This window comes from Pipistrellus kuhlii, unplaced genomic scaffold, assembly GCF_014108245.1.
Source record: "Pipistrellus kuhlii isolate mPipKuh1 unplaced genomic scaffold, mPipKuh1.p scaffold_m20_p_74, whole genome shotgun sequence".
Classification (NCBI taxonomy): Eukaryota; Metazoa; Chordata; class Mammalia; order Chiroptera; family Vespertilionidae; genus Pipistrellus; species Pipistrellus kuhlii.
The window spans coordinates 339,014-605,769 of record NW_023425578.1 but is presented as its reverse complement, the minus strand read 5'-3'; the positions used below and the strand labels follow the sequence as shown (position 1 = coordinate 605,769).

At 61.9% G+C, this 266,756-nt stretch overlaps 16 protein-coding genes across 33 annotated transcripts in view; 10 read left to right on the top strand and 6 right to left on the bottom strand.

The window, feature by feature from the left end:
• CCDC92 (coiled-coil domain containing 92) overlaps positions 1-5,346 on the top strand; it is a 7,026-nt gene extending 1,680 nt beyond the window's left edge. For both annotated transcript variants that reach the window (XM_036422921.2, XM_036422919.2), the window contains exons 2-4: positions 3,220-3,365; positions 3,765-3,806; positions 4,439-5,346. In XM_036422921.2, coding sequence (XP_036278814.1) covers positions 3,236-3,365; positions 3,765-3,806; positions 4,439-5,184 — 918 coding nt within the window. In that variant the 5' untranslated portion in view covers positions 3,220-3,235 and the 3' untranslated portion in view covers positions 5,185-5,346. The remainder of the gene's footprint in view (positions 1-3,219; positions 3,366-3,764; positions 3,807-4,438) is intronic.
• Positions 5,347-6,210: 864 nt separating this feature from the next.
• On the bottom strand, positions 6,211-61,266 carry DNAH10 (dynein axonemal heavy chain 10). Its single transcript, XM_045576114.1, has 79 exons — positions 60,956-61,266; positions 58,926-59,009; positions 57,330-57,430; positions 55,942-56,050; positions 55,222-55,337; positions 54,798-55,014; positions 53,097-53,254; positions 52,242-52,472; positions 51,139-51,329; positions 50,654-50,852; positions 49,732-49,926; positions 49,074-49,244; positions 48,400-48,576; positions 47,929-48,054; positions 47,141-47,316; positions 46,681-46,832; positions 46,101-46,265; positions 45,477-45,684; positions 45,111-45,267; positions 43,802-44,278; positions 43,320-43,478; positions 41,999-42,115; positions 41,814-41,916; positions 41,136-41,314; positions 40,675-40,886; positions 40,108-40,261; positions 39,588-39,821; positions 39,277-39,399; positions 38,406-38,639; positions 37,383-37,606; positions 36,289-36,558; positions 36,011-36,194; positions 35,448-35,582; positions 34,743-34,895; positions 34,030-34,218; positions 33,589-33,735; positions 33,003-33,194; positions 32,127-32,245; positions 31,031-31,189; positions 30,815-30,950; positions 29,585-29,707; positions 28,946-29,080; positions 28,523-28,739; positions 28,085-28,204; positions 27,856-28,001; positions 27,411-27,563; positions 25,899-26,159; positions 25,417-25,589; positions 24,470-24,563; positions 24,096-24,263; positions 23,621-23,809; positions 23,031-23,202; positions 22,559-22,762; positions 22,042-22,122; positions 20,547-20,744; positions 19,826-19,987; positions 18,957-19,131; positions 18,634-18,815; positions 18,020-18,156; positions 17,380-17,597; positions 16,872-17,093; positions 16,598-16,745; positions 15,537-15,816; positions 15,053-15,282; positions 13,986-14,259; positions 12,595-12,699; positions 12,187-12,341; positions 11,643-11,797; positions 11,216-11,399; positions 10,141-10,341; positions 9,820-10,029; positions 9,614-9,709; positions 9,111-9,288; positions 8,680-8,811; positions 8,341-8,552; positions 8,074-8,241; positions 7,635-7,815; positions 7,037-7,182; positions 6,211-6,588 (listed from the first exon to the last, which is right to left on the bottom strand). Exons 1-79 carry the CDS (start codon positions 61,245-61,247, stop codon positions 6,442-6,444), a joined length of 13,857 nt encoding a protein of 4,618 aa, XP_045432070.1. The 5' UTR covers positions 61,248-61,266; the 3' UTR covers positions 6,211-6,441.
• A 2,734-nt stretch (positions 61,267-64,000) lies between these two features.
• Positions 64,001-81,508, bottom strand: ATP6V0A2 (ATPase H+ transporting V0 subunit a2). Of its 3 annotated transcripts, XM_036422940.2 has the most exons (20): positions 81,172-81,507; positions 75,944-76,022; positions 75,480-75,577; positions 75,102-75,239; positions 74,292-74,380; positions 73,492-73,618; positions 72,943-73,025; positions 72,181-72,274; positions 71,462-71,674; positions 70,245-70,395; positions 69,913-70,049; positions 69,222-69,409; positions 69,053-69,143; positions 68,382-68,500; positions 67,489-67,699; positions 67,237-67,356; positions 66,760-66,879; positions 66,182-66,299; positions 65,708-65,879; positions 64,001-64,455 (listed from the first exon to the last, which is right to left on the bottom strand). In XM_036422940.2, exons 1-20 carry the CDS (start codon positions 81,286-81,288, stop codon positions 64,356-64,358), a joined length of 2,565 nt encoding a protein of 854 aa, XP_036278833.1. In that variant the 5' UTR covers positions 81,289-81,507; the 3' UTR covers positions 64,001-64,355. The 3 variants fall into 3 exon arrangements, 2 of the variants coding, with proteins under 2 accessions (XP_036278833.1, XP_045432038.1); XR_006740594.1 differs by lacking the exon at positions 64,001-64,455 and having other exon boundaries at positions 65,867-65,879; positions 66,760-66,877; positions 81,172-81,508; XM_045576082.1 differs by lacking the exons at positions 72,181-72,274; positions 72,943-73,025; positions 73,492-73,618; ... (3 more) ...; positions 75,944-76,022; positions 81,172-81,507 and adding an exon at positions 73,195-73,318 and having other exon boundaries at positions 71,462-71,727.
• Positions 81,509-82,100: 592 nt separating this feature from the next.
• On the bottom strand, positions 82,101-92,306 carry TCTN2 (tectonic family member 2). 2 transcript variants are annotated; one of them, XM_045576083.1, is made up of 18 exons: positions 92,100-92,306; positions 91,871-91,978; positions 91,431-91,519; positions 90,076-90,271; positions 88,834-88,934; positions 88,352-88,548; positions 88,079-88,205; positions 87,408-87,549; positions 86,650-86,715; positions 86,279-86,413; positions 85,994-86,071; positions 85,755-85,835; positions 85,015-85,126; positions 84,799-84,905; positions 83,745-83,895; positions 83,125-83,247; positions 82,891-82,979; positions 82,101-82,594 (listed from the first exon to the last, which is right to left on the bottom strand). In XM_045576083.1, exons 1-18 carry the CDS (start codon positions 92,179-92,181, stop codon positions 82,491-82,493), a joined length of 2,088 nt encoding a protein of 695 aa, XP_045432039.1. In that variant the 5' UTR covers positions 92,182-92,306; the 3' UTR covers positions 82,101-82,490. The 2 variants fall into 2 exon arrangements, with proteins under 2 accessions (XP_045432039.1, XP_036278835.1); XM_036422942.2 differs by having other exon boundaries at positions 91,443-91,519.
• A 653-nt stretch (positions 92,307-92,959) lies between these two features.
• Positions 92,960-100,049, bottom strand: GTF2H3 (general transcription factor IIH subunit 3). The gene is made up of 13 exons (XM_036422946.2): positions 99,960-100,049; positions 98,606-98,685; positions 98,292-98,398; positions 97,347-97,513; positions 96,950-97,012; positions 96,088-96,117; positions 95,931-95,959; positions 95,327-95,401; positions 94,653-94,706; positions 94,474-94,542; positions 94,087-94,222; positions 93,940-93,976; positions 92,960-93,853 (listed from the first exon to the last, which is right to left on the bottom strand). Exons 1-13 carry the CDS (start codon positions 99,970-99,972, stop codon positions 93,784-93,786), a joined length of 930 nt encoding a protein of 309 aa, XP_036278839.1. The 5' UTR covers positions 99,973-100,049; the 3' UTR covers positions 92,960-93,783.
• A 50-nt stretch (positions 100,050-100,099) lies between these two features.
• EIF2B1 (eukaryotic translation initiation factor 2B subunit alpha) lies at positions 100,100-105,864 on the top strand. Its single transcript, XM_036422948.2, has 9 exons — positions 100,100-100,259; positions 100,937-101,038; positions 101,868-102,004; positions 102,090-102,206; positions 102,819-102,931; positions 103,223-103,291; positions 103,822-103,897; positions 104,514-104,639; positions 105,146-105,864. Exons 1-9 carry the CDS (start codon positions 100,247-100,249, stop codon positions 105,308-105,310), a joined length of 918 nt encoding a protein of 305 aa, XP_036278841.1. The 5' UTR covers positions 100,100-100,246; the 3' UTR covers positions 105,311-105,864.
• Positions 105,865-106,186: 322 nt separating this feature from the next.
• Positions 106,187-112,711, bottom strand: DDX55 (DEAD-box helicase 55). Of its 2 annotated transcripts, none has more exons than XM_036422943.2 (14): positions 112,559-112,711; positions 112,418-112,468; positions 112,248-112,334; positions 111,726-111,817; positions 111,598-111,660; positions 110,868-111,017; positions 110,033-110,222; positions 109,166-109,248; positions 108,717-108,848; positions 108,296-108,388; positions 107,837-107,951; positions 107,327-107,495; positions 106,759-107,045; positions 106,187-106,588 (listed from the first exon to the last, which is right to left on the bottom strand). In XM_036422943.2, exons 1-14 carry the CDS (start codon positions 112,664-112,666, stop codon positions 106,412-106,414), a joined length of 1,797 nt encoding a protein of 598 aa, XP_036278836.1. In that variant the 5' UTR covers positions 112,667-112,711; the 3' UTR covers positions 106,187-106,411. The 2 variants fall into 2 exon arrangements, with proteins under 2 accessions (XP_036278836.1, XP_045432040.1); XM_045576084.1 differs by having other exon boundaries at positions 111,726-111,823; positions 112,254-112,334.
• A 1,331-nt stretch (positions 112,712-114,042) lies between these two features.
• Positions 114,043-121,235, bottom strand: TMED2 (transmembrane p24 trafficking protein 2). Of its 2 annotated transcripts, XM_045576086.1 has the most exons (5): positions 120,943-121,235; positions 119,219-119,411; positions 118,793-118,813; positions 116,398-116,505; positions 114,043-115,469 (listed from the first exon to the last, which is right to left on the bottom strand). In XM_045576086.1, exons 1-5 carry the CDS (start codon positions 121,120-121,122, stop codon positions 115,345-115,347), a joined length of 627 nt encoding a protein of 208 aa, XP_045432042.1. In that variant the 5' UTR covers positions 121,123-121,235; the 3' UTR covers positions 114,043-115,344. The 2 variants fall into 2 exon arrangements, with proteins under 2 accessions (XP_045432042.1, XP_036278852.1); XM_036422959.2 differs by lacking the exon at positions 118,793-118,813 and having other exon boundaries at positions 120,943-121,233.
• A 5,834-nt stretch (positions 121,236-127,069) lies between these two features.
• Positions 127,070-139,880, top strand: RILPL1 (Rab interacting lysosomal protein like 1). Of its 4 annotated transcripts, XM_045576111.1 has the most exons (9): positions 127,070-127,480; positions 131,560-131,710; positions 131,785-131,903; positions 132,219-132,440; positions 133,758-133,927; positions 134,874-134,966; positions 137,251-137,338; positions 137,587-137,610; positions 139,424-139,490. In XM_045576111.1, the coding sequence occupies exons 1-8, from the start codon at positions 127,175-127,177 to the stop codon at positions 137,587-137,589; spliced, it is 1,152 nt and encodes a 383-aa protein (XP_045432067.1). In that variant the 5' UTR covers positions 127,070-127,174; the 3' UTR covers positions 137,590-137,610; positions 139,424-139,490. The 4 variants fall into 4 exon arrangements, with proteins under 4 accessions (XP_045432067.1, XP_036278861.1, XP_036278864.1 ...); XM_036422968.2 differs by lacking the exon at positions 137,251-137,338 and having other exon boundaries at positions 139,424-139,880; XM_036422971.2 differs by lacking the exon at positions 137,587-137,610.
• Positions 139,881-144,714: 4,834 nt separating this feature from the next.
• On the top strand, positions 144,715-147,813 carry MIF (macrophage migration inhibitory factor). The gene is made up of 4 exons (XM_036422973.2): positions 144,715-144,907; positions 145,048-145,220; positions 145,345-145,424; positions 147,771-147,813. Exons 1-3 carry the CDS (start codon positions 144,800-144,802, stop codon positions 145,409-145,411), a joined length of 348 nt encoding a protein of 115 aa, XP_036278866.1. The 5' UTR covers positions 144,715-144,799; the 3' UTR covers positions 145,412-145,424; positions 147,771-147,813.
• An 11,496-nt stretch (positions 147,814-159,309) lies between these two features.
• Positions 159,310-179,150, top strand: LOC118710421 (glutathione S-transferase theta-1). Of its 3 annotated transcripts, none has more exons than XM_045576113.1 (5): positions 159,310-159,494; positions 176,335-176,422; positions 176,974-177,124; positions 178,335-178,511; positions 178,652-179,150. In XM_045576113.1, exons 1-5 carry the CDS (start codon positions 159,383-159,385, stop codon positions 178,844-178,846), a joined length of 723 nt encoding a protein of 240 aa, XP_045432069.1. In that variant the 5' UTR covers positions 159,310-159,382; the 3' UTR covers positions 178,847-179,150. The 3 variants fall into 3 exon arrangements, with proteins under 3 accessions (XP_045432069.1, XP_036278820.1, XP_036278821.1); XM_036422927.2 differs by lacking the exons at positions 176,335-176,422; positions 176,974-177,124; positions 178,335-178,511; positions 178,652-179,150 and adding exons at positions 160,904-160,988; positions 161,854-162,004; positions 162,109-162,282; positions 163,620-164,104 and having other exon boundaries at positions 159,323-159,494; XM_036422928.2 differs by lacking the exon at positions 159,310-159,494 and adding an exon at positions 174,120-174,278.
• Positions 165,519-172,478, top strand: LOC118710426 (glutathione S-transferase theta-4). The gene is made up of 5 exons (XM_036422931.2): positions 165,519-165,703; positions 166,962-167,049; positions 169,004-169,154; positions 170,282-170,458; positions 172,120-172,478. Exons 1-5 carry the CDS (start codon positions 165,592-165,594, stop codon positions 172,315-172,317), a joined length of 726 nt encoding a protein of 241 aa, XP_036278824.1. The 5' UTR covers positions 165,519-165,591; the 3' UTR covers positions 172,318-172,478.
• Positions 179,151-180,468: 1,318 nt separating the features above from the next.
• On the top strand, positions 180,469-184,852 carry LOC118710423 (glutathione S-transferase theta-3-like). 2 transcript variants are annotated; one of them, XM_045576112.1, is made up of 5 exons: positions 180,469-181,294; positions 181,877-181,964; positions 182,476-182,626; positions 183,701-183,877; positions 184,165-184,852. In XM_045576112.1, exons 1-5 carry the CDS (start codon positions 181,183-181,185, stop codon positions 184,780-184,782), a joined length of 1,146 nt encoding a protein of 381 aa, XP_045432068.1. In that variant the 5' UTR covers positions 180,469-181,182; the 3' UTR covers positions 184,783-184,852. The 2 variants fall into 2 exon arrangements, with proteins under 2 accessions (XP_045432068.1, XP_036278822.1); XM_036422929.2 differs by having other exon boundaries at positions 180,811-181,294; positions 184,181-184,596.
• Positions 184,853-185,946: 1,094 nt separating this feature from the next.
• Positions 185,947-187,184, top strand: DDT (D-dopachrome tautomerase). The gene is made up of 3 exons (XM_036422930.2): positions 185,947-186,116; positions 186,400-186,575; positions 186,927-187,184. Exons 1-3 carry the CDS (start codon positions 186,009-186,011, stop codon positions 186,997-186,999), a joined length of 357 nt encoding a protein of 118 aa, XP_036278823.1. The 5' UTR covers positions 185,947-186,008; the 3' UTR covers positions 187,000-187,184.
• A 1,904-nt stretch (positions 187,185-189,088) lies between these two features.
• CABIN1 (calcineurin binding protein 1) lies at positions 189,089-249,664 on the top strand. 4 transcript variants are annotated; one of them, XM_045576106.1, is made up of 37 exons: positions 189,092-189,524; positions 192,947-193,007; positions 193,877-193,969; positions 194,190-194,303; positions 194,504-194,638; positions 195,422-195,602; positions 196,371-196,500; positions 197,574-197,723; positions 198,322-198,608; positions 198,832-199,000; positions 199,356-199,492; positions 199,920-200,137; positions 201,389-201,467; positions 201,855-202,045; positions 203,041-203,193; positions 203,853-204,047; positions 207,443-207,685; positions 208,311-208,467; positions 209,173-209,288; positions 211,088-211,249; positions 211,722-211,928; positions 212,057-212,202; positions 212,742-213,003; positions 213,276-213,536; positions 215,315-215,466; positions 217,531-217,622; positions 222,499-222,681; positions 223,995-224,326; positions 228,190-228,303; positions 242,837-243,000; positions 243,352-243,448; positions 244,181-244,840; positions 246,236-246,310; positions 247,021-247,288; positions 248,451-248,615; positions 249,119-249,345; positions 249,424-249,664. In XM_045576106.1, exons 2-37 carry the CDS (start codon positions 193,005-193,007, stop codon positions 249,562-249,564), a joined length of 6,459 nt encoding a protein of 2,152 aa, XP_045432062.1. In that variant the 5' UTR covers positions 189,092-189,524; positions 192,947-193,004; the 3' UTR covers positions 249,565-249,664. The 4 variants fall into 4 exon arrangements, with proteins under 4 accessions (XP_045432063.1, XP_045432062.1, XP_045432060.1 ...); XM_045576104.1 differs by having other exon boundaries at positions 217,531-217,709; XM_045576105.1 differs by lacking the exon at positions 189,092-189,524 and adding an exon at positions 189,937-189,956 and having other exon boundaries at positions 217,531-217,709.
• A 3,361-nt stretch (positions 249,665-253,025) lies between these two features.
• SUSD2 (sushi domain containing 2) lies at positions 253,026-260,291 on the top strand. 3 transcript variants are annotated; one of them, XM_036422924.2, is made up of 15 exons: positions 253,026-253,145; positions 254,368-254,575; positions 254,831-254,982; positions 255,227-255,390; positions 255,873-256,051; positions 256,251-256,452; positions 256,670-256,755; positions 257,085-257,353; positions 257,426-257,569; positions 257,655-257,813; positions 258,503-258,751; positions 259,189-259,452; positions 259,573-259,749; positions 259,945-260,047; positions 260,154-260,291. In XM_036422924.2, the coding sequence occupies exons 1-15, from the start codon at positions 253,064-253,066 to the stop codon at positions 260,176-260,178; spliced, it is 2,463 nt and encodes an 820-aa protein (XP_036278817.1). In that variant the 5' UTR covers positions 253,026-253,063; the 3' UTR covers positions 260,179-260,291. The 3 variants fall into 3 exon arrangements, with proteins under 3 accessions (XP_036278817.1, XP_036278818.1, XP_036278819.1); XM_036422925.2 differs by having other exon boundaries at positions 257,426-257,576; positions 257,662-257,813; XM_036422926.2 differs by having other exon boundaries at positions 253,049-253,133; positions 254,362-254,575.
• Positions 260,292-266,756: the final 6,465 nt, after the last annotated feature.

Here is a 266,756-nt window from a genome sequence, read left to right as displayed (position 1 = left end):
GTCACATTTTTACTATGGCACATGTACATACATCAAGCTAACCAACAAGCTTCTTAGAAACGAGATGTTTTTATTGTTAAAAATTTTTTTTTTTTTTAAGAAAAAAGACTTCTTTTACTTAGGACAGAAGATCACCCATTTGGGTTCTGAACTTCCCCGTTGTTTGCTGGTGAAAATCATTCTGTCTCCGCCATCACTCACTCGCCGGGGCGGATGTGCAGGCACTGATGCTGCGGTGGGGTCTGTGTGTGGGAGGAGTAGTTGTTTCTGTATCACAGAGCGTTTCTCTCGCTGCTGGCGGGACAAGACCGGCCCTCCTTCTCCTATCTGGAACAAGGTCAGCCCTGTTTGCTGGCGGTGAGCGTCTGCTAACGGGAGCAGCTCCCAGGGGCAGCCAGCCCCGGTGCTCGCCGTGGGTGCCGGAGGGGCTGGCTCTCACCGGCGTCCAGACGTCAGGTGGACACCGGCCGTCACGTCTCCGCTTCACCGTTAACCCGGCCCGGGTCCGAGCGGGGGAGTAGATGTGCTGTCTCCGGTGTTTAGGGCCCGCGGTGAGCAAAGGGACTGCACGGAGCCAGAGCGACTTCTGAGGACCAGGAGGGAACCTGCGGACTCACGGGAAGATGGGCTTCACTTTGACATAATAGCAAAAGCCGCCTCTGATGGCGCCGCCAGCCCCAGGAGGAGGCGCCCGCTGGGCCTCGCCGGGCAGGACGGCTCAGGAGGCTTCACTGGTGCTGCTGGAGAGGCCTCGGGCGATCGGAGGGCACGTGGTTCCTTTTCCTTTCCTACCTGCCGGCTTCTGCTGGGCACAGCGCCATCCTCAGGCTCCTGCGGCAGAGGCCGCCCGCCCCAGGACCCTAAGCCCGCTTTGCATTTGTATGGGGCCTGCGGGTCCCAGAGGCTAAGCTGCGTGTTTTCCTTAAAGAGACCCTGGTTAGCGACCTGCGGTCGCTATCTCGTCCTGCAGCCTTTGTTTTCTGTAATAAGCGTCTGCTCAGCCGGCGTCTTTAAAAGCCTTAGGAACGGGATGATGTCAGTCTTGGGAGAGCCGGCAGGGCGCAGAGGTGAATAGATTGTTTTTCTCAGCTGAAGTTATTTCTGAAAGACTCCGATTAAGGGCCAGCTCTTGTGCTCACGCTGCATTTATCTTCTGCTTACTTCACCGCTGAAACCCGACCCCGACTGCACGGGTGCGCTGGGCCCTGGGCGGCAGGGCTGCCTGGTGGTGGAGTCTGTGCTGGCAGCTGAAGGTGAAACCAAGCCGTGTCCCCCCGAGCCAGGAAGCCTACGCTCCCAGCCACCTCCTTCACTGCGTTTTGTGGGAGTTTCTGCTCCCAGCACTCGGTGTGGGGCTCACTGGAGAACGAGAATGGGGCGTTCTGGGAGTTCTCTCCCTCCCTGACATCACAAAGCATCTCAGCGAGAGTAGAGAACCTCCCGTTCTTAGGGGAGTCGGGCTGGAGCGTCACCTGGAAACGTGCCTGCCTCCCCTGCACGCACAGAAGTCAGGGAGAGGAAGCGGGACCGGTGAATCAGACCTGTCGGCACAGCGGCCACTGGATGGAAGGTCCTCGGGGCCCCTCGCCGTAGGTGGACATGCCGATGCCGTCCGAGGACAGTCCCGGGAAGTGAGGGTCTAGGTAAACGCCTGCCAGAAGGGTCCGTCTCCTTTAAAGGCACTGGGCCCCGCACCGCACCGGCCATTTGGCCTCCTCGTTCACCAGGGCCTCGGAGAGGGGTGCTGGCACTCCTGCCTCTGCCAGGGGGGCTTGGCATCTATGTGATGGCACCCCCGGAGGTCATGTGCCCCAGACCAGGGGCTCCTGCCTCTGCCCGCCTGTGCCCACACAGCCCCCGAGCGACAACCGGAAGCAGACCCCCTCCTCCCTGGACACGGTCGCTGGGGGCTCAGCCTGCCCGGCGTGCAGGCACCCCGTGGCCTGTAAGTGGAAGCTGGTCAGAGCTGAAAGGCTGAGCTCAGCTGAGCTGAGCTGATGGACCGCAGCGCGGTCAGCGACCCCATCACCAGGCCTGTGGCCGCGCTTCCCGGCGGCCGGGGCTCGTGTTCCCGTCTGATTGCCAGGCCTGCGCACAGCTCCTGCGGCCCCGCTCCGGCCGGCAGGCTCTCCGCAGGAAATGGCTGCCGGCCCCAGAGGGCTGTGCTGGGCCTTGTTTTTATCCTGGGCCACGTCCGAGAACCACGGAGCGTGGGATGCTGCAGGGCGGGTACTCGTGTGTCGTGGTCATGTCCCGTGATCTTGGGGCTGTTGCACTTGTCAAAGCTGTTTCTCCCCCCCCCCCAACTGGTGTTCCCCCCCTGCCCACGGCTGTGGGGAGCGAGAGCATAAGCTGGTGGATCGGAACAGACATTCCCGTCTCTGAGGGGTGAGGGCCCGGCCAACAAAGCGACTGCTCCCTTCCGTCCAGAAGCGTGGCCCGGGGCTCTGGAGCCGGGGCGAGCTCGTGGCCCAGGCCCAGGGGGGCGCTGCGGCTGTGACTGCGGGGGCAGCCCAGGGGAAGCCCGCTGAGTGCGGCTCGGGCAGGGGCAGCGCACTCGGCGGGCCCCTCGGGGCTGGTGGAGGTGTGCGGACGCCATGAGGAGGGTGTGGCAGGGGCCGAGGCGGGAGGACAGGGTTGATGCCGGGCTCGGGCCAGGAGGAGGGACGGGCCAGCAGGCAGGGCCTCTGGGAGCGCAGGACCGACCCCAAGCGTCGCGGGCTGCCACGCACCAGAACCTGACGGTGAGCATGGCCACTTCCCTGCCTCTGCGTGCTGAGCAGGTGCCTGTGAGCAGGCGAGGCAGCCCGGGACACAGGCCCTGGGCCCCTGAGGCTCGGGGGCCCTGGTGCCAGCACAGCCCTGGGCCAGCCCTGGGCCTCCTGTGTGCCCGCCCAGTGCCGCGCTGGGGACAGCAGCCCCCCTCTGCACCCACAGGACCGCTTTCGGGATGGTCCGCGTCCCGTCCGTGGCCAGGGCATCCCGATGCCTTTCTCCGGTCACAGTCAAGGCCGAGTCTCGGCCTGAGCCAGCGGGTGTCGCAGGCGTGCGGGGTGGGGCGGGCAGGGCTCGGGGACAGACCCAGGCTCCCGCTGTCACCCCGTGGCCCTGTGAGATGTTCCTCGGGAAGCTCCCAGGAAGGACGAGGGGGGCGGGGGGGCTAGGGGCCATTTCGTGTGGGAGCCGGTAGCCGCTGCCTGAGACCCCCTGTTCCCACAGGCCACCGCACGCCAGCATGGCGGCCTCGAACCTGGAGAACCAGCTGCACAGCGCGCAGAAGAACCTGCTGTTCTTGCAGCGGGAGCACGCGGGCACGCTCAAGGGCCTGCACGCCGAGATCCGGCGGCTGCAGCAGCACTGCACAGGTGCCTGCGCCCGGGAGGGGGGCAGGGGAGCTTTGAGGGGTCCTCTCCTCGGATCAGGTGACCCATAACCAGGAGACCACTCGTGCGGGGACCCCCTCCCCCTCCCACAGCCTGAGACTGATGAGAGCTGGGCAGCCAGCCCCGGGCGCAGCGCAAACCCACAGGTCCAGGTGCAGAGTGCCACCTAGCAGAGCCAGCTGCTGGCAGCACGTGGGTGATGGGAAAGGGGGTTCCCTCTGGACCCTGAGGAGGGCGGTGGCCACTGATAGCTTCCACCGTTGTCACGCTTGCCCCTAATCCTGCCCGTGTGGACCCCCCGGCTGGTGGCCGGTTCAGAGTGGACCAGGCCTTTGCAGTTGCTGTGACTGCCAGAACCAACGCCCGTGGTTTCCTTTTCAGATTTAACATACGAGCTGACCCTCAAAAGTTCAGAGCAGACAGGTAAGAACTGCCACCGGAGAGTGATGGTGCCTGCTCCCGCGGCCAGCGCTGTGCAGGGACCTGTGTTCCCAGGCTGCGGGCGGGAGGAGTGACACGTATGTTGGGGGCCTTTTCCGCCTCCCTGGGCTTCCTGGTTTCTGTCGTTGGTGACCAGGAGGCGGCGGTGGCGCAGGCCCCCAGGGCCCAGTGAGGGGGGCTCAGTACCAGTAGCCCCGAACGTGGCTGAGGTCCTTCCTCACTCCAGTCCCGGGCCTGCTTCCCCAGCCAGCATCCTGGGTCCCCGGAGATAGTCAGCCGGTGGCAGCCGCGCAGAGCTGGGGTGGGCCTGCAGGGTGGGACTTGGCAGACTCCACATTTGAATCAGACGCCCCTTCTAAGCAGCCTGTTTGCGGGGCAGTTACACACACGTGCGCCCAGCTCCGGTCACAGGTCAGTCCACGAGGCTAGGTGCTGGCCGGGCCCTGAGCCTGCCGTCTGTATTCCCGTCTCCCGGGTGCGCCTCCAGGAGCCGGCGCTGAGCCTGCCCGTCCGGCCGCAGCCGGTGGTCAGCGTGGAGGTGCCTTTTATACAGTAAGCAGGCCGAGGGCTGGCATGGCCGTGGCGGGCTCTCACCGGCCGTGCCTGTGCCCCAGGGGACGGACGCAGCAGCGAGCTGCAGAGGCGCTGCGAGGACCTGGAGGCGCAGCTGCGGGCCAAGGAGCAGGAGCACGAGGAGCTGCTGCGCGAGCTGGAGCAGAGGAACGCGGCCATCGCCGTGCTGGAGACCACCGTGCGCGAGCGCGAGAGGCGGTACCTGGAGGAGCTGAAGCTCAAGAGCCACAAGCTGAGCCTGCTGTCGGGGGAGCTGGAGCAGCGCGCCGGCACCATCGCCTACCTGACCTCGCAGCTGCACGCCACCAAGCGGAAGCTGCTCGGCTCCAGCGGCACCTCGGACGGCAGCCCCGGCGGGAGCCCCGTGCTGGCCGGCTACAAGCCCGCGCCCCCCAAGGACAAGCTGCCGGAGACGCCCCGCCGCCGCATGAAAAAGAGCCTGTCCGCCCCCCTGCACCCCGAGTTCGACGAGGTCTACAGGTTTGGGGGCGAGAGCCGGAAACTCCTCCTGCGGGAACCGGTGGACGCCATGCCCGACCCCACCCCGTTCCTGCTGGCCAGGGAGTCGGCCGAGGTCCACCTCATCAAGGAGAGGCCCCTGGTCATCCCGCCCATCGCGTCCGACCGCGGCTCCGGCGAGAAGCACAAGGTGCACGTGGGCGTGGCCCACCGCATCCACCACATGGCCCCGCCGCAGGCGCAGCCCGAGGTGGAGACGCTGGCGGTGGACCAGGTGCGCGGGGCGGCAGCCGTCAGGAAGAACTCGGGGACGGACAGAACTGTGTGAGGCCGCCCCGCCCACCGCTGCCACACTGTGATCACCGCTCCGGAACGCCCGTCACGCCGTTTTGTTTAGTTTCCATGCATGCCGAACTCTCAGACCCGCCAGCAGCCTTCCCCGCCCACCACCGTCTCCTCACCCACGTGCCCGTGCCCGATGCAGCTCCCGCAGTAGCCGCTGTGCCCAGCGCCGGTGCCGCATGGCCTGCTTCCCGCCACCCGTGTCCCAGCATGGACAGCGGCCGCAGGCTGCACGCTGCTCCGTGTCAACGCCGTCAGCCAGCCACCCCCGCGGAGACCCCTCACCTCCCACAGCCTTGCCCGGGGCCCTGGCGGCAGGCGTGTGTGTATGTCACGGGAACTAAATAAGATGACGTTGCTTCTCATACCACCACCACCTGAATGTGTGTCCATATTTTTTGTTAGTTTTATCCCAAATGTTCAAGATCCCAACAAACTTTATTTTCCAAACCTGCCTCCTCTCTGATGTGTGTCTTTTATTGAAGCAGCGAGGGAGGGAGGCGGCTGGGAGGGAGATGGCGGGACCTCCCGTAACTGCTGTTCTCTCGCCAGACAGTGGCCTCCACCAGGGACGTGGCCCGTGAGCGGTGCAGGGCTCACTTCCCTGTGGTCTCCCCTGCCCAGAGCTACCCGAGAAGGCCTTTGGCCCAGGCTGGGCCGCCCCGGGCACTCGGTGCTCGCCCGACTCCTCCCTCGCGGTGAGACCTCACCTTGTCGGCCGGCGGCCCAGGCTGCCCCGCAGCGCAGAAGGGGGCACCAGCACCGCCGTCCTGGAGCTGGTGGTTCTGCACCCAGCCCTGCAGACCCGGGAGCGGGTGGGGCTCACAGTGCACGCGGGAGGCCGGAGGGCCTGGGAGGGGGGGGCGGCTGCAGGGGCCGGGCCCAGGGCAGGGCTCTTCCTGGCGGGCCGCAGCGCGGCCGTCTGCCCGGAGGCGCCTGCAGCCAGTCAGACTGCTCAAACGCCTCCCGAGATGCACACGGGGTCCTCCCGGTGCCGCAGACGCGCCTTTTGCTTAATCCAGTGTTTCCTCTGAGACAGAGAAGGAAACCCTCAACATCTCAAAACGCTCTCCTTTAGATTTACTTTCTCTTAAACCCTTATAAAAGCTTCAACAGCAAAGCCGGCAGCTGGGTTCATGTGGGAAGGGACTCAAACGGCCGACTCCCAGCGGAGGAAAAGCCCTCCTGCCCTCAGAAGCCCGAGCGGCGTGGCCGGCCAGCGCCGCACGGGCCCCTTCGCCGGTCAGTCAGAGTTGAGGGTGAGGCACACGCCCTGCAGCACCCAGTGGGAGATGTGCCTCGTGGTGAAGAGGTCGGCTTCGAAGACCAGGCCCACGCCCATGGCGTTCCTTCTGGTGGAGGTGGTGTAGACGGGCGTCCGGAAGGTGTTCTGCGAAGGAGAGGCATGGGGGTGCCCGGGGTGGGGGAGTGCCCGGGGACGGGGGGGCCCGGGACGGGGGGCCTTGGCCTCTGGGCTCAGTGCGGAGGGCCTTCCTGCGAGACGCATCTAAGCCAGCAGGGGCCGGACTCTGAGGGCGGCCTCCCTAGCGTCATGTGGACACAGTGTTCGGAGGGGACCTGGGCCGGGGAAGCAGGAGTGGCTGCTCGCACCCGGGGACGGACCCAGCACCCCCCGCAGGCTCTCACGGGAGCCCGACCCTCCCGAGGCGCCTGCCCTCCCAAGTCTGCGTGCACACGTGTGTTTGCGTGCATTTTCCTGGGCAGCTATCATGCCTCACGGGGATCCCCCCCAGGGAAGGGTAGGCCACCTCAAGTGTGCCTGCAGGCGGCGGGGGGGGGGGGGGGGGCGGGGAAGGGTAGAGCGCGGGGCCTCCCACCTGCAGTTTGAGGCGGTGGACTTCGATGGGGATGATCTTCAGGATGGGCAGGTCCTCCACCAGCACCTTGGGCTTGCTCTTGACCAGACAGCCTCTCTCAAGGTCCCAGCCCGCGCCTTCCAGGTACAGTCCCGACACAAAGCACCCTGGGAGCCAGGAAGGGACCGTCATGCAGAGGCACAGGCGTGCGCGGGGCACACACTGGGAGCGTGCTCGAGCCTCCCCCCGGGTCCCTGCGGGGCTCAGAGGGACGCCCTGACGCGGGCACCAGGGCCAGGGGAGCCGGCGGGCCGGCTGCACTGCAGGCTGGGACCAGCGAATGTGACGGCCCCGCCTCGCCCCTCGGCTCTGGCTCCCAGGCCCGGCCTTTGGGGCTTCCAGAGCGGCCGCCCGGTGACCAGCCTCTGAAAGGTCAGACTGACCGGGGACCCCTCCACACGGACAGAGAGCCCAGTGGGAAGCGACGTGGCCGGCATGTCCCCACGTGGGCAGCGCAGGCACAGCAGTGGGCACAGCAGCGTGGCTCCCGACACAGCCTGGCCCCCTGGGCTCGCCGCTGCTCCTCCCTCAGAACCGGCGGCACCGGGCAGGGTCGCACCTTGTCCTGCCCGCTCGGTCACTTCCTCTGCGTCCTGGAACTTGGTCACATGCGTGAACAAGGTGGAGCGGTCCAGGGGCCAGCCGTTCCTCCGGCAGGTGGCCTGCACCAGGGCCGTGAGGTAGGACTCCGGCACGTGCAGCCCCGAGAGCCACATCACGTTGGGCTCACACTCCGTGACCTGAGAGCGGGGCAGCCGCGTCAGAGGCCGCTCCACGCTGCCGGCCCCGCCCGCCCAGAGGAGGGAGGCGGGTCTAAGGGCTTAGATGGACAGGTGCCCCCCAGTGAGGGGGCCAGGCTGGGCTGTGCCCTCCCAGGTCTTAAAACAGAAAGAGGAGGAGACACAGATGTGCTGCAGAGCACCGTCAGCGCGCGGGGTCGGCCCTGGGTGGGGGCGGGGCGGGGCGGGCGGGTGATGCTGGGCACGGGCGCCCCTCACCCAGTACGTGTACTGGCTGAAGCGCCGCAGGAAGTACAGCATCCAGTTGCCGAGGGACTTGAGCGTGTCGGGGGCCAGCTTCCTCCAGATGTGCGGGATGTGCCCCAGGAACAGCGACCTGGCCACGTCGTCCAGCTCGCTGCTCATGCCCACCTCCCCGGCCAGGGCCTGCGGCGGGTGGGGAGGCGGAGGGGTGAGGCCAGCCCTGGCGCGGGGAGCGGGCACCGCCTGGGGCTGCGCCGTCTGCCCCCGCCGCCCGGGGCTCACCCGCTGCAGCTCGGCCAGCGAGCGGGACATGCGGATCAGCAGCTTGTTGAAGCGCTCCAGCTCCTGCAGCAGCACCACCGCCGTGGGGGTGATGGTCCCGCCCAGGTGCCTGCGCACCAGGTCCAGGTCGAAGACCTTGGGCATCTTGTTCTCGATGTCCTTGGCCACGTTGCCAATGTAGTCCTCTCGGCTGATGCCGGTGCTCGACTCCCCTAGGGCAGGTCGCTCGTGAGGGGAGCGGGCGCCGGGCGAGGGGCCGGGCGAGGCGGCAGCACGGCGGAACCCAGACCAGAGGCGGAGCCCTGCCCGCCGGCCCGGACGCGCCCTCGGGCGGCCTACCTGTCTGAGGCTGCAGCTCCAGCAGGTGAGCCCACAGGTCCCGGGCGGCCTGCGTGTAGTAGCCGATCTCTGCGTTGGGGTGGAGACCGAACACCTCGGGCGTGTTGGCCAGCGGCAGGGCCTCGATGGCTTCTGCGGCGGACAGCGAGCAGTCACCGCGCGCACCGCCCCTCCAGACACCAGACCCCCTGCTCCGTGCACGGTCCCCAGGACAGCTCCACCCCAGCCCCATCCAGCGCCCCCTCGTCTGTATGAAAAGGCCGTGACCTCCGCAGGGCCACCCGTCATTCAGGCCAGGAATGAGCGCCAACGCCGCCAGCTCCGAGGCTGGCACCAGCCGTGGGACAGCCTCGCCCCCGGGCGGGGGGACAGGAGAGACAGAAGAGCCAAGTGATCAGCAGAGCGCTGGGATGCGGCCCCAAGAGACGCACCCACGAAGCGCTCCTTGGGGTCGGCCGCGCCCCCGGGGATCTTGTAGTCCACCTCCTTGTTGTGGAAGAAGTGGAAGGGCTGGAACGTGTCGAAGATGAAGTCGCCCAGGTACTCGTCCATGTAGATGGTCAGGATGCGGCGGTCGAAGCTGTCGATGGCCCGGCCTCCGTACATGACCTGCTCCCGGGAGTGGGAACGGCCGCTCTGGCGTTAAAGAAGCCACAAGCCAGCCCGCCGCGTGGCAGCAGCTTCTGCCCGGGAGGGGACCTGCTATCTCCCGGAGCCCGCACAGCCCGGCCCCCTGGAGCGGCGCCACGGCCTGTCCGAGGCGAGGCGGGCACTGCCCACTCCCGGGACAGGGCCCGGGCAGGGAGCGGAGCACGTGTGGCCGGGCTCTCGGAGGACAAACTGCTGGGTGACGAGCAGCCTGGTCAGAGGCCCAGGGCCCGGCTGCCGGCAGGAGGCGCAGAGGGACCGGTCAGGGAGGGTCCCGGCCGCCCACCTCTCCGATCAGGTACTTGAGGCTGCCCCACGGGATCCGCGTGTCGCGCTGGTGGAAGGCTTTGGTCAGGTACGTGTTCAGAATCTCCATGCAGACCTGGAGGGGGGCGGGGAGGCTCGGGCACGCTCCTGGGGACACGGGCGGGGGGGGGGGAGGATGTCCCGGGTGGGGGGGGGGGGAGGATGTCCCGGGAAGCGGGGCCGCACCTGGAAGTCGGACTCGTTGAAGTCGTAGTAGACGTTCCAGCCGATCTTGCCGAACTTCCTGCGCTCCTGCACCACGGCGTGGAAGAAGGCCAGCACGTACACCAGCGGCTTGAAGGCGGGGTGCGGGCAGTGCTCCAGCATCTCGTTCGAGATCTTGAAGTACGTGGCCCTCATGTTGAGCTTCAGCCCGTTGGGCGGCTCCGTGACCACCTGGCAGAGGAGACAGGGTGACGAGCCACAGGCGCGCGCAGACACACACACACACACACACACACACACACACACACACACGGTGGGTCCGAGGGGTCCGTGACCTCTGACCTTGAGGGACTTCTGCAGGATGCCGATGGGGAAGCCCTCCGTGGGGTCGGTGGTGAGCCACAGGCGGAAGTCGGGGTGGGGCTTGGTGATCCTCTCCAGCGACTTCTCCAGGTCCTTCAGCCACTTGACCAGGAGGTGGCAGTTCTGCAGCATCAGCCACTGCCCGCGGGCCACGGCCGTCTCCAGCAGCTGCAGGGCCACCTGCCCCGGGAGGGAAAGCTGGAGCCGCGCCACACCAGCCTGTGCCCTCCCAGGGCCCGTGCAGCCCCAGCTCAGCCCCAGCCCCAGCCCAGCCCAGTCCCCGCCCCCGCCCCCCGCCCCAGCCCCAGCCCGTGCCCCAGTCCAGCCCCCCCCCCCCCCCCCCCCGCCCCCGCCCAGCCCCAGCCCAGCCCCGCCCCCGCCCCCCCCCCCCGCCCCAGCCCCTGCCCCAGCCCAGCCCCCGCCCCAGCCCAGCCCCAGCCCAGCGCCAGCCCCCGCCCCAGCGCAGCCCCCGCCCCAGCCCAGCCCCAGCCCAGCCCCCGCCCCAGCAGAGGCGGAACCCCACCTTGGGGGACTCCTCCCGGCCCCTGTACCGTGGGCAGGTCCCCACCCAGAGCCCCTCTGCCCAGAAGATCCCACAGCCCCGACACTGGCACCCCCCTCCTGACCAAGTCGTCAGCCCAGCCACGGGCAGTGACACCTGACCCGCAGGGGGGCTGTGGGGCGGAGGAGGGACTACGTGATGGTCATGCCTCAGCACCTGGGCCCAGGCCACACTGCCCTGCTCTCACCTCATCCTGGCCCAGCCCCGGCCTGACCCTAACCCAACCATCGCTCTGGCTCTGACCCTGACCATAACCCTAGCCCTGACCCTAACCCAACCACAGCTCTAGCTCTGACCCTAACCCTAACCCTAACCCTAGTCCTGATCCTAACCCAACCACAGCTCTAGCTCTGACCCTGACCCTAACCCTAGCACCATAACCCTAGCCCTAGCCCAAACCATAGTCCTCGCCCTGCCCGCTGGAGCACATGCCCTTGGCCATGTCGAGTGGCCCAGCTGGCCTCCCAGACCGACTCCTCCCGCAGCGAGCACCTTCTCCTGGCCTTGGCCCATGGCCAGGAACTTGAGGCGGTTTCCCCCGAAGCCAGTGTGCTCGGCCAGCTTCATGAGGTCGCTGGCAGGGTCGGAGCCGGGGCTCAGGATGAACACAATGGGCGAGTTCGGGGTGCTCTGCTCGAAGATGGCCTCGAAGCTGATCATCGGGGGCTGCACGTACCTGGGGAGGGCCTCTCCCGCGTCAGGGGGCTCCTGTCTGGCCCCCGGGGACCTCACCCAGGCTTTCGGCGCCACCCGCCGTGTGAGAACCGCGTCTGTGCACCCCCCGCCCCATGCCGCTGTCTCCTCTGTGAACAGCGGAGCGCGGTCCTGCGTGGCCGTCATTACGCTCACGGTGGGCGCCGTGAAGATCCCCCGCAGCCGGCCCCCTCGCTGCCCGGGTACGGGGACCCGCAGCGCTCACTTCTCCCCCATGATGACCGTCACGTAGTCGGTCACGGCGCGGTAGACGCGGTCCACGCGGAAGCAGCGCAGGATGAGCAGCTTCTGGAAGGGGGTGATGCTGCTGTCGTAGCCCATGGGGAAGGGGAACTGTTCCAGCGAGTCCAGGTCGTACCACTGCGGGGAGAGGCCGTCAGGTGGAGCCACGTGTGACACTCCGGGCTGACAACGCGGGCAGGAAACAGCGGCGGCCACGGCCCCTCCGAGCTGCCCTGCTCCTCCCCGAACTGCGCTGACTGTTCTCCCCCCTGCCCCCCCGGGTGGGCAGGTCTGCATCCGAGGCACCGCTGGTCCCAGAGCCCAAGGGCGGGCACGGAGCTGCTGGGGCATTGCTTGGATGCCTGGGGGGCGGGCGGGGCAGGCGGGCGGCATGAGGACTGATGGACGGACAGGTGGAGGAGCTAGCTGAGCTCATGAAGCAGCGTTTCATCGGGATCTGAATGGGCCCCTCCAGGAGCGTCTCCATGCCCAGGGCAGGGCTGCGGGTGGTCTGGAGACGGGCTCACCTCCTGCCAGACAGTGGGGTTCTGCTCCACGGCGTCGGGGAGGCTCCCGAAGTGATCGGCGAACTTCTCCGACAGGAGCATGATGTCCTCCCAGCCCTGGTCGGGCAGCCATGCGCAGGGCTTCTTCCGCTTGTTCTTCTCCAGGGAGATGTTTCCTGTCGCCACGGAGAAGCTCAGCCGCCGCACCAGGCGGCGCTGCCAGGGCCTCCCCCGGGGGCAGCCCGCCGGGAAGAGGGGCGCGGCTCCCTGTGCTGCCCTCGGGCCCTCAGGCAGAGACGGGGCTCCGCCAGCCCAGAGCCGTGTCCGGGCTGGAACGGTCGGCCTGGACTGAAGGTCCCCGCGCGCGCACGGCCGGAGCCGCTCTGGGGTGCCAGGTCCCCGCACGCGGGAACGGCTGGGCGCACAAACCTTTCAGGAAGAAGTCGAGCTCCTCCTGGGGGACCCTCCCCTCCGCCTGCTCTATCTTGATGGTCATGTTGAAGGAGAAGAGTAACTTGTGCCTCTCAAACAGCCCTGAGGAGAAACAAGGGGGACCCCACTTCAAAGTCGTTCCTGGACACACGCACCCCATGCTCTCGCAGCACTGCTTACAGCGAAGGTGCCCTGCAGGGGAGGGGTTAGGGAACGGCAGTGCGTCTGCTCGGTGGGAGACCACGCTGCCGTAGAGGAAGGACCTCCCACCATCTGCAGAGCATGGGTACAGAGCTGGAGAGCGTGATGCTGAGCGAAATAAGCCAGTCGGAGGTAGATAAATATCACATGACCCCACTCATATGTGGGATATAATGATCAACATAAACTGAAGAACAAAAAGAGCCAGAGACAAGGTAACACTAAATATTCCGTGCAACCTTGGGGGGGGGGGGCGCGTTTAGAGAGCAACCAAAGGACTTGTAGCATGCATGTTAGCATGACCGATGGACACAGACAGTGGAGGGAGGGCATGTGCTGGGGGTGGGAGCAGCTGGGAGAGGTCAATGGGAGAAAAAGGAGACACATTAATACTTTAAACAGTAAAGAATTTAAATAAATTTTAAAGTCATTTCTAAAATCGAGTTTCTGGCACCCAGTGTGCTTCCACGTGACAGGCCCGGACAGTGCAGCTGCACGGAGCCCTCCCTGCTGGGGGTCCATGACCGAGGACAGAAGACACAGGCCGTCTGTGTGCCTGTCCTCAGGCAGCCTATGGAGGCGGGGCCGCTGCGGGGGCAGGCTCTGCGGTAGAGGAATACCTCCCAGCCCCTCCTGAGGAGGCGGCTACGTCCTAGGCTCTTCTCACAGAAGGCGCTCCTGGGGCAGCGTCCCAGCAGCCTGTGACCCGGACTGCACGTGGCATGTGTGAGAGGGCAATGCACTTGGCATCCTGGATCCAGCCCTGCCTGAAGCCACCATGGGCCTTTCCGTCTTCTCAGCTGGTCAACGCCCTTCCAGCGTCAGCTGAGGCGGCTGGGTTTCCCATCACCTCAGGCTGAGCTGACCTAACGCACAGGGCCTGGGACACCTCTAGGACACCCTCTCCCATAGCGCGCGCCCCCCCCCCCCCACGGGGCCATTTCTCACCAGGCAAACCCTCAGGAGACACAAAGCCCAAGCCCAAGTCCGGTGAGAGCACAGGCTGACGCCCTCCCACCCACGGGAACAAGCATCGTCCACAACCTTTGTCTTGCCCCCGGCCCGGCGGGCTGTCCCCTCCGGGTCACGTGCAGAAGCAGCCCTGAGCCCAGGCCCTCCACAGGAGCTGTGCCCGGGGCCCCGCGTCACCCGACGACGGGACGAGGACCCCGGCCGGAGCACGGCACCTGTGCAGCCGTAGTTGTAGATGTTGAAGGTCAGCGTGTCCATGATGTTCCGGAGCCGCTTCACGAGGACAGAGTCGGGCAGCGACTTCTTGAGCGACAGCCCGAAGACGTCGAGGAAGGCGCTCAGGGAGTACTGGTACATGGTGGTCACCAGCGCCATCTCCGACAGCACGAAGAACAGGATGGCGCCCCGCCGCGCCGCCGGCCGGTAGCCATCCCGCAGCCGGTCGATGTCCACGGCCGTCTTCTCCGCCAGCTTGAGCTTCTCCGACACCTGCAGGGAAGTGCGGGTTGCCAAGGAGACAGGACACTCACACCCTCACCAAGGGCACGTACACCAGGAAGCGCGGGGGGCAGGGAGGGAGGCAGCAGGTAGTAAAAAACAAAAACGACCCATGGTGCTCACAGGGCCCAGCAGGCACCGCCGTGGCGGGGGGAGGGGGGGGCACTCTCGGCTCATCCCACAGCACCTCCTCCCGGCCCGACAGCCCGCATTCCACCCGGAGACCCGCAGCACCCATCTCATTCCTCACGGGGCTGCACCCCAACTCCAGGACCCACCAGCCCACTTCCCCGGGCGTGGGACTTAATGCTCTCAGGACCTTGGAGATGGGGACAGGGAGAGTCCCAGGCTCCCCCGAGACCGACCTGACCAGACGGGAGCCAGACCGGAGGCCACAGGGAGCCTGGCTCCCGGGAGGCAGAGAACAAAGCCAGCCGCAGGCGGCCCAGCCCAGAGTGGAAGGGGAGTCTGGATGGAGGGCTTGGCGTCCTGGATCCAGCCCTGCCTGAAGCCGCCATGGACCTTTCTGTCTTCTCAGCTGATCAACGCCCTTCCAGCATCAGCTGAGGAGGCTGGGTTCCCTATCACTCTCAGGGCAAGGCTGACCTAACGCACAGGGCCTGGGACAGCTCTGGGACACCCTCTCCCATAGCAGCCGCCAGGGGGCCATTTCTCACCAGGCAAACCCTCAGGAGGCCGGTGAGAGCACAGGCTGACGCCCTCCCGCCCAAAGCCCGGCCCCAGGCCGGGACGCGAGCCCGGTGCCTGTGCGCGAGCGGCGCACCTCCGTGGCCTTGGACTTGGTCTCCTCCAGGGTCTGCACCAGCTCCACGTTGTCCAGCATGTTGCCCGTGGAGGTGGCCAGCTCCCGCAGCAGCGAGTCCTCCAGGTCCTTCAGCAGGTTCTTGTTCTCGCTCGTCTCCTGGATGAGGTGCTCCCGCTGCTCCTCCAGCTCGTGCCTCTCGAAGGCCACCAGCACGCTCAGCAGCTGGTCCTCCAGGCCCTTCAGAGTGACTGGGGGGACACGAGCGCCTCACTGCTCTGTCCCCCCGACAGGCGTGCGGGAAGGAGGCCGCCCATCAGTGATTCCCTCTCATCCCTGAGGGTCCTCCCCCCGCCACTCCCTTCCTCTCGGAGATCGATAGGAACATGCATGTTTCTAAACGACATGACCACGAGAACGATGGGGCCCTGAGTGGCGTGAGGGCCGGGCAGGCCTGGCCTCGGGGTCTCCCTGGCGGCCGGCCGCGTGCCCGGCCCGGGCTCACCGGTGTAGTTGATGACCATGGCCTTGCCGAACACGGACGGCGTGTAGCGGGGGTTGGCCAGCTTGGTGGTGAGGTAGAGCCGGAAGTTGGAGTCGTAGTCCACCTCCTTGTCGCCCAGGATGATGAACTGCCGGCCCTGGGACACCTTGATGTTCTTCTCCAGGACGCTGTCGATCACGGGGTCGATGTATTCGTCCACGTCGTGGAAGAGGAAGGGCGTGCCGTACTTGATGGCCATCTCCAGCTGCTTGAGGAAGTCCGGGTCGTTGAAGGAGGCGACCTGGGGCGGGAGGCGGGTGCGGGTCAGCCTGGCCTCACCTCGGGGACCAGGGGGTGGCCTTGGAGCACAGGCAGGTGCAGACCAGGGAGCACGGCCAGAGACAGGAAGGAAAAGAGGGAACTCAGAGTCACGGACTTGATGATTTCAGCGAAGTGGCTGGCTCCCAGGCAGCAGGAAAACAAGGCCACAGACCCCACAAAAGCCTGCGCACGCGTGTTCTTAGCTGCACTGTTCACAACTGCCAGCCAGTGGCGACACCCTCGGCGTCCGCGGCGGTGGGTGCCCGTGGTGCGGGCCACAGTGGGAACTGCGCAGCCAGGAGCAGGAAGTGCCCTGCCAGTGGGCGTGACGATTCTGGGACCCCTTCTCATAGAGCCCCGGGACAGGAGCCGCGGGGGGGACATCTGCCAGTGGCTGCCAGAGGCCGGGGCTGGGAGAACTGGGGAGCAGGGCCGTGCTCGGGACACAGCGCTCCTCCGGGCGACAGGAATGGACTCTGGTGGTGGTGACACAGCTCTGGGAGCGCACCCAGCCCCTGGGGGGAAGGGCAGCCTCCGAAGGCGGCACGATGGCCCTCAGCTGCTCACAGCCCACGGGGCAATGCGCAGAGCAGAGTAACGGCCGGGCTTCACCCCACCTTCCCGACTCAACGCGGCTTGGGGCTCCGTGCAAGGGCTCAAGGCCGGGCGTGCCGGCGGGCACTGCTGGAAGCCCGGAGCGCCAGGGCGGGCATGGGCGGAGCCTGAGGCAGCGGGCCGAGGCGCGGACGGGGCCAGCGTACCCGCAGGTTGTTCTTCTCCTCCTTCCTCTTTATCCAGTTGAGTGCCTGCTGCTGGGGGTCGATGCAGAGCGGGAAGCGGCTGGCCCGCGTGGTGAGGATGCCGTTCTGGACGGACAGCTCGTCGGGGGGCAGGCCCTGGGAGCCCCACCTGGAAGGCACAGCGGCAGGGAAATCCATGTCTCTTGCCAAGGCGTGAACCAAGGACTGGGGTGGCGGGGTCGGTTTTCCAGAACAACCCAGGGTTCCGAGACCACGGACCCTCCTCGGGTCCCACCTGCTGATCTCCACGTCGTCCGTGAGCAGGCTCTCCAGGCGGAAGGGGGAGCTCAGGGGGATCTCCCGGTCCATGATGTCGCGCTGCCACACCTGGTTCACCATCTCGTTGCGGAACTCCCAGGTGAAGGCGCCCTCGTAGCTCAGGAAGGCGGCGCACAGCAGGCAGTCGCCCAGCAGCCGGACGCGCCGGTGCATCAGCTCGTCCAGGTCCCTCAGCCACCTGGCGCAGAAGGGCGTGCGGTGAGCGAGCCCCTTCCTGCACCCTCTGAAGAACATTCTAGAAGACCCAGCTGGACCCACTGCTAACAGCGTCACAGAGAGAGACACATGGATGGGTTGCCTTCCACATGTGCCTGGACCAGGGCCAGGGGTCGAGTCTGAAAACCCAGGTACGTGCCCTCGACCAGAATCGAACCCCGGACCCTTCATTCCTTGGGCAACGCCCTCTCTATCCACAGGGCCACCCCAGCGAGCGCCCAATCCCTCCCCCGGGTTCCGGTGGGAACCTGATGTTCTCGGAGCCCAGCCCCGAGATGAGCTTGTCGGCCGCGATGAGCCGGCGCTCCATGATCTCCGCCTCCTCCTGCAGCTTCTGCTTCTCCAGGATGGCCGCCTCGTACTTGGCGCCCAGGGCCTCCAGCTCTCTCTGGATGGCGGCCAGCTCGTTCTGGATCTTCTCCAGCTCCCGCTTCGTGAGGAAGAAGTTGCGCTCCAGCCTGGCCACCTGCGGGACGGTCGCAGTGGGACGTTGGGACGGGGACCGTGGCCTCCAGAGGCCAGGAGGCTGCTGAGCAGCACAGGCAGCGCCCACGACAAGCTACTGCCCGCCCACCGCCCTCAGCACGCAGGGGAGAAGCCCGCTTCCCCGGCCGCAGTCCCAGCCTTCCGGACCGCACGGGTCACCCGCTGCCCTCGACGACAACCTCGACTCTCATCCCGCGCTCGGCACAGGAAACGGGGAAATCTTTAGGACAGTCTGTCCGCGGCCACTAGCCCCAAACGAGAGCTGTGGCTTGTTTACCGGGGAGAAGTGTTTACGGGGCTTAAAAGCAGAGCCCGGCCGGACCTCCCCGCGGAGCAGCGGCACGAGCGCTCTGACTCCACGTGGCCTCGGGGCAGGGTCTGCGCCTCCCGGGCGGGCGGTACCTTCTCCCTCTTGGGCTTGATTTCCTTGAACACGTCGCAGTAGCCCATCACGGCCTCCACGAACTTGAGCATCCCCAGGCCGGCCTTGCTCACGGCCTCCATCTCCTCAATGGTGGTGTTGAGCGTCTTCAGGAGGCCTGAAGGCAGAGCCAGCGGCTCGGTGCCGAGGACAAGGGGTGTGACCGGGCCTCACCCGTGTGCGGGGCCCAGGGGCCACGGACAGCAGGGTGGGCCTACCCTGACGCGCTCTATGTCAGGGAGGTGTAAGATGAGTGACGGGCACAGAGCATCCTGTGGCACGGGCACTTGCGCATGGCAGCCGGCAGCCCCGGGGACTCCCCGCTGGGCAGTTACCAGGTTCGCAGGCCATTAGGGGCCACGGCAGCCTCACCCACTCCCTCGCCTGCGGAGTAACCCCCCATCCCACGGTCCTGTCGGGGAACCAGAGCGCCCCCTCCTGCTTCACAGGACAGCGCCACCATCTGCCTCCAGGACCACCCCGTCCATCGGCTGGGCCACGGGCCACCCTGCCTGGGACAAGCCGCCTCCGGCTCCCCGTCCCGCCCCGGGCCTGAGGGGCCCCGGGGAGGGCGAGCGGCCACCCCACCACGCACTGCGGATGTTCTTCACTTGGCCCTGCGTGATGGAGTCGAAGTCGATCTCCATGAGCGAGCGCAGGAAGTTGGGGTCGGACATCATGCCCTTGGCGGTCTTCCAGTTGAGCTCCTTGTAGCCCTTCATGATGAGGATGCACTCGCACACCGTCTGCACCTGCTTCGGGGGCTTCGCGAACGACCTGGCGGACACAGAGGGGGGGGAGTGCACGGCCTCAACAAGGGTCCCGGCACCTGCGCACCAGGCTAGGCCCCTGCCGCCACGACCGGCTGCTTTCTGGAGTGACGCGGGGACGAGCCGAGGGGGAAGCGCCCTGCGGTACCTGATCTCGGTCACGTCCGACTTGTCCAGCTTCTGCAGCTCCAGCTTGGCCGCCTCCAGAATGGGCATGACCTCGGCGAGGGCCGTCTCGGCTTCGGCCTTCTCCACGGCGATGATCTTGTTCTGCTCCTCGATGTCCATGGCCTTCTCCTCCGCCAGCTTCTTCTTCTCCTCGGCTGGGGGCGGGGTTAGAGGCTGCTGGGTGTGGGGACGGCCCCGCTGTGAGCCAGAGCAGTGCAGCCCTGCAGGGTCGCTGCTGGGCCTGGGCAAGGTGCGCCCCCTGGACGCCGGGCCTCCACCAGGACTGCTGCTCTGCCCGACCTCCAGCCTCGCCCACCGCTGCAGCCCACGTGACAGCGCCGGCCTGCCTGTTCTGAGCCTGCGGGCACCTGGCTGCCCTCCCTGTCTCTGGCTCGCTGGGGCCTCTCTGCCTTTTCATCGCCCCTTTCCCATGTGCGTTCAGGCTCAGCTCAGAAGCCACTCCCTGTCGTGGCCTGCATGCTGCTCCCGTCTCACTCTGTGCCTGCTTCATGGCACCGTCCGGCCCGGACTCAGAGCTCCCTGGCGGCTGGCTGTGCGTTCCCTTCCCACACACAGCACCTCCCGAGGCCCACAGGAGGTACCCGGGGGGAATGATGTTCCCCCCAATGCACGCCCACCAGAACCTCAAAACACCACCTGCTGTGGAAGTGTCTCTGTCGAGGCACTCAGTTCACCTGAGGTGACAGTGGGCACCCATTGCTGTGTTCTTGGTAAGGCCCCGAGGGTGCAGAGATGGAGGAAGAGGTCATGTGACAGAGGTGGAGGAGGCATCTATGACCGAGCAGTGCCCAGGGCTCCTGTGGGGGCCGCCCCGCCCGCCGCGCTCACCGATGGCCGTGTTGGTGGCGATCTCTTCCAGCAGGGCCTCGCAGGCGCTGGACTTCTCGGCCAGCACGATCTTCTGCTCGGCCAGCTTCCTGTTCAGCTCGTCCAGCTGGATGGAGGCCTCCTTCAGCTTGTCCAGCCCACCCTCCAGCCGCTTGCACTGAGCTGAGGAGAGATGGCCTCCAGCAGTCAGCACGCCAGTGGCCTCGCGGTGCCGCGCCCGGCCCGGGGTCGCCGGGAAACACCTTCTCATGAAATGCCAAGCGCCGCCCGGCACCTCCACGGCGGGAGGTGTTGGCATGGCATCAGCCAAAATGAACGCATTTCTGAAAACAACCCTTGGTCTGGCCAAGAGTCGCAGCATTTTTTAAAAAGCTTTTCCCAACAAAGAAAGTACGAAAGGACTTAAACCAGAATCAGGTGGAGATGGCCTCTATGCAGAGATGTTAGGAGCGATTGTAAATGTCCCTTCCCCGGCTCGGAAGCTGTACCTTAGCACAATGGGTGTCTCAGGCTCGTCCTTTTCAGTAAGAAATGTTAGGAACTAAAAGCATCCGAACAGAGCACTGCTGCCGCCCGGTCCCCGCAGTGCAGGGCATCAGAGCCGCGCGGGCTCACAGCCCCACCCAGGAGGTGACCTCCCTCGGAAGCACCGCCCACAGACAGGGTCAGGGTCTGGATCGTCAGTGATGACGTGCCCGCAGCCACGCGTGCCCAGGCTCACCTATGTTGAACTGCGTTTTCTCGTCCAGTAACTTGGAGTACGTGCTAATGAAGTCCAGGTAGTTCTTGGGGGTGACGTAGTTGCTGCGCCTCAGCTTCTGCAGAAACTGTTTGCTGAACTCGCCCACGGACCCGTGGACCAGCACCACGTGTTCCACCAGGTCTTCTATGTGCTCTTCTGGGATCATCGTGTTAGGCCCTAAAGAGGGAGGGGCGGAAAGCGGGCCTCCTTACGCAAGGACAAGAGCAGGTCCTCGAAAAGTTAAAGAACTCCCTGGGGAACCAGCAATTCCGCTCCAGGCTGTCTCCCCCAAACGAGTGAAATCCGACACAAGCAGGTTCTCAGACGCTGATGTTCACAGCAGCGGGAGTCCCAGCAGCCAAAGCAGAGGTGGCCTGTGTCCAGCCACGGACGATGGGTGAGAACGTGGTCCATCCACACAACGGAATGATGGTCCTCCTGAAGGGGAAGGCATGCCCGCAAGCAGACAGAGGGACAAGCGTCGCACGCCTGACTTACATGAAACATCTGCAAGAGGCACATTCGCAGAGACGGAACGCAGGTGGTGGTGACGGGGAACGGGGGAGGGAGGAGGACGGGAATCAGGGCTAAGTGGGCACTCAGTTGTGGGTGGTGGCGGCGGCACAACAACGCGAATGTACCTAATGCCAGTGAGCTGTGCATGTAAAATTAGGTAAAAAGACAAAGTTTACGTTATATGTAACAGTGATATAAAATTTTGAACCAGTCAAAAACAAGACCATTGTCACTGCCGGCGGCCACTCTGGGCCACGGTGTGCTCCCCACAGCAAAATGGCCTCTGAGAAGCGGACAGCCCTCCTCCTTTGTCCCTCCCCCGCCCTGCCCAACTCATGACAGGGGTGTTACTTACTGACTAGGTGTTTGCCAGTGCACTTTATGTGGTTACTCCTAGCTGTTAATCCTCTCCCGAGGATATTTTCCCCTTGATGTTTAGAAAGAATGAAGGCTCAGTGGTTGAGTGTTGGCCTATGAACCAGGAGGTCATGGTTTGATTCCCGGTCAGGGCACAGGCCCGAATTTCAGGCTCGATGCCCGGTGTAGGGTGTACAGGAGGCAGCCGAGCCGTGATTCTCTCTCATCATGGATGCTTCTCTCTCTCTCCCTCCTTCTCCCTTCCTCTCTGACATCGATAAAATATATATTTTAACACATTGCGGATGGATCACGAGAATTCCCGCTCCATATTATACAGTGTGTTTTTTTTTATAAAGTGTCATACTTTAAAAAGATATTAGCTTGTAAGAACATGTAATAAATAACGCAACGGGCGTTTAATTTGCAGGCGTGCCTTTAACATCTATGTAAAACATCTTTTGTACTCATTTAATAGAAACGTATCCAGCCATTGGGCAAAGCTGGCAATGAAACTCCTGGCGCACAGTGTGTTCAAAGAAAGCGAGGACAAACTGCTTTGTCACAGCGCCAACGTGGTCCCGTCTGAGCTGCCACTTACCTAGAAATGACTTGGCGACCGCGTGCAGGGCCTGGGGCGGCCAGGGCATGAACCAGTCAATGCCCGTGTTATTCACCAGACCTGGAAAGCAGAGAAACAGGGTGGCTGTGCAACACCGACACACCTTCCATTCCCAACCAATGCGTGTTCGAGATCACACAGCAGCCGCGGTTGCTCCGGCCCAGCGCTGCTGACACGAGGGCAGTCTGGGCACTAGGACGCCTGCAGCCCCTGGCAGCCCAGCGCTGACAAGCCAGTGTGCCGAGGGCCCTGCACCTCCCACAGGCCGGCCCGATCCTGGCACAGGGAAGCAGCGGAAGTGCTGCTGAGCGCACCCGGGGCCTCGCCCTGGGACTGTGAGCTCGTCCTGCTTCCAGGACGGCACCCCCGGGGACAACACGCACTGCTGGCCTCACACTGCACAGCCCAAACCCCAACCCACGACCCGCGTTTCACTTGCAGGTGAAGCCTCAAGTCATGCGTGGCTCCCGAGGCACGGGCCCTGCTGCGGGCGCACCTGGGAAGTTGCGGCACCAGGTCCGCAGGGTGTCGCCCACAGGCGACATGCCCAGGACGATGTGCAGGTTGTTGGCACTCTTGTTCACGAAGTACTGCCACACGGACTCCTTGGCCGGCCCGATGCCCTGCTTCTGCGCCTCCGTGCCAATCTGGCTGAGGATGGACTCCTTCTCCTCTTCGCCGAAGAGCGCGGGCACGATGCCTGTGGGCGAGGACAGGGTTCCCGGGGCCCCGAGCAGGCGGAGCACAGGGTCCCGGGAAGAGCCCGAACAGCAGCTCTGAGAGCCAGGCTCACCCCTTCGAGTCTGTGTCCTCCCCTGTGACATGGGAACCACAAAGGCCTCTGCTTCCCGGGAGGGTTCTCATCTGGGGCAAGTGCCCCCGAGATAGCTGGCCATATGGGGGCCTGTGTTCCAGCCGCACGGCCGCCTCCCCCCCCACCGCGGTGAGCGCCTGCAGGCGGCCGGCACCTGAGGTGAGCATGTTGTTGATGAGCTCCAGGAAGCCCTCCTCCACCACGTGCGCGTCCGTGAACAGGAAGATGGTCGTCTTGTTCTCGATGCCCAGACTCATGTAGAGACTCTTCAGGTCTTCCCGGAAGTTGGTCTCCGAGTAGCCACGGCTCAGGAGGATCTCAAACACCTGCCGGCACGGAGCAGGGCGCTGGTGAGACCGAGCGTGGGGCGGGGGCGGCTCCATGACACAGAACTCGTGCGTCTGCAGGGACTGGACCGCCAGGGCGAGAGCCACCGGTGAGGGATGGAGGAACCAGGCCAACCAGGCGGCCAGGCCGTTTCACACAAGAATACTGAGTGAGAAACTCGGGACCAAAAGCCATCACATCCTTCTGTCACACAGACCAGACGGCACTCTGAGCCTGTACGGGGGGCGAGGGGGGCGGCCAGCACAGGCTGTCCACGCGGCTCTGATGGAGGACGGGCTGTGAGACCTTCGGTTGTAAAAGGGAGCGAGCTGAGTGACAGGGAGGAAAGGCGAGGAGGAAGCCGAGGAGAGCAGCAGTGAAGGGGGGGACGGCGCCCGCACAGCCCTGGGGGCGCACCTCGTAGCCGGCCGTGAAGGCGGCCAGCCGGGCCAGGGACTGCTTCCCGGAGCCGCCGACGCCCACCAGCAGCGCGTGGCCGCGGTCCAGGCGGATGATGCGGTGCACGCGCGTCAGGTGCTCCAGTGCGTCGTCGAAGAGCACCAGGTCCATCCGGGTGTTGCTCTCGTTGTACTCCTCCAGGATCTCCTGCGGGGACCGCGCGGGGGGTTAGGTGTCCAGGAGGCCTGAGCTTGGGGGGAGACGCCCTCGGTGCCTGAGGGGCTGGAGGGTGACATCGGGGGGATCAGGGACCTGCGCCCAACATTCACGATGGAGGCTTCCGTCACCAGCAGGTGGCTGAGCCCACGCTGGTTGCGAGGCTCCACTCGGGAGAGTGGCTCCCAAACCTGGCGGTGCACCGGCTCCCGGGACCCTCCCTGGCTCGGCCTGCGTTTCACACACTCCCCCGCTCACTCCCACGCCCCGCCCGCACCTGGAACAGAGCCTTGGCCGCCTCGTAGTCCTGGATGTCCTCGTAAATGCGCTCCTCCTCCTCCAGCAGCGCCATGCGGAAGTCTCCGAACAGGATGGGGTCCCTCAGCACCACCTCCTCGTCGTCCTTGAAGTACTCCGTGACCAGGTCCGCGATGTACTCTTGCACCTGCGACAAGGGCCAGTGAAGGCAAACCCACCCGTGCGCCCGCAGTGCGGGGAAGCTCTGCCAGGTCAGGGGCCCATTCCCTCCTCCACTTTAGTGCCTAGTCACTGCGTAGCAACACATGGGTTTGCCTGCCCCGCCCCTCCCCGCCGCCTCTCCCCCCGCCCCGGGACCCGCGGCCGGGCCTCTGCGTGGCTCTGCGCACGGACCAGCTCCTTGTCCTCCTCGTTGATCAGCCGGTCGTGGAAGACCCGCAGACACTCGTTCCTCCAGACTCGCACCATCTGAGCCACCGTCTGGAAGCTGCGTGGGAGGGACGCCATCAGCCACACGGCATCGGAGCCGCGGCTGATGCTCCTGTTCCAGCGGGTTCTCGGGTGCGGACGAGGACAGACCCTCCGTGGGCCGCCTCGCCCGCCCGCCCGCTGGGAAGGCTCACTCCCCGTGAAGACTATGCAGTGAAGCCCACAGCGCGGCCTCCGGGAGGCAGAGGAGGGCGCCGTCTCTGAAGGACACGCGTGGCACAGGATGCGCCTGCAGCTCCGCTGGCGGGACCGGGATCTAAAACCAGCACCGGGCACCAGAGCGCTCCTCCTCAGAGCCAGCTCAGTCCCGGCAAAGAGCCCTCCACATCCCCAAATGCCTGGAGCCGCCCCTCCGAGCTGCCAGTCCGAGCGCCTCGAGGGCACCGAGTCGGTCTGGGCTGGTGGGAAGCCTTCACCCGTTTACAGGATGTGGATGTATAATGTGACTCTGCTTACAAACCCACGTGATGTGTTCATTGATGCAAACGTACATGCTCACAAAGAAACACAAAATAAAAACGGGGGAAAGGAACACACCGACCAGGCTAGCCTGACAGAGAACACGTGTGTGCCCAGCTCCCATCCTCTGTGCTTGCTGCTCCACAGACACACAGTTGGCCATTTTAACTGTGAACAATTCGGTGGCAGGAGAGAGAAGAACACACGGGCAAGGGCGGACACGGGGACTGAGAACGAGAGGGCAACAGCGCGGTCCGGCCGGGGACGCACCGTCCCGCCACCCTCTGCCTCCTGCCCCTCCGCCTCCAACCTCGGTCGGACGAGGCAGCGGGTGGGAGGCGGAGGGACAGGAGGCAGAGGGTGGTGAGCGGGCCTTGTCTTAAAGGACCCACCGCTCAGGCTTGGTGAGCACCAGCCCTTGGAAGACCCGCGAGAGGTCGCGCAGGTTGAAGATGTAGTGGAACTTGGACGGGGTGGGCGGCAGGTCCTGCACGATGTCCGTGTAGAGCTGCAGCGTGCAGCGCGTCAGCCTGTTGCTCACGGCGATGATGCTCTCATGAAACACCTGGCAGGCGGGACAGGCGGGAAAGGTGGGCGCCAGAGTCCGCCCACGGCACAGGAACGGAGCCACACCCAATCGCAGGCCGAGGCGCTTAGGGCGCGGCCCTCTCTGCATAAAAACCTATTGTTTGTGGGGGCCCGGGGAAAGGGGAGCCTAATTGGGGCTGGATCACACTCCTCCCCCTCCTGGCTTTGAAAGAAAGAAAGCGTTCACAGCCGAGGAGCACCGCGGCGGCAGCCTCGTGCCCGGTGCGCAGTCGCCCCGCCCGCCCGCCCACGGGACCCGCGGGTGCGAGGCGACGAGGGTCCTCACCGAGGTGTGGCCCCTCAGGATGGAGAAGTAGATGAGGTGCAGGGACGCCTCCGAGGGGAACGGCACGTTGAAGACGCTGAACAGCGAGAGGAAGCGCGGGTCCACCTCGTTGCGGCCGCCGCCCGCCTTGCCCATGGCGGCGATGAAGCCCAGGTCGCGGATGCTCTTGCAGTTGAGCTCCTTGCCGCGGTCGTACAGGAAGCCCTTCTCCAGCAGCAGCTTCAGCAGGGCGATGGGCTGCTGCGTGCCGTACTCGTCCACCTGCGCTTCGGAGGAGACGCGGCGCCTTCGCCTTCACCCCGCGCACGGCAGCCTCACCTCCCGGGTCTGCAACCGCGGGGCCCCCGGGACCCGGCCCTGGGGCGGGGCCGCACAGGGTGCTCCTCGCTGGGCAGCACCGATGCCACAGGAGCGGCTCAGTGCACATGCTGACTGAACGGATGGGCGGAGAAACACGGTGGACGGACGCATGCAGAGGGGCAGACGGATGCATGACAGAGGAATGATGAGTGGGCGTGTGGGTGGGTGCATGGACGGATGGATGTCTAACGGGTAGATGCATTAGTAGATCACAGTGTACAGATGCATGGACAGATGGTTGATGGGAGGATGGAGAGAGGTGTGGACAGATGAGCTGATGGGAGGATGGACAGGTGCACGGACAGATGGGTTGATGGGAGGATGGACAGGTGCGTGGACAGATGGGTTGGTGGGAGGAAGGACAGGTGGGTTGCTGGGAGGATGGACAGATGGGCTGATGGGAGGATGGACAGATGCATGGACAGATGGGTTGATGGGAGGATGGACAGATGGGTTGGTGGGAGGATAGACAGATGGGCTGATGGGAGGATGGACAGGTGCATGGACAGATGGGTTGATAGGAGGATAGACAGATGGATTGATGGGAGGATGGACAGGTGCATGGACAGATGGGTTGGTGGGAGATAGACAGATGCATGGACAGATGGGTTGGTGGGAGGATGGACAGGTGCGTGGACAGATGGGCTGATGGGAGGACGGACAGGTGCCTGGACAGATAGATGAACCCTACTTTGAACAGAGCTCTCTGGGAGGCAGAAGTTCAGGAAGGATGGCGCTGTCTAAGTGACATAAACGTAAAGCCCAGGCCTAAGCAGCTTTGCCTTCGCAGGCTCGAGCTCCTGCCCCGGGGCAATCCAGAGGCTTCTGGGGGCGTGCCTGCCGTGGCCTCATGGACATGGGGCCGAGGACAGTGCGGTACCGAGAGCACAGCTCGTTTGGAAACACCCGCTCACGCACACGTGAGATGGGGCGCAGAGGCCGCCTCCCGCTGCACTGCTCCTAAGGAGCCGAGGAACCCCGTCCAGGACAAGCCCCTCTAAGAGCAGCCGAGGGTCTCCCACGCTCGCTCCCAGCCCTGTGCTCTGCACATGCAGAATGAGACAGGTCTGACTATATGCACTCCCACCACACACACACACACACACACCCCAGCCACGGCCCCGCCCCCTCCCCACCCGTGAGCCCCACAACCTTGGGCATATTCATGTCGTCCATGAACACCAGCAGGCGTTTTCCCATGGGGGGCCCGTAGGTGTCCTTGGTGCGCTTTTCCACGTTGGCTTCTAAGTTCCTCTGGATGTCCAGGGAGGTGGTGCGAGAGGAGAAGTTGACAATCAGCACAATCTGCACAGGAAGAGACGTCCCAAACCGTAAACGTCCGCCCAGAGGCCCCGTCCCTCACAGACGCACCGCATCCACTTCCAGTGCGAGCGGGGCGGCGGCTTCCCTCTCCACAGACTGCAGGGGCAGCAATGAGCAGCCGCCTGTGAGCCTCGGGGACAACACGGCCCGGGTCTCGGCCCTGCTGCGACCTCCAAAGAGCCCTGAGCCTCTGAGGCGCCCTCCGCTGTGGGGCCGGGAGCTGCGCACCCAGAGGACACGCCCAGGCAGGGCAACGCGACACAATGCTGCTCACGTTCGTCTCCTCGCTCAGGTTTTTGAGGAAGTTCTGGGTGGTGGCTGTCTTCGAGGTACCAGACTCGCCGACCAGGAGAACGGGATGCTTGATCTTGACCAGGCGCTCCAGCACCCAGGTTGTGCGGGTGGTGTCCACCGTGTGAACTGCGGGACAGGGACAGCCCAGGGGCAGCGTCACCGACACGCCGGGGGCGAGCGCCATGGGACAGGGCCTGGCTCTCACTCACCCAGGATCTCGATGAACCTCTTCTCGCGGGAGTGCACGTACTCGGGGACCAGCCTGCTCCATGGGACCCACCTCTTCTGGGCGGGATCGAAGTGGAAGTCGTACAGGGTCGGGAGCTGAGCTGCAGGAAGCGACAGACCACGCCACTTGGGTCACAGACGTGGAATCGCACCATCGGCCCGGCACAGGCTTGCAGTGAGCGCACGCCACTGTCCCGGGGCAGCAGCTTCCCGGAGAACTTCCTACGCCCCCCCCTACACACACACACAGACTGACCGGGGAGCAGCCCCCTCACCCGCTGCACACACACTGCACCCGGAGCCAGCGCTGCCGGCCCTGGCAGAGACCTGCGGAGCCCGCCCTGGGATGCAGTGTGGGCAGCAGCCCCGGGGCCTGGGTGGGTGGGGACAGACAGGTAAGCAGGCAGCGGGGCTCCTACCTGGCAGCTCCCCGGGTCGGGCCCACACCCCGTCCTGCTCGGCAGAAGGCAGCGAGGCGATGCGCTTGATGCACTCGTCGAACCGGACGCGGCCGAAGTCCAGCAGGCAGGCGCCCAGCGAGCAGTACAGCGCCTCCAGGAAGAAGCACTCCAGCAGGTCGGGGTCCTCGATCTCCCCTTCGAGGAACGCGTCCAGCATCTTGGTCAGCTGGGTCACCTGTGCACAGGAAGGTGCCCGTCAGCATGGACATCCCCCCACGCCCAGCTCCGGCCACGGACCTGGGGCCCCGGGCCTTCGCGTGGGCTCAGACGGAGGAGCCTGTCTCCAGGGGACCATGGGAAGTGCCTCCCCGCACGGCCTGCAGTGCTGGTCGCCCGCCTGGCGTCCCGCTTCCCCTGAGCCCGCCGCGGGCCGGCCCTCACCATGTTCAGGTCCGTCTGCGGGACGATCATCTTCAGCTTCTCCCCCTGCTTCCCGTCCATGATGCCCTCCACGATCACATCGATGAGGTAGGGCACGTACTTCTCGAAAAGGTTCTGCAGTTCGCTCTGCTCCACCTGCGGGGCAGGGTGCCAGGGCATTCGCCAGGGCTCCGGGCAGGGGTGGGATACCAGGTCCCATGGGCAGAAAAGGGGCTCCTTCTCTCAGAGCTCAGGTGACAAGGCCATGGTCATCGAGCAGCCAGAGTCCATGATGGCCTGTGGCTTTGCCCACTCATGCACTGTGGCCACTTCCATTCCCCAATGGCAAGCCGAGTAGTTACAGAGGAAACCATACGGCCACCAAGTCTAAAATACCAACCTGGTGCCCTTTCCAGAAGAGAGAAAAGCATCAAGCCCTGGTCTGGAGGCGCAAAACCACTCCCCACCTCCCGGCGGAGCGCGATCTGGAAACTGCTAAGCGTGTTTCCACATTCTCACCTAACTTATTGGTAACACTCAGCGCATAAGTCAGGAACAGGTCCCCGCCAACGTCATGGCCTTCAACTACACCCTCCTGGGCTATGCGAGCCCAACCACCCCCACAGCCAGCGGCAGCAGCTCAGTGGGAAGCGGCTGCACCTTGTTCTGTATTTGCTGGACCCATTTCTTCCAGTAGGGCTGGTACTTCAGGTTCTTGGGGTCCACGTAGACCATTCCGCAGCGGGACACAGTGGCAGGGGAGGCGTACTGCAGGTCTCCCACCTGGAGGAGGAGGGGCGCTTGTCTGCGGCTGCTCACCGCGGGGCTGGTGCGGACAAGCCTCGCCTGGCCAGGCTTCACAGCGGCCAAAGCCGCCCCAGGTGAGCAGCCTCCTGCGTCCCCGCCCAGTTTGGGGTTACCCTGGGAAGGTTAAGGTCGCAGATGCAGCACCTGCTAAAATGTCCCGTTCCTATAAGGTTAATGTGGAAGTTAATAGGCTGGGAACACCTGACAAAAATTTTAAAAAAGCATAAAGTGGAAAATAGCTTTCTCCCAAACCCACAACCAAGAAACACATCGCCGGGGAGTGCTTGCTTTTTGGTCTTTTTTTGTTTCCTTTTAACCTGGTTGGTGCTGGGGAGGATAAGACATAGAAAGTATGCATCAGAGCAGCAATATTCACACCCAGGGCCCTCTTCCCACAAACACAGATGCGGGTCTCTCCGCCCTAGAACGAGGCTGCACAGACAGACAGGAGCCAGGCGCAGGCCCCCGGGACGGGGTTCCTCTCTGGCCAAGGGCTTACACCCAAGTTGCAGGCTCCCTGGCCTCGGGTGGAGGCCCATGGGGGAGGAACCAATCGACGTGACTCTCACATCAATGTTTTTCTCTCTGTCTCTCCCCTCCCTTCCACTTTCTCTGAAAAAAGTCAGTGGAAAAAATATCCTCCGGTGAGGATTAACGAAACCAGCACCTCCCTATAAAGAGGATGCAGGCCGAGACCGGTTTGGCTCAGTGGATAGAGCGTCGGCGGGCTGAAAGGTCCCGGGTTCGATTCTGGTCAAGGGCATGTATCTTGATTGTGGGCACATCCCCAGTGAGGGTGATGCAAGAGGCAGCTGCTCGATGATTCTCTCTCATCAATGTTTCTAACTCTCTATCCCTCTCTCTTCCTCTCTGTAAAAAATCAATTAAATATGTATTAAAAAAAAAAAAAAAGATGCAGCGTGAGCAGCAGCCACACAGGGCCACAGTGAAGAGGGTGAGGCGGGGCTGGGGCACAGTGTGCTCAGCTCACACTTCCTGCACAGTCTGAGCTCCTGCAATCGCCCGCCTCGGTCCCACCGTAAGGACCAGCACAGCCGGTCTGACGCCATGCCTGTCACGTGCCTCGAAGAGCAGGGCGCAGTGCGCCTGCAGCCGGATGCGCTCGCCGTTGGCCAGCGTCAGCAGCTTGTTGTCGTCCATCACGGAGTTCATGTTCTCCACCCACAGCGCGTCCACGTCGCCATCGAACAAGATGTACCTGCAGCCATGCCGGCCGTGAGCCGAGCCCAGGTCCCAGCTCCCGCCCTGGGCCCGGGGAGCGCCCCCCTGGAGACGCACTTGCGCTCCTTCTTGTCCGTCGGCTTGTTGATCTCCCGGAAGATGTTGGACAGCACGCCGTCCGTCCAGTCGCGGGTGGTGGGGTCCAGGATGCCGTAGAGCTCGATGACGCTCACGGCCTTGGGGTTCAGGATGTACAGCTTGGTGGTCAGGCCCAGCCTGTCAGAGGAGAGGCCGCGGGAAGGCTGAGTGCGCCGGGACTCGCTGCTCTGATAAAGCGCGGTCCCACCGCTCCCTGGCTCCCACTCCGTGCGAGGTGGCCACCGTCCACCAGCACCACGGCCCAGCACAAGGGAAGTCCACACCGGAAGTCCCGCTGTGGGGGACAAGGAGACAAGGAGAGGCTCATGTGCACACACAGGTGTGCTTGCCCTGTGAGGGATCTAACAATAACTGAGGAGTGACGTGCAGGATATTGGGCATGGCCGCTCACAATCAGGAAGCCACTGCGCCGTTCCCTCGTGAGAAACAAGAGGAGACATGAGAGGTGACGTCACTCGCCAGGTTTCAGACGAGCGGGGAGGGTTAGGGCCACAGAGATGCCAGGCTCAGCCTGGTCCTGCTGCGTGCCAGCTGCGCCGAGGCCTTTCCAGCATCCAGCTCCTCTTAGGACACAGGGAGCGGCCAGAATGCCCAGGTCACAAGGAGACATCACGCCACAGGTCATGACCTTGTAGAAAGTGACCTTAGAAGTGCGAGGTCACTTTCCCGCCAGCAGCGTGGCCCCTGCAGGGCTGGCAGCCATGAGGCCTGTGGGGCGGGGCTCTCTCTGTCACTCTGAGGCCCCGCTGACTCTCAGAGTCACCTGACACCAAGAAGACATGACCTAAGTGACCACTGAGCAGCCGCATAGGAGAGCCTGTGAAATGCTCCTTCACAGCCACTCACGGTCTGATGCATGAGTCACTGTTCCGCCTTCTAAAACACGTTCAACGAACCGCAGTAAGACAGGAGGTGCGGTGACTTTAAAGGGGTGTTTGGGACAAACTTGACCTTCCGAAATCAGAGCCGCCCAGCCGCCAGGCCCCGCCCAGCCACCAGGCCCCGCCCCGCCCATGCCAGGCCCCACCCATGCCAGGCTGCAGGGCACACTCACTTGGTCTGCGCCTGGCACAGGGTGTTGATGACCACGGACTTGCCGCCTCCCGTGGGCCCCACCACCATCGTCGTGTGGCGGGTTAGCATGGTCTCGTACATCTGAATGACTTTATCCACCTGGAGACCAAGTGCGCAGCTGGGTTAACACACATCTTCTTTTTTTAAATAGCTCCACCGAGCTGTGATTCACACACCACACGATTCATCCGATAACAGTGTACAACTAGGTGGTGCTCAGTGCGTCCCACGGCGGGGAGACCGTTACACACGGAGACCGTTCCTCTCACCGCCCTCCTGAGGACCCTGCACTCACCGGCCACTCTCCCGCCGGCACCCACTCACCCCGGTGTCCCTCAGCAAGGCCACTTTAACCTGGTAAGTGTGATTCGGGGAGGGGGCGGTGGGCTGGGAGAGAACATTAGATGGTTGGACCCCAAACAAAATACGTAAGTTCTCTGGTGACATTATGCCCAAAAAATCCCAAACCAAAAAGCCTGGACGGCGGTCCCTCCACACAACAGGATTCCGCTCACCTTAGTAAGGAAGGAAGCCCTCACGCCTGGGGGCAGGAAGGCACCGTGGGGCGCGGTGCCAAGGAAACACGGCAGGCACGGGAGGACACAGAGCGTGTGACTCCGCGGGGAGGAGGGGCTGAGGGCAGGCTCAGACGGGGTGGATGGCGGGTCCCGGGGCGGGGTAGGTGACACAGAGCTGGTCGGGAGGATGAACCGGCCTGGAGATGGTGGCGGGCGGGGTGGCCGGGCAGCACGGGGATGTGGCAGGGTCCTGGACTGGACACTGAGAGTGGCACCTTGGATGGCATCTGTGCTCGGCCGCCACTCCAGGAGATAACCGGGGGAGGAGAAGCCCCTACCTGCACCGGCAGGATCACAAAGCCATTCTCCTCGAACACCTGCTCTACCGCGTCGTTGAAGCTCGGGTAGCGCACGCGCGGGCAGTCCATCCCGGGAAACAGGTCGGAGATCAGGCCGAGGAACAGAGGGACGTCCTCGAAGACGAACTTGGGCAGGTTCATGTCGCGAAGCGCCCGCATCAGCACCACATCCTGGCCGGAAGGAAACACGGACGTCTCGGGGCGTTTCCCCCAGGCCCGGGGCTGGGCTGGGAGCCCCCTTTCAGAACTGGGTGGCGTTTCACCCCGCAGAGTGCTTCCCGGGAGCACAGGCCGCTCCGCGTAAAAGAAACCCAGCCGCACCTGTGACCGCAAAGGGGGCAGCACGCATGTCCGTGCCTTGGGAGAGCCTCGGGTCCCAGCCTGCTCCCGCCACCCTGCACACCCCACAGGAAGCCTCACACACTCAGGTTCTGGGAGACACTGAACTTGACCTCACAGCCATCAGGCCAATTAGAAGCAGACAGGCCACATCAAGGCCGGAAAGCAAATGGCACAAAGGCTAAGACGGAAACTGAGCCGCCTGGCCCCGCACACATGCGCCCACCTCCTTCAGCTCAGAAGAGCCTCTCTTCAGCTCGCCCGCCATGACCAGCACCGACTTCAGGGCTCGGAGCCCGAAGTCGTAGTGATGCTGCTTGGAGAGCTGCTCCCGCGCCAGCTTGTACAGGACAGTCATCTTCTTGGCCAGAGTCTGCGGGAAAGATCGAGAACATAAAGGAAGGAAGTGACCCACAGCGTCCACGTGAAAGCTCTCCGCGGGCACGCACGGCCGCCTCTGCAGGACATAGAGGGCCCTTCCCCTCCCTGTGCACGTCAGGGGCCGGCTCAGAGGACGCCCGGGCGGCGTGGCCCGAGCGGAGTGCAGACGCATGAACCAGGAGGTGCCGGGTTGTGGGCTCCGTCCCAGGAGGGTGTGCAGGAGGCAGCCCATCGATGACTCCCATCACTGACGTCTCTGCCCCTCACCCTCTCTAGCACGGCTCACCTTGGCCGCCAGGAAGCCCTCGGAGAAGAGCATGATCTCGCAGATCTGCTGCAGGTCGGGCACGATCACCACCACGGGCCTGAAGAGCGCCTTCACCGATTCGGGCAGCTCCGTGCGGCCGGCGTAGCCGGGGTTCATGGTGATGAAGATGCCCATGCGCGAGTCCAGCGAGATCTCCTGCCCTTCAAACTGAGGACAGGAGGGGTCGGGCTCCGGCCGCCACCGCGGGGACAAGGGGCTGGTGGCTGAGAGCCTGTCCGATCCCTGGGCACCAGGCGGCCCTGTGCTTGGGCCTGTGTCTGGGGACAAGCCTCGGCTGCCAGGCTGACCTGAACCAAGGCTCCCCACCCGAGAGGCGGGGGGGGGGGGGGGGGGGCGCGCGTGCACAGCCTGGAGGAAGGCAGCATTCCCGTCACGCCATTCCTGCGGAGGACGTGAGGACTGACGGTCACCTGGGAGCCCCCCTGGGACGCAGCAGGGCCCCGAGGACATGGCCTCGCCCTCATGCTGCACCACGTCCCGAGAGCGCTGCTCTGCTTGCCCACACCCAGTTACACGTGAAGCTCCGGAATGTTCCTTAGTCCTCAGTTTGGGGAAACCCACCCGTCTGCTTAGAAAACAAACCCGCCGCTGAGCCGGGAGAAAGCCTGGTCTGACGCGGTCACAGGTGACCCCGCAGCGTCCGCCCGGGAGCGGCCAGCGGCCGGCCTCACCTGGAACGTGGTGAGCTGGTGCATCAGGGCGTTCCGGATCGTCTGGATCTGAGACGAGATGACGGACAGCACAGAAGCGTCGATCCGGTTAAACTCATCGAAGCAGCCCCAGGCCCCACACTGAGCAAGGCCGGAGAAGATCTTTCCGACGGCCTGGGGTGGGACAAGGTTGGGACAAGGGGTTTATCTTCAACGTGGCGGGTGGCACGCGATGGGCACCCCAAAGGGACGGGGAAGCAGCCTCTGGCCGCCCCACTCATGGATCTTTCTGGCAAGACTTCAGAGGCCCCTCGCGGCCAGCCCCCACTCACAGGACTTGACAAATTAAAAACTGTGACGGTTAGCTCCAGGTTTCTGGAGTGTTCTTCAAATTCTGGAAAACCCAGCAACACTGGCTCCACTTCTCCACTGGCTACCAGGAACCAGAGCTGGACGGCGGCCCTCAGCTTGAGCTGTGCTCAGCGGGCCAGTCCTTGCCCTGCTCCCTGCTGCCAGTGCAGTCAGCAGCACTACCTGCCTCTGCCGGGCTCTGAGGTCCAGACACTTACGCCCAGGCTGCCGACAAAGCAGAGCCGGGCGGTCCCGAGCTGCGGCAGCACAAGGCTCTCTCTGCGCCGCCCGCTGCCCAGCCAGGCATGGATGTGCGAGGGCCCCCCGCCCCCTCTGCCCAATGCGACGGCACCGGGAGGGGCGCCCAGGCCTTACTTTGTAGTCCATGCCTTCGCCGCAGTTGGTCACAACACAGAGCAAACCCAGGGCTTTGGCCAGGTCCTTGGTGGTCTCGGTTTTGCCAGTCCCTGCGGGGCCGGCGGGGGCCCCTCCCAGATACATGGACAGCGCCTGTCAGAAGCCAAACGTGGATCATATGTTGCCTGATTCCTGCGAGGAGATGTGCCATTTCCCCGTTCAGCACCCGAGTCTGAGACGCAGGCGTTGGCAGGTGCTCACCCGCAGAGATGCGAGGAGGGCTGTCTGCTCTGCCGGCTCCGAGCACCCCGCCTCCTCCTCCACCTCCTCCCCCCGCATCGCGTGCCTCCTGCCTCTCCGGGACACCAGGCACCGATCGGGCCAGCCCTTCAGCGCTAAGGCTGCACAGAGCCTGCTTCTGAGCAAGGCCGCCCCTGAGGCTCCGACGGACATGAATCTGGGGAAGACACTGGCAGCCCGGGGCTCGGTCACAATCCCCACGGCCACGTGTAGAAAAACACAGGCCCACAGGCAATGGCGACCACAGGAGCCCGCTGTCCGCCCGCCCGCCGGCCGGTCACCTGGGTCAGCGTCAGGTAGATGCGGTCAGTGAGGGGCGTGATGACCAGCCGCCCGTTCAGCCCCATGTACTCGTAGCCGTAGCCGAAGGTGCCCGTGCACTGGCGGATGTTCAGCTCGTCCGGCTCGCGGTCCCAGTAAAAGCGCAGCTGGCTTTCCCACTCGAACTCCTGGGCGTCCAGGATGCTGGGAGGCGAGACGGAGTGGGTGAGCGGGGAGGGGGCCGGGGGTGGGGAAGGGAAGGCGGACACCAAGGGGCAGGAGTGATGGGGAGAGCCACCTGGCCCTGATGAACGAGTCCACGATGTCGCGGGCGTGCACGTCGATGATGAGCTCCGTGTTGTACTTCTTGCGGTCGTTCTTCTTCAGCTGCATGGTGATGCGCGTGACCAGCTCGTCGATCTGCCGGTGCATCTTCCTGCCGAAGGACTTCATGGCGTGCTTCTCGCCCTTCTGCACCTGGTGGAAGACGTCCTCCACCTCCCAGGTCCACCACACCTGGCAGGCGGCCAGCACCATCATGCCCTGGTACAGCAGCATCCAGTCCACCCTGCGGACAGCACCGAGCTCAGGCCGCTGCCGCCAGGCACCCAGCTCAGCTCCACCGGGAGAACTTCCTCTCTCGGGTCCGGACTGGGGCCGGCAAAGGGCAACATTCAGGCAAAGCTCTCCTGGCAGGACAGGGAGTCCAGCCGGTGTGGCTCAGTGGCTGAGCATCGACCTAGGAACCAGGATTCCCGGTCGGGGCCCAGGCCCGGGTGTGGGCTCCATCCTCAGGGGGGGCGTGCAGGAGGCAGCCGGTCCGTGATTCTCATCATTAACATTTCTCTCTCTCTCCCTTCCTCTCAGAAATATGTAGAAATGTACTTCTTAAGGTAAGAATAAATACAAATAAATAAATAAAAAGATGGGGAAATGCCAGGCCACGTGCATGCCAAGGTGGGGGGGGGGGACTTTGGGTGCAGAAAGGGGTGGCGTGGGCATTTCCCAGTTAATCAGGCTGCATCCCCTCTTGTTCGCCAGCCAAGCGCCAGGCACAGCGCTGCCCTGGCAGAGGGCAGTAATGACACAGATGAAACAGCGTGGCTTAAAATTCCAGCGCCTGGGAGCGTGAGAGAATGCACGCTCAGCGGTCACTGCTCCCAAGGGGGAGGTGCCCATTCGGTCAGCTTTTGGATGTCATCTGGGACAGCGCTGAGCCCAGAGCCAGGGCCACAGAATGACAGCTGGGCGGACAGAACCCTAATGTACGAGACACCTCCTGTCCGCTCACAGAGCTAACTGCCCAGTGGTCAGTCAACCCACCCCCGCCCTCAGCGTGAACCCATCGGACGGTCCCTGTGAGAGAGGAGCACATGGAGGCCGCGGCCGTACCTGCTTCTGTCCTCACAGTATCTGTAAATGGCCTCTTTGGTGATGAGCCTGTTGGTTCTGCGCATCTCGTTCAGAACCGCCGTCATCCAGTCCTCCACGCGCCCCTCGGCCCGCACCGTCCTGCGGAACTCCATGACCTCCCCCTCCGCGGAGATCATGGCGGACACCAGCTTCTCCCCGCTGTCCCCGTCCTGGAACCTCAGCGCCGCTATGTTGTCATACATCTGCAACACAGCAGGGGGCGCCCGTGACCCGGAGCCCGCGCTGCGGCCCAAGAGCAGCCTGGAGGGGCACCTGAAACACGTGACCTTCGCCCAAACGCCCGTTCACGGGACATACACGCACACGGGCACTGACTACTGTCCTGCGCTGTGCGAAGGTCTGCAGTAAAAGAAAGAGCCCCAGCCAGTTACTCAGTGGTTAGAGCCCTCGGACTGAAGGGTCACAGGTTTGATTCCCAGCCAAGGGCATATACCTCAGTCACAGGCTCGATCCCCAGCCCGGATCAGGGCACAGGTGGGAGGCAACCAATCGCTGTGTCGCTCTCACACCCGTGTTTCTCTCCCTCTCTCTCCCCCCCACTTCTCCCTCCTTCCACTCTCTCTAAAAACCAATGGGAAAACATTCTCAGCTGAGGATTATGAAGACAAAGAAAGAGACAGATTCCCTTCCCACATCTGAGATTCTGGAGTATGTGCTGGTCTGGAGAGATGTGTGGACACATGTATGAACTGAGCACAGGAGCGGGGAGAGCCAGGGGCTGAAACGCCGAGGGCTGAAGGATGAGCCCACTGGGTCACGTGGGCAGATGCTTCTCCTCTCTCGGCCGGAACAAGCACAGCCACGGCCCTGGCAGATGAGGCTGGGAGGACTACCCAGACCGTGCGGGAGGCCGGCACGCCAAACCTGCCGTTCGCTGCCTATCCTCGCGGCCGGGCACCAGAACCCGTTCGCTGCCTATCCTCGTGGCCGGGCACCAGAACCCCAGCCCCCGCAGGCGCCCCGCCCCCCGGGCCGGCCGACCTTGATCATGTGCTCCTGGACGCAGAGTGGGTCGCTGCTGCCCAGAATGCTGAGCAGCTCGTCGTCGGAGATGAAGAAGAAGCGAGGGAACGCGTTGCGCTTGGAGTCCAGGTAGTCGTTGAGGCTCTTCTGGCACTTCTCCAGGCCCTCGCTGATGTGCTGCAGGTCCGAGAGGCGGTTCGGGGCCTCGCAGCATCTCTTGATCACGGGGTCTTTCAAGGTCTCGCCCATGATCTGGACAAGGTCAGAGGATGGAGGTCAGACACTTGCCTGCGCCCGGGCTCGACAGAGAGAAACCCACACCCAGGAACCACGGTCTCTGGGGCCAATTCTCATGGGCAGGTTCCCTTCCGACAACCTACAGCCAGGAGTTCATCCTGAACGTGGGAACATGTCAGGCACAGCCTGCGAGTTACTGACGAACACAACTGTGTCCTCATAAGATGCCTGAGGAAAGGCATTAACACACTTCCTCAGCTTCACGGTATGAAATACATGTCTCCTTATTATATATCCTAAACTATGACATAAAATTACACAAAATGCCACCTGTAATGGCTCCCTAAGCCCACCTACGTAGAAGAAGATATTTTTAAATCTGACATAAAAGTGGCCGAGTTCAGGGGATGGCACTCTGGGGAGAACTGTGGAAGATGCATCTTTTCTTCATTTTCCAGTTTGCTTTTTTAAAGCAAGTGTTACTTTTACAATAAAAACAAGTAAATACTCAGAAGAGCCACAGGCCAGCAGCCACAGCTCACACAGGTGCGCACAGGGCAGATGGAGGCCACGCGTAATGACAGAGCATCCAGAAGCTGGAGCGGGCGGGACGCCACGTGGAGGTGCGTGGCGCCCAGCCCCTTTGACTTGCCCTTTTAAACACTTTGTCGATGTTGTCGAATTTCTTGGCCTCCTCCGGCAGCTGCGAGCGGATGTCTCCGCCGATGAAGATGCTCTCCAGGTACATCCACTTCCTCTGCACCAGCATCCAGATCTGCGCGCAACAGGACCTTGGCCGGCGCCCGCCGCGAGGTGCGGGGGGCACCCCCCCAGCCCGGGAGTGTATGGGACGTGCGTGCCGTGTCCCTCAGAACCATTTAACCACAAAGGAACACCCGCTGCCCCCACCCCACCGGCGGCTGTGGGCCGCCCCCCGCCGGGCCCCGCCCCCGCCGGCCTCACCTCGATGACCTCGCCGATGAGAGAGAGCGTCTTCTCCCACTTGTGCACCGTCTGCAGGAAGGGCCCCACGAAGCGGCTGCCCGAGATGCTCTGCAGGTTGAACGTGTTGTCGTCCAGGCACTGGATGATCTCGTCCACGGAGCCCAGGATGTAGCCGCGCTCCTGCGTGCCCTTGAAGTACTTGACCACGGAGAACTTCATGCTCTCCCACGTGTCCAGGATCTCCTTCACGGCCTGCCGGGAACGGGATGGGGGGGGGGGGCAGAGGGGCGGCTCGGCCCGGAAGCGGAAACCAAGCAGGACCCCGCCCATCGCAGCCCCTGAGCCTGTCCGGGGTTCCCCGAGCCCGGGGTCTGGGTGGTTTCAGAATAAGCAGAGGCGGCATGGAGAGGCGGCCTCTCTGGCGAGGACTCCATCCGGTAAGCGTGCTCCCTCGTGGCCCACGCTCTAGTTCGGGCGCGAGCAGCGCTGTGTGGCGGCGACGCCTCCCCCGCCCCCGGCCCGCCCGGAAGCAGCCCACCTTCTCGATGGCGATCTCCTTGATGGCCGCCGTGACGATCTCGTTGAGGACGTCTGCATGCTTGTCGAGCTCCATGGCGAACATGTTCTCCAGGGTGAACGTCTCGGTCATCTCGAAATACACGCCTGTCTTTTCCATGAGCTCCTTCCAGTGCCTGGAACACACGGACAGCCGAGCATGGCGCTGGGTCACCCCCCGCCCTGGAGTCCCGGGCGGTCCCATGGCGAGCGCTGCTGGGACGGGACTCTGAAACACGAGGACGGCCTGGGACTGCTCCCCAAGCCCCGGGGGCGCCCAGGAAACATGAGCTATCTACGCGGGTCCGTGTTTCCCTGGACGGCGTCTAAAAAAACCTCTGGGTGAAGAAAGTGCAAACGACACCACCCCTGACAGGTGGCTTTCTGCCGGAAACGGGGACCCTATGGTGGATCATCTCGCAGGAAGTTCACAGAACAACATGCCACAGAAACAGCCTCGCCCCTGTCTACTCGGCACCGAGCCCTCGCTCTCAGCCATCAGGTCTCAGAGAGACACAGCCTGAGCTCGGAGCTCAGAGGCCCGGCCCACCTGTCCCGCAGTGCCTCGTGCTTGAGGTCCAGCAGCAGGGGGATGGAGTCCTTGAAGGCCTTCATCTTCGCCTCCAGGTGGAAGGCCACGGCCAGGTTGCGGACCATGCGAGGGAACTTGCGCAGGGTGCGCAGGAAGCCCTCGATACCCTCCTGCAGGAACTGCACGTTCAGGTTGATCCAGAGCGTCTGCGACCACTCCTCCTTCGCCACCTGGGGGGGAGGGGGCATCAGCGACGCCCTTGGAAGCATGAAGGCAGCGGGACCCAACCGTGACCTCTTGGTGCGTGCGTCAAAACCACCACTGAGCCACCCGGCCGGGGCCCTTTGAGCCGTTTTTAACTGAGCCGGCCAGTGACATCAAGAACATTCAGTGCTGTGCGGCCATCCCCACTCTCTAGTTCCAGGACCTTCTCATCACCCGAAGGGAAACCCCGTCAGCCGTCTCCTCGTGCGGCTCACCTTCAGCGACTCGTAGAGCTCGTAGATCATGCGCAGCCCCGTCATCTCCTTCTGCACCTTCAGCAGCTCCGGGTACATGGTGATCGGCAGGTCGAAGAGCTTCTCCGCGTTGGCCAGCTCCTGGCGGTTCTTCTCGTGCCGGCCCAGCTCCCTCTCGAAGCTGCCCAAGAGCTCCATGCCTGGAGGGAGGCACGGGGCGGGGTACACAGAGAATTTAGGGGTGCAGACCGGAGGGGAGTCATGCACGAGGCTCATACCCCATCGCTGCACCCCCCGGCACTGTCAGGGAAGACCCACTGGGAATCACTGATCTCGTCCACTTTGATCGTACCTGACACCGGGGCCACGTCACCAGCCAGCCCCTCCGTTAGAACTCTGGGCATGCTCCCTCCTCTCCAGGGTCCCCGCCTGGCAGGGGCCTCAGAAGCCCCCCTCAAACTTCTGAGGCCCCTGCCAGGCGGGGACCCTGGAGAGGAGGGGCTTTCAATGTGACCAGCCCCCGACCCCAGAACAATGGGGTCAGGCAGTCAGGACCAGCCCTGCATTCGTGGTTTTCCCAGCTGCCCCAGGTGGACCGGTACGGGCAGGCTAAGAGCCACCGCTCCATCCCGTCTCCCCTGGCATCGCCATGGAAAGTGAACTCCGCTCAAACACCTGGAGGACCGAGACGCTTCTTACCGCTGTCCAGATCTTCCCCCACCGAGCCGGGGCCTTCGAGGTAAAACCGTTTGGCAAAGTCCTCGATCTGCTGCCTGAAGTTCAGGATCTCACTTCGGGTGATCTGAGGAAAGCGGGGGGCCTTCACTCGACCCCGCGGGGGCTCCCTAGTGACCGCGCCTCGGGGAGCACCAACGCGACGCTACCTCCGTGAAGGTCCTCTTGATGCTGCCGAGAGCGTGCTCCGCGTTCACCGAGTTGGTGAACAGTTCCTCCCACATGCTCTCAATCTTGTCCGCCAGCTCCTTCTCCGAGCTGGAGGGCTGAGGAAACAAGAAGAAGAAGAATTAAAATAAAAAACAGAACAAACAGTAAGGGGTCAGCATTTGGAGGTGAAACGTGTGGTCAAAGCTACTACCCGGGGACTTGACACGCTAGAACCAACAACACAGCTGGTTGGGTGATAAAAGTGACACTTACATTAAAAATTATACTTTTGTAATTAAAATTAACTCAGGGTAATTTTTACAAATAAACAGTTGACACAGAAGGCGAGACAGATAACTGAGAGAATAGAGCTTCGTAAAGTGAAAACCAGCTTCAGATCCACAGCCCAGGCTGGCTAATGCATCCAGTTGTGCTGTCAGAGCAAAGCCACGCCCCCTCTGAAACCACGCCCCTGAAATCACGCCCCCGAGACCCCTGCATGCAGCCTCCAGCGCTCTCTGCAGTCTGTGGGACAGCACAATGCCCAGCACGTGCTCAGAGAGAACAGGAGACGAGGACACACATGACCTGGCTGAGACCAAGGGCAAAAGCTGTGGGACCACGTGGAAGAGACAGCGCGAGGCTGTAGGACACAGGGTTTGGAACCACTTCACTTGACAGAGGGAAGAAAGCAAAAGGCAAAACCGAGAATTTCTGTTGTAATTTTAAAAAATGTAAATTTGGCCTAGTGCGCATCTTCCTGAGGAGAGGTCTCCCCGGTCAGCCCAGGCTGCTGCTCCGGGGAGGCATTCAGAGCCGTCAGCAACGAACAGGCTGCCGTTACTGGAGCCACGCGGGCCCAGGAAACAGGCTCTGAGCTCATGAATCCCAGCAACTGGCGTGGGCTTTCCGTGTACATCCCCTCCCCTCGGGTCACACACCCTCTACGCAGGCGGAGGGAGGGTCTGACAGGCCCGGGGGACGCAGGCGGAGGGAGGGTCTGACAGGCCCGGGGGGACGCAGGCGGAGGGAGGGTCTGACAGGCGCGGAGGGACGCAGGCGGAGGGAGGGTCTGACAGGCCCGGGGGGACGCAGGCGGAGGGAGGGTCTGACAGGCCCGGAGGGACGCAGGCGGAGGGAGGGTCTGACAGGCCCGGGGGGACGCAGGCGGAGGGAGGGTCTGACAGGCCCGGAGGGACGCAGGCGGAGGGAGGGTCTGACAGGCCCGGGGGACGCAGGCGGAGGGAGGGTCTGACAGGCCCGGAGGGACGCAGGCGGAGGCAGGGTCTGACAGGCCCAGGGGACGCGTGTCTCGCTCACGTGCAGGTTGTACATGGCCATGGTGCGGTACCGCTCCTGGACGTCCCTGTACCTCAGCTCCATGACCAGGGACTTGCTCCTCACTTCCGCAATGGTCCCGAGGACAAACTTGAGGTCCTCCAGGGTGCTGGGGCTCTTCTTCAGGTTTCTGCCCAGAACCTGAAACAGAGAGTTCGGCCCTGGCCGGTTCGGCTCTGCGGGTAGAGCGTCGGCCTGAGGACTAAAGGGTGCTGGGTCCCATGCCACTCAAGGGCACGTAACTCGGACGTAGGCTTGATCCCAGCATGTGGGAGGCAACCGATCGATGTGTCTCTCTCTCATCGATGTCTCTCTCCCTCCCCATCCCTGCCTCCCTTCCACTCTCTAGAAATCAGTGGAACAAATATCCTCAGGTGGAGATTAAAGAAAGAAAAGCCAGTCTGGAGGACACTAAACAAGAGGAGACCTGGCCCTCGCGGAAGGTACGCGGCCCCGCCCTCTACCTCCATCTCCTCGTAGAGGCTGTGCAGTTCCTCCCGGGCCGACTCGTTGAGCAGCTTCCCGAGCGAGGCGACCCAGGCCTTGGCGCTCTCCTGCACCGTGTGCGCCAGCTGGCCCAGCTGCAGCCGCACGCAGTGCTCCTCCTTGACCAGGGGCTGGCGCATCACTTCCTGGGCGATCTTCGTGTAGAACTGCAGCTTCTCGTCGTAGGCCACGCACGGGGGCTTCTTGGCGGCAAACTTCTCCATCACGATGGCCTTGTCCAGCTTCCAGAGCGGCCGGTACTTCTTCCACTTCTGCAGGTACTTGGTGAGGTTGACCAGGATCCGGTGGACGTTCTGCGGGATCATGAGCGCCTGCTCGATGATCTGCGGGTTCAGGGAGATGTCGTTGTAGAAGGTGACGGTCACCACTTCCTCCTCCTCGCCCTTCTGCGGGGGGCACTCGATGCAGCTGCCATTCATCCAGCGGACGAAGTTCTGGAAAAATGAGAACAGGGAGAGACGGTACTTCAGTATCCGTTTTGCTGCCTGTGCATCCAGTAGCACACAGTAGCACTGCTTGCTCCCAATGAAAATCACGTTACCCTTGATAAATTGTGCTCCATTGCCCGAAGCACCACCATTCTTGGGTCCTCCACCATCTTCCCACCCAGACCAGTCTGACACTTGACCACCAAGAGGACGAGAGGGCTATTTTAGATGTTTCATTGACTTTAGAGGAAGAGGAAGGGAGAGGGACAGAAACAGAAAAGCACTGAGAGGAACACGGATCAGCTGCCTCCTGCACACCCCCTACTGGGGCTTTAAACTCGCCACCCAGGCATGTGCCCCGATGGGTGACCTTGGTTCATGGTGAGCGCCTAACCACTGAGCCACAGGCCCGGGTCCTCCCGCTTCTTTGGATAAAGGGCGGTCCCTAACAGCAACCCAGAATGTCTCCCAGAGCACCGTGCGGTGGGAGCAAGCACCAAGCCACGGCTGCCACTAACGAGCTCTCTCAATGGCGCATGGCTGGGCGACCATTCCCACTCAGGAGGCCATGAAGCCTGACTTGAACACTCTGGCCCACTGTTTCCAGCAGGGACATGCGGATAGGCCATCCTGGTCCTTAGTCACGTGTGTTCTCGTGTGGAATGGCGCGGGGGGTGTATTAAAGCCACAGAACTGGTCACGCAGAGGAGGGAAGAAAGGGGCCCGATGGAGCCCTGGATGCTCCACAGTCCAGAGCTCCCAGCGGGGGGGGCGGGGGGGTACCCAGAAGGGTCTGGACAAAGACGGGGGCGGGGGGGTGCCGCGGCAGGCTGCTCACCCGGGTGACCTCCACGCAGTTGCGGGCGCAGTGCACGCACATCTTGTCGATCTCGTTGGCATTGGGGTGCAGGATGATCTCCGGGGCCGTGAGGATGGTTTCCGTTTGGAACAGAGGCGTGTTGCCCAGGATGAGGGAGTTGAAGGTCTGCAGGTTCCTGAGAGGGGAGACGGAAGGATGCGGTGTCGCCGAGCAAACACCCAGCAGGCAGCCGCGGGCAGGCTGGAGAAAGCAGCCTCCAGGGCGCCACGGAGTTACATCCCCGGCTTTCTGCCCACAGTTCACACGTTTTCCGAGGTCCCCGCAGCCCCCTAACTGTGCACACGTCCACAGATCCCTGCCGCGGCTCAGCCAGGCGGGGCTCACTTGAGGATGAGCTTGTTGAGCACCTCGTAGACCCGGCTCTCCCAGTACTCGTAGTAGGAGGCCAGCTTGGGCGCCTTGCCCGTGTTGGTGTGGATGACCAGGCCCTCGACCTTGGTCAGCAGCGGCCCGATGGCCAGGTACCACCGGACCATGTAGTCCACGTCCTTGGTCCTCTCCCGGTCGATGTGCTCGAAGAACTCCTTCACGCCTGCGGGGAGCCAGCGTCAGGGAGCACCCCTCCCACCCCACTCCCCAGCGTCTCTCGCGGGGACGACAGACCCAGCCTCCCCATGACCCGCAGTGGAAAGCAGGTCTGCACCGACACCAGGGGGCCAGACCCGACGCCACACTGAGTGGCAGCGTGGCACGGCCATGCAACGTCGGCGCCCAGCAGGCAGCGGTCACGCCAGTGGGCAAGCCTGCTTTTCTAGGCTGGCTTGTTGAACAAGTCAACGTGAGCCATAAGAATTACCCATGATCACTCAGGCACGTGGGTGAGATGTTAGAATGGTTTCATTCCGCTCATGGATTGCTCGTGGGGGGGGGGGCTGTCCAAGCGCACTCACGTGTGCACACATGTGCTTGCATCCCCTCCCCCATCGAGGAAACGAGCCGTGGGCCCACCTGGGAGCTCCTCCTCGGCCTTGGGCAGCGGGAACTTGAAGAGGTTGATGGACTCGATCAGCTTGAGCCGGGAGGCGATGTCGTCCGCATTCTTGTGGATCTGGTGGACCAGGGACTCGAACTTGCCGATGGCCTGCTTGCACCGCGTTATGTAGTCAGAAATCCCTGTGGAGGGAGAGCGAGATGACGCTCAGCAGTGAGGACAGATGAGAGGCTGGAGGGGGGGGGGGGGGTGGTCGGGACGGGAGGGTAGGCAGCTTTCAGCGCGGAGCGGGGAGCCCTGTGGGTGGGGACAGCCTGTGTCCTGGCTGTGGGGGACCAGGTGGGGGAACATGGGATCTCCCCACGCTCATTCTCACAGTAGCGTGCGAATACATAATTGTCTCAAAATTGAAATATTCGTCGTAGAAAGAAAGAGAGCGAGCTGCGGGTCAGCAGAGTGTGCAAACAGCACCCACCTCATCCCCACTCCCACCCGCGGCGTCGGGATGAAGACAGACTGCCCACGGGCTGCTGGCCACACCCGTCGGCACCAGAAAGCAGACCCCCCCATGCTGCCTGCCCGCGGCGCAGGAGGCACCTAGCGAGTTCCAGTTCAGCCTCTTGAACCCGGAGCGGAACGCGCGGAGCAGCTCCTGCGAGTGGTCGTCCAGCAGGACGGTCTCGGCGCTGTTCAGCGTCCCGACCAGCATGTGGTAGTGGTCCAGCATGTTCTGGATGCCCTCCGTGTACCTGCGCGAGCGGGCGGGCCGGCCGGGGCGAGGACAAGGGGCAAGTGAAGCTTTGACCGGGAGACTGCTCCCCAGCCACGGCCCTCTGCTTGGACCGTCTGGTCACTTCTCATTAGAAGCGTCATTGACGTTCCCGGGACAGGGTTTGTTATCGCTGCTTTTAGGTCAATGAGGAAAAAAACATTTTAAACCCTTCCTTCTTATTTCTACAGTAAATGTGGGTCAATATAAAGCCCACAGAAATGCAAGCTCAGGGCCAGGGGCTCCGCGTGATGGTCAGGGTGGGGCAGCCGCTGGGAGGCGTGCTACCTGAGGAATTTGTCCTCCTGCAGGGCCACGTTCCTGGCTAACTCGGGGATGGGAAAGCCCAGCTGCTCCAGGTACTTGGTTTCATTGATGATCTCCCTGAGCGCGAATGGGAAATTGATGGCAAACGTGATGCCCCTGTCGGAGCTCTCGGCGCCGTCCTCAGGGTTGGCAGAAACCTAGGGAGAGACGAGCCTGCCGTCAGCACGGGGGGACGGTCGGGAGGCGGTTAGATCACGGCCACCGAGCGGCACGGGGCCTGGACAGACGGGCCGGGAGCTGGCTGGAACCAGCGCGACTGCACCATTTCACCTGGTGAACAGAGTTTTAATGAATTCCATTTAGCCCCCCAACTCGAAACTTGGGCCACTGAATCCAAAACCCCCCAACTCTAGCTCCCCTCACAACGTGGGAATGCTGATGCTGTGAGACTGGGGGCCGGAGTGAGGAGCGGCGGCCTCGGAACACCCCACACACACCCCACCCCGTCTGTCACTCCCTTCAGGCACGGCAGACCCAAGCCCGCCGGCCCGGCCCTCCCCGCAGCGGGAGGCAGTCACTGAGAGCTGCCATGTGCCGGCCCCCAAGAGAAAGAACAGCGAGAGGCGCATCTCCGAGGTTAAACGTGGGCAACGGCCAGCTGTGCCCTCTGTGGCTCAATAACGCTTATGCCACTGGGCCCAACTCAGGTTGGCAAAGGGGGAAACCGAGGCTGAGCGAAGCTGACGCAGTCCCTGCTCTCCTGCTGCTTCCCCTCGCCTCCCGCCCGGGGCCCGCCCCCGGGGCCGCACCTTCATGAGCAGGCTCTTCTTCATGAGCGTGGGCAGCAGCTGCTCCGTCGTTTCCCTCCACTGCTCGTACTTCCGGTCCTCGTAGTCCTTCATCGTCCTGCCCACTTCCAGGTACTTCAGTCTCACCTGCCCGAACACAGCATTTCCACTTGGCGCTCGGAAATAAGCTTCTCTCTCTCTTTCTGTCTCTCTCCCTCTCTCCTTCCCTCCCTCCCTCTCTCTCTCTTTCTGTCTCTCTCTCTCTCAAAAAGAAATGGCCTACCCACTCTGCAAAAGGAAGCAGACAGAAAGTCACAGATGCCGGAGGGCCTGCTGGGGGCTGCCTGAGCCCCAGGCTGACGAGCAGAGATCGGCAGCGCATTCGGTGCGGCCAGGAACTAAGATGGCTTTCCGTCTTAAAAATGTGTTTTCAGTGGTTCTTGGGGAGGGGGAGGGAGGGAGGGAGCGGGAGAAGGGGGAGTCCCCGCGCACCTCCTCGCCCCGCTCGCTCTCCATGATCTCCTGCACCTCCTGGAAGCGCAGGATGGTGTGCTTGATGCGGTGGAACAGGGAGCGCTCCCAGTAGATGGCGCCCGCCACGGGCGGGTGGTTCTTGTACAGCGGCGGGTTCTCGTGGTTCTGGACGAAGATCCTGTTGACGATGTCGATCTGAAAGAAGCGCCCGCGCCGTGTGAGCCAGAGCCACCGCGTGGCCCAGGCCATCCGGCTGGAGACAGGCCTCTCTGCAGAAATGAACACCGGGACGCCCAGAAATAGTCTAAAGCCGCGTTCTTCTGCTTAACTTACTATTTACTGCTTTTTCGCGTGTTTCCCAGTAACGTTCCTCTTGCTGAACATAAGCTGTGTCCCAACTGCCTCCTAGCTACAGACTGCGCCTCCGTCTGACACTAGCAAGCCTGGCATCTGCTCTGGACGTGGCAGAGGCCTGTGGCAGTGTCACTGGGATCCTGTGAGGACGCACGCACGCAGGGCGCACAGCCACGCGAGGGGATAACTTCCGCTGGGTCACCCCTACTGAACTCTCCGAGCAGCGAGGGCTCTGCGCTGTGGCTGCCTGTGTCACGCGGCACACTGACGTGGGCAGCGCCACACTCGCTGTGACTCTGGGGGAGAGGCCAGTGTGGCTGGCTGTTCCCGTCCGTTACCTCTTTGCAGTACTGCACGAGGATGTCATTGAACTTCATCATCATCTGCCGATTGATGGCCTCCCGTGAGCGGATGTGCTTGAACTTTAGAAGCATGTCAAATGCTGCTTCAGCCGATCGCAGCGTCTTAAAAGACTCGTCAATGAAATTTTTTGCTTCTTTCTCAATAACCTGCCGAAACAAAACAACAACAAAACAGTCAAGAAAACAGGTGCTTCAGGGAGGCTGGTGGGAGGCAGGGATGGCAGATTGGCGCTCGGTTCTCTGCCTGTCCTCAGCCAGCACACAATGGCGGGAAGGACAGTTTTTAAATGTTAACTTATTCGGACAAAGACGTGGGAGAGGGTACAGCGGCAGAGGACACTCTGGAAGGAGCGGCTCTGTGCGAGGCCACGGTGCCCGGCTCTGAGCGAGGCCAGGGTACCTGGCTCAATTTGAACTAATTCATCCAGGGAGAAGTGGGGACAGAGAAGACTGAGGAATCTCCCTTTCACCTTATGCTCTTCTGTATTGTTTCCATCTTTTACAAAAAAGCAGCTATTCACTTTTGTGATTAAAAAAAATACACGCACAAAAACTCAGGAGGAGAACCAAACCACCGACAGGCTTAAAAGGGAGAGCACGGTGTCCGTGTCCAGATCGGTGACGGGTTACTTGCCAGAACTTCGATCTTGAAGTCGTCCATCACATACTTCCAGTAGGGCAAGGACGTGATGGAGAAGGGGTCAAAGGTCAGGCTCTCCATGGGGGTGACCAGGTTGTCCACTCTGCACAGGACGTCGTCGATGCGCTTGGGGTCCCCCGTCACGGCCTTCAGTTCTGGACCAAATATGTTATAAAACTCCTCCATCACCTGCCCAAGCACAGGAGCACCAGGTCACCTTCATGTCGCATCCAACTTTCCTGCGACAAATGGACCGCATGCCAAGCCTGGTCGGGGGGGAGGGACCCTGTCCTGCCAGCAACCTCCTCCCAGTCTGAGCCCGTGGTACCAGACCCGCTGCACACAGGACAGGAGCCAGGTGCCCTGACCAACTGGCCTCGCTTGTGTGCTCGGGCCCCTCCTTCCTCCTCCTCCGTCTCACACCTCGTCCCGGGGCAGCTCCGGGGCCTGCGCCCTGCGCCCTGCAGGGGCCTCAGCATTTCCCAGGACCTGCCCCGGCCAGGAGCTGCAGGGCTTGGCCACGCATCCTGCCACAGTTCCCCCCTGGCCACGTTCTCCTGAGTTCTTGGAAATGCTCCTTCTCAGGCCGGGCCAACTCCCAGGCCGTTTCTTAGACAGAGTGTGACCCATAAATGCAGCAAGAACTTCACGTCTGAAGGTCTACTGCTTTAAAGGAGCTGGTACTGGGCCGGCGTGGTGCAGCGTCAGCCTAGGAACCAAGAGGTCAGGGTTCGATTCCCGGTCAGGGCACAGGCTCGGGTTGTGGGCTCCATCCCCAGTGGGGGGCGTGCAGGAGGCAGCCGGTCCATGGTTCTCATTGGTGTTTCTCTCTCGCTCTCTCCCTTCCTCTCTGACATCAATAGAAATATACTTTAAAAAGGAAGGAAAAGAAAGGAGAGGCACTCGGCCTCCCTACCTGCAGGACGTCGTAGAGATCCTGGCAGATGGTGGACATGTAGTCCGTCCTCTCAAACAGCCGCTTCCGGTCAAACTCCCACCGGGCCTCCCGCCCCGAGGCCTCGATCTTGGCCCTGGTGTCGAAGTAGGCCTTCTTCCACAGGTCCAGCGTGTTCTTGGCCTCCAGCGTTTTGTTCTGGGCAATCGCCCGGTTTTCCCTGCGATCAGAGACCCAGGATGGAGGGAAGGCGGAGAGGCGGTATGGCCGAGCCCCAGGCCTGGGGGAGCAGGTTCCCTGGAGGATTCTAACTGAGGCCTCTTTCTCCAGAAGCTCACTGGGTGGGCAGCTGCTCTGTCACAACGCAAGGGTGGGACAGCAGCTTCGAGGCAGCACTCGTCCGGGGAGCGGGCACGGAGCTCGGGGAGCGGGCGCGGGCAGCGGGCACAGGGCACGGGGGCACGGGGAGCGCACAGAGCACCGAGAGGCAGCGGCGCCGGACTCACTTGAACAGGGTGCGCAGGTTCACCACCCTGCATACGCGCTCGGCGATCTCCCAGGCGATGCGCTCCATGAGGGGGATCATGCGCTCGTCCTTGTTGTAGTGCCGCGAGATGATCCACACCATGCGCAGCGCACTCATCATGGAGGGGATGGTCTCCAGGACCACGTGGAAGCTGGAGCCGTGCGTGATGTTCTGAGCGAAGACGGCGCAAGAGAGAGCAGAGCAGCCAGGTTAGCGCAGGCCCAGGCACGCACGGAGCAGTGCGAGGCCGGCCACTCCCTCTCCCCCACAGGCACTGGGACGGGAACGTGCTGGACAAACAAGACGTTAAACTAGGTCTGCAATTACAGCTAACAAAGCCGTGACAGGCGTGTGTGGCTGTGGGTGTCATGTGTGTCCTATGCACAGATAAGTATACTGAGCTTAGTGGCAAGAGTGTCACCAAATGAATCAAGCTGCTCCTCAGCCGGGGTTTTCCACGCTCCGGGTCCCCGGCAGGAAGTAATGATTTGGCCGGCACTCAGCACCCCCAGAAACACGCTTCTCTCATGTGCATCAGAAGAACATAGAAACTGGCCTATCACACCCATGATGGCACGGACATCATTGTTGAAGGGGAGGCTAGGTTACACACTCGCATACAAACACACACACGCGCGTGCGCACCGTGAGAAACCTAAAGCCAGCGTGCCGACGGCCTGGCCAGCTGAGCCCACCGGCCAGGGCCCCTCAGCGGCGTTAGCCATTGTCACCCCCGGCGCATCCACTAGTTACTGAGTTCTGTGGCCAAAAAATAGACTGTCTCCTGCTGATCTGACCAAAAAGAGACGGCTCTGTGGGTCGCTATCGTGTTTCCTGGGCGGTCAGGGAAAGGGCGCAGTGCCCTGGCTGAAGGCGGGGACGGCATGTTCAGAAGCCCCTGGGCAGGCGCCGCTGAGCACATGGACTCGGCACAGACGCGATGCTGGGGATGAGCCGGCTTCGGGCGGGGACAGTGATGGCGGGACACAGCGAGGATGTGTTCAGTGCACGGACCCACGCCTCCACGTGCTGGCACGGCCATGGCCCTGTGCCCCCGAGCCCGTGCGCATGCCCGCGGCGCACCTTGAAGTGGCGCTCCACGGTGGACAGGAAGCGCACGTTGTCCGAGGCCTCCATGTGCAGCTTGAAGAGGTCCGTCAGCACCGGCTGCAGGTTGGCCACGAGCAGGGAGTCCGACTCCTTGATCACCTCCAGCACCTTCCTGACCAGCGGGAGCTTGGTCTGCTCGTGGAGGGCGCTCAGCGTGGCATTCCTCTCCCTCCAGAACTCGATTTCGGCCAGAGGACCGTTACCCTGGAGGGACACGGACACAGCTGCCGTCCCCGCCAGTGCGGGGGGACAGGGGCTGCTCCTCCTGCCGCAGTGCCTCTGCTCCCCACGGGGCGGATCTGCCCAAGGACGTCAGGTGGACATGTGGCCCAGGAGGGTCCCTCCAGGTGGACCTCAGGACTTCATCGGGGAGACCAGACAGAGCCACATGCTCTTCCTCTGGACAATGGGGGGATGAGGGGCCAGATAAGCTGCAAACCGCGGCCCTGAAGGAAGCCAGGCGGAGAGGAAGCCCCACAGAGAGGAGGCCGGAACTGAGATTCCCAGAGAAACGCAGCCGGGGCCTTGATCAAACCACACCTGAAGCCAGCCTGCCTCTGGACTGCTCAGTTCTGTGGGGCAGCCAATGCTTTCTTACGGAGGCCAGCTGGGCTGTGTCCTGTTCTGGGAGGCCCAACCCTCCTGATTGATCCCAGCATTGCCTTCATCACCCCGGAAGCAGCCTGGCAGCGCAGCCGTCAGAAGCCCCCCCAATGCCTTGGGGACGTTTACTCCACCCACTGAGGCGGTCCCAGGATGGTCAGAAAGGAGGCTGCCCACGGGGACCCCGGACACGGCCCCCGCCAGCTCCGGGAGCAGCCTTGGCACCTGCGGGGTCTTCCTCAGCTGGCCCTCCACGGCCATGGAGATCTGGCCCAGCCAGTTGATGACACACTGCTCCAAGGCCTCCACAATCTCCGGGTCTGCAGCCAAGGCGGACACCTCGCCCTCCACGCTGATGGAGGGCATTTCCAACTTGATCTCCCCTGCGAGGAGAAAGGTGCCGTCAGTGAGGTTCAGGCTGATCCACTGGCTCTTCTCCCCCCACCTCCCCCCAGCCGACCCATGATTCTCTCTCATCATTGATGTTTCTCTCTCCCTCTCTTTTCCTCTCTCAAGTCAGTAAGAATATGTTTTTTAGTCAGTCCGTGTGAGGCGACACATCCCTGCCCTGACCTGTCTCCGTTTCATTAGAGCGAGACAGAAATATTTTAGAGTATTTGTCATTGTTCCAGGGGTGAGCCCGATCAAAGGAATGTAATGATTTACGATGTTCCTGAATTTAAAACCACCAACTTCCGCTTAAAAACTGAGCCCTGGCTGGTTTGGGTCAGTGGTTGGATTGCGGTTGGATTCCAGTCCAGGACGTGTCCCTGGGTTGCACGCTCCCAGCTCTGGTCGGGGCATGCAGGAGGCAACCAATCAATGTGTCTCTCTCACATCTGTGTTTCTCTCTGTCCCTCCCGCTCCTTTCCACTCTCTCTAAAAATCAACGGAAAAAATATCCTCAGGTGAGAATTAAAAAAATTTAAAAAGTAGGGCCAATTTGTTTTAAAAAACAAAACAAAAAACTGGACCAGAAGAATACAGCTAACATGTGTGAGCTTTCCTCATGGGCAGAGTCCTGCTGTAGGGGCCTCAGAGTGCGCCTGGAGGGGGGGGGGGGGCGGGGGCAGCACAGGGCGGGCGGGGGGGCACGCCTGGTGGGGGGAGCATGGTGGGGAGGAGCACACCAGGGAACTTGCAGACCTGTCCTCTGGGCACGTGAATCTGCGGGACAGGAAGTGGGAATACACACACCCAACCTCTAACGCACGCTGACGGGCACGTGAGATTGTTAGAGAGAGAATGTCTCAGCCTTGGTTGTATTTCAGCTCCAGGCCCAGAAAGTTAGCAAAACCCGATAGGCAGCTCCAAGGCCGACCTCAGGACCAGGTGCCACCAACCCACCGTGGAGACCATGGCCAGGAAAGGACTCCCCTGGGAGCTGCTGAGTGTTCCAGGGGATCCTCCCGCGGGACCTCCCCTGAAACCTCCCCTTAACGCCCTCAGGACGGAGGACCCTCCCCCTCCCTTCTCCCCAGACACCTGACCTTCACCTTCCACCGGTCTACACTGCCAGGGCCCCCTTGGCCTCTGAAACTGTTTCCTGAGCCCATGTCTTCTACCAATCACTTCTTCCACCCTGAGGTCTTTTACGTAAATGTTATCTATTAAGAAAGAGTGCACCGCCCAGCCAGCGTGGCTCCGTGGCTGAGCATCGAACCATGAACCAGGAGGTCAGGGCAGAGGCCCGCGCCTGCAGGCTTGATCCCAGTGGGAGGCGTGAAGGAAGCAGCCGATCCGCGATTCTATCATCACTGATGTTTCTCTCTCCCTCTCCCTCTCTATTCCTCTCTCAAATCAGTAAGAATATATATATATGTTTTTTTAAAGAGTCCTAAGTTAAAACAAAAAAGCTCGTGGACCCCTAAGTTGCCTTTCCAGGTGACCTCATCGCCTGAGCCAGAGGAGGGGCTGAGAGCTCGCCTTCCAGCTGCTGCACTGTGCGCTGGATGTTGTTTGAGAATTTCTGGAGGTTCATTAAGAACTCGTCCCGTATTAGCTGAATGCCGTGGTATTCCACCGTCTCCCCGGCCACGCTCAGGAGGTCCGCGTCCGGGTCCGTGGGGTCCAGCATGTCTCCTGGTGGCAAAGCCGAGCTCGCCTCCTTGTGCTGATTGAAGGACAGCGCCGGCAAGAAGACCTGAGAGGCCAAGCGGGTGAAACCAGTCACCACCCGACCCCGTGTCCATGGCGTGTGCTCTCGGAGCGCCCTGGCTTGGGATCAGAGGCACAAACGTAAGGACAGAGCCCAGGACGGGGCCTGGACCACGAGCTGCGGGCCGCCTGCTCGCGGAGGCTCCGGGGCCTCCCTCTTATCCGCGCCGGCTCCGCCTCCGCCCACACGCACCTGACAGACAATGTCTCTGAGGAAGTGGAGAATGTTCGAGTTTAGGATGCCGTACTCCAGCGTCTCGGGCATGATGTCCATAGCTTCCTTCATGTAGCTGGCTTCCGAGATGGTCTCTGAAAGGGAGCGGGTGCAGGGGGCTGCGGGCGCAGGCAGACAGCTCACACCGCATGTGAGGTCAGGGGCCAGCACCCTCTGAGGCCTAAGGCCGTGTACGCCAAGAAGCGTTCCGGCCTCGGACTCAGAGTCCACGCCAGTCCCATTCCCACGACGCCCCTGGCCTACGAGACGCTGAGACACACACTGACGCACCGGGGTCCGGACCGGGACACGCAGCGCCCGGCTGAAGCCGGACGAGAGCAGGACCAACTAGCGGTTCCTAGAAACACCTGCGGGGCTCCCTGCTCTGGGGGCTCCGCCTCCCATCCATGCCCCTCGGCACACTGTCTTCTGAATCCCGGGGTTTCTAAAGGCACATCTGCTAGTCTGCCCTGCTGCCGGGCTGCCGGGCCTGAACCCCTGCTCCACCAGGACCAGCAGCACGGCCCGCATCGGAATGCCACCTGGATCCAGGTCTCACTCTAACGAGGGGAGTGGAAGCACCGATGTTTCTCCAGCGCCGGCCTCGGCGCTCCCCACCTTGGAGACGCGCTCTGTGCTTTGCTGGGCACATTCTCACACGCACACCCCACGATCGCACCCACTCTCGGGAAAGGTTACCTTTTGTGTTTCTCAGGAAAAACACCACGTTCTGGGCCAGAAACTCCTCGGGGACAGGAGTGCAGAGCACGTGGAGATGCGTCTTGTCCACAATGTGCTTAACGATCCTCTGAAACGGGCGGTGCCAGCCAGGAGATACATCCAATCACCCCACCGGCTAACCTACGACCTAGCCCCCGCCACCTGCCTTTCCCTCCGGGCCCAGCTCCGCTCTCACTCCTGACGGCCCAGACACAGCTGCACCTCAGGCATGAGCCACTCAGGGTTTTAAAAAACAACACGCCCTGACCGGTTTGGCCCAGTGGGTAAAGCGTCGGCCTGCGGACTCAAGAGTCCCAGGTTTGATTCCGGTCAAGGGCATGTACCTTGGTTGCAGGCATATCCCCAGTAGGGCGTGTGCAGGAAGCAGCTGATCAATGCTTCTCTCTCACTGATGTTTCTAACTATCCCTCTCCCTTTCTCTCTGTAAAAATAAATAACTAAATAAATAAATTATAATATATATATATATATATACATTAAAAATTTTTAAAAAATACATATATATATACACACACATATATATATATATGTATATATATATATTTATTTATTTTTTAATTTTTTAAAAAAATACAAAACAACAATCTGCAAGTTTTCTGGGCCACACTTTGCAACAGACCAAGACTGAGCTCCGTGTTGGGGGTGGGGCATTCACAGAGCGGTAAAGTGTCCTTTCCCTCAGCAGAGGTCAGGCTAACTGCTTGCATCCCGGCTTTAAGCTGCGGGGAAGGGTTAACCCAGCAGCCTGGTGTCCGCACCTCGCACGTTGCTGAGTGTTTGGATCTGGCCCTGTGTTTGGAGTGACTGGGTGCATGCGTGTCTGCACACCTGAGGAGGGTATGCCGCCTCGATGCCTCATGGCGACTGCCCGCCTGCCTGGTCACATCGTATCAGACTCTGAGGGCACCGGGACAGAGCAGCTGACGTGAGCCGGAGGGCACTTCCGCCTGTGTGAGTGGCCGCCCGGACACCGGCTCAGGCGAGCTCCCCTGATTTGCAGCGCTTCCCACGCGTTGTCCCCCGGAGCCGCAGCGCCGGGAGAATGAGCTCTGTCCGTGCCGGCCCCGGCAGGCCAGGGGAAGCTCAGGCCCGCTCTGCTGGCCTCTGCCCGCCTCCTTTTTCCTTGTCGGTTAGAATCTGCCTGCTTCCCGAGATAAACTCTGGGACCACACAGCTCTTCTGGGTCCTGGGGGTCACTGCAGCGAGCCATTCTCTCCCGGCGGCCTCGGGGACTCCCCGCACAGAAGCCCGTCCTCTCCGGGCCGCGGAGGACCCGGGTCAGTCCCCCAGCCGCCCTGGGAGGCACCCAGTCCCATCACCGCCCGCAGGGCAGGAAGCGCGCGTACCTTGGTGAGCCTGCGGCCCAACCTCTCTCGGCCCCAGTCGTCATCCTCTGTGATCATCACGGACTGAGTCATGGAATTGGCTCTCGACTGCCTACCCTTAGCTGCAGAGCGTTGTTCAGGGAACAAGAGGAGCCTCTCAGAAACCGGGTTCCCTCCCCTCAGGACCCAGCGTGCACGCTGCCCGGAGGCCCTGGCATTCCACAGCCCGGCACAAAGGCCGCCTCCCGTCTCTCCCAAACACGTCCTCTCGTAGCCTCGACCTACCCTCTGGTCCGGAGGGCTGTGTTGCATTTTGGATGGGTCCTCAATCAGAAATTCAGCATGTTTGTGTGCATGTGCCTCTGTGTGTGCGTGTGTGCACGTGTGTGTGCATGTGTGTGCATGTGTCTGTGTGCATGTGTCTGAGTGTGTGCGTGCGTGTGTGTGTGCATGTGCGTGTGTGCATGTCTGTGTTTGCGCACGTGTGCGCGTGTGTCTATGCGTGTGTGTGCCTGTGTGCGTGTGTCTTCTACGACTGTGTCCAACCAGTGACTCCCCAGAGTTTTACTTTGAATAATGGGAGTTTTAGCGTCAGGAAGAGAATCACAGCTTGCACGTAAGCATGTACTCCCTTTCCACTACAAAACTCGAAACTTGTGGGGGCTGCAGAGAGAAGGATCTAGATAACGGGGCCTGGTCAGAAACTCCGGGTGGCAGGTCACCGTGGAGCCACGCCGCAGGCTCAGAGCTTCTCATCTTTGCTTCGAGCAGGCCCGGTCCATCCAAAGGTTCTCAGGCCTTTGAAGGGCCTCTTTTCAGGCGGCTCGTCCTCCCCGGGGCCCCCCTCCAGGGAGCACATCCTAACTTGTCCGTCAACCCAATCCCCGTCTTCTCCCTCGTCCCTGCTGTCTTCCTCACGTGCCCTCCTTCGCCTCAAATGCGTAAATGAAACTGCAACCTGCTATCTTAGGAGCCTCTGCGACCTGCTCCCTGGCATATGCCATCAGTTTGGCTCAAACAGACGCATACAAACTCCCTGCGGCCCCGGCAGGTGTGTCTCGGTGGGTTTCGCATCCGCCTGTGCCCCGGGGGGGCGTCTGTTTGATTCCCACAGGGCGCAGGCCTGCGCCGCCGCTCGGCCCCAGTAGGGGGCGTGCAGGAGGCAGCGGACGGATGTTTCCCTCCACCTCCTTTCCTCTCTTTAAAATCAGTAAAGACATTTTTTTTTAACAAAATAACTGCAGGCTTGGGCGTTTCTTGCGTCCACAGGAGAAGAGAGGGGGATTCCCGCACAGGCACACGGCGGGGGGTCAGCCATGCGACCAGAGGCCCAAGCGGAGCGATGCGCCTCGGCCCCGCCGACCGCCACCAGCCGGGGGAGAAGCGGACCCCCGGGGCCTCCAGGGGGCGCTCGGCCCGGCTCCCCTGGGGCTTGCGGCCTGCACAGGCCGCTGTGGAGGCCGCTGGTGCTGGCAGCCCCGGCAGCTAATAATGCGCCTGTCCACCCCCCGCAGGTCCCTCCGCGCGGCCCGCCACGTCCCGCATCACCCGGTGAAGCGCAGACATGAGCCCGGTCCGGCCACGAGCCTCCCGGGTTCTGCCCGCGGAGCCCCGCACCTGACTCTCTGTCCACGGACTCGCGCTTCTGAAACTTCGTCTCTTCCTCCTCCTCTTCCTCCCCCTCCGTGGCGGAAAGATCGTCTTCGCAGCGGAGAAGCGGAAAGAAAAGAGCCAGTCACGCCGTCTCCCCGCGGCAGACACCTGGCCTCACAGCAATCCTCGCAGCTGCGAGGCGGGAGAGGCCAGCCAATGGGAGGCGGCCTCCGAGCGGAAGTGACCCCGGTTGACCCGGAAGCTGGCCCCGGGCAGGAAGCGGTCCCTCCCCCTGCTCTGCCCTTGGAATGGAACGTTCCGCCCATCGTCCCAGAGACCACGTGGATGGGGACCACGGCTGATGCCAGCGAGGCCTGCCGGCAAAGCAAGGTCCTGGAGGTCCTGGTTGTGCCAAGGCCCAAAGCAAGCCTCCGGTGGATGCCCCCTGGCTCACTAAACCCGTCCATCACCAATTCTCCATGTTCAGGAGGCCAGTGTTAGCCAACACGGCCCTACAGAAACATCCGGGGTAGCAAAGGGCAGACGTGCAGATTCTCCAGCAGGGAGCGCACTGGCACCCTCAGACAGGGTGGCCGTGGAGAGGAACCAAGAAGGAGGGGGAGGCTGGGGGAGACTCAGAGGCAGCCCGGAAACAGCTCAGCACCTAAGGGAGGTTTCCCAGCAGCCTTCGGAGGGCCCAGGCATGAACCAGGGGGATCCTCCACAGTGAGCGCGTAGTCTGGGTCCCTGTAGAATGGGGACACCCAGCCAGGAGACACTGGGCCAAACGTGTGAGTACACACAGCACAGCAAAGGGCCACCAGACTGCTAAAAGGAGCCCTCAGCGGTCACAGCAGTGCGAGTCCAGTCCATTTCTTAGGGTCTCGGATATAATCAGGGTTACTGAAATTTGGCCCACGTTAAGTAGTCGATCCTGTTCGTGTATCTGTGTGTTCGTATTTTCACTTGGTGATAGTGAGAGTCTAAACTCAAGGTCCCGCTGTAATGTAACACCCAAGTCCAAAGGTCTGCCTGGGAGAGAGTAATGAAAGGCTGGAAGGATAGATTCCAAAATGCCATTGTGTCCTCTCTCTGGGTGCCGCTAGCGATTGGTTGTGGTGGCTAGGTGTGGTTTTGGCTTTTTCTACAATGAAAAATAAGTGTGTGGCCTGCCCAGCACGGCTCAGTGGTTGAGCATCGACCTATGAGCCAGGAAGTCAGGGTTCGATTCCCGGTCAGGGCACAGGTGGGAGCTGCAGGCTCGATCCCCAGTAGGGAGCATGCAGAAGGCAGCCGGTCCATGATTCTCTCTCCTCATTGATTTTTGTAACTCCCTCTCCCTCTCCCTTTCTCCCTGAAATAAATAAAAATATTTTTTTAAATATAAATAAAAGTGGCTGTCCTTTTTAAAATCTCATTTTAAGGTGACCAGGCGTCCCGCTTTTGGCGGGACAGTCCCGATTTTTAGCAATTTGTCCCGCGTCCCGCAGCGTTTTAAAAAAAAGTCCCAATTTTTGGAAAGAATCTTTTAAATCTTTTGAACTTTTTTAAAAACGCCTCGGGACGCGGGACAAATTGTTAAAAATCAGGACATCTGGTCACCTTACCTCATTTGCACATTATTTTCCAATCGCATGTCAGGAACCGCAGAAGATATTAAGGACCGCTCTCCCGCCCTGGGAACACCTGTGTCAGGGAGAGGCAGGATGGAGTGTCGCCCCCAGCACCCAGGCTGGTCTCCGGCCTGTCAATGACCAGTGGCTGCTAATCTTGAATCTTGACTGCCTGGGTGACCTACAGGGTGGGTCATTTAGGCCTGTCTGGGCCGCAGCTTGCTCATCTGTGAAATGGGTCAGCAATGCTCCCACCTCACAGCATGCAGGGGCTGTTACAAGCGCGTGGACCTGTGCCCGCTGCGGAGGAAGCACTGATAAGCGTTTGCTCCTTTCCCAGCGGGCTGTGCGAGCAGGGGCGGCTTCCCCGGTTCCCCCAGAACCCCGGGACCCCGACAGCCCCTGCCCTGGGTGGGCGACCACAACCCTCTAAGCCGGCACGGAGGGGGGGGCCCGGGCCGGAGGGGGGCGCGGGCCCGAGGGGGGCCCAGGCCTGGGGCGGCGGCGGCTCACCGTTGTCCACCTCCACCTCCACCTCCTCGGGCACCACCTTGCGGTAGAAGAAGAGCGTGGAGGCGCCCTCCTCCTCGCTGGTCTTGTTGAGAAAGTGCAGGATCAGGTCCTCGGCCTCGCCGTCCTCGCGGGTCAACAGCTCCTCGAAGAGCTGCGGGTCTGTGAGGCCCAAGGCCGTGTACACCCGGTCGCGCATCCACTGCACCCGCAGGTCGTCCATGGCGCCGCGGACGGAGCCCGGCGCCGGCAGGCAGGCGTCCTTGGCAACGCGCCCCTAGCAACGGCCGCCTCGCAACGGCCGCCCCGCGCGGTCCCCGAGGGCGGAGCGCGAGCCGGAGGCGGGCGCGGGTGGTTCCGAGCCCTCGGGGAAGCCTGGGGCCCCAGCCGGCCCCCCAGCCTGTGCGCCGAGCGCTGAGGGGCTCTCCTCCCCCCGCCCCCCGCCCTGAGCCCCGCCGGGGCAGCCCGCACCCTGGGGTGGGCCCTCGGGGCGCCAGGAGCCTGTCCTGGGCCTCCCAGCACCGGACCCTGCCCGTTTCGCTGTGAGGAAATCGAGGCAGGAGCAGCGGCAAGACGAGGCCCAGGATCTGGAGGCAGAGGCCGAGTTGGAGGCCAGGAAGGACCCTCCCAGCCCCCGGGCCGGTGGATCACAGGGGCCGGAGGAGCAAATAGCTTTGCGGAGGGAGGTTGAAGGGACAAGTTCCGGGGTGTGTGTGGGGGGAGAGACACACGGTTTTTGGCTTCTAGTCAAGCCAGGGAATAAAGCAGAGCGCTCACGTTTTAAAAATAAAGATTTATTTTCCGTCAGTAAAAAGTTCAACACTGAGAGGGAGACGCGCCCGTGTCCTTTCATGCATTGGGGCCCAGGGCTTGTCCACCGTGTTCCTGCTCAGCGTGGAGCCCTCGCTTCCGGCCGGCCCTGAGCACCGGCCCTGGCCGGGTTCCCACTGACCGAGGGGAGCCCTACGGCTCCGTACAACTCTCAGCCCGCACTCAGCTCGGGCTGGCTGCCCCGGGTCCAGCCTGGACTCGCGATGCCCCCGGAGACCAGGTGGCACGCACGCACACCTGGCTTCAACACTTTTAGTCAAAAAACCTGTTTTTAATGCAGACCGCAGAGCAGCGGCTGAAGTTCCTTTTCATTTGTTTTCCAAATCAGAGGGTCCTAAAGCATCGCTAAGAAACTCATACACGCAGCAGGTCCACCAAATACTAGCTTAAAAACAGAACACAGCACCACTCTGGGGACACAGCGCTGGGACCAAGAGCTCCAACGGGAAATGAAGTTCCCTTTAGTGCCGAGACCGTCACACTGTGCTTCTAGAGGGTTCTGTCAGGACCACTCGTTTGCTTTTTATAGGATTACATTCCACACAGTTTCAATGGAGAAATGACTCCCTCTCGGTTCATCCCGAGGTGCTCATCGGAGCGACAGGGCCCGGACAGGGAGCAGCGGGCCGGGCGGCTCCCGCAAATGCTCTCCGTGCTCCCCGGGGAGGACTCAGCCCCTCCTCCAACTCGGCCCCTGGAGGCGCCCAATGAACACGGCCCAAGGGCCAGGCTGAGCACTGAGCTGAAATCCTATTTCAACCGGCGTTTTGTGACGCCTTCTGCTCTCAGCTTCCCACCTGCCGTCTCACAGCTCTGTTCGCCAGCCCTCCCCCCACTGCGGTGTCCCACCTGGAGACAGAGTATTCAGATCTCACCTTCCCCCCGACAGTGTCCGACATCACTCCCTCTGGGGAAACTCAGCTGAGAGCAGGCATTTTCCCTTCTGTCTCCTCAGCCTCGCTATCGGCCTGATGTTTACCATGAGGGACAAACCCCAGAATTCCAACTGGCGTGGGTAACACCCGTGGGGAGCAGCATGGAATCCTCAGGATGAAGAGAGTCTGTCAGTTCTGCTCAGGGGTTGTCGACCCACCAACCAGGAGGTCCCAGTTCATTCTGGTCAGGGCCCAGGCCCAGTTGAGGGCTTGATCCCCATTGGGGGGGCATGCAGGAGGCAGGCCTTGCATGATTCCCTCATCATGGATGTTTCTCTCCCCCTTCCTCTCTGAAATCAATAAAAATGCCTATTTCTTAAAAAGGTGTGATGTTAAGAGTCAGTTATGCCTGGCTGTTCAGTTACCCCTCCTCGGCCCCCGAGCCAGGGCGGAGGACGACGGCCACGGACAGCCTTGGGCGTGTGTTACAGGAAGTGTGAGCAGGTGGACATACTGCGGGCTCGTCCTGAACATGACTGACGGCCATCACAGCAGAGCCGGGGGAAGGAGCATGACGCACAGGAGACAGGACCGATTCCCACTCGTTCAGAACTGAACGTCACGTGAGCAGATGCAGTTAAAGGAGACTCCAGGTCAGTGGCGGAGAATCGGCTTCCGACCAAGCTGAGGGTGTGACATGCCCGTGACCTCCGAGTGCCTTAGCCGGACCTTCATTTAGAATCGGCCTCAAAGTACAGAAACGACAATGTCCCGTTCTCCGGGGGAGGTCCGACTCCCTCGTGGTAAATACCTCCATTCACATTTTGTGATAAAAGCATACAAAAGATTATTCTCTCCCTCTCCCCCGCTCAGCATAAACCCTGTCGGCTCGGTTACATCAGCCACGCGGGGACTGAGCCCAGGGCCTGTCCCGCTGCGTCTTCCAGTCCCGCTGCGTCACACGGCAGGGCACAGCGAACACACAGCGAGGATAACCGGAGTGACACGGGAGAACAGGGCAAGCGTCTTTAAAAAACGCACAAGCGGGATAAACATCGGTGTAGGTTTCGTCCCATAGTCCCCAGTTAAGACAAGACAGAAATGTAGAAACCACCTCCTACTCGGAATCCCAGGAGAATAAAAAATGTTCGCACAGTTCTGGTCAGGCAGAGTATCAAATGTGTCTTGATTATGTCATTAAACTTTTTAAAAAACTAGACTTATTCAGCTGCTGGAAAATATTCTCTGACTTCAGGTAACAGAGTAACTCTGTTTTTGGGGGTTTTTAATAAAGTGAAAGGAATGAATTACCTACGACTGCTTCCGATCAGCCACTCAAAGGGGACTCCCCTCGCCCAAGCCTGTGTTTTAAAAAATAACTTTATCGTAACGTTTGGCATTAACTTATGTTTGCTCCTCAGGAACACTGAAATAAATGTATGTATCTAAACTGACAAACTACAAAACACTTAACGTGAGGAAGAGGTATATCTTACAGAATTATTTGGCTAGATCCTAAGGCAATCAATGAAGACAGAGTTTTTCTGATCGTAAATCGGACTTAAGCGAATTTCTACAACATGATAGCCCTCCGCCACCGGAGCCCGAGGGAGGCAGCTGCGCGGTCACGCCCCGTTGTCGCTGAACTTCCAGGACAGCCGTCGGAAGGAGAAGGGGACGAACTTGGTGCCTGCACCAACATAGAACTTGTTCTGGAATTCCACCCTAAAATGAAAAACAAAAAAATCCATGTATTCATGAAAGGCTGCGAATAACGTTCCTACATTCTGTAGAACAGCTTCTAAATGAACAACAAAATCCCTGGGCTGCGGTTGCTTCACCCCGTGGTGTTCTTGGCAGAACTATTTGTACTCAGAATGCACACACGTGCCGGCCCGTGTAGGCATGACGTGTTAGAAACACATCACTGCCCCACCCACTGCACACACACACACACACACACACACACACCAGCACCAGCACCTCCCCACCGTGGCAGAGGGTACAGACACTGAGAAACAGGCAGGAAGCCTTTTACGGGATAAAGCAAGGCCCGCGGGGAACCGAGGGCCTGGAACACACAGTCACGGGCGAGCGTGGACTTGCTCTCGCCTGTCAGGGCTGACAGCGCAGAGACCGAACAGAACGATGACTCGGGGATCCAGACACAGGCCCCGTGTGGCAGGAGAGACACGGCTGAGGTAAGCAGGGGAGAGGCCCCTGAGCGGCAGGGGAGACACGGCTGAGGTAAGCAGGGGAGGGCCTGTGCGGCAGGGGAGACACGGCTGAGGTAAGCAGGGGAGGGGGCCCGTGCGGCAGGGGAGACACGGCTGAGGTAAGCAGGGGAGACACGGCTGAGGTAAGCAGGGGAGGGGCCCCGTGCGGCAGGGGAGACATGGCTGAGGTAAGCAGTGGAGGGGCCCCGTGCGGCAGGGGAGACATGGCTGAGGTAAGCAGGGGAGGGGGCCCTGTGCGGCAGGGGGACACAGCTGAGGTAAGCAGTGGAGGGGCCCCGTGCGGCAGGGGAGACATGGCTGAGGTAAGCAGGGGAGAGGCCTCTGTGCAGCAGGGGAGACACGGCTGAGGTAAGCAGGGGAGGGGGCCCTGTGCGGCAGGGGAGACACGGCTGAGGTAAGCAGGGGAGGGGCCCCGTGCGGCAGGGGAGACATGGCTGAGGTAAGCAGGGGAGGGGGCCCTGTGCGGCAGGGGGACACAGCTGAGGTAAGCAGGGGAGGGGCCCCGTGCGGCAGGGGAGACATGGCTGAGGTAAGCAGGGGAGAGGCCTCTGTGCAGCAGGGGAGACACGGCTGAGGTAAGCAGGGGAGGGGGCCCGTGCGGCAGGGGAGACACGGCTGAGGTAAGCAGGGGAGGGGGCCCGTGTGGCAGGGGAGACACGGCTGAGGTAAGCAGGGGAGGGGGGTTACATACACACATGAGCGGGAGGAGTTGGACTTTCCGGAGGGAGAGTGCCGCTCACCAGTGGAGGCGGATGGCGTGGAGGAAGGCGGACAGCCCCTCCATGAGCAGCAGGATGAAGATGGTGAGCACGGCAAACAGCGCCATCACGGGCAGCAGCAGCAGCACGCCGTAGGTCTTGTCCACGCGGAGGCCCACGCGCATCAGCATGGCCCACAGCACGTCCGACAGCTCTGCGGGGCCGCGGGCGGGTGAGCGTCTGTCCCGGCTGCCTGCACGGGCTCCCCTGGCCACGCCACTGCCCCCGCGGATCCCACACCCTCCGCTACGCCACCTCTCCTCACGGGAACGGACACAGCGCCCTGACCCAGACCGGGAGGGGTGGCGCCAAGCGGGGGCCGTCGGCTCTGTCCCAGCACAGCCCGGCCCAGCAGCGCTGAGGGAGGTGCTGCGCTTCCCCGCGATGTGGCCGGGTGCTGGGCCGGTGCTGGCGGGTGCTGGCGGGTGCTGGGGGCAGGGGAAGCGGGGCACTCACGTGCGTGCGCCAGGCTGAGGGCCCAGAGCCGCAGGTAGGACGCAGTGTTGGAGATGCAGCCCAGGCAGTACTCAATGGAGTGGATCACCTGGGTCATCAGTATTTCTCCGAAGTTGAACTGTGGAGACCAGCACACGGTGAGCGTCGGCGCCCGTGAGGTCCGCGCCCCCTCGGCGCTCCGGGCAACCAGAGAGCTGGCTTGGGGCGCGGCCTGAGGACGCCAGGGTGCAGGGGGCCGCTCAGCTCTGCTCGCCAACCCTCCCTCACCCTGGTGTCTCACCCGGACACGGGTTATTCTCATCCTTCTCACAGGTCCACTACTTTATGGAAGCTTAGTGATGAGTCTATTTTTTTTATTATTAATTTCAGAGGAAAGGTGAGGAAGAGAGAAACATCGATGATAAGAATCACTGATCGGCTGCCTCCTGCACGCCCCCCACTGGGGATGGAGGCCGCAACCCGGGCCTGTGCCCTGACCGGGAATCGAACCCTGACCTCCTGGTTCACAGGCCAACGCCCTACACTAAACCCTGCCGGCGGGCGTGGGGCCTCCATTTTACAGCAGGACAGAGCTTTACCTCCTCACTGGTCACCTCTCGGCAGCCGTCCTCCAGCACGGTGCTCCCCCCCTCGATGTCCTGGCTGCCCATCAGAGACACCTCCTCCTCGCTGTCCTTCCTGACCAGCGTGTACCCACTCTAGCGACAAACGGGGAGCACGGTCAGCGCCTTTCGGAGCCGAGGCCGGAGCCCTCGCTTCTCCTAACGAGCTGGAGGTCCCTCAGGAACACCAACGTCCGCTGGAGTAAAACGAGACTTTACACCCGTCAGGTCAGCGATGATAAGACATCGGGAAAGAGCGCGCCCGGCCACTGGCCGCCCCCCGGAGCAGCACCAGCCCTGCGGCTCCGTGGAGGCCCGGACACCGAGGGGGAGCAGTGGGAGCGGGTGAGGGTCATGGACTCCGGAGAGAGTGGCTGGGGGCCGCGGGGCGGGCGGGGGCTGCCGGGGACCGAGGAGCGGACAGGCCGCTCCCTCCGGAGGGGCCGCACTCACCCTGCTGACGCCGAAGCAGCTGCGGCCGTTGTGCAGCCACAGCAGGAAGAGCGGCTTCCCCAGGAAGAGCACGGGCACGGCCAGCGCGGTGACGGCCAGCAGCAGCCGCTGCACGTGCTCCTGCGGGCGGAGGGCGGGGTGGGGGTGGGGGGCGGTGACCACGCGGCCCCCGGCGGGTCCTCGGGCCCCGCACCCCTTCGCTCATGACCAGGGAGCTCGGCCCCGGCCGGTGTGGCTCGGGGACGGGCTCACCTGGCCGGCGTACAGCCCGCTGGTGGGCGCGCTCGGGAACAGGAACATGTTGATGAACTCGATGAGGATGCTGGGCGCCGCGCGGGAGGTGTCCGCCGAGTAGACCAGCCACTTGTAGATGATCATGAAGATGAGGTAGCCGAACATGCAGAGCAGGAAGAGCAGCTCGGGCACGGTCACCAGGTAGATGTTGAACTTCTTCCGGAAATGCCTGTGGAGAGGGCCGGTCAGCCCGGGCGGGCCGCGCCGAGGCACCTGGGACGGAGCCTCTCGGCACGGCTCCACCCGGCACGCAGACCGCGGCTCCGGCGGCCGCGGAGAGAGGCGCGAGGCCCGTGAAGCGACGTGCGCGCCACCCAGACCCGTCAGGGGAGAAGCTGCACTCTCACCCCTACGACCCCAGCTGTGGACAGGGGCTGTCTGCCCGGCCGGCGGCTCGGTGGCTGGAGCTCCCCCGCACACCAAGAGGCCTGCGTCCCCAGGCCATGGGTTCCATCCCCGGTGGGGGCAGGTGTGAGGCCACCACTCACCAACAAAGAGATCTTCGAGTGAGGACTACAGAACTAAAAACTTTTAAAGTTTTCTAGCTCATAAAAACAGAGAGAGAGAGAGAGAGAGAACGGGAAAAGCCAATTCCAGAAAGGAGTGTGTGATCGCCGTGCTCTCCGGTGTCCTCCCTGCTTGTTCCCTGAGCCCGAAGCGCTGCCTGGCGCCTGCCACGTGCTCGGTAAACGCCTGCTGAGCGAACGAGCTAATGGAACTGTCAACACCGAACCATCGGACGGGACCTCGGAACACACTCACCACGGCTCGCTCACCATCGCTGCCATCGAGAGGCAGAGTGAGCAGCACCACGCGCGGCTCAGAAACACGCTCTGAGAACCTGTACTCACACGTGGTTGAATATTCCCAGGACGACGCCGAAGGTCATGTGGATGATCCCCAAAATGACCGCCATCTTCATTTTGAACGAGTTCAGGAAAGTGAGGCGATTGGTGGCCAGGTTCCAAATCTACAGACAAACCAAAGCCACGGAGAAACCGCGAGGTCCTGCCGCCGCCTGGGTGACGGGATGTCTTCCCGACCGGACGCAGCGGGAACCCAGCAGGAGGCGGCCTCACGCCGTCCTCCGAGGCCCTGCTCCCCTGAGGGCCGGTTCCTCAGCGGGCCCGGAGGACAGAGCCACCCTGAACACCAGCGCCTGTGCGTCCGGGGACCGCACCGGGGAGTGAAGGAGCGAGGAGAGCAGGAAGCAGGGACCCTGGGCTCAGCAGTCAGGGCGCCCATCCCTCTGGGGAGAGCGAGAGGGTGCCTGTGGGGCCAGGGCCCTGACCATGGGTAGGGACAGACAGGCTGTGTTACCTTTACGTACAAATATTGCACGTTAACCAAATTGTGTTATTAAAGCGTGTGCGGGCAGGCGGGTGTGGGAATATCGGGCACCGTCCTATAAAACAACGATCTAACCACAGTGTCCTGAACGAATACAAAGCCCGTGGCCCTGAGAAGCCACGGTGCCGGAAGGGGCGCCGAAGAGGGGAGGGGAGGGGAGGGGGGCACTCACAGGGTCGATGCCCAGCGGGTAAGGGCCCTGGAACACCCCAGGGACGCTCGGGTCCAGCTGCAGGACGTGGCTGTGCCTGACCACGCTGTCACTGTAACAGAGCGAGGGGAGAGGGCGGTGGGAGGGCGCTCCCCCTGCCGCCCCGGCGCCCGGCCGCGGCCTCACTCACTTCCACAGCACCCTCCTGCCGCGCTCGGCGGGCGGGTGGCTGGCGCTGTACATGGCGGACACGTTCCAGCCGGAGCCGAAGAGGTTGAGGGACTTGGAGAAGCAGTCGTTGTAGATGAGGCCGGTGTACACAGAGAACAGCCCCATGAGCAGGAGGATGTAGCGGCCGTTGAAGAACATGCCCAGGATCTGCGCGGAGAGTGGCGTGTGGTGAGTGCGGGCCACACCGCAGGCCGGCAGGAGCGGGCGATGGCCATGTGAGCGAGGCTGGTCCGCGCCCCTTCTAACCACCGCCCTCAGGGCCCTCGGACGAGGCACTGCAGCCCGGCCCGTGTGGCTCAGTGGTTGAGCATCAACCTAGGAACCAGGAGGTCACAGTTCATTCCCGGTCAGGGCACAGGCCCGGGTTTTAGGCTTGATCGCAAGTGGGGGGGCGTGCAGGGGGCACCTGATTCACAATTCTCTCTCCTCATTGATGTTTCTCTCTCTCTCCCCCTCTTTCTATTATAAAAAATCAAAAAACAAAACCACCACCAAGACGTGGTCACAGAGGTCCCCGCACAGAGGAGCCCCGCTCGGTCTCGGCCGGTGCATCCCCGTGACCGCCCGCCCTGACCGGCACCCAGCAGACTGTGCGGCCCTAGAGAGACCCCACGCCTCTGGCCGCCCAACCAGGGGGCGCAGCGGCTCACCTCCTGGGGCTGGCTCATCCGGGGGTGGTTCTCGTTCACCACCAGCAGGAGGGCAAACAGGAACATCACGAAGCCGTGGCCCAGGTCCCCGAACATGACGGCGAACAGGAAGGGGAAGGTGATGATGCTGAAAAGGGCTGCGGGGGGAGAGGGCTCAGGCCGGCACGGGGAGGGTGGGCTGGGGGGCTGCCTCCCCCCCCCCACGGGGCCCTGCCGGCAGACACACACACACACACACACACACGCACGCATGCACACACACGCACGCACACGCAAACGCACACGCACGCACACACAAACGCACACGCACACGCACGTGCCCGCAGGCCCACCTGGGTTCACCTCCCGGTAGCAGCCCACGCCATAGGCGTCCACGATGTTCTGGAAGCCCTCGGTGAACTTGTTGGTGCGGATCAGGGTGGGGGGCGTTTCCTTCGTCGGGATCGTGTTCATGAACGAGGTGACGGAAGCTCCGCTCTCTCTCTTCCACGAGAAAAAGTAAAATAAAGAGACTGTCTGCGAGCCCTTCGGCACGCTGCTCCCGCCAGCCGGCTCCGGGCTCCTGGGGGGAGTGCTGATCGCGCCCGCCAGCCTCGAGGCCGGCAGGAGGCGCAGGACGGGCAGGGCGAGTGGGTTTGGGGACATGGAGGGAGGAGCTGGAGGGCGGAGCTGGAGGGCGGAGCTGGAGGGCCTCCTCCACGCAGATAGATACTAAGAGTCAAAAGATTAGCCCTAACCGGTGTAGCTCAGTGTATAGAGCGTGGGCCTGCGGACTGAAGGGACCGGGGTTCAATTCCAGTCAAGGGCATGTGCCTTGGTTTCGGGGACATCCCCAGTGGCAGGAGGCAGCTGATCAAGGTTTCTCTCTCATTGATGTTTGTAACTCCCTTCCTCTCTGTAAAAAAATCAATAAAATGTATTTTTTTTAAAAAGGCGCCCCGGGATCACCAGGAAACTGGAGTTTAGTCTTTTATCTTTAAAAAATGTTCAGAGAAGATGAACCCGACCCCAAGGCCCTCCTCATACACGTCACCACAGACACGGACAGTGAGGCGTGGAGGCCTGGGGGGCGGGGGGGGCTCTGGGGGAAGGGGACATAGGTAACACTTTCAACAACAAAGATGTTAAAAGGCAAAAATTAAAAGAAATGAAGCGTTCCAGAGTCGTTTGCAGACAGCACACCACCTCACACTCCAATCCAGCGTCAGCGGGTGGCTGCCTCCTGGGCCCGGCCTGCCTCGCACGCCCCGTGCTCTGAGCACACCCCGGCTCGGAGGGAAGGGCGCCCTCACATCCAGCAGCTCGGGTGTGGCCAGAAGGGTTTCCAGTCAATTCCATTTGCTGAGACACGGGCCGGGCCCGGTGCTGGCCGCCATGGCAGAGCGTGCACCCCGAGGCCCCTCGAGGGCACAGTGCACCCGGCAGCAGGACGGAGACCCAGCAACACGCTCACAACAAAGCCGCGGCCCCGAGATCACGAGCCCCACGTGCAGGCCGGCCCGCGGAGCCCCAGCCCCGCCCGGCCGCGGAGCCGAGCTGTGGTCCTCACCGAGCCGTCCTCCAGCGCGCACCGCAGGCCCGGCAGGTCGGCCTCGGGGCACCAGACCTCGGCGATGAGGCACTTGTTGGTCACGTCGAGGCTGCACATGTTGAGCATGTGGTAGATGGCCTTCATCTTCTTCACCTGCACGGCCCGGCTGTACACCGACTCGGCCGCCTTGCTCAGCACCTGCCTGAGGTAGTCCTCGGTTTTGTGCAGCACCTGGGGGTGTGGGGGGGAGGCGCTGTGGGCGGGCGGTGGGCGGCTCTGCCCTCCTGCCCTCCTCAGGGCTCTCCACGGAGGCAGGCGGATGCCCGGCACCTGCTGCCTGCAGGCAGGTGAGCAGCCTTCACCCGCTTCCTCCTCTTCCCCGCCTCCTCTCCGGCGCCTCCAGGACCCCAGCACCCAGGCGGCCTCGCCCAGAGGGAAGAGTTCGGGGTCACAGGCCTGGGGTGCAGGGCTCCGGGTTCTCACCGTCCCCCCTCCCGTGCCGCCCCGGCAGGAGGCCCCGGCGTCTGTGGTCACAGCCGGCTTCTCCACCCAGAGCCCGCCCTGCCCGGAGGAGGGCACACGAGAGCCACTCGGGCGGGTGTGATGGAGACTTCCGCGACACGCACGGCGACCTCCCCTGGACAGCCATACTAGCTGGTCCAGCGACACGCCGGCGGGAGGCGCGGCCCCGGCCTCCGGCCCCGCAGCACCTCCCACTGAGCGCGGCCGGCCCTCACCGTGTACAGGTCCTGGATGCGGGTGCTCAGCCCCTCCTGGATCTCGCGGCGCTCCTCAGCGGTGCTGGGGTACGGGTAGACGTGGCAGTGGTAACTGCAAGACAGTGCCGCAGCCGTCAGGACTGGAGGGGCTGGAGGGAACTGGGAGCGAACCTCAGGGAGAAACTGCCCAGGGTCCACCCAACATGGCCACGGCCACGGCCACGGCCACAGCCACGTGCAGCTCAGAGCCCCGGGGAGGTGCAGACACTTTAGCCTGATCCTTTCCAACTGACCTGCTTTAAAATGCTCTTAAATTATTTAAATGTTTTCTCAAATGACTTTAGAGAGAGGAAGGGGAAGGGAGAGGGAGAAACATCAGTGAGACATCATCATGATCAGCTGCTTCCTGCACGCCCCCCATGGGGATGAAGCTCCCAACCCGGGCCTGCGCCCTGACCTCCTGGTTCCGAGGTCGACGCTCAGCCCCTGAGCCAGGCCGGTGGGGCCAATTAATCTTTTAAGCCTTGATTTTCAAAACACACAGAAGGCTGGGAACATCATTGTAACATGGCGTCTAAGCTGTCCGAAGGATCGCCCGGGCAGATCGGCTAACCGATGTCATGTCTAGAGGCGCAGTGCTGCAGCGAAGACGCCACGGTCAGCCTGGCAGCCCTGGCGCCCGCTGGGCTCCCGCACCGGCGGGGGGCGGGGGCGGGGGGCCGGGGGCGGGAGGAGCGGGGAGCGAGGGGAGGAACAGGGGAGAGGAAGGGCGGCCCTCACCAGTCGCAGATCTTCTTCACCTTGTGGCCGATCTGCTCGCCCCAGAAGGAGATGAGGAACACGTACCACTTGATGACCTCGCCCTGCGGGAGGACGCCTTACTCCGGGCTCAGCCTCCGCCCGGCCCGTCACTCCTTCCCCACAGACACGCCGACCCCTCCTGCGAGGCCACGGCGGCACGTTCACCGGGAAAATCGCCCCAACCCAAAGCAGGGCCGGGCGTGTGGTCATCCTCGGACAAGCAGTGGTCACGGCCCGAGTCCCCGTGTGCTCCCTCAGCCTCGCTCCCTCCACCTGCCCGGCGCCCGCGGCCTGGGGTGGCGGCCTCGCTGCTAAGACAGCCCGAGCGCAGAGTGCACATGCTGCCCGCGTCCCCCCACCCAGGCAGGACCGGGGACACCTCTGAGGAGCCTCCCCGGCAGAGGCTGGAGGGACAGCGCCTCCGGGGCCGGCCGTGCTGTGCGGGGGAGAAGCCTGGGATGGGGGAGCCCCGGCCTCCGGGCTGCCCAGCCCTGCGGGCCTGTCGGGCGAGCGGCCGTGCCCGCTCACCGTCTCCGGGTCCTCCAGGGCCTCGTCCAGCTCGGCGTAGGTCACGATGGTGTAGCCCTTGCAGACGCGCCACAGCATCCGCTCCAACGCCTCCACCTTGCCCTGGTGGATGAGGCCGGACACGAACCTGGGGGAGGGCCGGGGGTGAGGGCAGCGCCTGGCCAGCACCGCGCACGCCGAGCACTCCTTCTGCCCGGGAAGGGGCGCGGGAAGCTCCGCCTGCCGGCGCCCACCATGCTGGACGCCCCCACACCGGGTGCCTCCCGTGCTGGGCGCCTCCCCCCGCCCTCCACCATGCTGGACGCCCCCATGCTGGGTGAAAGACACTGAGCACCCCGCCCAGTGCAGAGCTGAGCCTGGAGCAGAGGCTTCCCAGGACTGAAGGCACAAGGCCTCGCACCCGCCCCACCTGCCACCCTATGCCCCCCCCCCCCCCGCACCGCTCCCCCGGGCTCTGCGTGACCAGCACCCCAGGCTGGAGTCTCCGTGCTCACGGGGGAGAGGGGAGGGCCCTGCGTCTCCGTCAGGTGAGGAGGAGGAGAAACTGGTCTCCCCAAACCTCCTCTCTTAAGCTGGGTCCCCAAAGGGCTCCCCTGAGGGAGTGGGCGGACGGGCACCCTGCAAAGGAGCCCCGAGTGCGTGTCTGCCCCTCAGACCGGGGAGTGGGGGGGGCGCGCCTCTCACACACCCACGGGAGCTCCCTTCCTCCCGCCCGCTCACAGCAATGGGACGTCCGTCTGTCCGTCCGTCCGTCCCCCACGAGCTCGCCTCCCCAAGGGCGCAGGCCCCGCTGCACCTACCCCAGCTTGGCGCCCAGCCTCTGCATGGAGCTGTAGTCCAGCAGGGAGTCGCTGTCCAAGGAGGGGAACTCCTCATACGAGGGCTCGAACTGCGAGAGAGGGCCACGCGTCCCGTGAGGAGGGCCCCCACGTCTGTTCCCAGCACCAGTTCAGGGCGTCACTGCCACGTGGACCCGGGGCCACGGCCCAGGGAACTCAGACAGGAAGCTCCAGGCCACACTCCAGGAACGGAGCGGAGTCTGGCCCTCCGCCCCGGGCCGGGCCGGGCCGGGCTGAGCCACAGGGGTGGGGCGCGGGGGGCCTGCGCTTCGTCCTTATCGCGCGCGTGGTGGGTCTCACCCCTTCCCTCTCAGCAATCTGGAGGCAAAATCTAGGTTTTAGACCTGAAGGGCCTGTTCCACTCTTTCTCATGATCATAGATTTTTTCCAACTGCAAACTAAAGCACTGCGCAAGCAGGAGGCATCGCTGGTAACCTCCGGCCAGAGGGTGGAGGCCAGGCCGGGGCGGTGAGAGGGCCAATGGGGAGACACGGGCCTCAGTGATGCCTCCAACGATAAAGACAAACTTAAAACAAACAACAAGACCAGCAGGAGCTACTGTTACTGCTCAGACTGCCAACCAGGAGAAGGCTCCCAGCTTTTCTCGGGTGGGACCGCCCACTGGAAATGAGGCTGAGCCCACGCATCTCCCGGGAAAGCACGTCGCCAGCAGGAACCGGCCGGAACCGGCAGGAACCCGCAGAAGTGCCGACCCCACTGAGACCCGGGGCCCAAGTCCGTCACCGACACAGGCTCCCGGCGAGGCCCCACCTCCACGCTGCGATGCACGAAGGTCTTGGTGACGCGCAGCATGTGCGTGTACTCGATCAGCTCCAGCAGGTTCCTCCGCAGCTTCTCCTTGTTCCCCGTGACCTCCCTCAGCTCCACCTCCAGCTTCTGCAGCTGCTCCTGCAATGATCGCAGCCACTCAGGACCGCCCCGAGCCCCTTCCAGGAACCCTCCGCACCACCCCCCCCCCCCACGAAGCTTTTAAAAAGCCAGAGTCTAGCCAGGCCACGGGATGACGCTGCCCGCTGAGCCACCCGGCCAGGTCGCCGATGGCCATCTGGGCAGCGCCCTCTGGCTCCGAGGGGACAGGCAGGCGAGCCCAGGCAGCGGTGAGCAGGCAGCAGCTGAGGGGGGCGTTACCTGCATCTCCAGAACCTGCTTCAGCGGCGGAGCCGGGGGGCTGGTCTCGCCCTCGGGCAGCGGGATGTCCGCTCGGTGAATCTCCTGCGCCAGGTACGCTGCGGGGCCAACGGGCGGCGGTGAGACCACCCCGAGCCCGGGACACGCAGGTCGGACCCTTCCCATCCCCACTCCCTGCGTCTGACGCCCCATGTCCGGTTCCCGCGGACCCGAGGCCCCGGCTGAGAGCTGTCTCCAAAGGGGCGCTGCCCGGCAGCAGCAGGAGGGGGACAGGGTGGCCCGGCAGCCGTGGCTGTGAACCCCGATGTTTACGGGTGAAAGAGGCAGGTGCGGGTAACGCCCGCCTACATGGCCGCTGGCCTCTGAACGGAGCCCGGCCCCTGCTTCCTTCCCCCTCCAGCCTCTCCGCCCGGTGAACGGGCTGCTCCCGCAGAAAGGGCTGTGGGGTCACTCAGAGCGCTCACCCAGGATTCGCTCCAGCTCCTCGCACCGCTTCACCTCACCGACAAACTTTCTTTGGAAAGAACTCACGTTCTGGTTGAGCTGAGAAAAGAACCAAAAATGCTCTTTCAACGCCTACAACTGGACAAGGTCTTAGACATTACAGTGTCTTCAGAAGGGTCTGGGCACAGCGCCCCCTGGTGGCGCCCCACGGCCACACTGCTCTGGGAAGGGATCTGGCAACTGTTAGCAAAAACCGGGCAGATGCCCTCCGGCCTGACAGACGCCCCCCTGATGCCCTCCGGCCGGAAACAGCCCCTGGAGAAAGCTAACCCAGCCAGCACTGCGGATCCGGATCCGGACGAAGATTTCTGGAAGAAACCAGCACCCGGGCTCCAGAGCGGCACTGACAACAGGAAATGGGCTGAAGACACCACCGTCCGCACCTGCCCGTGGGCTCCTGCTCGGCAGCGACGAGGGACGAGCCGCTGACGCAGCAAACGTCACGGCCTCAGGAGGACAGGAGACGGCACACTGTGAAGTGAGCCGGGAAGGCGAGCCCGGGGGAGGCAGCGTGAGGCCGCAGGCTGGGATCCCTCGCCGGCGGGAGGGGATGTCTGAACGGGCAGGACGCTTCCTAAGAGTCAGCGAATGTGCGCTGGGAATGGGGGAACTTCGTGGCATACGTCAATAGGGTAGTAGAGCCCTGGCTGGTGTGGCTCAGTGGATAGAGCGTCGGCCTGCGGACTGAAGGGTCCCGGGTTCGATACTGTCGGGGGCATGTACCTTGGTTGCGGGCACATCCCCTGTGCGGGGTGTGCAGGAAGCAGCTGATCGATGTTTCTCTCTCATCGATGTTTCTAACTCTATCCCTCTCCCTTCCTCTGTAAAATATCAATAAAATATATTTTTAAAAACAAAATAAAAAAGAGCTCAGGTAAAACAATAACACTGAGGTTATGATTGTTAAGTGTCCTCGCCTTTTACAGACACTGAAATATTTACACGAGATGTCACACCTGGGACCTGCCTCCCCAGGTCCTCGGGGGCCGGGGGCGGGATGAGCGAGTGAGTTTACATCGGGGGACTCGGCGTCTCCGCTCCCACACTCTTCCCTCAACTGCTCTCTAACGCGAAGCTCCAAACCACGTGCCATGTTGTAAAAGATTAGTAAGTTCAGGACATGATTTGTGTGTGAAACAGATTAGAGATATTTTCAGTGCCGTTTTAATTATATAAATACACATGCGCATTTTTAATTGTTATTTTAAAAAGAATGGTTGGCCAATATTAGCCAGAAAGTTAAAGTGTTTATTTCTAGGTACTGGGATCATAGAAGTTATCATCTGATTCTTTTATTTTCCAAATGTTCCACAATATACTTTTCCCCCCACGTGTATCATGTTTATAATTTAAAAATGACTGACACCTGGCTCCCCTCCGGCAGGAGTTGGGGGCCTGAGGAGGGCTGTGGGGCAGGTGGGCATCCCGCGGCCCCAGAGGCACGTCCGCCTCTGGTGGCCGCACGGCGCAGGCCCCGCCCTCCGGGGTGACGTCAGCAGACCCGGCGCTCTGGGCCTTTGGGAGGTATGTGAGGGCGGAGGGCCCCCCTGGTGTCTGCACCCCAATGTCTGCGGGTCACCCCCCCAGACTGAGGACCCGGGAGGAGGGACAGGCTGGGCCGAGCTCAGGGGTCCCCGGGGGAGGCCGAGGGTGCGAGCGCCGAGTGGGGCCCAGGGGTGCGCTGCCGGCGGTGGGCGGCACCGGGACTCAGACCGGAGCGAATGCGGGGTCGCCGGTGTGCAGACCGGAGTCAGTCCCACGTCGGGCCTCTCAGGGCCTCCGGTCCTGCGCCCCGGCTCCCCTCAGTCACCGCCCAGCAGGGGCTGCGCCCGCCCATGGCTTCCCGGGGGGCTGGGCACAGGCCTGGGACAGTGTGCGAGCGGGCAGGCCGGAGCGGCACCGGACGCAGCCCGCCCGGGGCTCAAGGGGGCGGGCCATGTGGACAGCTGTAAGCAAGCACGTGGTCAAGGGGCGGGGCCACGTGAACAGCTGGGCACGTGATCAAGGAGCAATGCCACGTGGTCAGCCTTAAGTGAGCACGTGAACGGGCGGGCCACGTAAACAGGCGAAAGTGGGCACCTAGATGGAGGAGGGCCCCGGATGCAGCCAGGAGCCCCCAGAAGCTGAAGGGGCAGGAAGGGCCCTCCCCTGCAGCCCTCTCGGGAGCACAGCCCAGACGCCCTGATTCAGGTTCTGGCCCGGAGCGGGGCGGCGGGGAGGGTCAATGGGAGGGGAAAGGGGACACCTGTAGTACTTACAACAGTAAATTGTTTTTAAAAACAATCCCAGCCCAGCCAGTGTGGCTCAGTGGCTGAACGCCGACCTACAAACTAGAAGTTTTCCGTTCAGAATTCTTGCGACTGTGACCAAGTCAACACCTCGGCATGGAGTCTACCCAAAGGTTCGGTTCTTGTGCAGTGTGCGAAGTTACTTTTTTAAAAATTACCCTCAAGGAAGACAAATCCCACTCATTTCTGGAACTCACACTGACCTGATGTAACCCCTCTCCAGCTGCTGGCGATTCGGACACCATCAGTCCCCACAGAACTGTGTCAAAGGGGAGCCAGGCCCCAAGCCGCCCGCCAGCCACACAGCTGCCCGGCTTCGCTGCTTCCTTCCTCCCCGCGCTGAGCACTCCCCGGACCCTGCAGCCTAGGGCAGCCCCAGGAAGAGCCGGCCCGGCCCTGAGCACAGATCGGGGGGACCCGGCCACACCGTCTCACAGGCGCTAACTCTGTGCTTCCTGATACGTGGCTCCCTCTACACAGTGTCCTTTCTCTTTTCTTTTTGGGAGGCAGCACCGCCCTAACTCCAGCTGGCGAGATGAAGGACATTTAAAGGTGGATTCCCGGGAAGATTAACATTTAACTCAGAAACCCAGCAGAGGGCCGGGCCAGCGTGGCTCAGGGGCTGAGCATCGACCTATGAACCAGGAGGTCAGGGTTCGATTCCCGGTCAGGGCCCGTGCTGGGAGACATACAGAGGGCAGTCCATCAGTGATTCTCACATGGATGTTTCTCTCTATCCCTCTCCCTTCCTTGCTCTCTAAAACCTACAAAAAAAACAAAACAAAAAAAAACACCTCTAAAACCAACAAAAATCTCACCCTAACCGGTTTGGCTCAGTGGACAGAGTGTCAGCCTTCGGACTCAAGGATCCCAGGTTCGATTCCAGTCAAGGGCATGTTACCTAGGTTGCAGGCACATCCGCAGTGGGGGGGTGAGCAGAAGGCAGCTGACCGATGTTTCTCTCATCCATGTTTCTAACTCTCCCTCTCCCTTCCTCTCTGTAAAAAATCAAAATATATTTTTAAAAACCTCTAAAGCCAATAAAAACCTCTAAAACCAATAAAAACCAAAATAAAATAAATAAAGTAAAACCAATAAAAAACCTATAAAACAAAACAGGCAGAGGCTCCCGGCTGCTCTTTTTGCTCATCTCCTCCCGGTGATGCAGCTGTGCGACTGCCTACAGGTGACAGTTGTCCTGAGACTTCAGACTGTGGCCAAGTTCAAGGCTCCGCCTTCCCTGAGCCGCAGGTCCGGGAGAGAACCTTGCCTTTATCCAGATGGTCTCAGGGCTGTCACCACGGAAACCCCGGCCCTGCCTCCTTCCCCTGAGAAGGACTGGGAAGTCAGAGGCCAGGCATCCAGCTGGTGAACAGGGTCAGTAAGACAGCCCAGAAAAGAGCAGGGGAATGTCAGCCGGATGGAACTTTCTGCACCAGCATCCACGCTGCTGGACGGCCGCCCGGAGACACACACACACCCCGAGCGCGGAAAACCAGCCCCACACGAGGAAGAGCCTTCGGTTTTGCTTCTCCTGGAAGAGGAGAGCCGCTCTTTCGCTTCCCCCCTCGGCCTCAGGTGGCAATGACACCGTGTGAAACTCGAATCTCCCGGAGATGGGCATTTGTTCAAGCCTCTGAGATTGAAGCCTGGCCCGCCCGGCCCGGGACTCCCAGGCTGTGCAGGCGGGAGGCGCTTCCTGAGTCCGAGCTGCGCAGCGCGGCCCAGCACCCGCCGGGCAAGTGGGCACCGGGGGTACGGGGTGCGGGGCCCGAGCGCCCCCGGGACCCGGCAGGCGGGGCCTGCCCTGCAGCCTCCCCGGCCCTCGGGGCTTCTCCCCAGCCCAGCGGCTTCAGCACGCCGGAGGGGCGTTTCCTTTGGAAGTGAAGGAACCCCCGAAAGATGAGGGGAACCCCCTGGGGAGGAAGGCTGTGGCCCAGGAAATCAAACACCCACCCCGGTGACTTCCCGTCCCAGGTCCGGCTCCCCAGCTCGGGTCCACACCCCGCTCTCCCTATCGCCCTCATCAGCGTGTGCGTCTCCTCCCAGGCCCAGCTTGGCCACACCAGGACCTTGTCCTCCTGGCTCCCACCCAGGCGGTCCCAGCACCCAAGCCGGCATCTGGCACCGAGCACACACTCAGCCAAGGCGTGTCGGTCACTCGGCAAACGCCTTTCGGTGCCTCCCAGCGCCGGGGGACGCGGGAGGGGACCCGTGAGGAGAGGCCCTGACCCTCGGGGGCGAACAGGCGGAGCGTGAACAGAGGAGACACACAAGTAAACAGGCCCACAAACAAGCGCTCACTGTCCCTTGTCGGGGAGACAGCGTCCATTCAAACCAGTACTGACGGCGCTGCCGGCCAGGCCATGGCCCATCTTCCCACCGTCAGGGAACAAAACCCACACCAATCCCTCCCCTGGAGGAGCCCACGCCTCGCTCTCAGCCCATTCAGGCTCTGAGTTCACCTGTCACCGGGTGCCCCAATATCCCCCCAGGCCAGGTCCTTCCTTCCCATCCGGTCTCCACCCAAATGCCACCTCCTCCGGGAAGCCCACCTTGACCACCGCCAGCCGAGCCACACCCTCACGCCAACCCCCGTATTATTTCCTTTTCAGCAAAACATCTTCTTGTTTATGGACTTAACGTGCCCGATCTCTGTCTGTCCCCCGCCACCCCCGTCCGTCCCAGATGGACTCGGGGAGAGAGGCCCTGTCGGAGGTGCCCGCCCGCCCTGCCCGGCGCCGGGTGGAGCTGAGGAGGGCCTCTCGGGGCGCTCGCTGTTCTCTAGGTCGGGACCTGGGCGCGGCCTCAGTTTCCCCGCCTGGGAAACGGGGGCAGCGGCGCGCCCCGGGGCCCCGCGCGGGCGGAAGGGAGGCCCGAGTCTCCCGGGCGACACTCACGTCTCGGAACTGGACCAGGCCCTTCTCGCCCAGGGCGCTCAGGCACTCGTAGGCCGTGCCCGACTGCAGGAAGAGCTGCGCCAGGCACATGGGCTCGCTCCGGAACAGGGACCCCATGGCGGCGGGCGGCCCGCGCCCCGGCGGGGCCCGACGGGCGGCACCGGGGCTCCAGGCGGCGCGGGCCCGCGCGGTCAGCCGGGGCGGCCCGGGCCTCGGGCTCCTGCTGCGGCCTGGCCGCGGCGCCGCACCATCGGGCTCCGGGCAGCTGCGCCGCCCCCGGTCCTGCCCCCGCGGCCGCCGCTCCAGCCGCGCCGCCGCCGCCGCCGCCGAGCCACGCCCCGCCCACCGCCCTAGCCACTTCCGGTCCCGCCCCCTCCCCCTCGGCTGACCAATGGCGCTTGGAGTTGCGGCGTGCAACGGCGCCGAGCAGCCAATCAGCGCACACCCTGCAGGGGAACGCGGGTGCTCTCGACGCCCCGCCGGACGCGGACGGAACCCGGCCGCCCGCCGCCTGAAGCTGGAAGACGAGTGTCTGGGGGTGCGCGCCGCGTCCCCCGACCCCCGACCCGCGCTCTCGGTCACGTCGCAGGGCTGTGCAGCTTCTTCTCGGTCGATGTTGGGGCATCAATCCCGCGGGCAGCCCCTTCCCGTCCGCGCGGCCCTTTGTCTCCGAGGGTCTCCCCGTTTCCGGACACTTGACGCCGCGGAGCCACGCGGGGGGCCGTGGTGCTGGCCGGCGGCGGGCTTTCCCTCGGACCCGGTCCCCGTGCAGACAGGAGGCAGGCTCCGGCCCGGCGCGTGTCCTCTGCACACAGCGCTGCACCGGGTGACCTGATGCGGGGCCCGGAGGTCCGCCTCCCCCTGCACCCCCGACTTCTCCCGAGGAGACCCCGCGGGATCGTGTCCTGAAAAAAATGCATACACACGTGTTGGATAATTATAAAGGCGGTGTTTATTAAAGTACATTTCATTTTCAGAATTGAGCAGTCAGCTGTTAAAGTGTGTGCACATTTTTGGGGACTCTGTATATAAAAAGTTGAAGGAATAATTCTCTAAGGTATAAGTAACATATTTGGACCGAAGCTCCTAGGACCTGAGTCAAGTGGGATAAACTAACGCTTCCGGTAGCCGGAGGCAGGCCCGGAGCCCGTGCACGTTGCTCCGTCTGGTCCGGCAGCGCAGTGAGCACCGGTCTGGAGAGCCCGCGGGGAATGGAACCCAGCGGGCACTTGGCCAGCGTTTCCCGCAGAACAAAACCCTCCGCCTCAGAACGACGCGGAGCCGATCCGGGGACGCCGTGGTCTGAGGGCGGTGGCGGGTCAGGCTCTGCGTGCCCTGGTCCAGGGGTCGCTGAGGAGCACGGCCACCACGGAGAAGGCGGCCAGCAGCAGGCCCTTGGCCACGCACCGGGCATAGGGCTCCCCTGCAAGAGGAGAGCCAGTCAGCGACACCTTCCTTCCCCACTTCCTGTAATTACTTAGATGGCAACAAGCCAAACCACGATCAACCTTTGTTTTAACTGGTTTTTAGAGAAGTGAGAGAGAGAAACATCAATGTGAGAGTAAAACACCCATCGGGGACTGAGCCCGCCAGCCGGGCATGTGCCTGACCGGGAATCGAACCAGCAACCTCTCGGCGCTCAGGACGCTGCCCAGCCAACTGAGCCATGGCCGGTACGTTTTCCTTTTTAACCTGTACACAGGCCACGAGGCTGCCCACCTCGGTAGTGCCGGGTCCAGGGGTACAGGAGCTGCGGCCAGCACACGTCGTTCCTGTCACAGTTGTACTCTGTGGAGTTCACCTGGAACCTAGAAAACGTTCAGAAGATTGCAGTCACTGCCACAAAGCACACTTTTGGTGAGAAGTAGCAAAGCTGGTTAAAGAAGTACGCTTATTTTCAAAGACCTCTATTTTTCTGCTTCCTAAAAACCACCCACCGGATCAGTGCCCTACCTGGTCAGAGGCCGGGGTCGCCGGGCAGGGACCTGAATGAACTGCACGGAGGCGCTGAGGGCGAAGAGGCCGGCCTGCTCACAGGTCAGCCCGCACTGGGGCCGCCAAGTCACCGAGGAGACCCTGCGGGGAGAGGGCACAGGCAGCACACCGGCTCGCTTGTCACCTGAGGACATCAGGCGACTGACAGCAACATGACCAGGAGTCCCTCAACGACCTCACCCCTGCTGGCCAGCGGGGCTCAGGGGTTCCAGAAGGTCAGGGTTCGATCCCCGGTCAGGGCACAGGCCCAGGCTGTGGGCTCAATCCCCAGTGGGGGGAGTGCAGGAGGCAGCCGATCCATGATTCTCATCATCAATGTTTTTGTTTTTCTCTCTCCCTTCCTCTCTGAAATCAATAAAAACATTTTTAAAGTTACCCGGTTTGTACTATGTGAGTTTTCAGATGTACTCGCAAGAAGCCGTTACACACAGCTATTGCCACGACAACGCGGGGACACATGTCCCTTTTCCCACCCGTGGCCAACAACTGCGACTTGCACTAAGCCCACGGCAGAGGCCGCGTGTCCGTCCCGGGCGCCCTCCCCGCTCCCGCCTTGGAACCGCGTCGGGCAGCCTCACCTCTTCTCGACGCCCAGGATCTCCTGCTGGGGGACCCCCTCCACCGCACCAGCCTCCCAGGTGAGGATGCGGACGTGCAGCCGGGCAGGGACCTCCTCGCAGACGCCATTCCCGCGGCCACCAGCGGGGCCTGCGCCTGTGTCCCGGGCCGCTGCATTGGGGAAGAAAGTAACGGTTTTTCTACCATCCCCGGATGCCGTAAAAACGGGAAATGTCGGACAGGAAGCGCGTGAGTGAGGCTTCCCTCTCTAAGGGGCTCCTATCTGTCATCCCATGACAGTAGTACCCCTTGTGTTCGAGAAGTTTCCGTATACGTCGTCAGCACTGGAATTTTCGAACTCCAGGCCCAGGTAACCACACGAGAAATCATGATTGGTTCCGGTCCTCACAGAGGCCGCCTCACTGCGCTGAAACCTCGGAGCTGGTGGGTGAGAGTCCGGCCGGCTGGGCTGCGGGACCTCAGGGCAGTGAGGCAGCCCGGACGGTGTGGCCCGAGTGCTTTGGGGCGTGGGTTTGATTCCCGGATAAGGGCGGGCGCCTGGGGTGCAGGTTTGATCCCGGCCCCGGTCAATGTGACCCGGCAGAGTCCTGTACTCATGAGCAGTCACCCTCACCGCCTCCCACCGCCCCGGCCGGCCACGCGTGGCCACTGATCTGCTTTCGGTCTCCGGTTCTGGTCGCTGCTCAAGGAGGGGGATGGGCTCCGACAGGGCGGGCACTGGTTCCCTTAGCAGCAGGTCTCCTGTCACCTTTTCTTTTAAGTTAAAAAAACTTTTTAAATCAAAAAGGCAGGTCTCAACTGCCCATGTTCCTGGGACCAAAAACAATGCAAACTCCCCCCCACTCCACTTCCTACAGACACTGTTGGCTCCTAACGACGAGGGCAACTTGACCTTCGTGCGGATTTCCTTCTTCAGAAACAAACAGGCATCAGGAGTAAGAGAGGAAGAGTGCTAACCCCAACGTGTCGGAGAGCCACAGCAGACAGCGGGCCGGCTGGAGGGCTCACAGTCCAGCAGCCACGCCCTCCATGCCCCGTGCAGCCCCCACTCACTGACAATCTCCAGCCAGCCGTCGCTGCGGTCCCCGTAACCCGAGTTGCCTCTCGCTGCCACGTGAGTCGCTTGTATTAATGAATCGAGGATTCCCGCCGCCTTGTCCCTGCGAGAGAGCAAGACCTTTCCCAGCGCGTGGCTGGCAGCTGGTCTCACCCCCAAGGCCTGGCTCTCGGGTCTCCAAGCCAAGGGGGGTGGGGAGGAACGGCACTCACCGGAGCCGAGTGCAGTTCTCGTCGATGCCCACCTCCAAGAGGCACCCCGAGAGCACGTTTTCTCCAAATAAGACGGGTCTGAGGGGCGCCGATGCGCACAGACCCCTCCCGGCTGTGAAAAAAGGAGTCCGCCTCTTACTACCCAAGCTAAACAAAAGGAAAGATCCGCTACAAAGCTCTCCTTGAGCCTGGCCGGTGTGCTCAGTGGGTTGAGCATTGTCTAGGCACCAAAAGGTTGCCAGCTGGATTCCCGACCAGGGCCCAGGCCCGGGTTGGGGGATCCATCCCCAGTGGGGGTCATGCAGGAAGCAGCCGGTCCATGATTCTCACTGATGTTTCTCTCTCTCAAATCAATGAAACTATTTTTTAAAGTTTTTCTTGAGACACAGAGAGAAAGCGACAAGCAGAGCGAGTCTCTGTGCTGAGGAGACTCGGTCCCCCAGGCTGAGCCGGCGCCTCCAGAGACACTAGGGCCGGCTCGTTCCACCGGGAAAGCGGAGCCTGATTGGGACAAAGCTCTTGTCTCCACCGAGGGCTCCCGGCGACAGGCTCCCCGCCAGCCCCACACATCACTCTCTTACTGATGCCCAACACCTCCGGCACAAACCACGTGACCATCTTAACGATGAGGACAACGACAAAGCAGGAGAACCCCCTCCCTGCGGCTAAGTGAACAGCTGAACCCAAAGTCACCGCACTGGCTCCATCCCAAACAGGCATAGCCTCCCCCAGCAGGTTACCTGGCTGCCAGAGGCTCAGGGCTGCCGCGGGGTCACTCCTGCCGGCACGGAGGGCGCGCACAGGCCTGCCCAGCTGGTAACCTGGACGCACAGCAAGCGGGGCTCAGGCGAGGCCAGCGAGGAGACAGGCGGATCACGAGCTCACACGGAACGTTACTCGCCACCTGCCGGTCCCTGACGCCTCGGGCGGGGTGCTGGCCGGAACGCTTGTGAGGTGGGCGGCTGGCGTGTACTCTCACCTGGGTTCCCAGACCTCTCCTCCCCGGGGCCGCTGTTATGGCTTAAAAACCTCACTGTAAACCGCTGCGTCAGGGTTCCTGGAGAGAAAACAAACGGAACGAGCGCCCGTCTCACTGGGAAGGGGTGTCGCCCGCCCGCAGCGGGCTCTCTCCCCGGCAGCTGCACTCTGACGTGTAAACAAGCCGCCTTCTCACGTCACATCGCGCACACCAAGCCGGCCTGTGTCTGATTGCTCTGGTGACGGAATCTCAAAGCGGGAAAGCCGCCTCGCTGCCTCCCCGTACCTGTCTGGTGGGCGTGGAGCCTCGCCCTGACAATCCTGACGTGTACTTCGCTGATGGTGCGATTGTTCCATCGGAAGAGATAGTGTCCCTCCACAGTCACGTTCCTGGGGGCCGATCCGGGAGGTAGCAGAGTTTCTGCGAAGGGAAAAACACGTTCACCGGGGATCCGATCCTGCGGCGTGGCTCGCAGCTCGAGGACACGCTCGGCGAGATGTTGGTTAAAGGAGAGGCCGGTGTGGCAGCGCCGTCAGCGGGCGGCTGCCACGCTCCCTGCCGCGCTGCAGCCACCCCACTGAGCTCGTGCAGGAAGAAGTGAAAGCGAGAAGTGAGAATGGCCCTAAAAAATGACATAAACACGTGACCCCGAGTACCTGTGCCCGTGACGACCTGGCCCGGGTCAGCTGCCTCCTCGTAGGTCACGTGTGGGATGACGACGCCTGAGAGAGACGGGATTAACGTCCACGGGCGCCGCCCTGGCGGGGCCGTGTGGACGGGAAGTGAAAGCCTGTCCCGCAGGTGTGGGCCCTGCGAGGCCGGGTCTGTGTGCCAACCACACCTCTCCCACCGGAGCACCACCGAGTGGGACCCCCATGGCCGGCCCCATTACACTGAGGATGGTCAGCGACAAGGTCTGGAAAGAAACTCAGGAGAAGAGCCACGCATGGCACGCAGCACACTGCACACTGCCAGGAGTGGGCACGGGCAGCCCCTTTAGAAAGCAGCTTGGTTAGGGGACCGCACAACCCCGCGATCCCACCGCGGATATCCCAGAAATGGGAACGTGCCGGGCCGCCTGGCTCAGAGGCTGAGCACCAACCTAGGAACCATGAGGTCACGGTTCGATTCCTGGTCAGGGCACAGGCCCAGGGTTTCCGGCTCCATGCCCAGTGGGGGGCATGCAGGAGGCAGCTGATCCATGATTCTCTCTCCTCATTGGTGTTTCTCTCTCTCTCCCTCTCCCTTCTTCTCTGAGATCAATAAAAATATATTTCATAAAATAAAATAAAGTAAGCTACTTCCTCAATGGGAGTTTAGTGCTTCCAGTCACTGCAGATGGGCACTGCAGTTCTCAGGCGATGAGCGCTGACCTCGCCCTGGGGCCTGTGCTCAGTCCGGCCGCCGCGCCTACCTCCCACGGTGCCCGCCTTTATCCCGGCGTCCGGGGCGCTGCCTGGTTCCTGGTAGGCGTCCAGGTCAGTAACGCAGCGAACGTCGAAGTTCTGCAGGAATCCCACCGGGGCGTCCCGCACACACTGCCCGGCCAGGGTCACCTGCGGGCGAGGGGACACCCTGCACTTAGCACCGGCTGATCAGCAAACACAGGCGACTTCCGAAGAGTGTCTCCCCGCGCCCACTGCTGGCTGCGCTGGGCTTGCCCCCCCCCTCCCGCCTCGCTGGCTGACCATCTAGACCAGTGTTTCTCAAACTTCTCTCATGATGAGAATCACCTGGTGGAGTTCTTAAACTACAGATTCCTGAATCCCAACTAAATTAAGTATATAATTTTACCTATATGATCCCAAAAATTCTAGTTTAGCACTTCTTAGTTGGGACCCAGGAATCTGTAGTTTAACAACTCCCTCAGGTGATTCTCATCATGAGAGAAGTTTGGGAAACACTGGTCTAGACCAACCAAGGGCCACCTGCTCGTCAGCCATCACAGCGAGAACCTTTCCGAGGAGACAGCTGATCGATGGGAAGAATAAGCTGCTGAGGGGGTGTTTTTAGAGCAAAATGTGTTAAATTAAAAACCGGGGGAGACAGAGAAAAGGCTGCAGCACATCCTGCTGGGACTGTTACCTGAGGGACAGTGAGATAGGCCTGAGCGGCAGTCATCACGGGGTCTCCCTGTTTGTACCCCAAGTCCGACATGTCCTTCGGATCAGCGTGCAGGTATGGGGCAAAGGTGGTGGGCTGCCCCGAGGACCTGGAAGTCAACAAGAAAGACACTCACTGACTGACACTGTCAGCTCTTACCTGCCGAGCACACGTGTTCTTTCTCACAGAGAGGAAGGGAGAGGGACAGAGTTAGAAACATGATCAGCTCCCGCCCGGCAGCCCGGGGACACTCACACGGCCCCGCGGTGGAAGTAGCCCAGGAAGGGCGAGTTGGTGGGCGAGGACTGCACGCACAGGAACGGGAACCAGCCGGGGGCCCCGGGCGCCCTCTGCACGGAGCAGAGCTGGTCGAAAGGTGGGCTGACGTCCCCTCCAAACACGCCGGCGAAACAGGCCCCCCGAAAGAGCTGGGTGGCATCTGGGGAGCATTCCTGGAAGGAAGGGAGGGAGGGAGGGAGGAAGGGAAGGAAGGAAGGGAGGGAGGGAGGGAGGAAAAAAGGAAGGAAGGAAAAAAGGAAGGAAGGAAGGAAGGAAGGTGCAGGGGCGCCGGGAGGTCACAGGTCTGAGTCCCCGTCGGGGAACGTGCCTGGGCCTCAGACTCCATCCCCCTGATGTTGATGTCGCTCCCCCATGTTCCTCTCTCCCCCCCTCTCTCTTCCCCTCTCTCTCTGAAATAGGTGAGGACGTATTTGAAAGGAGAAGAGCACTCGGCGCACCTGGTCGCAGCAGCAGCGCACGTCGCAGGCGCCGGCCGTGAGGTTGCAGGGGCACGGGCCCAGCGGCTGGTGCACCTGGTCGGGGATGGCAGTCACGTTCTCTGCGAGGAACACCGGAGCTCAGCTGGAACGCCCCTGACGCCGGCCACCAGGCCGAGCCCCGTCCCCCAGACCCCGTTCCCACCGCCAGGCCAGGAGCCCTGCCGGGAGCTGTGCATCAGACGCAGGGAAACCCAAACACCAGGAAACAGGCAAAGCGGACCCTGGACGTGAGCACCCTTCCGCCCTTAGCACACTGCTGTCACGTGACAGGGAGAACACAAACCACCGCCTCCTGATGTGTGTGTCAGCGCCAGCCACCCCAGCGAAAGCTGGAAATGGCGTGGGCGCCCTCACTGAGAGAGCAGTTGAATGAAACCACGGTATATTCGCACAGGGCACTACTGACAGCTGCTCAACAGAACGAGGCAAACCTAGGCGTATTCATATGGAGCAATCTCCAATTTGTATTTAAATCTGTTAACTAGTTATCATTGTGCTACTGTTTGATGACATCATCTTAATATATTTTATTGATTTTTTTACAGAGAGGAAGGGAGAGGGACAGAGAGTTAGAAACATCAATCAGCTGCCTCCTGCACAGGTCCTACTGGGGATATACCCACAACCAAGGTACATGCCCTTGACGGGAACTGAACCTGGGACCCTTCAGTCCGCAGGCTGATGCTCTATCCACTGAGCAACACCGGTCAGGACCATGCATTTTTTAGAAGGTATAGAACAGTGCCCTGGCCGGCAGGGCTCAGTTGGTTGGATCATCGTCCCCAACACCTGTCAGGGCAGATACCCAGGTTGCGGGTTCAATCCCTGGTTGGGGCATGTACAGGAGGCAACCAGTCCACATTTCTTTCTCACATCAACCTCTCTCTCCTCTCTTTCTTCCTCTCTCTAAAAAAGAAAATGTTTAAAAATCAATAAATGGAGCCAAAACCGGTTTGGCTCAGTAGATAGAGCGTCGGCCTGGGGACTGAAAGGTCCCGGGTTCGATTCCGGTCAAGGGCATGTACCTTGGTTGCGGGCACATCCCCAATAGGGGATATGCAAGAGGCAGCTGATCGATGACTCTCTCTCTCATCCTCATCGATGTTTCTAACTCTCTATCCCTTTCTCTTTCTCTCTGTAAAAAAAGAAAATCAATAAAAGCACGTCCTTAGGTAGAGCTTAAAAAGAGACTCCACTTGCCTGGCGCACTCTGGGCCAGAGAGGAGTTGGCGTAGATTTCCACTTGGATGAGCAGCTGCGCGAAGCAGGTGGCGTTGTGCGATGCCGACACCAGGAGGGTTTGGACGATGCACGGGGCCTCCGGGAAGGGGCCGGTCCGGTGAGAGGAACAGGCTGGCGGGGCCCTCTTCAGCCTCACCGTCACGTCCCACGCGTTCTGGAAGGAAGCAGATCGCTGCCCTTTCCGCACCTGCCATGGCGAGAGCCCCTCACGGGAACACCACAGCGCCCGGGGCCCCGGGGCGCTCCAACGGAGGACTGGATGCAAAGAGGCCCTGGTTCCGGCCCGCGCCACCCATCCACCGCTCCACACGCAAACCAGACTCCCCCCTCCGGTCCCCGCAACAGAGAGCGACGTGTGCCAACCCGGGGAAAGCGCAGTACAGGTGTGGACGTTCATGCGGTTTGTCTAGCTTACCATCCTAGCAGCGGGAGCAGAAAACACTGAAAAATAAAAATTTTCAGCCGAAACCGGTTTGGCTCAGTGGATAGAGCGTCGGTCTGTGGACTGAAAGGTACCGGGTTCGATTCCGGTCAGGGGCATGTACGTTGGTTGCGGGCACATCCCCAGTAGGGGATGTGCAAGAGGCAGCTGGTCGATGTTTCTCTTTCATCGACATTTCTAGCTCTCTATCTCTCTCCCTTCCTCTCTGTAAAAATCAATAAAATATATTAAAAATAACTAAGTAAATAAATAAATTTTTCAAAAAGGTTCTGAAAACAGTACCTGGGGTGCAAAATCTGTCTTTTTCATCCTCTATAAGCCCTAGAATTGCCCTGGCTGGTGTTGCTCAGTGGATAGAGCGTTGGCCTGCAGACTGAAGGGTCCCGGGTTCAATTCCTGTCAAGGGTCCCGCCCACAGCATCCAGGGTTGCAGAGTCGATCTCCAGTAGTGGGCGTGCAGGAGGCAGCCAATCAATCATTTTCTCTCATCGTGGATGTTTATCTCTCTCTCTCCCTCTCTTTTCCTCTCTGAAGTCAATAAAAATATATTAAAAATAAAAATAAGTAAACCCTAGAGTTGATGCCTGGCACGTATCAGGCACTCCATCAAACGTTTACTAAATGGAAGGGCTGGCAGAGGTCGGTGGTTTAGAAAGCTTTGTGAGTCACAGAATCACTGAGAAAAATGCACACACCATTCCCGAGGGCCCCTGCAGCTCGTCCAGGGACCCCCAGCCCCAGGGTGAGGACCTCCGGGCAGGATGGGTGCCTGCCGGGCTGGAAAGCCCACGGCCGGCGTCTTTCCAGCGGGAGAGTCCCAGGAAGAAGGCACTACACGCGTGTCCCGCAGCTCCTACGGTGCGGGTCGCACCTCCGGCCTTACCACGTTGGGGGTCACCGTCAGACTCCAGTCTCCCGTGTCGTTGTTCCGCTCGCCACACGTGGGAACCGGCAGGGATCCTGCAGGAGGCAGAATGCAGGATGCAGGGTGGCACTGCCCACGGCTAAGGGGGTGCACTCGCTGGCATGGAATCCCCCGCCAGGCCCGGGCAGGCCCTTTGCAAGCTGTAGGCCTCCGGGCAAGGGACCGCCTCTCTGCACCTCAGCATCCCCAAAATGCTACTGTCTTCATCCACAACAAGGTGAGTGCCAGGCGTATGGCTGCGGGCTTTCTCGTGGTCCACATCAGCCCCTTCCCCATCCTGACTCCCAGGTGGACGGGGGCAGGGGACCCCGGGGGCCCCTCCCCAGCTTCTCGGCCGGCCCGGACCTGATCCAGCGCCCACCCTTCCCGGCCGGGCCGGGCTTTACCCGCCTGGTCCTGCAGCAGCGACAGGGACACGGCCGCGTCCTCGGGGGCTCCGAGCAGGGCCGCGCTGGCCAGCGGGCCGGACGCGCGGATGGAGGCGGGGAGGAAGCCTGGCGGAGGGGGGCACGGGAGGGTCAGGCGCGGCGGGCCCGTGCCCGCGGGGGGTGACGGCGGCCCGGCCCCTAACGCTCCGCTCCCTCCCGGCCCCGCGGGCCCCTTCCCCGGACACACCCGTGTGCCCCCGCAGCGGCCTCGGGACGCCCAGCAGCAGGAGGAGCCCCAAGAGCCGCGGGGCCGGCGGTGGCGAGCCCATGTCCGGGCCCCCGCCGGCCCGCCACACCGAACCGCGCCCCCTCAGGAGCCGGGAAGCGCCCGGAGGCCGCGCAGAGGCCCCCGTCTCCCCTCCGCCGCCATCTTGTCAAACGAACGCCGGGAGCTATGGCAACCACCAATCGGCCGCCGGCCTGCGGAGCGTCGCGTCGGGATTGGACCAGAGGCAAAGAGCCCGCCCCAGGCCCCGCCCACAGCATCCTGCCCCCGTCCACACACCTTGCCCTTTTGTATGTTGTTTGATACGGTCTGTTTTTGAAGGTCTCAACACCCCGAAAGCAGACTGTATCAAACAACATACAAAAGGTTTTGCCCAGCATGAGGACAGGTGCAAACGTAGCAGAAATTAGCCGGGCAAAAAATGTAACAGTATTTTCACAAATAACTTTGGCAAGATTTAAAATTAAAGTTCTTCAGAAATGAATAAAAATTTGATTTTTGACCAAATCCAGTTAACAAGTACACAGCTGAAGCAGAGTTGAATGAGCATGAAATAAACATTAAAAGAAAATAACTCCAGAAAATATTAAAGTTTATTTTATTACAAAAATTTATATAAAATAAACCATAAACACAACCATTAGAAATAAAACAAACAGAACTAAGACAGTATATAAAAACATTTCCAGTGAAAACTAACAAGAACCTTATCAAACTTCTTGAAATTATGTCTTTTAGATATACAATGCTTTCTTGTCTAGACTTACAATAGGGATTTCCGTTACAGTAATAAGGCTATGAATATTAAATATTATTTTTAAAAAGACAGATTTTCAAACTCAAGTATTAACAAATACTTGCAAAGTTATCACAAAAATCTTTATGTAGTTAATAAAATCCTAAGTCCAGGATACAAAACCTATCTGAAATAACCTAACCAAACACTACAAGTTACTTAAATGAGACTGAGCTTCCTAGATGGTAGAGAAAATTTAAATCTCATTTATAGACAAGATTGGATACACAATTTGTCAACATATTTTTTTGTTCCCCTTGGCAACATACTTTCAAAAACAAACCAAATCAGCCACTGTTCCTGAAAACCCTCCCCACACTATGCTGGAATTTAAAAGGACTTCTAATAACTTCAAGGTCTGACTCTTTTAAAGTCATTTTGCAGTGGATCCTGTTATGATTATTTGGGTATCGTCACACAAAGGAATAAGTAACTGCAAACATCTGAAGCTGAACCTCAAAGCAGACAACAAGGGTTTGAAAGTGGATCAAGGATTTAAGACGCTGCACGTTGATTAGCGCCATCACTCCACTTTTTCTAAAACTGTGTTCCAATTCCACCTGTAACGCTTCCCAGTGAGAAGCTCTAAAGGCTACGACCAGTCAGGACAGGCTGGTGTGACACAGGATTGTGTGAGAGAACCCTCCGGAAGCATTGTAGGGCCTGGACTCTGCAGAGGAGGGCTTCCCGTACAGCATCCCTGCAGGAGAGGGTGATCTCCAGGACTGCACCCTGTGAGGAGCCACCTTAACTCTTACACGTGTCTCTGCTTTCTCAGAGCCTCCTTATAAAGACTCCCGCCCCCACACCCCGTTTCTCCAGGCAGCGCTGAGACGGAACGCTCCATCATCACGCCGACGCTTTCAGCTTCTTTTTCTTGGCCTTCAGCACGGGAGGGAGAGAGATCTTAAAGGCCGTCCTGAAAGACACAGGGAGGAAGTCGCCCTGCAACGCACTGACTCTGGCGCGGGAGGGGCGCAGCCACCCAACCCCAGGGAGACTTACTCGCAGGTCGTACAGATGGGGCTGAAGTTGCAGAATACTGTGAAGGCAGAAAACAGACAAAAGCCAGGCTGGCGGGACACCGTACCGTGGAGCTAGCCGCTGGCCTCCCGCGACCCGGCAGAAGGAGCGCTGCGGCCGTGAACTTACTGGACAAGCACACGGAGCACACGTAGCCGATCTCAATGAGGTTGCGGTGGCAGAAGCAGGCGGCCCGGTAGTCCACGTGAATCGGGGGCGGGAGGGTTAACTGAGATCTCTGGTCTTGATCAGGAAGAAAGAGCCACTGTAAGAAAATAAGTTAAAAAACCTTTTTATTATTCATTCAGCAATCACTGAGCACCTCCACAGACAGGCACTGCTCTGCCAGCAGGCAGGAACGCAGCATTCTGCACACGGCCTGCAGCTCTCAAAGACCGTGGGAAGCCCCCTTCTCAGCTCCGTGACCACCACGTCCCCCTTCTTCCTTTCCTCCAATGGCTGGCGCCCGCCATGCTGCGCCCATCCCTTCCCCAGGAGACGGGCACGGCTCCTTACCAGCAAGTACTGCAGGAGGGAGGGCATCTGAGGCACCTTCAGGTACAGTCCGCCCGTGATGTCACACGCCTGCAAGACACACCGCGCTCCTGCCAGACCGGCTCGCGCACACAGAACCACAGGACAGAACACACCGCGCTTTCGTAACCACCGCCGCCAAGCATTCACCTAGAACATACCTGCTGGAGGAGTCCTGAATCGGAGTCCAAGACACAGGCATCGATCAAAATGTTCTGAAATGGATGTTGTGGAAATATTACGGGAATGATAACAAGAATGACTGATTTACACTCAGAATCCATGTGCCGAGCTCTGCTCTTGAAACGGCTTATCTAATACGCATAACCGGGCGAGGCAGGTCTCCGATCAGCACCCTGCAGCCAGGCCGGGGCCAAGCGTGGTCACAGAGCCGGAGAGGCAGTGGGGTCAACCCTAGCTGGCCTGCCCCCAAGGCCCATGGTCTTTTCACTGCCTCACGTGGGCACTCCAGACGGAGAAGCGTATATGCAACTATGGCACGGAATTATAACAAGAGTTTAACATATCAGAGAAAATGGCATGTATCAGTGACACTCCACAAGGCACAGAGCACACTGCACAGCCAGAGACTCTTGGCCTGGGTCCTCCGATGGCCGATGGGACCATGAAGGCCCGGGAACTGTGTTAACCTGCCTGAGTGCATGTCTGTCTGGGGCTCATCCTCGCAGGCCAGGACTCCAATGACCGTATGAACTATGGGGTGCAGATCCCTCCCCCATTCATAAGGCTACTGAGTCAGACCGCCCTCAGCGGGCCATTAGGAAAAGCAGTCAGCTCCCTGTCTGAGCACCCGGAGAGGAGGGCATCCACGCACCTGCTTCTGCGCCGCGAAGATGACGTTCATGAAGTTCATGTACTGCAGGGCGCTGTCCGCCGCCGCCTTGATCACCTGCGGTCACAGCCGTCAGCACCTGCAGGCGCCCACCTCCCCGGGAGGTCCCGCTGCTCTCACACAGCCTTTCCCACTGCCTCCCTCACCGTCCTCAGGAAACGGCCCCATCGGGGGAGAGGAGACGGGAAACCCCCAAACCCCACCACCCCAAAGGCAGCCCTGGCTAACAGTCAGGAGAGCAGCTCTGGGCCGTCATGCCCTCACACCCACCGCACACACACAGCGGGCCGGTCCTCCCCTGGTGAGCTGCCACCTCTTCTTGCCGACTTCGCCGTCTGACTTCCATTATTTACCCAAATCCCTGCGCAAGCCTCAGTGTAGGCAGTGCCCTTCGCACAGCTCCGGGACGAGCTCGGAAATCAGCGAGACCGCACATCCCACCCTGACCCTGACCCTGACCCGGCGGATGACACTGCCGGGGGAGCGGCACTATTTCTCCCCTCAGTGACGCCACGTGACACGGACAGAGCCAACCCCCAGCCGCCAGGGGCAGACACAAACATAGTAATAACTGTAAAGACCTTACCAGCACCCGGGACTTCATCTCCTGGGTGTCTGTGGGGAGAAAAGGGCTGCGATGTAACTGAGCTTAAGCGTGTTGTGAGGTCTCCTAACCAACCCCAGGCAGCCCACCAGTTACGGGTGAGATGAGGCTCAGTCCCACAGGAAACGTAGGCGCCTACCTTTAACCTCCTTGTTCATCCTGTGGATGTCTGATTGTCTTCGCATTAAGGAATTTTAAAATATCATTGACTTCATCAGTATTCATAATAAACAAAAAACAACCCCAAATTTACTTAAATAAACCCCGCATCCCCAAACGGAGAGAGACCTGTTCCCTTCACCGGGACAGACACATAAAACAAAGGACTGGAGGTCTCCAAAGTGCCTCTGTCCCAGAAAATACAATGGCCACCACGGACTGTTGTATGACGACCCCCCCACACCCAGATTGGACCACTGGGACCAAAGCCAGCCGGTCAGGGGGGATCTGGAACATGAAGACCACACACAGGGGCCAGACACCACCCTCAAAGACACAGACATCGAGATGCTCAGCGGGCTGTGGGCCCCACGCTGACCGCAGAGTAACCCGCTGGCTGTGGAGCAGGGGCGGCTCGCTTGCTGAGCACCAGGGCGGTGAGAGGCTTTTATAATCAAGCAAAAATGAAAAAAAAACAACTCCCCAGTCTGCCTCACCAAGAAACAAGGCAGCAAGGACGTGCCCGGGAGGACACAGAGGTTGCAGGTTCGATCCCCGTCTGGGCACGCACAAGAAGCAACCAATGAATGCGTAAGTGGAACAGCACATCAACGTTTCTCCCCACATCATAACAGAAGCATTAGCGTTCTCCCACTCGTCCCACTCCGAGTTCCTCCAGCTTGCTCACAAACACGGCAAAGCCACCGCTTCACAAGGCTCAGCCTTCATTCCCGCGGACACATGAACGTGGACACATGAACGTGGACACGGGGTCCAGGCGGCAGCCCAGGAAGACACGTCTCTCCCGGAGGACACACGTGTGATCACACGGAGGAGGATACAGCACAGAGCTTTGGCCAGGGACCCCGCCAGCAGGGTCTCTGTGTGCTGCCCTTTTATGTCGCCTGCGAAAGGAATAAGCAGCATCAAAGGGGGGGATTTCCTGGCATTTTCTTCAATTAAAAACATTATTAAACCAAAGTGTTCTTCTTCATGAGTGATAATAATACTTTAAACAAAATAAAAAACATGTATTTCAAGGAAAGGGCATAAATAGAAGGAGAAGTAGTCCAAAAAGAGGAAAAGCAGACCCACAGGACAGCCTTAGAAGCCAGAGCGTGCTTCCAGCAGCGGGGGCAGCGCAGCGAGGCTGCGGGGGCAGGGAGAGGAGGCAGGTAAGGCCTCCAGGCCCACGTTCAACTCCGTTCGCAAAATAACAACGGAGGGAAAAGCTCTTACTCTTGGTCATCAGGTCCTTGATCTCGTCCACAATGACTTCATTTGCCGCTGTCAGCAGCTCGTACTTGCCGTCTTTGCTCCCTGAGGGGTTATATTCCGAGGCGGGGTTGCCAGGGTCCCCGAAGAAGTCTCCGAGTCGCCCGTTCCTCCCAGGGTACAGGAACCGGCTGAAACGGCAGGGGGAAGGCTGCTTACACCGGGACGCAGCCCCCTCACTAGACGTGAGGGTGACCTTCAGCAGAGAAAACCCGCAAAAGTCACGTTAAGTCTGGGTCATAAGATCTACAATAAATTCCATTTAAAAATCTACAGCCCTGGCTGGTGTGGCTCGGCGGATAGAGCGTAAGCCTGCGGACTAAAGTCCTGGGTTCAATTCCAGTCAAGGGCACAGGCCTGGGTTTCAGGCCGCATCCCAGTGGGGGGCTTGCAGGAGGCAGCCGGTCCATGATTCTCTCTCATCACTGATGTTTCTCTCTCTCTCTTTCTCCCTTCCTCTCTGTACACAGGTTCGTGTACCACTGTTCCTTCAGCCCAGCACCAGCTGGCAGAGCTGGTGTGGGTTAAGGGCCAATTGATAAGCACAATCCTTACTTATCAACACGGGAATCACACCCAGAGCCGAGGAGCAGGCGGCCAGGAGCGGGGCTGGCTGAAGGGCAATGGAATCCCAGCGCTCTCCCGCCTGCCCCGCCCCGCAGACCCCCCAGGAGAGCAGAGCCGGGGCTGCCGCCATCAGTGATGCTCCCTCTGCCCCAGGACAAGGTGAGGTGTACGTTAGATGAGCACCCGACCAGCTCCCTGTCTCCCTGCCAGGAGGTTCCCTGTGCTCATACCCTCGGGTGTGCATGTCATGCTTCCTGATGTGTGAGTGCTGCTCAGAGATACAGACAGCACACAGCAGGCACAGGACCCGCTAAAGGCAGGGAACCCCGCCTGCCGCCCCACCTCTCCTGGATGTGGCTGGCAATCACCGCCAGCTTGTTGGCCCGGTTCATGAACAAGTGCGAGTTCCCCAGCACCATCACGGCGTCCATGCATTTCGACAGCGTGAACTAAAAAAAAGTAAAAGCACAGAATTGTGGTCATGGTTACACAGCTCTCCTGTGGGTTTTACTAAAAAATCAACCAATTGTACATTACAATGGATGCATTTTATGGTACAAAAATCCCTTACTCAAGCTATTTTTTTTTTAAAAAGCAATCTAAACACATACTCAGTTAAACTAGAATTAGCCAAAGGCCCCCTCCAGCAATCTTACCTGGGATTCCTTTAACGCTTGCTTTCCCCACCAAATGGGGTTGACATCAACTATAATCACTAGGAGGTTCAATTCATCTTCTGAAAATATTAACAAAAAAACAAACAAAAAACATGAGCCTCATGAAAGTGAAACGCTAACAGTCTACATGCCTCTACATGCCTGTGGTCTGACAATGCTGAGACTGACAGAAGGCCAAGCTCTCGAACATTTACAGCTCCGTGGCCCCGAGCAAGCCCTCCGGCCTCACAACAGCCTCTCACATCAGCTCCACGGGGTGTGTGGGGGGGCGTCTGTTCTGTCACTGCTTATCTCCTGTTCCTCACCTGCTGCACAGCCATACAGGGTGTGTGGTAAACATCAGACGGACCCAAAAATATTTGCATTTTTGTTTGTTTTTAAAAAACGTTTTTCGTTGGCTTTAGAGCAGTTGTCTCCACATTCCTAATGAATGCCGCGACCCTCTGATCCAGCTCATGTCGTGGGGACCCCCCCAGCCATAAAATTATTTTCGTTGCTACTTCATAACTATTTGGGCTACTGTTATGAATTGTAATGTAAATATCGGTGTTTTCCGATGGTCTTAGGCTCTACAGCAGCGGTTCTCAGGCTGTGGGTCGCTAGCAGGGTCTCCAATGACAGTTAGACGAAAGAGCATTTCACAATCAGCGCCGTTTCGGAGTGGATGAAATGTGGCGGTCCTGACTTTGCAAAGGAAAGGCGCCTGCTGGGCGTCCCGTGGCCTGCTGGCCACCAGCCGGGCAGGTCTGGCTGCTCGGAGCCCCGCTGCCCAGTGCGGACCGCAGGGCTGACCCTCCTAACGGCGCTCCGGGCACCACCTCCCTTCACAGCTCCCTGTGCTCCGTTCTCATCGCTTCCCACGAGGCTGGGACTCCTTAGCGAATCAGGGCTTTTGCCCGCCCGGGCCGGCGGGGTCCCGGGGGCCGGAGCGTCCCTGTGCACCGAGGGGCGCATGCTCACTCCTCTCTCTGCAGCCCCTGCGGCTGCCTGGACGCCCAGGTAAGCGCCCGCGCCTTCCTCGCCGCCTCCTCACACGCTGACACGTCACCCGTGAGCCGCTTTCACAGCTCCGTCCCCGTCAGCATCCTTTCTACTCACTGGCCTCTGTCTGCCTCACCCGCTGGGCTGTGCCCTCCACGGGGGCAGTGCTGGCTCCCCGCTGCTACTGCACAGCAAGCAATGCCGGGCCCGCAGGCGGGAGCCAGCAGCAGCTCCGGAATGAGCACATTCGCTGCCAACCAGGTGCCCCCGGCCCAAACACGCAGCCATCTGCCGGTTCCGGGCGGCCCATCCCACCAGTCCCGGTCCCGGTCCCAACCGGCGCGGCCCTCACCGTCCGAGACCATGGTGGCCTGGGATCCCTCAGCGCAGAGCCCCCGGAAGTCAAGTGAACATCCCGGAAGCCGCGCATCTCCACTTCCGGCGCTTCCGAGTGACGTAAGGCGTTGGGCCCTTACCCAGCGCGGCACCCAGGCCCCGCCCCCCGCGCGCCGGAAGTGGAGTGCGGAGCGGCGCGGCGCGCTGTCAGACTCTGAGATCCCGAGCCGGCGCGGTCGCGGGAAGCCAGCGGGCAGCACGGGCGGCTCCGGGCCCCTCGGGCTCCGCGGTCCGGAGGGCACCATGGACGACAAGGGTAAGTGGGGCCGGGCCGGACCTGCCGGGTCTAGAGCGGAGCCGCGCAGGGGTCCCTGCACCTCGCACGCCCAGGCTGGGCTCCGGGAGAGAGCGGCCGCTTTCCGAGCTCCGGCTGCTCGGCTGGATGTGGTTCCTCTGAGTAATTTCTCTCGTGGTCCTGGGTCCGGGGGCTGGGCCCTGAGCGTGTCCGCAGACACCCCCGCTCCCCACGCTTCTTGGCCGTGCAAGCCTTCGCAGTCCTGATCTCCCCGCAGGCGGAGTAGGAGTGACTCTGAACTGTTAAATCTGGCATTAGAGTCAGCAGAATAAGGCGTGTTGGATGTGCTCACCTAGTGTGGTTATCAAAGCGTTTGTTAGGAGATAATAAACTAATACACATGTAATGTTCACGTTAAGCAAATGGAAGGTGGTTAAGCAAATAGAAGTAAATAAGTCTGCATTGAATAGGTGTGACCTAGCATAGACTGTCTGCAGGGACGGGTAGCGGAGACACTGGTAAGGTGGTGGAGTGGGGTTCTCAGGACGCAGGGTTCAGGATAAGAGGGAGAATGGCCCCTAAGGCTCATTTGTACCCCCATTGGCCATTATCCCCTGACAGCCAGACACCGAACGGTGATTGACAGGCTCTCTGGCCTCGAAGAGAATTTGATGGATCACTTTTTCCTCTCTTCCCAGAGCTAATCCAGTACTTTAAGTCTCAGATGAAAGAAGATCCCGACATGGCCTCGGCGGTGGCTGCCATCCGGACGCTGCTGGAGTTCTTGAAGCGAGATAAAGGTGAGGGTCGCCGCGGCGCATACGGGCCCTAGGACAGTCTCCCGACATCTGTGTCCCTGCATACGGTGCTGTCACCCCAAGCTCAGCTTCTTCCTTTGCTTTTCTCCCTTTGACCCTGAGAGAGCCCTCAAGTTAAATTCCGGCATTAAGTCCGTTCATCCCGATCGCCTGCCGGTTCAGGCATTCCAGGTGTGAGCATCCGAGGAGAGCGTGACGTCTTGCGGAAGGGAAATAATGAAGCTTCTTTAATCCCCGGACAACGTCGTGTCTCCATCTGCTCCCAATAACACCCAAACCCCTGGTCCCCGCTGCTCCGCCTCCCAGACCTCACCTGCCTGGGCTACTTAACGTCCTCCGTTCATTCATTCTCTCCCCCCCCCCCTCTCTCTCTCTCTCTCTCTCTTACCTGTGCTTTGGCCAAGCTGGCCTCTCTTTCTCAGACCTGGGTTGTTTCCATCTCGTGGCCTTTGCCCCTGGGACCTGTCCCACTGGATCTTATGTGTCTGGACCCTTCCCTCTTCATTTAAAGGGCCCCCACTCCAAGAAGCCATGCCTGCTCACCTGACCACAGCTTCACCTTTCCTGTCATTTTTCTCTTTTCTGTCCTCACTACTCTGTAATTCCCGTCCCGATTTCGCTGGGTACCCGTTTCTTTTCTGCCTCTCCCACTAGAGAGTTCATCAGAGCAGCGACCCTGTCTGTCGTGTTCACTGGCGTCTCTCTGGCATCTAGACTAGCATAACTGTGCATCGTAGATGAATGAGTGAGTGAGTGAGTGAGTGAACGACAGACCACCGAGGGCCTGTGATTTCTCATGTGATCGGTCCAGGGGAGACGATCCAGGGCCTGAGAGCGAACCTCACCAGAGCCATCGAAACCCTGGGCGGCGCAGACTCCTCCGTGGCCGTGTCCTCGGGCGGCGAGCTCTTCCTGCGCTTCATCAGCCTCGCGTCCCTGGAGTACTCGGTGAGCCCACCGCCCGGGCCCTCTCCCGCGGCTCTCCGGCTGCAGACCTTCCCCGCTTCGCCCTCATCCTGCCCTTCCCTCCTAGGATTACTCCAAGTGTAAGAAGATCATGATTGAGCGGGGAGAGCTTTTCCTCAGGAGGATATCGCTGTCCAGAAGGAAAATTGCGGACCTGTGCCACACTTTCATCAAAGACGGGGCGGTAAGGGGCCGCGGTAGCGGAGCGAGGGCTTTGGCGGGAGGACTCCGGGGTGACTTCCTGCATCTGCCGTGCTCACTGCTAAGTGGGCGGAGTATCAGCACCCACCTCGCCGGGTGGTTGTGAGGATAGCCAGGCGGTATGTGTAAGGACTGTGTGCTGGGCCTGGCACACAGTAGGCACTATATAAATGCAGGTATGATCGTAGACGGTTGTCACTTTTAACGAGCAGAGAAAAACACGGGGACAGCGTGGATAAGCCGTGACATAATGAGATGCCTTAAGGAAGTGATTTTGTTATTGGACGTGTACTGAGTTCATACAAAATGGACACAGCAGCTCCTGTCCCTTCCTGGTAAAGGCTGGCACTGGGGTGAGATGTTTTTAATCTCATTTCACTGCTATGGCAGATGCTCGGCTGCCAAGTGTTGATCAGGGAAAGACAGGAGCTGCGAGCGCAGTGGGTCGCCCGGCCCAGGGCTAATAAGATGCTTAGACGTGTCTGCATCCTTCCCTCGGCATCGCCCACTACTGACCAGGAGACATCGCGGGCACCTCCAGTGCCCAGGGCGGGGCGCGTTGGGCCGGCCTCTGACGGGGCGTTCTCGCCCACAGCGGATCCTGACCCACGCCTACTCCAGGGTGGTCCTGCGGGTCCTGGAGGCGGCCGTGGCGGCCAAGAAGCGCTTCAGCGTGTACATCACCGAGTCGCAGCCGGATTTGTCCGGGCAAGTACCCCTCCCCGGGTCCTGTGCCCGCAGCCGTTCTCAGGGGCGGGCTGTGGGCTGGAAGCCATCGCCAGGAGCCAGGGCAGGCCCCGACCTGCAGCGTCCGGCGCTGCCTGCCTGCTGGCGCCGGGGAAGCCAGGGGAAGCACAGGAGGGGTGTCGCCCTGCGGCCCAGGGCTTGACCTAACAATGAGATGAGGGGTCCGCAGGTTTCCCGTAAGTGGTGTGACTGCTCATACATCCCTCTGGAACTTTCTGGGTTTTATCTGATGCTCTCAAATGCCATTTTCAGGAAGAAAATGGCCAAAGCGCTGTGCCACCTCAACGTGCCCGTCACCGTGGTCCTGGACGCCGCTGTTGGGTGAGCGCCCGCGTCCCCACCCACTCCCAGGGCCGGCGGAGCACCCACCTCTTAATTAACAGCTGCCAGACGCCGGGCTGGAGGACGCCAGCGGGGCGGTGATGGGCAGGGTTCAGCCTGTGGTGCCAGGGCAGGGGGCAAAGTCGGGGTCAGGTCAGCAGAGGATGGGGCTCCCCCTTCATCTGAAGACATCGTGCCCTGTGGCCCTTGGCTTCTTCGTCTCCGCCACGCCACTTACCCCGAGGCCACAGGCAGCGAGCCCGAGACCACAGGAAAGCCCCTCCGGAGGGACCGCGTGGGGAAGCCGGGCTGCGGGCTGCGGTCTCCCCGCGGCCGGAGTCCTGCTCGGGTTCGCACACCTGTGCGCACTGGGTGGCAGCGCGGCGTGGGGTCCGGAGGGAAACGGGTCTCGCTGTGCGGGGCCCAGGGGCACGGATGGTAGTTACAGGGGAGCGCACCACGGGAGGCAGTGTCAGCCTGTGCAGAGCCGCCGAGCGGAGGGAGGAGTAACCGCCGCCTCACTCCCGCAGCTACATCATGGAGAAGGCGGACCTCGTCATCGTGGGCGCCGAGGGGGTTGTGGAGAACGGGGGCATCATTAACAAGGTAGGAGCCCCGCTCTGCCATCGCTGCCCAGCGCAGGACGTGCCCGACCCAGGTCACGGAAGCCTGCGGTGCTGTGTGGTTCGGTCACGTGATCCTGCTTAGCCCATCCGCTTGCTTCCCAGTCCCAGAAGCCATTGTGGTGGTCGGTCCAGTTTTGGTAAAACTCCCTGGTTTCAGAGACTCATCTATAGACGTAATTTCTATTTTCCAAAAATATGTTTTAACTGAAACTGGGCCTTTTCAGTTGGTTTTCTTTTCTATTGAGTATGTCTGACATCAATAGAACGTGTTAAAAGGTCTCTATCCAGCCCAGCCGGGCTGGTGTGGCTCAATGGCTGGGCACCGGCTGTGCGGCCCTGGTCGGTGCCGGTCGGGGCAGGTCACTGAGGAAGTGGTGTTTAGTGGCTCTGACCTGCATTTCCCTGGTGACTCAGGGCCCGGAGCGTCTTTCCCTGAGTTTACTGGTGTGTCTCTGGGAGAAGATCCACTTTGTTTTTCTTTTTTAAAAGCTCCGCCTGGGTTCCGCAGTGAGGTTACACGTTACGATCACGCGTGTGCTTTCTGTTGCCTCCGTGCCTGCCATCGGCCTCACCGGCCCCCCTTCCTGTCTTCCCAGATCGGAACCAACCAGATGGCCGTGTGCGCCAAGGCGCAGAACAAGCCCTTCTACGTGGTCGCCGAGAGTTTCAAGTTCGTCCGGCTCTTCCCCCTGAACCAGCAGGACGTCCCCGACAAGTTTAAGGCAAGAGCTTGATGCAAGTGCCCCTTCAGACGCGTGAGTTACTCCCGGGGGGGGGGGGCCGCTTCCTCCCAGTGGGGATCAGGAGACAAACTGGTGGCGGTGAGCCCAGCCTTCGTCTCCCGAGCACTGAGCACTGAGCACTGAGCACTGAGCACTGCCACGGCTGCGGGCGGGGCTGGTGGGGAGTGTGCAGGCCTGGAGCCACTTCCTGACCACGTGCCCGTGGGCAGGCCCCGTCCTCCGAGCTCCGAACCTCAGTGACCTGTGCAGGGGAACAGCATTGGCAGCCTATCACCAGGGGTAGGCTGAGCAGTGCCCGCCCAGAGGGAGGGGACAGGTGCCTGGGCTTCTGTGGCCAGGGACCGCGGTGACAGCCCCACAACAGCAGCGCCCTCGTGTCGGTGCGCCCAGCTGGCCTCTCCCGTCTGGGGACAGTGGTGGGGCCAGCCCCCGTGCAGAGCCCTGAGCGCGTGGTGGGCAGACTAACATGGCTTCTGTCTCCGCAGTACAAGGCGGACACACTGCGGTCTGTGCAGACTGGACAGGACCTCCGAGAGGAGCACCCGTGGGTGGACTACACACCCCCCTCGCTGATCACACTGCTGTTCACGGACCTGGGCGTGCTGACGCCCTCGGCCGTCAGCGACGAGCTCATCAAGCTGTACCTGTAAGGGCTTCCTGCCTCAGGGGACGGAGCCACGGCGGGAGGAGCCTCTGGACCCCGGCGAGCCAGCCCAACGGAGCTGTTTTAATGGAGATTTATGAACTAGGGACTTAAAACCATTTTGGTGAATTTTTTATCCTTTCTAGTCCTGTTTGAACATGTTCCCGGTGCCAGTAAAACCACCTAAGCTGTACTGATGGTTCCCAGACACTGCCATTCACTTCCTGTTTCTAGAAACACACGTTAGACTATTGGCTCTTAACCCTCCAGACCCCTCCCCTCGTCCTCTGCCAAGGCCCCCTCACCGAGCAGGTGCTCCTCACTGCCCTGCACCACGTGGTGCCCAGGAAGGGCAGGTAGCACCGCTGCCCCTGGTGGACACGAGCCGAAGGAGCACCCAGCCAACCCGGGCGCTCACCGCCAATGACGCCTCCAGACGTTTGGAAACGAAAGTTGTGTCTGTGAAAGATGTGGATCTTAACAGGTTTGGGACCTGGACGTTTAAAAATTGCACGTGGGAACACATTCAGCATCTTTTCAATAAATAACGTGAGACACTGACTGGTTTTGCATCAGCACTGCGCGCTGAGCCAGGCCTCGCTGTGTGGACACAGTGCCACCTCTTCATACTGAGGGTGTAGTCAATAGGCGTCATCTCCCAAAACAGGACTAGCTGCCCCGACTTCTCAGATGCTCCCCGATAACAGAGTCCTGGGGACCGTTCTCAGGAGAGAGGGAAAACCCGGGCCACTGCCACTCTGGGCCGTGTCCTGGGCCCTGCCCCACAGGGACCCCGTGGCCGGCGCACTGCCCCAGGGAGCTCAGGGGCCTGAAAGCACCAGGGAACTTCAATATACCAGCATCAGTGTATTTAAAAGAGTGTAAAATAAGCTCTTTAATTATAGGCGACCATCAAAATAAATATTGACATCTATTATTTACACCAAATAACTCCCACCTCCCGCTGGGCCTCAGGCGGGCGTCTGTGGTAAATCGTTCATGACCTGAAGGCCCCTCCGCCCTCCCAGCCTGCAGGACAGCACGCCGCCCGGTCCCGGTCCCGTCCGGGAAAGGACGCAGCCCCGTGCCGGCTCTCCCGAGCCCCGGATCAGCCGTCCCCCTCCGCATCGGAGACCCCCAAACCCTCGGTCCTGACGGGCCCCCTAGCGCTCGTCAGCAGCCCCTTCTCCAGCTCCTCCTCCGTGATCCTGCCTTTCCTGAACTTCCTCAGGAGCCGCGTGTCCTTCAGGAGCTCCTCCGTGTCCTCGTCGTCCAGCTCAGAGCCCTGAGGGAAACGGAGCCGAGCGCCTCAGTGACGGAGCGGGGGAGCCGCTCTCATCAGAAATGATTCGCTCAGAGCGGCTCCCCCGGGCACAGGGCGCCCGTCGCCACCTAACAGCGCTGGGAGCGCCCGGGCACACCCCGAAGCCCCGCCCCCGGGCTCTCCCACGTTACCTCTTCCCTCTTCCTCTTCTCGTTCATTTTCTTCTTCTCCCTCTTGGCTTTCTGCTTCGACCACGCTTTGTTTTTGACGAACCTCCTCCTCCCTTCGCTGTCGGTTTTCTCGTTCCTCTGCTCCAGCAGCTTCTGCCTCTGCTTTTCCCGGATCTTGTCTCTGAACGGGATGGTGTCCGTGTTGACGTCCACGGGCACGAAGTCCGGGAACTGCTGCCCCCTCAGCTCCGGCATCCGGGGCATCTTCAGGAGGGCGAAGCCGCGCGCGAGGGCAGCGAAGTCCAGATCTGATGCAGGGAAGCCCAGGGTGAGACCCGCCCGGGAGGTTCCAGATCCTTCCTCTAACCAACGACCTCACGATCCACTGTAGCTCCAGTCACCACGTCTACTAAAAGGAACACTCGGCGCCAGTCCGTTCCCTCTGCCCACGCCCTGGGAGGACTCCAGGTGTTTAGAACACAATGCCCGACACAGGCCCGGCGTTTATAAGCCAGAACAGCCTCACGCCCAGGGCCTGCGGGAGCGCAGCCGCCCGCACAGACCAGCCGCGTGCGGACGCCCGACTCACCCTTGAGCCGGAAGATGAGGCTGCACTCGTGCTTGGCGTAGGCCTGCACGAAGGAGACGAAGGCGCGCATGCCCTTCTCAAACACGGCCCGGTCGGCCAGGGCCAGCGCCCGCAGCTTCGGGAGCAGGTCCGCCGTGTGCTTCTGCGGCTGCATCTCCTGCAGGGGGCACTGCGGAGACCACTTCCTGAGGCTCCCCCAGGGCCAGCGCCACGGAGACCGAGGGCCACACAGCCCCTGGCATCTCCGATCAGAGGCCGCCAAGCCCAAGGCCAGCCCAAGTGCTCTCCTGGACCCGAACGTTTAAAATGTTACGTGACCACTGGCTTCTGGTCGGCAAGTGCGGCAAAGCCGGGTCCACCAGGGACACGGCTGCCCCTGCGATGAGGCTAGGGTCAACCCTTGGCCTTGAAGCCCAGGTTCCCGCACGGACGTCACCAGCCGGGCCCTGGGAGTCTGCACCCCGATTTAATCCCCGACCCCGCGCCAGAACGGGGCGAGAGGCGGCTCACCTTCTGGTTGATGGCGAGGAAGTTGACGTAGGCCTCCTCCATGGGCAGCAGGAACACCAGTGCGCTGCCGCCGTGGCCGATGCGCGCGGTGCGGCCACAGCGATGCACGAAGGCGCTGGAACGGGGACACGGGCATGCAGCGGCGGCTGAGCCAAGCACAGGCCCGGGGCCGCCGGCCCACGGCTCAGTCCCAGCCCCGCCCTGACCAGGACACAGGAGAGTCAGCGACTATGTATCCACTGCCCACCAGACAGGACGCTGTGAGCACTGAACACGGACTACAGGTGTTCACATGGATGCTTAGCCGGTGGGACAGGCTGGAATCGCTACCGCGGGCCGTGACACACCCACTCGCCTGTTTCTGCTGTTAGAAATACCGAGACTCGGCATTTTGTCTGCCTGCCCCAGACCCCTATTTCCAGGCGGTTCCCAGCGGAGGGCAGCATTGGGCCGCGGTACCTTGCGCTGCTGGGGGGGTCGTACTGCAGCACCCAGTTCACCTCGGGGATGTCGATGCCGCGGGCCATCACGTCGGTGCACACCAAGACCCCGCTGGGGAGGGAGACGGAATGGTGAGCGGGAGCCGCACGCTCCGGGCCAGCAGCCTCAGCGCTCAGGGAGGACGGCGGGGGAGGGGGGGGGGGTCCCGGAATCTCTCAGTGACTGCGATATGCAGGTCCCTGCTCTTACAGAGCTCACAACCTCTCCGGGAAGTGGGCACAGCACGGTGGCTGGGCAGGACAGAGGGACAGGTGGCACCTGCACAGAGGACGGGATGACTGGGGGGGGGGGGGGTCGCAGCAGGGAATGAAGGACGCCCAGGGGCGTCCGAGGCAGAGGGACACTCGCGGCCGGAGAAGCGCCGTCCCGCCAGGCCCACCTCTGCAGCTGGCGGAAGCCCATGAAGATCTTGTTGCGCTTGAACTTCATCTTCCCGTGAATGCACATGACCTCCACGCCCTTCACCAGCGCCTCCAGCGCCTTCCCGTAGTATTCCACGCAGGCGCAGGTGCTGCGAGGAGACAGGGCTCAGGCGGGGCCACCGGCCTCCGGGAGAAGGCAGAGGGCTGTGCGTGCCCACAGCTGACAGGGCCCCAAGCTAAACCCAACCCGCTCCCCCCAAGCATGGGCTAAACCCCCAGGACACATCCCCACGCCTAACGATGATGGAGCAAGGGCTCCCCCGAACCCTGAGAAGCCGTCTTTCATAACAAAAGCGATGACACTTAAATATAAAGTTTCCTGCTTCCCTCTGGGGACCGGCTTCTTCCCCAGGGCTCGGCACTGGTGCGGCTGAGCCCGGCCCGCCCACCCGGCCCGGAGCGCTACCTGAAGAAGACCAGGTGCTTCTCCTGCTTGTGGTTGCGTAGGAAATGGACCAGCTGGTTAAACTTCTCATCTGCCTTGCACACCTGCAACGAGAAAAGAAAACGAGAAAAGTAAAACACACAAATGCACTGACGATCCCCATCCCTACAGCCAATCCCTATAGCCAATCCCCATAGCCAATCCCCACAGCCAATCCCCACAGCCAATCCCCACAGCCAATCCCTACAGCCAATCCCCATAGCCCACAGCCAATCCCATAGTGAGCGGTGCTCTGTCTCAGCCCTAACCCTAAGGGTTTGTCAAAACGCCCATTAGGCACCAGCTCCCTGAGCGCAGTCCCAGTGAAGTGAAGGCTTCCCAGCACACTGCGTTAGCTCAAAGCAGTGTCTCTCTCCTCCCAGCTCTGCAGAGGGGGAGCTGGCAGATAACACTGCACGTATTCCAGGTGTCCGGTGTGCTGATTGGACACACGTGTACGATGAATGTGAGACCAGGGCCACCATCCAGGTAACTGCCCGGCTGCTGCCCCGCCCGGTGTGGCTCAGTGGCTGAGCGGCGACCTCTGAGCCGAGAGTTTAACTGGCCGAATTGCTGGTCAGGCCACATGCTCAGGTTACGGCTGATCTTCAGCAGGAGGCGAGAAGGAGGCAGCTGATGGATGTTTCTCATCAATCTCTTTCTCTCCCCCTCTCCCTTCTCTGAATTCAATAAAAACATATTTTTTTAAAAAGGGTAACTACCAACACCTACCTCCCATTGAAAACCCATACAATCTGCCCCTTGGCAAACGCAAGCACCCCCGGCACTGCCGAGTGCCGCCCCCGGGCTGCGCCGAGTGGCCGGGGCGCGGAGCCCCCAGGGGCTCACCATGTAGTGGTTCTCCAGGCGCGAGGGGGTCTTCTGGGTGCTGCTGGCCGCCGCGCCCTTCTCCTTCACGGACACGCGCACCGGGTTCCGCAGGCCCGCGCGCAACAGGCTCTCCACCTCCTGCGTCTGCGTGGCCGAGAACAGCCCCGTCCTCCTCTGCTTGGGCAGCAGCTCCAGGATGGTGTTTATGCTGAAAGAGGGGCGCAAACGGAACCCCCGACTTACCGGCACAACCAGCAAACTTTACCTTACGATCCCAAACATTACATTCTGTTAAACCGAAAGGAATGACCGCAGTACTGACAGCAAATGTCACTGAGGTGAGATGATTTATGCCTTTTATTATCTTCTGTGTTCTCACTTCGAGTTTCTCTATGTAAGCACGATTGTACTTCCATAAAGTGGGGCAGTGCAAGGAGAAAGTGAAATTAAGACAAACTTTCTGAGACTAAAAACCAGTGAACTGCCCCTTTTAAATGGGTGAATTGTAAGACATAGGAATCAGATCCCAATTAAGCTATTTATTAATACATGTGTGCGTGCACACACATACACACACACCAAAAAAAGAAAAAAAGAAAAAAAAAAAACACAAAAAAAACACATGCACACCAAAAGGTTGAGGGTTCAATTCCTGGTCAGGGCACATAAAGAGGCAACCTATCAATATTTTTCTCTCTTTCTCTCTCTAAACATATCCTCGGGTGAAGATTAAAGGAAAAAATAAACAAGAAAAATAGATGAACTGGAGTTTATATCGTGTGGTAGAATTTGAAGGAGCAAACAATCTAATGCCGTGAAATTCACGTGTCCAATCGAGTCCGAAAACCAGTACCTGGCCTCGAACCCCATGTCCAGAAGTCTGTCCGCTTCATCCAACACCAGGACATCGAGGGACCTCACGCAGCTGGCCAGGTCCAGGCCTTCGGCCTTCCTTCGGAACATGTCCTCCAGGCGGCCTGGTGTCGCCACGATGATGTTCCCCCTTGGAGAACAAAGTCAACGTGGCCACACGTCCTGATCTTGGGGGTAATTTGTAATTCCAAACGCCACGTTTTATATCCGGCCCCTCAAAGGCCCCCTGATCCCCGTGGAGAGAGAGGAGACTCATGAGTGGGAGAACAAGTGAACGGGAGCTCCAGGTGCCGGCAGGTCGGGGATGACAATCCCAACCCCCATTTTAGACGCGTCTGCAGCGGCTAAGACGCCAGGGCCGTGCAGGCAGGCGGATCTGGGGCTCCGGGCGAGGTTAGAACCTCCAGGAAGGCTGAGCCACTGAGAGAGCCCAGAGTGACCAGAGCAGCGCCCTGGGCCTGTGTCACTGAGGGACCTGGGGGCCGCAGCCCACACCTCCTGCCCCTGCAGGGGCAGGGCTCGCCGGAGGGAGGGTTCGGGAGGGCCGGAAGGAAGGAGCCAGGGGGTGAAGAGGAGACTGGCCAGGGGGAAACTGCGGGCTGGGAGGGCGGTGCCTGAGGGGCGTTCCGGGTTAAGCTGAGAGGATCACCCATTCCGCCTGGGTTCAGCGCCCAGAGCAAGCAGAGCCGAGCAGTCGCGATCACACTCACCCGTGTTCCTTAAACCTCGAGACATCTTCCCCGGGATTCCTGCCTCCGATCCAGAGGATCTGGCTGAAACAGGAAACGGGTCCAGAGCAGGCCAGGCACAGCCCGGCGGGGCCCGGCACCCCCTTTACCTGAACTGCGGGAAGGGCTTGGTGAAGTGCGCCAGAACCTCGTCTATCTGCACAGCCAGCTCTCGAGTGGGCGTGATGATGATGGCTCCCACCTGCCCACGGGGAGGGGGTGACAGGGAGTAGAGGGATGGATGCCATGAGCAGCGCAGGGGGCCTGCAGGCTGAGCACAGGCACCCGGACCCTCCATCTCTCGGCCTGGGCTCGCCCAGCAGCCGGGTCCCTGTGCTTGTCTGCTATTTTTTCCCCCATCTATCTTATTGAGTTTTTACAGAGAGGAAGGAAGAGGAATAGAGAGCTAGAAACATCGATGAGAGAAACGTCGGTCAGCTGCCTCCTGCACACCCCCAACTGGGGATGTGCCCACAACCAAGGCACATGTCCTTGACTGGAATCGAACCCGGGACCCTTCAGTCCGCAGGCTGACGCTCCATCCACTGAGCCACACCGGTCAGGGCCCCCTTTGCTCTTTAAGCATCTGCCCAGCCTCCCAGCCACTGGGAACAGCCCGGGGCTCGCCTCACCTGATGCCTCTTCAGCTTCTCCTCCCTCCGCAGGAGGATCTCCAGGATGGGGATGACGAAAGCGAGGGTCTTCCCGCTGCCCGTGACCTGCGGGGGGACAGGGTGTGGTGGGCGGGCGCCCGCGGTTCCTGGCGGAGGGAACCCGGAGGGCAGCCCGCACGCGGACTCACCGCCTCGGCAGCGACGTCCTTGTTCCTCAGGAACAGCGGGATGGCGGCGGACTGCGGAGAGACGAGAGCGCCGGTCGGAGGACGCGGCTGCACGGCCGGCGTGTCCCTCCGGCGGGTGCCTTCCCCACCCCCTGGCGGTACCTGCACCGGCGTCATGTAGGGGAAGCCCAGCTCGCGCAGCGCGCCCAGCACCCGGGGGTGCAGCGGCACCGGCAGCGACTCCCAGGACCCCTCCGTCACGTGCTCCATAGCGAGCCCCGCAGCCGCCGCCCCCGGACGCCTCCGGAACCCCGGCGGCGAGCACTTCCGCTTCCGGCCGCCTACCGGTCCGGCGGGGAACCGGGCCCGGGCTGCTGAGTTCCGGGCGCCTGGGAAGCCGGTTAGGGGAGTGAGAGCGGCGGCGGGGCCGGAGGATGCGGGGCCACCGGCCGGCGTCCAGCGCGGCCGCCGGGGCTCGGCCACTCGGGCGGCGGTTCGGCGGGAGGGATGTGCCCGTCTCACGCCCTCCGCCGTCGGAGGCAGATGGTGGCACAGACCGCGTGCTGGCCGAGGACAGCGGGCAGGACGGACCCCGGCCGAGCTCCGGGCTAACAGCAACGCAAGAGGGCTGATGGCGGGGTCCGGGGCCCGGTACGTAACAGATGTTGTGTGCTTCCTAGGAAGTTGCGATCGGAGTCCTAACTAGAACCCTGTCGCTCCCGTCATCATTCGCTGGCGCCGTGGGCACTCAGCGAGCTTCAGTGCTGGGCTCGGTGAGCACCCTTCCCAGTTAGCGCCGGCTTCCTCCCTCCCTCCACCCCGGTTCCCAATTCCCTCTCAGCGAGCCTTCCTTCCCCCACAACCCCACCCACAGCACTTGCTTCATCTGCCCCTCCAGAATGGGGGATTTTCCTCTGTACCCCAGTGGCTACACTGGCAGTAAGTACACAGTCAATATTCTGGGATGAATAAATATCTTAAAGGAAGAGGAAAATAAAAGCCCAAGGTAACATTTCCACTGAAACTTGTTCACCTCAAAACACCGCCCACCACTTTCGTAGACAGGACTTGCAGAGAGCGCTGAAAACAAAGCCTGCGTTTGGGGCTCTACTTACTACCTTCTGGACCTTCTCCACGCCTGTTTACTTCCAAAATAAGAATATCGCCCAATGAATGGCGGTTTGAGGACTGAATGAGACAGACGGTGTGGTGTTTAGCTTCCTGCCAGGGGCTCAGGGAGGGCCGGCCTTGTGTGTCGCCGGCCGTCCTGGTGTCAGGGAGGGAGGAATCGTTCCTGGTCTCTTCACCTGGGAGCCTTCAGCAAATCTCTCTCCAACTTATTCCCCACATGCGTAAACCAATAGGTGGATGAATAAGAAATCACCCAAAACTACTTTTTCCACATGAAAAAAGAGCAAAGATGTTAACATTGACCCATGAAAGAAACCACACAGGGAAACCTAAAATTGGGCTCCTTTTCACTATCATCTAGTTACGGATATAAAAAGGAACGCTCAGAAAAAAGGGACATGTCTCATTTCAAATACTGGAATATAATAAATGTGAGTTAATATATAAAACAATATAATTGCTTCTCAGCCTTTTGGCTAAGATCAAGTGTAATATATAAAACAGAATACAAAGACTGTTTTTAAAAAGAATTGTTTATTTACTGAACCTGGGCCAGATTCGATACACAACCAATTTTAAATTTACATATTTTAATTCCATTTTGAAGTGTTTTCTCACACACGCAGAGAAACTGGCATGCAACAGTGTCCTAAGGTGGAACAGTCACCTTAAGCTGCTGCAAGTATCGTCACCCAAGGTTGAAAAAGTGTTTATCCTGAACATGAAAACCTGTAACAAATTTAAATTAATTATATAAAACTCGTTACTTGTAGTTTTACCTTTGCAAAGATCAAAAAAAACGTACAAGTAACTAAAATACATCAGTTTACAACATAATCTTGGATCATCCCCACACCAAACCTGATGCTCCTTCAATTTTAAACACATCATCAGAGACCAAGAGGAAGTCATCTTGTTTTATACAAATAAAATCCACATGTGCCAAAAAAGACCCCAAAAAACAAAACCAGAAACCCTGGCGCTGACAGTGCTGTCAGTGCCCTCATTAACAAGTGGCCAAACGCCGCTGATCAGAACTAAACAGTGGCTGTCTCACTCACTCACTCACTGCAACGAAACCCAGAGGCTTACCCATGTGCGCGAGAAACCCAGGTTTCCCCAATTCCGTGGATGCAGAGCTCCCACACGCCAAGAGTGGAGTGTGCGCCAGCACAGAAAGTACAAGGGCTACCCTCAGCTGAAACACCCAGAGAGCTGGCTCTAGTAGAGACTTCTTACAAGGTTAGGCAGAAATCAAAACAGGATAATTAGCTGCTGTGTCATCAATGTGTAAAGGTGAAGTCCTGAAGATCAAAGTGAAAAGGGGGGGGGGGGGAGATTATCTAGTGTAAAAGGACCAACCTGGTAGCACAGCGCTCTGCCATTAGGTAGGTAGAAAATGCCAATTCAGACTGTTGTTTCTCATAAGAACTAAACAAAATGAATCTTTAATGACTTGAACTGCAAGATAAGGGGCCAAAAGATTGCAGTCATTTTAGTGAAGTGCTGTCCTGAACAAACTGCATTTTAGTTTGGAAACTAAAGAAGACGTATGGAGGACTACATGCCTACATTTCATTTACAGTGTTCAAGCTCTGGAAGGGCCTGTAGAATGAGGCAGAATTCAAATAAATTGTGCCAATCAAATGTCAAATTCTCACTATCACTTTCCCAATAGCTATTAATCACAAAGAAACCTAGGCTGTGAATGTACAATTCAGAAAATAAAAACGTATGAACTAAATGACATTATTATGACCAAGATGTTCGGTAAACAGTGAATTATGAGTTTCGGATCATCAGGAAAAAAAGGCTTTTTAAACAACCCTCCGGACTTCGAAAAATCTCTTCAGGTAGTAGATCTGTCCCAATGTCATGGCAACTAAAACAAGCGCTTCAAAGAAGGACCAGAGGACCACTCTGCTGTTTGTGTTGTCGTTGACTGTGGAGGATAAACAAATACATGACATTTAATAACAGTGACAGAGAAGCTGGAAAAGCAGCCCACTCTTACCCCGTGTGAAGTAATATCGCACACCATTCCTGGCACTCAGTACTTCTGTCCCCAAGCAACTCAACAGTCAGGAGCAGAGAATTTTAGACTTAAATGGACCTTTAAGATTCAGAGTACAGTCACAATCTGCTTTCTATGTATGGGGAACCGAGAGAGAAAGTGGCTGGCCCAAGGTTACACTTCTAGGGTTAAAATCCAACCACATTCTTTCTCCCTCACATGGAAGCGTCCCTACATTATCATCTTTTTTTTTAATCAGAAAACTGACTTTTAACAAAATTAAGAGATTTCAAGATCACCGTTACTAAATCAAAGTCACTTTAAAAAACAAACACACACATTTATTGAGCACCTACTGTAGTGGCATTTGTTCTAGGTGGGGGAGATTTCTGTTTCCTGGACCAACACTGACAGTTACTACTAACCTGGAACGAGTCTCATGCCTTTTCCCGCTCATTAGCTAAGGATTTAAATCTTAAAGTAACAGGCATGACTATATATTTTATTCTGCTCGATTTATATCACATTCAAATTTCTGATCAAATTCTATAGCCTTAACTTTTTAGAATTACTAGGCAGACACAGCACTCAAATCTCCTTTCCGAGTGATTTCCTTTCTCTAAACTCTAAGGATCCCCACAAGACTTGTCATCAGGGGAGCAATGTCCCTATAGTAAGCTGGTGTGGACGAAGCTCTACCAACACGGACACTCAAAAGCTATCTGGACCAGGAGCTTTTTAAGTCAATGCTCCGTATGATGTTTGCAGACCTTCCAGCCTCGGGCAGTGGAGGCCCCCGAGGTGGGGGGGGGTACGGACCTGCTGCGGGCCAGCAGCTGTGTGACCGCGGACTTACTTGCTCTGTGTATCCTCTCCCGCACTTCCATGTACTCCTGCTCGTGCTTCACAGCTGTCATGGCCACTGCCAGCTCGTTGATCATCTCTTCCAGCTTGTTCTGGTGAGCTGCAGGAGGGTTGGAAAACAATCAGCATGAGTGTGGAATCTCTTTGAAAAATACGCATAAAGCAATCAAAATATTCCTCAGAGAAGACATACAAAAGCAGCTATTTTCAGAATCCAACATCATTTTGGATCCCTTATGACTTAATTCTCTACGCATTTTTTAAAATCCCATTCCTGGTAAAAAAAATCTTTCAGGGTAGAAAACATACTATACAATACTTCCTAACTAGAGGAAGACGACCTCAGAAATGTCTCCATTGACCTGCTGCTGGTGAAGCTCACTCTGCTGACTGCTCACCAAGGAGGGGAAGTTAGGGAAGGGGAGCACAAAATATCAAACGATGCCGAAACCGGTGTGGCTCAGTGGATAGAGCGTCGACCTGCGGACTGAAGGGTCCCGGGTTCGATTCCGGTCAAGGGCATGTACCTTGGTTGTGGGCACATCCCTAGTAGGGGGTGTGCAAGAGGCAGCCGGTCGATGTTTCTCTCTCATCGATGTTTCTAACTTTCTATCCCTCCCTCTTCCTCTCTGTAAAAACTCAATAAAATATATATTTTTAAAAAAACATATCAAAGGAAGGCCCTGTAACACCCTAGTGCTATTCTATAAATATTTATACTAAAATTAAAATCTACATATTAACTCTAAATGTTAATTGAGAAGCAGTGTCAAAACAGACTCAATCTCAGAAGCTGAGCAGAGAAAAACATTCCTGGGAAAACGCACAGCCGCTCAAACATCCGCTCAAACATCCGCTGTGAGGCAAGCAGCGACTTCACTCGGTGGGAGCAGCAGGCACTGCAGTGAAAGCGCTCAGCGGCACGAGGCCCAGCACCAGTGCTGTTGGGCAGAACTGGGTACCAGGGGAGCCCACAGCTCTGAGGAGCACGTGTCCGGTACGCGTGCAGGCGGCACTGTCTGATGGCAACGAGGAAACACCAGGAAAGCACACACCAGGAGGTTCCCACTGGAGGGCCTGGTTACCAGTGCCCGCGCTGGGCTTCATGGAGAATTCCAAAGCCCCCCGGGACCCTGCATTCCTGAGGGGAGCCCCGGGCCGCCATTCTAAGGGCTGGGCTGCAACTCAGAGCCTCCCTCGCTCGCTCCCCTTCCCTCCAGGAGCAGGGTTCTGCAGGCCGGCCGCACTGCTGACAATTTGGAGAAGGTAATCCTTTGTTGTGGGGAGGAGCCCGAATCAAAACTGTCTCCTGATGGTGCCAAGTGGCCCTTGGGGGCAAAAACCATCCTGACTAGAGAACCACTGCTTTAGAGGAAGGCGTGACTTGACAGCTGCCATTCATTGACATTAACAAGCAAAAGCAAGAACTTTACATATCCTGTTAAGAATTATTTAGAGGCTAATTCAATATTCACACTCATCAGCCAACAATGTCTAACTACTTAGAAAGGACTAACTTCCAGAAAGCAAACACACACAAAGCCCTGAAACTCCCAATTCTTCCTGAAAACCAGCCAAGTTCTACCCTATAAACGTCCCTGAAAAGCAAGCGCAGGATTACTAAGCAGAATGAGTCTCTAAATCCAGAGATTTCACAACCTAACGCACACTTCTTTAGGATGTAAGTCCTCTACTATCTGCTCAATACCTACAACAAACGCTATCAGGCAACAGCAGGAAATGTGCTGGCCTGCTCCCTTCCAAATCCCTACCGTGCTCTGTGGTAACAGCCTCCCTCTCCCCCCCCACGCCTATGCTAATGTGCTGACTCCTGTAAACAATTCATCCAGAAGAATCCACTTAGGGCTCAGTGCTGGTCAGCTGGGGAAGGAAAACTGATCTAGCAGCAATGTATGGTTGAAAGAACTTTCATCACAAAATCTAGACATGGCTCTTAGCACTGTATTGTATATCCAACCAAGTTTCCAGTTAGAAAGCTTTAGTAATCATTAAAACAAGGCTATAAAATACTTCCTACAAAGTCAGTAGAACCACTTGCTATTAACTGTGTTTGAGACTTCTACTTGTCCAGTTATAGTCGAATAGTCCACCCCTCGCAAGCATTTAAAAGAAACAAACGGTAGCATGAAATGTCAATGGCTCTGTTCCCAGGGATACCACTTTAAAATGGCCTAACCTGTACCTCCTGTTAACCAAATAAACCACCAAAACCACCACTCTAATGAGATGCAGGGTTGCTGTTTTTTCATTAAGACAAAACACACTCTCATGCCAACAAACGGAGGTTAGAAAGGAGAGCAGAAATTAGGTAACAGCCAGCAAAAATGTGCAAAAGGCAGGATGCTGTCCAAAAGCAATCCACGTACCATCCCAGGTGTCTCCACCGCCTAGAGAGAAGTTTAAAGTGTGAACACAAAGAGAACAGAATGTTCGGCTAAACTAGTCACACACACAAACGAGCAAACACAGACGAAGTGCCAGGTTGGAGCCCAGGGACCTGGTGTCACTGCACCACGTGCCCAGGTGCCGCTGGGCCACGGTGGAGAACCAGAATGGAAACGTGAATTTCCAGAAACTTCTGTGACTTAGGGGCTCGGGGGACATAAAAAGTGTATTTCACAAAAGGTTCCTGACTTCAAAGACAGTGAGTGAAACAAGGGAGGGGGGTTGGGAGGAAAAAGGACAGTGGATGGGACCAGAGTAAGAAACCGAAAGAAACCCTCCAGCAGAGGATCGGAGTGTAACACCAACCGCCCCTCCCGGATGGGAGTGAATCTGAGCGTCCACCTCACCTTCTGTTTCCATGTCCTGCCCTTTGGGGGCCTCCCCAATATCAATGGTGAACATCACTATCTTCGGAGTCATGGTGGACATCCTGTTGCTAAAGCAAAACTTGTATGTTCCGTCCATGTGAGCAGCAAACGTGTACTTCCCGCTGGACTCCCGGTCTCCTTTATATATTCCTTTGTTGTCGGGCCCTGTGATCTGGAGGAGGAGGGAAATGAAGACGTCAGGGAAGATTTCAATATAAACATCACAGTGACTTCCACTGGTGAGGAAACGGGAATTTCAAAATGCAGCCTTCACTCAGTCCATCCACAGGTGACGGGAGCTCCCGGCCAGGAAACAGGCGGGGTTTCTAATCACCTTTCAACTCCGACTGCGTCTTCTTCAGCCCAAATGCGAGCCCCTCAGAAAGGAAAACGCACCTCCCACACCGTCTCTGTGGCCTGATGCCTCCAACGGCCACGCGCACACACAGCCACTGCACCCTCACCAAAAGCAAGAAACCTCGCCACGGCGCGGCTCAGCCTAACCGCCAGGAGGTCACAGTGCGACGTGCCCTGACCGGGTGCAGGCCGATCCCGTGGGGGACGTGCAGGAGGCAGCCGACCCACGATCCACGGTTGTCTCTCATCATTGATGTTTTCCTCTCTCTCCCACCCCTTTAGTCTGAAATCGATTTAAAAAAATACTTTTTTTTTCTTCTTAAGCAAGAGCCTCTTTAAAACTAAGACTTCTGAGCAAGGTGCACTCCCAGGTTTTCCTGGTAACTACTTCCAACCAGAGAAGGCCATCTGTGTTACCGGGTGGAAATCAGGAGGCCACGCTCTCATGCCAACCAGCTACCCATGGCGGCTGGCCTCGCTCACTGGTGCTGCCTACAAAGCCCTCCACGGTCCACCGTGGGAACCAGCAGCTGACCCCTGTCATTTCCACGGTCACTCCTTCCAGCATCCCGAAAGCCTGGACTTCCCTTGCATGGCGCGGGAAATCCTTCCACCCAAGTAATCAATGCCAACGCGTGAATGCAAATATTAATTCCATGTGACCACCGCCCAATAAAAAAGTTAAGAAAGGGATCGTTCCTTTGGGTTAAAATAAAAGTATGCAGACTTCGGGGCTGGTTTCTTAGTAATCTCCAGTTCCCTCCAGCTACTCCACCGCAATCGCTACTCTTAAAATGCATGGCCCAACTCCATCCACCTCCATCCCAGGCAGCATGTGTCACTCTCCACCCAAAACTGGTCAAAGCGGGTGAGCCACGCGGGTCGTTTCCGGGGAAAGGAAAGAAGAACCGCCCGGCGTCCCGCGGTAACTTCCGATCCGCTTTCCCCGAAGTTCCCACGGCGCGTGCCCACGGGAATCCGTGTCGGGACGGAAGGGGCCGCTCCCGGGACCGAGTCCCGCCTCCGCTGCGCCGGGCTGAGAAGCGCCCTCCGCCGGGGGCGGGCGGCAAGCCCGGCGAGAGGTCCCCGGGCGCCCGCCGTCCCAGCTGTCAGCCGGCGCCGCGGACGGCGCCCCGGTCCGATCCCAGGGCCGCCGGGGCCCGGCATCGCGCGGGCGGCGGGGAAAGGGCCGAGCCGGCGCGGCCGCGGCGGGGTCCGGCCTCTCCAGGACCCGGACGGCGGCCTCCATGCCCGCCCTCCGCCGCCCCGCGCGCGCCCCGGCCGCCCCCAACCCCCGAGCGGCCGCGCGCCCCCGCCTGGGCCGCGGGCAGCGCGCGCGCCCGCACCTCCACGTCGATGTCCAGGAAGCCGCCCTCCGCCACCTCGAAGATGAGGCCCATCTTGGTGCCCGAGGTGACCCGCTCGAAGAAGCACTCCTCGGCGTGCGCGTCGATGCTGACGAAGTAGCCCGAGGCCGTGGCCAGCAGCGCGGCCACGAGCACCAGCAGCTCCGCGAGCGTCACCATGGTGGGGCTGGGCCCGAAGCCACGTCCGGGACTGCGGCCTCCGGAGCCGCCGCCGTCGCCGCCACCGCTGCCTCCTCGGCCGCCACCGCCTCAGCTCCGCCCCTTCCGGCTGCGCCGCCCGCGGGGGCTGATGCGGGCGCCGCGGATTGGCCGGCGCCGGCAGCTGCCACGTAACGGACGCACGGCGGCCGGCGAGGGACACGGCGGCCGGCGGCGGCCCCGAGCCTGGACGGTGGCTCCGAAGGACCAAAAATCGCCGGCCCCGCGTCCTTTACCCCATTCGCGCGCAGCCTTGAGTTCACGTGGACCTCGCAACAAAGCGAATAGTCCCCAGCCTCGCCTGTCCGCTCGCAGTACCCTCTTTGGGTTGTTCAGAAAGACTTGGAGGCAACAGTAGGTGTGACTGCATGGAAGGACACATTTGCCAGGACTATCTCAGATAAGGGTTTAATCTCCAACAGTTACAGGAAACTCAAACAACTTTTTAAAAATATATATTTTATTGATTTTACACAGAGGGGAATTGAGAAGGATAGAGAGTTAGAAATGTCGATGAGAGAGAAACATCGATCATCTGCCCCTTGCAAATCCCCCACTCGGGATGTGCCCACAACCAAGGTATGTGCCCTTGACCAGAATCGAACCCGGGACCCTTCAGTGCGCAGACCGACGCTCTATCCACTGAGTCAAGCCGGTTTCGGCTCAAACAACTTAACAAAAGAAAGAAAAACAGTTCAATCAAAAAATGGGCAAAGCACCTAAATAGACACTTTTCGAAAGAGGACCTACAGAAGGCCAGGAGGCATATGAAAACATGCTCAAAGACACTAATCATCCGAGAGATGCAAATCAAAAAAAGAACGAGTTCACCATCTCACACCTGTCAGAATGGCTATCATCAACAAATCAGCAAACGACATCCTGACATGCTCCTATTCATCCCTCAAAGCCCACCTCACACGTCACTTCCTCTCCTCTGAATCCCTCTGCCCGGCACCGGCCCCTCCCCCTGTGCTTACCATGCGGATCTGTGCCTCCCGGGTTACAGTCAGTTAGCAGCCTGAGCCCTCTCCCATCTCCATCCCCCTATGAGGTGCTCTCAGGCCCCGGAGGCCTCGCTCATGACAAATTGAGTTCTTAGAACCTTCGAACTGGCCAGGGGTGCGGAGGTCTAGGTTGTTGCTCCAGCTTTGCGACCTTAACTGTGTCACATCACTGCTGTCTTTGTCTGTAAGGGAAGAACTGTCTTTATCTGTCTTTATCTGTGGAGGGAAGAACACCATATGCCTTCTTTCTCTGGTTAGGATCAGATGGCACCATATGTGTGCATGAGCTGTTTGAGGGGCTGTTTCCTTTTTTATTTATTTCTTTTTTTACAGAGAGGAAGTGAGAGGGATAGAGTTAGAAACATCGATGAGAGAAAAACATCGATCAGCTGCCTCTTGCACACCCCCCACTGGGGATGTGCCCGCAACCAAAGTACATGCCCTTGACCTGGGCCCCTTCAGTCCGCAGGCGGATGCTGTATCCACTGAGCCACACCCCTTAGGCTGAGAGACTGTTTCTTAAAGACATCAGGCAACAGGGGGCAGCAATGGCCAGTTTCCCACTTCCGGTGTGGAGCAGGGGAGCAGTGATGAGCCTGTCCTGGCGATGATCTTGTGTGAGGGGAGCCAAGAGTTCCAGCAGTGTCCCCCCAGCCCCGCCCCCCATCCCCCACCGTCCGGGCTGCGGCAGTGGCTTCCCCCGGCAGGCAGGCCGGTTTGGTGGTGGTCCTCGGGGAGCTGTCATTGCAGGAGCTTCGCTGACCCGGGAGCCTGCTCTTCCAGCCTCACCGACCCACCTCCACGCCGCTGTTTCTTATTAACTCTCTTTCCGCCTCAAATACCTGAAGAGGTTTCCTATTGCATTGAATTAAGCTGATGGATGAGCCTTTTGCTTCCCGAGAGAGCCAACTCTGCAGAAAAGCGCCCAGAACAGCCGGCCAGCTTTGCTCGGGGCCTGAGCATCGACCTACGAAGCAGCGGCTCACAGATTGGTTCCCACAGGTGCGGGCTCCATCCCCAGAGTGGGGCGTGCAGGAGGCAGCCCACCCCTGAGTCTCTCTCATCATCGGTGTTTCTCTCTCTCTCCCTCTCCCTTCCTCCCTGACATCAATAAAAAATAAATTGAAAAGTGCCCAGAACACTTTTTATCTAGAAATTAGATATGTTCATTTTCATCTCTGAATGAATTAAATAACATTCAAACTCCACCTGTCAGGGGTTTAGAAGGTGGACAAAGAGTTGTCTGTTGCGGGGTTTTATTTTCTACGTCAGGGGACGAAAATTCAAATGCCTTCAGGGATCAGCCGGTTTGTATGCATGACAGATGGCACTAGCTTAAGGCAAGAGGGAGGGGTAGGGCGGAGTCAAACTGGACCCTCGATGCTGGACCCAAGTACATTCAGCTCCAATTTTTAAAAAAATGTATTTTATTTATTTTATTTTTTTTACAGAGAGGAAGGGAGAGGGATAGAGAGTTAGAAACATCGATGAGAGAGAAACAGATCAGCTGCCTCCTACATACTCCCCACTGGGGATGTGCCCACAACTAAGGTATAATACATGCCCTTGACCAGAATCGAACCTGGGACCTTTCAGTCCGCAGACCAACGCTCTATCCACTGAGACAAACCGGTTAGTGCTCAGCTCCAACTTTTGAAAAGCACAGGGGTGGCCACGCCAGAGACACAGCCAGAAGCCGTCTGTGAGCGTGTATCTTACAAAAGTAGTTGCTCTGTCAAATGGTGAGAAAGGAGCCGGTGCTGACCACAGCACCCTCACCGAGCACGGGCTCTCTTCCGCCCGTTCCTGCCTCCCGCTGGGTCTTCCTTCCGGCATCACTGTCATGACTGGGCGCCCGGGGTCTCCCCGCACTGTCTCAGGAGGAAGGCAGAGGGAGACAGACGTGTGCTTTAAAATCATTTAGGTCCCTTTGTGGTTTAGACGCTTTCATTTTTTATTTTTATTGATTCCAGAGAAGAAGGGAGAAGAAGAGAGAGAGAAACATCAATGATGAGAGAGAATCATGGGCCAGCTGCCACCTGCACACCTCCCACTGGGGATGGAGTTCACAGCCGGGCCTGTGCCCTGACCGGGAATCTAACTGTGACCTCCTGCTTCACAGGTCGAAGCTCAATCATTGAATCACACCAGCCGGCAATAAAAACTTATTAAACAGAGAGAGAGAGAGAGAGAGAGAGAGAGAGAGAGAGAGAGATCCTGGGTTTGGTTCCGGTGGGGGGCACATGCCCGGGTTGCTGGCTCGATTCCCAATGGGGGGAGTGCAGGGGGCAGCCAGTCAATGATTCTCATCATTGATGTTTCTATCTCTCTCCCCCTCCCTTCCTCTTGAAATAAAACATATTTAGAAAAGAAAAAGAAAAAAGAGAGGAGAGGAGCGGACAGAAATTGCTCGCCTGCTCCCACATGTCCCTCCGTCCCGTCCACCCTCCATGCTCAGGACAGTTCTGAGACTCTGGCTGCACACATCCGCCCAGACCTGCCCCACAGACCCTGCCACCAGCGTGGAGTCCTTGCGAAGCCGGCCAGACTGAGCCATACCCCTCTTCCTCCTTTTCTGCCTCACTTCCCTCTCCCTCGCTCTGGTCTCCCTGGCACTACCCTCTCTTTTAAGGCATTAGCTCATTTTTTTTTTTAAAGGAACCCAGACAAAAGCAATGGGTGATTTTAAAAAAAATTATATATATATATTTGTATTGATTTCAGAGAGGGAAAACTAGAAACATCAGGGATGAGAGAGAATCATGGATCGGCTGCCTTCTGCACGCCCCCTCACTGGGGAGGGAGCCCGCAACCCAGGCCTGTGCACTGACCGGGAATCGAACCCAGGACCTCCTGGTTGGTAGGTCGACGTTCAACCAGTGAGCCAAGGTGGCCAGGCAGAGGGCCTATCTCTTAATACCACTACATTGGGGGCCTATGTGTTTGGGGAAACTCGGACATTCAGCCCGTGCATGGTCTACGGCAGCAGCATAGGAGAGCGACACTCAAGTGGCCCCAAGTGGCCTCCCCGAGCGCAGTGCGGTCTCCAGGCCCTGCGGCCAGATGTTCCAGGAAGTGGGCACTTCTCCTTCCACACAATCACGGCTTCCCTCTGCCCGGTGCCAGCCCCACTGGCCCCCCTCTGCCCGCAGGCAGCTCTTCCGACCTGCCCCTGGCGGGGTGTTCCCAGCCCCCACTCACCTTCCGCCTGCTCCGCATCTTCCATCTCTCCTCTCCGGCCCACGGCTGGAGCAAGGCTTGTGCTCATCCCAGGCACTTCGTCAAGGCTGGAGTTTGTTGTTGTTGTTGTTTTTGTTTTCATTTTTATTGGGATGACATTGGTTAATAGGCTTGCAATCTTTTTTTTTTTTTCCGTGTGTGCAGCTCCGTGTCAAACACACGAGGCACAGCCAGCCTCTGCCTCCTCCAGAGCTGGCAGAGGGACCATGGCAGGCCCTCTGGGCGCTGGGGAAACCCAAGAGCCACCGGGGAACCGAGCCAGCGGGAGAAGGATGACATGAGGAAACGTTTCCAGGCACTGAGAGTAAGGCCTGGCCCGTGGGAAGGATAAGCTTTAGGTACCTTCAAAAAGCAAATGCCTTTTACATTTTTAATCAAGTCCCAACCGGTGTGGCCCAGTGGATAGAGCGTCGGCTTGCGTACTAAAGGGTCCCGGGTTCGATTCCGGTCAGGGGCATGTACCTTGGTTGTGGGCACATCCCCAGTAGGGGGTGTGCAGGAAGCAGCTGATCCATGTTTCTGACTCTCTATCCCTCTCCCTTCCTCTCTGTAAAAAATGAAACAAAACAAAAAACAATAAAATATATTAAAATAAATAAATAAATGTTTAATCCACATGGAGCCAGGTTGGTGGGCTTTTTGGCTCCAAGGCGGTTAAGGGCAGTTTGAGGGAGAAGGCAGGGGCTGGGGAAGGAGGGGGGGATGTGGGTCCAGGAAGGGCCCTCCTGGTGGGGGGATCTAGGGGAGGAATGTCTGATGGAAGGGACAGGGGGTTTAGCCGAGTCTAAAGGGCAGGGGCCGGGGACCAGAGACTCCTCCATAAGGGGGGGTCTAAGTCCCAGGGAGCCGGGCCGCCCAAGGACGTGGCTCGGCGGGTGCGGCAGCTTGGGGGGCAGAGGAACCCTCGCCCGTGCGCCCCGCTCTGGGGGGCGGGAGACGGGTCCGCCTCGCTCCCTCCCAGGATGGGTCCACCCCCCTCATCTCTCCCCAAAGGGGGGCCCCCAAACCCCGACCACCGTCCAGGGCCAGCGACCCCCTCCCTGCCGCCGCCGCCCCCTCCTCCGGCCGGCCTCGGACCCGTCCTTTCCCGGGAACAGGGCGGGGAGGAGCCAGGACCGGCCAGGACCGGGAGGGGGCGGTGCGCGGGGGCGCGGCGGGGGGATCCGGGGATCGGGGGTGGGGATGGGGGGGGGAGATGGGGTGCCCGCCGAGCGGGCGGATAGGCGGGGCCGGTGCCCGCGGGGCCCCGGGGCGCCCCCCGGCGGCGGGAGCCGGCCGCGCCCCTCGCCGGGCGGGATCGGGGCGGGGCGCGCGGCATCCCCGCGGGGGAGGGAGGGAGCGGGTGCCCGGGTCCCGCCGCCGCCGCCAAAGTTTCCCGGAGCCGCGGCGCCGCCTTCCTCCCGGGCCCGGGCGCGGGGGAGCCGGTCCGAGGGCGGCGGGGCCTCCGGCCGGACCCCGGCCTCCATCGGCGCAACTCGGGCCCCAACTCGGGAGGCGCCGCCGCCGGCTGCGCACGCGCCCTCCCCGCCCTCCGCCGCCTCCCCCGCGCCGAGCGGATCCGGCCGCCGGACCGGCACCGACCGAGCACCGGCACCGAGCACCGACCCGGACCCGGGCCCGGACCCGGACCCGCCACGCCCGGGCCCGCGGCCGCCGCGCGCCCCGCCGGTGCCGCTGAGCGCGGGGGCCGGGGCCGGGGGTCCCCGGGCGCCGCCCGCGCCGCCGCGAGTTCGCGGGCAGTTGCGGGAGTTGGGGCGCCGCGGGCCATGGAGGAGGACGGCGGCCCGGGCGCGGCCCCCTCGGCGCTGGACAAGAACGTGGCCGAGCTGACCGCCATGGACGTGTACGACATCGCGGCGCTGGTGGGCCACGAGTTCGAGCGGGTCATCGACCAGCACGGCTGCGAGGCCATCGCGCGCCTCATGCCCAAGGTCGTGCGCGTCCTGGAGATCCTGGAGGTGCTGGTCAGCCGCCACCACGTCGCGCCCGAGCTGGACGAGCTGCGCCTGGAGCTGGACCGCCTGCGCCTGGAGCGGATGGACCGCATCGAGAAGGAGCGCGAGCACCGGAAGGTGGGCTCGGCCCGGGCGCCCCTCCGGGCGGGCGCGGGGCGCGCACGTGGGTGCCCGGGTGCGGGGACCGAGGGGAGCAGAGCCCCTGGGTGGCCGGCGGAGGGAGGGAGGCCCCCTATCCGGCGCTACCCCGGACTCAGGGCAGCGCTTTGATTCGGACCTGAGTTCCGATCCCGCCTTCCCCGGGTGCCAGGTTGGTGACCTCAGGTGAGGTGCCCAATCTCTCTCTCTCTCTGGGCTTTCTTTCCTCGCATCTCGCATGTCAAACGGTGACAGTAACAGGACCCGACTTATAAGGAGACTCACAGCGGATACATCTCAGCTGCTCAGATAACATTCGTCTTTTCACAAGGGGAACCCGCTTCCTGCCACCCAGGAGGGGGAGACACAGGCCCCTTTAATTCCTCCTGCCTCAGGGCCCCCAGGGAGCACAGGGGGTGACTTCCAGCCCCTGTCCCCCTAAAACCCCCTCCTATTTGCAAATTGCTCCCCAGGCTTCCTCCTGGTGATTAACCTGTGCTCTGCCGTGCTTTCTCCTCCTTGGTTTTATCTTCCGTTCTCACAGGACCCTGTGAGGCAGGAACGATCTCCATTTCACAGATGGAAAAACTGAAGGGGTGGAGGGGGTGGGGGGAGAGGACTTGGCCCACGCTGGTGCTCAGAGAGCCCGGTCCCGGAAGGAGAATGCTAGTGGCTCTCTCGTTGTTTAAATTGGAGGGGGAGGATGCCCACTGGCGTGGCTCAGGGATTGAGTGTCGACCTAGGAACCAGGAGGTCAGGGTTCGATTCCCGGTCAGGGCACAGGCCCGGGTGGCGGGCTCCATCCCCAGTGGGGGGCGTGCAGGAGGCAGCCGGTCCGTGATTCCCTCCCATCATGGATGTTTCTCTCCCTCTCCCTCTCTCTTCCTCTCTGACATCCATAGAAATGTGTTTTTAAAAGTACATTATGGGGGAGGCAGTGATTTGGGGCGGATGTAAAGCTGAGCCGCCGCCCGGTGAACAGGGATTCCCACGGGCTCAGGGGCCCAGCCCAGGTGCCTGGAGGAGAGGAAGGGGGAGCCGGTTTCCTGTCCGGACCTCGGCTCCCGGAAGCTCCTGCCAGACACCTTCCTTCCGGCTGGGAATGGAGGAACTGCCTTTCCTGGGCCCCGGTGTCTGACCGCTCTGTGTGCTGTGTGGCCTCAGGAAATGCACTGCGCCTCTCTGAGCCTCCCGCAGGCCTCCCCCTGGCCAGGGCCCGTGGTCCGCAAACTCCTCGTTAGTCCACAGAGCCAAATATCCACAGGACGACAATTTAGATTCCTGCCGAAGCCGGTGTGGCTCAGTGGATAGAGTGTCGGCCTGCGGACTGAAAGGTCCCAGGTTCGATTCCGGTCAAGGGCATGTACTTTACCTTGGTTGCAGGCACATTCCTATTGGGGAGGTGTGCAGGAGGCAGCTGATAGATGTTTCTAGCTTTCTATCCCTCTCTCTTCCTCTCTGTAAAAACTCAATAAAATATATTTTTAAAAAATTTTTTAATTCCTTTAGAGAGCCACATTTTTTAAGCTTAAACTTCTTCTAACACCACTTCTTCAACATAGAAACTCGCCCAGGCCGTGGTATTCTGTGGAAGAGCCACACTCAAGGGGCCAAAGAGCCGCATGTGGCTCTTGAGCCTCGGTTTGCCAACCGCTGGCCTAGTAGGTACTTTGAAGTCTGAGAAAATAGCCCCACGGAGTCTGCAGTCTTCACCTGAGGGCAGATGGCGGAGAGCACCTGTGTGGGAGGTGGGGCTGGGCCTGTCCTCAAAGGTCCCGGTGCCCTGGGGTGAGGCAGGAAACCCAAGCTCCCAGGAGTCAGGCAACACCTCCCGGGTCACCCTGCCAGCCCCACAGCACCCAGGCTGCACTCACGTCGCGGTTCCCCGGGCAGGCATGTTGGAGCCAGCAGCCTGGCTTCCAGCCCTCCCCCTCCCGGGCTGTGTGACCTTGGGCAGGTCACCTCGCCTCTGGGCCTCAGTGTTCGCAGCTGTGAAATGGGACAGCTGCCCCCGGCCGGTAGGGTTGTGGTGAGGACTGCGGGAGTTCACGTGTATGAAACAGAACCCAGCTCATCGCGAGGGCCTGGTCTGTTACCTTGTCTTTGGGCCGGAGAGGTTTTCCCTGGCATCGGGGACCCCACCTCCATCCCAGGCACCCCTACTCCTGCCCCAGAGGGCTCCATCTCTGTGAGGGAAGGGTCTTTGACATCCTGTCATGGCTCTTTTTTTTTTTAATGTATTGACTTCAGAGAGGAAGGGAGAGGGAGAAAGAGAGAAATATCAATGATGAGAATGAATCACGGACCAGCTGCCTCCTGCACACCCTCTACTGGAATTGGAGCCTGCAACCCAGACACGTGCCCTCACCGGGAATTGAACTCTGACCTCCTGGTTCCTCAACCATTGAGCCACACTGGCCCGACCCCTCATGCCTCTTAACAGGGAGCAAGGTCACCCAGGGTCCTAGCACCCGTGTCCGTACGCCCTGCGCAGTCCCTAACGTTAATGAGGAGACACAGATGTGGCTAATTTTAACAACATACCTTTTTACAAAAATGTTTTTATTTCAGAGAGGGAGAGGGAGAGAGAGAGAAACATCCATGATGAGAGAGAATCATGGACTGGCTGCCTCCTGCACGGTCCCGACGGGGGATCGAGTCCGCAACCAGGGCCTGGGCCCTGCCCTTCACCGCTCTGGTGACCGTGAGCCAGCTGTGCAAGCTCTTAGTTACCGCCCCCCGATTCCTACAGGAAGGGAGCGGGTTCAGGGGCTTCTTCCGGAGAGGAGCGGGGGCGGACTGCCATCCGGCCCTGGGCCAGCTGGCCGCGGCTGGCACCCCCGGGGGCTCTGGGGGACAGATTACACTATTGCCCCGGGCCCGGCTCCCAGAGGTCAAGTACCTTGTCCCGGACCAGCTGGGACCCGGCGGGAACAATTCGGGTCCAGGCCCGGGTGTCCGCTTTAACCCAGCCATCTGTGCGGGCATCGGCTTAGTTCGTAGTTTTACAAAATGCAGAAGGCCAGGTTTTGGGTAACAGCTTTATTGAATATAATTTGCATATTATGCAACGTACCCCTTAAAGCTTCAGTCCCATGTTTTCAGTCACTCCGCAGAGCTGGGCAGCCGTCACTGCGGTCCGTTTTAGAACGTTTTCTTCGCTCAGAAAAGAAAGCCCGCGTGCCCTGGCCGGGGGCACGGTGGGTGGGCGTCATCCCTGCACCGAACGGTTGCTGGTTCGAGTCCCAGTCCGGGCACGTGCCCCAGTGGTGGGCTGCATCCCTGAGGCGGGGGCTGTAGAAGGGACTCTCCTCTCTCTCCCTCCCTCGCTCTCTAAAAACACACCCGTGTTCCTTAATAGTCACTGCCCCCCCACTCCCCGCCCGCCCTCCGCCCTGGACAGCAGCCAGGCTCTGCCTGTGGGTTTAGCACATTCCCACGAGCGGGCCCTCGATATGTGGGTCTTGGTGCTTGCTGGCTGCTCTTACTGAGTGTGGTTTTTGTGTTAGTGTGATGTTTATCTTTCAAATATATTTTTACTGATTTCAGAGAGCAAGGGAGAGAGAGAGAGAGAGACACATCCACGATGAGAGAGCGTCAGGGATCGGCTGCCTCCTGCATGCCCCCCACTGAGGACCCAGCTCGAAACCCGGGCACGTGCCCTTCAGTGCGAAGGCGACGCTCTGCCCACTGAGCCGCACCGGCCAGGCTCATCCTCGCTGTGGCAGGTGTGGGTGCTCCGTTCTTTCTCACAGCGAAGAGAGTCAGGGCTCCTCAGCTGAGGGAACGGGAGGCCCGGACAGTAAGGAACCCGGCCAGGGCGTTCGGGGAGATGGCGTGTGGGACGTACGGGGACCCCTGGGGCCAGGGGCAGCCCCGGGTCTTCACAGCCCCGCCCTGGAGAGGAGTCTGTCCTGACGGAGGGTCTGTCCAGAGGTCAGGGGTGCGGGCTCCGTGGCTGACCGCGGCTGGTCTCACCCGGGCACGTCCACACGGGCCCCGCGGCTGTGGGGACGCGGAGCCCCAGCCCCGCAGGCCGTGACGCCCCCGCCCCGCAGGAGCTGGAGCTGGCGGAGGACGTGTGGCGAGGGGAGGCGCAGGACCTGCTGTCCCAGATCGCGCAGCTGCAGCAGGAGAACAAGCAGCTGCTCACCAACCTCTCCCACAAGGACGCCGGCTTCTCCGAGGAGGAGTTCCAGAAGCAGGAAGGTGGGGGGGACGTGGCCGGGGGGGGGGGGGGGGGCGAGCGGGCAGGGCAGGGCTCACCGGCCGTCTCCCCCCAGGCATGTCGGAGCGGGAGCGGCAGGTGATGAAGAAGCTGAAGGAGGTGGTGGACAAGCAGCGGGACGAGATCCGCGCCAAGGACCGGGAGCTGGGCCTGAAGAGCGAGGACGTGGAGGCCGTGAGTGACCCGGTCCGCCCTTACCCGCCCCCTGCATCCCTCCTCCCGGCCAGCAGTCCCCGTCTCCCCGGTCTCATCCCGGGGGCTCCGGGGTGCCGGTCCTGCCTGAGGCCTGGCTGCCCAGCTCTGGAACAGCGGGAGGGACCCTGCCCCACCGGGGGCCTGCCTGCTGCCTCCCACACCGTCTGCCATGAGTCACCGCGTGACTACATGCACACGCCGCCATCCCCGGCATCGGCTGTGCGGACACGGTCAGACCAGGAGGACGTGGGCGGTTTGCCGTGCGGGCGCCGTCAGCGGCCTCTCCGCCCGCAGCTGCAGCAGCAGCAGACGCGGCTGATGAAGATCAACCACGACCTGCGGCACCGTGTGACGGTGGTGGAGGCGCAGGGCAAGGCGCTCATCGAGCAGAAGGTGGAGCTGGAGGCCGACCTGCAGACCAGGGAGCAGGAGCTGGGCAGCCTGCGGGCCGAGCTGGGGCGGCTGCGGGAGCGGCTGCGGGGCGGCCCCAGCCAGAACGGCGAGGAGGAGCCCGAGGTGAGGCCGGGGGCACGGGAAGTGGCCGTGACGTGCGGGCAGCAGGGAGCGTGCGAGGGGGCCAGGCCTGGGGGTGGGGGCCCGGAGGGAGACGGGACCTCCCTGACGCCTCTCGGACAGCCCCGTGCTTGTCTGCCGGGCTCCCGGCCTCCCCGGGGAGCAGCTGGGCCTGGGCGTCTCCCTCGGGCCGTGCCCAGAGGCCTCGGGGGACCAGTGGACAAGCCGAGATAACCGAGCCTCCTCCACGGTCCCAGGGCCAACTGCGATCCCCGCTGGTGGGGGGGTCAGGTTTGGCTTCCTGCTGCCCCTGCCTCCGTGCTGCTTGCTGACTCCGGGTCACACCCCTCCCCCGCCCGCCCAGTGGCCTGTGTCACCTGCCCTGCCCGAGGGGGCGTCTCCTCTCCGGTGTCCTTTCCCGGGACAGCCTGGCCGGCTCCCGGGAGGGCTCTGGGCCCAGCATCCCCCCCGAGTCCCCCGCCAGGCCGGCGTCCCCGTGGCCGGTGCTGCCGGGTGGTTTGGGGGTGGGGAGGGCCTTTATTTCAATCTCATTCTCCTGTTCTGGAACCTTCCCTCTCGTCCTGAGCTTTTCCTCCTCTTTCTTTTTTTAAATTACTTTAATGATTTCAGAGAGGAAATGAGAGAGAGAGAAACATCAATGATGAGAATCATGGATCGGCTGCCTCCGTCACCACCTGCCCCCCCTAGGGATGGAGCCGAATCCGGGCCTGTGCCCAGACCAGGAATGCAACCCCTGAGCCATGTCAGCGGGCTTCCCATCACTTGTTTAAAGCTCCTTTTCTGGCAGAGGGTGGACGGACCAGGCTTGGATGTGGCCTGGGACTTAGCATGCTAGGATCCGTCTGTGTGACACCCGCCTCCCCCCATTCCTCTGAGCTGGGCTTCCACTGAACCCCGGGAACTGCCCACGGCCACGGGAGAAAGGGCTGGACCGGAAGGCCGGTCACAGAGGGGGGAGGCGGAGGGATTAGGCACGGGCGCTGCCCCCGCAGCTGGCCATCGCAGGGCCTAGTGAGACCCGGGAGAGGGGACAGGCGGGGTGGAGGGTGGCGGCGTGGGTGTGGGGTTCTGCTCTTGGCCGCCTCTGAATGCACCTGGTAACGAATCCCCGCTCAGGTGGGGCGGCGGGGACGGCAGACAATGGACAGGTGGCCGCCGGCTCTCGTCCCCAGAGGACGTCACGCGACGGGAGCGGAGGCCACGGTTCCTGAAATAGCGCCCGGGCGGCTGCGGGGCCGGAGGGGGCCGTGCGGCGGGACAGGTGCCGCCCGGGCTCACCAGCAGCCTCTGTGCCTCCAGGCGGAGCCCGCGGAGGAGAGCGTCTCCGAGGCCGAGCAGGCGGCCATGGACCCCCAGGACCCCAACCGCCCGCGCTTCACGCTGCAGGAGCTGCGGGACGTGCTGCACGAGAGGAACGAGCTCAAGTCCAAGGTGTTCCTGCTGCAGGAGGAGCTGGCGTACTACAAGAGGTGAGCGCCGGAGCCCGCGCCCGGAGCCAGTGCCCGGAGCCCGCGCCCGGAGCCCAGTGCCCGGAGCCCGCGCCCGGAGCCCAGTGCCCGGAGCCCGCGCCCGGAGCCAGTGCCCGGAGCCCGCGCCCGGAGCCCAGTGCCCGGAGCCCGCGCCCGGAGCCCAGTGCCCGGAGCCCGCGCCCGGAGCCCAGTGCCCAGAGCCAGCACCCAGAGCCAGTGCCCGGAGCCCAGTGCCCAGAGCCAGTGCCCGGAGCCCAGTGCCCAGAGCCAGCACCCAGAGCCAGCGCCCGGAGCCCCGCGGCCCCGGGGTCAGGCTGGGCCGGGGGACGGAGCGCCTGGAGGACAAGGGCAGCATCTGCGTCTGTCCTGGGGCCTCTGGCCCAAGCACTTACCAGCCCCCGTCTCACTCCCGGAAGGCTTCCCGGAGGAGGTGGCATTGGACGGGGCTGCCCCAAAGGAGAGGGTACCGTTCAGGATGGGGGGTGATGGGGGAGGCTATGGGTGGGGAAGGGAGAAACCGCAAAGGCGTGGAGACCAGCATTTGCAGGGACAGGAAACAGGAAGTACAGTGGAACCTCATTTCTGGAACTTCATTGGTTCCGGGGGCTGGTGGAAAACCGACTCGTTTTTTCCCGTTAGAAATCATGTAAATTAATTCGTTCCAGACTCCAAGTGACTCCGTTTTAACCTTTCTTATATACAGAACGTGTCTCTTGCTCTGTGCAATCTGTAAATAAACACACGTGGTCCCAAAGCCAGAGGGTCCCAGGCCTCCGAGCCTGCCGCCTGCAGGGTGGGGCCTCCCTGCCCACTGCCATGCCCCTCCCGAGGGGCAGCCCCCCAGGCGGGGAGGCCACTGGCACCAGGCCATCAGACAGGACCCTTCTGGAACATTCCAGCTCTCCTGGGGTTTTTGACTCTTGCTTCCCTCCTCTCACCCTCCCAGTGAAGAGATGGAAGAGGAGAACCGGATACTGCAGCCCCCGCCCGTCGTCCACCCACGAACGTCCCCCCAGCCCGAGTCCGGCATCAAGCGACTGTAAGTGCCCGGCTTCCGGCCACGCTGCTCGCTGGCGGCCCTCCTCCCGGCCCTGCCCGGGCCCGGCTCGTCACTAACAGCTCCTGCAGACAGGCCTAACCGGGCGCGGGGGCCGCCCTAGGCTCAAGGCCCCCTGTGTGGGGCCGGGCGCCCCGGGCAGAGGTGTGGGGAGGGCTTGCTTGAGTGGGTCTGGTGGGGGGTCTTTGAGGCTGGGGCGGGCGGGAGGGGGGAATCTTGTGCTGCTTAAGGGCTTGGAACCCCAGCTCCGAGGTCAGGAATGGGGCCCGGTCCGCCCCTCATCTCTGCATGCTCCGGTGACCCCCCACCTGTCCCTCCACACCTCCACTGATACCTCCGCTGATCAGTTACTGGTTTGATAGCTCTACTGATCAGTTACTGGTTTGATACTTCCGCTGATCAGTTACTGGTTTGATACCCTACTGATGAGTTAAGGACACGTAATGCGGAGTGAGGGGCGCTGTTGGGGCACCAGGAAAGAGCAGCCTGTCCCTGCAGAGCTGTTGTTTTTAATGTTTTTATTGACTTCAGAGAGAAAGGGAGAGGGAGAGAGAGAAACATCTGTGATGAGAGAGGATCAGGGATCGGCTGCCTCCTGCACGCCCCCCACTGGGGATGGAGCCCACAACCCGGGCCTGGGCCCTGACCGGGAACCGAACCCGGACCTCCTGGCTCCCAGGTCAGTGCTCACTCCTGAGCCACCCGGCCAGGCCCACCTCAGTGTTTTTTTGCATCAAAGACCCTTGGAGAATGTGATGATGTTTACAAACCAGCTCGGAGCACTTAGCAAAGTTGTCTCTCTCCCCCCTCACCCCCCCCCACCGAGTCAGGGTAGGCTCCGGGCTGGGACAGTCCGCCCCATTTCCTGGGAGCCAGGACTTAACCCAGGCTGTGTGTCTGCCACCGGGCTGTCCCGCCTCCTCCCGCCCCTACTCCTCCCCCCACTCCTTGTCGCCAGCTGCGGGCGGCTGCCCAGCTAGTTCCCTTACCTCTCCCGTGCCCACAGCCGGAGGCACCGGAGCCTGCGTTTCTGGGCTGGACCGCCCGAGGGAACCAGAAACCCGCTGCCAGTCAAAACAATGTGCCCAGGAGACGGCCCAAGAATAGCTTGTGACCCGCAGCTGCTGGCCCAGGCGCTGGCACTGCCCGGCAGGTCACGCGGGCGTGCGAGTGACTCGGCTCGTCCCCAGCGGACGCCAGGCACCGGTGCCCCTTTGTGTGGCCTCCGCTCCGCTCGGGGGCCCAGGGGCCCAGCAGCTGCTCCCGCGGAGCGGGCGGCGGGGCTGGCCGGAGGCGGCGGTCAGACAGCGGCCACCCAGGTCCAGCGGTGGGGCAGCGGGCATGCTGTCCCCGTCCTCCCCCACCCCCCGCTCCAGCCTAGAAATAGCCTCCCAGCCACGTGACCTGCCTCAGAGCTAACTGGCCGCCTCTGGGGCGTTGGGGGAGAGCAGGTGCCTCTGCAGGGAGGCGCCTCCCGGGAGGGCAGGGCCGTGTATCAGGGGCCGCCCAGGCCAGTCCCGGGGCCCTGCCCATCCGTCTGGCCAGTGCGTGTGCAGGCACAAGGCCCGGCCACGTCTAGGGCCACCCCCACAGACTGTCTTTGGGGGCTCCCAGTCATTGAGAGGGTCCTGGCGCAGGGGGAGCGGGACCCTGTGGCTTGGAGCCCCTGGAAAGCTGACAGCATCCCCTTCTCGTCACGTGAGCACCGTCAGCTGGTCCTGCCCGGATGCCAGCCACTTGGGCGCGTCGGAGGCGACCACACACTGAATCCCAGCCTCGCCTGAGACAGTAGTTTGTCTTTCCCACCAACCTCCCAAAAACTGAAAAGAAAGGAAAAAGAAAGCCGAGCCGTTCACGGTGCATGGCAGGCGTTTGTCTGGCACTCCCTGGCTGTCCCAGCCCAGCCAAGAGCCGACGCCCTCCTGTCGGCTGCCACCCCCCAGGCCTCCCTGCTCCTGTCCTCCCCAGTGGCTGTCACCTGCCCGGTTCTCGCCTGGCTCTGGTGTTGGCCTTCGTTGGCTTCTAGAACCTTCACCAGCCCTCCCCCTTCATCCCCACGTGGCCTTCCTCCCTGTGTGCATGTCCGCCTCCACCTGCTCCACCGTGACCTCATCCTAACCAGTTACATCGGCAAAGGCCCTGCCCCTGCAAGGCACCTTCGGAGGCCCCGGGCAGGACGCCATCACACGAGGGCACAGCCTCCTCTCCGCCCGGGCCCTCCGCGGCGCCCCTTTCACTGTCTGTCTGTCTGTCCTTCTCCGAGCAGGCTCTTTACAGCCGTAATGCCCATGGTAGCGGCCGGACTGATCCTAGACGACCCCACCCTGCAGCCCGCGCGAGGACTCGTGTCCCTTGTAGGCACTGCGTGTTTCTGACGTGTGCGCTGGCCGCGGGGCCGTGTGCTGCTGTGGCTGCCGCTGGGCTGCCGTCCCCCTGCCCGCTCGGGCTGCATGGCCGCCGCCTGCGTGTCCCGGCAGCGGGTGTCGGGCGCGGCCTCCGAGGTGCCCGATGGCCCGCCTCGGAGGCCCGGCCGTCGGCTCTGCCACTGACGACTCTCTCTGTCTCTTCTGTTTCTGCTCTAAAACCACCTTGTCCGTGCCAGTAAGGAAGGTCCTTTAAGTGACGGGTCAGTAATCACGCCTACTGACACCCCCACCAATGACACTAACGGTGTTCTCCGTCTCCACGCCAGCTTTCTAAACCGCTGTTTTGCCAAGCTGACCTCAGGAAGCTATTTGATCTGGCTTTTTAAAAACTATTTTTAATTGATTTATAGGGAGAGGAAGGAAGGAAGCGGGAGAGAGAGAAACATCCATGAGACAGGAACATCATCAATCGGCTGTCTCCTGCAGACTGGGAACCGAACCCTGACCTCCTGGTTCCTAGATCAGGCTGATCTGACCTTTTTTTTTTTTTTTAAGGAAAAGTGAAGGAGGGGACCTGTGTGTTGATTCCCTCCATGTCCCCTTGGCCGGAAGTGGCACGTGGCTGGCCTGCTTACCTGAGGGAGGCGGGGCGGGGGGAGACACGTGACAGTGCCGTGTGGCTGCTGTGCTGTGGCCGGCTTGTTGCCCTGATGACCCTCTGGAAAGAGCTCACACGTGGCCAGGGTGAATCTGTGCCTCCTCAGCCCCTCACGCACCTGTTTCAGGAAGAGGTCTTAGCCGGGAGGGAGGAAGGACCACGCATTCCTGCTGGGACGTGGTTGCAGGGTCGAGTAGCCACGGAAGAGGCCAGTCAGTCACCCAGATGGGCTCACACTGAGCCTCATGGGCCACAGTGCACAGACACACACACGCACACACACACGCACACACACACAGCAAACAGGCGAGCAGACAGAACTAAGCGCGGTGCATCTGCAGCGGGAGTTTCTCCATGGCTCCTCCTACCCCTGTGCCGGGAGCATGGCTTAGCGTGGGGTCACTTACCAAGGCCAGGACCACGAGGCGGGAGGCGGGAGTGCAGGAAGGGGGTGGGCGGTCCTCGGGCCAGCCAGGTGGACGGCTCAGCCGCGTCTGCTGAGGAGGAGGCCGCAGACCTTGTGGGAAATGGCCCGTGAGGCCCACCTTTATCTTCTGGGCATCGATGGCTCACTCTCATGGGCCAGTGACCAGTAGCCGGCTGTTTTCAAAAGGCCTTCTGGTCTACACTCAGGTTTTTTGTTTTGTTTTGTTTTTTTAACATTTTTATTGATTTCAGAGAGGTAGGGAGAGGGAGAAAGAACATCCATGATGAGAGAGAATCATGGACCGGCTGCCTCCTGCACGCCCCCTACTGGGGATGGAGCCTGCAACCCAGGGAAGGTATCCTCACTGGGAATCGAATCATGACTTCCTGGTTCATAGGTTGGCGCTCAACCACTGAGCCACACTGTCCAGGGCCAGGCTGCATTCGCTGTTACTCATGAAGTGATCACTCCGCCAGGCTGTCACCGTCAGTCAGTTTTTTACTCTCCAGAGTCTCGGTGTTTCTCTCATCAGAACCACATGTCCCAGTCATATCTCATTTTTCTCACATCCCTGCTTTGCCTGGGCAGCAGCGTCCATGCGATCTGGGCTCTGAGGTGCCGCTCACTGTTCCATAAGCATCATCACCACACACACACACACACACACACACACACACACACACACATACACGTTCGCCTGCTCACCCCGGGGCCGCCTCCCACACGTGGCCCTCGGGCCTGCCTGCCCCGCACCCACAGGCTGCGGACACCCGTGAGGGCGGCTTCTGGCAGCCCTTTCCCTCCGCTGGTGGGAGAGGCGTCACGTGTGTGCTCCCCGTCCACACGGTCCCCCCCTGGTGCTGTGACTCCGACCGCACCCCGTGTGTCCCCCCCTCGCTGGGTGTGCTCCCGCCGTGTGCGCAGTCCCGTGTGGCGTTCAGCGTCCGTGCCCCTGAGGGCGGCGCTCACGTCTGTCCTCCCCCCGCAGGTTTAGCTTTTTCTCCCGGGACAAGAGGCGCCTGGCCAGCATGCCGCGCAGCCCGCACAGCCCGGAGTCCTTCGGCCAGTGGGCCAGCGCCCAGCGGGACGACGGCTACACGGAGCAAGGACAGGAGGCCCTGCAGCACCTGTGAGCCTGGGAGCCCGCCGCCTCGGACCTGCACCCGAACCCGGCGCCCCGGCTCCCGGCCTCGCACCGCCCTCGGTCCGGGCGCCCTCCGCCTGGAGCCTCAGACGGACTGTCCGCTCCGAGGACGCACGTGGAAAACATGCCCAGCTCTCGGGACATGCGTGCGGATGGCCAGGCCCTCCGTGTGTGATGCGTGACTGATCCCTAGGTTTCTATTTAATGAGCGTGAGTGGAGCCAGACTTCTGCGTTAACGTCAGTAACACGAGCTTCCTTAAGCCAAATACACCACTTCTGCTGCAAACTGCCGCGTGCCTGCCGGGGGCCAGGGGCAGAGGGGTCCTGACCCTAGGTCACTTGTATCTTTTATTTTTGTCAGTTCTCACCAGAGGATATTTTCCCCCTGATTTTTAGGGAGAAGGGAAGGGGGGAGGAGAGAAGAGTGGAAGAGACACGCGCGCTGGTCGGTTGCCTCCTCTCGCCCCTGACTGTCTCCCGAGGCCCCTTCTTGGCTGCGGGCACTAACTTGGCCAGACCTTCTGTCTTCAAGAACATCATCTCGGCCCGAGCTGGCTGGGCTCAGTGGGTAGAGCACTGGTCTGCGGACTGAAGGGTCCTGGTGGGGTCGTGTGCAGGAGGCAACCAATCGATGTGTTTCACATCCAAGTTTCTCTTTCCCTCTTTTCTACTCTCTAAACAAAGAATCATCCAGCCCCTAACGTCCAGTGCTGCCTGGGAGCTCGGTCCACCGTTCGCGTCTCTGGTCCAGGCCCCCGGGGGACAGCTTCCCGCCCGCGCCCCTGCCTGCACAGCGTCCGGCTGCAGAATAAACCGGAAGCCGATGGCTGGGATGGGGTGAGCGGCTTTATCACGGCGATGGCGACCACTAAAGGCTCTGCTATGGGTGGGGTGTCACCCTTTTTTTTTTTAGAGAGAGGAACAACGAGATAGAAACATCAATGAAGGAAACAGCAACATGGATCAGCTGCCTCCCGCACGCCCCCTGCTGGGGAGCTGAGCCCACAGTCCCAGGCATGTGCCCTGACCAGAGTATGGCTTAGACCTGTCTGTCTCGGTTGATGCACAAACACTGAGCCACACCGGCCAGCTGTGTCGTTTTGTTTTTTTAATTCTCACCCAAGGATATTCTATTGATTTATAAGGAATGGAAGGGAGGGAGTGGGAGAGAAACACTGATGTGAGAGAGACATCAATTGGTTGCCTCGCACCCACCCTTCCAGGCTAGGAAACCTGCAACCCACTTGCATGCCCTTGACCAGGAATCTGACCTGCGGCCCTTTGGTCCACAGGATGACACTAGCCACTGAGCCACACTGGCCGGGCTCGTTCTTCAGCCCACCCAATTCTGGTCCTCGGTGACCGCACCTCAGCGGGACTGGCTCTCATGCCGCTCCCGACACGTGGCTCCTGATGGGAGCACTGTGTTCGGCTGGGTTCCCACACGGTTGGCTCGGGGCCAGTGTTGGCCTGTCATAGGAGGGCTCTGTCAGTGAAATGGACGAACCAGGAAGGCTTTCCTGGGGGCTCTAGTCCGAGACGGGACGGGCGCCTGCCCTGGACATTTGCAAGGAAACTGCCTGTTCTGAGGCTGTGCCCACAGCTGGCGGTCACGGGGAGACCAGCGGGCTCCCAGGGAACGGCGAGATCGCACCCCAATGCAAAACCCCGTGAACACATCTGAGTCTGGATGTTGTCAGGCATGTATTTTGCGCCAAGCATCTTCAGTTCAAAAACAGCTGAACTCGCAAGACAGAGATGCCGGAGGTCGCCTTTGGGAAGGCCGCGGGAGCTGGGGTCAGGGTGCCAGCTCTCACGGAGGCTGGGGGTCCGTCTTCGCTTTCATTCCACTCTCACTTGTGTTAGAGAATTTTTGTGAGTTTATTTGAGCCAGTTGCCAGGAAGCAGAATCTCAAGGAGCTGGAATAACGCTCCAGAGGAGCGTGGTTACCGAGCTGTGTACATCACGGCGAAGAGGAGCCCGCGGTGGTTACGTGAGCTTCATCGGCGACAGTGAGGGAGGCGGCAGAAAGCAAAGCGGGGGGCGGGGGACCTCTGGCTGGATGGAAAGGGAAATGAGTAGGTGGGCGCAGGATGGTTAACAGTCAACAGTGAACTCGGTGGCAACATAACGAGGGGATGTGTGGTCTGTGTGTTGAGGGCAGGGCGAGAGCATCTCTGGGCTAACGTCACCATCACCACGTCAGTCAGCAGAGGGCGGGCGGGCGGGAGGAACACTGATGATGAGAATCACGGACCGGCTGCCTCCTGCACGCCCCACTCTGGGGATCCAGGCAAGTGCCCTGACCGGGAATCGAACCCTGACCTGGTACACGGGTCTGATGCCCCCTCCTCCCCTTCCCAGCCACCAGAACAGATCTTCCCTGGGCAGTCATGAGGCCAGGCCAGCGGAGGCACCTTTTGTTGGACATGCGGGTAGGTTTATACCCAACAAAAATTCTACTCCCAGAGAAAACTGTGGTTCCTGCCTCAAGAAGCTTGTTTCTCAATGGCCGAAACTGGCCGGCCGTGCGTGGAGGAGGGGGCTTCTCTCCTCTAACCTCGGGCTGCAGGGCCCCGAGCCCAGGCTCTCCTGGGCCACCCCTTCCCACTCGGTGGCCTGGTTCCCAGCTCCCGGCTGCCCAGCCGGGGCTGTGTCCGTGTTCTGGCGGGCGGCGGGAAGCTGCTAGGGCGGCGCTCCATCAGCACAGCCGCTGCTGCCCTCTACCCACACCGGGCATGAGCCGCGGGCTGCCTGGCCTCACCCGCCGGAGCCGAGCTCTCTTCACACACGGGTCCTGGTGAGGGAGGGCCCCGCCGTGCCTGCGTCGCCTCCTGCGCAGGGGTCCTGTTGCCAGCAGATGACCACGGAGCCCCATGGATGCCAGAGGCATTGCTTTCTGTCGCTCCCAGAACAAATGACCACACGTGTAGCTGCTTATACCAGGGCACGTTTATTAGCTCACGGCTGTGGGTCAGAGGTCCAGCCGGAGTGGGGGAGGGGGGGAGCAGGCCTCCGGCCGAAGGCCTCACACGGCCGAGGTCAAGGTGCTTCAGCTCGGCCAGGAAGCCCCCCTCCGTGTCCATTCAGGCTGTCGGCAGAATTCAGTTCCTTGTGTGCGTGGCTGCGGCGCCCCCGTCATCGGCAAAGCCTGGAGCAGCGCTTGGCCTCCCGCTCTGGGTCTGGCTTCCCCCTCGGTGCATCCCTGCCTCCTTGGAGAACATTCTCTGCTCTCAGGGCTCCTGCGGTTATCTTGGACTCACCCAGATAATCCACGACAATCTCCCCAGTCACAGCCCGCGAGCCGGTGCGTCTTCCCGGTGACACAGCTTGCTCCGGGCCGGTCACACGGGGATCTTTGGAGGCCTCGGACCGCACCAAGTGCAGCGTCAGGAAGGAGGCAGACAGCAACGGCTGAAGTCTCCACTCTCACGGGGCTTGCGCCTGGAGAGATGGGCTCACAAATAGAAATCTGGCCATGGCCTCGAAGGACAGGACAGATGCTGGGCCGGCAGGACCTGCCAGAGCCAGGGACTCGGGCGCCTTTCCCAAGGAACGGACCGGGACCCACGCCAGGAGCCAGGAGCGTGGCGTGGACAGAGGGACGAGAGAGGGCCGCGCTGGCCGTGGGGCGGGATGTCCCGGGGCGTTGGGACAGTGCAGTCTCTGATGTCGGAGAAGGCCATCCCCGTATGCAGACCAGCACACCTCCGTGAGGGAGGAATGCCCGCACCCCCGTTACAGGGAAATGAGGCTCAGAGTACCAGGCAAGTATCCAGGCTAGCAAGAGGGGGGCCTGGGAACGAGACCGCCTCCTTGGGAACAAGGTGGGAAGTGACGGCAAGTGGCTCCGGCCGTCCTGATCAGGGGGCTCCCCTATTCTCAGTCACAGCCTGCACAGGGCCGGGCTCCCGTCAGGACGTCAGCGAGCAGCACGCTGGGTGCTGGCCTCGGACGTGAGTCGCCCATGTCCCTCCTGTCACATATCATTGGGGCCAGTGCTCAGCCGGACCTGCGGGGCTCTGCTGGGGCAATGCAGCGGGCAGTGGTGGTGAGGTGGGTGCGGAGGAGTGAGATCCAGGCGGGAAGCAGGCAATTAGAGTGGAGAAGAGCCCAGAAGTTGACATAGACCTAGAGAAAGCAGTGCTGAGCCGGGTGCTGGGCCGAGGACGCTCTGGCTGGAGACATGGCGCAGGGCGCACCGTCCGGGCACCAGTGGCCAGTTCTCACTGCACCTCATGAGCCTGGTTCATCTCCCCGAGACCAAGGACAGGACCTTCCTGGAGAGCTCTGCGGACCTGGCCAAACACACCACGCTCCCTCTCGCACCTGAGATCGGCTCTCAGCACACACCCCACGGGGCCCTCAGAGTGGCGGTGGGTGGCCCCTGGCTCTCGGCGTGGCCCGGGCCCCACTTCAGCTGCTGTCCTCTTTCTCTGTCTCATGGCGATACTCATTCACCCATTCATTTATTCAGCCGGCACCGTGTGTGCTTGGCAGCCTGGCTGCAGGCTCTGAGAGGCACCCAGAGGCAGAGCCCTAGTGCTCAGAAGTGGCTTGAAGTTTGGGGGTGACTCCCAGGTCTGGTTGCTGCCGGCCTTTCACCCCAGGAGCTGTGTCTGGGCCCCGCCTCCCGCTCCCTGCTCCCACCCTGGCACCTGCCAGCATCCTCGCCCACCCCAGGGAGGTGGCACCGGTGGGGACGGGCGGCCCTCCAGCCCCTGCAGCGATGACCAGCGCACTCTCTCACACTCAGGACTGTGGTCCCTGGGGGCTTGTGGGGCTTCCCTCAATGCGTGCAGGGAAGGGGACGGGACTCCTCTGCGGGGCCGGCCTCACCCCTGAGGACAGGGCCATCTCCCCATGAGCTGCGATCTCCAGCTCCCGAACGCCAGAGACTGAGGGGCAGGCAGGTTCGGGGGCTGCGCGGAGGTGAGCGCAGCCAGGGGTCCCCGCAGCAGGACGAGCGGGACCAGCCGGAAACCCGCAGGCGGCCGACCCCACTGACCTCACGGCTCCGGCTCCCGCAGGAGCCCGGATTCACGGGGCGGGGCCTCCGTCTCGGCGACGTCAGGGGCGGGGCCTCCGTCTCCGCTACGTCGGGGGCGGGGCCTCCGGCGCACTGGGGCGGGGCCTGGGGCGGAACCGGCGGTCACGTAGCTCAGGTTCAGCCGCGCGCGCGTTAGTTCCTGTGCCCGTGCTCGCCGCCGCCGCGATCATGCCGATGTTCGTGGTCAACACCAACGTGCCCCGCGCCTCGGTGCCGGACGGGCTCCTCTCCGAACTCACCCAGCAGCTGGCGCAGGCCACGGGCAAGCCGGCCCAGGTTTGTGGGGAGGGGACGGGAGGATGGGCCGGGCTGGGCGGGGAGGCCATTCCGGGCTGGAGAGGGACGTGGGGCGGCGGTGGGGGGGCGGGGGCGCCCGGAGCCCAGCCGCTCGGGGTCTGACCGCGCCCTCCCCGCAGTACATCGCGGTGCACGTGGTGCCGGACCAGCTCATGAGTTTCGGCGGCTCCACCGAGCCCTGCGCGCTCTGCAGCCTGCACAGCATCGGCAAGATCGGCGGCCCGCAGAACCGCGCCTACAGCAAGCTGCTGTGCGGCCTCCTGGCCGAGCGCCTGCGCCTCAGCCCGGACAGGTGCGGGGGCGGGGCCGGCGGATGGGGGCCGCCGGGGATGGGGGATGGGGGAGGGGGGGCGGGGGGAGGGGGCGCCGGGCGCGCAGCCCGCTCAGCACGGCCTGCACCCCCTCTCCCCCCGCAGGATCTACATCAACTACTACGACATGAACGCGGCCAACGTGGGCTGGAACGGCTCCACCTTCGCCTGAGGGCCCCGCCGCAGCGTGTTCGCGCTCCCGGCGGCCCCCACCTCTGGTCGGGAGAAATAAACGGTTTGGAGACCGCGCTGCCCCCGCTTCCTTGGCTGTGGTGAAATGGGTTCTGGTCGGGGAGGGGACAGAACCGAGGCTCGGAGGTGCCTTTTGACCAGCCTCCCCCTGCTCGCCCTGCAGGAGGCCAGTCTTGGCTGGCATCCTGCCTGGGTCCACAGACCGCTCTTGTGGAGTCAGCAGGGGGCACCACGTGGGCTGGGGCAGGGCCCACTTTACAACATCTTCCAGATGAGCAAAGGATACCCGGGAGGAGGCCTCCCCCCTTCTCTGCTGGGCAGGTCCCATTACCCAGAAGTGAGGTCATAAAGATAGGATGGGACTGGGCTTGCCTGGCCCAAGATCACCCCCGTATGGGGTGGGAGAGGGGACAGTGGGCAATTTCAGCGCCAGGGCCTGGACCACGGGCCTGGGCTGCCCTGTGCTCATCCTTACCGCGGGCGGCCGAGGGCACAGCTGCCGCCGCCCAGCAGCGTCCTCAGCCTCTGCCTGCAGCCCGGCAGCCTGCGGGCCAGTGCCTCTGCTTGTCCCCCAGCTGCCCAGAGTGCCACGCTGTGCCCTGGGGACCCCTTCCTGCCCCCCATACATGGCATCAATGCCCCCAGCCTCTCCCTGTGCCCCTCGGCATCCTGTGGGCGTGGCAGGAGGCAGCCCTGGCTCACCCTGGGCCTCCTGCCTCGGCTTCTACCCAGCTCCCCTCAGTCTCCGGCTCCGCCCCCTCTCAGGGCCTCAGTTTCCCCCATCTGTGAAATGAAGGTATTCCCACCTGTGGCCTCACCGTGGAGGGGACTGACATTCCCATGACGAATTCCCCAGTCTCAGCCAGGGAGGGCGGGCTGGACCCCAGGGCCGTCCTGTACTCAGGTCTTGATAAATTGTGAAACCCGGGCCGGTTCTGCCCGCAGCGGGAGGAGCTGGAGGGGGGAGGGAGGAGGCCCAGGCGGCACAGGTCCTCACTGCGCACCTGGTCCCTCCAGGGGCCACCAGTCGGAGGAGCTGCTGGGCCGGAGGCCAGCTCCCCTCTGCCCCTAAAGCCGGGGCAGTGCAGGGCGCCCTCCGTGCCCTGGGGAGGCCAGCCCGTCCAGGAGGGAAGTTTAGTATTTCTGGGCTGCCCAAGTCTTCTTGGCTCCTCATCTCCCTGGTCAGCTCAGCGTCCCCCCAAACTGTGTCTGTAAAGCCCTCAGCTGCTGCCAGACCAGCAGCACAGAGCCAGGGCCCTGCCCCCGAGCCTCCTGGTGAGAATCCTGGAACCGGCAGGAGTGGGCGTGAAGAAACGGAACGAAAACCGAAAACCCACGTTCTTGCCCACACTGCCCCTCCTGGCTGAGGGAGCACAGGCCGTGCGAAGCCCTCATCAGAGACAAGAACGGCCGTTTCACAAATCGCTGTCCCCTCACTGCTGGAGCTGCCGCCAGCCTGGGCCAGGAGGGTTGGACTCCATGCTGGGCCGGCCCAGACCCTCACACCTCCAGACAGGGCTCTGAGTCCAAAAATGACAACGGAGAGGGCTCTCCAGTTGGTCCCTCCTGCCGGTTGGTCCCTCCTGCCTCCGGGGAGCCCTCTGCTCCCAGAGGCATTTTATGCAAATGCGCGCAGCCCCACCTCCCCCGATAGCAGCGGCCTCCCTGTGAGTGCTGCATTTGCCTTTTTACTTGAAAGCTGGTCAGCCTCGGGCTCTTCAGAGTCATAGGTGAACCCCTAGGAGAGGCGGATCCATTCACCCACCCCCTCATGAACTCCGACCGTCCAGCACCGCGAGGAGTCCCATGCACGCAGGGGGTTTGGGTGTGTGATGCCTGAGGACAGGTTCCTGGAAGTAGGATTGCCTGGTCAAAGGTCATGATGCAGCTTTGTGGTGGTAATCCTCACCGGAGGAAATTTTTCCATTGATTTTTAGAGAGAGTGAGAGAGAAGGAGTGACAGAAACATCCATGTGAGAGAGACACATTGATTGGTTGCCTTCTGCATGAGCTCGGGCCCAGGGCCAGGGTGGAGCCTGCAACTGAGGTCCGTGCCCTTGACTGGAATTGAACCCGGGATCCTTCAGTCCAAAGGCTGACACTCTACCTGCTGAGCCACACTGGCCAGGTTGATGATGCAGTTCTCGTCAGGCCAGATGTCGCCGTCAGTGTGTGTGTGTGTGGCTGGCGTTCTGTGGCCTCATGCAGCGGTGCACGGAGGCCCCCACGGGGTTTGACGTTGCTGCCTGATGGGGTAATGCTTTTCTCTCAGGCAAAAGCGTGACGTTTACTTCTCTCCGAGTGGGAGCAGCCGCCCCTTTCCTGGGTGGGGAACTAAGAAACCCTCAGCCCACGGGCCCAGCGGCACTTTGTTCAAAGCTCTTTATGCAGCAGAGACATTAGCTGTCCCTCGAGGTGCACAGATCCCCTCAGTGTGTCTGTCACCTGGCTTCGGCGGTGTGGGCCGGAGACCCCCACGCCCTCTCCGGACCCCTGTCCTGGCCTCCCCCGCCGTGACCGCCAGCTGCTGCCCACGGCTTCCCCCGGGCTTCCCGCCCCGGTCCTGCCGTTACATCTGGGGTCCCTCGTGGTGGGTCCCAGGTGTGGCTCCATGTTTTTATTGTCGATGCCACCCACCTGCCCCTCCCCGTCTGTTCATCGCCCACCTGACCCCACCGATGAAAAGCACTTTATGTCAAATTAATCCCCTTGTCCTTGGGTCCACTTCTGAGCTCTTGGTTCTCTTCCCAGTGGGTCACTCCATTCCATTTCCAACACAGCAGTTTGCAGACTGCCCAGCGGGAGGGGGGGAGGGGACAGGGGCCTTTCCCCAATGCCTTCGGGGCCTTCCCGCTCAGGCTTTGTCCGGGCCCCATCACAGGTGCCCCTCCTCCAGATGCTCCCCCTGCCCACCTCCCCACCTGCCCCCTGTCCACCCCTGGCCCTGCTCTGGAAGGGACCTGCCCGCTGGGTCCACGGGCAGCCCGCAGGCCGGGCGTCAGGGTGTCAGGTGCCCACTGGGGCTGTCCGCAGGGAAAAGCTGCAGCAAACGCCACAGTTTTCAACCTGCTGCCGAGCCAGGCCCTCCCGGTGCCAGCACCGCCCCCCGCCACAGGGGGTTCCCCCCTCCCACAGCGGCCCCCCCACAGCCGCTTAGCTGCTGCTCCGGCACGTGACCCCCAGATGGTGCGGGTTCGGCTTCTCTGGCAGAGAGAGCCTCTCAGTATCTCAGGGAGTGACGTGCGAGCCCAGGTCTCGCCGGGTGCAGCTCCCTTTGGCTGCTCGCCCACACCCCCACGTCCATTCTGACGTTAAATCCGGGGACAGGGACGAGGGCAGACGCCTGCCCACGAGCTCGTGGCTTTGGAGGAGCTCGGTGGGTCTCCGTGGCCGGGCCCGTGGCTCGCTTGGCGTGGCTCTGAGGGTGTTGCTGGGGGGGTGACTGATAAGGAAAAGCAAGAGGAAGCAGCCAGGACAGGGCGCTGGCCACAGGCGGGCGGCTCCGTCCCCGCACCCCGTCCCCCAGAGGCTCCCCCAGCACCGGCGGTGCGAGCGCTGTGCCGGGAGCCGGCTGCCGGGAGCCCAGCGGTCACCGCAAGGCCCGGCCCTCCGGCTGCGAGTGCGGACCGTCTCTGCGTGGACATTAGGGATGCTGCCGGTCATGAGGGATGAAACGGCCCAGGAAGGACAGGGGAGTGACTTCATACAAATTCCAAGTTTATGGCCAGGCGGGGTCCCGGCGGAAGCCAATCAGAGGGTGTCAGGATAGAAGCCGTGGTGTCATGGTCAGAATAGGAGAGGACCACAGATACCATACAGAATATGACTCAGACACTCAGGCTGGCGGGAGGGAGGGGCCGAGAGCGAGTCCTGCATCTGCAGATGCTGCGGAGGCAGCTGCCGCCTGCAGGCCTGGGCCTCACACCGAGCCTCACTGAAGACAATACCCAGCCCAGCCCGAGGCCGCGCACCTGTGGGTCACGACCCTTTCACAGGGGTCGCCTCAGACCATCGGAAAACACACATGTAGCAGCATAGTTTACTGTTGTTATACTAAGACTGTTACCCATGCTACACCATGCTTCAAGACAAAACTTCATGTATTTGTCATTAGAAATAGATACTTCACGATATATAGTTACATATTGTTTTTGTGATTAACCACTATGCTTTCATTATGTTCAATTTGTAACAATGAAAATGCATCATTGGGCTTGTAAACTGAGCCTGGAGCAGGAAAATTACAGCTATGAAGTAGCAACGAAAATAATTGTTGGCTTGGGAGTCACCACCACATGAGGAGCTGTGTTAAAGGGAAGGCTGAGAACCGCTGCCCTGGACAGCCAGCGGGCCGGGGGAGGCAATTCCCGGGAACCAGGAGGCCAAGAGGACACGGGGAGACTGGCTTTCCGATGTCAGGTTTGGGGCAGTGAAGGGACACAGCCACCCGCGCACCGGGGAGGCCATCTTCCTGCCAGACAGCGCCCCCGGAGGCGCCGCCTCAGCACCGCCGCCCGCGCTGCCACAGGGCCAGTCGCCGACCTGGCCAAACGCGTCCCCGCTGAGGCCACACGGGCGCCTGCAAGGTGCTTGCACGGGGACTGGGATAATGACTAACAGAATGCTGCCTACCGATACCATTTCACTGATTTCAAGGTCAAACACAGGGAGCCCGGCTGCAGCGTCCAGAGGTCCAGGCCCCGCTGGTAACGGCGCCGGAAGCTGGAAAAGGGGTTCCTTCCAGTCAGGACAGCCGTCCCCCGTCCCCGCGAGGAGGCTGCAGGGGCGGACCGGGACTCGGTGGGGAGCGCAGAGTGTTCCCCTCTGTTCTCTCCCGTCGCTGAGTTATTGTATGGGCATCGTATGCACGTCTCTGCGTGTTGTCTGTCCTTCACACCACCCGCGCTGACACCACCCGCATGCTGGACAGAGGTGCTGTCGGACCCCAGCCCTCTAACCAATCGCCCCCTCGGTCGCCCTCTCCCCAGTGCCAGCCCCCGCGTCTCCTGCCTCTGATGCCCCTGCTTGGGCGAGGACAGTCAGAAGCTAGGACAATCCCTGGGCAAGTGGAATGGGGAAACTGAGGCAAGAACATTCAACAAGGCCCAACAGTCTGGGCACTGGCAGCCAGCTTGAGTCACATGACCTTATCTCCCCAAACAAGGACACTTGAGAGCAAATGGCTTCGCCCTCCTCCCTGGCCAGAGACCCTGCTGACCCACCCTGGCCTGGAAGACGGAACAAAGGCCCAGCGGGTGCCATCGGTGCCAGCGAAACCCGAGAGAGGGAACTGGGGGACAACAGAAGGACCGTTAGAGCCAGCCAGGCGGAGGCAGAGCAGGGGGCACAGGCAGCCCCAGCCCTCGGCGTCCGGACTCGGTGTCACGTGGAAGGCGCACCGAGGCGGCGGGGCTCACTGCGCCCTAAGGGTCCCCGCGAGCGAGGCCCCTTCCTGTCTGACTTCCCAGGGATCGGAAGCGCCCGCCTCGGCCCCTCCCCCAGGACAGGCGCCCCGCCTGCTGCTGTTCCCGCCCCGGTTTCTCCCTTTGCTGCGTTCCCATCCGCACTCAGGCCGCCCTGAGCCGGCAGGGAGCAGGCGGCCCCCTCCCCCAGGCCCTCCGAGCCGCTCGGGGACATCGCTGCCACCAGAGCCGGGAGGCTGGCATGGAGACCCAGAGGAACTGGGATGGTTTGGAAAACACGCCACGTCTTCCTCTGAGGACAGAGCCGTGGGAAGGAGGGGGACCAGCTACGGAGAGGATGTTCCAGAGGCCACGATGGGTCAGGAGACAGGCGGGGGGGTGGGGGGGGCCGAACCGCTGCACAGACCGGCTGCGGGAGGGGGGCAGGGCCTCTGGCCACGGCCCCCAGCCTCAGGGCCCAGCCTCAGGGCCCCCCAGCCTCAGGCCCCCCAGCCTCAGGGCCCCCCAGCCTCAGGCCCCCCAGCCTCAGGGCCCCCCAGCCTCAGGCCCCCCAGCCTCAGGGCCCCCAGCCTCAGGGCCCCCCAGCTTCAGGGCCCCCCAGCCTCAGGGCCCCCCAGCCTCAGGGCCCCCCAGCTTCAGGGCCCCCAGCCTCAGGGCCCCCCAGCCTCAGGGCCCCCCAGCCTCAGGGCCCCCCAGCCTCAGGGCCCAGCCTCAGGGCCCCCCAGCCTCAGGGCCCAGCCTCAGGGCCCCCCAGCCTCAGGGCCCCCCAGCCTCAGGCCCCCCAGCCTCAGGGCCCCCAGCCTCAGGGCCCAGCCTCAGGGCCCCCCAGCCTCAGGGCCCCCAGCCTCAGGGCCCCCCAGCCTCAGGGCCCCCCAGCCTCAGGGCCCCCCAGCCCCAGGGGCCCCCAGCCTCAGGGCCCCCCAGCCCCAGGGCCCCCAGCCTCAGGGCCCCCCAGCCCCAGGGGCCCCCAGCCTCAGGGCCCCCCAGCCCCAGGGCCCCCAGCCTCAGGGCCCCCAGCCCCAGGGGCGGCCACAGGAAAAGAGCCACCCTCACCACTGCCCTCCTTCCAGGCTGCGGCCTTTTTCTCCCAAGTCTGCACTTTTTCTCTCCCGTCTGCCCTCCCCTCACGACATGGACGAATTTCCAGCAGCCCATAGCGGCCCGGCGGGCCCGGCGGGTCTGAGACCCGTGCGTTCCCGGCTGCCACCCTGTCCCTTCCAGACCTCCGAGGCCAGCCTGCCCAGCTGTGCGCCAGGAGAGGGCAGGGTGGGGGCTCAGCAGGGAGAACTCTGCCAGCCGGCTGGGACCCTCTTCCCGCCCAGGAGTGGTGCGTGGGGTGGGCTCAAACCTCAGGGACCTCCCCGCTCTGCCCATGTGCGGGCCGGGGGTGGAGGGAGGCAGGTGGGCTGGGGAGCTTGTGGGCCAACACAAAATTAGCCAAGTTAAGAGGCAGGCGGCCCCCCATCCTGTTCCAAGGCTGTCTCCCCCAGAGCGCCCTCTCCGGGGCCGCCTGACACCTGTCCCGCTGCAGTTCATCAGGGAAGGACGAACACCAAGGTGACGGGGTGCCCTGGGCGGGCCCGGCAATGCCGTCAGCCGTCAGGCTTTGAGTTGAGGGAGGCTCGCCGTCCCCCTCCATTGCCAGTCCCTCTGTCTCCCGCCCCCTGGGGGCGTAGCTGCGGCCATTTGGGCCGTGGCTAAGGGGAAGGTAAAACTGGGGGCCGTTATATGGGACAGATTCATGTGCTTTGAAATCTCTCCTGGGTGTACCGAGTTAGAGCTGTGTGGGTGCATACATGGCTCCTGGGACACCCCAACCGCCGATATGTGATACCTCAATCAATAAAGGAAAACTTTAAAACTATATATTTATTATTTCAGAGAGGAAGGGAGAAGGAGAAAGACAGAAACATCAATGATGAGAGAGAATCATTGATTGGCTGCCTCCTGCACACCTCCTACTGGGGATGGAGCCCGCAACCCAGGCACGTGCCCTTGGCCAGAATCGAACCTGGGACCCTCAGTCTGCAGGCTGACGCCAAGCTGGCTAGGACTCAATAAAGAAATTTAAGGGAAAAAAGGCGGCAGGACCACCTATTCTTTCTGTAGGAAACGTTAGGAAATCATGGCCCTGTGGAAAGTAACCAGAGGGCCCCCCGGGAAGGCATGCGGTTCATTAAGTCAGCTGAACTCCCTGGGCACACGCTTCCCCCAAAGTGCCGACTCAACTCTGCCCAGGGTCTGGGAGGGCGACTTTGATATGTAAGTCCGGTCAAGCACCAGGAATTCTCGGGCCTTCTCAAGAATGCAAATAAGCTCCTTGGATCCTAAGTTTGGTGACACGTGCAGTTGTTTGGGGGTTATATAAACAAGCACTCTGCGTGGGCTCCATCACAGAAGGCGCAGTTCCACCCGGCTCCCAGCTTTGTTTCTATCTCTGCATCCCGTTTCTTTCTTTTATTTCTCAATCCCCAGCCCCCTCTCCTCAGGAACCGGACCCGTTCCTTTTCCGTGAATGCGGAAAGAGAGAAACACAGTACTTTTTAAAGGCGAGGTTGTGCCCAGCAGTTAAGTAAAACATCTTTTTTTTAAAAAAGAAAAATTTGTCAGGATATTGTTTTTGAGTCTGTGATCATTCATGTATTTTTCGGGAGGAGGGGGGCGGCGTGTAAAATCCTAATTTCTGTTCTGACTCCAAACAATCTCCTTTTTTAAAAAAAGAGGTCTGCTTATTTCGTGTGCTGACCATGACCTGGTCTTCTGTTCAGCTCCTTTTCCAACCAAATCTTCCCAGTCCCCCCTTTCTTATGGACCAGACTTTTTTAGAGAGAGCGGGAGGAGCGAGGGGGAGATAATAGAAGCATCCATATGAAAGAGACACATCGATTGGCTGCCTTCCGCACACGCCCTGACCTGAGCCGGGGGGTTAACCTCGTGCCCTGGACCTGGAACCGAACCTGCAACCTTTAGGCACGCAGGCGGGTGCTGAGGCTGAGCCAGGTGAGGGCGCTGCAGAGGGAGTGAAACCAAGGCCCCTGGGGGGTCCGGCGCTGCGGGGCTTTGTCCCAGGGCCATTCCAGTGGCGACAAAATAGCCGCCCCTCCCTGGTGCCCGGCCGGGCTCCTCCCCCGCCGCAGCCGCTCCCTCTGGAGCCAGGAATGCCTTTACGTGTTATTTTTTTCAGCCACAGCTGACACACATCGTCATATGAGCTTCAGGTGCGCAGCCCGGGGCTTATCTGCGCTGCCCCACTTGGGCAGTCAGTTGCGAGTGTGTACCCCCCCCCCTTGTCCCACGTGGTTCAGGGTTCGGGCTTCCTTCTTAGAAGGCCACACGCAAAGGAAAGAGACCAGAAAATATTAATCTGGAAATACGGGGGGCCAGGCGGGAGCCCAGCAAAGGGGAAGGACTTCGCTTTGCTCCAGCCTCGCTATCCCTTTTATTCCAGTTTTGGGGTCCACCCACAGCCCTTAGACGGGCAATTCCCATGACAGAACATGAACAGGATTTACGTAAAAGGCAGAGACTGCTTCAGCTACCGCTGTCTAGACAGTGGGCGGTTGGCTCTGGCCTTTCAGAGCTTCAGGGCGGACCAGCCTTCCGGGTTCCTGTCCACGCCTCTCTCTGCTCGTGAGGACATTTATTTTGTTTAATCCTCACTCGAGGACATTTTTCATTGGTTTTTAGGGAGAGGAGAAGAGAGAGGGAGAGACATCGATGCGAGAGAGACTTGCCTCCTGCTAGTGCTCCGACCAGGGCCCCAGGCCGGAGGAGACTGCAACCGAGGTACATGCCCTTGATCAGAATCGAAGCTGGGACCCTTAGGTCTGCAGGCAGACGCTGTCCAGGGAGCCACCCCAGCGAGGGCATGCCCTGGCTTTTATAGGGTTTCCTTTACAGGTTCTCTTAGTTCTACTGCGGCAGGAAAGCTGCCATGGCTTTGGTGGACATCACTCAACTAGCGAGGGGGAGAGCGAGGGTTCAAACACAGGCTGGGACCCAGGAGAAATGACGGCAAACGGTCTGCTTGCCGATCAAGTGGCCCCGGCCCTCCCTCCTGGCGGACGGGGCAGCGGGAATGTGGCGCCTGCACAGCTCGGCTCCAGCCCCTCTCTGCCCCAGCGATGCCCAGGCCACGGGGACGGGGCTTTCTGGAAAGGGCCCCATACCCTTTATTTTTATTTTTTGTTTTTTGAAAGGAAAGGGAGAGAGAGAGAAACATCAAGGGTGAGAATCATGGATCGGCTGCCTCCTGCACACCCCGGACTGGGGATGGAGCCCCCAACCTGAGCACGTGTCCCGAAGGGAAATCAAACCGTGGCCTCCTGGTCCCCGAGCCCAGGCAGCCGGGCCGCACTCTTTAAAAGCACCTGTGCCTCTCGGAGGTCCCGGCCCAGCCCGGGAACGGAGGGGGCCGAGCAGTGCGTGTCTCACAGAGGACCAAACAGCCTCAGAAAACAAGGGGCGCTCCCACCTCCCCGTCAGCGATGTTCCCGAAAGGCACCGGGCCATTCGCCCACGTCCTGGGGAGACCCCTGCCCAGAGCGTGGGCTGAGGCCCCGAGGCGCCCCGGGCGAGGGGTGCACAGAGCAGGAACACGATGGGTGCGTGGTGGTGGCCGAGCCCCATGAAGTGGATCCCCCGTGAAGTCTCCCCATTCATTGACGAGGATTGCTGAGAGGGGCCTCCCCGGCACCCCCAGCCGCACACGTGGTCCCCACCACACCCAGACACCCCCGACATGGGACATCTCTTAAAGCCGGTGTCTACTCAGCAGGCTGAGCCCCCCTCCGAGGGGTCCCCTCCCTTCCCTCCCTCCCCTCCCACTGGCGTTCCCTCCTTGCATGGCCCCCGTCCCTCTGACCCTCTCCCCTCCTTCACCCGGAGGAAAGGACCCCAGAGGCGAAGGTAAGTCTCAGAGTGGGTAAGAGGGAGCCGTAGGCGCCAGCAAGAGCGTGGTTAGACCGCCAGCCCCCCCAGCGAGCCACCTCTCAGGCCCCTTCCTGCTCCAGGCCGGGCTCTGGATTCAGGTCAGCAGAGCTTCTGCTCCTCCTTCTATGTCCCCGTCCCCCAGCCTTCACCCCCTGGCCGCGCCCCCTACCCCCTCTTGTACGTGAGGAACATCAGGCCTCCCGGATGCGGAGGGCAGAGCATGCTCCGCTCAGGGACTGGCTCTGAGGGCCGGGAAAGGGAGCCACCGGCTCAGCTCGGGGGGAGGCGTCCCCGCTTTCATTCCCCCCATCCCCGTTCTCTCCCCCCCTCGCTTTTGGACTTCACCCCTCTTTCCCTGCCTCCCTGGCTTCCCTCCCCGGCCTCCCCTTCGGGGCTCTGCACAGCTCCTGCCTCTCGACACGCCCCGTGGGCACAGCACAGCCGGAGTCCCCGACCTTTGCCTTCTGCCCAGGGTCCGAAACAATGTGAGACACGCCCCCGGCCCCGCCCAGCACCCTCGGGTCCCGGGCGCAGTGGCCGTTGGGTCACCCGGGCGAGTTTAACGGAGCTTAACGGTCCAGCGCGTGCCCAGCGCCCGTTGCTGGAGCTGTCTGTTGCCAGGGCAACCTGTCAACGAACCTCCACCTCCCTCCCTCCAGCTCCGCTCACGTGACCAGGGCCTGGCGGGTGATTCTGTCCACTCCCAGCATGCTCCGCGCGGGGCCGGGCCAGGGGGCGGGGCGGGGCCAGACACGTGGGACCAGGCGGCGGCGGCGGGACTAAGGGGCGGAGCCATGGCGGGGCGGGGCCAGATAGGTGGGACCCAGCGGGGTGGGGCCGGGGGCGGGGCCGGGGGCGGGGCTGGGCGGGAAACTGCCCTGGTCAGCGACCCCAGCAGCCTGGGTCCTGGCAGTGCCCGCTCTGAGGGCAAAGTGAAGGCGAGGAAAATGCTGAGCCAGGGGCCTGCCAGGAGGCAGGCATCTCAGAGGAGGGTTAGCTGGCTCAATGTTTGTTGTTTGCAAAGACCTTCTGTGAGCACGAAGGTTTTAGCTTGTTCCTGCACAAAATAACCTAAGCCCGGCCGGTGTGGCTAGGTGGGTGGGTGTAGGGGGCGGCCATGGGGTCAGGCCTCAGACTGGCCCGGGGCAGAGCCACATACAAGCCCCAGCTTGGAGGGCAGAGCCCCCCCAGCACAGTGAAGCCTGGCCTTACAGCGTCCCTTGTTGCTGGGCAGCTAGCGGGCTGCGGGCGGGGCAGCAGTGCTGCCAAAGCTCGGCGTGAGTGAGGACATGGATTTGAAACTCGCTAGAACCCTGGAGACATGCTGACCCCTCCCCTTGCTTTGCTCTGTGTGACCTGATTACAAAATAAAGCTTTGGCTTAGAGCTCTCACTGGGTCCTCATCCGGGCACAGTGATCCGCCCGGCCCCAATGGCATCTTCTTGTCTGTCTGCTTCAATCCCTCACCGGCCACCTCCAGTTCACCCCGGCCGGCTGGGCACCTGAGCCGTGAACCAGGGGTCAAGGCTGGATTCCTCCCGGTCAGGGCATGTCCCCAGGTTGCCGATGGTAGGCTCAATCCCCAGTAGGGGGCGTGCAGGAGGCAGTTCTCATATAAATATTTCTCACTCTCCTCCTTCCACCCTCCCTCCCTCCCTCCCTCCCTCTCTCAAACATCTTTTGAAAAAAGAAAGTACAGCTGAAATCGGTTTGGCTCGGTGGATAGAGCGTCGGTCTGCGGACTGAAAGGTCCCGAGTTCGATTCCGGTCAAGGGCATGTACCTTGGTTGCGGGCACAACCCCGGTAGGGGGTGTGCAGGAGGCAGCTGATCGATGATTCTCCCTCATCGATGTTTCTAACTCTATCCCTCTCCCTTCCTCTCTGTAAAAAATCAATAAAATACATTAAAAGAGGGGAAAAAAAGAAAAAGAAAAAGAAAGTACAGATACTTGTGAATAATCACTTAAATGAAAACTCCTGGCACTTTGGCTCAGCCTCCAGAGGGGGCGTCACCCTCCCCTCCCCCTTCCCCCGGGGCGCCCCCCTCCCCCTCCCCACGGGGCGCGCCCCTCCCCCTCCCCACGGGCGCCCCCTCCCCCTCCCCACGGGCGCCCCCTCCCCCTCCCCACAGGGCGCCCCCCTCCCCCTCCCCACGAGCGCCCCCTCCCCTCCCCACGGGCGCCCCCCTCTCCCTCCCCACGGGCGCCCCCTCCCCCTCCCCACGGGCGCCCCCTCTCCCTCCCCACGGGCGCGCCCCCTCCCCCTCCCCACGGGCGCCCCCTCTCCCTCCCCACGGCGCGCCCCCTCCCCCCCCCACGGGCGCCCCCTCCCCCTCCCCACGGGCGCCCCCTCCCCCTCCCCACGGGCGCCCCCCCCCCCTCCCCACGGGCGCCCCCTCCCCCTCCCCACGGGCGCCCCCTCCCCCTCCCCACGGGCGCCCCCTCTCCCTCCCCACGGGGCGCCCCCTCTCCCTCCCCACGGGGCGCCCCCCTCCCCCTCCCCACGGGGCGCCCCCCTCCCCCTCCCCACGGGGCGCGCCCTCCCCTCCCCACGGGCGCCCCCTCCCCTCCCCACGGGCGCCCCCTCCCCCTCCCCACGGGCGCCCCCTCCTCCCCCTCCCACGGGCGCCCCCTCCCCCTCCCACGGGCCGCCCCCTCCCCCTCCCCACGGCGCCCCCTCCCCCTCCCCACGGGCGCCCCCCCCCCCCCCCCACGGGCGCCCCCTCCCCCTCCCCACGGGCGCCCCCTCCCCCTCCCCACGGGCGCCCCCTCCCCCTCCCCCCTCCCCACGGGCGCCCCTCCCCCTCCCCACGGGCGCCCCCTCCCCCTCCCACGGGCGCCCCCTCCCCCTCCCCCACGGGGCGCCCCCTCCCCCTCCCCACGGGCGCCCCCTCCCCCTCCCCACGGGCGCCCCCTCCCCCTCCCCACGGGCGCCTCCTCCCCCTCCCCACGGGCGCCCCCTCCCCCTCCCCACGGGCGCCCCCCTCTCCCTCCCCACGGGCGCCCCCTCCCCCTCCCCACGGGCGCCCCCTCCCCCTCCCCACGGGCGCCCCCTCCCCCTCCCCACGGGCGCCCCCTCCCCCTCCCCGCGGGCGCCCCCCCCCCCTCCCCACGGGGCGCCCCCTCCCCCTCCCCACGGGCGCCCCCTCCCCCTCCCCACGGGCGCCCCCTCCCCCCCCCCACGGGGCGCCCCCTCTCCCTCCCCACGGGCGCCCCCTCCCCCCCCCCACGGGCGCCCCCTCCCCCTCCCCACGGGCGCCCCCTCCCCCTCCCCACGGGCGCCCCCTCCCCCTCCCCACGGGCCGTGCGCGCGGCTCTGGGGAGAGATGCTGGCGCACGAGCCGCGGCCGAACCGCACCCGCGGGGCATTGGCAGCCGGATGTGGCCTGGGACCCGGAGCCCGGCGAGGTCTGAGCAAATCAACCTCAGAGCAAACAAACAAAAGTGTTTGTAGAACTTCACCCGCAGGGCCGGGCGGACTGGACATTGGTTCGGGCGGGGCGCCCGCACGGGGGCGGGGCTCGGCCCTATTTCCTGGGACCGGGCTCCGGCCACCATCGCCCATCGTGCAGCCTGCCCTCCCGCCACCCGCCGCCATGGGCCTGGAGCTCTACCTGGACCTGCTGTCGCAGCCCTGCCGCGCCGTCTACATCTTCGCCAAGAAGATCGGCGTCCCCTTCGAGCTGCGCCCCGTGGAGCTGCTCAAAGGTGGGCCCGGCCGGCGGGGCGTCCGCGGCCCGTGCACCCCCTGGCTCCCCGCCGCGCAGCTCCCCGAGGCCCGTGCACCCCCTGGCTCCCCGCCCCGCAGCTCCCCGAGGCCCGTGCACCCCCTGGCTCCCCGCCCCGCAGCTCCCCGAGGCCCGTGCACCCCCTGGCTCCCCGCCCCGCAGCTCCCCGAGGCCCGTGCACCCCCTGGCTCCCCGCCGCGCAGCTCCCCGAGGCCCGTGCACCCCCTGGCTCCCCGCCCGCAGCTCCCCGAGGCCCGTGCACCCCCTGGCTCCCCGCCCCGCAGCTCCCCGCCCCGCAGCTCCCCGAGGCCCGTGCACCCCCTGGCTCCCCGCCCGCAGCTCCCCGAGGCCCGTGCACCCCCTGGCTCCCCGCCCGCAGCTCCCCGAGGCCCGTGCACCCCCTGGCTCCCAGCCCCGCAGCTCCCCGAGGCCCGTGCACCCTCTGGTCCCCTGGCTCCTTGGCTCCTCGCCCTGCGGCTCCCTGCGGCCCCCTGCGGTCCCACGGTGGGCAGAGCCCCCACTGCCCTGCTGTCTCCTCTGAGCCGGGTGGCTGGGGCAGGCCACAGGCCTTCCCTGAAAGGGGGTCCTGTTCCGCTCGGATGGGGAGAAAGCTGGTTTCCAGAGGCACCCCCAAACAGCATGCCTCAAGTCCCCAAAGCCCTGGAGACCCGGGGGACTGGCACCCCTCCCCTTGCTCACCCCAGCCCTGTCTGATAACTTCTCCTCACCCACTGCAGTCCCTGGCAGCACCCAGCGCAGCCCCATCGCCACTCCCGAAGGTGGCAGGGCAGGAGCCCAGCGACACCAGCCCCCCACCCAGCCCCGCTGTTCCCAGCCTGGCAGGGGCTCTGGTGGAGGAGGTGTGCTTGTCCTCAGCCTTTTCTATTTTAAAATATATTTTTGATGTAATATTTTTATTTTTTTAAAATATATTTTATTTTGTACAGAGAGGAAGGGAGAGGGATAGAGAGTTATTATGGAAACATCGATGAGAGAGAGTCATCGATCAGCTGCCTCTTGCACACCCCCCACCGGGGATGTGCTCGCAACCAAGGTCCATGCCCTTGACCGGAATCGAACCCGAGACCCTTCAGTCCCCAATACGACGCTGGTTTCGGCAGCCTTTTCTATTTTAAAAACATTTTTTTTATTCTATAGAGAGGAAGGGAGAGAGAGAGAGAGAGAGAGAGGGAGAGGGAGAGAAACATCAATGATGGGAGAGAATCATGGATCGGGTGCCTCCTGCACGCTGCCCCCCACCCCTTGGACCCTGCAACCCGGGCCTGTGCCCTGACCTGGAGGAACTGCTGAGCGCTCGGTTCCTGGGTCCGTGCTCGCCCACGGAGCCCAAGGCCGGGGTGCAGGCCTTTCTGACCCCCTTCTCCGCAGGGCAGCACCTCCAGGGGTTCTTGCCGGCTGGCAGCCCGCAGGTGGTGCCCATCCTCAAGGACGGCGACTTCATCCTGCACCAGAGGTATGCTCCTTCCCGCCGCCTCCGAGGCTGGCCCGCGGGCCCTGGCTCCCCCGCTGCGGCCCCCGGACCCACAGGCACCGCCCGAGGGCCGAGGGGAAGGTGGGATGGGAGCAGGTGGCTGGGCGTGAGCCAGGGTGGCCTGGGGCTCCCGGGGTGACACAGCGCATCCCTGCACCTCTCTCCCTCCCTCCCCCCCCCCTCTCTTAAATATATTTTATTGATTTTTTTACAGAGAGGAAGGGAGAGGGATTGAGAATTAGAAACATCAACCAGCTGCCTCCTGCGAGCCTCCCGCTGGAGATGTGCCCGAAACCAAGGCACATGCCCTTGACCGGAATCGAACCTGGAACCTTTCAGTCCCCAGGCCGACGCTCTTTCTCTTTTAAAAAAATATATATTTATATTGATTTCAGAGAGGAAGGGAAAGGGGGGGGGGAGAGAGAGAGAGAGAGAGAGAGAGAGAGAGAGAGAGAGAGAGAGAGAGATCAGTGATGTGAGAGAATCATTGATTGACTGGCTGCCTCCTGCGCACCCCCTACCGGGGATCCAGCCGGCAACCTGGGAATTGAACCTGGGACGCTTTAGACCACAGACTGATGTTCTGTCCACTGAGCCAAACCGGCTCGGCTGCGAAGAGGTTCTTGAAGTCCGGAACAGAGGGGCTGGCCGAGACTTAGTGCTCAAGACTAAGAAAGGAGCCTCAGGGGGACAGTCAGGGGCGAGAGGCGGCAGCGCCCGGGAGCAGGGGAGGGACGGGAGGCCAGCCCTCAAAAGCAGACAAGCCCCAGGTCCCAGGGGGTGGGGCAGCCGGGAATGAAGGCCCAGGTCTTCTCACAGCTCCCCCTCCCCCCACGCCTGTCCCCAGCGTGGCCATCCTGATTTACCTGAGCTGTAAGTACCAGGCGGCGGACCACTGGTACCCAGCCGACCTGCAGGCCCGCGCCCGCGTCCACGAGTACCTGGGCTGGCACGCAGACTTCATCCGGGGCACCTTTGGGGTGAGCCTGTGGACCCAGGTGAGGGGCGCCGTTCGGGGGAGGGGAACTGGGGGGGCAGTTACCTGCCAGGGGCCTGGGAGGAGGCGGGGCCACAGGCTGAGCCTGCACGTGGCCTGTGCCAGGTGCTGGCACCGCACATCGGGGCGCCAGTGCCCGAGGAGAAGGTGACGCGCAACAGGGCGGCGGTGGACAGCGCGCTGCAGCAGCTGGAGGAGCAGGTGCTGGGGGACAAGGCCTTCCTCGCCGGCCCGCAGCTGACGCTGGCGGACCTCCTGGCCCTGGAGGAGCTGATGCAGGTACGAGCGTGGCGGGGAGCGGCCTGTGCGGGCCGCGTCCTCCGACCGCAGCGCTGAGGCCTGGAGGCCCCCCAGAGCGCTCTGGCTGAACCCGTTGCTGCAGCCCCACCCTCTGCTTCCCTCCTGGGGGGGCGGGGTTTCCTCCCGGTGCTTTTTAAAAAATATATTTTTTAGCCCTAACCGGTGTGGCTCAGTGGATAGAGCATCGGCCTGCGGACTGAAGGGTCCCAGGTTGGATTCCGGTCAAGGGCATGGACCTTGGTTGCGGGCACATCCCCAGTAGGGGGGTGCAGGAGGCAGCTGGTCGATGTTTCTCTCTCATCGATGTTTCTAACTATCTCTCCCTCTCTGTAAAGAATCAATAAAATACATTTATATATATATATATATATATATATATATTCTTAATGTATATATATATTTCATTATAATTTTAAATATATTTTTATTGATTTCAGAAAGGAAGAGAGAGAGAGATAGAGATGGAAACATCAATGATGAGGGCGAATCATCATCAATCAGCTGCCTCCCACACGCCCCCCTCACTGGGGGTCGAGCCTGCAACCTGAGCATGTGCCCTTAACTGGAATCGAACCTGGAACCCTCCAGTCCATAGGCCGACACTATCCACTGAGCCACACCAACTAGGACTATTATTATTTATACATATGTATATTTTTATTGATTTTAGAGAGGAAGGGAGGAGAGAAAGAATCATGGATCGGCTGCCTCCTCCACACCCCACACTGAGGATCGAGCCCACAACCCGGGCCTGTGCCCTTGACCGGGGATCGAACCCTGACCTCCTGGTGCACAGGTCGAGGCGCAGCCGCTGGGCCTGGGCTGTCTGGTGCTCTCAGGCCTGCGGTGCGCACACTGCCTGGGCCTCACTCACATGGCAGCTGGACAAGGCTCCTGGCATCAGGACCTCCGTATCCCACTCACTGTCCCGCCCTCATCCCCCATGCCAGGGCCAGCCTGACGGTAGGGGGGTGGGAATTGAGAAGAGAAAGACAGACAGGAACGCGGGGTCCGGAGGACTACAGGTAGCCAGTTTATTAACTGTGTGATGCTTTTTACACACCAAACACGGAATGGGAGGTCTGTCAAGAGGAATGTACTCTTTGTTCCTCTCAATCTCCGAGGGAGAGACAGAGCAGGACAGATTCTCGGTGCAGCAAATCTCAGTAAATAGACTTTTTGGCACGCCATGAAAGGTGGCTCTCATTCTCCTGATGGTCGCCATCCACACAGGTCTGGGAACACTGTGTGGGTAGGGTAGGGGGGCTAGAAGGCTGGGACCTTGCCAGCTTACACCCTGTCTCCAACGCCCACAGGTGGTGGCTATGGGCCGTGACGTGTTTGCGGGCCGGCCGCGGCTGGCTGCGTGGCGCGGGCGGGTGGAGGCCGTCCTGGGGGCCGATCTGTGCCGGGAGGCCCACGGCCCCATCCTGAACGTCCTGGCGCAGGCGGCCAGCAAGCAGCTCCCGCAGCCCCCCGCGGAGTTCCGCCACTGGATGCTGCTGCGCCTCTCCAGGATCCCCTGAGGGCGGCGGGGGCTGGCGGCCCAAGGCGAGCCCCGTTCCTTCCTTCCTTCCGTGTCTGACCTGTCCCTTTCCCCTCTCCCTCACATCTCCGCTCCCCCTCCGGCTGGAGGAGTCTGCACAGGCCGGCCCCCCGCTGTCCTCGGCCGCCTCTCTGGTGCCGGAGAAATGGCACCTGAAACCCACCATGCAGCCCTAGACAGTGCGGCTCAGTGGATAGAGCGTCGGCCTGCAGATGGAAGGGTCCCGAGTTTGATTCCGGTCCAGGGCATGTGCCTGGGTTGCGGGCTGATCCCCAGTGGGGGGCGTGCAGGAGGCAGCTGACCCATGATGCTCTCTCATCATTACTGTTTCTATCCCTCTCTTCCTCTCCTTTCCTCTCTGAAATCAATTAAAAAAATTAAAAAAACACACCCAAGTCCCCTGTGTTGCGTGTGGACCAGGACCAAGGGCCCGGGTGGAGGCAGGGCGGGGGCCCGGAGGCTGTGCCGTTGACCAGGCCGTCAGAGGTGTCTGTGTGTGAGTGAGGGGAGGTGTGAGGGGGGAGATGCAGGATGTGGAGCGACAGCGTGACCGCACCTGGCGGTAGAGGGGTGGGTGGGATGAGGAGGAGGGGAGATGCCTAGGGCCTGAGCTCCAGGGAGTTGGGGGTGCACCCTGCGGTGGGGAGCTCTGGAGAGAGGGGTGTCTTTACCAGGTCAGGACAGAGGCAAGGCCTGGTTTGGGGGCGGGTGGGGCATGGGGTACACGCATGTGTGTGCATGCGTGAGTGCGCGCGCCCGAGTGTGTGTGTGTGTGTGTGTGTGTGTGTGTGTGAGAGAGAGAGAGAGAGAGAGAGAGAGAGAGAAATAGTGGGAGGGAGGGCCTAAAGCCCTGAACTTTGCCCCTGCAGCTCCTCGGCCTGCGTGCCTGTCACCACTCCCTGAAGGACTGTGAGGCCACCAGGCTGTGTCAGGCGCGGGTCAGGGCGGGGAGCAGGATGGCGGGGTGTCCGTGGGCTCGCCCTGTGGGTGAGGGAGAGGGCCAGGCTGGGACCCAGCTTCTGGGAAACCCAGGGCCGAGCCCTGGCAGGGATACAGCTGGACCTGCTGCCATGCCCACAAGGCCAGGAGGGCCCCAGCCGGTCAGGGAGGAAGTGGGCTTGAGGGAAGGGCACAGACCTCAGGCCCATTTCTTTTTTATTCCTCACTGGAGGGTATTTTTTCCATTGATTTTTAGAGAGTGGAAGAGAGGGAGGGGAGAGGGAGAGGGAGAGGGAGGGGGAGAGGGGGGGAGAGAGAGAGAGAGAGAGAGAAACATCGATGTGAGAGGCACATGGATTTGTTGCCTCCCACGTGCATCCTGACTGGGGCTGGGCTCCTCTTTCTCCCTGTCTTTTTCTAGCCACAGTTCGGGTTCGATTGGTCAGGGCCTACTTCCCATCTCTGCTTCTGGAACCTTCCAGGGCTGGATCTCGATGCCCGTCCTCCCTCCACAAGGAAGGCCTGGCCCTGGGAAGGGATTCCCTGGAGCGAACCCCTTTCACGCACCGGCCCTGAGGGAGGGGAAGGGCAGAGTCAGGGACCCCTCCCCGGCCTCCTCCTGTCTCCTCAGAATCCTCGCTGCTGCCAGGGTTCCAGGTTGCAGGGCCTCGGGACAATCCCCAGTGAAGCAGGAGTTCCAGAACGCGGGCTGCTGGCCTGGGCGGGAGCCGGGCTCAGGCTGCACCTCGCTGGGGTCAGGGCCTGCAGGCGGTGGCTGGGGGCGCCCGTTCCACGTCTCGGCCATGGGCCTGGAGCTCTACCTGGACCTGCTGTCGGCGTCCTGCCGCGCCGTCTACATCTTCGCCAGGAAGAACGGCATCCCCTTCGACTTCCAGTTTGTGGACCTGCTGAAAGGTCGGCACCGGTGGCCAGGCCGTCAGAGGTGTCTGTGTGTGAGTGGGGGGAGGTGTGAAGGGGGTGATGCAGGATGTGGAGCGACAGCGTGACCGCACCTGGCGGTGGGGAGCTCTGGAGAGAGGGGTGTCTTTACCAGGTCAGGTCAGGGCGGGCCTGGTCCGGGAGCAGGCAGAGCACGAGGCGGGGTGTTTCTGAAAAGCAGAGCCGAAGACCAGGAGGGAGGCGCCTCTACCCAGACCCTGCAGGGGAAGCACAGGTTTCCGAGGGAAGTGCAGGCCGTGCGTCTGTCCCGTCTGATGCTGCCCGGCTCTTGGAGGGCAAAGGGGGAGGAGAGTGCTGCAGAGTGGCCCCTGGGCTCCCACCCGGTGCCCTCACCTTCTCCTCGCGGGACTAAACTCTTGTTAACGGCGGCACCCATTGAGGATGTCGGAAAAGGTACAGAGGTGTCTGGCCGTCTCACATCTAAGAGTCAGCTTCGGTCTACACCATCCTCCCCCAGCATTCACAGCTGCTCAGGGTGACACAGACCCAGTGAAGCTCGGGGGCTGGTCTCCAGGACTCCCCTCTCCCAAGCTCAGAGGCGGCTTTAAAAGCTCAGCATGGCCCTAACTTGGTTTGGCTCAGTGGCTAGAGTATCAGCCTCCGGACTGAAGGGTCCCGGGTTCGATTCCGGTCAAGGGCCTGTACCTTGGTTGCGGGCACATCCCCAGTGGGGTGTGTGCAGGAGGCAGCTGATCGATGCTTCTCTCTCATCGATGTTTCTGACTCTGTCCCTCTCCCTTCCTCTCCGTAAAAAATCAATAAAATAAAGTAAAGCTCAGCTTGTGGGAGCCTATACCCAGTGCTCCAGAAATGAACGAGGTGGAGCCCAAAAATGTTCCAGCCAGAGACAGCTGGTCACGGGAGAGTTCCACACGGGGTCGGCTGCATGTGAAAGGCTCTTTTGTTGAATTCCAGCTGTGTGCTAGGCTGCCGGCGGTGCCTGCAGGCCCCAGAGTTGCGGGTGAGACCGGCACCCTCCAGCTTCTGGGAGGGAGAGGGTCCTCCTGGTCACGGAGCCTGAACAGGAGCAGGAGTCCTGACCCCAGGCCCGTGACCTTCCCTGACTTGCTCTCTGACCTGGGGCGAGCCATGATGTCCTCTGGGCCTCGGTTTCCCCTGGTGAGCACATGGAGAGAAGGACATGTCTGCCTCCGGGATGCCTGGCTCTCTCTTCCCAGGGGTGTCTGCAGCCTCTCTTTCCGGCCCCGCGCAGGTTACCACCACAGCAAGGAGTACAGCGAGATCAACCCCCTGAAGAAGCTGCCCAGCCTCAAAGATGGGAAATTCGTCTTATCGGAAAGGTAACCGTCTGCCCGGGGCCCTGCCACCAGCTGTCTCTGCTCCTCCTGCGGCTGGCCTGCTGGTGCTGACCCTGGACCATGGCCCCCAGACGCCACAAAGACGGGCCACTAGCCAAGGAGAAGCATAACGCCCCGAGGACCCAAAACCGAGCTCCAGAAGTGGTCCAGGCAGGGGCCCGGGAGCCACTGGCAGGTCTCCCCAGAGCAGATGTGACCCAGGAACTGGCCCCCAAGGGTGGTGCTCCCAGAGGTCACAGAAAGGGCAGGTGTAGCCGAAACCGGTGTGGCTCAGTGGATAGAGCGTCGGCCTGCGGACAGAAAGGTCCCAGGTTCGATTCCGGTCAAGGGCATGGACCTTGGTTGCGGACACATCCCCAGTAGGGGTTTTGCAGGAGGCAGCTGATGGATGTTTCTCTCTCATCGATGTTTCTAACTCTCTATCCCTCTCTCTTCCTCTCTGTGAAAAATCAATAAAACATATATTAAAAAGAAAAAGGCCGAAGCTGGTTTGGCTCAGTGGTAGAGCGTCGGTCTGCGGACTGAAAGGTCCCAGGCTCGATTCCAGTCAAGGGCATGTACATTGGTTGTGGGCACATCTCTCTCATTGACGTTTCTATCTCTTTCCCTTTCTCTCTGTTAAAAATCAATAAAATATATTTAAAAAGAAAAAGAAAAAAAGAAGAAGAACAAGAAAAAAGAAAGGGCAGGTGTAGGGGGCAGCTATGGGGTCAGGCCTCAGACTGATCAATGGCAGAGCCACATACAAGTCCCAGCTTGGAGGGCAGAGCCCCCCCCCAGGCACAGTTAAGCCTGACCCTATAGTTCTTCCTTGTTCCTGGGCAGCTAACGGGCTGCGGGCGGGGCAGCAGTGCTGCCAAAGCTCAGCGTGAGTGAGGACATGGATTTGAAACTCGCAAGAACACTGGAGACATGCTGACCCCTCCCCTTGCTTTGCTCTGTGTGACCTGATTACAAAATAAAGCTTCGGCTTACAGCTCTCACTGGGTCCTCATCTGGGCACAGTGATCTGCCCAGCCCCAGTGGTATCTTCTTGTCTATCTGCTTCAATCCCTCACCGGCCACCTCCGGTTCACCCCGGCCGCGCTGGGTGCGGTTCAGGCAGGGCTGTTGGGCCAGCGAATCAAATCGCACCTGCCTCTTAAGCCTCCCCCGGTGACTCATCCCTCTGCTGCCAGTTCACTCTCTTCTCTCCACTCCCCCAGCTCCCCATTCCCAGGCCCCACCTGACCAAGGTCACCAGCTATGCCAGGCGGTTTGGCTCAGTGGATAGAGCCTCTCAGCCTGAGGACTCAAGGGTCTTGGGTTTGATTCCAGTCAGGGGCACATGCCCGGGGTTTAAGGCTCGATCCCCTGTAGGGAGCGTGCAGGAGCCAGCCGACCAATGATTCAGCATTTTTAAATATATATATATATATATATATATATATATATTTTATTGATTTTTAACAGAGAGGAAGAGAGAGGGATAGAGAGTTAGAAATATTGAGAGAGAGTCATCGATCAGCTGCCTCTTGCACACCCCTACTGGGGATGTGCCCGCAACCAAGGTCCATGCCCTTTACCAGAATCGAACCTGGGACCCTTCAGTCCGCAGGCCGACGCTCTACCACTGAGCCACACCGGTTTTGGCAATGATTCAGCATTGATGTTTCTATCTCTCTGTCCCTCTTCCTCCTCTAAAATCAATGAAACTGTATGAAAACAAACAGAAAGCAGGGAGGGGACCGGCTGGCGGGCCCTCGCGGACCAGCGGGCTGCTGGCCCTCCCCGCAGCCTTTGGGCTCCCCCTTCCGCTGGAGGGCTGTCTGTGCCTAGAGCCCACGGAGGGGGGGTGGAGGGCGGGAGCTCTGCCTGCGGGGGAGGCCTCCCTGGGGGGGTGGCTGGTGCAGCCGAGCCGCCGGCCTGAGCAGCGCCCTCCCTGTCCGCCCCGCAGTGTGGCCGTCCTCCTCTACCTGTGCCGCAAGTACAGCGCCCCCTCCTACTGGTACCCGCCGGACCTGCACACGCGCGCCCGCGTCGACGAGTTCATGGCCTGGCAGTACACGGCCATCCAGCTGCCCATGAGCAAGGTCCTCTGGATCAAGGTGAGGGGGCTTAGCAGTGCCCCTCTGCCCCAGCCTCACTCTCTCCACTGCCTTCCTCGCCGCCTCCTCGCGGAGCAGGGAGGAGCGAGGTGACCGCTGGGCGTCAAAGAGCCTTGGAAAGACCCGGAGAAGGGCGGGGGGGGGGCGGCGGGGGAGAGGGGACGGGGGGAGACAGGTGTCACTTAAACCAGGACGGGACTCCAGACGTTTCGTTCTCAGCTGGAATAGATCAGAGTCCAAGGGCCTGGGGACACCAGGCATCTAAAGATGACACGTGAGCCGAAGCCGGTGTGGCTCAGTGGATAGAGCGCCGGCCTGCGGACTGAAGGGTCCCAGGTTCGATTCCGGTCAAGGGCATGTGCCTTGGTTGCGGGCTCATCCCCGATAGGGTATGTGCAGGAGGCAGCTGGTGGATGTTTTTCTCTCATCGATGTTTCTAACTATCTCCTTTCCCTTCTGTAAAAAAAATCAATAAAATATATTTAAAAATAAATAAATAAAATTTGAAAACGGAAAGTATGGAGATCTATTTAGCATTTAAAATAATAAATAAATAAATAAAGATGACACATGACAGTTATGTGACGCTTCACGGGGGATCTGTTCCGAGAAAGTCATCGTCAGGCGATTCTAAAAAATATATATACTTTATTGATTTTTTTTTTTTTTTTTTTACAGAGAGGAAGGGAGAGGGATAGAGAGTTAGAAACATCGATGAGAGAGAAACATCCATCAGCTGCCTCCTGCACACCCCCCTACTGGGGATGTGCCCGCAACCGAGGTCCATGCCCTTGACTGGGATTGAACCTGGGACCCTCGCGTCTGCAGGCCGACGCTCTATCCACTGAGCCACACCGGTGATTTTGTGGTGGAGCGTCGTCGAGTGTACTCACACCGACTACACGGTGGCACCTGCTGCTCGCGTGGGCCGCGTGGCTCTGTCTTCGCTCCAAGGCTGCCGGCCTGGGGAGCGTGGGGTTGTCCGAAACGGCCCGAGCTTAGATCCGGGGCCGGGGACGCGGTGGGATGGAGAGAGGCAATCAGCCCGAGACAAGGCCGCCGCAGCTGGAGGCTCGGGGGGGGAGCCTGGGTGCGGCCGCCTCCTCCATCCTCTCCCGGGCCCCCAGCTCCTGATCCCCATGATCACAGGCGAGGAGGTGCCAGCGGAGAAGGTGGAGGAGGTGCTGGCCGAGGTGAAGCAGAACCTGCAGCTGTTTGAGGAGCGGTTCCTTCAGGACCGGAACTTCATCACCGGGGACAACATCTCTCTGGCCGACCTGGTGGCCCTGGTGGAGATGATGCAGGTGAGGGCCCTGCGGGCGGGAGGCAGCCGGGGACAGACAGACGGCGAGGAGGCGGGCCTGGGGGTGGCGCACTCCATCGGGGCCACAGGAAACAGTTTTTTGTTTTGTTTTGTTTTGAATATATCTTGCCCTGGCCAGTGTGGCTCAGTGGATAGAGCGTCGGCCTGCGGACTGAAGGGTCCCGGGTTCGATTCGGGCCAAGGGCACATGCCCAGGTTGCAGGCTCAATGATCCCCAGTGGGGAATGTGCAGGAGGCAGCGGATCGATCATTCTCTCTCATCATTGATGTTTCTATCTCTCTTTCGTTCTTCCGTCCTCTCTGAAATCAATCAATAAATATATTTTAAAAATAAAAATAAAAATATATATATCTTGATTGATTTCAGAGAGGAAGGGAGAAGGGAGAGAGAGAGAGAGAGAGAAAGAAACATCAATGATGAGAATCATAGATCGGCTGCCTCCTGCACTCCTCCCACTGGGAATCAAGCCCACAGCCTGGGTATGTGCCCTTGACTGGAATTGGACCCGGGACCCTTCCGTCCGCAGGCTGATGCTCTATCCACTGAGCCAACCGGCCAGGGCGAACAGAGCTTTGAACCATAGAGGGGGATTGCTAGCATCCACGCTGCATTCCTGAGTGTGTGTGGGGACGGGGAGGGGGAGGCCGAGCCTGGGGCAGGGAGGAGAGCACAGATTTCTTGGGTCAGTCAGCTGGGATTCTAGATGCCTCTGCCTCCTGGTGGACGCCCAGGCAGTGTCCAGAAGCTTCCAAAGTGTCCTTCCGGCTGTAGGGCTTCTTTTCCGAGTCTCAGAGGGCTGCGCAGAGCAGCTCCCCCACCGCTGGGTCTGAGGGGCGTCCGCGGAGCGCGTGGGGGCAGACCTGCATGCAGGGGAGGCAGCCCGGTCCAGCCCAGTTTATTTATTTTTCAAACATATTTTTATTGATTTCAGAGAGGAAAGAGGAGAGGGAGGGATCGAGAGAAACATCCATGATGCGAGAGACTCATCCACTGGCTGCCTCCTGCACGCCCCCCACTGGGGATGGAGCCCACAGCCCAGGCCTGTGCCCCTGACCGGGAACCGAACCATGACCTCCTGGTTCACAGGTCGCCGCTCAATCGCTGAGCCACGCAGGCCGGGCAGGATGGCCAGTTTAGAGCCTGGCTGGTGTCTTTGCAACTGGCCACCTTGCAGATCGGCCCGGGAAAACCCGTTGTAGATTTTCTCCGTAGGAGAGCCCCTGCGTTTCCCTCTCGCCCGCCCGCCATGGGCCTCCCGCACACACTGGGTGCAGGCCCCTCTCGCTGTCTGCTGGGTCTCCCACGCCAGCCCCCTTGCCGGACCACAGAGGGAGCTGGACATGGGGAGGGGCGGTTCCTCCCACCCTCATCGGGGACACCGTGGGTCTCTGGGAGAAGGCGTGACCCACAGGCGGCTTCCCACTGGGAAAAGGAGGAGCCACGTCGGCCAGGGCTCCCCCAGAGAGGGATTTGAGACCTTGGACCAAGACTAGTGACCAGGAGCCTGGGGGGTCCCGGAGCTCCCATCCCCACCCCACCTCCGTGACGGAGCCTGTGACTGAGGCTGAGGGAGGAGCCGGGGGGGGGGGCGCTGGGCCCCAGGTGACCGCGCCTTCTGCTCTGTCCCTCCCCCCCTGCAGCCCATGGGGGGCAACTACAATGTCTTCCAGTCCAGCCCCAGGCTGTCCGAGTGGCGCATGCGGGTGGAGCTGAGCATCGGCCCCAACCTCTTCTGGGAGGCCCACAACCGGCTGACGAAGCTGGGCGAGTGGGACTGCTCCACGCTGGACCCGTCGGTCAAGGAGAGGATCGTTGACCTGCTGCAGAAGCTGAAGTAGGAGCCGCCCCCACGGCGCCGGCTGCTCAGCCCTCGGAGCCTCCGTTCCGAGGACGGACACCAAAACCCACTGTTTCTTTGTCCAATAAAGAGCCGGGACCACCGCCACGGCTGCCGAGCCTGCGCCCGGGGTGGGCACGGGGCTGCTGGGGAGCGGGGAGGGAGCCCGGGAAGGAAGGCCTATTCCTGCACAAACATCACACAACAGGCCTCTATATTATATTGTATATATATCGATATTATATATATATTATATATTATAAATACATTACAGAGAGAGAGAGAGAGGGAGAGAACACTCAAGAACAGCAGAATAGCCCTAGCCAGTTTGGATCGGGGATAGAACTTTCGCCTGTGGACCTAAGGGTCCCGGGTTCGATTCCAGTCAAAGGCACATCGCCTCTGTTGCAGGCTCCTCCCTGGGCCGGGCCCCGGTCAGGGCCCATGCAGGAGGCAACCCACTGAGGTGTTTCTCTCACATCGATGTTTCTGTCTTTCCCTCTCTCTTCCACTCTCTTTAAAAATCAATGGAAAGCATATCCTTGGGTGAGGATTAAAAACGAAACAAATTTAAAACAAAAAACACACAAAGAGCAGCAGAATAAACATTCTCTTCCAGGGCATGTGGGATGTTCTCCGTGACAGACCACGTGTCAGGCCGTAAAGTCCCAACACGTTGAAACAGATAGGTCTCCTAACGAGGCGTGTTCTCTGAATGCACTGGAATAAACCGGAAAGATCTGGCCCCGGACCCCATGCCCTTAGCTCCAGGCACCACAGAGGCGCGTCAGAGCCCTGGGCCACGGTGGGCATTGCGTGGCGGCTGGATCCCCTCCTCTCGCACACCCGGGGGCCTCACCACCTCGGTCTTCCTGGTGGGTGGGCACTGCCCCCCCCCCCCAATCGCTGGGACTGCCTCTTTCCTTCTCTGCACCTCGTTTCTCCATCTTTTTTAAAATAAATTTTTATTGATTTTTTTTACAGAGAGGGAGGGAGAGGGATAGAGAGTTAGAAACATCGATGAGAGAGAATCATCGATCAGCTGCCTCCTGCTCACCCTCCCACTGGGGATGTGCTCGCAACCAAGGTACATGCTGCCCTTGACTGGACTCGAACCTGGGACCCTTCAGTCCGCAGGCCGATGCTCTATCCACTGAGCCAAACCGGTCTCGGCTCGTTACTTCACCTTGAACACAGTCAGGCAAAGCCAGCCCCCCCCCCACCTCTGCATGTCTCATATCCGCAGACTTTCTGGGTCTGCAGTCACGCCTGGGCCTTCACCTGTGAAATGGGGGTGACAGGAGATGCTCTGAGACACTACCAGGTGAAACTGGAGGCTGTGATTCTAAATCCAACGAGCCAGCCAAAACCGGTTTGGCTCAGTGGATGGAGCATCAGCCTGTGGACTGAAAGGTCCCAGTTCAATTCCGGTCAAGGCCATGCACCTGGGTTACAGGGAACATCCCCAGTAGGGGGTGTGCAGGAGGCAGCTGGTCCATGATTCTCTCTTATCAATGTTTCTAACCTCTATCCCTCTCTCTTCCTCTCTGAAAAAAATCAATAAATATATTTAAAACAATAAAATAAAATAAAATAAAATAAAATAAATCCAACGAGCCAGCCACAGAGCCCTGGGGCTGGGAGCCCTCCGCCTGACCCTCAGAGGGGGGACCCGCCCATTGCCCCCACCCCCTTTGGCTGGGCCGGAGCCCCAGGCTCCAGCTCGCCCGCCCGCCCCGTCGGGGCGTCGCCAGCCGTTGGCCCCGGAATGACCGCCAGGGGGCGTGGCCTCGCTGCGAACCAGTCCGCTGGGCTCCGCGCAGCGCCCGGAGCTGCGGTCCGCCGCCGCCATGGGCCTGGAGCTCTTCCTGGACCTGCTGTCGCAGCCCTGCCGCGCCGTCTACATCTTCGCCAAGAAGAACAGCATCCCCTTCGAGCTGCGCATCGTGGAGCTGCTCAAAGGTGGGCCCGGCGGCGGCGTCCGGGGAGGAGCCGGGAGGCCAGGCGTCGCTGGGGGCCGGGGACCCCCTCCCGGGCCCCCTCCTCTCCATCGCGGAGAACGGCGAGCCACCCGGACGCTCCCAGGTCCAGGAGGAGAGACCTGTGGGCAGAGCATCCCCCTGGGAACCCGAGGCCCGGGCGCATGCCTGGGTGCGGGCGCGGCCCCCAGGCGGGTGTGTGTGTGAGTGAGTGTGAGTGTGTGTGAGTGTGAGTGTGTGTGTGAGTGTGTGAGTGTGTGTGTGAGTGTGAGTGTGAGTGTGTGTGTGAGTGTGTGAGTGTGTGTGTGAGTGTGAGTGTGTGTGTGAGTGTGTGTGAGTGTGAGTGTGTGTGTGAGTGTGTGAGTGTGTGTGTGAGTGTGAGTGTGAGTGTGTGTGAGTGTGTGTGTGTGTGAGTGTGTGTGAGTGTGTGTGAGTGTGTGAGTGTGAGTGTGAGTGTGTGTGTGAGTGTGTGTGTGTGTGAGTGTGTGTGAGTGTGTGAGTGTGTGTGTGAGTGTGTGTGTGTGGTGTGTGTGTGTGAGTGTGTGTGAGTGTGTGAGTGTGAGTGTGAGTGTGTGTGTGAGTGTGTGTGTGTGAGTGTGTGAGTGTGAGTGTGTGTGTGTGTGAGTGTGTGAGTGTGAGTGTGAGTGTGTGTGTGAGTGTGTGAGTGTGTGTGTGAGTGTGTGTGTGAGTGTGTGTGTGTGAGTGTGTGAGTGTGAGTGTGTGTGTGTGTGTGAGTGTGTGAGTGTGTGTGTGAGTGTGTGAGTGTGTGTGTGTGTGTGAGTGTGTGTGTGTGTGAGTGTGTGAGTGTGTGTGTGAGTGTGTGTGAGTGTGAGTGTGGTGTGTGTGTGTGTGAGTGTGTGAGTGTGTGAGTGTGTGTGTGAGTGTGTGTGTGAGTGTGAGTGTGTGTGTGAGTGTGTGTGTGTGTGTGTGTGAGTGTGTGAGTGTGTGAGTGTGTGTGTGTGTGTGTGTGTGTGTGTGTGAGTGTGTGTGTGTGTGAGTGTGTGTGTGTGTGTGCAAGAGGCAGCCCACCCCGGTTCTCTCTCCATGGATGTCTCTCTCTCTCTCCCTCTCTTAAATAAATACCGATAAAGATGAGTGAGGAGGAGAGACCGCCTGGTGAAGAAGGGGTGCCCCAGGCCGGGGGACCGGGAGGCGGCAGGAGGAGAGGGTGAGGCGGCCCAGGGCAGAGCCTGGGACAGAGGCCAGCCCGCTGGGCAGCCTCCCATCGGAACTTCTGCAACAGCTCGCTCTGCCCACACCTTCCAGCCCTTCTCTGCTCCGCCCAGTCTGCACTGGAGCCCCTTCTACCCCTCCCTCTTCCCCCTCCTCCTCCTCCTCCTCCTCCTCTGTCTCTTCTTCCTCCTCCTCCTCCTCCTCCTCTATCTCTTCTTCCTCCTCCTCTTCTATCTCTTCTTCTTCCTCCTCCTCCTCCTCTCCCTCCTCCCTCTCTTCCTCCTTTTCCTCCTCCTCCTCCTCTCCCTCCCCTTCTTCCTTTCCCCCTTCTCCTCCTCCTCCTCCTCCTCCTCCTCCTCCTCCTCCTCCTCTATCTCTTCTTCTTCCTCCTCCTCCTCCTCTCCTCCTCTGTCTCCTCCTCTCCCCCTCCTCTCCCCTCTCCTCCTTCTCTTCCTCTAACTTTGCCTTTATCCACTTTGTCCTGTTTCTCTTGTCCCTGATGGGGAGGAGGGGGCGCTCCGTGGTGTGCCCTGGGGCGGGTTTGGAGGCTTGGTGAACCCTCCACCCTTTGGCCAGGCCCCAAGGACCCGCTGGCACACGGAGTCCTGGCATTGGGCCCAGCACCCACGGTCGCCGGGAGGAGAAGTAGGGCAGCTTGCCCTGGCCCGTTTGGCTCAGTGGACAGCAACACTGGCCGGGCGACCGTGGAGACCTACGTGTCCGTCAGCGGCTCTCCCTGGTGCAGCTGCAGGAGCAGAAACCTCTTAGATAAACTCGGGCCAAGGCCAGGATCCCGCGGGGAGGGGCCGAGGGGCGCAGGGCCCCGCGCTCTCCGCTGACCGCCCACCCCGCTGCTCTCTCCGCAGGCCAGCACCTCAGCGAGGACTTTGCCCTGGTGAACCCCGTCCAGAAGGTGCCGGCCCTGAAGGACGGTGACTTCACCTTGACCGAGAGGTAACAGGGGCCCGGGGCTGCTCCCAGACCTCGCCGGGGCCATCTTGTCCCAACCCTCTATTTTATCTTTATTTATTTATTTAAAAATATATTTTATTGATTTTTTACAGAGAGGAAGGGAGAGGGATAGGGAGCTAGAAACATCGATGAGAGAGAAACATCCATCAGCTGCCTCCTGCACACCCCCTACTGGGGATGTGCCTGCAACCAATGTACATGCCCCTGACCGGAATCGAACCTGGGACCTTTCAGTCCGCAGACCGACGCTCTATCCACTGAGCCAAACCGGTTAGGGCTTCTTCTGCTTTTAAATATATTTTTATCGACTTTAGAGAGGGAGGGAGAGGGAGAGAGAGAAACATCCGTGATGAGAGAGAATCATGGAGCGGCTGCCTCCTGCACGCTCCACACTGGGGATGGAGCCATGTGCCCTGACCAGGAATCGAACCCAGGGCCCTTCAGTCTGCAGGCTGACGCTCTGTCCACTGAGCCGCACCAGCTAGGGCCTCAGTGCCCTTTCTACACCCTTCATGTCCTCCCTCCCCTTGCAGCGTGGCCATCCTACTCTACCTGACCCGCAAGTTCAAGGTCCCTGACCACTGGTACCCTCAGGAGCTGCAGGCTCGTGCCCGCGTGGATGAGTACCTGTCCTGGCAGCACACGAACCTGCGGAGGCACTGCCTCCGGGTCCTGTGGCATAAGGTGAGGCCCCGACGGGGCAGTGAGGGCGCCACCTCAGGGCTCCGGCACCGTCCCCTTCTCCGCTTCCGTTTGGGTAGTTTCTACTGACCTGACTTCGCCTTCACTCGTCCTTCCTTCTGTTGTGCTCAGGATGCTGTTAAGCCCATTGAGTACATTAAAAACAATTTATTTATATAAAAATTTAAATATATAATTTAAAAAATTATATATATATATTATTGATTTCAGAGAGGAAGGGAGAGAGAGAGAGAGAGAGAGAGAGAGAGAGAGAGAGAGAGAGAGAGAGAGAAACATCAATGATGAGAGAGAGTCATTGATCAGCTGCTTCCTGCACTGTTCCTACTGGGGATGGAGCCTGCATCCTGAGCATGTGCCCTGACTCAAATCGAACCCAGTATCCTTCAGTCTGCAGGCTGATGCTCTACCCACTGAGCCAAACTCACTGTTATATACAAGCCTTATACTGCTATTCCCCTATCATAGCTGGGGAGATCGAGGCTCAAGGGGTTTGTGTGTTTTGCTCTAGGTTCTGCAGTTTGTATGAGGGTGGAGACCTTAAAAGCCCACCCACCTGATTACTTCTACTGTCAGAGGGATTGCTTTTGTGTCAGGAGGAAAGAGGTTATAAAATAGGTAGTTCCTGGGCCTGCTCCCTCCCCTTTACAAGGTTCAGAATCCCTTTGATCCATTCTTTTATATATATATATATATATATATATATATATATATATATATATATAAATATATTTTATTGATTTTATACAGAGAGGAAGGGAGAGAGACAGAGAGTTAGAAACACCGATGAGAGAGAGTCATCAATCAGCTGCCTCTTGCACACCCCCCACCGGGGATATGCCCGCAACCAAGGTACATGCCCTTGACCGGAATCGAACCCGGGACCCTTCAGTCCCCAAGCCGACGCTCTATCCATTGAGCCAAACCAGTCTCGGCCCTTTGATCCATTCTTAAAGGGGTCTGAGTCCCGCAGAAGTCTCTGAGGCTCAGCCAATCAGAGCTCACGGCGGCGGCTGGAATAGTTCAGTAGAGAGGGGTCCTTTGGGAATTTCCTTGCAGGCCTTCCCAGGGTATGGAGCCAGGGAAGCAGTTCCAAAGCTGGGGGTCAAGGCTGCTTGCCTTTCTACCCCCAAGGCTGGGCTGGCTCTAGCCACCACCCCTCTCGCTCCCCTCGCTTTGCCTGCCCACCCGCCAGATCATGTTCCCGGTCGTCCTGGGCGAGCCCGTCTCTCCCGAGGTCCTGGAAATCACCCTGGCAGAGCTGGATCTGACCCTGCAGATCCTGGAAGACAATTTCCTCCAGGACAAGGCCTTTCTGGTGGGGCCCCACATTTCCCTGGCGGACCTGGTAGCCATCACGGAGCTGATGCACGTGAGTCCCCACCCCGGGGCTGGGACATGGAGCATGTTGGAGGTCTCCTCTTCTGGAGCTATGTGGTCCCCACACCGGGCAGGTGCTGCTTGGCCTCGCCCACCCACCCTTACCCCGCCCTGGCCCCCTCTCCCCTGCAGCCCGTGAGTGCCGGCTGCCCGATCTTTGACAGCCGACCCAAGCTAGCTGCATGGAGCCAGCGCGTGGAGGCCGAGCTGGGGCCGCCCCTTTTCCAAGAGGCCCACGAAGTCATCCTGAAGGCCGGTGACTTCCCCCCTGCAGACCCTTCCTTAAAGCAGAAGCTGCTGCCCCGGGTGATGGCCATGATCGGATGAGCCGGGAAGCTCCGCAGCCCCCCCCCCCGCCCCCCCCCCTGCCCCCCCCGCCCCCCCCCCCCCCCCCGGCTCTGCCCCCCGCAGATCACAGATCACAAAGCACATTCCTGACACCCCAGAGAGCAGGAGCGGTTTGCCTGAATCCCATCACCCCTCAGGCCAGGTCCCTCCCCCACCCCATCTTCCACGGCCACCTAAAAAGCGCTAGAGGAGGACAGCACACTCAGACCTGGTCTCCTTAATCACCCCTTTCCTTTGCAGTTTGGCAAATAAACCTGGGCTTAGCCTGAGCCGCCACTGCTAACGCTGCTGAGTGATTTATCCGACCTTTCTCCTGCCCTGGTCTTGGTCTCTGTCCAACAGAGGACCCTCCTCTGCAGGCCCCTGTGCGTGGGTCAGCGTCTCTCTGCTGGTTGCCAAGAGTGACATTACCAACAGCCTCCTCGGGCCTTCGAATTCCCAGGGGAAGTAATTTCCCAGAAAGCATAGGGGTCAGCGAGCACCCCCTCCCCCCCATGTGTTCGCCGTCGGCATGGTGGTAGACCAGTTGGCTGGGCCGGCCTCCCGGGACGTTGCCCTTTGGCACCAAATAGTGTATGTCATGAGCCCTGTGTCTGTCCCAAGGAACCGGTCCGGGGAGGGCAAAATCTGAATCGCAGCCCTCCTGGTGGCTGCCGGTCCAGAGTTCGCGAGCCTGATGCCTCCAGAGGCCCACCCTCGAAGTTGGTTAGGGTTTGGAGTTCGGGAAAGGCGCCGGCTGAGAACAGGGGAGTCCATCTTACCCACGGGCAGAGTTCAGGCTGCTTTTATGCCCAGAAAAGGGGACACGGGAGAAGCTGTCTTTGCAGAACTCAAACCTCAGGCAGAATTCCTCTGACGGCTGGCGTGTCTACACGCAAGACTGGGCAGACGGTGTCAGCCTGCAGGGCGGGGGGCAAGCCAGGCTGGGACAAGATGGAGTGCGAGAGAGACTGAGCATCTCACTCTGTTACGTGGTCAGGACTCGGGCACTCAGAGCTTCACTGCCACAGCGAGGCTCCTGAGCCGTGAGCAGCAATGGTGTGCTCAGGCTGTATTTCAGAAGAATATTCTGGCTGCTGGGGGAGGGGGGTGTGGACTGGACGGTGGCCAAGGAGGAGGCAGGGAGATTGGATATTGCAGTGACCCAGTCAAAGGTGACTGGTGGAGAGGGGTGGCCCCCGATAGGGGTGGAGGACAGGCTCCCCGCAGCCTGGAAGAGGGGCTAGAGGGGGTAGGGCTTCCTTAACTGGGGAGCTTGGGGGACCCGGGAGGCCAAGCTATTCTCAAAATTTCCAGTGGTTGATCCTCCTCCCAGGTGGCTTTCTTGGGTTTGGGGGCAGTCTTCTCCCCCCTCCTCCCCCCAAAATATATATATTTTAAAATATATTTTATTGATTTTTTTACAGAGAGGAAGGGAGAGGGATAGAGAGCTAGAAACACCAATCAGCTGCCTCCTGCACACCACCCACTGGGGATGTGCCCGGAACCAAAATACATGCCCTTGACCGGAATCGAACCCGGGACCCTTCAGTCCGCAGGCCGACGCTCTATCCACTGAGCCAAACCGGTTTTGGCCCCCCAAAAATATTGATTTCAGAGAGGAAGGGAGAGGGAGAGAGAAAGAAACATCGATCTGCTGCTTCCTGTTCACAGTCCACTGAGGATGGAGCCCACAACCCGGGCCTGTGGGTCATGGGTCAACCAGGGAGCCACGCGGGCGGGGCGGGCAGCCTTCTTAACTGGAAGGTGCTCTTAGAGAACCGCCGTTACAGCCATGGGGTCACAGCGGGGAAGGCCTGGGGCCCCTGCAAACCCCACATGAACCCACAGGGCTCTGCCCTCCGGAGGGATGAGCTGGAGGGTAAGGTGCACCGCTAATCCTCGGAATGGGGGTTAGGCCTCTGCAGAGAGCAGGCCCACCCGCCCCAGCCTACCCCTGGCACTGCGCCCCCTTTTCTCTCCTCCCTAGTGTTCTCAGCGACCCTGACTTCCTTCCTCTCTCGGCCTCCCCCGGGCCCGGGGTCAGTGCTGGGGGCCCTTCGCGTCCCGTTTCCCGTTATCACCCCGCTGCCCCCTGTCCGTTCGACAGGCGGCCATGGAGGTCCAGAGAAGGGGTGTGACCCGGGCCGGGGACCCCAGCTCAGACCCCCCGGGGAGAAGGGGGAGATGCGGCGCCGCTGATTGGCCCGCAGGTGTCCGAGCCAGCCAATGGGCGCGGGGGCGTGGCGGGCGCGGCTCTGGCGGTTGCAGCCGGCGGTTCTGGTCCCGGCCCGGCCTCCGGGGTCCGCCTCCCCCTCTGCGGTCCGCCCGCCGCCATGGGCCTGGAGCTCTACCTGGACCTGCTGTCGCAGCCCTGCCGCGCCGTCTACATCTTCGCCAAGAAGATCGGCGTCCCCTTCGAGCTGCGCATCGTGGAGCTGCTCAAAGGTGACAAGGGAGGTCCCGGTTCAATTCCTGGTCCGGCTCAATGGGGGGGGCGGGGGAGGGGTGTAAGAAGCAGCTGGTCGATGATTCGCTCTGATCATTGATGTTCCTCCCTCTCTGAAATAAATTAAAAATATATAAATAAATATAAATATATATATTTATATAAATATATATTTATATAAATAATTATATATATATATATGTATGTGTGTATATATATATATATATATATATATATATGTATGTATATAAAAGCCGAGACCGGTTTGGCTCAGTGGATAGAGTGTCAGCCTGCAGACTGAAGGGTCCCGGGTTTGATTTCGGTCAAGGGCATGTGCCTTGGTTGCGGGCGCTTCCCCAGTGGGAGGTGTGCAGGAGGCAGCTGATCGATGACTCTCTCATCAATGTTTCTAACTCTATCTCTCTCCTTTCCTCTCTGTAAAAAATCAATAAAATATGTTAAAAGAGAGAGAGAGAGAGAGAGAGAGAGAGAGAGAGAGAGATATCCTGGATGTGGGTGGGCATGGCCAGAGGCCTCGGAGGGCTCAGGGTTCTGCCCGCTGCCTCCCGCTCTCTCCACAGGTCAGCACTGCAGCCAGGAATTCATCCAGGTGAACCCCCTGCGGAAGGTGCCCGTCTTGAAGGATGGGGACTTCACCCTGGCCGAGAGGTGCATGGCCGTGGGGGGCTGGCCAGCCCCTGTGTGCCCACTGCCGATAGCCTGGGACAACTGTGCCAGCACCAGGATGGAGAGATGCCAGGGCTGGGAGGGCATCTGGCATTGCTCCTGTTGTGTCCGTGCTTTGACTCTGCTGGGGAGTGGTACTGGGTGCTGGGTGCTGGGTGCTGGGTGAGTTGCTCTCACCCTTAGGGCCCATCTGGTGCCCCCGTTTTTGGGGAAGCTTTCTCTGAGCACACCCCCCCCCCCCACCTTCTGAAATCCCTTAGCGTTTTTGTTTTTTTACTTTGTGCCCTTTGTTCAGAGGATGAGGTAGCTCAGTATAGCGCTGTGTGACCTGGGGAAATCACCTAACCTCTCTGAGCCTCACATTCCCACTCTGCACCATGGGGATGGGGAAACACATGCCAGGAGCCGAGGCCTGTCCCGTCCAGGGCCTGGCCCCGGGCGAGGAGCGGAAGAGTAACTGGGACGCATCCCCCGCCCCTGCTGTCCCCCCCAGCGTGGCCATCCTGCTGTATCTCAGCCGGAAGTATGAGGCCCCTGACCACTGGTACCCCCAGGACCTGCAGGCCTGCGCCCGTGTGGACGAGTACTTGGCATGGCAGCACACGTCCCTGCGCAGAAGCTGCTCCATGGTCCTGTGGCAGAAGGTGAGCCTGGGGCAGGGGCCCTCCCCGGGTCCTCAGGGCATGGTGCCTGCTGTTTATTTTTAAAATATATTTTATTGTTTTTTTTTACAGAGAGGAAGGGAGAGGGACAGAGAGCTGTAATAGAAACATCGATGAGAGAGGAACATCCACCAGCTGCCTCCTGCACACCACCCACTGGGGATGTGACCCCAACCAAGGTCCATGCCCTTGACCGGAATCGAACCTGGGACCTTTCAGTCCGCAGGCTGACGCTCTATCCACTGAGCCAAACCAGTTTCGGTGGCGCCTTCTGTTTTAAAACATCCTGTTTAGCCCGGCCGCCGTGGCTCACCATCGACCTATGAATCAGGAGCTCACGGTTCGATTCCCGGTCAGGGCCCAGGCCCAGTATGTGGGCTCCATCCCCAGTGAGGGGGTGTGCAGGAGGCAACCAATCCATGATTCTCTCTCATCATGGATGTTACTCTAATCCCTTCCCCCTTCCTCTCTGAAATCGATAAAGATATATTTAAGAAAGAGAGTCCTCTTTGAGCTCCTGGGGCTGGGAGAGGATCCCACTCAAGCCAGACAGGGCCGGAGCCTTTCTGTGCAGAACCGAGAGAGGTCAATGAGCGAGTGTAGACCTTTGCTCCTCAAAAGGCTGGTCCGCAGCCCAGGAGCACCAGCATCGCCTGGGAGCTCACTGGCCGTGCCGAGTCTCAGGCTGCACCGAGCACACTGGTCAGGAATGAGCTCTGAGCCATAGCCAGGCGCCCTGCCATGTCAGGAGTCCGGGTGGGGAAGAGGTGGAGGTGAGGGAGTGGTGGCGGCTGCGCTGCTGAGGCCTTTGTGTGGAGGGCAGTGGGAGCCATGGCAGGCTCGATGCAGCGAGAAGGGGCGGGCAACCTGGGGTTGCAGAGGGCCCTGCCAGTGGCTCTGTGAGCATCCAGGGAGGGTGAAGGCTGGCCCTGTGTGAGGGGGGAAATGAGGCCTGGGCACGGGGTGGTGGTTATGCGTGGAAGGGGGCGGCGGGAGCAAGGAGAAGCTAGGCTGGGCTTGGGGCAGATCCTCAGCCCTCCTCCTGCCCCCCACCAGATGATGCTCCCTCAGTTCCTTGGTGAACGGGTGCCCCCCGAGGCATTGGCAGCTACTATGGCCGAGCTGGAGAGGTGCCTGCAGCTGCTTGAGGACAAGTTCCTTAAGGACGATGACTTCCTGGCAGGTCCCCGCATCTCGGTGGCAGACTTGGTGGCCATCACTGAGCTGATGCATGTGAGTGCGGGGAGAGGGGGAGCATGACCCATGGGGCAGGGAGTGCCCAGGAGGGAGCCAGTTTTCTAGCTCATGCTGCCCTTCCTGGCTGGGGACCCAGGGCGTGTGCTTCCTTCTCTACGCCTCAGTCTCCACATCTGTGAAATGGGGCTTTAAAAGCCCACCCTGCAGGGACATCGAGGGCTTTCTCAGTGTCTCCTGGGAGGGGACCCCAGCCTATCACGCATGGGGCAGAGGAGGGAAAGTCCACCTGGGGGGTCCCTAAGCCGGATCACGCAGTCTCACAGCTCCCTCTCCCCACAGCCGGTCAGCGCGGGCTGCTCTGTCTTCCAAACCCGCCCCAAGCTGGCTGCCTGGCAGCAGCGTGTGGAGGAGGAGGTCGGGGCAGGCCTCTTCCAGGAGGCCCACGAGGTGGTCCTGAAGGCCAGGGACCTGCCGCCAGTGGACACCGCCATGAAGGACCAGCTGAAGCCCCTGGTGGAGGTTTTGTTGTAGTGAGGAGGGGCGGGCCCGCCGCCGAGGATGGAGGCTGTTGTCGAAATAAAGAGATGGCGTCGCCTCTCCCCTTGGCCTTAAGCAAGACACTCCGAAGTCTCTGTTCCCGAGGTCCCGCCACGCATCAGCCCCACGTTCCTCCTTTTGTCCGTCTTCTTACTCCACTCCTGCCCCCTCCACTCCAACTTGCTCGAGACCTCTGGAATAAGCTTTACTCACTATTTTTTAAAGATATATTTTTACTGATTGCAGAGAGGAAGGGAGAGGGAGAAACATCAACGATGAGAACCATGAATGGGCTGCCTCCTGCATGCCTCCCGCTGGGGATCAAGCCGGCCACCCGGGCACGTGCCCTTGACCGGAAATTGAATCATGATCTCTTGGTTCATAAATCGACTCTCAACTATTGAACAAGTGTGGCTCAGTTATATTTTCGAAACACGATAGTACCTGGTTAGTCACGCCAACAGATGTCCATGTTTTAAAGAACACCCTCTGTTTTGCCTACAAAACATAAGGTACCGTAGCCCTGGCCACGGTTCCATTCCCAGCCTGGTCACATGCCCAGGCTGTGGGTCCCATTCCTGGTCAGGTGCGTGCGGGAGGCAACCAATGTTTCCCTCGCACACTGGCGTTTCTCTCTAAAAAAGCATGTCGTAGTCGGGTGAGAATGAAGAAGGTACCGTAAACATTGCCGGTAATTCTCCTGGGACCTGGCTCCCACCCCCTGCTGGACGGTTCCTCACTGCAGCAAAGCTGCTACAGGCGCTCCAGGACACGCTGACCGGAGCCTCCTGACCCAGCGCCATGTGTTACCCCCACGTGTCACCGGGTCTCCTGACCACGAGCAGTGCAAGTTCTCATACTGAGCATGAAGTTGCCTAACTTTGAAGTGGTGGCAACGCATTAACAAATTTTATTTATTTAAAAATATGTTATTGATTTTTTACAGAGAGGAAGGGAGAGTTAGAAACATCACATGAGAATCATCAATCTGCTGCCTCTTGCACGCCCCCTATTGGGGATGTGCCTGCAACCAAGGTACATGCTCTTGACAGGAATCGAACCGGGGACCCTTCAGTCCGCAGGCTGAGGCTCTATCCACTGAGCCAAACCGGTTTCGGCAAGACCAATCTATTAAAAAAAACACACAAAACTTTAAGAAAAAGGACTTCTGGCCGAAACCGGTTTGGCTCAGTGGATAAAGCATAGGCCTGCGGACTGAAAGGTCCCTGGTTCGATTCCGGTCAAGGGCATGCATGTACCTTGGTTGCGGGCACATCCCCAGTGGATGTGCAAGAGGCAACTGATCAATGATTCTCTCTCATTGATGTTTCTCTCTATCCCTCTCTCTTCCTCTCTGTAAAAAAATCAATAAAATATATATATATATAAAAAAAAAAAGGACTTCCGGAAATCTGGGTCAGAGTCCACAAAGGTTTTTTTTTTTTTGCTGAGGCGGGCGGTGCAGCCTAGGCAGCCAATGGGGAGGCGCTGCGTGCCCGCCGAGCCAATGAGGAGCCCGCTTCCCGGCGCCCCGCCCCGCCCCGCCCCGCCCCCCAGCGGGGGCCGGGGGACCGCCCCGCGGGCCGCTCAGCCTGGCCCCGCGGGCGCCGCGCACACGTCCCCGCTCGCCATGCCCTTCCTGGAGCTGGACACCAACCTGTCCGCCGCCCGCGTGCCCGCGGGGCTGGAGAAGCGGCTCTGCGCGGCCGCCGCCGCCATCCTGGCCAAGCCCGAGGACGTGAGCGTGGTCCGGGGCCCGGGGCCGGCGAGCTCCCCGGGGCTGGGGACTCCCCCGTAGCGACCCCGCCTCCCAGGGCCCCCCGGAGCGCTGAGCTCCCGCTCCGCACGCCCCCGCCGCCCCCCTTTACCCCGTCCGCTCAGTGTCGCCCTCCCCGGCCGTGACACCGATGTGACCTCCGAGGACCTCGGCCCAAACCCCCTGCCCTGACCCCGCGGGATGCGCCCCGCGAGCCCGGCCCGCGCCGCCGGCGCCGGTGAAAACCCTCTCGTGTCCCCCGCAGCGCGTGAACGCGACGGTGCGGCCCGGCCTGGCCATGGCGGTGGGCGGCTCGGCCGAGCCCTGCGCGCAGCTGACGGTCTCCTCCATCGGCGTGGTGGGCACGGCGGAGCAGAACCGGGACCACAGCGCCCGGTTCTTCGAGTTCCTCACGAAGGAGCTGCCGCTGGGCCAGGACCGGTGCGTAGGGGCCGGGACCCACGGAGGGCCCCTCCTAAGGGGGGTGGTGTGTGTGTGGGGGCCACAAGCAAATGCCTCACCTTGCCCAGGGGCTCCCTGTGTGGGCCCCCCTTTGCAGAGTGGGGGGAACGGAAGGAAGTTCTGGCTGGGAGTGAGCTCTGGGTGAGCCAGCTGCCCCGCAGCCACCATCCCGCCCCTGGAGGGAGAACATACTGAGGCGAGCAGCTTGCAGCGTCTACCTGGGGGCTAGGGCAGCCTGGCGGGGGCCCCCGGGGTGGGGATGCCCAGGGGTCTTGGAATATGAGGCCTTGGCCAAGGACTGATGACATCTCTTTGCTCTGTCCCCTGAAGGATACTTATCCGCTTTTTCCCCCTGGAGCCCTGGCAGATCGGCAAGAAAGGGACGGTGATGACGTTTTTGTGATTGGCACAGAGTGCATCGGGGCACCGGTGAGCTGGCCGCCTCTTCCCGAGAGGCCTCCTGGCCAGAGGGAGGGCCTGGTGGCTACCAGCTTCCGGCACCCCCACCCGCAGCCGTGCCTGTGACCTCACAATCTTCCTCTTCCCCGCCCTCCTGCCAAATAAAGGAAGAGAGCTTCGTCTTTCAAACATGGCTTCCTTTCCTGACCAAGGCCTTCTGCTCATCCAGAGCAGTGGGGTGGGCTTATGCGATGGGGTGGTTTCTACCGTCAGGATCGCTGTTTCATGGATTGTATGTAGGCTGCTCAAATTGGAAGATGGGACCTAGCCGGTTTGGCTCAGTGGATAGAACGTCGGCCTGTGGACTGAAGGGTCCCAGGTTCGATTCTGGTCAAGGGCACATGCGTGGTTGCTGGCTCCATCCCCAGTATGGGGCGTGCAGGAGGTAGCCAATCAATGATTCTCATCGTTGATGTTTCTCTCCGTCTTCCTTCCTCTCTGAAATCAATATATATAAAGCTAGAGCTTGGAGTTCCTTCCCTTAGCAACCTGTCCAGCTGTTTCTGGACTCATTCCTTCTACCTGCACGGGATTCTTTCTGGACTCATTCCTTCTACCTGCACGGGATTCTTGCTTCCAAGATGGGCTCAGGGAACACAGGTTGAGTGTGAGTGAATGAGTGAAGTGCCCAAGGAGGGATTCAGGCCTAACCCTTGTCGGAACCATAAGGCTGAAATAGCAGCCTCCTATTTGGTCTCTCCACCTTAAATCTCTTAGCACCACTCTGGTGAGAGTGATGTCATCTGTTTTCTGCAGGGGGTGGGGTGAGGGGTGTGTGTGGGACTGGCTCCTTCCCCTTCTCCAGCAAGATTGCATAGCCCTACCTGGTTTGGCTCAGTGGATGGAGCATTGACCTGCGGACTAAAGGGTACCAGGTTCAACTGGGTTGCTGGCTCAACCGATTGGCTGCCTCCTCCACACCCCCAGTGGGGGGTGTGGAGGAGGCAGCCAATCCATGATTCTCTCTCATTGTTTCTCCCTCTTTCTTCCTCTCTGAAATTAAGAAAAATTTTTAAAAAAATTTAAAAAGAATGCATAAATAAGTGGAACAACAAAGGGATGTTTCTCTCTGCCCTCTAAAATCAATCAATAAAGGAATTTTTTAAAAAAAGGTTGGTGACTTCATTATTTTTGTAAATCCTGGATATCGGTAAAACTTTATTGTACTGAACTGACTCTGAATTCCTCATGCCTTTACTGTCTTTGGGTGCCGAAGAGAAAGCCTGGCGTTCATTCCTGTGGAAGTAATTCTTGCTGGACTCACGGGGCTGTGCATTTCAACCAGCGTGAAGCCCTCCCCACACGCTCAGCTCCTCAGCCCGAGATCTTGTCAGGCACCCTTCCACCTGACCCTTTTCGGGCTCTGAAATTCTGTGACTCCCTCCCTGAGTGCTCCTTTACCGGATCTTGGTTTCTTTTTTCCTTCTGCTTCAATAGTTGATTGTATCTATTTTGGGGGCTTCCGCTCCTTCTCAGAAGAGAGGACAGGTAAGGGGAATGCGGGTCCTCCCCTGGCTCCTTCATAAGTGTTCCAAGTTTCTGTTGCTTTCATTTTATTTTATTATTTTATTTTTATTTCCGAGAGGAAGGGAGAGGGGGAGAGAGAGAGGAACATCAACGATAACTGAAGCATGGATCCGCTGCATCCTGCATACCTCCTACCGGGTCCGAGCCTGCAACCGGGGCCTGTGCCCTGGCCGGGGATCGAACCGTGACCTCCTGGTTCCTAGGTGGGCGCTTCACCACGGAACCGCACTCGGAACACCTGCGCCAGGTGGTAACAGGAATACCTCCCGCCAGTTAGCGACCGCCGGGGCCAGGCCCCGAGCTCGGCGCCTCCAAGTTTTTGCAAATGGTGGCGCCGAGGGTCCCCCCCGCGAGCAGGCGACCCCCGGGAGCTGCGAGCGGCGCCGCCACCTGCCGGCTTTTAACCAGCCCGTCGGCGGGCGCGCGGCGCGGGCGCCCTCGCTGATTGGCTGGCCGAGCCGGCGGCGCAGCCAATGGGCGTGCTCCTTGTTGTCAGGCGCGCGCGAGCGGCTGGCCGGCGCGGGGGTCCGGGCGGAGAGGCGGTTGCCGTGGAGACGCCCGGTGAATCCTCAGGCGGCGCGTCTCGGGGCGGCCCCGGGGGTGGGGTGCGGCTCTCCGGAGCCGAGGGCGGCGGCGGCGGCGCGAACCTGAGGGGCGGCGGCGCGGGCCGAGGCCGGTGCGGGCGCGAGGGGCTCGCGGGCAGCCCCGGCGCCCCCCTCAGCGGAGGAAGCAGAGGCCGGAGCGCGGGAGCGACGAGGCCGGAGCTGTCGGCTGCCTCGCGGGCCGGGTCCCGGCTCCGACCGCCGCCCTGAGGGGGCCTCGGACGGGCTCCGGCCGCGGGAGTGGTTCCCTGTGACCACAGCCGGCGCCACCGTTGATTCGGCCTCTGCTGAGGAACCCCCGGCCGGCGTCCTCTCTCTTCCCCGGCGCCGCACCCGCGAGGTGAGTGCTGTCCGCGCGGGAGCCGGGGTGGAAACTGAGGCCGGCGGGGTGGGGGCGCTCGCCGGTGTCCGCACCGCTTCCCTCCCGGGGGCCGGGGTCACTGCAGGTCATCACCGCGGGGCGGCCGGAACCCACGTCTGTGGTCGGAACCGAAATATCCCGAGAACGGTTTCGTTGGAGGTTGGCACACTTTCGTGGCAAATATAAAGATAAACTGAATAGATTTCTCCCATCCCGAGCATTTCCTACAAATGGGGTCACAGACCACGTGGCCCGAGACCGGCTTTCTTTCAGCGAGTTTATTGCTTTCTTGGCTTCACCCCCGGCAGCAGCAGTTCATTCCCTTTGATCGCCGGCTCATACTCGGTCGTTTTGATAGACCTCATGTTCCTTGATCTGTAGTCGACATCATTTGACATCATTTGACATTAGGTTTGTTTCCACGTTTCGGTTATTATGAATAATGCTGCTATTCGCATGCCCTCATTCATTTTTTTTCCCCCAAAAAAAATATTTTTGCTGATTTCAGAGAGGAAGAGAGAAAGAGAGAGAAACATCAGTGATGAGAGAGAATAACTGACGGGCTGCCTCCTGCACGCCCCCTACTGGGGATCGAGCTCGCCATCCGGACAGATCCCCTGACGGGAATCGAACCCTGGACCGCCTAGGGCCTCCTTAAGTTTTACACTCGTAGTAGCATCTCTGACGTCATGGTGTGGCTGTAGTCTAGGGCCGTGGTCAGCAAACTGCGGCTCGCGAGCCACATGCGGCTCTCTTTGGCCCCTTGACTGTGGCTCTTCCACAAAAGACCGCGGCCCGGGCGAGTCTATGTTGAAGAAGTGGCGTTGGAAGAAGTTTCAGTTTAAAAAATGTGGCTCTCCAGAGAAATTTCAGTCGCTGTGGACTAGTGAGTTTGCCGACCACTGGCCTAGGGCATGCATCCACTCCACCGGCTGTGGCCAGTGAGGTCGTTTTCTGTGTCTTGCAGTGACAGTGGTGCAGTGCGCGTGCCATTTGTATTTTCCCGCTGCTGGAGGCACATCTGCAGGGAGTGGGATGGCTGGGTTGGAAGCTGCTTTTGTGATTTTGTCAGGTTCCCCCTCCTGAGGGCTTGGGCGGAGTTGCATTCCACCCACAGGGAGAGAGCGAGCCCTGCTTCCCCGCAGCCTCCCCAGCAGAGGGCGCTGCTGCCCCTGGGATGGATGAGGGGTGTCCCGGTGCTGTTCAGTTTTATTTCTCTAGTTAATGTGTACGTTTGAGAGCCGGTTGTATGTCTTTTTTGGTGCATTGTTTGCTAATATATTTTCCCCATTTTTCTATCAGGTTTTTGTTTGTCTTCCCTCAGGCCCCCCCCCCCCCCTCTTTTTCCCCCCAAAATTGTGGTAAAGTGCCGAAACCGGTTTGGCTTAGTGGTAGAGCATCAGTCTGCGGACTGAAAGGTCCCATGTTCGATTCCGGTCAAGGGCATGTACATTGGTTGCGGGCACATCCCCCTTAGGGGTTGTGCAAGAGGCAGCTGGTCGATGTTTCTCTCTCATCAACGTTTCTAGCTCTCTATCCCTCTCTCCTCCTCTCTGTAAAAAATCAATAAAAAATATATATATATATATTCAAAATTGTGATAAAGTATGCCGGGCCGATGTGGCCCAGTGGTTGAGCGTGGACTCATTGAAACAGGAGGTCAGGGTTCCATTCCTGGTCAGATCAGGGCACATGCCCAGGCTTCAAGCTTGGTGCCCAGTAGGGGGCGTGCAGGAGGCAGCCAATCAATGATTCTCATCATTGATGTTTCTCTCCTTCTTCCTCTCTCTGAAATTAATAAAAACATTTTTTTAAATTGTAAAGTATGCTTAACTTGAAATGTGCCATTTTAACTATTTTCTAAGTGCACAGCTCCGTGGTATTAAGCACCTTCACCCTGTCGTGCCGCCGCTGCCACCACCACCACCACCACCAATCTCCTGAGCTTTATCTTCCGAAATGAAAACTCTGTCTCCGTTAGACACTGACTCCCATCCTTCCTTCTCCAGCCCCTGGCAACCACCGTTCTACTTTCTGTCGTTATGAATTTGCCTATTCTAAGTGCCTCATGTAAAGAGATTAGTATAATTTTGTCTTTTTGTGAATGGCTTGTTTCACTTAACATAATGAAAGTTTCATCCATGTTGTAGCATATGTCAGAATATGTTTCCTTTTTAAGGTTGAATAATATTTTATTTATCCATTCATCTGTCAATAGACACTTGGGTTGCTTTAACCTCTTGGCTATTGTGAATAATGCCGTGTTTCTAAGTTTTTAAGAGCTCTTCATATATTAGGAATATTGGTTTAACTTGCAAATATTCTGCCAATTTATCAGCTGTCTTTTGACTTTTTCTGATTTAAAAAAATAGTAAAAAAGTTTCCAGTTTTATTGATATACAATTAATCTATAGCACTATGTAAGTTTAAGGCATACAGCATAGTAATTTGACTTATAATAGTAGTATTTTTATTTAGCCGAAACCGGTTTGGCTCAGTGGTAGAGCGTCGGTCTGCGGACTGAAAGGTCTCAGGTTCGATTCCGGTCAAGGGCATGTACATTGGTTGCGGGCACATCCCCGGTAGGGGGTGTGCAGGAGGCAGTTGGTCGATGTTTCTCTCTCATCGACGTTTCTAACTCTCTATATCTTTCCCTTCCTCTCTGTAAAAAATCAATAAAATATATTTTTAAAAATAGTAGTATATTTATTTTATTTTTTGAAATATAGTTTTACTCATTTCAGACAGGAAGGGAGAGCAAGAGGGAGATAGAAGCATCAATGATGAGAGAGAATCATTGATGGGCGGCCTCCTGCACGCCCCCACTGGGGATCAAGCCTGCAACCCGGGCCTGTGCCCTGACCAGGAATCGCACTGTGACCTCCTGGTTCATAGGTCCACGCTCAGCTGCTGAGCCACGCAGGCCGTGGTCAGGCCCCTTGTTGGCCCTCACTTGTTGGCCCCTGTCCTCCCTGCCATGTGCTCCCTCCGCGAGGCTAACACAAGTTCACGCCACTCAACCTGTCACGATCCCTTTGAATGAATTGTTCCTCTTTACTGCTAGAGGGTACCTTGTTTCTCTTTATTTTAGTCACCTTTTGAAAAAAAAATTGTCTATAGATCAATTGCCTCTGCTGGGCAGTGAGGCCTGGGGCAGGAGTTGGTCTCACTCTTCCTGTCCTGGCACTTGGTGCCTTGCCTGGCAGGGCATGTACTCACGCCGAGGGCCAAGGGGCCGAGGGGCTCCCTATGTGGCAGCACACTCAGCCCTCCCCAGGCCATTGGTCACCAGCCTGAGTGCCCGGATCCGGGGAGGCCGTGGGGGCTGGTTCCCGGTGGGCCCTGCATTGTGACACTCTTGGCTCTTCAGGGGCCCTCTCTGTCCTTTGTGCTCTGTCCAGGAGACTGGTGGACGGCGGCCTCCGCAGGTGATGGGAAGCTGCAGCTGAAGCTCCGAGCATGGTGAGGACAGGTGCTGGCTGTTCTCCTGGCGCCGGTGTTCGTTGGCTTCTCTGCTCCGGGGGGAGGGGCTTTCTGAGTGGACCTCCTGGCTGTCCCTGTGGGCGGCCTTCCTCCTGGCTGTCGGAGACATTGGAGGGTGTGGCTGCTTGACCTTCTGTTGAGGTGGTTTGCAGGCCTCACCTGGTTGCTGGAAAGGGCAAAGTTAACCCATTCTGTTGGGACCTGTCATTCCAGTCCTGGGTCTTCCTCTGCGCTGGGTCGTGGCTGGGTGTCCCCGGCTGTGATCCTTTCGCAGTGGATTGTACCCAGGACATGCTCCCTGACAGATGGTGTGACCCCAGACCCGGTCTGGTTCTTCTGTGACTGACTTCAAGGCTCACTGCATGCGGTGCTCTGGCCACCAGGACGCAGGAGTCCTGTCTGGAGCTCCACGGGAGGTGGAGCAGTGCCTGTGCACTGTCTGGGCAGCTAGTTACACGTTTTTGGCAGCTGGCTACATTTATGAGCTGAGATCCTGTCAAGCTGATTCAGTTTATAGCTGGTCTGCAAAATACTCTGCTACAGTTTAACATTTAGCAATGACAGCATTTAGTAAGAACAACCTCGAGTAGACCTTGAGACCCTTGTCCTAGCTAACACTTTTTTTTTTTAAATTTTATCTCCATTGTTGAAAGTATTACAGTGTCCCTCTAACACTTTTTATTTACTTTTTACGGGTGACCTCTCACTCTTTGCTGCCCACATTCTGAGAGGCCATAGCTATCAAGCAGAATCGGCTATGGAGCAGAGCTGTATTCACAGTGGGTTGTGGAAAAGACAGCGACATCTCATGTAAACGCAGCTCTCCTTTCCTTCACCTCTGTCTCCAGATTCGCATCGCAGCCCTCAATGCCAGCTCCACGGTGGAGGATGACCATGAAGGGAGCTTCAAAAGCCACAAGACCCAGACGAAGGAGGCCCAGGTGTGCCAGCCACGCCAGTGGCCCATTTTTCATCACTCAGCTGTGTCCTTCCTGGGGCTGGAGGGGGTGAGGTCTGGGAGGTGGGCGTGTCAGGACTGCTTTCACCACAGAGGGTACAGCGGGCAGTTAACAGGGCCTTGTCTTCAGCCCTGGCTACATACGTGTTTGGCATAAAAAAGACCTTTGTCCTACGGGAAAACGTCACTGTCTTTGCTTGCAGGAAGCAGAGGCTTTTGCCTTGTATCACAAGGCCCTGGACCTGCAAAAACATGACCAGTTTGAGGAGTCCGCCAAGGCCTACCATGAGCTGCTGGAGGCGCGCCTGCTGCGGGAGGTGAGGTGCCCCCAGGCCAGGAGGCAGGCCCGGGAGCCAGGCATCCTGGCTGCCCTGCCCCCAACCCCTTGGCTGGGTGACCTTGGACACAGGGTTTCCCCTGTCTGCCCCTCAGCCGCCGGCAGCCCTGTGGGTGTGTGCCTGCTGCCTGCCTGTGGCCGTAAGGCCCAGTGTCCCTGTGTTGCTGTGTGTGTTCCCAGGCAGTCTCCTCGGGCGATGAGAAAGAAGGCTTGAAGCACCCGGGGCTGATGCTGAAATATTCCACATACAAGAACCTGGCCCAGCTGGCCGCCCAGCGCGAGGACCTGGAGACAGCCATGGAGTTCTACCTGGAGGTGCGGCGTTGGCGGTGAAAGTCTTGGTGGGCGGGGTGAGGTTGTGGTCTCATTGACTGCAAAGAATTTATTTATTTGTTAATCCCCTCCGGAAGATATTTGTCTATTGATTTTCAGAGAGAAGGGAAGGGACAGAGGGAGGGATGGAAGGTGAAAGGGAGGGAGAGAGAGAGAGTGACAGAGACACGTCAATTGGTTCCCTCCTACACGTGCCACAACCAGGGCTGGGGATGAAGCCCACAGCCACGGTGTGTGCCCTGGACTGGGACTGAGCCTGGGCCCTTCAGTCCGAGGGCCGACACTCTGTCCACTGAGCCACACCGGCTAGAGCGGTTATGTCTTTCAGTTTTACTTCTTTTACTTCTGTCAAATAGGTGAGATATACAGAGTGACAAGATATATCAGGAGTATGTTCTGGGCCTGGCCAGTGTGGCTCAGTGGTTGAGTGTCAACCCATGAACCAAGAGGTCACCAGTTTGAGTCTTAGTCAGGGCACATGCCCAGGTTACGGGCTCAATCCCTAGTAGGGGCTGTGCAGGCAGCAGTGGATCGATGATGTTTCTATCTTTCTCTCTTCCTCCCTCCCTCTCTCTAAAAACCAATGAAAACATTTTTTAAAAAGCATATGTTCTGAACTCGGTAAATTGGCCCCTGTGGTTTCTGTTGGTCATGCTCCTGGTAGTGTGAGTGGCTAGGCCGGCGCTGCCCCTCCCTCACCGCAGGCAGCTGCTCAGGGAGAGGCTGACGGAGGGTGTATGCGTCCTCTGCTTGTGCCGCTCCCAGGCTGTCATGCTGGACTCCACGGATGTCAACCTCTGGTATAAGATCGGACACGTGGCCCTGAGGCTCCTGCGGGTGCCCCTGGCTCGCCATGCTTTTGAAGAGGGGCTGCGGTGCAACCCCGACCACTGGCCCTGCCTGGACAACCTCATCACTGTCCTGTACACCCTCAGCGACTACACCAGTGAGTCGGGCTGTGACCCTTTCTCCCAGGCGCTGTGTGTTGGGGACAGTGGAGGGAGGGCGGCTGGGGAAGAGGAAGGTCTCTGAAGGTCTCTGCCTGCCTATGGGGAGAACGGAGATGTCTATGTGTCTGCTCTGTTCTGCTGTCTGTCGTACTCAGTGGAGATTTATTGAGTGCGTTAGAGTGAGTCACATGCTCTCGGAGAGTTTACCTCTGCTCGCCTCCTTTCATCCCTGCATGTGCCCTTCGGTGCCAGGGCCTGCTCCTGGGACTTGCTGACAGGCGGCCTGGCAGCTGCAGCTGGGCTTATCTGGTGCCAGAGAGTCACTGCCTCTGCAGGGCATCAGGGCTCCTGGGCGATCTCTGCGGACAGAACCCCCGCCTGCCTCCCGTTGCTTCAGCTCCCTGGTCTCAGCCTTGCCCGCGGCTCCGCAGAGGGCACTGCCCCTGGCACGGATGGCCCTGAAGCAGGCACTGCCTAGTGCTCTGGCCTTGGGGGCTCTGGGCCTCCCAGGTGGCAGGCTCCCCGTGTGCTCCGCGGCCAGAGTAGAGGGTGGCTCCAGGGCGCTCTGCAGGCTGGCCAGTGTGCTGCAGGCCAGTCCCAGGAGCGTTCTTTTTAGAAATACTTCCTGGTTGAGTCAGTTAAAATGGGGTCTCGTGATCGCTGTGCTTGTCTTCGATTCCAGAGCAGGAACCTGTTCCCGTCAGCACCTGGCAGGTGGCGCTTCAGGGTGCGCATCAGTGTCCTAACTGTCTCTGTGTCTGCAGCGTGCCTGTACTTCATCTGCAAGGCGCTGGAGAAAGACTGCCGCTACAGCAAAGGCCTGGTCCTCAAGGAGAAGATATTTGAGGAGCAGCCCTGTCTCCGGAAAGACTCCCTCCGGATGTTCCTGAAATGGTAGGTCCGGCCTCGTGCCTTCCTGGGCTGCACCCCCTCTTTCCCTCCGCAGTAGCTGCTGAATGAGGAGCGTGCTCATCTCCTGGGGGACAGGCCCTGCACCTCTTTCCTTCATCCGCACCTGGGACCGGTGTGTTCTGCCTGTGTGCTCCTCAGCTGCGCGCCCAGCTCAGCATGCCTCCTCGCTGGCTGCTGGCTCCTCCCCGCCCCTCTTCCCCGCCAGCTCCTGGCATTGCCAGCTCTTCTCTGGCTGCCCAAGTTCACTGTCACAGACATACCTCTGACTCTATACCATCCCTGCCTTGCCTCCAGGACAAAAGCCATGCTCGATAGCATTGCCCGGGAGGAGAGCTGTCAGGTCCCTGGGCGGTTCTAGGCCTGGCCCAGTGCTCTGCCCTGTCCCTGCACCCCGATCGCACTTGCTCTCACCTGAACGCCGTCTTCCCACTTCTCCACGTGTTGTGCTGTCACTCCTCCTTCACGTTCAGTTCTCAGGCCGCCTCTCAGCAGCTGTCCACGCTCTGGCTGCCTCCCTCTCCTGCGCCAGCTCCTCCGCCCGCTGGTGTTTCCTGGGCCGGGAACTCAGCTGGTGGAGGGGGGTTGTTTAGCTCAGTCTATCCCTTGTCAGACTGTCTCTGGTTCACATCTGTCCTCAGTCCAGGCGGGAGGGCCGGTCCTGCGGGGCCACTGCAGGCACAGAGTGTCTGTGGAGACACCATAGAGTCCATGGCATAGACTGCGGCGAGCTTGGCTAGCTGATGACTTCTTGTTGGGATGGGCAGGATGGTCTGGTTAAATTCTTTAAAAATAATTAAAGAGCAAGATTTGATTTTCCTGTGGCTTTTCTGACATCCAGAAGGAACAAAAGGTATTTGTCACGACTAGTATGTGTGGTCATTCTGAATGCTAATTACTGCCTTCGGAGGCCAGACTCCAGTGGTTATTCTATTTGTAGGAAGAATTAATATGGATTAGAGGGTGGTCACTTAGCTGCATCCCTGCCTGTAAAGTGTCAGCTTCGCTCTGGTGTGTGACATTGAAATTCCTCCCTGTCTCATGTGCTGTGCTGTCAGTGACATGTCCATCCATGACGTGTCGGTGAGCGCGGCTGAGGCGCAGGCCATCATTGACGAGGCCCTAGGGCTGCGGAAGAAGAGGCAGGCGCTGGTGGTGCGGGAGGAGGAGCCGGACCTGAAGCTGGTGCAGCCCACCCCCTTTCTCACGTAGGTGGCCGTGCGTCTGGGGTGCTGGGTCGCTGGTGGGTCCTGTACAGAGTGAGCCTGGCTCCAGGCTATGGCGTGGGTGGAGCTGGGGCGTATTGGCAGTGGCTGGAGGCGAGTAGGCGACTTTTGGACCCATAAGAAGTAGTGGGGCCTCTCCAGGTAGGCCCAGTCAGTCCCTCTTTTCTGATGCCATTCTTTTTTTAAATATATTTTTACAAGAGGCCTGGTGCATGGATTCGTGCACTGGGGCGGTCCCTCTGGCTGGCCTGTGGGTATGGGGATCCGGCTGAAACCGGCTCTCCAACATCCCCGGAGGGGTCCCAGGTTGCGAGAGGGCAGTTCTCAGGTGATGCACCCTGGAATCGGGCTCCTTCCTCTCTGGTTCTGGGTATGTCACTCACATCAAGTCACTGCAGCTCGGCAGCTCCTCAGCTGTGTTAGACTCAAGATTTTGTCAGTCACGACAATAAACCATGACAGCTCTCCCTGCCCTTGGGAGGTGCAGCCCTGGGGCCACTCTGCCGCTGCTCCAAGGCCAACTGGCCCTGTGCTCGAGTACCTGGGAGGTGGTGCTGACCACTGAGCTGTCTCTCTGCAGCTGGAAGTGTCTGGGAGAGAGCCTGCTGGCCATGTACAACCACCTCACCACCTGCGAGCCGCCGCGGCCCAGCCTCGGCAAAAGGGTGGACCTGTCTGACTACCAGGACCTCAGCCAGCACCCAGTGTCCTCGGCGGTGGCGGCGCCTATCAGCGTGGTGCAGCCCAGCCCCGTCAGTGCCAGCTCCTCCGTGATCGTGGCGGAGCCTGTGCTCTCCTGCTCCCCTGTGGCCACAGCCAGCTTCCCGCTGCACAGCCCCAGCCTGCTGGAGTCCGGGGTCCCCCTGGGTGAGCACCCCCGGGGCTGACTTTGGGGAGACCTAGTTTGCTGGCTGTTTGGGTCTCTCAGAGGGACACATCCTGCTCATCTCCTGGTCTGAGGTTTAAGCAAGAGGCCCTGGACCCCAGGGGAGTCTCCGTCTGCTCTGGGGGCTGCTCCTCAGGGACCCTCTTCTCATGGGGGAGACTGAGGGACACGCAGCCCATGTGACTGCGTGTGCTCTCTGTGCAGGCGACCTGTCTGCAGGAGATAAAGCTCGGAAGGGCGTGAAGCGGAAGAAGATCCCGGAAGAGAACGGGGAGACAGCGAAACGGCGGTCTGCCCGCGTCCGGAACACCAAGTGCAAAAAAGAGGAGAAGGTCGACTTCCAGGAGCTTCTGCTCAAGTTCTTGCCGCCCAGGTACAGTCACGCCTTCTCAGATTTGCAGGCACCAACTTCTGCCTGCCCACCCGCGTTTCTCCTCCACTGCAGCATCTCCTGCTTCCCCATGACATCCTGCCAGTGGCCAAGGCAGAGCTCTCCCTGGGTTGGGCTCTCGGTGTTTCTTGTTCTCTTGCTTGGAGCTTCCTGAGGGCAGGGAGCAGGACTTGGAAGGCACTTCCGGGGCCTCAGAGATGAGTGGCTTCCGGAGCTGGAGGCCATGCACTCGCGTCCTGTGCACTCACACCGCTTTCGCGGGCCGGGGCTGCTGCTTCTGCTTGGCAAGAACTCAGGGTGGACGTTGGCGTGGTTCTGTGACGGGGGTGTCCTGCAGGCTGAGGAAGCTGGACCCCGAGGAGGAAGACGACCCCTTCCACAGCTACGAGGTGCAGGCAGAAGCCAAGCTGGAGAGCTGCCCGAGCTCGGGGCCTCAGCGGCTGTCCTTGGACGCGGCCACGTTCACGGAATCTGGTAGGAGTCCCCGGACCGTGCCCTGTGGGAGCTTCCTCCTCCACCCTCGGCCTGGCCAGGTCTTCTCCTGGGAGATTGGGTCTGGATGAAGTGTGGTCAAGGGGCGCCTGGACTGGTCTGGGCCTGAGCGCCATGGCAGTGGGAGGTCTGTCCTTGCTCACACTCGACTGCTTCCTGAGGGCGTGGGCTCAGGTGAACCCAGGTGGCTCTGCGGTCAGTCTGGCCGACCCCACTCTGGAGGGCATCGTGGTGCCAGGCAGCAGGCTCCGTGTTTTCTGTGTGCAGTCTTGCTAGTGTGCATGGCAGCACTTGGAGGCTGACCCTTTAGTGCCCACCTCAGACCTGGAGGTTCAGAGAGGCCTGGGAACATGGGAGGCCCGGGCACAGAGGGCCTTTATTCAAGGCAGGCCTGTCTCCCTCCCGGCAGAGCGGCAGGACGTGCACACGTTCCTGCTGGAGAACCTGACCAATGGGGGCCTCCTGGAGCTGATGATGCGCTACCTGAAGGCCATGGGCCACAAGTTCCTGCTGAGGTGGCCGCCTGGGCTGGCGGAGGTGGTGCTCAGCATCTACCACAGCTGGCGGAGGCACAGCACCAGCCTGCCCAACCCGCTGCTGCGGGACTGCAGCAACAAGCACATCAAGGTGGGCGGCGGGCTGCCCAGGGCCGGGCTTGTCAGGCTGGGCCTTCTGGGGAGTGGGCTGTGGAGCCTGTGGAGCTGCACTGGCTTCTGGGGCTGGAATGTGGGCCCCGGGGGTTTGAAGCAGGAAAGCATGGAGCCTGGTTTGTGCCGAGAGAGATCGGGTAGCTGAGTGAGGGTAACATGGGAGCGTGGGCACAGGTTCTCAGGGGCTGTTGCTCAGGGAACCATGGCAGCGGCGGCAGGGGGTGGGGGTTCTGGACGCAGAGCTGCCAGGATGAACTGAATGCGGGGTGAGGGGTGAGACGGGGAGGACTCCTAGGGCTGGCCCAGCCTGGGCTGGTGGCAGGGTGGTGTAGAGAGGCTGGGAAGTGAAGGCTTGGCTGTATTTGGGGTTCCAGGGGCGGTTACTGAGAAACCTAAGTGCAGAGGCTGAGTAGGGCTGCCGAGGCGAGTGATGGGGTCTTAGTGGGGGCCGAGCCACGCCATCCACCTGCCCACAGCACTCCATACCGCAGGCTCCTCCCCTCGGTGCCTCCCAGGGCTCCTGGGGACCCAGTGTGCTTGGCCCCCTCTCCCGGTGGGGGAAGAGGCTGGGAACCTCCAGGTCCTGCCTGGCTGGTCATACTTCTGACCAGGGCACTGCAGGTTGGGCAGCCTCTGCCGTGACACTTCCTTTTGTGCTGGAGAGCGGTACTCTGACCTGCAGACTCTTGTTTTGTTTGTCCTCACTGAGGATATTTCCATTGATTTTTAGAGAGAGTAGAAGAGAGGGGGAGAGAGAGAAACATCGATGTAAGAAAGACACATTGATTGGTTGCCTCCTGCACGAGGTCAGGGATCGAGCCTGCAATCTAGTAATGTGCCTTAACCGGAATCGAACCCGCAACCTTTCAGTCCAAGGGCCAGCACTCTAACTGCTGAACCAAACTGACCAGGGCTGACCCCGGTCCCTTTAAGGGTTGAGTGGATACAGCAGCTGGCCCAGCACTGGGCAGGCGACAGAGCGGCCCGTCATGGCCTAGTCCCTCAGGACTGAAGACTGGTTTCCTGGCTCCTCCCAGGTTTATGCCCCGTGTAGGTCCACATGCTCCCTTCTGTGTCTTGGCAGGTCGCCGCTGATGACCACGTACTAAATGGGAAGAAGGTAGAATAGTGGGTTTTTAAGTTAAAGTAAATTTTAGTTTAGCTTGTCCCATTCTCACCCTTTGGCGACTCTGTGCCTGTCCCTGACATCTTGGCGCCTGTCCCGCAGGGCATGATGCTGATGTCTCTCTGCTGCATGGAGCTGCAGCTGGACCAGTGGCTGCTGAGCAAGGGCAGAAGCGCCTCGGGTAGGAGCGCTGTTTCCTGTGGCCGGAGCGTTCCGGACTCTGAGCAATCAGCAGGCCTGGGCGTGGGGAGCCGAGTCGTCGTAGAAGTCAGACTTGAATCTACGAGTCTGCAATGGGCACATGTCCTGGGTGGGCTTGTCAGGCCTGGAAGGATCCAGGTCTCGGCCAAGGAGTGTTAGCAGAAACTCACCACCAGAGGGAGCCACCTACCCACTTTTCTCTTCCTTGGGATGAAAGGAAGTGAGAGCCTAATGTTCCCAGGTTATCACGTGACAATTTCCGTGTCCCAGTAATTTCCCTGCAGAGCGAGGGCAGAGGGAGAGTTCTGGGGGCAGAAGGGCGCCTGGACCTGCATGTGATGTTGACTTGTCCTGTCTGACTTTTCAGTGTCTCCTCGGAACTGCCCTGCTGCTGGTGGGGCGAATGGCAGGTTTGGGCCTGATTTCCCGGGAACCCACTTCCTGGGGGACCTCCTGCAGATGTCATTTGCCTCATCTCAGCGGGACCTGTTTGAGGATGGCTGGCTGGAGTTTGTGGTCCGCGTGTATTGGCTGAAGGCGCGGTTCCTGGCATTGCAGGTTGGTTCTGTGCTCGGCTGCCTGGGGAGCCTGCCCTGGCACCAGAGGGATGGGAGGGCTGGATGCCTCCTTGAGGACGTGCATGTGCACATGTGTGGCCCCTGCCGGGCTCAGCTTGAGGAAGTGGGGGCTGGTGGGGGTTTTCAGCATCGTGGGAATCCCAGGGTAGCTCCAGTCTGTAAAGCACAGCAGCACAGCAGGATACAGCTCACTCAGGGTTGCCTCGGGGTCTGGACCCTTTGTTTGTGCTTCCCTGGGAAAGCCTGAGCAAGCGCGGGGCGGCTTCAGAGCTTTCGAGAGAGAGCAGCTTAGGAGCCTGGTCTGGAAGGCCAGTGGCTGGCTGCTCCCCAGCCCTTTGCGTATGGCGGGACCTGTGCACTGTGGTGGCATGAGCAGCAGAGTGCATGGTCAGTTCTGGAATTAGGACAGGACTAGCTTGTAATCCTGCATTTATTAGCGTACCTTTTTTAAAAATATATATTTCATTGACTTTTTTACAGAGAGGAAGAGAGAGGGATAGAGAGTTAGAAACATCGATGAGAGAGAAACATCGATCAACTGCCTCCTGTATACCTCCCACTGGGGATGTGCCCGCAACCAAGGTACATGTCCTTGACCGAAATCGAACCTGGGACCCTTCAGTCCGCAGGCTGATGCTGAACCAAACTGGTTAGGACATATTATCATGCTTTTTGAACAAGATGCTCAGCCTCACTCAAGTGTCTTAAGTGTCCTTACCTGTAACGTGAGGTAATGATACCTCAGAGTTGTGATGTGAATTCATTTGTCTGTTTGTTTGTCCATCCATCTGTCCGTCCGTCCATTCCACAAATATTCACTGAGCCCTGCTGTGCATCAGGCCCCTTTCCAGGGTCTGGCAGAAATTGATGAAACTGTCCTGCCTGTGCCTGCAGGCTCGGGGGTCGGGAGGTGAGGCCCTGGCATAGCAGCGAGTCCTCTTCCTTCACCCTGTCCTCTACTCTTCCTCCGGCCAGGGGGACATGGAGCAGGCCCTGGAGAACTATGACATCTGCACGGAGATGCTCCAGAGCTCCGCGGCCATCCAGGCAGAGGCCGGGGCTGAGCATGGCGACACTGTCATTCGGCTCCCCAACCTCCACAACGACTCGGTCGTCTCCCTGGAGGAGGTGCGTGGGCATTGTCTTCCCAGTGCAGAGCTGTTTGGGGCAAGGCCAATGCAGCGCCTTTGCTGCGACCCCCCGGGGCCCCTGCAGGCCTCCCGTGCGGAGAGGCCTGTGGTAAGGGGGCATGTGACCTTTGGCCCAGCTCCATGAGTCTGCTTTGCTGACTGACTACAAGACCCTACTATTTAGGCAGACACTTTTCTGAGCTGCTCTGGTTCTGGGGAGTTTTTGTTGTTTCCGTAGGTTTGTTTTTAAGGAATTGAATGTCTTGACTTGAATAGAAATAAATTTTTTTGTTTTATTACTCCTCACCTGAGGATATTTTTTCCATGGATAGAGTGGAAGGGAGGAAGTGGGGGTAGAGAGAAAGGGACACAGCTATTGGGTGCTTCCTGCATCTGCCCCGACTAGGGCCAGGGAGGGAACCCACAGCCCAGGTACGTGTCCTTGACTGGGAATGGAACCCTTGATCCTTTAGTACGACACTCTAACCACTGAGACACACCCCCAGGGCTAAATAGAAATGTTTTTGATAAAGTATTTGCCTAACGTAAATGCTGACATATTCAGGGGAGTCTGATTTTGGGTCTGATACACAAACGCTGGCTGGGTCAGGGAGCAGTGAGGGGTTATCACCGCTGGGAATGCTGGCTTTCTTCCAGATCGATAAGAACCTGAAGTCGCTGGAGCGGTGCCAGTCCCTGGAGGAGATCCAGCGGCTGTATGAGGCGGGCGACTACGAGGCCGTGGTGCAGCTGCTGCGGCCCACCTTGTGCCCCAGCGGCTTCGACCAGGCCAAGCACCTGGAGTTCATGACGTCCATTCCCGAGCGGCCGGCGCAGCTGCTGCTGCTGCAGGTGCGTGCGCCCGGCCCTCCCCCTGGCCCTTCTGCACCAGGTGTGGGTTATTCCCTGAGGCTTTGAGAACCTGCAAAAATGGGAGTAAAAGCCACTAACTCGGCAGGCAGCTAGGAGGGTGCCAGTCAGCGGATACGGGAGGAAGCGGGAACTTAGGAGTGCAGGTCCCAGGGTTCATGTACGCGCTCAGTGGGAGCCCGCACTTGACTCTGAACTCTGCCGGCAGAGGAGGGAGCACAGTCAGGACCTTGGCCATCCATCCAGCTGCTTGTTCCTTTGCCTGGCTTTTGAGTCACTTTAAAAGTTAACTAGTGAGTCCATGTAAAATATGGATAAAATGTGTGTATAATGTAAAAATCAAGATGAAAGGAAAGCCCACAGGGTCACGTCATTGAAGGAAAAGAGCAGCAGTGACGTGGGAGCCCAATCGCACGTTCAGCTTCTTCACGCCTCTGCTCCTTAGGAATAAACCCTCCGGGGAGCTCACGGGGCCAGGATCTGGTGGTGCTGGAATTCCCCGCCCTGGGCTCAGCTCCTCTCCCTCTCTAAGCTGTGGGGAGATCATTGTCCTTACCTCAGAGGCTGTTGTGGGATTCTAAGAATTAGCATGTGTGGGCACCATGCCTGGCTTGTAGCAAGTGCCATGTGGTGCCAGCTGTCATCACTGCCAGCATCCTCAGGAAGCACGGCATCGGCCGCAGAGGCTGATAGGGAAGATGATAGAAACGAAGTGCTTATGGCATTGGGTCCGTGTCCTGACCCTGTGGTTCTCACACTAACTACTGTAGCTTCTGTGTTATTGGGCCCTTCCCCTTCAGTCTGCAAAGCCAGCCCGTCTTCTCTCAGGCTCTTTGCTCAGATTATGAGACATGGCAGTTATTAGCATTCACTTGCTTGAACTGGGAAACAGATGAAAGGTGCATCGGGACCAGGGGGAGAGGCCGCCTCCCTGGTCAGCGTCGGGAGGAGAGAGCTGGGCAGAGGGAGTCGGGTGGCCCAAGCTGAGGTCCAGGGAGGAGGTTCGTCCGACCTCAGTTACCACGGCAGGTGCGGGAAGGAAGCATGGCTGTGCGGGAGGGACAGCTGGGTGTACCCCGGGCCACTGGGTGGGAGGAAGGCAGAGGCCAGTCCGCTGTGCTTCTGGGAAAGACCACAGTGGCTCAGGTGTCGCCTGGCCCCTGTGGTCTAGAACTCCTGGTGTGGCCCACGCCCTGCTGGTGGGGACTGCTGTTGGAAGGGCGCTGAGCAGCTCTGTGGGCTCAGGCCGGCCACGTACCAGGAGGCTCCTCTCTTGGCAAATAAGCGAGTCCTGGGTTTTGCTCCATTTCCTGTTGGTGGGAGAGGGGTTCTTACTGATCTAGAGCACTTTTTACATATTAAAGACAGTCATCTTTTTCTCATCAAATGCTGCAAATATTTTTCCCAGTTCGATGTTTGCTTTTTAATTGAAGCTTGTGTGTTTTTGACATACAGAAGTTTTGAATCATGTTGTCAAATCTCTTGATGTTGTTAAATGCCTGTGATTTTGTTCATTGTGCTTAGGCAGCCTTTCTAAGAGTGAGAAAACATTCACCCACTCGTTCCACACACATGATTGCGTTCCCACAGTGCCTGGCAGGCAGACAGGGCCTCTGCAAACACCCAGAAAGGCCCTCCTCCAGCCTGTTTCCTTCCAGCGTGTTGGTGGCTCGTGTTTTGCATTGAAGTGACTTCATCTAGCTTAGAGGGTGGGCGTCTGCAGGGACCCTCCCCTCCAGATGTGGCGGCTGTCCCTCCATCTTTTAAAGTCTTCAGGATGGTTGTCTCTCTGATGCGGAGCTGTTTTCCTCCTCGATGTTTGGGTTGCTGCTTGTGCAGGGCCTTTTGTTGGCGTTCTGTTGCCTCAGAGCGCACTGGCTTACACGAACCCTGGTGACGTTTGCATGTTTGTTTGGAATCTAGCCACCGCACCAAATTCCTGTTACTCTGATGGCGGCAATTTGGTCTCCTCATTTGTTGGCAGTTCTTCTGCCTTTTAGCTCCTGGCCCTGAGCACGGGGATTATGTCACACTGGAGTGCTGCTGGCAGGTCCGCGCCTTGGCCTTGACTTCACGGCAGCTCTGGCTGCAGTTGCATAGTCCGTGGTCCTCCTCCGGCCAGAGGAGAGCCCCGCCCTGGTGTGAGTGGCATTTGGTCGGGAGCGTCAGCGTGGGCACCCTCGCACCCAGGGGCCGCCTGCGGAGGACTCGTTTTCTCTAAAGAAACACGCCACGTGTCCCTGGCAATTAGGCTTTTATTTTATTTTATTTTATTTATTTATTTACTTATTATATTTTATTGATTTTTCTCAGAGAGGAAGGGAGAGAGATAGAGAGCTAGAAACGTCGACAAGAGAGAAACATCGACCAGCTGCCTCTTGCACGCCCCCCTCCGGGAATGTGCCCGCAACCAACGTACATGCCCCTGACCAGAATCGAACCTGAGACCCTTCAGTCCACAGACCGACGCTCTACCACTGAGCAAAACCAGTTTCGGCCAATTAGGCTTTTAAATGAGGACTGGTTTTGATCTGTGCTTGGATGTCGCAGCACATACCAAAGGCAGTTTGGGATGTTTCTGTCCCCACACCTGTCTGTCACCTCAGCGTGCGGCAGCTGCACCTGCCGAGGCTGGCAGGAGCCACTGCTGGCCTCAGCTGTGCGAGCCAGAGCCCATGGCGCCAGGCAGCAGGTGCTTCCTGTGGCTCTGACCGGCCGCAGCCAGATCTGTGACTCCGCAGCCCGCTCAGTAATGAGAGGCTGAGAGGTTTGTTCCGGAGCAAAAGGAAAGGAGGCTTGGCCAAGGCGATGGCTCCTGAAGGGGAGATTTTAAAGTGGCAGTGCAGTGTGCGTACTGAGAGCAGCTCCCATCGGACGTTGCTGAGTGTGCATGGACGTCAGCACACCTCGAGCCTCGGCACCTCGCGGGCCAGGGGTGGCTGGGCTCACCCCCGGCTTCGCCTGGCACCTGGGCTGCCTGGCCAGCGCCCTCCTCCCGAGGCAGTCCCTCCCACAGTCCCTCCCCTGGCGAGACCCCCAGAGCCATGGCCCTGGATGAGCATGTGACTGGGTGGGCTGAGCACAGTCAGGCTGACAGAGGTGGTGGAGACAGCCTCATTTTGGCTGCTCCAGGGCTCTAAATGGGAAACTGAGGCACCAAGGGTAAGCCCCGTTCTGAGAGCTGCCTGGCTGGTGGCCTGCCACACCGTGGTTGCACACAGGTCCCAGCCCACAGGCCCTGCAGATGCCCCGTGGCTATAATGCTTCCCTTTTCTTGGCCTGCCCCTTCGTCTTCGCCCCGTCCGCCCGCCCTCCGTCCTCAGGCCAGGGGGTGGGCATGTCAACACCCCCCAACCCCGCGCCCCTTCCTGTTGTAGGACTCCCTGCTCCGGCGCAAGGACCACCGGCAGTGCTTCGAGTGCTCCGACGTGGCTCTGAATGAGGCAGTCCAGCAGATGGTGAACGCCGGCGAGGCTGCAGCCAAGGAGGAGTGGGTGGCCACCGTGACCCAGCTGCTGCAGGGCATCGAGCAGGCGCTCTCGGCGGACAGCAGCGGCAGCATCCTGAGGGACGCGTCCGCGGCCGCCGGCCTCACCCGGCTCACCAACAACCTGATCCAGGTAGCGCCCTGTCCTCCTGCCCTGCCCCGCAGCAGGGGGCTGTCCCATGTCCCCTACCAGCCTAGCCACTACCCTGCCGCGAGGCCCCTTTCCGAAACGGAAATACGAACGTGCTGCTCCCTCCCTTCACCCTTTACACTCCTCCTGGGTGCCTGCCCAGAGTGCACTGGGCCACCAGCCCCTCTCTCCACCCTCTCATTGGCTTTCGTGGCCACCTCTGGGCCCTCGGCCTGCCTGCCTGTCCTCTGCCCCACTCCTGCCCTCTCTGGGGATCGGGCACCCCACAGCCCCTTCCATGGAAACTGTCTGGCAAGGGCTCTACCTGGCCCCGCTCCTCTGTGACACCACTGCAGCCACCTGACCCATGGCTCCTTCCCCAAGCTGTCAGCTCCTCTGTCCTGTTCACTCTGTCACCCTGTGTGGCACTGGGCCCAGCACACAGTAGAAGCTGCACATGGATGAGAGGCTGGTCAGAGCTGGCTCCTCTGGAGTCGGGCATGGCCCTGCCATAGGCTCTGTGACCCTCTGTCTGATGACCTGATGGGGTGCCACTGCGCCAGTGTTCCCCCAGCAAAACATCCCGAGGACTCAGCCTGGGTCGGTGACCTCACTGTCCCCCCCCCAGATCATCGACTGCAGCATGGCCGTGCAGGAGGAGCCCAAGGAGCCGCACGTCTCCTCGGTGCTGCCCTGGATCATTCTGCATCGCATCATCTGGCAGGAGGAGGACGCCTTCCGCTCCCTGTGCCAGCAGCAGCAGCTCCAGAGCTCAGCGGAGGAAGGTGGGGAAGGGGGTCTGGGGTGGCCTCTGCCCAGGGCCCTGCAGCCCCCCCCCCCCCCGGGGCTGTGATGGTGGGAGGCATCGTTGACAGGGTTTCGGGGGCCCCGGACAGAGGCAGAGGCTTCCTAGGGAGCGAGCTCACTGTGCAGTGGGGTTGGTCAGTGGCGTGTGGGATGTCACATGTCTGTGCAGTGGCTGCAGAGGACACGACAGCGAGGCAAGTGCTTATGAAGGCGCCGCTGGTGCTCTGAGGCCTCGGACCTGCTAACCTCTTCGATCCCCACAAGAGCCCAGCGAGATGGGTGGCCTGTGCCAGCCCTTCCACCTAAACCACTTCACTGAGCCGCTCCGCCGGGTGTGGGCCAGGGAGGCCTGCATGTGGATGGCTGGAGGCAACGTGGTTCCAAGCCCCAGCTGTCACTTCCCCTTCCAAAGGCTTCCTGTGCACAGATAGACCCCCCCGAGATGCTCCCCAAATGTCTGCTCCTCAAATGTGGGGGAAGCGTTTCTCCTGTACACGCTGCAGGGTCTGCGTGGCTTAGTAAGCCAGTCAGGCCACTGCTTGTTTTACAAGATAAAGAAGGAAGGAAAGAAAGCAGCTCTGTGGCTACCTTGGTAATGAAAGCACAGCCGCACAGGAGAGGCTGAGCCTGCAGCTCCCTCTGTGCGCCGCTCGCTCACTGCCTGTCGTCTGGTCTCTCCCCAGCGATGGCCGAGACGTCCATGCTCCCATCCTCCCTCATGCTGCTCAACACTGCCCACGAGTACTTGGGCCGGAGGTCCTGGTGCTGCAATTCGGACGGGGCGCTGCTGCGGTTCTACGTGAGTGCTGCGGGGCTTGCGTGGCCTGCCGCTGGGGGGGCGGGTGGGGGGATCCCGACTGTGCTGTTTTAACTTGTGGCACAGATGTAACGACTCCAAGTTTTGAGAAAGCCTGCATGTGGCATCCTGTCACCCGAGGCTAGGGGCTCTGGACCTGGCCTTGAACTGTAGGTAGACTTAGACCCACTAGTTGTTACCGAGTCTGTTACGTGTTGGGCACAGGGCCAGGCCTTTAATACCGTTTCCCCGAAAATAAGACAGTGTCTTATATTAATTTTTTCTCCCAAAGTTGCGCTAGGTCTTATTTTCGGAGGATGTCTTATTTTTGGGGAAACACGGTAGTAACTTTAGAAGTACATACTGCATTCACCACCTCCCATTGAGTCCTGTGTGCCCAGCACACTCCCATGCCAGGTGGGAGTTGCTCAGTGAGTAGCTACTGCATTCATTCAGTCAGTAAAGACATATTTTGTGAGCAAAATAGACTTCCTCTCCCTCGCCCGCTGTGACTGGTGGCTTACTGGTGATAGCAGCATCATGCCCGTCCCCAAATCTTACTGTTGCGTCCGAGGCCAAGCAGCACTTAGACAAGGTACAGATCACAGGAGAGGCACCTAGCTCAGCAGGTAATGTCTGTTAGTAAATGTTGTAGTGGAACATAGCCACACTCATCGTTTGCATATTAATGTTAACCAGGCGGGGTTTGCAGTGCAGTAGCAGGTTGATTAGCTCTGATAGAGTCCATATGGTCTGGGTAAAGGTTATAATTTTTTCCCAAGTACATTTTTAGCCACATACCATAGTTGTTGTTTTTTTTTGTTTTTGTTTTAATATATTTTTTATTGATTTTTTACAGAGAGGAAGGGAGAGGGATAGAGAGCTAGAAACGTCGATGAGAGAGAAACACCAACCAGCTGCCTCTTGCCCACCCCCTACTGGGGATGTGCCCGCAACCAACGTACATGCCCCTCACCGGAATCGAACCTGGGATCTTTCAGTCCACAGACCGATGCTCTACCACTGAGCCAAACCGGTTTCGGCCACATACCATAGTTTTGACATTTGGTGTTTGCTATCTTTATGTAATTGACTTCTAATTTTATTGAGCTATGTTCAGAGAATGTTGTCTGTATCCTATCTGGTCTGTGGTATTTGTTGAGATTTGCTTCTTGTCTAGTTTTGGTCAAGATCTCATGGATGTTTGAAAAGAATGTATACTTGCTAGTAATTGGGCATAACAATAGTGATTAATTTGTGTAACTAACTGCCCTCCATTGGAATCTTAGTTTCTCTTTTTAATATGTTTTTATTGATTTCAGAGCGAAAGGGAGAGGGAGATACAACATCCATGATGAGAGAGAGTCATTGATCAACTGCCTCCTGCATGCCCCACATCGGGGGTCAAACCCCCAACCGGGCATGTGTCCTGACTGGGAATCGAACCATGACCTCCTGGTTCATAGGTCAACTGACACTCAACCACTGAGCCACTCTGGTCGGGCAGAATCTGAGCTTCTTAAAAGCAGGGACTATGCTGACTGTGCCCACATAGGAAGGTGCTCAGTACATATCTGAGGAGAAATGAATGGCTAGATAAATCAGAATTTCTCAGAGGGTGTGTAATGCCTCCTCTAGCAGCTGACAAGCTGCCTGGGCGTGCTGAGAGGAAGGCCACTGTGAGAGCTGGGCAGCGCGGCTCCCGGGAGGGTCCACGCCCTTTCCAGAAAAGGCCCAAGTGGACAGGCCCCCTCATCAAGTTAACAGGCTCCTCAGGCATCTCTTCCCGCCCACCCCTGTAGGTGCGAGTGCTCCAGAAGGAACTCGCGGAATCCACCTCTGAGGACACACACCCCTACAAGGAGGAGCTAGAGACAGCCTTGGAGCAGTGCTTCTACTGCCTGTACAGTTTCCCCAGCAAGAAGAGCAAGGCCAGGTACCTGGAGGAGCACTCGGCCCCGCAGGTGAGGCGCCCCCGCAGGCCCACTGTACCCCCTCCCAATTCCCTCCCCCGCCCCGGGAGAGGGGCTCAGCACCCGAGGGCGTCGTCCGCCGGCATGCGGCCTCGAAGGCCCAGGTTGGATGCGTCCGGAGGATGGAGGTGCTCCGGTGGGTCCGACCTTGCAGGACGCGCTTTACAAATGCTGCCTTATCATTCAAGAACGCAGCATGGCGATTTTAATAAAATCCGCTTCCTTTTTTACAAAAATACATTTTATTCCAGAGAGGAAGGGAGAGGGAGAGGGAGAGGGAGAAACATCCGCGATGAGAGAGAACCATGGATTGGCTGCCCCCTGCACGCCCCACTCTGGGCTCTATAAGGAGCAGGCTTATACCCGTCACTGCTCTGCTTTCCCGGCACAGGGGTCTGGGAAGGACAGGGGAGCTTTGTGCCTCCCTGACCACCCTGCGGTTGGCTTTCTGTCTGTTTTCAAGGTGGACCTCATCTGGGAAGATGCCCTCTTTATGTTTGAGTATTTTAAGCCCAAGACCCTTCCTGAGTTTGACAGCTACAAGACCAGCACCGTGTCTGCTGACCTGGCTAACCTGCTGAAGAGAATCGCCACCATAGTGCCGCGCACAGAGAGGCCGGCCCTGAGCATGGACAGGGTCTCTGCCTACATTGAGGGCACCTCGGCCGAGGTAGGAGCCATGTTCCATCACCTTCTCCTTCAGCCATCTGACGTGAACGGTCCTAGGTTTGAAGCATCACTGGCCACTGTGGAGTCCCTGGCTTTGCCTCCTTTGACCCTTGCCCTCTCCCCTGGCAGGTCCCATGCCTCCCAGAAGGGGCTGACCCCTCCCCTGCGGTGGTGAATGAGCTCTACTACCTGCTGGCCGACTACCACTTTAAAAACAAAGAGCAGTCCAAGGCGATCCGATTCTACATGCACGACATCTGCATCTGCCCTGACAGGTGAGTGCCCGGCGGCTGCGGCCAGGGACCTGGGGGCAGGCCAGGCTGGGTGGGCGGCCACGGTGCCTGCAGCTCAGGAGGCTTTCCCTGCCCAAGGGGGAGGAGTGAGGGATGGCTTAGACACCACAGTTACTGGGAAAGGCTCTCCATAAAAAGAGAAGCAAGGGACAGAGCCTCTTGGGAAGCCACTGGGTCAGAGGAAGGCTGAGGTGCCCACCGCATCTGCCTGCAGGGAGCTCGCCCATCCCGTGTGCTTCGTACTCCCAGCTGTGTGGCTCAGTGGTTGAGTGTTGACCATTGACCTATGAACCAGGAGGTCACGGTTCAATCTCTGCTCAGGGCTCAGGGCTCAGGGCACATGCCTGGGTTACACGCTTGATCCCCAGTGTGGGGCGTGCAGGAGGCAGCCGATCCATGATTCTCTCATTGATGTGTCTTATCTCTCTCTCCCTTCCTCTGAAATTGATAAAAATATATTAAAAGACAAACAACAACAAAAGACAGCGGAGTGTTGACTGGTGCCTCTGTCACAACCACAGGTTTGACTCCTGGGCAGGCATGGCCCTGGCCCGGGCCAGTCGCATTCAGGACAAGCTGAACTCCAACGAGCTAAAGAGCGACTGGCCCATCTGGAAGCACGCCACGCCTGTCCTCAGTAGCTTCCGCCGCGCCCTGGAGATCGACAGCTCCAACCTGTCCCTGTGGATCGAGTACGGCACCATGTCCTACGCCCTGCACGCCTTCGCCTCGCGCCAGCTGAAGCAGTGGCGGGGCGACCTGCCCTCCGAGCTCGTGCAGCAGGTGAGGGGCCCGGAGGCGCTGCTCCAGACCCACCGGCTCCCAGGCAGTGAGCAGGGGTGGGGCTGGGATCTGCCCTCTTATAAGCACCCCAAGCCTGGGAAGCATGGGAGCGAGGGTGGGCAGTCCTGTTGCACCCGAGGGCTGGACATCCTCTGGAGCCTTGGTGAGAGGATTAATCAGCCAAGAAGGCAGCGGCGTCCTACGGGCCAGGCCTGAGCTGTCGTGCCGGTTCTGTGCGCTAAGGCCAGTCTGGCCTCGGGGTCTCGTTGCAGATGGAGGGCCGGCGGGACAGCATGCTGGAGACCGCCAGGCACTGCTTCCTGTCGGCGGCGCGCTGCGAGGGGGACGGGGACGAGGAGGAGTGGCTCATTCACTACATGCTGGGCAAGGTGGCCGAGAAGCAGCAGCAGCCGCCCACTGTCTACCTGCTGCACTACCGGCAGGCCGGCCACTATCTGCATGAGGAGGCCGCCCGCTACCCCAAGAAGATCCACTACCACAACCCGCCGGAGCTGGCTATGGAGGCCCTGGAGGTGACGCTGTGCCAGCCCGGGGCGGGGAAGCAGGGCCAGGGCGGGCTGGTCTTTCCCCGGGCACGGGGCCTGCGGTCCCAGTGACGCCCTGCTGCCCGGCGGAGCCCTGTGTTTACACCTTCTTGCAGTTAAACGGAAGCAGCCTTTCTGCTTGCTCTCGGGGTGTGCCATCCTTGCCGGGAGCGGGAGCTATTTGTTCTCGTCTCCTCGTTAGCACATGCGGGTTCCGAGGGCTTGGCCAATGGCGCTAGTGCAGGCACCACCCCTGCGGCTGGCAGGCATCAGGGAGCGGGCACCTGTGCTCCAGGTGCAGAGGAGACAGCCTGCCTAGGCAGGATGGAGCCAGGGGAGTGGCCGGTTCTCTTAACCTCAGGTTTGGGGTCTCCCACTGCCCCCCAAGAGCAGAGAGCATGTTTGCTGCTCGGTGCTGCTGTGTTTTCTGGGCCATTTCACATGATGCTCACGCAGTCCTGCGCGGTGGATGGGTGGCCGTGACCAGCATATTCTGTAGGGAGGAGGCTAGGACATGGGTGTGGATCCACATTACTTGGCCTGACCCAGGACTCCCCACTTTCCAAGGCCCAGAGCCTGGGTCCCCCCCTTCCATCTCCCCTCGCCCTCCTCACCTCCCCACAGTGTGTACAGGCCCAGCTTCTGGGAATTTGGGGCAGAGCCACTTGCTTATGCCTTTTCATGTCTTTTCCGGTTACAAAGTAACATAGACCTTGCCCTGGCCGGTGTAGCTTAGTTGGGCGGGCACGGAAGGTGGCAGGTTTGATTCCCAGTCAGGGCACATGCCCAGTTTTCAGGTTCAATCCTGATTGGTTCTCGTTCTCTGCGCCTCCCCTCCCCACCAATACCAGTGAAAAACATCCCCCTGAGTAAGGATTTTAAAAGATAAAATTAACACATATTCTTGGTTCAAGAACATATATAAGAATCAAACAGTTGAGAAGTGTTCAAAACGAACAGTTGAAGTCCCCCATGATTCAGTCCCCCCACCCAGCATACCTGTGTCCAGTGTGGGCATGCCTGCCTCTCTGGATGCTCTTCTTATTGACAATGGAGACATCATACTCAGCACCGTGCCTCTCTCACTGGACACCATGCAGTGGGAGGCATGTGGCTCCCTTCCCTGTCCTGTGCCCTCAGTCTGGCTGGGCATCCACGTATTTGCCTGGCCCTTTCTTCCTGGGTTTGGCCTCTCTCCCACTTAGTCCATGACGAGTCAGTCAGGGTGTAGCTGTGGACACGCGCCAGGGAGCACACACTGTGGACACGTGTCAGGGAGCACACACTGAGCACAGTTGTCCCTGGCACGGTGAGAGGTTCGGGCGCCGCTGCCTGTGTGGTGGGAGATCACATACACCTACAGCTGGCCCTGCACACACTCAGGTCCCCAGCCGCCAGCTGACCCAGGAGCAACATGGGTTCGAGCTGCACGGCTCAACTGAGGAAGATCCACGTATGCGTCTCTCTGCCCAGTCAGCACGGATGGTTCAAGGGTCAGCTTATTTCCAAGGGTCATTTAACATTTGCCCCAAAAGGTTGTACCGATCTATGAACTTCCATGTTTTTCATCAGCTTAGCTGGTATCCTCTCTTAAAATTTGATAATCTTGTGAGCAAGCAAAACTTCTCATTTAAAAAATTTGCCTTTTTACAATGCTCCATGCTGAGTGGCTTCGAGCCGCTGGGTCCCACTTCCTGTGTGGCTGACTGGCCTGGGGATCGACCTGAGCCCCTGGGGGGCTGCTCACGTCTGAGTGTACCCCTTAGGTGTACTTCCGGCTCCACGCCTCCGTCCTGAAGCTCCTGGGGAAGCCCGAGCTGGGGGTTGGCGCCGAGGTCCTGCTCAGCTTCATGAAGGAGGCTGCCGAAGGGCCCTTCGCCAGGGGCGAGGAGAAGAACACGCCCAAAGCATCAGAAAAGTGAGTGGCACCTCCTCCAGCCGCTCGTCATGGCCGGGGCGCGCCGAGCAGGGCTGCCACAGAGGCCAGAGCTCTTGGAGCTTGGGCAGGGCTCAGCTGAGTCCACAGGGGCCAGCGCCAGGCCCTGGCCTCGAGCACAGGCTAACGGGGATGGACGCACACGTGGCAGGTCACATCGGGGGACGCAGGATGCCCCAAAGTTAGACATATTTTTTAGTCACAAAGGGCTCCCAATTTAGTGATGTTATCTTTTGTTTCTCTTCTTTTTCAAAAAGTTTAAAAGTAATACAAATGACACATGAATATATTCTAGTTATAGAAAACTCGGACAGTTTATAAGCATATAGACAAACCCTTCTCCTCCCCAGAGTTAATCACTCTTCACTGTCCAGCTTCTCAAGCCGTTTTCTGTGCATGTGCACACTTTCACATACAAGTACAATCTTGTATGTACTTGTATGTGAAAGTGCTTCTCTGATGAAAACGAATACTGTGGGTGTTTTGTTTTTGTTTTTTTAAATCAATCTTTATTGTTCATATTATTATTAATACAAAGGTTCCTCATTTCTTCCCCCCTCCACCAGGTTCCCACCCCACCCTCAGCCCCCTCCCCACCTCCCATTGTCCTCATCCATGGGTGCACAGTTTATGTTCAGTCTCTTCCCTCATCCACCACTCCCCCTTTCCCCTCCCATATTGCCGGCTCTACTACAATCAACAGCTAATATTGTTCATCAGGTTTTTCAATCTCCTTTTTGTTGTTGTTTTTTATTAATAAACTTTTACACTTCTAAGAATAAATTTTAAAATCTGATAATTAAAAAAATTTTTTTTTCTGCCCTGGGAATTGAGAAGCAAACTTGTTTACATGTAAACTTGCCCTTAGGCTATCAAAAGGTATAGCCATTCAAGTGTAAATGGACACATTGTTTAAAGATAGGTGCTGGTTGGAATTGGATTACCTGTTCTGGGTGGGAAGGGCTTGTCTTCCCCTTTCTCCATTAAAATTAAGGTGTTAGCTTTAAAACCTCTTTTTGGCAAGAGACCTTAAACTTTCAGAACTTTAAATTTTTCAGGTAGTAAATCAGTTACTTAGCATTTTCTCAAATCAATAATACCTCCACATGCCCAGGGATACACTTCACACAAAAGACATTTCCAAATAGATCAACCAACCTCATCCAGGCCCCACACAAGGCACTCACAGATCAACACCCCAGCGCTATACTAACTCAACACATCCAGATCTAAGCCTTCATCACTTGATTCAGCAGACCCTCAAGTTCCCGCAAAAGTTTCCAGCCACGTCTGAGAGGCAGCCCTGGGGCGGGGGCAGGCGAGGAGTGAGCTGTTTCGGGCCTGGCTTCTCCGGGCCTGGCCTCTGTTGCTCTGGTCCGTTCCACAACCAGCTGATCCGGGTTTGGCCACTGCCGCTCCCGGCCTGGCTGCTGTGGGGGTGTTTTTCTAGAGTCTTCTTTTCCCTGACAGTGGGCCTGGGACCCATCCACAGATAGTGCCCGCCTCCTCATTCTTTCTGTGAAATCACATGACAGCTTCCTAGCAGCTGCCGGTGGCCGGTGGCTGCCCTGGGCGAGGCAGGGATGCCCTTGTTTCCGTGGCCATGGCGACATGACAGGTGTCGGCAGCTCTGCTCAGCGGGGTTGCAGCGACGTCCCAGGCACGAGAGCAGGTGTCCTCTCACTGCCCTGGCCGGGGGTTAGTCCCGGCTTCAGCATCGCTCAGAAGGACCTGTCATGGTGTGGGGGGCGCTGGGTGGGCCTTGTCCAGTCTTCCAGTCTCTGGGGCCTGGAGACTGGAGGACTGGACGACATGGCTGGGCTCTGCAGACAGCCGCCTGCAGAGCCCAGCCATGTCGGGGGATTGGACCTGAGCGGGGCCACTCATTTGGGGCCTGGAAGACCAACCAGAGGTCTGGGGTGTGCTGGGGAGCTGGGCCCCGGGAAGGGTGGCTTGGGGACTCGACAGCTGGGAGGGGCCTTGTCCAGCCTTGCTCATGTCCTTAGTGCCATGTGGAGCTTCTGACCTGCTCCCTCTGCCCCACAGGGAGAAGGCCTGCCTGGTGGACGAGGACTCCCGCTCTTCAGCTGGGACACTGCCGGGCCCCGGAGCCTCCCTTCCCTCCTCCTCTGGCCCAGGTCTGACATCCCCACCTTACACAGCCACTCCGATTGACCACGATTACGTCAAATGTAAAAAACCCCATCAGCAGGCGACGCCGGACGGTACAGTCCCTGTTCTCCCTACTGCCAGCCCAGGCGGCACGCCAGTCGGGGGCGGGAGCTTTGGGCGATGAGTCGCTTTGTCTCGGTGAGGGGGGTGCTGGGTCTGGGGTGACACGGGCAATGTTGTGGCTGTTCATTAACCTCATGGACTCACGGTGATTCTGTGCTTCGAGACGTGCCCAGGGTCGCCACCTGCCAGCTCGCCCACTGGGAGCCGGGGGGATGAGGGGGGCTAACGCTCCGTGCCTGCCTCTCGGAGCTTGCATTCTCCCCCCTGCAAATTGGGGGCCTGGAAGGCAGTTGGGGGGCTTGCTGTCAGTCTGCGGGCTGCCTAGCATGGCTCCTGTGCAGTCGGCTGCACTATTATGGCATGCCCTTCTGGCGGCCATGGGCAGGCTGACTGTCGGCACCCCTGGGAATCTAGACAGGTTGGGGGGTCTCAGCTGGGACCACACAAGGCCATCCATGTGGGGTGGGGCAGGTGGCGACTGTCCAACCACATTCCTTACTAACATCTGGAGGCTCGCATGTGCCCTCGCAGCTCGACTTCATGCTCTCACGTGTCAAGGATAAGCTGGGGACGGGGTATTGGCCAGAGTGAGCCAAACTGGCAGACGCAGAGGGCCTTTAGAGCAGAGCCCGTGGAGGAGGTGGCAGTGCTGATGGCACCATCTCCCTGGGGCTGTGGGATGGGCCTCGCTCTGCCTTCCCCAGGGCATCGAGGAACGGGTGGAAAGCAGGCTTAGAGAAGAGCTGGCGGAGAGGGGCCAGGGGACAGGTGACCTGAGGGGCAGGGAAGCCTGCAAGCGTCCCTCCGGGGCTCAGGTGGGCCCAGGTGAGTGTGGAGAGAGGCTGCAGACCCCAGTGTGCTGGTGGCTGTCACCTCCCTCTCGTCTCTGCTCCTCCAGGCTGCCCCCTGAGACATTCCCAAGCGCGGTCCTTGTCCCTCCCGTCCCGGGTTCGTTCTCCCAGCGCTTCCCGTCGCTTCAGCACCTGTGGGTCTTAGGAGGGAGGGCTGCCCTCACCTGGCCCCAGCCTGGACTGTGCCCTCCTCAGCCCTCAGGCTCGAGCCAAATGCAGGGAGCAGGATTGTGCTGGGCTCTGTCCGCAGAGCTGGGGGTCCCTCTCTGGTGTGGGCACCCGGGGAGAGCAGAGGACGAGGCAGGACTGCCACAGGCGGGGGCTGTGGTGCCCCCGGCACCGCCTCAGCATCCCATGTCGGCGCACACGTGCCGGAGCTGTGGTGAGCGCCTGGCTGCCAGTGTGAGGGCATTGGTTGTGGGTGTTTGCAGAGGGAGCCGTGCACAGGTGTTGCCAATAATTGTGAAAAGGTGGTTCCTGTCAGTGAGATGGAGCCACTGAGACGCCATGGCCACTGTGCTCAGCCCAGCCCGTGTGCCAGGAAGCCCTGCGCGGGCTCTTAGGAGGGGAGGCCAGGAGGAGCAGTGATGCAGGCCTGTGGCTGGTGCAGCTGCAAGTCCCAGAGGCCGGGCTGGTCTCTTGGTGGGGCGGGAAGCTCCTGAGAAAGCCATGCTTAGCCAGGACCCGGGTGTTTCCTATGAGGGCGGGCAGCAGGGACCAGGCAGGGTCAGAGGAGTCGGGGCGGGAGGGGCTGCTGTCCATGGTTTCGGGGTGCCCATTTATGGCATGAACAGAGGCTGCCCTGACCCAGTTACAGGGCTGCCTAGCGTGGCTCCTGTGTGGTCAGCTGCACTGGATGGCATGTCCTGCGGTCATGCTGTGGGCTAGGTGGGCCTTCTGGGAGAGCCAGAGCCTGTGCCACCCCCATGCGACATTCATCCTCACGTGCCATGTGTCACCGTCTGTGTCGTGTCCTGTGTGCCCACGCCCGCTGCTCGCCCACCTCCTCCGTCAGCATTGCCCGTGCTGCCCCTAACCCGCCCACACTCTGTCTCAAGGCTTTGTCTGTGCCTGCACGGTCACGGCTCGCTTCAGGGGACAGTGCAGACCGCATGCTCCGCCCTCAGTCTGGCTCCCTGCTCCCCTTGACACGCCCGCACACCTGCTGGCCTGTGATCTGTTCAATGTGCTTGGCTTCTGCCCCGGCCATCTCCCCGCTCTGGGCGGATTCAGGGCACCTGTGGCCTCCACTTGCCCGCCCGCCCTCCTGCCTGGTGCCCGCAGGTGTCTCAGTCCTGTGTTCCCATTGCTTCGCTCTTTCCTGCTTTAAAGAAACAGCAAAGGCAGCAGACTCCAAGATCCCAGCTCCCTCTGTAAGGACCGTGTGCAGTACAGATGGTGCGCAGTCGCCCAGGTGCTAGAGGAGAAGCCCCGAGGGCAGTCAACGCCAGAGGGCAGGCTGCCTGGTCCCTGCTCCAGTCCAGGAGGCAGGAGGCTGTGTCCATGGGCAGACCCCTCAAAGTTGAGGGGACTCCGAGTGCAGCTCAGTTCGTCTTGTGTGTCCCCCTCCCAGTGGAACTGGCGTGGGGCAGGGAGAGAGGCTGTCGGAGGGCGGAGCCAGTGACCTCATTCGTTCTCCTTCATTCTTCCCCAGTGGCGAGAGTGTCCGCCTGTGCACCGAAGGGTCGCAGGTTCGATTCCCGGTCAAGGGAATGTACCTGGGTTGCAGGTTTGAGCCCCACTCCAGTCGGGGCACAGATGTGTGTGTTTCTGTCCCCCACCCCTTCCACTCTCTCTAAAAAAATAAATAAATAAATAAAATCAATGAAAAAATATTCTTAGGTGAGGATTACCCAAAATAAAAACCCTGTTCAGGCCACAGCCGGTCACGGAGATGATCGAGTGTGGGTTTTCCCCTCTGTTCCCAGGTCCCGTGCTCACTTAGTCGTGCTCTTCGGCGGTGGCCGTTGCTGTGGGTGGAATGGTCCCGGGGAGCAGGCCCGGAAGCCCAGGGCACCCATTGGCGCCCGCCCCTCGGTGTGGCTGCTGCCTTTGCCGCGCTCGGTGCTGGGAGGCTCACTGACAGCAGCAGCGCGAGGCCGTTAGCCGTTGGGAGTCAATATCCGCTTGCTTCCCCAGTCCCTGATTCCGTAACGCTCGCACCGGATCCCTCCAGATTAGCAGCTCTTCAGGCCCAGGGCCCAGCCGCTGTGCGTGCCTGCGCTCGTTGGGCAGCGTGCCAGCGCTCATGCTCTCAGCCGGGCTGCTGCCTGGCTGCTTGCCCGCAACCGTGCAGTGCCTCCACCTGGCGCCGTGCTGTTGCGGGGCCGCCCCGCCCGATGCCCAGCCGACTCCTTAGCTTTACGGCCATCGCTCCTGTCACGTGCCCGGCACCCGGGCCCTGTGGGATTCCCTGTGTGTCAGGGGCAGAGGCAGAGGCAGGGAGGAGTGACAAACGTGTTAAACAGTGTCAGGTGGAGCCTGCAGCAGCCCAGGGGCAGGTCTGGGGTTGGAGGCAGGTGTGGACCTGCTGGTGCTGAGCTCTGCAGGGACCTACATGGCCTCTGGGGCCAAGGTCTCTGCCCCTGGCCCTCCCTCCCACACAGAACGGGCGGCACTGCCTCTGGGAGGCTGACCTCCCACTGGGGACTGGTGGGACTCCCGGGGCTGCAGGCCTTCCTGCAATCCCGTCATGCTTACGGAGCTTGGGGTCTGGCCTTACTGAATGTGAGGCAGAGGGGTCCCAGCTGGCCTTCTGTTAGTGTTCACTGCCGTCAGGCCCTGTTCTGTGCACTTCATGTGGATTAACCTGTTAGTCCTCAGACAGCCCTGGGAAGGGGGCACTTGTTCCCAGTTACTCACATGAGGGACTGGACGAGGGGAGAGGGGCATCGTGCAGGCTCCCCGTCAGCTGCAGAGCAGCCGGCCTCCCGGAGTCCGGCTTTGACCTGTTGAGCCGGCTTTGCATTTTGTTGCCAGTCTTGCCCTCAGCTTCCCATTCCTCTGATGTGATTTCATGCTTAACGTGGGAGCTGGTTTGTGGGATGTTTTAGGTTCCATTCCCGCCTTCTCCTGCCCATGTCCCTGCCCCTCTGTCTGCAGTTGGTGCTTGTCCTGTCATTCACCCTCAGTAGCAGGAGGGCAGGTGGGGCTTGGTCCAGCCGCAGACTTAGGCAGGCTGTGCCCTGCGTGGGGGTGGAGGGTCAGTGACTCGTTCCTCCCTCAGGCCGGCTCTCCTCTTCTTCCGCTGCAGGGTCCCCTGTCCCGAGGCACAGGTGTGCCCCCCACTGGCCCCTGGCTTTCTCCTTAGGGAGAGAGGCCAGCCAGGCTGCAGGCCTCCAGGCAGTGGCCACTCCTCTCTGCTGGCCTGTGCCCAGCACGCTTGCCAGGAGCACCTGTGCGGCCTGAGGAGGGAGCCAGCAAGAAGGCGCCGCCTCCCTGCCCCTGCGGCTCCCGGCACCTGTGCTCTTGCGCCAGATGGTGCTTGGCCTTGAGCGCTGGCTAACCGTGTTTGCTGAGTTCTAATACTCAGTTGTTGGTGCCCATGATATGGAGGCGGTGGCCGCCTCACAGGTCCTGCTCTGCGTCCCCCCGCCCCCTCCCCGCTCAGCAGCATCACCCTGGAAGCCGGGAACCAGTGAGGGGAGTGTTTATCCCACAGAAGCGATAATAGCTGCAAACGAGGGCTTTTCCCGCCTCCAGGAGCCGCTTGTTAAACATTGGCCAGATGCCTTGCTGGGGGCACCCCCAGGAGGGACCATGGAGAGGGGCCTTTGGTGAGGGCTCGGCTATAGGGCATCGGCTCGGCAGGAGCAGCGGCTGTGCTCAGGCCGGTCCAGCCCGCAGGGCAGGCACAGCCTCTGGCAGGGCGGCCCCTCCTGTGGGCCGCGGTAGTTTCATGCTGCCGCCTCCCTCCCTCTCTCCCCAGAGCGCAGCCAGGACAGCACGGCCGTGGCCCTCTCGGACTCCAGCTCCACACAGGAGTTCTTCAACGAGCCGCCCAGCTTGCCGGAGGGCGCCCGGAAACCCTGTGCTGAAAAGCGGCCACCTGTTCCCAGTTCCCAAGCAGGACCAGCCGGCAGAGACCTTCCGGGGGCCCCGGAGGAAAGAGGTGTGGCGCCTTCTCTCGGGGTCGGGTTGCTGGGGTGTCCTCGCCAGGGATACCTTTGCACTGATTTTCAGAGAGAGAGTGGGATGGAGGAGGAGAGACGGAGGGAAGCATCTGCCATGTCCCCCGCAGGGGTGCCCTATTTTTCTTCTCGCTAAATGTTTCTTTAAAACGTCTTTGGGTTGTAAATGTCACAAATGTGGGGTTTTAGTCTGAATCACATCAGATCTTTGGGAAAAGAAAGTCTCCCTTTATTTGTGGGGAGTAGGGCTGACTTACCCAGGGGTATGCCCAGCTCCTTTGGGGTCCCCAAGTCCCTTTTGGGGACTTGTGCGCAGAGCACCATAGCCAGCTTGCTGGGAGAGGAATGCAGTCCAGGAACCCGGTGCTGCTTCTGGAGGCCGGGACTGGTCAGCCAGCCAAGGGCTGTGAAAGCTTTCCCGCTCTGGCCTGGCCAGACAGGTGCTTGTCAAATAGCAACCACCACCACCAGACCCCTGTGTGGGGGTCTGTGCCAGGCACGGTTTTAACTCCTAACCACGCTGCTGACTCCCATGTTATAGGCGAGGAGCCGGGACTCAGCCTGGGTGGGAATTTGCCCAGGGTTGGTCTGCACCTGTAACTTCTACCCGGTGCTGCCTCTCCAGGCAGGTGATGGGCAGGGGAGGTTGATTATCGGCACAGGCCTGGCTCGGAGCATCCAGCTTCCGGAGCTGTATGGGGGTGTGGCAGGGGCCTGAGCCATTAGCACTGGGAAAGCCTCAGTGCACAGGACAGGTAGGGTCAGTACCAGCCTGCTCCTCCTGCCTCCTCCAGGCAGTCTGTGCCGGGCCTGGGGGCCGGGGGCCAACTCTCCCTTGATACTTGCTCCCACTGCCTTCTATCCCTTCCTGCCCACCAGACAGCCTTCTGCAGCCCTGCTGCCCGGCACCTGCTCCCGAGCTGCCTCCCTCCCCCGGGAGCAGGCCTGGGAGCCCCGGTGCTGAGCTTGTGCTCACACACAGCCGCCGCCGCCGCCTGGATCTGGGTGCGGGGTCTGTGGGCTGCAGCGCTGCGTGGGGAGCAGGTGCAGCCTTTGGGTGCCTCTCCCGCTGTTGCGTTATGCAGCGGTGGCAGCCACTCCGCCCTGTGGGCTGCTTCCATGCGCACCTGCACAGAGCCCAGCCCCATCCTTCTCAGGCCCCTCTGTGTGCCAGCTGGGTGCCCTGTCTCAGGAGCGGAGCCGAGCTGCCCCTCCTCGAGGGCCCCCGCCGGGGGGGATGGACCCCTCGGGGCAGAGCCTGACGCTGAGGGCCTGTCTGTTCCCTTGTCACTAGGGAGACCCGAGGAGTCCTTGGAGAGCACAGAAGGCTTCCGAGCCACGGAGCAGGGCGGCCAGAAGCCTGCCGCAGACCCCCCGGCCGCTGCCTGCGTCCCTGCCAAGGCCTCCGCATCGGCTCCCACCCTGTGGGACGGCAGGAAGAGAGGGGACGCCCCCGGGGAGCCCGCAGGCTTCCCGCAGGGGCTGCCGGCCGGGGCCGAGGAGCAGCGCCAGTTCCTCACGGAGCAGTGCATCGCGGCCTTCCGCCTGTGCCTCAGCCGCTTCCCGCAGCACTACAAGAGCCTGTACCGGCTGGCCTTCCTCTACACGCACAGCAAGACCCACCGCGTGAGTGTGGCTCGAAGCGGGGGAGCAGGCGAAGGCAGAGAGCTGCTGACGGGCCTGGAGGCCTGGCTGGGGGATGGGAGAAGCAAGTGCAGGGATGGCCGCTCCAGGTGCTGGTGGGGAGGCCGGGACCGGCCACAGGTGAGGGTGCTTGTGGGTGGAGGAGAAGGGCCCCGAGGCTCATCTCTGACTTGAGGATCTGGGTCATGCCTCACACTCCGCTGCCAGGTCCCTCGTCGCCCCCAGCAGGCTTGGGTGCAGCTTCCAGGGGCGGAGGCCTCCCTCCTCTCGGCCTGGCCTTGTTGCCCTGGGCCAGTGTCTTCCAGCTGCGGCAGGGCCTTTCAGCGCGGCCGCGGCCGGCCTGGGGCTCAGCGGCCCCAGATCTGCGCCGCCTCTGCTGCCGCCGCCCGGCTCTCCGGGAGGCGGTGATGCAGCACTTCTCCCAGCGCCAGGCTCAGCCCCTAAGCTCCCGCGGGCCTCCCGCCTGGCACTCCGTTTGTGGAGGGGTTGGTGCGGTGCGCATTCTCTCTCTCACTTCCCCGGAGGCCCTGTGGGGACGGTGCCCGTCACGGTCTCCGCCCCCTGTTCGAGGGGCAGATTACAAACGTGCACCTGAGCCCTAGCTGGTGTGGCTCAGTCAGCCTGTGACTGGAGGGTCCTGGGTTCAATTCTGATCAAGGGCATGGACCTCGGGGCCTGAGGCCCACGGCCATGCTGCTGTGGGATGAAGCCCTTTGGCTAGTGCCAAGCTGTCACCGGAGGGGACCGGTGCTCATTTTCCAGGAGATTGAGGGAGCGAGATGAGGAAGAGGTAGGTCAGCCTCCCCTGGTCACAGGCCTGTCCTTCCCTGGACCCCGTGTTTAGGGTGTGCCTTCCTGCAGCCTGCCCTTTCTGTACACAGAGGGGCCCCACCACGAGGGCCGCATGCCCGGCCCCGTGCGGAAGCCTGGGCTGCTGCTGCAGGTCCCTGCCAGCTCTGTGGTTTGCAAAGAGAAAACTCAGTATTTTCTCAGCTTGGGAATCTCAGCTATGCATTCAGTCTGGTGGCCACATGGTTTGAAGGTTCGGTTGTGCCTCTGGGGCCAGAAGAGATGTGCCTTCCTGACCACTGTGCACAGGGAGAGTGCTTCCAGCGTGGGCCTGGGCTGAGTGCTCTGCCGGCCGCAGCCATGACAAATCCGTGGCAGCTTGGACGGAAGAGTGAAGTGACCACCAGCTCACTGTCCCGCCACCAGAACGCGGCAGAACCACTGGTGTCCTGTGTCCCCTCCAGCGTGGTTCTGCGTGTTTCTCTGCTCGCTCACTCGCTCTGCAGCTGGCTGGCAGCGACAGTGTGGGAGCCGTGGGAGGTGCTGGGACGCAGAGGGAATCCTCCTGTTGGCCGGGTGTGCTGGCCCATGGGGAGATGTGTGCAAGCAGGGCCTCCGAGTGGCTGCTGGGGGCGGGGGTGGGGGCGGGGTAGACAGACTGGGTCACTCGGGAAAGGCAGACTCGTGCTCCCGGTTCCCAGCCCAGGGCTCTCCAGCTGTCTCTCCTCCTACAGCTTTGCTTGCACCCCCCGCCCCCCAAGGCCCCCTTGGGCCTCCTCTGCACGCTGTCCTCTCGGCCTGTGGGCCTGGCATTCCTGCAAGCTCCAGCTCTGTTCCCTTCCTTCCGACCTTTCCGGGAAGATCCGCCTCATCTCTCTGTGGACCTCATCCTGGCCTGGCCGTGAGGAGCCATCAGGAGGGAAGTCAGACCAAGGCCTGTCCTCCTGGGGCTGACAGGCAGCAGGAGCAGACAGCAGAGCTGCCGGCCAGTCAGTGGGAGAGGCTGTTTAAGATGGCTGGGGCGGGGGGATGGGAGGGGAATCTTGGTGCCAATTGACTCAGAGGCGGGGGTGGGGTGGGGTGGGGCAGAGGCAGGTGTGGCTAGGGGCTGACAGACCGGAAGGAACTGGGGGGGGGGGGGTCGTCTGCAGTGCAGAAGGGGTGCCCCTGCCTCTGGTGAGGAACCCCTCCCCGGCCTGCCCTTCTCAGCGCATTTCGCACGCTCTGCCTGTCAGAGGGTCCCGGGAGGTCCGTGCCACACTCTGGCTGCCGTGTTCCTCTCATCCCAGAGGTGGTGGTGAGCCAGAGGCGCTGGGCAGGGGTCAGAGCTGCCATGGGCAGTCCCCTGGTGGCCGGCTCTGGGCCAGGCACACAGATTGGTACAACGATTCGCCCACCCTGTGGGGCAGGGGAAGCACCCACGTCTCAGTCCCTCTGCCTGGCTCCCCCTTCCTGGCTCCGAGGCCGTGGGCTTGCTCGGGAGCCTGTCTGAGCCTCCGTTCCCAAACCCCCTCGTGGAAAGGACGGCTCCATGGACGACCGACGAGCTAGAGCTCTCTCAGCCCACGTGGCCCGGAGCCTCGCCTCCCTGCTCCGGGCCCTGTGCTCTGGGCAGCATGCGGGTTAGCCGCCCGCCTCACCCCCAGCCTGGTCTTTGCCAGCTCCCCTCTGGGCCTCAGACGCAAAGGCTGACTGGACACTCTGTGCCTTCGCTATCGACCGGCTCTCCCCCGGCGGCCTCAGGCCAGGCGCACGCTCCCTGCGGGGTGCCAGCCTGTCTGCGGGAGGCTAATTGCCGCCCTGCTTGGGTTGGAGGCCAGTGCTGCTTGCGCTCTCCCCAGGGGCCTGGCTCTCAGGTCTGAGAGCCCTGGGCCCCGCCTGCTGCCTCCCTCAGCTCCTTACTGCGCTGCGTGCCCCCCAGCAGGAAGGCTCTGCCGGCTTTATTGTTTGGGATTCTTAAGAACATGATGGCCACGGCAGAGGTGCTCCTTCAAACCTTGTTCCCCCATAGAGCCCCCCAAAGACTGCTGCTCCTTCAAGGGGTTACCCGGATACTTCCCACAAGGCCCCAACACGCCCCAGAAGAGGTGTGGGGGTCATAGCTCTGGCCTGCGCCTGGGCCTCCTGTGTGGGCGGGGAGCACCCATTGCCCTCAGCAGCCTTGGGCTGGTGTCTCCCCAGCACGCCAGGGAGCCGGGTTTGCGCTTCTGTCTAAAGTCATGACCAAAGGAACTATTTCCCAGGTTCCGCCTGGCCCCGCGGGAGTGGCTTGCAGGCTGAGAAGGGGAGGGGCTCACAGTAGGTGGGACACGGGGTGGGGGGTGCGGACTGGCCCAGTGCAGGGGCACCTGCTGGGGGTGGAGGGGAGGACTGGCTGGCTGGGGATGGAGCCGGGTGGGGGCTGTGGAAAAACCGTTCGGCATTGTGCAGGCCTGGGCTCAGGCTCCACTCTGCCCCGCAGGCTCCCTGCAGCCAGCTCTGTCCTGAGTGCGTGAAATGGACATGCAGGCGCTCGGAGCCAGCCCTGGCTCCGACCAGTGGAGGGAGGTGGCCCACCGGTGGGTGTGGGAAGGGCTGCTTTCCGGTTCAGTGAGAAGGCCAGACCATCAAGTTCTCCCTGCTGCACTCTGCCCCCCGGCACCACTGAGGCCAGCACACTCTTCTCGCCCAGACGGCCACCATTGCCCAGAAAGCACGGGCCTGGGCACTTGGACAGAACCCTTCCCGGAAGCTCACAGGCCCTGGCCCCTTTGGGCTAGTGGGGGTCTCCCCGCAGAAAGTGGGCACTGGGCCCTTGCGTTACAGGTCGGCCAGGGTGCGGGCCCTCCTTGGGCAGTCTGAGGCCACCTCTCCTGTCAGCTGCGCTGGGCAGGATCTCGGTCCCGGAACCTGCTCCCAGCAGGTGCCCAGGCCGGCAGCCCGGCTGAGCTCCGGGAGCCGCCGGGTCGATGTCGGCGGAGCTGCTGCTCCGGCTGCGTTGCCAGTGCAGCCTCCCTTCCCGTGGGTGCCCTGAGCTGCCCACACACTCACTTCCAACCTACTTTTTGTCTCCCCAGAACCTCCAGTGGGCCCGCGACGTGTTGCTAGGCAGCAGTATCCCGTGGCAACAGCTGCAGCACATGCCGGCACAGGGGCTCTTCTGTGAGAGGAACAAGACCAATTTCTTCAACGTGAGTACTTGGCCTGTGGGTTCCAGGCTGCTCGCTGCCTTGCTTTCCACAGGGCGTGCGCACGGACCCTGGGGGCACTCCCGGGACCGCGGGTCTGTGGCTCCCTCAGGGCAGGCACGGTGGTGCAGCAGAGTGCGCCAGGCTCAGGCGTGGGGCCGTGCTTGCTGAGGGGCTCCTGGCACGTTGCTGCCCGCTGCGGGCACCGGTCTGCTTGTCATGGAGAGGCATGCGCGAGCTCGGGGTGTGCTCCGGAGCGGGCAGCGAGTGGGGAGGGCTCCCCGCCCACGGCCCTGCTTCCTCCCGGGCAGCCCTGGGCCCTGCGCCAGTCCCCAGGGGCTCTGACGGAAGGACTGAGGCTGCTGCTGCTTACAAACAAGTGGCGAGTGGCTGGGCTTCCAGGGCCTTCCAGCCCTCACACCCTCTGCAGAGGGAACCCACCACTGGGCAGGACGGGCCCTGCACCAAGGCCTGTGTCTCCCATCCCCGAGGCCCTGGGACCTGCGTCCCTTCCTCGTTCTCTCTGTCCTGCAGACAGATGGCACTGCATTCTGCTCCGCCGAGTCCCCCCGCCCCCCTCAGCACAGCCAGCTCCTGCTGGGATAGCTCTGGCAAGTCCAGGGCCCGCTGAGCGGTGGTTCTCCTGTGCCCTCCCGGGCTCCTTGTTGCACGTAGAGAGGTGAAGAGCGGGTGACGTGGACAGGAGCCGGGAGGCAATGGCCGAGGCTGGTGCTGGAAGCGGATGGACAGTGAGGGCCCCCCTGAGAGCGGCGGTGGGTGTCGGGGTCGATGGCCTTCCTCTCCCAGGCTGTGAGCCTCTTGCGGCCAGCTGGGGGCGCTGGAGCTGGGAGCCCCGCGCCTGCCAGCCCTCTAAGCAACCCCTGTCCTGGGCCACCCACAGGGCCCGCCTTGGTGTTACTCCCTGAGAGGCTGGCCCAGGCGAGGGGCCCCTCCTGTTTCCAGTGACACAGTCCGACACTTGCTGAGCAGGCGCCTGCTCTGCTCTTCTGGCGCCGTGTCCTCCTCAGAGGGATTGCGTGAGTGGCGAGCTGTTCTTTGTTTTCTGATGTGTGTGTAATCAGCCGCATTTGTCATGCAGCTTTAAAAATTGCGTGTGTGTATGTGGGGGAGGAGGGTGTTTTTGGGCAACTTGCTTTTTCCTCTGACACGAAGTCTTGGACTTTACTGTGAGAAGTAGAGGCTGGCCCACTCTCTGCGTCGCTACCCTGCATTGCGTTGTGCGTGGGGTGAGCACTTACGTGGGCCTGCCTTTGTGCACACACAGGCTGCAGTGGCCTCCCTCCGCGAGTGCCACGTGGGGTCCCAGCGTTCCTCCCGGAGTCCTGGCCGGCCTGCCCGGCGCGAAGGAGGTGCTGTGAGCTCTGGTGGATGGTTCCCTTCACGCCTTCTCCCTTAGCAGGTGGCCCCAAGCATGCTCTGGCCCAGCCAGCGTGGCCTACGCAGGGCCCAGGCTGGGGCTGGGAGGCTCAGCAGAGCCCGCATGCATGGCCCCTCGTGCAGGACGCTCTGGGCATTGGGGCGGGGGGAGCAGGGGATGGAGAAGCCTCAAGGAGTCTGGGGGCTGGAGGCAGGGCTCCCACTGGGAGGGTGGGTGCTGTCAGCAAGGACAGGCGAAGAGGAGGAGACCAACTGGGGCCCTCAGAGCTCCCGAGACTGGACAGGCTAAGCCCCTGGGGCGTGCGGGAAGATGCTGGAGGCACCCAAGGGAGGGACTGCCCCGCCCCCTTCTCCTCGCTGTCTCCTCGCAGGTCCGTGCTCTGGCAGCGCTCTGCTCCAGCAGCCCAGCACCTTGCCGAAGGCCCCTGCTCCACCCCCCGTCTCCCAACCTCCCCCTTGGGTCATCTGGTTTTTGCCAAAACAGCCAGAGTAGCCGGTGTTGTTGGTTGAGGTCCTGTGCCCCCCTGCCCAGGGAGTCCTGGCCTGAGCCCAGGGGCCTGTCCCTGCACAGGTCTCAGCATGGGGATGGGCGGATGGGGACAGGGAAGACATGGAGGCTGTGGTTGGCCTGGGGCATGAGGCCCTCTGAGACAGTGCCATCCCTATGGGGAGGCACGGGCCATCTCTTCCTGGGCAGAGGGTCCAGGGAAACAGGCGCCATGTGTCCGTGGAGGCTGAGGCCGGCTCAGCTCTGAGTGCCCAGAGCTCCAGGCTTCCCTGCAGGTGTGGCTGCTCTGGCAGGAGGGCTGTGGAGGGGGGCTGCTCTGGCCAGAGGGAATGTCTCTTCCTCTTGTAGTTGATGCAGAAACGTTCCCATAGCAACCAAGCTAGAGAGGGTGCTTCCTCCTTCCCCAAACGTCTACGTAGTTTAGCAAGTAGGTTTGTCTTGTTTCCACCCAGTCCCCAGCCACTGTGAGGCAGCACAGGGGGCCGAGGCCCGGCCTGCACTGCTTCCTGTTTCCGAGGCTGCGCGGCTGGCAGTGTGGGGCCTGAGTGTGTGTGTGTGTGTGTGTGTCGGGGGGGGGGGGGGATGCTGCCTGCTGCACAGGGCCATCCTGCCTCGAAGCCTCCACAGCCTGCAGCACGGGGAGCAGCCTGAGCAGAGCAAGGCACACCCAGGCAGGTGTGGTCCCCCCGCTAGCTGTCCCCTCTCCTCAGCATCTGTGCCGCCTCCCAGCAGCACATGAGCCCCAAACGGCCGAGGCCTCAGTGAGGTGCCCCTGGCCTGGCCGAGGCCTCAGGGCAGCTCCCTGCCGCTCCCTTGCTCTGAGTCCCCTCACCCTCCTACCCCGGTCGGGACCAGGGAACGGGGTCGGAAGGGCACGGGGCAGCAGAGCCACACCTCTCCTGAAGCTGGTCCCACCACATCCCTGCTCTCCACTTCATGCTGTGGCTGCCTATTCCTAACTAAACCTTTTTTTAAAGGTTTTTTATTATTATTATTATTATTATTATTATCATCATTTTTATTGACTTCAGAGAGGAAGGGAGAGCGAGAGAGAAACATCAGTGATGAGAGAATCATCAATCAGCTGCCTCCTGCAAGCCTCCCACTGGGGATCGAGCCTCAACCCGGGAATCTAATGCTGACCTCCTGGTTCGTAGTTTGGCGCTCAGCCCCTGAGCCATGCCCACGGGGCTGACAGGAGTGGTTTAAGATCTCCAGGCCTGAATAAGCCCCAACACCTCCTGGTACTCAGACTCCATAACCCGAGGGTGGGCAGAGTGTGAAAAAGGCAGAGGAAGTGACACTGGGGGAGGTACCCTCGTGACAGAGCAGGGAGGGGCTTCTGAGCAAGGGAGCATGTGAGCCATCCAGGGGCATGGCTGTGCCATGTGCGTGCGGGGGCAGCTGGCAGAACCCCCACACCTGCCCACATCACGCCATGACACAGATGTACGGGAGGGCCTGGGGGGCAGGGCCTGGGAGTGCTGCCCACCTGCCCTCCTCGGGCTGCCCTACACCCAACAGTTCATTGCATCTTTGAAACCCTCAGAGTGTCGGTGGTGCCATTATCCCTGCCTCACAGACGAGGAAACTGAGGCTTGGGCATGCCCAGTCAGCTCTGGGGCCGGGACCTAGATCCACAGCAGTGTCAGCTTCTAAGACGGGAGCCAGCCTTCGCGCCAACACGGGCACTGGGAACGGCAGAGTGGACAGGCCCCAGAGACGGCCACTGAAGGGCCAGGGCCTGCGGGCTGGTGGGCAGGGCTGTAAGGACGGGGAACATGGGGCGGGAGCCTGGCCTGGTAGGTGCTCAGCTCTGCTCTGGGGCACCAGATCCACTGTCCCAGGTGTCTGCTGGTGTGAGCCCGAGTCTGCGTGTGCCTCGGGGTCCCTGAAGGGCCGCTGCGTCCCCCAGTCCCCCGTGGCCTCTCCTGTGCGCTGTCTCCCATTCCAGCGGACGTTGCTCGGGGCTCGTTGTGGCTGTTCCTCTTCCCCAGGGTGCCCGGGCACCCATGTCCTCTGTGCCGGGACCGCCCTGTGGGCGGTGACTGGCAGGGGCCCATGCCCCTCTCGGTAGGATTTGAACTTTGCAGCAGTGAGGGGCAAGGAAACCCAGTGCCATCACAGTGGGAACAGGACAGAGAGGGAGTTTCCAGTGAGGAGCTGGGGGCTCCGGCCCCAGCAGGAGTGGCGCAGGCGCTATTTTTAGCCTCGCTGAGATGATCTACGGGCCAGTTGCAGAGGCAGAGTAAATAAAGGGATCAGGTCAAGTTCTCCAGGGAAAAAGGCCCAGCCTGTGCGTCGGAAAAGGCTCGCCAATTTGTGTGGCTTCTGACCCTCCCCGAGCGCTCCTTCCATCCGGGCTCTGCCGGCGTCCCTCCTTCCCAGCTCCCAGCGGAGGCCTGGGTTCAGCCTGCAGCGGACCAGGCCTTCCCTCCCCTCCTGTCTCCTCCCTCCCTTTCCCTCCTCTCTCCCCGGGGGCTGGCAGGAGCATAGGCAGGACAAGGCTCCCGGATGCCCAGGCCCCTGCCCTGACAGTCACCGCACAGAACCCTGCCCAAGCCAAGCCAAGCTACCTCATTCACAGCTAGAACTTAACAAAGACACACTGTGAGCGGCCTTTTGGCGGTCATCTGGGCATGTGTCCTCTGGCCCAGAGACTGACCGTGTCCAGATGTGGGTTCACGGTGTGGCCGAGAGGATGCTCAGGCCGAGGGAAGGATGTGCTGAACCCTCAGCATGCACAGTTGCACCATGCAGCCCTGCAAAGGGATGTGGGAACCCCACAGCCTGCACAGCTACTGGGTCACGCAGCCCTACACGGCAGAGCCAGGCCGGGGCCCGCTCCACGCCGGAGTTTGGGGCCGGCCGGGCCTGGCAGTGTTTGTGTACACGGCTCCTCCGGCTCCGGCAGGAGCTGGCTGCCTCACATTCCTGAGGAGAGGGGCCTTCCCAGGGGCCTGCTCTCCCACTGCCCATTACTTTCCAGAAGTTCCCTCTGTGCCTTCCTGAGGCCGCGCCTACCTGCTCAGCGTGACCGTGACCCAGCACTGAGCTGGGTCCTCCTGGGCTCCCCCAGGCCTGTCCAGGGGGCAGCACCCCGGTTCTGAGGGGGCAGGAGAGGCTTCCTCTGGGAGGGGGAGGGGGAAGAGGCATGGCCTCTGAGGCCCTGGGCAGCGGAATAAGCCAGCAGCCACTTAGACCAAGGACCTGAGGGGGGCCAGGAGCCGGGGAGAGGAAAGGGGAGGGCAGTAGCTGTTGAGGTGCAAGACCCGGGGTGGGGGTCAGGCGCCGTGGGTGCCCTCACTGAGGCAGGCGCTGAAAAATGTGCCCTTTGGAAAGGAGAAGGTTGGCAATGCCAGCCTCTGCTCTGTCCACTCGGCCCCATGCGGCTCTCACCCCAGATCCAAGCCCTCCTGTGCCCGCCCAGTGAGGAGAGGCGGTGGCGAGTCCTGGCCACTGAGCCAGGGCCGGAAACACCACTATCCCTTACACTCCCATTGAGTCTCCGAAAACGCTGCCTGGACATCAGCACTGTAGCTTTCCCCACTGGGAGGATTCCGGGTGCGGGAGGTGGCAGGCGTGGGGCATGGAAGGGCACCATGCGCTGCGTCACCTGTCACCACCCCCTTGGCTGTGCCCTTGGAGTTCCCTCCGGTCTCACCTCCCTGGCCGAGGCCTGGGGGTCCTTGTGGCAGGTCGTTGGTGGCCCCAGAGGTCCCAGAGCGGCAGCGTTGGCCGCCTGAGGCTCTCTGTGCCCCGGGCGGATGGGCTCCCGAGGCCAGAAGTGCCCCCCCCCCCCCGGGACCTGACAGAACAGCCCTCCGGCAGGGACGAGTGCTGGGCCCCTTCGGCTCTGGCTGTACCGCTTCCCCCGCCCCCCAGCTCCTGGAGAGGGCGTGTGGCCCCAGAGTCCATGGGGTCCCTGCTCTGCCTCCCACACGCCCTGAGCTCGGCGGCCAGGCCTTCCTTCTGGAGTGGCTTCAGGCTGCGAGCCTGCCTGCCCCTCGTTTTTTCCACTTTTCCTACTTGGAAAGTTTGACCGAGCGGCTTCTGGAAGAGCAGCATGGGGCTGGAAACCCAAACCCGAGCGCTGGGCTCAGGAGCTCCTGCCCGGTTTCCATAGCGATGGGTGTGGGCTCCCTGCTCCACGTGGGTCTCCCACGCTCTGCTTCTCTGCTGGTGTCCTGTCCCCATGCTCACCTCGCCCGCCTGTGGGCAGCATCTGCCAGGCTGCTCCTCACCTCACTGTGGGCCTGCCCAGCTGCCTCCCGCAGGGAGGGAGGGCCGCAGGAGACTGCTGCCCAGGGAGGGAGGACCACAGGAGACGGCTGCCCGGGGAGGGAGGGCCGCAGGAGACGGCTGCCCGGGGAGGGAGGACCGCAGGAGACGGCTGCCCGGGGAGGGAGGACCTCAGGAGACGGCTGCCCAGGGAGGGAGGGCCGCAGGAGACGGCTGCCCGGGGAGGGAGGACCGCAGGAGACGGCTGCCCGGGGAGGGAGGACCGCAGGAGACGGCTGCCCGGGGAGGGAGGGCCGCAGGAGACGGCTGCCCGGGGAGGGAGGGCCGCAGGAGACGGCTGCCCGGGGAGGGAGGACCGCAGGACACGGCTGCCCGGGGAGGGAGGACCGCAGGAGACGGCTGCCCGGGGAGGGAGGACCGCAGGACACGGCTGCCCGGGGAGGGAGGACCGCAGGAGACGGCTGCCCGGGGAGGGAGGACCGCAGGAGACGGCTGCCCGGGGAGGGAGGACCGCAGGAGACGGCTGCCGGGGCCATGGTCTCCGGGACGGACGGGCAGGAAGACCCTCCGGAAGGAGGGGAGGGGCCAGCTCTGGGCTGCACAGAGGCCTGTGGACGAGGGCCCGGCGTGAGCGGCTTTCGGGGCTCAGTGGAGGAGGTGGCGAGATGGGCCCAGGTCCGCAGAGAGGCCTCGGAAGGGAGTGCAGGGATTTCGTTAAGAACAAATTTTGAAATGCTGCCTTCCACACTAACGTTAGAAAGTTAGGGCGTGTCAGAGCAGGCACTTCCCCACGCACCCCGACAGGGTCTGTCCGGGGCAGGAACCTCTGGAGGGAACCTCGGCTTTGCTCCCAGAGAGGGACCCCGGCCCTAAGTCTGAGGCGGGTGCAGGTGCTGGCTCAGGTGCGCTGTGGCTCGGCCAGGCTCTTTGGGAATGGCCCTGCCTCCGATGACACGGGACGTGGCGACTTCCAGGCATTCCTTTCCCTCCCGTAGGCACCGCGGGACGCGGCACACCAGGGACTCACGTGCTGGCCCCGTGCAGCTGAGCGTGGCCTGGGTGTGGCTGTCTCCTGAGGGACAGGGACCCGGCTGTTTCCCTGGGCAGGTCCTTTGCCTGATCCACCCGTGTCCTCACTCAGGGGTCAGACAGGCCAGAGTGGCTGGACGCTGCAGCTCAGAGCGCGTCGGAACAGCCTCTGAGCCACAGCCAGGTGGCCAGGCTGAGGACGCAGTGGTGCCGCTGGGCCCGCGTGCCTGTGCGGAGGGCGTGCTCCCTGGCTAGCACCAGGAAGAGAGGACGCGCTGGTGTGGCACTCCAGCCCGGCAGCTTCCAGCGGGCACTCGGCAGAGAAGCTGCCCCACAGCAGGGAGGCAGGGAGAAGTGGCAAAGGCACGTGGCTCCAAAGTAGCTGGCATCTCAGAGCGCCAAGGCTGAGAATTCAGACCAACTCCCAGAAGCGTTCTGACCATCTGCTATGGTCATCAGCACAGGCCCAGCCCCGGGAGATGGGTTCCACCAGGTGCAGACCAAGGTACCAGTGGCAGGAAGGAGCCAGGAGCGACCTGGGCTCTTGCTGTGATCTGGCCAGTGGGCAAGAGCAGTGCTCAGGGACAGGCTGGGACAGAGGGCCAGGGACACCCAAAGCCCAGGGTTGACCCAGAGTGGCCAAGCTCACAGGTGAGGCCAGCCCCGCCTGCTCACAGGCTCCTGCTGGCCCAGGACGTGGTCAGCGTGGCCTGGCCTCCTGGGTCCCCAGGGCTTGCGGGGACTTCTAACCCCTTGAGCCCTCAGGGTGGCCGAGGTGTCAATCTCTCCTGGGAGCACCTGCATGTCCAGGGGTTCCTGCACAGGCTGCTGACAAGTCCCAGGAGGCTCGGGGCCACCAAGCCTGCACTCTCAGGCACTCTACATGTGTCCCCCACCGCCACCCTGGGGCTCCCAGTGTGTGCAGGTGCTATCCTTGGGGTCAGGGAGCGTGACCTCCCTCTCCTGGGCCTGTCAGCTAGAGACGGAGATGTCCATTTCCTGGCACAAACAGGCTCAGGGTACAGGCATCCTGTGGTGCCAGGAGCAGGGCTGAGGAGGCTGGCTACTGGCAGGAACAGACCTCCCAGTGAGGTGTCCCCAGAGGCTCGGCCCAGCAGGCGCCTGGCACAGCACCCGAGCTCCCTCCATCACCGGCGGCTCCCTCCTGCTGTGACAGCCAAGGCCCAGGACCCTCGCTGTTGCTCTGAGATTGCTGCCCAGGCCCCGGGTGGGAGGGCACGTGCTGGGCTGCCAGGGACCAGCCCCGGAGACCTGGCGCAGGGCTGATCCTAGAACCACACTCAACAGGCCGTTTCCTCCAGGCCCAGGTGTGAGGCACGTTCTCGCCGCCGACTGCCTTCCAGGAAGTGGATACGGTATGAAATGAGGTCATGAACTGTGAATGCAATGTTACGTGTCTGCTTCAGCCTGGGTCAGCCCAGAGGAATGCCAGCTATGGCGCTGTCCGGGCCAGACTGCACTCTGCTGTGGGACTGAACCAGTGCCCGACTCTGCACCCATCCCCACATGTGGGTGAGGAGGGGCTGCTGGGACCGAGTGACATGCGGGTTTAAACTCCTTGCCTGAAGCCCAGCGCCTGGGGAGCTCATGAGACCCCTGCATCCCTTCGCAGCCAGGGCTGGCTGGTCCTCATGCTTGGCGCCTACAGCTGGGTGACCTCTTGGTGCCCAGGCCTGGTTCTCCCAGTACCTGGCAGAGTAGCAGTCCTCCCAGGTGCTGAATGCAACCTCTGGGTCCCAGGGGGAGGGCAGAGGACAGTGCCACACGGACCTGGCTAGAGGGGTAGGTTGGACCTGGGCTGCTATGGACCGGGGGCACCTGGTGAGGGGGCTGGAGCCAGCCTGGGTGGAAGCCAGGTGGAGACAAGCCATCTTGGGAGATGTCGCCTAGAGAAGTGCCACCAGGATGGGAGCCAGGTGGACCGGAAGTCTGGGAGTGGGAGGGAGGAGGGAGCGAGGAGCTTGGGGTGCTGAAAGAGAAACTGGTTTGGGGGCAACCTTTCTCCCTCCAGCCCTGCCCCCGCCTCTGCTGGCCTTCCCTCAGCTGGGCTGGGCTGGAGGAACCACCAGCAGCTGGTGGGCATTCCCCGGAGGAAGGCGCTATCCACACAGGAGCGCTGGGTGCTGCGTGCTCCTGGGCGAAGCGCTTCCCTTCAGAGCCCACTCCTCGTGTGGCATGGGCACAGGATACCCTTCCTGGCAGCAGGGCAAACGTGCCCAAGAGCAGGTCTTCCAACACTGCAGAAGGCTGCCCCGCTGGGAGGGAGGGTGCTGCCCTGTTGGATACTGAGGCTGAGGGGCAGGCCCGAGCCTCGCTGGTTTCTGCCCAGCCCTGCCCTCCCACCCTTGGGCCGAGTGCCTTCTTGCTGGGTCTCAGGGAGCCCTCTCCAGCTGTAAGCCCCTCTGTCCTGCCCCCTCAACCCCCCCTTAGAATGTCCTGCCCCGGAGCGATCAGCAAGGACAGCGCCTTGTGGTCGTATGGCCTTCCACACCCAGGGCTCTGCCTCCAAGGCCTCGGGGTACACCTCCAGGGGCGCCATTCACACAGCTAACTTGGGGGGGGGGGGGGGCGCCAAGCACCGGCAGCGGTGGCTGCCCACCTGGCCGCCTCTGCACGCTGCCCAGCCCGCGGGGTCAGCAGCCCACCCTCTGCTGCGCTTCGGAGCCCAGGGATTGGCCAACAAAAGTCTGTTGTGCTGCTGGGCCCGCTTCCAGCCGAGCCCGCGCCCGCGCCCCGTCCGGCTCTGCCCGGGGCCCCGCCCCGCCCGGCCCGCCGCGAGCGCCTCCGCGGCCATGGCCCGGCGCCTGCAGCAGCTCCGGCACAGATGCCGCGGCGGAGCTGGCGGGTAGGAACTTGCCCGGGGGCGGGGGCCGGGGCCGCCACTGCCTCCCCTCCGCCCTCCCGGCGCTCGCTCTCCGGGCTCCCGGGGTCCGCGGGGCGGCCGCCCCAGCCCGCCTGGCGCAGCAGGAAGCCCGCGGGCCGTGGCTTCCCGGGCGCCGCGGCGGAGGAAGTCGGCGGTGGGGGGCCGCGGCGCCCGTGGCCCAGCCCGCGCCCCGCTCGGCGTCAGGTGGGCGGAAGGGCGGGCCGTGCGGGGTGGGCGGCGGGCACCGGAGCCGCACACGCCCGCGTCGCCGGGAGCAGCGCGCCCAGCCTGCCAGCCCGGGGCCGCGGGGCGTGCGCGACGCCGCGCGCGAAAGCGAAAGCTGCTGCCGGGCCTCGGCCCCGGCAACTTCGCGGCGGCCGGACTCCCGTGATGGTGAGCGACCCCGGCCGCGGCGCCTCCGCCGCGAGGAGCTGCGCGGGGCGGGGAGGCTGCCAGCCTTTGCGGTGCCCGGCCTCAGCCCGGGCGGCCAGTCTCTGCCCGATCCGTGGGGGAGTGGGGCCGGGGCCGCGGGCCGGGCCCAGGGTGGGGCCGCGGAGGAGTTGCATGCCGTCTCCCCGACGCACCGAGTAGTTTCCGCGGTTCCGGGAGGGGAGGGGGCCGCGCAGCTCGGGGACCGGCCTGCGCCTCTCCCGCGGCAGAAGGGGCTGGAACGGCGGCCGACTGCAGGCCAGTTGCGCTCCCGGCCGCCTGCGCGGGGTTACCTGTGGATGGCGGGGAATCCCTCGCCCTGGCGGGGAGGGCAATGGCGCCCCTGGCGGCCTCTGTTCGCCCTGCGGGGTTTGCAGGGAAACTGCAGGGCTTCCTGCCCCCAGGGGTGCTCAGCGCGCAGGCCCCTGGTCGCCCCAACCTCACGCCTGGAGCATTTGGGGCTCAGAGCTGTAGGGGGGCAGGGCCGTTAGCTCCTCGGACTTCTGGAAGGTGTGGGCCGCCCCGGGTCCCCAGCAGGAGGCGCCGCCGGCCTGCTCTCTGGGGGCGCAGGGTGGGCGGGAAGCGCCCGGGCGCAGGAGGCCGAGTGAGATCCGTGCCGGAGGGCCTGTGGGTACTGGTGGCCCGGCGCTCCTGGGCACCAGGGGGACTTGCTGTTTGGGGGGGTGCCTGTGCGTTTGTGGGTGACAGGTGTCTCCAAGCCCGGAGGACGATGGTATCCCCCTGCTGCTGCGCCCAACCTGCGGGCCTGCAGAGATCCCACCCTCTTCTGCTTGTCCTAGAAGCAACTCTCAGCTTCTCCCGGGACAGAGGGCTCGCTCGCCCTCAGGGCCCGCTGCCCCCGCAGCAGCTGGTCCTCAGAGCCGCCTGCTGCTCCGGCCTGGCTGCCAGCAGGCGCCCGCCCCGCTGTGGGAGGCTGAGTCACCGCCCGCCGTGCCAGGTGGGGCGCTGGAGGGATCCCCTCGGCTCTCCCGGTGCTCGCAGCGGCCTTCTCCGGACCGGGCTGTGGGCGCCCAGGGGCTGGGGAATCAGGCTCGTCTGTCACGGCACCTAAGACGGCCCAGGCCGGCCCTGCGGCCGCCCACCACCCTCACCCACCACCCTCGTGGCCCCCTCGGCTCCGTCCTGCGGAGAGAGGGTGAGAAGCCACGTGGAGAAGGCTGTTCAGCTGACTTTTATTTTTTAAATCAATCTCAGAGAGGAAGGTAGGAAAAAATCAATGATGAATCATTGATCGGCTGCCTCCTGCACGCCCCCTACTGGGGATCGAGCCTGCAGCTCAGGCAGCTGCCCTGATGGGAATGGAACTGTGTCCTGGTTCATAGTTGACAGACACTCAGCCACAGCCCCGCGGGCGGGCCAGCGGTACCCTTCACCATGGTAACTGCCTCCCCCGGCCCCTCCGCCTGGATGGCCCCCTTGTGTCTGTCCCTCTAATAGTGCCCCATTGAGGGCGTGGCTGACCACCCGCCGGGCCCGGGGCACCCGTGGCACCCGTGGCTCTCTGCGCTGCTGCCAGGCCCCTCCCTAGCCCAGCGGCCGGCACCTGGAGGAACGTGGATGGCCCCACCTGGAGAGGATGCGGGGGAGGCAGCTCCCTGTGCAGAGGTGCAGCCAGCCTGAGTCAGGGGTGTGTCCTGACCTGGCCCTCGCCCTCTTCGGGGACTGTCGGAAAGCCCCGCGGGAGGCTGGCTCCTGGCCGGGGACCCTGCCTGCACGGGGAGGCGGCTCAGACAGGCCCTCTGACCCCACTCGAGGGACCCCCGCACGGCCTCGGGGGCGGCCCCTCGCTGGGCCTCGGCTTCCACCTGTGCGGTGAGCAGGCTCAGCTGGCCCAGTGTGCGGGCCGGTGGGCAGCGCCCTGTGGCCGGGGGGGGGCGCAGGAAGGGGGGTACCCCAAAGGGCGAGGAGGCGAGCGGTGCTGTGTGAGGGGGGCCGTGCATCCAGAAGGCGTCTTAGACGCGCGCTGGCTCCTTCCGGGACCAGAAGGCAGCCCCCATCCCTGCGAGGCCGGCGTGGGGCTGTGCTCGGGTCCCGGGCCCACAGGGAGTTCTGTGGCTGCCGACCGGCTCACACCCCTCGGCGTCACTGCCAGTGCCTGGGAGCGAGAGCAGGTGCTGGGGACCCCCCTCCACAGGCCCTAACCGCCCCACCGGGAGCCGCCCTGCCCTCCGCCTGCCGCCCAGCAGTGCTGCCTCGCAGAGCCTTCGCACCCGTTTTCAGAGGGGAGAGCCGGCCAGCCCCGGTGGGTGTGGGTTGGCGACTTGCTGTTGGCTTTTCGGTGCAGAGAGGTGTCAGCGCCTGCTGCCCTGTCCCCGTGCAGGGCTGGGCGCGCCAACCCGCCCTGGAAATCTCCGCGAGGCCGGGGCCGCGGGAGCTGGCCTCCCTGAGCCTTGCTCAGGCTGCTCTTGTGCTGAGAGCCCCGCGGCGCAGACCGGCTGAGCGGGTGCCAGGAGCCCGTGGGCGGTCAGCAGGGAGGGAGCCGTGCTGTCCTTTCCCCTGGCCCTGGCCTGGCCGGGTGGATGGATTTGGGGCAGGAGTAGCAGGAAGAGGCTGGACGAGGCCTGGGCTGGAGCGGAGTTTAGGGGTTCCAGCGCCGTGTGAGGAGGGGCCCTGTCAGTGAGGAGCCACAGGTGGGGAGCTCCCAGTGTGCGGACCAGCTGGGCTCCCCCTTGCAGGTGTGGAGCCCCCCAGGGCACTGGCACTCTGTCTGAGGCCCCCACGACCCCGGCCTCTGCCAACCTCTCTGCCAGGTTGACCCCGAGTCCCTGGAGGCCGGCTCCAGACCTCCTCCCCGCCCCGCCCCGCCTCTCCCCTCCTCTGGCCGCTCGGGTGTGGTGGCAGGGGTGGCGTAGCAGGGGCCGAGAAGTCAGTGCCCTCACACCCACCCAGAGGCCATCTGGGGGCATACGGAGCCTTTTCCCCTCCCTCCTGGTCGCTCCCGAGGATGTGGCTCTGGTTGAGTGAGGCCTGGGCCCCGCCCGCTGCCCGCGGCACGTGCCTGTGGTGGCCGCCTGAGGCGGGGCAGTGCTGCCTGGGGCCGGGCCTTCCCGCGGGGCCGGGCGGGCAGCAGGGCGGGCGGCAGCCAGGACCGCCTGGGGCAGCCGCTCGCCATCCCGTCCCCTGAAGCCACACCTGCCGAGGGGGCTCCGCCGTGTGCGCGCCCCGGCCCGGGGGCCGCAGCCCTGGTGGGGGGGCCGCTGGGCCTTCTCTGGCACCGCCAGCTCCGCTGCCCCCGCCTGCCTGGGAGCCCCACCCCCATCCCTGTCCAGCGTGGAGTCCGCGGGGACTCCCCTGAGGGTTTAGGGTCCTCTTGCTCGAATGGCTCTGGGCAGGAGGTGCCTGGAGAGGTGGGTGCCCGCGGGAGTCAGCATCCGGGGACCAGGCCCCTGTGGAGGCGGCGGCACTGCTCACAGCCCTGGTCACTCCGGGCCGGGGTTTCGGGGCGGGGGGGCCCACAGGGCCTGTCTGGGGCTGGGCCGGCTGTCCTGGTCCCAGCCCGCGGCCCGCCCAGGTGTGTGCACCGCTCAGCCACTCATGGGGGGCGGGAGAGGTGAGGGGTGCCCCAGAGCCAGCCTGCCCCAGCCCAGCCTTCAGACGGGGGGGGGGGGGCCGCCAGGATGGACACGAGGCCGCGGAGGGAGGGGTCCTGGCCAGAGCAAACCGTGGACAAAGCGCATTAGCAGGAGGGAGCGTTCTAGGAGCCGCAGTCATTTCTGCTCAAACCCTGACTCCCCAGTGCTGCGGAGGGAGTGCTCGTGGGGGACGGGGTCCCGCGCCTGCAGCTGGCTGGCAGCACCTGCCAGACGCTCACCTCACGACTGTGACCTTTTGGCCTCGGTCCTCCCCCGGGATTGGGCTCCCTGCGAGCCTGCGCCCGTAAGGTGGTGACCAGTGGTGTCTGACCATTGTGCCCGGTGCTTCCGGAGGGGGAGCCCGGCGGCCTGGGGCCTTCCTGCCGCCTGGGCAGGTCCCCTGGCACCGCGGCAGCTCGGGTGCCGCCCTCCTCACCCCCGTTCGCCCCGCAGGGCATCTGGCGGATCCCCGTGGACGAGATCGACCGGCCGGGCAGCTTTGCCTGGCACATGAACCGCTCCATCGTGCTGCTGCTCAAGGTGCTGGCCCAGCTGCGGGACCACGGCACCCTGCTGCGCGTGTCCTCCATGCTGCAGCGCACGCCGGACCAGGGCAAGTGAGTGCCGCGCCACCGCCCCCACACCGCCCCGCGCCCGCCGCCGGGCGCCAGGAGGCCTCGGCAATCAGCGGCCCTCTGCCAGAAACCGGGCGGGGGCGGGGACCCAGGGAGCCGCGGCTCACCCGGCCCAGCCCCTCCTCGCCGTCTCCCTCAGCTGCCCTGGGCCAGGCGCTGGGCGGGGCCTCGGCGGGGCCTAGGGCGCACAGGTTCGTGGGGGAGAAGCAGAGCCGCGGCCACTGCCAGCCCAGGACTGGCTCCTGGAGAGCAGCCCGGGCAGATGGAGGGGCACCTGAGGGCTCTGGGCGGCCCTGAGGCTCCGCCGCCCTCTCTGTGCCCGTGTGCCCGCAGGAAGTACCTGCGAGATGCCGACCGCCAGGTCCTGGCGCAGCGGGCCTTCATCCTCACCGTGAAGGTGCTGGAGGACTCCCTGAGCGAGCTCGCGGAGGTACCGCCCGCCCCCTCCCTCCCCTCCCCTCCCCTCCCCTCCCGGGTCCTGGTCCCTCTGGGTTCCCCCGTGTCCACCTGTGAATGGCACCTCCCGCCCAGATCGGGGTTCCACCGCCGTCGTGCGCAGGCGGCAGCCATGTGGGCTTGTGGTCAGTGCGGGCGAGTGACGGGCCCGGTCCCAGCCCTGTGCCTGGCAGCAACAGCTGTAGCGACAGCATGGCGAGCGTGCGTCCCCTCACCCAGCTCCGCTGGCTTCCCGGCCCCGTCCCTGCCCGCCCCCCGAGGCCGCCCCCATCCGTGTGACAGCTGCGACCAGAAGCCCAGGGTGGCCGCTGGCTCAGCAGATGGGACCTGAGCAGAACAGTCCCCACAGCGCCCTGCCCAGGAGGACTGGCCAGGCTGGGGTGCAGGGCCAGGGCAGCCGCCAACCCTCCCCCCAGCCTTTGCACTGGGGGCGTGTGAGCCCAGGACAGGCCTGGCCGCCCCCACCCCGCCCCCAATCCGGTGCCCAGGGCCGCCCTGAGGCTCACACTGAGGGCAGGCTGGCCGGCACGGGCCTGTTGGCAGCCGGGCCTCCTCCCGCCCCGCTGCCCCTCCAGGCTGGGGGTCCGGCGGGAGGGCCTTCCTCGGGCAGGTCTCCTGGCCCCCGGCAGGTGGGCAGGCCTGGAGCCGGGAGGTTTTCGGTGGAGACACCCAGGCTGCCTGTCCCCTTCGGCTCTCTCTCTCACAGGGGTCAGAACACCCGGGGCCCAAGGCCTGCGGCCTCCCCGCGGCCAGGATGACCACCGACGTCCCCCACAAGGCCAGCCCCGAGGACGGCCAGGAGGGCCTGCCGCAGCCCAAAAAGCCGGCCCTGGCCGACGGCTCTGCGCCGGGGGCCGAGCCGGGGGGCCGGGCATGTCCCCTCGGCCACCGGCCGGCGGCGGATGCCGGGGCCGGAGCGGACCCGGGCAGGGAGCGCCAGGACAGGGAGCCCCGGGCGGGCCCCGCGGAGCCCATGGACACGGGCGAGGCCGCCGCCCGCCGCCTGGACTCGGAGCGGGCGCCGCCCCTGCCGCCGGGCCGCTGCCCCCGGGACCGGGCCCCGGAGAGCCGGCCGGCCGAGCTGTCCCTGGAGGAGCTGAGCATCAGCGCCCGGCAGCAGCCCGGCCCGCTCACGCCCACCGCGCCGGCCCCTGCCACGGCCGCCTCCGCCCCGAGGGCGGGGGGCCACGCCGAGGAGCTGCCGCCGCGGCCCAGCCGCAAGAGGAAGCTCCTGGAGGACGCCGAGTCGGGCAAGACGCTGCTGCTGGACGCCTACCGCGTGTGGCAGCAGGGCCAGAAGGGCGTGGCCTACGACCTGGGCCGCATCGAGAGGATCATGGCCGAGACCTACATGCTCATCAAGCAGGTGGGTGCGGGCTGGCCCGGCAGGAGCCGTCTGCCTCCCGGTGTCCTGCCCGAGCCGTCCGCCTCCCGGTGTCCCTGTCCGGAGCCCTCTCCCTCCCGGTGTCCCTGCCCGAGCCGTCCGCCTCCCGGTGTCCCTGTCCGGAGCCGTCTCCCTCCCGGTGTCCCTGTCCGGAGCCGTCTCCCTCCCGGTGTCCCTGTCCGGAGCCGTCCGCCTCCCGGTGTCCCTGTCCAGAGCCCTCTCCCTCCCGGTGTCCCTGTCCGGAGCCGTCTCCCTCCCGGTGTCCCTGTCCGGAGCCGTCTCCCTCCCGGTGTCCCTGTCCGGAGCCGTCTCCCTCCCGGTGTCCCTGTCCGGAGCCCTCTCCCTCCCGGTGTCCCTGTCCGGAGCCGTCCGCCTCCCGGTGTCCCTGTCCGGAGCCGTCCGCCTCCCGGTGTTTCTGTCCGGAGCCCTCTCCCTCCCGGTGTCCCTGTCCGGAGCCCTCTCCCTCCCGGTGTCCCTGTCCGGAGCCCTCTCCCTCCCGGTGTCCCTGTCCGGAGCCCTCTCCCTCCCGGTGTCCCTGTCCGGAGCCGTCTCCCTCCTGGTGTCCCTGTCCGGAGCCGTCTCCCTCCCGGTGTCCCTATCCGGAGCCCTCTCCCTCCCGGTGTCCCTGTCCGGAGCCGTCCGCCTCCCGGTGTCCCGGCCCGGCTGGTGTGTCAGTGTGGTCCCACCACCGCCGTCCGCTGTCCGAGGGTCCCGCTCCGAGAAACGGCAAGTGTGGCGAGGAGCCTGCCGTGTCCCACATGGTGCACTGGACCCGTCACCGCGCCAATGAGACGGGCAGAGGCCGGCCGTCCCCTTCAGCAAGGTGTGCGGTTCCGAAGGAGAAGCCACTTCACAGGACCCTCTCGGGTCCAGGGAGGGAGACCCCGAGGCCCCGGCGTGACGCTCAGGCCCTTCCTCCTGCTGAGAGCAGAGTCCTCCTCCCGGCGGGGCCTGCCTCTTTAAACGATGGTTAGGCACAGCTCGTCGTCTGCCTGCCGGATGGCTCCGCCGGTCAGAGAGTCCCCCGATGCCACGTTCAGGTTCAGTCCCGGTCAGGACGCACACAGAAAGCAGCCTTTGGCCTGGCCGGCATGACTCAGTGGGGAGGGTTGACTCTGCTCGTGCCAGGGTTGCAGGCTCGATCCCCACTAGGGGGCGTGCTGGAGGCAGCCGGTCCATGAGTCTCATTGTGGATGTTTCCCTCCTCCTCTCCCTTCCTCTGGGACGTCAGTTTGTACAAAAGGACGTGGTCACAGGCGTGAGCTTGGTGTGGCCAGAGGGCCAGAGCTTCGGTCCTGACGGCAGACCTGGGGCGGAGGTGCACCTGCCAGGTTCCGGGGGGCTGGCCGGCCTCTGACCTGGGGTGTCCCCTGCCAGGTGGACGAGGAGGCTGCGCTGGAGCAGGCTGTCAAGTTCTGTCAGGTGCAGCTGGGGGCTGCCGCCCAGAGACAGGTGAGGCCCCTGCGGTCAGCGCGGCCGAGGGGAGGTGAGCAGAGGGAGCTGACCTCAGGCCCGTGGGGAGCCCCTGACCACTGCCTGTGGGGGGCCATCGTACAGCCCAGACCCACCCGCAGTACGTGACCTCAGGTTCCCCCAGCGCCCTCGTCTGTACGCGAGGACAGGGCCCCGGGGCGGCCCCCCCACAGGGGCTGGGGGTGTCCAGCAGCAGCAGTGTCAGGAGGCAGCTGGGGCACTGGCCTGGCGAGGTGCCCCCAGCAGCATGAGGCTCACCAGGGCGTCCCCCCACTCAGTGCAGTGGGTCCAGGCGGGTCCGCTCCCCCTGGCACCCGGCCCCTTGTGGCTGTCCCCTCCCGAGCTGTGCCATCCCCCCCGGAGGGTGGGTGCTCAGTGGAAGAGGCTGTGGGTGAAGGCAGGCCCAGCGGGTGGAGAACCGAAGGCCTGTAGCCGGGCTGCGGGCACGGCCGGGCGGGGCGGCCTGGGTGCCGCAGCCTGGCCCGGGAGCTGCCCCAGGACTGGCCCCGGCACTGCGGCCCCCGTCTCCCGCATCGGACACTCAAGCCCGTGCCCGGGAGCCGCTCTGAGCCCCGCCGTGGCCTGGGCGGCCCCTCTGAGCGGCGAGCGGCCGGCGGCGTGGGGCCAGCGAGGCCGAGTGCGGGCTGTGGACGCCCAGCCTGCCTCCCTCACCTCCCTTTGCCTCCCAGGCCTCAGGGGACACACCCTCCACCCCAAAGCACCCCAAGGACAGTCGAGAGAACTTCTTCCCTGCAGCCGTGGCCCCCGCAGCCCCCGACCCCGTGCCAGCTGACCCTCTCCACCGGCCCAGCGACACCCACCCCAAGCCCCGGCCCGCGCTGCCTGCCGCCTCCGCCGCCTCCGCCTGCCCCCCCTCTGTGCCTGCCTCCACCCCAGACCCGTCCAGGGACCCTGGGCCCCCCCAGCCACACAGGCCCGAGGCCACCCCGCGCCCTGGTGAGTCAGTGCCTGCGGAGTGGGAGGGATGGGCCGGGCCCCTGCCACCTTTCGGCCACTCACCCCGTGGCGGGGCGCACCCTGCACCACCTCTGAACCCCACCCCATCTCCGTCTCCCCAACTGTGGAGTGGGGTGAGGAGGGCGGGACCGGGCAGGGCCCAGCTTCGGTTATGTCTTTATCTGGGGACGAACAGATAAAGGGATAAAGTCCCAGGCGGAGGTTTGGGGGTGGGGGTGACCTCACAGGCCTGCTGAGGGGGGCAGGGCGGGCTGAGGGCTCCTGCAGGAGGAGGCTGCTCTCCCTGCCCGGCTCTCCCCGCATGGGGCCCCAGGAGCTCCCGCGCGCTGTGTGCGGACAGTCTGCCCTGATTGCCGGGCAGCCATGAGGCAGGGCGTGCCAGGCCTGCAGCGGGGCAGCCTCTGTCCTGGGGACCTTAGGTCACAGGCCGGGCCGGGCTGGTCACGCCTGTCTGTGTCCACGCCTGTCTGTGTCCACGCCTGCCTGTGCCGGGCAGCAGAAGCGAGCGGTCATTCCTGCCAGGCAGGGCGGCCTCTCGCCTGCAGGAGGCGGGTGCTCCTAGCAGAGGGCCCTCCACGGGCAGAGCAGGAGGGGAAGGTGAGGGGAGACTGGCCAGTGTGGCCGGGGCCTCTGGGCCAAGAAGAAGAGGGGAGCAGGGTCGCACCCAGAACCTGGAGGGGCCGGGGGGGCAAGCAGACGGCTGGCCAGTGGCCCGGCTGCCGGCCACGGGCAGTCCTCGTCCCCAGCCCATCAGGTCCTTGGCTCCACCAAGGCCAGTCCCTGGCCCTGCCTCGTGCCAGGGAAGGTGTGGCCTGGTGGGCGGGATGGGCCCACATACCGCTCCGTCCTCTGGCCAGCAGTTCCAGCGACTCTTTCTGCCCGCCGCCTGCGACTGGGGGTGGGGCCCTGGCCTCGGTGTGGCCACCCCCGTGCCCGGGGCCCACGGTCCTGGTGCAGGGAGGGCCGGTGGTTTCCTGCCGGCACAGTCTGGCCTCACCGGCCATGGTCCCAGAGGAACCGCTGCTGGTCCGTGGGCTCCCCACTCACCCCCGGCAGGTCCCCTGGGGGTGTCCCAGGGCAGGGGGGCGGGCCTGGCCTCGGGCTGCTGGAGGCTGTAGCCACGGCCCCTGTGTGCCCACAGAGGGAGAAGAGCTGGCAGGAAGGGCAGAGGGTGCCGGCTTGCCGCCCCCGGAGCCGCAGTGCGCCGAACCGGTGAAGACGGCTCCCCAGGGCCCCCCAGCAGAGCCACACGGCTGGCCTGCCGCGGCCGCCCCCCGTCCCGGCGCCGAGCCCGCTGGCGGCCAGGGTAAGGCTTCGGAGAGCAGCCGGTGGGCTTCCCGGCAGCGGCTCCTCCCGCCCTCGGAAGGACTGAGGGCCTGGGGGGGACGGGAGCCCCGAGAGTCCCTCTTCACCCTCAGCTCCCCGGGAAGCGAGGGCAGGCACGCCCAGCTCTTAGGGGCGGAGGGGCCCTTACCAGCGGGACGGGAGGCGGGCACATGGGCGGGCGGGCAGGCAGCAGGTGGCCAGTGGCCCGGTCAGAGCCCATTATGTCCGCCGCCCCCCCAGCCAGGCCCGGGCAGCTCGGCCGAGCCTCCAGGCCTCCCGGAGGAGGGCCGGCCGCTGGCTGGGCGCTGCTCCTTATAAAGGCAGGGCTCAGGCTGGAGGCCCGCCAGGCCCCACCGCTCCCCCGGCCGTCCCGGAACCGCCGCTTCCGGCCGCTCAGCCCGGCGCCGTGTGCCGAGCGCGAGCACCCTGGGCTCTGGGTCCGAGCTGGGGAGACAGCCAGGCTCAGCCCGTGCCCGCCCCCAGCTGCCAGCTCCAGGGTGCCCAGCAGTGGGAGCACCCAGCCCCCCGAGGGCCACCTGGGCCTGGCGGAGCCCTGCCGGGCCAAGGCGCGGCCCCTGCCCATCATGCCGAAGCTGGTCATCCCCTCGGCCGCCACCAAGTTCCCCCCCGAGATCACCGTCACGCCGCCCACCCCCACCCTGCTCTCGCCCAAGGGCAGCGTCTCCGAGGAGACCAAGCAGAAGCTGAAGGTGACGGCGGGCGGGGGGGGGGGGGGCGCGGGGACGGGGGGCCGGCCGGCCGCTGACCCGTGCCCTGCCCGTCTGCAGTCGGCCATCCTGTCCGCCCAGTCGGCCGCCACCGTGCGGAAGGAGAGCCTGTGCCAGCCGGCGCTGGAGGTCCTGGAGACGTCCAGCCAGGAGTCCTCGCTGGACAGCGACACGGACGAGGACGACTACATGGACATCTGAGGGTCCCGCGCCCTGTGCACCCCCAGACCCCCCCCAGCCACCGGGGCGCCTCCCCCCAGGGGCTCCTCCCGCCCGCCCGCCCGGGTGGGGGGCTGTGCCCACCCAGTGGGCCCGCGGAGCCTGGCTCAGCCGCGAGGAAAGGGCGCCGTGGGAGCTGGCACCGCAGCGCCTTTCCTGTGGAATGCCGGCTCACCGCGCCCGCCCCCAGCAGCCCACCCGTGTCAGGTCCCCCACCCCCTTTTTTGGTTTCTTTTCTAATAAAGATGCAACTGTTCTTCCTGCCTCTGTCCACCTGGCCTCCCTTGGCCAGTGGCTGTCAGTCCTGGGTTCCACCCACGGCCTCTGCAGCCCCAGGAGCCCAGGGCGCCGGCTGGGGTGGGGAGGGGGGTAGCTGGCTGGGGCCGGGCAGGGCACATCCTTCCGATGAGGCGAGCCGGACCGGGAAGGACACGGGGGAGGGCTGGTCCCTCTGGTGTGGGGATGGGGAGGCAGGGCTCAGGCCGTGCTGAGGGGCTGGCTTGCACCCCAATGTGGTGGGGCTTAGGGGTTCAGGAAGGGCCCCCCACACGCCCTCTCACAGGACTGGCCACATGAGTGGTTGGTGCGCTGGCCCCAGTCAGGACACATGCCAACAACCGTGTCTCTCTCTCTCTCCCTCTTCCTAAAACAACCCATGACCCCGGCCCGTGTGGCTCAGTGGATAGAGCGTCAGCCTGCAGGCCCAGGTTCGATTCCCGGTCAGGGCACAGGCCCGGGTTGGGAGCTCCATCCCCAGCAGGGGCGTGCAGGAGGCAGCGGTCCATGGTTCTCTCTCCTCATTGCCGTTTCTCTCTCCCTCCCCCTTCTCTCGGAAACCAATAATAAACAAACAGGTAAACAAGAGCCGCAGCTCCAGTGCCGGCTAGAAGGAGGGCATGGTGCCGGCCTTTCTCCTGGTCCGCCGGCCGCCCGGCATCCCCCCACCGGCCTTCCCCAACCGGCCCCAGGAACTCCCGGGCCGAGGCCCCGCGCCCGCCCCCAGGCTGGGTGTCCGGCCTCAGCGTCCGCCCCGGCCCCCAGCCGTCTGCCTCGCCGGCGCTCCGGTCCCGCAGTTCCTATGGGAAGATTTCCCACGGCGCGAACGGGCCGGCGGAACCAGGCCGGGCTCGGCATACAGGGGGGCCCCGGCCGGGTGTTCGGGCTCTGTGGGAAAGTGGGGGAGGGGCCTGGGAGACAGGTTCGGGGTGAGTCTGGGACGAGCTGCCTATTGCTCTCCTGGCTGCAGGTCCCTGGGGACCTTAGAGGTTAGGAGGTGCCCGCGAGGGGGCGGAGAGGCTGAGGGGAAAGGCGTGGCCTTTTTTTTTTTTTTTTTTTTAAGGTGAATCCTCACCTAAGGGTATTTTTTCCAGATTTTCAGAGAGAGAGAGTGGGAAGGAGAAGTGAGAAGCCCGGATGTGACTGCCTCCCCGACCAGCCCTGACCGAGGCCGGAATGGAACGGTTAGCGGGGCGGTGCTCTAACCACTGAGCCCACCAGTCAGTGCTGGTTTGAGAGTCTGTCAGAGGCTGGGAGTGATGGGGCTGAGGAACAGAAGGTGTCTTGGCGTTCTAGCTGTGCACCTTCAGGGCCCTGGTCTCTGCCCACCGACCGGTCAGCACCAGGGCGGGAGTCACCGGCCGTTGCCACGGCCCTGGTTTGGCTGCTTCTCTGGGCCCGGAGGGAGCTGAACGAACCCAGATGTTATCTGCTGGGGGGAAAGGTCAAGGCCGTCTGTCTACACCCCGTGAGCAGCGATATGAAAGGCCAGGGGGTCTGTCTCTCTGCCTCTGTCCCCCCATTCCACTTGGCAAGGAATTTCCCCAGCTTCTCCCAACCCTGCCTCATGCATGCCCACAGGAGGTGCCCAGGCCCCCAGCGGCCCTGCTGGGCTGTGTGTTCCCACCCCCCATCCCCACCCCAGACTGGCATCCCTGGTGCCTGCAGGTGCCACCTCTCTGACACAACTCCGGCCTGCAAGCCTCTCAAGGGGCGGTGCCCGGGGAACAGGCTGGCAGACCCGGAGGCAGAGCCGGTGGCAGCCCAGGGTCTGAGCTCCTGCCCCCCACCCCCACCCCACCACCCCGGCCAGCTCCTGGCGAGAACCCGGTGGACTTCCCGCAACTGGATGGCACCCTGTAATTTAAAAGGTTTTAATAAATGTCACTCCGATATTCAAAACAGAGCAAGCGAGCACTTCATCGCCCGTAAAGGAACCAGTTCTACCTGCAGCAGCGACTCCTTGCTCAACACCAAGGAGCACAATCGGGCCAAGGACTGACCCACTGGGGACGAACAGAATGAAGCAAAATAAAAGCCTCGTTAGAGTGTGGATGGCAACTGTATCCTCTCTAAGGCTCTTTTTAAAAATATATATTTTTATTGATTTTTTATAGAGAAGAAGAGAGAGGGATAGAGAGCTAGAAACATCGATGAGAGAGAAACATCGACCAGCTGCCTCCTGCATACCCCCTACCGGGGATGTGCCCGCAACCAAGGTACATGCCCTTAACCGGAATCGAACCTGGGACCCTTCAGTCCTCAGACGGACGCTTTATCCACTGAGCCCAACCAGTTTCGGCTCTAAGGCTCTTAAGACTTCTAGATCCTAATCACCGTCGGTGATTAAACATGGAATCCCCTATCCTAAACAGGCGTCTGCTGTTAATAGGATTAAGACAAACTGGTGCAGGTTACTGGCACCGAGACCCTGGTCCCATGGTCCTCCCGCCGGACAGAGGTGGGAGCCGGGAAGATGGCTCTGGGGGAGGACCATCGGTCCGCACCCCAGCCCCGGGGATGGCCCTGCGCCTCCCAGGGCCCACCCTCCTCACCTGCACCGCCTGGAGGGCGGGCGACGCACGCGGGGGTTGTGCAAACTCAGCACCGGGAGGTGGGGCTGGGCGGCTTCTCTCCAGAATCCCGGCCCTTCCCTCCCCCATCACCACTTCCCTCTCCCCAATCACCACCTCCCCCTGATCACGATCGCAGCCCCGAAACTGGATGGAACCTGACAACCCCCACCCACCCACCCACCCATCTCCCTGCGGGAAAACAGGCCTCGGGGTGAGGCCCCGCTGGAGTGGAATCCCGGATCCCAAGGACAATCCAGTCCCCCCCCTCCCCCTTCTCCCCCTCCCCCCAGCTCCAGCCTTTCCGGAAGCCTCCGGCCGCTCTGCGGGCGCCGGGTCGGGATCCAGCTGTCAGAGCCCCAGCCTCCGGACGTCGGGATCCGGCTGCTCGGCCCCACCCGAGCCCCAGGCCGCGGGCCAGTGTAACGGCGCAGACCGCCCGCCGGGGTGCAGGCACCGCGGACTTTGAGAGGGACGCAGTGGGGGGGGGGGGGGGGGCAGGGCGGGTATTGGTGCAGGGCGTGGCGGGCGGGGAGGGCGGGAGGCGGGGCGGGGCGGGCGCTGGAACTCGGCCGCCTGCAGCCTCCCAGCCTCAGCACAGCCGCGCCGCCCGCTGCACCGCCCGCTGCACCATGCAGCCGCTCCTGCTGCCCTGGGCCCTGCTGCTCCTCGCGACGGCCCTCGGCCCCGGCCCCGGCCCCGGCCCCGTGGCAGGTACGTCCACCCGCCTTCCTGTCCCCGGTCTGCCCGTCCGTCTGGGGCAGGCGGTCCCAGAGCGGAGTCCCCTCGGGGCTCAGCCTCCCACCATCTGTCAGGCTGGCTGTGGGCAGGACCGGGGCCGTGGGGAGGAATTGCGGGTTCCAGAGTCAAGGGGCCGCCCGGCAGGGAGGGTGCCCACCCTCTGCCTGTGGAGAGCCGGGAGGCATGGCTGGCCGGGAGGGGAGTCGCTAGGCAGGTGGCAGGCTCAGAAGAGCCCTGGGCCTGAACCCCAGCCCTGATTGGGGGGTGGGGGGGTGCTTGACCACGAGGGAGCTCCCTTTAGTCTCACTTCCCCCCCTTCCTGGCCAGAGGCAGGATGTGGGTCCTTGTCAGGGTGGAGCCCGACTCCCCCCAAAAAGAGTGGAAGAACCACACTGCAGAGCCAGGACCCTGCCCCCCGCCCTCCCGCCCTCCCGCCCGCCTGCCCCTGCCTTCTGGGCGAGGCTAGAGGTCACCGGCCTCCAGACCAGACCGCCCGGGCCTCCCTGCCTCCCCAGCGGAGAAGAGCCACCACCCTCCTGCCACCTACCTGCAGCATCACTCACCACCCGCCCCACCCCCGGGAGCCTCAGGTCATCCTCAGCCAATAAATATTTATGGGCCTCTGGGTGGAGGCCCGGCCTCTGGACTGCCCCCTTGAGGGGCTGACCCCAGCCTCAGCGCCTCCACCAGGGGGTGCAGACAGGCCCCTGGGGCCCCTGAGGGTGCATCAGCCGAGGGGGCCTCCTGGAGCCTGCAGCTCAGCCTGTGCCCTGACAGAATCGAACCCGGGACCCTTCCGTCTGCAGGCGGAGGCTCTGTCCCCTGTCCTCCTGTCCCCGGTCTGTTCGTCTGTCTGTGGCAGCTGGCCCCCGAGCCGATGCCAAACCTGCTGGGGCTGGGCTCCTTCCGGTGCCACAGGGCTGTGCCTCTGGGGGCACTGCCCTTCCCCCCTCGTTCTAGCCCGTCTCTCAGTGAACTCCCGATTTCTCCCCACGGCCCCCAGTCCTGCCCATAGGAGAGTCCCCCGGCCCCAGGCCGTGTGGGCGTCCGCCGTCCACACACAGCCCCGTCCGCGCCGGCCGCCGGGCGTGCCCCTCGCTCAGGGTCACCCGGAAACACACGGGCCCTACAGGAATTGGGGGGGGCAGGGGCTCTGCCTGGGACAGCTGCTCAGGGCCCCCCCTCCTGTCCCCAGGCGCCCAGGGGACCTGCTCCGGCCGCTGCGGGCAGCGGGACGGCCTGTGCTCCTGCCACCCCACCTGCGCCGGCCTGGGCACCTGCTGCTCGGACCTGCGGGACTTCTGCCTGGAGATCCAGCCCTACTCCGGCTCCATGATGGGCGGCAAGGACTTCCTGGTGCAGCACCTGCACTGGCCCAGGCCCTCGGACCCGGTCATCTGCAGGTGGGAGCGCCAGGGGCCCCTTCAGTCCCACTCCCCCCGCGCCCCTTCCCGGCCAGAGGCGGCAGGACGGGTCCTCGTCAGGCCCAGCCCCCCCACCCCCACCCCCACCCCGCCCCCGTGTGCTGGGCGGAGCCCTGAGGGCCGGGACGGACGCAGACGGCGGCTACGGCGGGCTGCGCGGTCGGTCGGTCCCTGGGAGCTCAGGGACCCGCCCGCCCCGGCCCGGCCCCAGCCCCTCCGCCCCGCCCTCCGCAGGTTCAAGGAGAGCGTGCAGACCCTCGGCCACGTGGACCTCTCGGGCCGCGTCCACTGCGTGTCGCCCCTGCTCTACGAGACGGGCCGCATCCCCTTCACCGTCTCCATGGACAACGGCGCCTCCTTCCCGCGGTCCGGCTCCTGGCTGGCCAGTGAGCACCCGCCCGCCCGTGGGGACGCCCGTGTGATCTGTGCTGATCACTCGGGCCCAGCCGGGTTCCCAGACTTCTCTCCCCGCCCCCTGGCACCCAGACAGGGGGCCCCGCCCAGAGGGCCGGCCTCATCCTGTCCTCCCGCCGGAGCGGCCAGGGCCCCCGAGGCCCCAGGGACCGACCTGCTTTGTTCCTGGGAGACCCCCCCCGGGCCCTGCCCCTCACCGCCCCTCCCTCCGCCCAGTGCACCCCAGCAAAGTGTCGGCCTCGGAGAAGAGCCAGCTGGTGAACGAGACTCTCTGGCAGTACTACGGCACGCCGGGCGCCGGGGGCAACCTCACCGTCACCTGGAGCGCCGCCGCCCTGCCCAGCAGCGCCGTCCACATCGAGCTGTGGGGCTACGAGGAGCAGGGTGAGCCCGGCCGCGGGGGCGTCCCCAGAGGGAACCCGCAGGGGAACTGGCCGGGCTGAGGGCCGAGGGAAGGGGGAGGAGGGAGGAGGGAGGAGGGAGGAGGGCCGGGCGGGGCGGCCTGGCCTCCGCCAGAGCGGATGCGGGCCTCCCCCTGAGTCCGGGGTCTGCCCGGAGCAGTGGCCCGAGTGCAAGGGCAGCCGGGGGCTGTGGGAGCAGCGGGCCACCCCGCCTCCTCCGCTCGGGGGCCTCGGCCGGGGGGCGGGGCTGACGAGGGGGGCTGACGGGGTGCGGGGCTGATGGGGGGGCCTGACGGGGTGCGGGGCTGACGGGGTGCGGGGCTGACAGGGGGGAGCTGACCGGGTGCAGGGCTGACGGGGGGGTGCTGACGGGTGCGGGGCTGACGGGTGCGGGGATGACGGGGGCTGACGGGGGGGGGGGGGCCTTGGCCGGGGTGCAGGGCTGACGGGGCCTTTCCCCCTCAGGGAAGCCGTACTCAGGGGACTGGAGGGCAAACTGGTCCTACCTGTACTCTCTGGCCACCAACACCCCCAACTCCGGCTCCTTCACCTTCGTGCCCCAGCCCGCGGCTCCTAACTACCAGAGGTGGCAGGTGGGAGCGCTGAGGATCGTCAGCAGCCAGCACCACGGGGGCGCCAAGTAAGGACGCGCTGCCCGCTGCCCGCAAGCTCCTCACCTGGCAGGGGCCGGCAGTGGGGGGACGGAGGGCCGGGCGGGCGGCGGGGGGAGGGAGGGGGAGGGAGGGGGACGGAGGGCCGGGCGGGTGGCGGGGGGGGGGCGGAGGGAGGGCCGGGCGGGCGGCGGGGGGCGGGCAGCCCTCACCGTGGGCCTCTCGCAGGGACGTGCAGGCGCTCTGGAGCAACGAGCACGCCCTGGCCTGGCACCTGGGCCCGGACTTCCAGGCCGACCCCGTGGCCTGGGCCCGCAGCCAGTGCCAGGCCTGGGAGGAGCTGGAGGACCAGCTGCCGGACTTCCTGGCGGAGGTGCCGGACTGCCCCTGCACCCTGGCCCAGGCCCGGGCCGACTCCGGCCGCTTCCACGTGAGTCCTCCCTCCCTCTGCTCCCCCCGCCCGGCCCGCCCAGGAGCCAGGGAGGGGCGTGTGGGGCCGGGGCCACACGGGGGGGGGGGCAGACGGAGGCCCCTGGAGGCGGGTCTGGGTCTGAGGGCCCTGGTGGGAGCGAGGATGGGCGATGGGCGATGGGCGATGGGCCTGGCAGAGCCTGAGGCCGGCAGCTGACAGTGCCCGCCGCCCGCAGACGGACTACGGCTGTGACATGGAGCGGGGCAGCGTGTGCACCTACCACCCGGGCGCCGTGCACTGCGTGCGCTCCGTGCAGGCCAGGTGAGCTGGGGGCGGGGTGGGGCGGTGAGCCCCGGGGGAGGGGGCAGGGTGAGCGGGGGGAGGGGGCGGGGGGACGGGGGGGTGGAGCCCCGGGGGGAGCGGGGGGGGGGGGTGGAGCCCCGGGTGGAGCGGGGGGGGGGAGCCCCGGGGGGAGCGGGGGGGGGAGCCCCGGGGGGAGCGGGGGGGGGGGGGGGCCCCGGGGGGGGCGGGGGGGGGGGGAGCCCCGGGGGGAGCGGGGGGGGGAGCCCCGGGGGGGCGGGGGGGGGAGCCCCGGGGGGGGGGGCGGGGGGGGGGGGATGAGCCCCTGTGCTGACCGGCCCGGCCCGCAGCCCCAGGTACGGCGCCGGCCAGCAGTGCTGCTACACCCGGGAGGGCACGCAGATCCTGACGCACGACAGCACGAGCGGCAGCACCCCGGACCGCGGCCACGACTGGGGCGCGCCCCCGTTCCGCGCGCCGCCGCGCGTGCCCGGCCTGTCGCACTGGCTGTACGACGTGCTGAGCTTCTACCACTGCTGCCTCTGGGCGCCCGACTGCCCGCGCTACCTGCGGCGCCGGCCGTCCAGCGACTGCCGCGCCTACCGGCCGCCGCGCCTGGGTGCGTGCGGGCGGGCCGGGCGGGGGTGAGGGGCCGGGCCGGCGCCGCGCCGCTGACCCTCCGCCCCCGCAGCCTCCGCCTTCGGGGACCCGCACTTCGTCACCTTCGACGGCGCCAACTTCACCTTCAACGGGCGCGGCGAGTACGTGCTGCTGGAGTCGGCGCTGACCCGGCTGAGCGTGCAGGGCCGCGCCGAGCCCAGGACCGCGCCGCAGGGTGAGCCCGGGCCGGGGCCGGGGCCGGGGGTGGGGGCGCGGGGCCGGGAGCCGCCGCTGAGCCGCCTCTGCACCCCGCACCCCAGGCCGGCAGGAGCGGGGCACTGGGCTGACCGCCGTGGCCGTGCGGGAGGAGGACTCGGACGTGGTGGAGGTGCGGCTGGCGGCCGGGGCGGGGCCGCTGCAGGTGCTGCTGAACCAGGAGGTGCTGAGCTTCGCCGAGCAGAACTGGATGGACCTGAAGGGTGAGCGGGGGCCGGGCGGGGCTCCGGTCCGCCACCCGAGCCCGGGCCTCCCACCCGGGCCTCCCCCTCTGCCCGGCTGCCGGGCGCAGGGCTGGTGTCCGAGCCGGAGGTGGAGGTGGAGCCTCAGGCAGCCCTCTCCGCTGCACGCCCCCTCCGAGCCCCCGAAGTGCCCTGCCAGGCGGCTGTGGGCACACGGTTCTCGGATCCTGGAGCGAAGCCCCTGGTCTGGTCTGGAGCCTTCTCGCCCGGAGCCCTCCCCCCACGTCCCCCCCAGAGCCCGGAGACGCCAGGGCCAGGACCGGTGCTGCTCCCTGACCCAGGGCCGGGGGGCAGCCGCTCCCTGCCCCCCCGCCCGCCTCCCCACCCAGAGCTGTGGCCTCAGGGAGCGAATGAGGGAAATGACTCCCGGCTGGGGGCGTGGGGGTGTGGGCCGGGCTGTGGGCACCGAGTGCAGGGGCCCTGGCAGGGGCGGAGCCGCTGCCTCCCAGCCAGGGAGGGGGGCCTCAGACTGGGGAGGGGGCGGTCTCCTCAGCACCCGGGGTCCCGGCACAGGTGCGGGCCAGGCGTGGTGGAGTCCCAGTCGCAGGCAGGTCCCAGGCGCCCTGTCCTTCCCCCGAGGCCCACCCTGGGGCGGCGGCAGGGCCACGGGGCCCCCAGGAGGCCGCGCTGACCCCCCCCCCCCCGGCCAGGCATGTTCCTGTCGGTGGCGGTCGGGGACAGGGTGTCCATCATGCTGGCGTCGGGGGTGGGCGTGGAGGTCGGCATCCAGGGCCCCTTCCTGAGCGTGGCCGTCCTGCTGCCCGAGAAGTTCTCCACCCACACGCGCGGCCTCCTGGGGACCCTCAACGGTGACCCCACCGACGACTTCACGCTGCGCAGTGGCCGAGTCCTGCCGCCCACGGCCAGCTCCCGGGAGCTGCACGGCTTCGGCGCTGACTGTGCGTGCGGCCGCGGGGAGGGGGGGACAGGGCGGGGACCCCAGGCCCACACCCCAGGCCCACACCCCCCCCAGCCCCGGGGAACCCAGGCCCACACCCCCCCCAGCCCCGGGGACCCCAGGCCCACATCCCCCCCAGCCCGGGGAACCTCAGGCCCCCCCCCCCCAGCCCGGGGACCCCAGGCCCACACCCCCCCCAGCCCGGGGACCCCAGGCCCACACCCCCCCCAGCCCCGGGGAACCCAGGCCCACACCCCCCCCAGCCCCGGGGACCCCAGGCCCACATCCCCCCCAGCCCGGGGAACCTCAGCCCCCCCCCCCCCCAGCCCGGGGACCCCAGGCCCACACTCCCCCAGCCCGGGGACCCCAGGCCCACACACCCCCCGCCCGGGGACCCCAGGCCCACACCCCCCGCCCGGCCTGCCTCTGTCTCCCCAGGGGCTGTGCAGAACGCCTCCTCGCTGCTCACCTATGACTCCCCGCGCCTGGTCAACACCTTCCTGAAGGGGCCCAAGCACGACCCCACCTTCCTGCCGCTCTTCCCCGAGGAGACGGCCCCCCCCAGCCAGGCCACGGTCGAGCTGTGCGGAGACGACAGCTTCTGCATCTTCGACGTGGCGGCCACCGGGAGCCTGAGCGTGGGCAACGCCACGTGGGCGGCCCACCAGCTGCACCAGCGGCACGTGCAGAGCCTGCAGCCTGGTGAGGGGGCGGGGTGCTGGGGCCGGGGTGCTGGGGGCGGGGCGCCGGGGGCGGGGCGCCGGGGGCGGGGCAGGCGCTGCACGGGGACGGGTGGGCATCAGCACCCTGTCCCCGCCCCAGTGGTGTCCTGCGGCTGGCTGGCCCCGCCCTCCAACGGGCGAAAGGATGGCACCCGCTACCTGGTGGGCTCCACTGTCTTCTTCCACTGCGACAACGGCTACAGCCTGGACGGGGCAGAGGTCAGCCACTGCCAGGCCGACGGCACCTGGTCCAGGCCCACCCCGACCTGCCACCCAGGTGAGGCCCGGCCCCGCCCACACACTTGTCAGGCCCCGCCCACACACTTGTCAGGCCCCGCCCGCGCACTGGCCCCGCCCACACACTTGTCAGGCCCCGCCCGCGCACTGGCCCCGCCCACGTGTTTCGCCTTAGCGCCCACGACCCCGCCCCACTCCGCGCTTCCGGCCGCACCAACCTCCCGCCCGTCCCCAGGCCGGAGCCACACGGTGCTGCTGAGCATCATCTTCGGAGGCCTGGCCGCGGTGGCGGTGGTCGGGCTGATCTACGTGCTGCTGCGACGCAGGAAGAGCCACACGTGAGACCCCGCCCCCGCGGTCCTGCCCCCCTCCGCTCCCTGGTCCCTGGGCCCCGGGGGCGCTGGTGGGGTCCTGGGGCCTGCCTAGCCCTCCCCTCTCTTGCAGGTCCCCCTGGACTTCGAGGCCCTGAGAGGGCGGACACTCTGCACCCGGCCAGGCCGCCTGGGCCGGAGGCCAGCCTCCCGGTAGCAAGGCCCCGGCTTCCGCCAAAGCCTGGCACCTGGGCCCAAAACCGACAGCCGGACCCGAGGCCCGGCTCGGCCCGGCCGGCCTCTGACTGCACCCTCAGCCCCCGTTTCCCCAGACCCCAGGCCCCATGCCCTGAGCCCCAGCAGCTGCCTCCCAGCCCCAGCCCTCCAGCGTCTGGTACTCAACTGTCAATACCTCATCCCGGCGCCCATGCCCATGCCGCTGCCTCATACACGGACACCTGGTGCCCCGACACCCAGCTGCCTTGATCCTCAGCCCCCGGGCCCGGCCACGACGGCAGGGGGCCCAGGCCAAGAGCCCCACCCTCCGAGCACCAGGCTTGTAACCGGCTCCCTGAGATGCCACGGGGACAGCCTGCCTGCCTGTCCCGTGGAAAACAAGCCCGTGCCGCCCCTCCCTGTTGTCCGTGTCCGTGTCCGTGTCCGTGTCCGTGCTCTTGCTGTGCTTTGGTTCCAGAAGTTCCACACGCCCCTCGGGGTCCAGGGGGCCCTCCTGGGTCAGGGCCCTCCTTGGCCTCCGTCTCTCCAGGGCCCCCTGGTGACGAGGGGAGGAAGGGCGTGGTGTCTGGGTGTCCAGAAGAGGAGAGAATGAGAGGGAGCCGGCCTGCCCTCCCCAGTCCCACCACCTGCCCCTTCACCTGCAGAGAGCTGGCCCTGGGACCCCGCCCGTTCCTGGCAGGGCCGAAGCTGGGGGCATGCCCGCCATCCTCTCACCGGGTCCGTGTTCTGGGCCCCGGACACACGCCACCCAGGAGAGTCCAGACGCTGAGCATGGAGCCCAGCTCATGCCCCTGCTGCCCGCCTGAGCCCGGCCCCTCTCCCAGGGCCAGGGGCTGGCATGGGAGCACAGTGAGGAGCCCCAAGTCCCCTCGGGTGATGGGGTCATGGAGGGCCTGACAGGGCAGCAGTTACGTGTCAGAAAGCACTGAGGAGGGCGGGGGCTGGAGGCCGGAGCCCCTGGCCAGGCGGGCACCACTGTCAGAGGGGCGGGAGCCAAGCGGATAGTGTGCCTACAGGATGAAGAGCCTTGGGAGGGCCCTAGCCCGTGTTGCTCAGTGGATAGAGCCTTGGCCTGCAGACTGAAGGGTCCTGGGTTCGATTCCAGTCAAGGGCATGGACCTTGATTTGGAGGCTCGGCCCCGGCCTGGGCCTGGGCTTGGGCCTGGTCGAGGGCATGCAGGAGGCAACACATCGATGTTTCTCTCTGTTTCTCTCTCTCCCAAATCTCTCTCAAAACCAATGGGGTGGTGGGGGGAAGCAGCCGGGAGGGCAGAGTTGAGTGAAGCCCTCCTCACTGTGGCCTGCAGCACCAAGAGTGGCCACACGGGGGCAGAAGAGGGTAAGAACGGCCAGCCCAGGTGAAGGCTGTGCCAGGACCCAGAACACGGGCGGGAGGGCAGCGAGCCCCGCCTGCAGCCGCGCCCCCAGCTGGGCTCACAGCCTCACCCCGGCACCTCAGCTGGGAGGGCTGGAGCCGCCCCCAAGCCTCGAGCTCCAGGCTGCACCAGGCACCCCGGGTCGTCCAGCTGGCACTGACTGCCAGGCTGCAGCCCAGAGCGCCCTCTTTGGCGAGGCCCGGGCAGAGGTGGGGGCTGGTGGCAGGGCCAGGCCTTGTCTCAGGGGTTTCTGGAAGTGGGCGAGTACACAATGCGGGGGGTTTGGGGGACCCCCAGGGACGGGGCCCAGGAGAGGAAAGGAGGGCAAGAAGGTTGGTGCTCCTGCCGTTCCAGAACCCCCCTTCTCCACCTCTGGCTTCCGGCTCAGGCCGGGGGCTGAGGCCCCCTCGGCTCAGCTGTGGGGCGGGTCCTTCTTCCTCTGCACCAGCGGTGGGGCAGGCCGACTCCGCCTCAGGCCTGAGAGCAGGGGCTGCTGGGGCCGGGCCGGGGTCTGGGGTCTCACTGCACCCACACATTCCTGGCCCCGAGACAAATGCAGAGACCGGCCCCAGCCAGGGCCCAGCCGGGCGCGTGTCCGGGTGAGCGGTCAGGCTGGTGGTCCAGGCAGTCAGACACGTGGAGCAGACGAGCAGGAGGGTTGGGGTGGAGAGAGAGGGAGGGCCTGGCATTGAGGCTGTCTTCACCCCCCAGTAAAGCACGGCTCCCCTGAGCATCCAGCCCCGCCCCACCCCTCGGGGACAGGCCCATCCAGCAGGAGGGGTGCGCTGGCTGCCCCCACCCCCGCATCAGGCACCCTCTGTGCCGGGGCAGACCAGGCTGGGAAGCCCCAACACCTGACAGGGTTTTCCCGAGGGCCCGGGGGCAGGGCTTCTGTCTGGGTCTGTGTGAGGGCGGGAGTTCCCGGAGCCCTGCATGGACCCCCTCCCCACTGATACCCAAGGCGGGGACCCCACCTCAGGGAAATGGAGCCCCAGGAATCCAGACAGCCACGCCCGGTGGTCACCTCCCATACAAGAATCAATCCATGAATGCCTCAACACGGAACCGCCGCCCGGCCGGCCGGCCTGGCACACGCTGAGCGTCAACCTGTGAACCTGGAGGTCACGGCCAGACTCCCGGCCAGGGCCCAGGCCCGGTTGCAGGCTCCATGCCCAGTAGGGGGCGTGCAGGAGGCAGCCGGTCTGTGATTCTCTCTCATCCTGGATGTTTCTCCCTCTCCCTTCCTCTCTGAAACCAATAAAAACATTTAACATAATGTTGTTTTTTTAAGTAGATGACTAGATAGGCTCATGTATACAATGGGAGATTGTTTCTGTGTCTGTGAGGAAGGCGGAAGCAGCGCCATCTGTGAAAACACGCCCGGACTGGCTGTCAGGGCAGCCGTGGAGGAAAACAAACACTGATCACCCACATGGGATCAAAGCCAGGCTCCGGGTTCTGGGCTCGGAATTCCCGATGGGCTGGACCCCAGAACCAGGGCCGGCCAGCGCCTGCTAACAAGCTGGTAAGGCAATCCCTCTGGCTGTGTGTGTGTGTGTGGGGGGGGGGGGGGGCGGGCAGCTCCGGCCACGCCTCTGCGCTGTCTGGGGTTCCGCCCCAGCCAAGTCGCCTTCCCCTGAGAGTGTGTTTCGAGGGAAAGTTGGGAAACTTTATCAAATGCTTTTCTGCGCTGACGAAGATGCTCAACCATGTTTTTATGTTTTTCCTGTCGGGACAACGTGATTTTCCAGGGTGCACCCCGTCTGGCATTCAGAGAGGGCGCCCACATTGTGGAGATAACCTCTCTCTCTCTGTCTCTCTCTCTCCTCCTCTCTCCCTCTCTCCTCTCTGTCTCTCTTTCTCTCTCTCCTCTCTCTCTCCTCTCTCTCTCTCCCCCCCCTCTCTCCTCTCTCCCTCTCTCTCTCCTCTCTCTCCCTCTCTCTCTCCCTTTCCCTCCCTCCCTCTCCCTCCCTCTCTCTCTCCCTCTCTCTCTCTCTCTCTCTCTCTCTCTTTCTCTCTCTCTCTCTCCCTCCCCCCCTCCCTCCTTCCCTCTCGTTTGCTGTGCTTCTGTTGTGTGGAGCTTACGCCCTGTGTAGGAGTGAAACCAGCCTCTCCTGTTCCTACATGAGATGTCTCTGTTGGGCCGGCCCTGGTGGCTCCGGGGCTGAGCATCGACCAGGGACCAGGCGGTCAGGGTTCGATTCCCGGTCGGGGCCCCGGCCCGGGTGTGGCTCGGTCCCCAGTTGGAGGGGAGCGTTTTCTCCCCCAGATCGTGCTGGTCTCAGTGGAGCGCTGGGCAGCGCCCGCCCCTCTGCGCCGCGGAGTCTGTCTGGGCCGGGGCCTCCCTCAGCGAGTGCTCGAGGCACAGGGACCTCTGCCTGGGGCCGCGCTGTTCTCCTTGGAAAGGCGGGGAGGGCGGTGGAGAGACTCTGCTCAGACCCCACTGTAGCTTCTGCGGTCTGAGAGCCACACCCCGTCCATCTCTCTATGCATTCCTGGTCTTTGATATTAAATATTTACGAATGCTAGAGGATTGGAGGATCTCTGCCCCGCCCGCCCCCGAGCACAGAGCACAGCCGATGGAATATTCTTCTTATTATTATTTCAGGGAGGAAGGGGGGGGGGAGAGAGAGAGAGAGAGAGGGAGAGGAGGGAGGGAGGGAGAGAGGAGAGAGAGAGAGAGAGGGAGAGAGAGAGGGAGGGAGAGAGGGAGAGAGAGAGAGAGAGAGAGAGAGAGACATCAATGACGAGATCGGCCGCCTCCTGCACGCCCCACCCTGGGGACCGAGCCCACAGCGCGGGCCTGTGCCCTGGCCGGGATTGAACCCTGACCTCCGGTTCACAGGCCGGCGGGACGGGAATATTCTTTCCCAAGGACGCACTTTCCTTCCTTCCCGCTGCTCCCAGGCCCCCCTTTGCTCGGGGACACGTTTCCCTGCACGAGGCCCAGCTGGCCGCTGCCCTCCCGCTGTGACCCAGGAGACAAGCGTCCCCTCTCGCTGGAGGCCTTGGCTCCAATCCTCTCTGCCGAACGCCAGAGCTGGATCCACGGGGCCGGTAACAGCTGGGGCCATGTCGCCGCCAGCGCCCCCGGACCAAGGCCATGGGGAGGGGCACGGGGTGGGGCTGGAGGCCGTGGGCATGAGCCGGGCAAGGACGGCGGAAGGTCCCTGGGCAGAGAGCCCAGGCCTCCGGGAAAATCCGCTGTGGGCGGGACCTCGCCCTGGGGACCCCCTCACCCCCTGCACAACCCGGTCCTGTGGTTTGGGGTCTAACCCTAACCCTAACCCTAACCCTAACCATAACCATAACCATAACCCTATCCCTAACCCTAACCCCTAACCCCTAACCCCTAACCCTAACCCTATCCCTATCCCTAACCCTAACCCCGGCCTTTTCTCTCTGAGAGCAGCTGGGCCTCAGCTGTGTCTCCGCTCCCGGCCCCAGAGAAGCAGCAGAACCAGCAGCAGCTGTGGCGGAGGCTGGGGAGGAGGCTAAGGCTGGGGCTGGGCCTGGGGCTGGGGCTGGGGCTGGGGCTGGGGGTGGGGCAGGGGCTGGGGCTGGGGCTGAGGCTGGGGCTGGGGGCTGGGGCTGGGCTGGGGCTGGGGCTGGGGCTGAGGCTGGGGCTGGGCCTGGGGCTGGGGCTGGGGCTGAGGCTGGGGCTGGGGGCTGGGGCTGGGCTGGGGCTGGGGACTGGGGCTGGGGACTGGGGCTGGGCTGGGGCTGGGGGTGGGGCAGAGGCTGGGGCTGGGGCTGGGGCTGGGCCTGGGGCTGGGCCTGGGGCTGGGGCTGGGGCTGGGGCTGGGGCTGAGGCTGGGGCTGGGGTGGAGGCTGAGGCTGGGGCTGAGATCAGGGCCAGCTGCAGTGAGTGTGACCCCACCCCCGCACCTGCACCCACCAATCCATCAGGGAGATCCGACCCTGAGACACACCTGGGAGCTGCTGACTGTTCCATCGGACCCTCCCCTGGGGCCGCCCCTAAAGCCCTGAGGACGGAGGACCCAGCCCCCCGCCCCCCCAGGCCCGTCACCACCCCTCCCTCCCTCCCGAGCTCCCTGGGCCCTTTACTCCATCCCTGGTCTCCTAAACCCATTTCTGCTGAACACTCCTTCTCCCAACGAACGGTCTGAGAAATGCTCTCTTCCAGCCCGGCCGCGGGGCTCCGAGGCTGAGCGCTGACTTGGGAGCCAGGCGGTCAGGGTTCGGTTCCGGCCAGGGCACAGGCCCGGGTGGTGGGCTCCATCCCCAGTGGGGGGAATGCAGGAGGCCAGTCAGTGATTCTCATCATCGATGTTTTTCTCTCTCCCCCATCTCCCTTTGTCTATGAAATCAGTAAAAATATTCAAAAGTAAATTTTAAGAAGCTCTCTCGCCGTGTGGGTCTGGCTCTGAATTCTTTCCTCGCCAGAACCCGAGGCCCGAGCTTCCTGAGCCGGGGCTGGGTCAGACCCCAGGTGGGTCCCGCCGCCCACAGCAGGGCACTGGGCAAGTTCCAGGCCCCGCCCACCCTGACGTCACCCTCACGGTCCCTCCCCCCCAACCCCCCCCCCCACCCCGCCCCTCACTCTGGGGAGCTCCCTCCGGCCTGCGCCCCCAGGAAGCCTCTCCCCTGAGAACTGACTCAACAGCCCCTGCCCCCCCCCCCCCCCCCCGGGGCCGCCCAGGGCTGTTACAGAAAGGGAACCGCCCGGGGGCTGTGGTTCCTGGCTCCACCGGAAAGATTTCACAAGCGAGGCCAGGTGACACTGCGGACCGTTTATTACCCCTGCGGCCGGGGACACCCGGGAGGGCTGAGCGCAGGAGGAGAGGGGGCCTCGGCCTGGCCGGTGCGGCTCAGTGGTTTGGAGTGTTGTCGGGCACACAGAAAGGTGGAGGGTTCGATTCCCAGTCGGGCCACATACCCGGGTTTCAGGTTCCATCCCCGTTGGGGGGGGCAATCCGTCCGTCTCTCTCTCTCTCTCTCTCTCTCTTCCTCTTTCTAAAGTCAACTTTAAAAAAAAACTTTCCATTAAAAAAAAAGGGGGGGGTCGGATGGAGTTCAGAGGTTAACCTGGGGTGAGGGAGGCCCTTAGGGCTAGGAGAGGCGCACCTGGGGGGAGGGGAGGGGGACGGGGGAGGGGACGG

Coding starts and splice junctions, on each gene's coding strand:
- RILPL1 (XM_036422968.2), top strand. CDS start 127,175: ATGGAGGAGGACGGCGGCCCGGGCGCGGCCCCCTCGGCGCTGGACAAG. Junction 131,711..131,784: donor GGAGTTCCAGAAGCAGGAAG/GTGGGGGGGACG, acceptor GTCTCCCCCCAG/GCATGTCGGAGCGGGAGCGG. Junction 137,611..139,423: donor GAAGGTCCTTTAAGTGACGG/GTCAGTAATCAC, acceptor CTCCCCCCGCAG/GTTTAGCTTTTTCTCCCGGG.
- LOC118710423 (XM_045576112.1), top strand. CDS start 181,183: ATGGGCCTGGAGCTCTACCTGGACCTGCTGTCGCAGCCCTGCCGCGCC. Junction 181,295..181,876: donor CATCGTGGAGCTGCTCAAAG/GTGACAAGGGAG, acceptor CTCTCTCCACAG/GTCAGCACTGCAGCCAGGAA. Junction 181,965..182,475: donor GACTTCACCCTGGCCGAGAG/GTGCATGGCCGT, acceptor TGTCCCCCCCAG/CGTGGCCATCCTGCTGTATC.
- LOC118710421 (XM_036422927.2), top strand. CDS start 159,383: ATGGGCCTGGAGCTCTACCTGGACCTGCTGTCGCAGCCCTGCCGCGCC. Junction 162,005..162,108: donor GGGTGAGCCTGTGGACCCAG/GTGAGGGGCGCC, acceptor GGCCTGTGCCAG/GTGCTGGCACCGCACATCGG. Junction 162,283..163,619: donor CCCTGGAGGAGCTGATGCAG/GTACGAGCGTGG, acceptor CAACGCCCACAG/GTGGTGGCTATGGGCCGTGA.
- TCTN2 (XM_045576083.1), bottom strand. CDS start 92,181: ATGGGCTCGCCACCGCCGGCCCCGCGGCTCTTGGGGCTCCTCCTGCTG. Junction 86,072..86,278: donor GCTCCACGCCCACCAGACAG/GTACGGGGAGGC, acceptor TTTTCTCTCCAG/GAACCCTGACGCAGCGGTTT. Junction 85,836..85,993: donor GGAGAGGTCTGGGAACCCAG/GTGAGAGTACAC, acceptor CTGTGCGTCCAG/GTTACCAGCTGGGCAGGCCT.
- DDX55 (XM_036422943.2), bottom strand. CDS start 112,666: ATGGAGCACGTGACGGAGGGGTCCTGGGAGTCGCTGCCGGTGCCGCTG. Junction 112,469..112,558: donor CCTACATGACGCCGGTGCAG/GTACCGCCAGGG, acceptor GTCTCTCCGCAG/TCCGCCGCCATCCCGCTGTT. Junction 111,018..111,597: donor TCGAGGTTTAAGGAACACGG/GTGAGTGTGATC, acceptor TTGTTCTCCAAG/GGGGAACATCATCGTGGCGA.
- CABIN1 (XM_045576104.1), top strand. Junction 194,639..195,421: donor CCATGGAGTTCTACCTGGAG/GTGCGGCGTTGG, acceptor TGCCGCTCCCAG/GCTGTCATGCTGGACTCCAC. Junction 198,609..198,831: donor GGAGTCCGGGGTCCCCCTGG/GTGAGCACCCCC, acceptor CTCTCTGTGCAG/GCGACCTGTCTGCAGGAGAT.
- DDT (XM_036422930.2), top strand. CDS start 186,009: ATGCCCTTCCTGGAGCTGGACACCAACCTGTCCGCCGCCCGCGTGCCC. Junction 186,117..186,399: donor TCCTGGCCAAGCCCGAGGAC/GTGAGCGTGGTC, acceptor TGTCCCCCGCAG/CGCGTGAACGCGACGGTGCG. Junction 186,576..186,926: donor CTGCCGCTGGGCCAGGACCG/GTGCGTAGGGGC, acceptor TGTCCCCTGAAG/GATACTTATCCGCTTTTTCC.
- LOC118710426 (XM_036422931.2), top strand. CDS start 165,592: ATGGGCCTGGAGCTCTACCTGGACCTGCTGTCGGCGTCCTGCCGCGCC. Junction 165,704..166,961: donor GTTTGTGGACCTGCTGAAAG/GTCGGCACCGGT, acceptor GGCCCCGCGCAG/GTTACCACCACAGCAAGGAG. Junction 169,155..170,281: donor GCAAGGTCCTCTGGATCAAG/GTGAGGGGGCTT, acceptor CCGGGCCCCCAG/CTCCTGATCCCCATGATCAC.
- TMED2 (XM_045576086.1), bottom strand. CDS start 121,122: ATGGTGACGCTCGCGGAGCTGCTGGTGCTCGTGGCCGCGCTGCTGGCC. Junction 119,412..120,942: donor TCCTGGACATCGACGTGGAG/GTGCGGGCGCGC, acceptor CTCCTCCTCCAG/ATCACAGGGCCCGACAACAA. Junction 118,814..119,218: donor GCAGGACATGGAAACAGAAG/GTGAGGTGGACG, acceptor ACTTCTCTCTAG/GCGGTGGAGACACCTGGGAT.
- EIF2B1 (XM_036422948.2), top strand. Junction 101,039..101,867: donor GTTCTTGAAGCGAGATAAAG/GTGAGGGTCGCC, acceptor TGATCGGTCCAG/GGGAGACGATCCAGGGCCTG. Junction 104,640..105,145: donor ACGTCCCCGACAAGTTTAAG/GCAAGAGCTTGA, acceptor CTGTCTCCGCAG/TACAAGGCGGACACACTGCG.
- DNAH10 (XM_045576114.1), bottom strand. CDS start 61,247: ATGGACGACCTGCGGGTGCAGTGGATGCGCGACCGGGTGTACACGGCC. Junction 27,564..27,855: donor ACCTGAGCGAGGAGACGAAC/GTGAGCAGCATT, acceptor CTTCCTGTGCAG/ATTGTGCTGATTGTCAACTT. Junction 22,763..23,030: donor CAACAACATGCTCACCTCAG/GTGCCGGCCGCC, acceptor CCTCGCCCACAG/GCATCGTGCCCGCGCTCTTC.
- MIF (XM_036422973.2), top strand. CDS start 144,800: ATGCCGATGTTCGTGGTCAACACCAACGTGCCCCGCGCCTCGGTGCCG. Junction 144,908..145,047: donor CCACGGGCAAGCCGGCCCAG/GTTTGTGGGGAG, acceptor CCCTCCCCGCAG/TACATCGCGGTGCACGTGGT. Junction 145,221..145,344: donor CTGCGCCTCAGCCCGGACAG/GTGCGGGGGCGG, acceptor CTCCCCCCGCAG/GATCTACATCAACTACTACG.
- ATP6V0A2 (XM_036422940.2), bottom strand. CDS start 81,288: ATGGGGTCCCTGTTCCGGAGCGAGCCCATGTGCCTGGCGCAGCTCTTC. Junction 72,275..72,942: donor GTGAAGAAGATCTGCGACTG/GTGAGGGCCGCC, acceptor ACTGTCTTGCAG/TTACCACTGCCACGTCTACC. Junction 67,357..67,488: donor GCGGGCTGTACGCCGGCCAG/GTGAGCCCGTCC, acceptor CTCCGCCCGCAG/GAGCACGTGCAGCGGCTGCT.
- GTF2H3 (XM_036422946.2), bottom strand. Junction 97,013..97,346: donor CAAGGACCTGATGACCAAGA/GTAAGAGCTTTT, acceptor TTCCTTTCGCAG/GCGACATAAAAGGGCAGCAC. Junction 95,960..96,087: donor GATGAACAAGGAGGTTAAAG/GTAGGCGCCTAC, acceptor TTCTCCCCACAG/ACACCCAGGAGATGAAGTCC.
- SUSD2 (XM_036422924.2), top strand. CDS start 253,064: ATGCAGCCGCTCCTGCTGCCCTGGGCCCTGCTGCTCCTCGCGACGGCC. Junction 254,576..254,830: donor TCGGACCCGGTCATCTGCAG/GTGGGAGCGCCA, acceptor CGCCCTCCGCAG/GTTCAAGGAGAGCGTGCAGA. Junction 259,453..259,572: donor CGTGCAGAGCCTGCAGCCTG/GTGAGGGGGCGG, acceptor TCCCCGCCCCAG/TGGTGTCCTGCGGCTGGCTG.